Below are 276,749 nucleotides of genomic sequence, written 5' to 3'. Positions count from 1 at the left end.
GTAACACTGTCGTTTTTTTTTTGGGTCGAAATTTTGAATTTCGATATCTCAGCTCTGGAAGGGTCTAGAGCCTCCATTTTTGCATTCAGGTCAAAGTCTCGTGGCCCTGTATCAGAATCCAGAGTTTTGAGAAGATTGGAGAAACTTAATTTTTCGCCCGAAAATGAAAAAAAACAAAAGGGGTAACACTGTCGTTTTTTTTTCGGGTCGAAATTTTGAATTTTGATATCTCAGCTCTGGAAGGGTCTAGATCATCCATTTTTGCACTCAGGTCAAAGTCTCACAGCCCTCTATCATAATCCAGAGTTTTGAGAAGATTGGAGAAACGTAATTTTTCGCCCGAAAATGGAAAAAAAAACGAAAGGGGTAACACTGTCGTTTTTTTTTCGGGTTGAAATTTTGAGTTTCGATATCTCAGCTCTGGAAGGGTCTAGAGCCTCCATTTTTGCACTCAGGTCAAAGTCTCGTGGCCTTCTATCAGAATCCAGAGTTTTGAGAAGATTGGAGAAACTTATTTTTTCGCCCAAAAATGAAAAAAAACGAAAGGGGTAACACTGTCGTTTTTTTTCGGGTTGAAATTTTGAATTTTGATATCTCAGCTCTGGAAGGGTCTAGATCATCCATTTTTGCACTCAGGTCAAAGTCTCACAGCCCTCTATCATAATCCAGAGTTTTGAGAAGATTGGAGAAACTTAATTTTTCGCCCGAAAATGGAAAAAAACGAAAGGGGTAACACTGTCGTTTTTTTTTCGGGTTGAAATTTTGAGTTTCGATATCTCAGCTCTGGAAGGGTCTAGAGCCTCCATTTTTGCACTCAGGTCAAAGTCTCGTGGCCCTGTATCAGAATCCAGAGTTTTGAGAAGATTGGAGAAACTTAATTTTTCGCCCGAAAACAAAAAAAAACAAAAGGGGTAACACTGTCGTTTTTTTTCGGGTCGAAATTTTGAATTTCGATATCTCAGCTCTGGAAGGGTCTAGAGCCTCCATTTTTGCACTCAGGTCAAAGTCTCGTGGCCCTGTATCAGAATCCAGAGTTTTGAGAAGATCTGAGAAACTTAATTTTTCGCCCAAAAACGGAAAAAAACGAAAGGGGTAACACTGTCGTTTTTTTTTTCGGGTCAAAATTTTGAATTTCGATATCTCAGCTCTGGAAGGGTCTAGAGCCTCCATTTTTGCACTCAGGTCAAAGTCTCGTGGCCCTGTATCAGAATCCAGAGTTTTGAGAAGATTGGAGAAACTTAATTTTTCGCCCGAAAATGGAAAAAAACGAAAGGGGTAACACTGTCGGGTTTTTTTCGGGTCGAAATTTTGAATTTCTATATCTCAGCTCTGGAAGGGTCTAGAGCCTCCATTTTTGCACTCAGGTCAAAGTCTCGTGGCCCTGTATCAGAATCCAGAGTTTTGAGAAGATTGGAGAAACTTAATTTTTCGCCCGAAAATGGAAAAAAAACGAAAGGGGTAACACTGTCGGGTTTTTTTCGGGTCGAAATTTTGAATTTCGATATCTCAGCTCTGGAAGGGTCTAGAGCCTCCATTTTTGCACTCAGGTCAAAGTCTCGTGGCCCTGTATCAGAATCCAGAGTTTTGAGAAGATTGGAGAAACTTAATTTTTCGCCCGAAAATGAAAAAAAAAACAAAAGGGGTAACACTGTCGTTTTTTTTTTCGGGTCGAAATTTTGAATTTTGATATCTCAGCTCTGGAAGGGTCTAGATCATCCATTTTTGCACTCAGGTCAAAGTCTCACAGCCCTCTATCATAATCCAGAGTTTTGAGAAGATTGGAGAAACGTAATTTTTCGCCCGAAAATGGAAAAAAAAAACGAAAGGGGTAACACTGTCGTTTTTTTTTCGGGTTGAAATTTTGAGTTTCGATATCTCAGCTCTGGAAGGGTCTAGAGCCTCCATTTTTGCACTCAGGTCAAAGTCTCGTGGCCTTCTATCAGAATCCAGAGTTTTGAGAAGATTGGAGAAACTTATTTTTTCGCCCAAAAATGAAAAAAAAACGAAAGGGGTAACACTGTCGTTTTTTTTCGGGTCGAAATTTTGAATTTTGATATCTCAGCTCTGGAAGGGTCTAGATCATCCATTTTTGCACTCAGGTCAAAGTCTCACAGCCCTCTATCATAATCCAGAGTTTTGAGAAGATTGGAGAAACTTAATTTTTCGCCCGAAAATGGAAAAAAACGAAAGGGGTAACACTGTCGTTTTTTTTTTCGGGTTGAAATTTTGAGTTTCGATATCTCAGCTCTTGAAGGGTCTAGAGCCTCCATTTTTGCACTCAGGTCAAAGTCTCGTGGCCCTGTATTAGAATCCAGAGTTTTGAGAAGATCTGAGAAACTTAATTTTTCGCCCAAAAACGGAAAAAAACGAAAGGGGTAACACTGTCGTTTTTTTTTTCGGGTCAAAATTTTGAATTTCGATATCTCAGCTCTGGAAGGGTCTAGAGCCTCCATTTTTGCACTCAGGTCAAAATCTCGTGGCCCTGTATCAGAATCCAGAGTTTTGAGAAGATTGGAGAAACTTAATTTTTCGCCCGAAAATGGAAAAAAACGAAAGGGGTAACACTGTCGTTTTTTTTTTCGGGTTGAAATTTTGAGTTTCGATATCTCAGCTCTGGAAGGGTCTAGAGCCTCCATTTTTGCACTCAGGTCAAAGTGTCGTGGCCCTGTATCAGAATCCAGAGTTTTGAGAAGATTGGAGAAACTTAATTTTTCGCCCGAAAATGAAAAAAAACAAAAGGGGTAACACTGTCGTTTTTTTTTGGGTCGAAATTTTGAATTTCGATATCTCAGCTCTGGAAGGGTCTAGAGCCTCCATTTTTGCATTCAGGTCAAAGTCTCGTGGCCCTGTATCAGAATCCAGAGTTTTAAAAAGAAGATTGGAGAAACTTAATTTTTCGCCCGAAAATGAAAAAAAACAAAAGGGGTAACACTGTCGTTTTTTTTTCGGGTCGAAATTTTGAATTTCTATATCTCAGCTCTGAAAGGGTCTAGAGCCTCCATTTTTGCACTCAGGTCAAAGTCTCGTGGCCCTGTATCAGAATCCAGAGTTTTGAGAAGATTGGAGAAACTTAATTTTTCGCCCGAAAATGGAAAAAAAACGAAAGGGGTAACACTGTCGGGTTTTTTTCGGGTCGAAATTTTGAATTTCGATATCTCAGCTCTGGAAGGGTCTAGAGCCTCCATTTTTGCACTCAGGTCAAAGTCTCGTGGCCCTGTATCAGAATCCAGAGTTTTGAGAAGATTGGAGAAACTTAATTTTTCGCCCGAAAATGAAAAAAAAAACAAAAGGGGTAACACTGTCGTTTTTTTTTTCGGGTCGAAATTTTGAATTTTAATATCTCAGCTCTGGAAGGGTCTAGATCATCCATTTTTGCACTCAGGTCAAAGTCTCACAGCCCTCTATCATAATCCAGAGTTTTGAGAAGATTGGAGAAACGTAATTTTTCGCCCGAAAATGGAAAAAAAAACGAAAGGGGTAACACTGTCGTTTTTTTTTCGGGTTGAAATTTTGAGTTTCGATATCTCAGCTCTGGAAGGGTCTAGAGCCTCCATTTTTGCACTCAGGTCAAAGTCTCGTGGCCTTCTATCAGAATCCAGAGTTTTGAGAAGATTGGAGAAACTTATTTTTTCGCCCAAAAATGAAAAAAAAACGAAAGGGGTAACACTGTCTTTTTTTTTCGGGTCGAAATTTTGAATTTTGATATCTCAGCTCTGGAAGGGTCTAGATCATCCATTTTTGCACTCAGGTCAAAGTCTCACAGCCCTCTATCATAATCCAGAGTTTTGAGAAGATTGGAGAAACTTAATTTTTCGCCCGAAAATGGAAAAAAACGAAAGGGGTAACACTGTCGTTTTTTTTTCCGGGTTGAAATTTTGAGTTTCGATATCTCAGCTCTGGAAGGATCTAGAGCCTCCATTTTTGCACTCAGGTCAAAGTCTCGTGGCCCTGTATCAGAATCCAGAGTTTTGAGAAGATTGGAGAAACTTAATTTTTCGCCCGAAAACAAAAAAAAACAAAAGGGGTAACACTGTCGTTTTTTTTTTCGGGTCGAAATTTTGAGTTTCGATATCTCAGCTCTGGAAGGGTCTAGAGCCTCCATTTTTGCACTCAGGTCAAAGTCTCGTGGCCCTGTATCAGAATCCAGAGTTTTGAGAAGATCTGAGAAACTTAATTTTTTGCCCAAAAACGGAAAAAAACGAAAGGGGTAACACTGTCGTTTTTTTTTTCGGGTCAAAATTTTGAATTTCGATATCTCAGCTCTGGAAGGGTCTAGAGCCTCCATTTTTGCACTCAGGTCAAAATCTCGTGGCCCTGTATCAGAATCCAGAGTTTTGAGAAGATTGGAGAAACTTAATTTTTCGCCCGAAAATGGAAAAAAACGAAAGGGGTAACACTGTCGTTTTTTTTTTCGTGTTGAATTTTTGAGTTTCGATATCTCAGCTCTGGAAGGGTCTAGAGCCTCCATTTTTGCACTCAGGTCAAAGTGTCGTGGCCCTGTATCAGAATCCAGAGTTTTGAGAAGATTGGAGAAACTTAATTTTTCGCCCGAAAATGAAAAAAAACAAAAGGGGTAACACTGTCGTTTTTTTTTGGGTCGAAATTTTGAATTTCGATATCTCAGCTCTGGAAGGGTCTAGAGCCTCCATTTTTGCATTCAGGTCAAAGTCTCGTGGCCCTGTATCAGAATCCAGAGTTTTGAGAAGATTGGAGAAACTTAATTTTTCGCCCGAAAATGAAAAAAAACAAAAGGGGTAACACTGTCGTTTTTTTTTCGGGTCGAAATTTTGAATTTTGATATCTCAGCTCTGGAAGGGTCTAGATCATCCATTTTTGCACTCAGGTCAAAGTCTCACAGCCCTCTATCATAATCCAGAGTTTTGAGAAGATTGGAGAAACGTAATTTTTCGCCCGAAAATGGGAAAAAAAACGAAAGGGGTAACACTGTCGTTTTTTTTTCGGGTTGAAATTTTGAGTTTCGATATCTCAGCTCTGGAAGGGTCTAGAGCCTCCATTTTTGCACTCAGGTCAAAGTCTCGTGGCCTTCTATCAGAATCCAGAGTTTTGAGAAGATTGGAGAAACTTATTTTTTCGCCCAAAAATGAAAAAAAACGAAAGGGGTAACACTGTCGTTTTTTTTTTCGGGTCGAAATTTTGAATTTTGATATCTCAGCTCTGGAAGGGTCTAGATCATCCATTTTTGCACTCAGGTCAAAGTCTCACAGCCCTCTATCATAATCCAGAGTTTTGAGAAGATTGGAGAAACTTAATTTTTCGCCCGAAAATGGAAAAAAACGAAAGGGGTAACACTGTCGTTTTTTTTTCGGGTTGAAATTTTGAGTTTCGATATCTCAGCTCTGGAAGGGTCTAGAGCCTCCATTTTTGCACTCAGGTCAAAGTCTCGTGGCCCTGTATCAGAATCCAGAGTTTTGAGAAGATTGGAGAAACTTAATTTTTCGCCCGAAAACAAAAAAAAAACAAAAGGGGTAACACTGTCGTTTTTTTTTCGGGTCGAAATTTTGAATTTCGATATCTCAGCTCTGGAAGGGTCTAGAGCCTCCATTTTTGCACTCGGGTCAAAGTCTCGTGGCCCTGTATCAGAATCCAGAGTTTTGAGAAGATCTGAGAAACTTAATTTTTCACCCAAAAACGGAAAAAAACGAAAGGGGTAACACTGTCGTTTTTTTTTTCGGGTCAAAATTTTGAATTTCGATATCTCAGCTCTGGAAGGGTCTAGAGCCTCCATTTTTGCACTCAGGTCAAAGTCTCGTGGCCCTGTATCAGAATCCAGAGTTTTGAGAAGATTGGAGAAACGTAATTTTTCGCCCGAAAATGGAAAAAAACGAAAGGGGTAACACTGTCGTTTTTTTTTTCGGGTTGAAATTTTGAGTTTCGATATCTCAGCTCTGGAAGGGTCTAGAGCCTCCATTTTTGCACTCAGGTCAAAGTGTCGTGGCCCTGTATCAGAATCCAGAGTTTTGAGAAGATTGGAGAAACTTAATTTTTCACCCGAAAATGAAAAAAAAACAAAAGGGGTAACACTGTCGGTTTTTTTGGGTCGAAATTTTGAATTTCGATATCTCAGCTCTGGAAGGGTCTAGAGCCTCCATTTTTGCATTCAGGTCAAAGTCTCATTGCCCTGTATCAGAATCCAGAGTTTTGAGAAGATTGGAGAAACTTAATTTTTCGCCCAAAAATGGAAAAAAACGAAAGGGGTAACACTGTGGTTTTTTTTTCGGGTCGAAATTTTGAGTTTCGATATCTCAGCTCTGGAAGGGTCTAGAGCCTCCATTTTTGCACTCAGGTCAAAGTGTCGTGGCCCTGTATCAGAATCCAGAGTTTTGAGAAGATTGGAGAAACTTAATTTTTCGCCCGAAAATGAAAAAAAACAAAAGGGGTAACACTGTCGTTTTTTTTTGGGTCGAAATTTTGAATTTCGATATCTCAGCTCTGGAAGGGTCTAGAGCCTCCATTTTTGCATTCAGGTCAAAGTCTCGTGGCCCTGTATCAGAATCCAGAGTTTTGAGAAGATTGGAGAAACTTAATTTTTCGCCCGAAAATGAAAAAAAACAAAAGGGGTAACACTGTCGTTTTTTTTTCGGGTCGAAATTTTGAATTTTGATATCTCAGCTCTGGAAGGGTCTAGATCATCCATTTTTGCACTCAGGTCAAAGTCTCACAGCCCTCTATCATAATCCAGAGTTTTGAGAAGATTGGAGAAACGTAATTTTTCGCCCGAAAATGGAAAAAAAAACGAAAGGGGTAACACTGTCGTTTTTTTTTCGGGTTGAAATTTTGAGTTTCGATATCTCAGCTCTGGAAGGGTCTAGAGCCTCCATTTTTGCACTCAGGTCAAAGTCTCGTGGCCTTCTATCAGAATCCAGAGTTTTGAGAAGATTGGAGAAACTTATTTTTTCGCCCAAAAATGAAAAAAAACGAAAGGGGTAACACTGTCGTTTTTTTTTCGGGTCGAAATTTTGAATTTTGATATCTCAGCTCTGGAAGGGTCTAGATCATCCATTTTTGCACTCAGGTCAAAGTCTCACAGCCCTCTATCATAATCCAGAGTTTTGAGAAGATTGGAGAAACTTAATTTTTCGCCCGAAAATGGAAAAAAACGAAAGGGGTAACACTGTCGTTTTTTTTTCGGGTTGAAATTTTGAGTTTCGATATCTCAGCTCTGGAAGGGTCTAGAGCCTCCATTTTTGCATTCAGGTCAAAGTCTCATTGCCCTGTATCAGAATCCAGAGTTTTGAGAAGATTGGAGAAACTTAATTTTTCGCCCAAAAATGGAAAAAAACGAAAGGGGTAACACTGTGGTTTTTTTTTCGGGTCGAAATTTTGAATTTTGATATCTCAGCTCTGGAAGGGTCTATATCATCCATTTTTGCACTCAGGTCAAAGTCTCACAGCCCTCTATCATAATCCAGAGTTTTGAGAAGATTGGAGAAACTTAATTTTTCGCCCGAAAACGGAAAAAAATGAAAGGGGTAACACTGTCGTTTTTTTTTTCGGGTTGAAATTTTGAATTTCGATATCTCAGCTCTGGAAGGGTCTAGAGCCTCCGTTTTTGCACTCAGGTCAAAGTCTCGTGGCCCTGTATCAGAATCCAGACTTTTGAGAAGATTGGAGAAACTTAATTTTTCGCCCGAAAATGGAAAAAAACGAAAGGGGTAACACTGCCGTTTTTTGTTTTTTTTTCGGGTCGAAATTTTGAATTTCGATATCTCAGCTCTGGAAGGGTCTAGAGCCTCCATTTTTGCACTCAGGTCAAAGTTTCGTGGTCCTGTATCAGAATCCAGAGTTTTGAGAAGATTGGAGAAACTTAATTTTTCGCCCGAAAACGGAAAAAAACGAAAGGGGTAACACTGTCGTTTTTTTTTTCGGGTTGAAATTTTGAGTTTCGATATCTCAGCTCTGGAAGGGTCTAGAGCCTCCATTTTTGCACTCAGTTTCTCCAATCTTCTTGAAACTCTGGATTCTGATAGAGGGGCAGAGGACTTAGACCTGATTGCAAAAATGGAGGCTCCACCCTTCCAGAGCTGAGATATTGAGATATTTATAATGGCATAAATGCTACATGGGATCTCAATATCTCAGCTCTGGAAGGGTCTAGAGCCTCCATTTTTGCACTGAGGTCTAAGTCCCATGGCCCTCTATCAGAATCCAGAGTATCAAGACGATCAGAGAAACTCAAAATTTCGACCCCCCCCCCCCCCCCCCCCCCCCAAAAAAAGACAGTGGTACCCCTTTCGTTTTTTTTTTGTTTGAAAAAAAAAGTTTGTTCAATCTTCTTGAAACTCTGGATTCTGATAGAGGGCCATGGGACTTAGACCTGAGTGCAAAAATGGAGGCTCTAGACCCTTCCAGAGCTGATATATTGAGATATTTATAATGGCATAAATGCTACGTGGGATCTCAATATCTCAGCTATGGAAGGGTCTAGAGCCTCCATTTTTGCACTGAGGTCTAAGTCCTATGGCCCTCTATCAGAATCCAGAGTTTCAAGAAGATCAGAGAAACTCAAAATTTCGACCCAAAAAATAAATAAAAAAAGTGTTACCCCTGTCGTTTTTTTTTTTTTTTTTTTTGGTGTGAAAAAAAAAAAGTTTCTCCGATCTTCTTGAAACTCTGGATTCTGATAGAGGGCCATGAGACTTAGACCTGAGTACAAAAATGGAGGCTCCACCCTTCCTGAGCTGAGATATTGAGATCCCACATAGCATATGACATTATAAATAACTCAAAATATTTTTTGGTTTTCATAGAGGCAGATGAATGGCATGTTTTAAGATACATTTAACCAAATTTATATTTTATTGACACAAGACAGATGAGTTCATCTGTAATAGTTGTGCTTTGGATATTTATGAGTTGATTTCCTGTAATATATTCTCTTCGTCTCAGAATACAGTGTGCTTTTTTATGTTCTGTGGTTTTTTTGTGCCGTCTTCATTATAAATTAAAATTTTTTTGACCGACCAATGTAAATATGTCAAAGTATCTAAACATGCATTTCAATAAAAGTTTAATATATTTATATGCGATTGTTGTGTTTTTATACTTCCGTTCCATAGTAAAGACAAACAATTTTTCAAACTGTATATTGGAATTTATTCACTTAAAGTCCTAAGATTTCACAACTGATGAACAAGCAGCCAAACTGCAATCCATGATAAACAGGTTAAAGGTTAAACCATAAATACAATATAAATGTACACACAATATAAACAGCTTTACCAGCGCAGTCTCACCCCAAAAAGTCTTATAACTGACGTTTTGGGACGTCTTTTGTCCATACATCAATATTCGCCTTTTTAGGGCCCCCTTAAACGTCGGTAGATGAGGTTATGGGATCCTAACTCTACCCCAGACATAAACCTAACCCTAAACCTAACCCATCACCTAACTGGCGTTAAAGGTAAAGCGTCAGTTGTATGACGGCCCGGGATCGCCATTTACCGACGTTTAAGGGGGCCCTAAAAAGGAGAATATTGACGTATGGTCAAAAGACGTCCCAAAACGTCAGTTATATTACTTTTTGGGATGAGAATGTGTTGGCTTTACACAGCAAACCATAGTCAGTTAGTCATCAACCAATCAAGTACTTTATACCTACAATAAAAAGCCAATTGAATTGAATGAATGGCAGTATGGCACTATTTGAGAATACAAAACGGCAGCTGTGACTGTTTAGCAAAAAGTGAAAGTTCATGTATGGCACAAACCAGTTTAAGACACTGAAAAGAGGGTTTTTAGGCACCATAGACTTAAAGGTCCAAAAACAGCACCATATAAACTGGTCCCATGTTTAGGGTTATCATTCAAGGAATCTCATTATAAACAGATTGAGAAATGGTTTTGTTGAAAATATTTGAAACAAACAAGACCATCACTTTGTAATGCCGTAGCATCTTAGTTGTGGCGTTCACACACAAACTGTAGTGATGAATAGAGGTCCATATAAACGTGTTGTTCGTCATTCTGGGAAATACGCAGAAGCTGCGGGCGGTTTTACTCCAGCCGTGTTCAAAGGCTTAGGGACTTCTGCTAGTAGAGGGCATTTATATCAGATATTCTGTGATATGAAGCATAGCAGGTCGCAAAGACTAATGAGAGACAGATATAAGCGCAACATGCGAGTCCCACGGTTATAAGGAACTACCCGCAAGTGCTGGATTACTTGCTCAGGTCAGTTTAGACGTATGAAACTTATGAGCCAACGCAGCGCTGTTTCACTTGGTCTCTACACTATCACACTAAACTGCATTTGAACGTGTTTAAAGTTAATATGTTATTCTATGTGTTAGTTTGTCTGTATGAAACTAGCAGTAATCTAGATCAACATTAGAATATCATATTTTAACATTTCATCATGTTGATCTATATAACATTGATTCACGAGTTCATATCTACAGTACATATAGTTATTATGGTAAAAGTTATGCGTACTTGGCATGCTGTCCAGGTGGAGGGCTCCGAGCTCGAAATTTCTGCCCGAACCCAGAGTACTCCCCCCGTTGGTAAGAGAAGATGGAACTAAAAGTGAGGAGATGGGGTAGAGGTGAAATGCTGATAAACTGTCAAGGAACAAATGAGGGTTCTGCAGGTACTTATCTTGTCCTGAGTTGATTACTGATTGATCTCCACTTGTGCTGATTGGGTTAATTATCTGCACCTAATCCTCCCGAACCTTGTTAATAAAACATCATTTAATTTTATGTACGTTTGCTCACCTGTCTATTAACGTATATGCAAAAGTGGTGTCACTGTCAAGTCGAAATTTGTCTCGGACGTGGAGCTCTTGGCATCTTGAAAAACCTTTCTAAAACCATACATTTTGTAGCTTTAATTAACCACAACATTAAAGTGTGTCTGAGACGTTATCAATCATCGTTTTTACTCTGAATATAGTCATAAAATGCATCACTAATTAGGATTATTAAATACTTAGTATTGCTTTATAATTTATAATATGAGTTCTTAATGAGTCCAGTCACATCCAGTAATTATTGATTACTTAAGGAACTATCTCAGTATTTGATATTTACTAAATAGTTACACTTGTTTCCATATTGTTATGAAGCAGCAGGATCCAAGCGCAGCAGTGTTTTTATTAAATAAAGACTACAAAGACTGAACTGGACACAGGGCGTAAATACATACTGGACTGATGATGAGACAAGGGACACCTGTGAACATTTAAATAATCAACCAATGAAATCATGACACAACATACAGGGGAACACAAGGCAAGTTCACATGACTAGAACTGGTTAGCTTGACAGACATGAATCCATAGACAGTAAAAGAAATGGACACAGCGACCCCATAGACTTCAACAGAGTCATCTTACAACCAAGCCCATTTTAATCCAAAGACAGTGTGGCAGTGTCATAACTGTATGTTTTCTGCTTATTGGAGATTTGTTTTTACAGACAGGGAATGGTGTAGCCATCTGTCTCTCTATTTATAAAGCCATGCACCACAATACTCAATGTATTTTCCATTTGTTTGGATGTTACAGCCTTGAAATTACATCAGGAACGAGCTGAATATTCAGCTAGGCAAAGTGTCCAAACTCAACAGACACACACACACGCTTCAATAAAAAATATAAAGGAATATGCACCGAAGGATATTTTTGCAGTAAATTTTATATTCTGCTTTGACAGTTGATGACAGTGGCCCTTCACATGAATGTAGAATGTGTCATTTGTTTTATGCTCTCATTCCAAGCGAATGCATATTTGACGGAAATCGAAATCCAATGGTAAGTTGAAATTGACAGATACAATAAACATATCTCACCTTTCACATTTTGTGACAGCATGAAATTGTATGTCTGTATCTCTCCAAGACAGAATATGAAAATAAGACTTTAAAATGTAATTTTCTATATCGATATACTTTATGTAAAGTGTTGTTTGCATTTTCAACCAATAAGTGCATTACAGGACAATGACCAATCCCTATGGGAATAAAGTCACCAGCAAACACACCACAGTACGTAGAACCTGAAATTGAATCATTTTTGCAGCCGCTGAAACATAGCCCAATAAAATATATGGTGTGACCGCACATATTCAGCTTCAGGCCCCACACAGCTCCCTTTTTATCTCCGCAGAGACCCAGACAAACTCCAATTAATCCAAATATTAGTGTTTAATTAGAACTGGGGGAAGAATGAATATTTTAAGGATTAAAGGATTACCACGCGGGTGTCATCACAACAACCGGATAACTAAATCGACAAAGTGTATTAAGCAGGCAGTAGTGCTATCTCAAGGCGGAAACTGCATCAAAGAGTTAATTACCAAGCTAATCATGGCAGCTCCCAAAAGGATTAGAAAACCTAATCGTAAATCTTCCTAAAAAATTAAAATCCAATACCTGCTAAATGAAAAATAGAGTGAAAACTAATTTTTAAATTTTTTTTAACTTGAAATGTTATTATACATACTAATAGACTAATAGACTACTGTGTGTCAGAATGCTTACGTAGTTCCAGTGTCTCAAACACATGTCTTCTCTAAACCTCTAATCGATGAAACATTGATTGGTCACTCATCAGCTCACAGTAAATATCTATTAACGCCAGCAGGGCTGAAGAAACAAGGAAATTAGTTGGTTGGCCCTGTAGGAGAGTCAGTAACAAATATGGTAGTGTGTTTTCATTTGGCAAAATGGTTGGTGGTTACTAGAGGGGGGATTTCTTTATAGAAATATTTGACTATCCAATATTTCGGAAGTTTTATTCACTTTTTAGAAATGATCCAAAAAAAAAATATATATATATATATATGAAGAGTTCAGATGCAAAAGCCTCTAAATGCCATTTGAAATTTTCTTCTAGAATGGTCATTTTTATCAAGCTTGTATATTTAAGTTCAGTAATTTCACTTAAATGACAACTAATAGGTAATATTCATTGCCATTTAAGTGAAATTACTGAACTTAAATATACAAGCTTGATAAAAATTATCATTTTAGAAGAAAATTTCAAATGGCACTTAGAGGCTTTTGCATCTGAGCTCTTCATATACTGTATATATCCGGAAGGGAATGGTGGGAACCATGGGCACATGTCCAAGCCGGGGTATCAGGATCACGTGAGAGTTAACTGGCCCGAACTCCAGGCACGCTTTGTCTACGGAGAAGGCGTGCAGGTCCCCTACCCTCTTGATGGAGGCCAGTGCAACCAGCAGGGCTGTCTTCAAAGACAGGAAATTAGTCTCCACTGATTGCAGAGGCTCAAAGGGAGCACTCTACAGGGCAGCTAGGACCACTGAGAGGTCCCAAGAGGGAACGAGAAGAGGGCGAAGAGGATTCAGTCTCATAAACCTGACGATCAGGTCGTGCATGCCTACGGACTTACCTTCCACTGTATCATGGTAGGCCTAATAGTGACATCATATACTTTTGAGGGTGGAGGGAGACAGCCTTTGCTCCAACCCATATTGAAGGAAGGAAACCATGACACTGATCGAACTCCTCCGGGAGTCTTCTCGTTAAGAAGAGCACCAGTTTACGAAGAGGTTTCACTTCAACCCGTTGGCGTGTCTCCTGGATGATGCTCTAGCGGAAGTGATGGTAGCCACCACTGCAGGTGGTAGGGTACTCAAACCTGCCTCGTTCCGTCCAGGAGCCACACGTGGAGGTTCCAAAGATCGGGACGAGGGTGCATTAGGGTGCCCCGTCCCTGAGAAAGGAGGTCCTTGTAAGCTGTGTGGACATGGCAACAGAGTCGATTTACATACCGAGAAAAGAGATGCTCTGCACGGGGCAGGTTTGCTCTTCTCCCAGTTGACCTGAAGGCCCAGACGAGCTAGGTGCCGGAGCATATAGGTCCCTGTGTTCACAAATCTGGTCTCGAGAGATATTAAAATTTTTTCATTTAGACCCTAAAGAATCTAATTAACTTGTATGAAAATGGCATTATATGACACTATTGCGGCATTCATGGTATGGGCCAGACCCTCAGTCACCTCTTAGATATCAAATACATTAGAGAAGACATGAAAGGAACATTTCAGATATCACACTGGTAACTTCGATAGCCAAGTAAAATCCCTAGAGAAGTCATTAAACTTGTTTGATATTTAAAAGGAAAAATGTTGATTGATACCTTGACAAATCACTCATTAGATACACATTGAAGCAGAAGTAGATTCCAGAATCTGTCCCCTTCACTTCTTACCTTTCATTTCAGATTTGCTTCTCAAAATTGCCAGTAGGAGTTTGGAAAATATTTTTCCATTGTCATTATATGGGGATTTTTTCCATAACAACCAGAATTAAGCATTTAGTATACTTACAGTAAGTGGATGCATTTCATTAAATATTTTGCTAAATTCCTACTTGACAAAATAGAAATGAAAAAGTTGGTATTTTCTGTGCATTGTATTTTATTTAGCCTTGTGAAAACAATTGATGAAAATATTTTTACTGATGAAAATGGAAAGTCTTGGAAATACTGTCTGTTCTTGTTTTAATGCCAGTGCCTTTGAGTCTGGCTCTATTAGATTGTATTGTAGCGTCAAATATCAGAATCTACGGTCGTTTTGTTGCTTTTCCTCTTTCAATTACTGTGTTAAAATTTTAATGTTCTTGGTTATCGCCATTGTTTGAACTTTCTTCATGGACTCTGATTGGTTTCTTGAGGGTTGGTAGATTTCAATGTCCTCAATGTCCTCAGGCCAAATGAAAGCTCTTAGGATTCGTTCTCATTTCAGTTTGCCATTATTTTACACATCAGATGAAATTAGTAGTTATAGAAGCCTCTAAGTAATACTAATAACTGTGATTATAATATGTGATAGAGTAATGAATCTGTTTCACAGTTGAACTTTTCAAATATCTGTTTTACTCAATATCTGTCACTATCTCCTTCTCCAGTGCAGTGCTGTTCATAAAAGATTTACTTAGCTTTGCTCTTTTAAACACACACATTAAAAGTCAATTTAATGGTATCCCTCAAGGACTATCATTGGAATGAAGAGGTTGAATAAAGAGTAGCCTAATTAAATCCTTGTTTAAATTGGTGTTTGTGCAGCTCTCTGCAGTAACCGTCTGGTTCTTTGCTCTAAGGGATTGGCAATGCCTCTGAAAACAAGTAAAACGTTACATACAATAATGCGATACTTACTACACCCTGAAAAATTTTCATCCCAATACACCACAAAAAGAGACCATAAGAACATTAAACCCAAACATGCTATGTGTTATAAAGAATGGTCACTGTGAAAACAAATTAATAGGTGCTTTTTAATAAGCATATTTTTTACTATAAGTGGCTCCTAAGAAATTTTAAAGAAAGAAGGCTTGAATCATGCATATATACATGTGACAAACATTTATAATCAGCCCATTCATCTGTACAAGACAACTCCATACACTCTCTGGCTATACAAAAACAGGCTAATAGAGTTGTCATTCTTATAGTTTGACACATAATTAGTCTGGGGATTTGGCATTCTGGACTCTACAAGGGCATGAACAAGGACATATTTGTCATTTTCTTCTGCACCTGTGTGCAGCAATATTCAGGGGCTCTGTTTCTCATCTTTGTTGCTGAAAGGATTGCTGTCACAAAGATTGCAGTTGAATTTGTTCTATAAAGAGGAGCCTCAGAGGTATTTTGAACTGAAAAATGTGCAGAATGTTGTACATTAACTGCTGGAAAAAAACATGCTGGGCACAAGCTGCAAGCATATGTTGTGTTTTGGATGCTAGTGTGCTTGGTGTCCCTACCAGTTTCTTATCTAGCTTATCCAGCAAAGGATTGTGTTTCTGGTGAACATCAGCTTAAGGAAGCTTCTATCACTCTGATGGGTAAATTGACTTCCTTACAGCTTGATCAATGAAAAAACAGTTCATGATACTGGTCACTGTCTTGGCTAGTCAATAGGTTAGTGACTTTTGTAAAAAAAAAAAATAAATAAATAAAAATTACAATATTTGTTGAGTGCACTCGGACGTCTCTGTTCTTTTCTGTAAAAGTAAAATAAGCGGCTCCTTTCCAAAAACTCCACCCCTGCCGAACTCATTTCTCTGGGGCTGCTGAGCGGTAGCAGCCCCTAACATGCAAACATCAGCAAAATCATTAACTGCTGATGATTTTGCTAAATTCTTCATTTTTTTCTAAAAAATGTTTTTGTTGAAACTACAACATCAGCTGTCAATTTTCAGCTTCACACACACAGGAACCCAGCCTAACCTCTCCCACAGCCAACCTTCTCCCCTCCTTCACTCCACTAACCGAGGAAGAAGTATCTAAACTTCTCCAGTCATTCTACCACCTGCCTCTAGACCCCATCCCCTCACACCTTCTACAAGCAATCTCTCCCACACTTCTACCAGCACTCACATCATCAACTCATCCCTCCACACTGGTATTTTCCCTACAGCATTTCAGCAGGCTCGGGTAACTCTACTGCTAAAAAAAAAAAAAAACGCTAAACACATCACTTTTAGTGAATTACAGACCTGTCTCTCACATACCATTCATTGCGAAAACCAATTCGTTGCTTTCAACCAAGTATCTCTGAAGAACCAGCAGGATGTCAACCAAGAAAGGGCATTAAACCGAGACTGCATTGCTGTCAGTCACCAAAGCCCTGTGGATCACAAAAGCTGCTTCCAAATCATCAGTTCTCATTCTCCTGGATCTGTCTGCTGCCTTTGACACTGTGAACCATCAGATCCTTCTGTCCACCCTCTCATCACTTGGAATCACTGGAACTTCCCTCCACTGGTTTGAGTCACAGGTAGAACCACATCAACTGACCACAGGGGTTCCCCAGGGTTCAGTTCTTGGACCGCTCCTCTTCTCCATTTACTCCCCATCACTGGGACCCATCATACAGACACATGGTTTCTCTTACCATTGCAATGCTGATGACACCCAGCTCTACCTCTCATTTCATCCAGATGATCCCACAGTAGCTACACGGATCTTAAACTGCCTGGCGGACATCTTGGAATGGATGAAGAAACATCACCTGCAGCTCAACCTGGCAAAGACTGAGCTTCTCATCCTCCCTGCGAATCCGTTTCTACTGCACGACTTCACTATTCAGCTAGATTCAACCCTCAATCACCTCATTAAGGTCGGTCAGAAATCTTGGAGTAATCTTTGATGATCAGCTGACCTTCACAGACCACATTACAAAGACAGCTCGATCATGCAGGTTTGCTATGCACAACATCAGGAAGATCAGGCCTTTCCTAACTGAGCATGCAACACAACTTCTCTTCCAGGCCCTGGTCATTTCTAGGCTTGATTGAAGGGGCCCAGCTCTGAAAGGGCCCAGCTCAAAGGTCTATTGCAGGTCTATCCCCGTCCACTTTAAAGGTTTACAGTATGTGGCGGCCTTAGGTGCTTGCCACATTCCTTTGCGTGGAATGTCTTTGGGTAAAGACCCCTTGGTGTCTCGTTTCCTCTGAGGCCTGAGGCCTGCTGCGTGCTCAAGGGTTCTGACTTGAGACCTGGCAATTGTCATCCAAGGCCTTTCCCAGGCTGGAGGAGGTACCAGCTAGGTTTCTCACTTTGAAAACTCTGTTCCTCCTCACTATTTCTTCTCTAAAAAGAATAGAAGATCTTCAAGCTTTGTCGGTTGCACCCTCATGCTTGGAATTTGCACCTGGCATGGTTAAAGCGTTCCTTCATCCTAGACCAGGTTATGTTCCCAAGATCCGCACTATTGTGGCCCGATCTATGGCGCAGCAGGCCTTCTGTCCTCCCCCTTTTCAGGATTCGGACCAGGAGAACAACAATTTGCTGTGCCTAGTAAGCACTGATTTTACATGTGCTTCAAGACATCATCACGCAAGACATCATCACACATCCCTTACCTCTTGAGGCATTTTGTTGAGCTATTTCAATTACTTTTGTTTGATTTGTTCATTGCAAACAGCTGAAAGTCTATACATTTTGACAATAAACCTGATTTGCAATGGGGGTTGAATAATTTTGATTACAGCTGTATTCGAGCGAAACGACACAAAAAAGAAAAAAACTTTGGGTGGAACTTGAGGTTTTCCCATCACAAATTGATTGGATGTTTGTGGTTTGCTATTGCTGTGATCTCATGTCAATGACATTTTGTCCTGCTCTCACGCCTGTAAACACGTGCTTGATTAAATATTATAAAGGCACATGAATTAAAAAATAATAATAATGATGTGCATGGAAAAATCTTTTAATAATCTTATAATAAACACTGCAATATTCCATTTAAAAATAAGAATGGACCATTTTGAGTTCATGGTTACTAAGATGTCATGGGCGTTTTTGTATCTGTTCGTAAACTGCTTTATGTTCAAAATAACAGAGTGATCTGAGAGTGTGTCCTTCACAAATTAACACTATTGCCTCCTCAAGGCTGTCAACATCTTGCCTTTCTTCTTCCATCTGGAATATTGGAAGAAAGGCATATGTGTGTCAGGGGCAGAAAGAGGAGATAAAGCATTTAATTAGAGGGAAATACATTTGCAAATTAATTAATTCTGTCAGACTAAAATGATGAAGTGGAATATTTCAGTTGCCTATGTGTTGCAGTCTTGAAGAGAACACTTTAGCGCACTGTTACTGTGAAAGAAAATACAAAAAAAGTTTGCTGGATTGTCGTGACAGAAAAATCAAATGGATAAAAAAAGCCTGAATCATTACTTAATTAAAATAATAAACAAAAAATTAGGATTCCTCGGTCTCATAAATTAACGACAAAACGAATTACCAGTGAAAACAAATATGGGTCTGTCGATACACATTTGTGAGGGTTTCATCAGGAAATTGAAAAAAAAAATCAAAGATAATATACTTTTCAAAGCGCGTTTGACGTTATTCATCGGCATTGTCTGAATGTCGATGTTTAATGCCTTAAACGCTTTCAAAGTCTTTTAGACCATGAGCAAAGCATCAGAGAGAGGGGCATGGTTGTTGTTCACTTTGACATTCAGAGAACCAATGGAAAGTTAAATGAGTTTTGTGGCTCTGAGTGAAGCTTAAATGAACTTGATTGATCTTAATAAATAACACTATTGAACGGGCCATTCGGCCTGGTCTTTGCAAATGTCGCTGGGTAGCAGAGTGGAAAAAGAGAAGTTTTTTTTTTTTTTTTTTTACCTGACAACTCCCATGATGTATTGTAGTATGGAGTAAGTGAGATGTGATGGTGGCAGAGTAAGTATTGACCAGAAAAGAAACTGACATTCAAAAGCATGTGTACGTGCGAAGCTAGACACCAAGCTTAATGTGATTTTCCGTTCAATTCAATTCAACTGGCTGTAAAATGGGATTTAAATCACATGTGTGCATAGAAATGGCTGACAGGGAGATGATTGCATGGATAAGTTAGGACAAAAAATGCATTCAGACAGTGTATCACAAATAAACTACAGTTATTAGACACAAATACCTGCGGCACAATGAAACTAATAGCTGCGCATGCAAGCAATGTCATATCTGCCAGCTATTATCATGTCAAAATGACACTTTAGCAGCTTCAAAGAGGCTAATGTAATAAACCATGTCATTTGAAGTCACAGCTGTGTGTGTAAGTGAACTGAACTGTCCTACACTGTTTCACATTGCACTCAAATGCAACTTTGGAAGGAAATTTTAATGAATTAATTTTTCATTTCAGTTCCATTAACATATTTGGGCTTTTAATGAATAAATAGGCAAAAAAGAGCAAAAGTGCAATTCCATTGCCAAGTGATGTGCTAATTTCTATAATAAATTTAAACCAATTCTTCAATACTAAGCAAACGTAAAATAACATTTAGTTCATTAATACACTGTAAAAACATTAAATTATAAACATTAAATTATTTTACAAAAATACAATTTTACTTGCCATTTCTTTAATAGACAAGGTCGCGGAAAATGAGGCTGTCAGCAGCATTGGGTTAGTTGATCTAAAAAAGTAGTTAATTACTACTAATTACATAGTCAACAGTGTAATTAGATTACTATACTAATTACATTACATTACTAATTAAGTTTTCAATCCCATATCAACCTCGACCAGTTGAACAATACAAGGACAGACATAAAACTGATATTTTAGGTGGATTGCATCAATATTACTTTTTCCATGTTGTGTGAAAATTCATCAAGTTTTTATTCTGTCTTGAATTTCTCAAAATTTTCATGCACTGCACTACATCAGAAGTCCTTTTGGTCACCGAGTATAGATGCAGAAGCAACCACTCGTACAGTACATTCTGTCAGAGTATTTCAGTATGAAGAAGAATGTAATTTGCTTCTGTTATTTTTTATAAATGGTGCCGTTTTTCTGTCCTCACATTTTGCCGTGAGATGATCCTGATACCTCAGTGAAAAAAAACGTTGGCATCAAGGAAACCCTTTGTTGCATGGTGATAGGGTGCTGATGCGTTCACTGGCTCTATCAGCTCAGTGTTTGGATCCTGATCGCGGTTGCCTAATGAGATGTGGGGAGCTATTTTCCCGCTCACATCTGTGGAGCTCCACATGTCTAAATTCAATATCCGCCATAGAACATTGGCTCTTGCCTCCCTAAAGGCTGACAGGGTCAGCCAAATCTCTGTGAAATTACGACATATTTTAGTCTTTTGAATATAAGGAAAAAGCAATGCAGAATGAAAGAGGGAGATGAAGAATGAGTGAATGGAAGAAATGAAAAGGTTTTGGCACTGAAAAGCAGCATGAAGTGTGGCAAATGGCAGACAATCAGGCACACACAGCAGTTGAAGTTTCAAAGGCATTGTGCGTCTGTCTATGTGTGTGTATGTGTGTCAATACCCTGATGACAGATGCATTGTCCATCACCAAATTTCTTGTTCATATGCTTCATAAAAAATGGTACCAAAGCAGTTCCCTTTAAAAAGGTTCTAATATGTACTGTTGTGTTTAGGTACTAATCATTTTTGATATAATTTTTTTTGATACTAATCATTTCCCGATATGATCCTTTGAAGTACTAATATGCACTCTCTCAAAGGTGTACATTTTGTAATGGTACCACCCCAGTGACAGCTTTTGTACTTAAAAATTGGCATATTTTTGTCATGAAAACTCTGTGGAAACTCATGGAAACTCATACCCAATGGTAATGGGTATGACAATGTTAATATATTGGTCTTAGTGGAATAGATCTGTTATGCTTCTGCCGTTGGTTGTTGCTGCTGCAGAGCAAGTACAGGACTTGCTACTGGCAATACATACATGACACGCTGCTCTGAGCAAGTAAGACATTAACATGAATTACCCATAGCAGATCTACAGTATAGAGGTGGAGCTGGGGAAGGTGGAGGGTTAAATGCTGCACAGTTAAATGCTAACTAATTTGTAGGTTGAGCAGTGAGCTCATTGGCTACTGATACACTCTAAAAAATGCTGGGTTGTTTTAACCCAATTTTGAGTCAAAAATGGACAAACTCAAACATTGTGTTAAAAATTTTATTTAAAAATGTAACCCAATGGCTGTATTTGACCCCAAATTGGGTTGAAACAATCCAACATTTTTAAGAGTGTACAGCAGGAACCAATCAGCTGTGCCCTATTGTGAATAATGTGATTGCAAGTAGGTTGAGTTATGGACCCATTAGCCTTCGCCATCTACACTCTAAAAAATGCTGGGTTGTTTTAACCCAATTTTGGGTCAAATATGGACAAACCCGAAATGTTGGGTTAAAAATTTAATGTAAAAATTTAACCCAACGGCTAGGTTAGTCCATATTTGACCCAAAGTTGGGTTAAAACAACCCAGCATTTTTTAGAGTGTAGAGTTTCATAACAGAACTTTGTATTTTAAACATCAAGTTCAAAACTGTCTAAATTTATATAAATGCTATCCACCAAACTAAAACCACAATTATTAAAATGATTACTAAAATGATTACTGTTCAAATTACGCTTAAATCCATTAAATAGCCTATGTATAATATGAAGTTTAATGCCAGTGACAAAGTAATGCCAGTAATAACCTGTGACAGCTTCATACAATTTTTCCCAGGCAACAATAGGAATGTTCTTTTCTTACACTGAGAAATATGCACTGGAGTGAGAACTACATGTTTTCTATGACCTGCTGTATTTTTATCTACATTTGTTTAAAGGTGTCAGAATTAATCATTTAAAAGTCCCAGTTGAGTTTTAGATCCTTCCTTCTTCCTCTTTCTGCCTATAGCCATCTTAAGGAGTTTTCCCCCACTGTCGCCTCTGGCCTACTACTGGGGATTAATGCAGTATTGTTTTTAAAGTTGCTTTGTAATGATTTTCATTGTGAAAACTGCTATACAAAAAATAATAATAATAATAATAACAATTTTAGTCAATTTGACGTGGTTCGTTTATTTGCTTTTATGCTACGTTTAGTTTGACTTGGGGGTATATCAGAGCTCGAGTTGAAGCTGCTTCATCGAGCAAACTCATTAAATGACTGTAAATGTCTATCTGACATAACCAACTTCTGGACAGGACAATCTCTCGAGTAAATGTGTTAAATTGAAAGTTTGAATTTACATTGAAGCCTGAGTAATCCAAATCTCCATCGTTTCATTTGAAGCATCATATCTCACTCGGAAATGCTTTGTCTCTTTGTGATGATGCATCCAGTCCAGACAGGCTACTGTACATGTCTGCAATGTTGTCTGCTCTCCGGGGAAGCTCAGATGATCACCAAGGACTCCAATGAAAGGTGTTAAGTAGAGTAGAGCTTTTAGTGCTGTGTGAAATATATTGCCAAAAGGGCAATATGCCAAGGTTCAACCTCAAAGCTTCACCATTGCTTGTAAAACTGATTTTTTTTATTTATTTTTTTATAGATTTTGTACTACAGGCTTCAAAAGTCTCATCCAGTATGGAAGCTGATCAACGACAGTGACCAGGTAAACTGTGCAAATATGATTTCAGAAATAATCTTTTATTTCCCTCTGCTAGGCAAGGGGCGAAGCAATCAATTGGTATGGCACAGAAAACAGAAAACAAACACACACACTCACACACACTCACACGAATAAGCAGTAAATTATGGAGAGGATAATAAGAATGCAGGGGAAAGATGGTGCTCATGCTGAGGGCCCCAATGCTGTGGTTCTGAGAATGACTTAATCAGTCATCTGCAGACAGCAGGAAACTCTGTGACAATGTGATTTATATCTCCTTCCTTTCTTTCTTCACTCCTTCGCCTGTCCCCCTTTCTCCTCCATCACTTTGCCCCCTCTCTCCCTCAATTGCACACCCCTTGTTCTGCGTCTCCTCACCTCACCTCTACCTATCTGCTCATTTCTTTAGTGGGAATAAAAGCACAAGAGAGAATGAAGAGGAGATGTGAGAAGATAACAAAAGCAAATGAGCAAAGAGGAAACTGAAAATTGTCTTGAAAAGAACTAGTAGCTTTTTTAATACAAACTTAACTCATTAAAAATGATTTAATCGGGAAGTTAAAATAATAATTTAAAAATGTTTCAGGATAAGTAATCTTCTACTAAATCAGGTAGTAAAACTGAAATGGTGTTCCAGATATCATTTTGTCATTTAAACTATGAGGTGGCGATGGGTCCCTGAGCAAGACACTTAACCCCTAGTTGCTCCAGAGGCGTGCGACCTCTGACATATATACTGTAGCAATTATAAGTCGCTTTGGATAAAAGCGTCCGCTAATGAATGAATGTAATGACAACAAAAATAAATCAATAATATGCAGCAAAGTATTTTTTTTACTGTTACATTTTTATTTTATTTATTTTTATAGTTTGGTTGAGGATACGGGCATGTCATGCAACCTATCCATATTGACATCTGCCCAATTTGGCTGTTTCTGGTGACAGTTGAATTTGCAAAAAAAAAAATAAAATAATAATAATAATAATATATATATATATATATATATATATATATATATATATATATATATATATATATATATATATATATATATATATATTATTGATTGGTTTGATTGGATATAAAACCTTTGATGTCAACAACATGAGATATTACTTAAAAACATTTTAATGGAATTAACTTGGGTAAAGTAAAGGTTAAAAATAATAATACTAATAGTTATATTAATAATGATGATGATAAAAGCCTGTGCACTGGAGTAAAAGATGAAAAACAGCATGAACAATGAAGAGACATCTCTCTCTTTGTTTACCCTCAAACATGAAGGAAAATTATGTTGGGGTGTTTTTCGAGATCAAAACTGCTTAAAAGTGTCATTTAGCCACAGTCAGTCAAGTAGATCATGTGCGTCATTATTGTGTAACAAACTTGCTTCCATTCCATAAAAAGCATAAACTGTTGAGAGTTGCAAAGGATTAAACATACTCCCCAGCTAACAAAAAATGACGTTAGAACGTTTTGCTAACATTCAGGAAAACGTTATTTTGTAATGTTTTTTTAGTCGTTGGAAATGTCCAGTTTTTTTTTTTATGTATTCAGAACGTTTTTTCTTGGTTAATGTGAACGTTAAAGGAACATTCCATTCACTAATTTCGGAATTTTTTTTTTTTTTTTGGATGTTCACATCACCCTGATGTGGTTGGCCCATCCATCACCAGGCTTACACACAGAAGCTGTGTCTGAAATCACTCCCTATCCACTATATAGTGCACTATATCGGGTGTCGGCCATTTTGTAGTGGTGTCCGAATTCTGAGTGAACGACATCATTCCCTACATTCATTCACTACTTTTACCCACAATCCTCTCTGAATTCGAGTGTACTTCAGTCTAATTCCTGAAGCCCTATTTCCCACAATCCAATGCGGAGAGAACTGAGCGCGCATGAAACATTACATCCAGTGGAGGATTTGAAAAATATCCCTTAATCGTCGTTTTGAACATAATAACGGTCGCCGGAGGGCGCTCGACGACACGTCATCTGTGAACGTGAGAGTTAATGTACAATTTCAGTCGATGAAACTACAAAGCTGGCACGGAGGTATAATTACAAAATAAAGTCATTATGGTTGTTATTGTTGTTAATATTATTTTATAAAGTAGGTAATGTAAGATAAAAGGAGTTTTATCAGTACGCGTGACGAAGCCTTTTCTGCGACAGCTCCAACTCTCCGACGCACAGTGTAAACGTCAGCGTCTGAATTCACTCACTTCATCTCGTTCACTCCTTGCAGATATAGTGCACTCAAATGCCATACACTATATAGGGATTAGTGAATGAGTGAACGAGTGAGCGGTTTCAGACACAGCTAGATACTCCAGTGGAATACTGTGGTGGAAACTGTTGTAGCTTACCTGAAGGAAATGACAGAGAACCTGCTAACTCCTGGTTCAGCCATAAGGCGATTTTCATCTAACCCAAACCAAAATACGGTCTTTTGGACCTCTTCTGCCCTGCTTACCCCTTCGGAGAGGCCCAGGAATTCATCAACATACTCCTCTGTGTGCCGTCCGTCCTGGAAACAGATCAGCTTCGAATTGTTGGAGTTGGAAGGAGTGAGGAAAATACCCATCTTGTTACTTTCGTGTAGGTCTGTCTGCAGTGACCCTCTTTCTCTTTCTTTTTAGGTCCGTTCTTCTGTTGCGGGTCGTGGTGGTAAGAAGCACGAGGAAACAGGAATTTAATAAACAAAATGTCAGGATACACAAAAACCACGCTATACACATACAAGAATGGACAAGGAGTGAGGGAGAACACTGGGTTGAAATAATACAGATTAGGGAAACAAGGCACAGCTGGGGCAAATGAACTAAACACAGGTGAATGAACTGAACACTAACGAGGAGCGGGAAAACTGAGAACAGGACTGAACCAAATACACAATGACGGGGGGAAACTCAGTTACAGGACAGACATAACTGTATCATAAATTAAGACAAGGCACATTTTGTATAACAGATACAAGTGATCTCTGACATCAGTGTATGTTGACCCAGGAACGCGTCTATCTCTGAAAAATCATTGTACCTGAAATGTGTTTGTATATACTATATATAGGCTATATATATATATTTATATAATATTCATGTAACCATTTTGTTGTGGTAAATGTGAAAAATTGGCCGAACATGATTAAATGTGGTTGGGTTTTTCTCATTCCGGTCTGTAATTGAATTGATTGAAGTAAAAAAAAAAATAACAACATGCTATATTTTCAGTGTGGAGAGGAAAAACACCAGGAAAAGCACATAGTTGGGAGGGAGGGTTTGAATGAAGGAGAAAAAGAAAGTAGGACTGGTGAAAAATGAAAAGCACCTCCTGACATGTGATTTATGTAGCAGTGAAAGGCCTATCCTTGTGATTAGGCACTTTCAGCAGTAAATTGGTTCTGAGGTTTAATGATGCAGAACTGAAAGTTGGGTATGTGGCACTTTGTCAGAAAGAGCTGAAAATAGAGGAAAGCTTTAGAATGAAGGCATTCCTCTCTTTTTCCCTTTGCCTGTTTCTTTTAGCTCTCGCTCGCTCTGAAAAATGGTAAAATTTGCATGATTTTGTTTGTCAGATCAACATTGCATTAAGAAAACAATTTGTGATGCCACAAATGGATCTGAACCCAAAAACATTACAGGGGAAATGACACATAAACAAAAGGAGCTAATTTGACACGGGAGGGATCAGCAGGGGGGACGGGTGCGTAACCTGCCGCAACATTAGTATGTGTGTGTGTGTTAGCGAATTAAGAAGCAAATGAGAGCAACATAACCAACCAGAAACATGCATGGGAACTAATGAGAGGGAGAGAAGGGGTTATAGGCCAATATAGTGATTGTGGAATTGCTCTGGCTTCCTAATTGAATTCTGTGGATGCAGCAGCACAGCCCTGTCAAGTAATAATGTAAAGCTAAGCAATTACCTTTGCAACAGCAGCACACAAAGGACCTCACAAACAAAGTCCTGCAGAGGTACAAAGCCAGCACTAGTCGTCGACACACATCAGAGCGTTATGGATATTGATTAGGCTTTCATTTCTCAAAAACGCTTGAGGTGGAAAACTTTGATCACTTTTCTTTTGCTTTTAACTAAATACTGTCAAACATGCAGGGCCGGCCCGAGGCATAAGCGAACTAAGCGGCTGCTTGGGGCCCCCTGGCCACCAGGGGGCCCCCTAATCGAGGTTATTTTTTATTTTTATTTTTTTAGATGACTTAAACAAGTGACATAAATCAATGAATGAATGAATATGACTGAATGAATAGTTCAAGACAACAAAATTCTGATTTAATGGTCAATATACCTGCCTACAAGTTACAACTGCTGCTCTGTCTGCCAGCGTTTAAGTCAGACGCATAATCTTCTAGACACCTCGCGCGTGCATAGACAATTCGTGCGCAACTGCGCCTAGTCACGGTATCGGTTTAAGTTGGAGAAAATAGCCCGCAGGAGAACTTATCCTTCAAGGTGTAAGGGTAGCAGTTTGAATAAATAATAAACATAGCAGTTTGAACTCTTCTCCACTTTATTATACCACACATCAGATCTCCAAACACCCGCGACACTCCAGTAGCCTAGCAAGTGCGCACGACCCATCTACGGCAAGCCCCGAGGGGAAAAATACATTGCATACACACATACAACGAGCGCCAGAACATCATAACCGGTATTATAGTAACAGACTGTGTTGATTATGTCATGTACTATATAACAAAGTCTGTTACAATAATAATAATAACAATAATAAAGATTTTGAGGATAGTTACTCTGTATTGAGACAGTTGAGAAATAGGCTAGTAATATTTTTAGTTTTTAACAATAGCTGAGACCCAGAAAGTTTTTTTTTTTTAATTTAGTTTTTTTTTTCATTTCATCACATTGTTTAAAGCATAATAAACAAATGGTAAAAAAAAAAAAAACCTTTTTGAAAAATTATATTTTATTCATATGTAATACTTTGTCCTCTGTAGTGGACACCAGGACTCAGTTGTTAAAATTAAATGACATACAATGTGTAGGCAAAAACAATGGGATTTTTTTTCCAATCACCAATACATTTTGGGGTTTCAGGATTTTTTTGAACTAAAATTTGTATAAAGATGATTATCAACTATGTTATGAAAGATATAATGGAATTAATTGATACACCAATTTACTTTATGCAATATATGGGTAAAATTGGCATAAATTAATATTCCCATTCAATGCAAAGTATCTATACACTGTATCTAATTTGCACATTAATGTGTTCTTGGAGCAACATTTAATGAGGAAAGAAGTGTAAGCATTGGCGTAATAATAAGCAACATTTTAATAATAATATCTAATATGTCATAAGAATATTGAGGTATAATTTATTTACATATTCACTTGTTATGTCTCCCAGAATGCCTGATAAACATGATTTATGTCCTGATGTTCTCTACAGTGGACATGAATGAAATCAATGCCCTGTAACGGAAAGTCATTTTTTTCATTTGAAACCCCATAACATTTTCATGAGATGTTGGTTGATGAAATACAATTTGAAAAGTAGTTAGATTTAAATTATAATTACAATATATTACCATATTTCAATAAGAGTGCTACATTTGATCACTAAATTAATGTTAGACATTTTTAAAGACCAAGGAGAAGTTGTTTTCATGGTGAAACCTCCAAACATTTGGTATCTCTGTATTGCCCTGAATGTGCTCTTTACAGGACATCCAGAAAAAAAATGTGACATGCATGGTGTCAGAGAAATACACTAAAATATAATGTCCACTACAGTGGACAAAAGTCTATTCCTGGGTCCCAGGAGGATAGGCCAAAGTATCATTGCTCTTACGTTTCTAATTTCTCAGTTTTGTCATAATTTTAGCAAATAATTTATTGTATATGTTTTGAGACAGTTTTAAGACTGTTTTCAAACTTTTTTATTTAAGTAGGCATCTATTTTTTTATTAATACATAACCTCAGTGTATTCATTTATAATGTATCATTTTTGCGTGACATTTATGTCAATAATCGTCAAACACAGGTGACTCCGCGTCGTGGGAGGGGCCCCCAAATCAAATTCTGCTTAGGGCCCCCAAAAGGCTCGGGCCGGCGCTGCAAACATGTTATTCTCAGAATTGATTCCCTGTTTTCATTTGTCCGTGGAAATGTAGATTTGCAAAGCTTTACAAGAGTTTTACCCACTGAGCTGCCTGCAGGCTCTTATAGGAAAAAATATCAGCTTTTTGTGGGGAAAATATGTGTACATTCCAACAAATTGTGCTTGCCTTGAACCACCTGATTTGAGGGTTGTTAATGTCTGAAGTACAGAAAAAAACATTCTTTCTATTTATGCAAAATGCCTCTAAATAAAAGGGTTTAAAAACATACATTTGAATTTGAAGAAAGCAAGCCTTTTGTTTTGTATGTGAGTCTTTAAGAGCCAGGACTTTGGGCTGTGTTTGTTCTGAAGCAGGTGTCCATGAAAGCAGGAGAACACAAACCTCAGCAGACCGCGGGCGTTGTTTGTTCAGGCTCTGCGCCTAATGTTCCATAACCATGAAGCAGGACCAAACCCCCCCCCCCCCCCCACCCCCCAACACACACACACACACACTCTCCCCTCAGCAAAAATACCCACTTAAGGCATTCATTCACAGCTCTGTTCACCAAGACTTCACTGATGCTCCGAGAGCCAGGCCAGGGCATGATTTACACACACCATCAACCCAAATAAAAACTCTGATTACAACATTCTCTCTCACACACACACTCCCTCATTCAGTTTCTCTTTCATTTTGATTAGCTCCCTGGGGTCTCCATCAGACTCTAATCAGAGGCGGATGCATGCACAGCACACATTAACAGGCCAACACCTGCATACAGCCCTTTTCTCATATAACTCAGTCAATGCCTCTGATTAGTTGTTCAAACCAAATCCACCAACCAGCAGCTTCTTTAGTCAGAGGTCAGATAGGATGACAATGTGAAATGCTGTGGCATAAGTAAATGCTGGAGATCATTTTTATGGCCTGATGGCTCTAAGTAAGTTTTTGTATAGATTTTTGCAAACTCAGTGGTGTGACAAAACAATTTCCGCAAAGTTTGTAACCAAACTTGATTTGTTGAGACGCTATTGGCAAATGCCTTTGAGTAAGAGAGCTAAAGAAATGTATTGATTTCATCCTTACAGCATTATGAGTTTCAGGCTTAGAAACGCACCACCTTTCAACGTCTGATGAACCTGGTGGTTTCAGGCCTTGAAGGGTGTGCAATGTATTTAGACGATCTTGTAGTGTTCAGCGATAGTTATAGCTCTAAAACATTTGAGTGCAGTTCTGATACGTTTGACAGAGGCAGGACTGACGGTAAACCTGGCAAAATCTGGCTTTGCTCGGGCTACAATAACTTACCTTGGTTAAGTGGTGGGGAATGGTGAGGTTCGCCCAATAAATGCCGTAAATGCAGGCCATTCATGATCATCCTGCACCTACTACGAAAATAGAGCTTATGCGCTTTTTAAAGGAGAACTCTGGAGCAAAATCAACCTTTTGTCTAATAAAACATTGGTACCTATCAACCGTTCCCTGAGATTTGTTTTTTCTGATAATCGAATGTAAAGAGTTTTATCTCTAAAAACTGTTTAGCGTATGATGCTAGTAAATGGGGGCATATAAAAAGTAAAAAGAAATCGCTAGTTAATACCACTAACAAGGCTCAAAATAGCCCCACACTAACACAGCAACATAATGAGGGTCCCTAAATACAAAACGAAGCATTGAGAACTTTGTTAGTGTACAGACCGTTTAATAAGAAGATACTTTATAAAGACAGTCCACTTCGTGTACAAAGTTCTCAATGCTTCGTTTTGCATTTAGGGACCCTCATTATGTTACTGTGTTAGTGTGGGGCTATTTTGAGCCTTGTTAGTGGTATTAACTAGCGATTTCTTTTTACTTATTAAATGCCCTCATTACTAGTGTTATACGCTAAACAGTTCTTAGAGATAAAACTCTTTACATACGATTACCATGAAAACAAATATCAGAGAATGGTCGACTAGGTGGTTCATTTTGCGCCGGAGCTCTCCTTTAAGTTTAGTGAGTTGCTATGTTTCTTTTTGTAGTAACTTCTCCTCTGTTGTTTCATATATTTTGAAAATATTTTGTAAAATTAGTTTGGTCGTCAAAATATGTGCTGGCTTTTGACAATGTAAAGTCTCTGCTGTGCTCTTCTGTCCTTGCAGCTTTGAAAGGTCCTTCTCTTTACTGGTCTACAAAAATACATCATCCCTACAGCACTCTATTGCACAGATTTACACACCTTCAAATTTGAACATGAACTTTAAAACTTACTAATATTAAACTCACAGCTAGCCAAAGAATGAATTTTCTAACTTTCAGTAATTCATTTTCGATATTCCACATATCGCTCCCATCACAGATGACCCTCAATCTTATTCCTCAGTCTTCCCATCGCAAGAACAGATGAGTGGTATCTTTGAGTGAGAGGCTGTCAGAGCCTCACCGCCAGAACTGCTAATTCAATTTGATCAGTGAGAACATCACCACACACCTTTCGACTCACTATGATCATCTGCCAGCAGGAATACTGATCATCTCCCTTTGTCGCACGGATGAGTCTTCGTTTCATTTGAGGCATGAAGATAGTGAGCCATTTTTTCTAGACTTTCTCTTTTTTTCCTGGAAGTTTTATAGTGTGTCATAGTTTCAGGTTGTCTGAGACTTGAGAGCAGATCTGTGAGACGCGGGTTCAGAAGCGTGTTCTCTCATGAGAGGATCTCACAGGTATGAATATGTATCAGCAAGATGGCAGACATGCAGTTTCTTTAGTTGGCCTAAGAAAGCCTCGCTTGCAGCAGCACTAACACAGCTCTGGCTCCAAGATCTCAGAGCAGAGAAAAGAAAGAAAAAAAAACTTCAAAAGCATATCTACAGTGATACAGCTTGTACCAGACAATCCTAAGGAGGAAGTTTCTGGTGAGCGCTTCATTTTCACTTTTATTCGTACTCGTTTTTCCTACTTTCCCTTAGCCCCCTATATCACGCAGTCTTGCCCATTGCCTGGGTGTCTTTAATCATCAACGCTAGCACTGAATAACTAAATTGAACATCCCTAATACCGCCTGTTGTAGCCAGCTGGCTCGAACCCCAGGCTTTGGTCGTGTACTAACTACAGAGCAGCTTTTTTCATGATGTAGTGCTCTTGCATGTTGAGAGATGGTTCGTTTTTATGCATGGCGCCTAGAGATAAGGGTCTTACTGCTTGAGTTTCTCCAAAATCTCTCCATGTCAGAGAAAGGAGAGGGGAAACATGTCCCAGAGATGAATAACTTGTGTTGGAACAGCTAAATCTGATGTATCAACCTCAAATATTTAGTGTTTTTTCTTTCTTTCTAATTTTTTACAATTTTAGATGCACTGTAAAAAAGTTGCTGCCTTAAATTTTTAAGTACAATCGACAATTTCAACTTAAAGGGTTTGTTCACCCCAAAATGAAAATTCTAACAGTAATTACTCACCCTCATGTTGTTCCAACCCCGTAAGACTTTCGTTCATCTTTGGAACACAAATTAAGATATTTTTGATTAAATCTGAGAGCTGGATCACCCCTCCATAGGCTTCAAAGGGATTGAAACTTGCTGGCCCTGAAAAGTTAAAGGGTTAGTTCACCCAAAAATGAAAATGAAGTCATTAATTACTCACCCCCATGCTGTACCAACCCCGTAAGACCTTCGTTCATCTTCGGAACACAAATGAAGATATTTTTGATTAAATTTGAGAGCTGGATCACTCCTCCATAGACTTCCTAAGGGACTAGCACTTGACGGCCCATAAAGTCATTAAAGAAAATGTTTAAATATTCCATGTGCCTACAGCGGCTCAATTATAAGTTTATCAAGGGACGATGAAACTTTTTGTGCGAAAAAAAAAACACATAAATAACGACTTTATTCGACTATTCCATTACTTCCTTATGGGCCTTGAGACGAGAATTGAAGAGATTTCCAGAACGCATGCACGAGAACTGAGCTGAGGACTTAGTCGAAGAAGAACGTCCTCAGCTCAGTTCTCGTGCATGCGTTCTGGAAATCTCTTCAATTCTTAGGAAGATCCCTTAGGAAGTCTATGGAGGAGTGATCCAGCTCTCTAATTTAATCAAAAATATCTTCATTTGTGTTCCGAAGATGAACGAAGGTCTTACGGGGTTGGTACAGCATGGGGGTGAGTAATTAATGACTTAATTTTCATTTTTAGGTGAACTAACCCTTTAAAGACATTGTTAAAATAGTCTAAGTGACTACAGGCTCAATCTTGAGTTTATCAAGCGCAAAAAACTTTTGAGCGCAAAAAACAAACAAAAATAACGACTTTATACAACTATTCATTTCCTTCTCTGTGGGCCTCGAGATAATCTACGTAGTGTAACTGCGCAGCGCTTCTAGGTTGTAAGTCACACGCATCACAAAAATGACCAAAGTCGGCCAATAGAGAGCCTACATTTGAGATATACAGTATGTTCGTAAAGTCTTCTTGATTTGTGGAATTGCTCACATTAGCCACTAGTCAAGTGTTTTATAATAACATTGAGAGGCAACAGCACTTGACCACTGAATTTATAGAAATCATTTCACTTTTAGGGCGTGTTTTCTCAATATTGCATATATAGTCAACTGCTGATGAACACATTTTAATTATTATTTGAATGATCACTCAGTGAGTATTATATTTGGAAGGCTTTTGTCTTACAAAAACAGTAAAATGCACAGATTTATGTATTTTATGTATTTCTGTTTTTGTATGTAATTTAATTTTATCCAGTTATTTCCAAACTTTTTAGTTAGCTGAATCTCTTTTGATTCAGTCAATAATTTCACTTATTCACAGTTCTCTGATGTCGATTAATGGTCATGCCATGCAGGTAAACAGCTAAAATATTTAATAGTTTTTAAAGTATTTTGTTTTGTTTTTTATTTTAATTTGACATTATACAAATTTTATGAACTCACTAACTTCCTGCAGTTTCTTCACAAACCACAGTTTGGGAAACCCTGACATAATGTTTAATGCCATTTATATTATATTTTCTTTCTCTTTGTATTTTTAATTCAATATGGTATCAATAAGATATCAATAAGAGTCCTATCCACATCAATATGATAAAAGTGTTGGGTCAACGTATTCTAAAATCATGTCATTCCAAACCTGTATAACTTTCTTTCCTCTGTGGAACACAAACGATATTTCGAAGATTCAACTGTGTTTGTCCAGTCAATGAAAGTCAATGGGGTCTAAAACAACATTGACCCACACTGACCTTCAATTCATGGAGATATTATTCTTTAAAAATTAGTTCGTTTTAGTCTATTTAGTTTCAGTGCAAGTATTACTTTGGAGCATTTAGACTTGATTTCACAGAGCTTTATGGCTTATGTAGAGCACAGCAGAGGGTCTCTTTCAGAACCACAGAGCCACAAGAGGAGCTGTGGACTAAGTGGCCTTCTGAAAATGGCTTTATGAGTTATGATCGCTTCAGGGCAAAGCTTACCAACCCTCAGGAATACCAATTTTATTAAAATGAGTTTTGGCATTCTATCTTTTCGACTCATTCTGGAAATGAAAATGAAAATGGAACATAAAAAGTTAGTGTATGAAAATGCAAGAGTAAAATCAAAATGGATCAACACATACAACTCTTGTGCAAATACTGAGTCGTTTTGCTGATGAATTACCAGAGTATGGCTATAATTTACATTTTGTTAGAAGCTAACAGAGACAAAACTCTGTATTAGTGTATTATCAAAAATGTATTAGTTATTATTAGCAATATTAGTTATATGATGGGTTAAATATTTTCACTAAATCAAAATGATATAGCTGATTATGAACTAGATATTTTGATTAAATAATGTTCTATATGCATATTATATTGTTCTAATTCTAATCTAATTAATGTTCTATATTCTATATTCTATTTAATTTTGTTCTTTATTTCATTTTATTTTATTATACATCTGACCTCACAGCCATGACCTATCTTTAATTATTATTCATTCATGCTAACAACCTTGAGATAAAATAGGTATTGGCCAAAATTTATATTGAAAAGCATCATAATTTTGTAGAAACAATGTCTGGGAACGAGACTGGAACATAAAAGGAAGTAGTGCATAAAAGTGCTGGAGTGAAATCACACAGCTTACTCTGTATCAATTAATGATCTTTTGTGAATCTCGAAATTACTGTTGACTGAAGCATTCACTTTGTAGGAAGCAATCAAATTAATCTTTTCAAAAGTATACAATTTCATTAAATGTTTTCCTAGCAGAGGATAGACAGACAGAGAGAAGGAGAGCGAGAGAGTAAGAGAGAAGGAGAAGGCAAAGACAACAAAATGCAAATGTGAGTAATTTGATCTGAAATATCAAACATTTATCAATATTTATCAACCTCAAGAAATTAAAAATATACATGATGTACTCTGATTTACATGCACAACTTGAATCAATATGAAATTAGTTTTGGCCCAATCGAGCCATGGATTGTATTTGAAATGAAAAGGAAGTGACTTCAAATCAAGGGGATTGGGGCAGAAATACAAGACAACTACACGTTAACACATACACACACACACACACACGCGCTTATTTCACTCTTTGTCACTGGCTCAGTCAAGCACCTGAGGGATGATGAAGAGGGAGCCAGAAGAAACAGTATGCATAAAGGAAAAGAGGAATAATCAGATGAGTGCTGCTCCACAGGTGGGTGAAGCCATTTAACTGGATCAAAAAGAGGCTCTACCTGATCTAACTTTAAATATGCCAGTAAAGAAGATGATTACCCACACTGAGGCTGTAGAGTCTCTCCACTGTTTTGCTGTAAGGCTAGCATTATGGGTTTTGATTGGTTTATTCTGAGTCTATAACAGATGGGCTTTGGCTTTAATTTTGATTTTATGTTTTCATTTTTATGTTTTTTGAGTTAGGTATGAATCTGTAGAGTAGCATTGTGTGGTAAGACACTCCTTACAAACAACAAGTTCAACCCCAAATCAGAAAAAGTTGGGAAATTTTGTAAAATGCAATAAAATCAAGAATCTGTGATTATTTCATTATATTTAACCTTTTATGTCTCTGGATTAGGGAATCCAGAGAAATCTCAGTCTGTGTTGGTTAAGGCAGTAAACCTCTGTTGAATGTGTGTGACCTTTGAGCCCTCAGATGGTATTGCACAAGATGCTACTCTGGCAAATCCAGCCACATGTGGTCAGGAGTAATTTGGAAAACCATTTTTCACTGAACACAGTCTGACGCTGCATCAAGAAATGCCACTTGAAACTCTGTTACGCAAGGATAAAGATTTACATGAATTCTTTGTGGAGATGCCGGCAAGTTCTCTGGGCCTGAGCTCATCTCAGATGGTCTAGAAGAAAGTGGAAATGGAAATATGGTCAGATGAATCCAAGCTTCAGTTTGTTTTGGGAGAAAATGGAATCAAGTTCTCAGTCCCAAAGACGAAAGGGACCAACCAGACTTTCACCAATGACAGGTGCAAAAGCAAACATCTGTTCTGGTATTGAGATGCATCACTGCAAACAGTATGGCTAACTTGCATTATTGTGAAGGTACCATTGATATGGAGGCATATATTTGGATTGTACAGAGACATAAACTGCCATCAAGATGACATCTTTTCCTAGGAAGCAAAACAATGCCAGGCCTCATTCTGCACGTGCTACAACATTCTAGACACTCTGCACCATAGAAGGGATGTGCCTGCCTGTTTGACCCATCATGAAAATTGGGAATCAGGCAATATTGATCACAGACTGTTGAGCTGTCTTGTATCAGACAAGATTGGGCAAATATTCCACTAGCAAAACTAGTATTCTCAACTCCCAAATGATTAAAAAATGCAAGGAAAGGTGATGTGACACAGTGGTAAACATGTCTCTGTCACAGATACAGGGTTGTATACTTTTTATTAATTTTAAGGAAAGCAAACTTTAGGAAAAGTATACTTCGATAATGTCGGATGTAGTCGACGGTCGACTGAATGGGGATAACCTTTGAAAACGCCACTAATGCTGCCACCTTCCAGTGACTAGACAAAAGCCTCCTGATGACCCAGCAATTTTAAGGCGGGGAAGGACAGGGCTTAGGCCAGGGAAGTCACTGCTGTTCCTACAGGACCACTGGAAAAGCGTTCCCCGAACATTGGAAGGAAGGGACACTGCGGAAGCCACATCCAACCCAGAGGGAGATAACGTGGAGAATACACTTATGAACTGGGCAGATGACCGGGTAGTATGACATATGGAATGTCACTGGGGTGGCTCCAGCCTATGACGGGAGCAGACTCGGGCTCACCAAAGGGAGCCGTATCGTGGAAAAGAACACATATGGGGTCACCGTAGGGACCGCAGCATATGAACCCAGCCTAACACAGGTTTCCACACTGCTTATGAGTGGTAGGCCTAACACCAGACGTTCTGCACGTCCGATGTCAGAAGGGTGGGGAGGAACTCAACAGGGTATGGTTAAAGGTAACTCAACTGGAGTAGAAGGCGCACATATCCAGTCCATAGGAGGGGAATGGCGCAGCAAGCCGACACTTGAACCGGGCTCATAGTGAAACTGGCGGTTCAAACTAGGTGTCACCCAGCCCCAAACTCTAGAATCTGTAAGCAAAACACTCTGTCAACGCCCAGGCCGAGAACACACTCATTATAGAGGAGTTCTATAACACCATCTCTGAATTTTTCACCAAATTGAAGGCAGCCACCATCACTGGGCCAACTTTGCTTGGAAACAGCCTCCCCTCTCTGCTGAATCTAACAGATAAGAGTTGGTCTGAGGACTAAGGCTTGCGTTCTGTACACGTCCAACCGCTATGAAGCGGACGGACAGAGAAAGCCAGGGCAGGGTCTGCCTCCTCCTGGGCAGCAAATGCACCCGTGTTGCTCTTTCAGAAATGGGACACGTCACCAGTGCTGGAGCACACAGGAATGACTGCGGCAACACTGAATTCCGAGAACTGAAAAACAGTGAAGCACTCACTTTTTCGACCTCAACCAGCCATCAAAACACACAAACACAAAAACCTGCTTTGCGACCACCGCTGCACTGCACTGTACAAAAGTCTTTACAAAAGAACACTGACACACTCGCTTGCTGAAATCAACAGCACTCTTCAGATACATCATTAAATACTTCCGTATTTATACCCTTGTACGGGGGAGGAGTGTGTGATGGGAATTACATTGGCTCGTTCAATAGTACTCGAAGAACAGGCTCTCTGACGCAATCCCCATTTAGTCGACCGTCGAATACGTCCGACGTTATCGACTGCAAGGGAACTGCTATTCTAATAACAATTTCTTTCTGAAAAAACTTACAACAAATTAGGTCATGACTGATGATTCAATAACCATACTGTAAAAAAAAATTAGTTAAATCTTGAATAACGTATAAAAAAGTTAAAAATTGCTTAACTTATAAATAATTAAATATGTTGTCATAACTTATTGCTCATGTCATTTTTTACAGTGCAGTTTCACCAGGCACTAAATGTTAAGAGAAATATTTGATTTGTCATTTTTTTTCATCCCAAATCTAGCTCTCAGAACTAAATATTGCAGACAGCACGTGCCAATAAATAGTGCTATCAGCATGTGCAATTCATTCTTGGTGAATTCATTCCCACCCTCAGTGCACAATTACAATGTGAGCAATAACAGCAGAGAAAACAATTTTCTTATTAACCCTCTAAAACCTGCAGGGAGTCCACTTCATTGATCATATCTTTCTGTCTGTCTGGACATGATGAGGAAATGTCTAATGTTATTAAAAAATTAAATCAAGGAATCATATAAATAGCTCAAAAATAATTCATAGTAATAAGAATGTGGCTTAATGCTGCTCTGAATAGATAATTTTCTCAGTGATTGTGGTGGGTGGTGTCGGTGAGATACCATCACCAGAGGGTGCAAGAATGAGTAAGGAAGATATGTACACTGTCTCCTCCATACTGTGCATTTAGTAGCGGAGATAGTGTTGTCCTACAGCTTTGATACATGCTAAACAGACTCTGAGTGGCCCCCCCAGGCGATGAGCGGCAAACAGTGGCTCCCTACTTCAGTGGCATATTAAATAAGGGGCTGGCAGGGCACTAGACTATGAGGGGTATGTAGTGTTTTCTGTCTTACTGCCTCATAGTTACTGTAGAAGAAATGAATAATGAGGCAAAAGTTTGGCTCCATTAGCTCCAGAAAAGTGCAAAAAAAGTTTTAAATTACATAACTTGTCTGTGATTATAATTGGCTCCAAAGCTTAGTGATATGCAATATGGATTTTTTTCGGTCATATCAGAACTAATATAGTGCATGTCATGGATTACATAAAATACACTCCACTTCAATGTAAATGCTTGAAGCTTCTCGATTCCTCTTGTTTTTCACTATATCTCTGATCAGAGCATCTTATCTTATTTCTCATGTGTCATCACTCCCTGTTTATCATATTTCTTTCTTTTTAATGTGAAATTTTGTATTAATCAGGAAGTTTGGTTGGTGTAGAGAAAGTGGCTGAAGAGGGAGTTTATTCTGTAACATCTGCTAATTATCCCCACTCTCTAGTTCATAGTCTGTTTGATCTGCTGTCCTGTGGAGTATGAGCACATGGCAACAGGTCTGCCAGCAGAGAGGCTGTATTTGGGGCATGGGAGGGCAACCATTGCACACACTACTTACCCTTATGGCTCTCCCTAAAGGTAGCCTGGCTTACCAGATATCTATGGATCCTCGTCGAGATTGTCACCAAATTTAAAAATAAAAATAATAATTAATTTGAGCCTTTCAAAATCTTTAGGAGGCTGTAAACTCACCTCTGATCAAGAAAGGCACAAACCAGGCTGTCAGAGAGGCAGCAGACAAACTGTTACCATCTTCCTTCCATGATCTTTTTATTTTTATGTTTTTACTTTCCAGTTGCATTAGAAGCAACCAGATATGCTTGCTAGAGACACATATTTGCCGTCGTCATATTAAAGCTACACTGTGTAACTCTTTTAGTTTATTCTTAGCTAAAAACACTTAATTCTTTCAAAAATATATGTGCTCATTAATGTACATTTACTTCGTTCAAGTAATAAAGTAATCTTGTGAGTGTATAATATGCCATTGAAAATACATACGGGTTGTAATGTCGGTCGCCATGTTGCCCCTCTATCTTGAAAGTACATTAGCCAAAGGGACATACCTGTTAATTCAAGCTTCGCCTTTCGCGTTTACGTTTGAGTTAACACTCATGGAAGAGGTCGAACTGGAAGCCATGTTAATCTTGGACTACATTGGCCACCATAGAAGTTAAAACGAAATCGGAATTGAGAGGAACAGAAACTAATATTCACTGGATGGTCATATACCTTTTCACCGCTAGATGGGGGTAAACATCACACAGTGTAGCTTTAAAAAAACAGACCCAACACAGTTTGAGTTAGAGTTTAGAGATATGAATCACCAATCCGTTTAGTGCCAGTGAGACACTGCAGAGCAGAGCTCCTTCTTTCCAGAGCAGACAACTTGTACCTGAGAGAGTTAATTAGTGCAAATGCGCAGTTGTGTTATTGGGCCACTGCTGGCAATGAGAGGCACCATTAACACAAAACCCCAGTCCCTCAGATCTGAGCAGTGAAGCACTTCTCATTTGAAATGAAGGTGTGTTAACCTTCACTAAATTTGACATGTATTATGCCATTTTTTTTTTTTTTTTTGAGGTGGGTAAATAAATACCAGTTCAGCCAAAATCCTCCTCCAGGCAAGCTCCCTGTCATCCAAAGTCTAAAAAGTCTTGAGTTTTAAAAGCCTAAAGTCAAAATCCAGATCTCAAAGACACTAGTAATGACAAAGCTGTCATTTCTTGGAATTTAATTTAATTTATTATTATTCCCATGACATTATCTTACAGATGAAAATATGTTTGGCTCTACCAAAATAAGAGTGAATAAAAAGCATCTTAAACATGTATGAACAATCAAGTGCCTGTTATTTGTTATTACTTACATTACAAAGTATGAATACATAAATACAATTCAAGATTTTACACTTTAAATAGATTGAAAAAACAAAACAAAACATTATTGCATGTCCACACTACAGCTGAGCAAGTCCAAACTCACTCTACCCTACTAACAACACAGAAAATAAAATCAAATAAAACAGGGATGTCTTCCCCCAAACTGGTGAACACTGCTAAATCCATTAAGAGATGCAATAGCTCAAACACATGCTGTATTTCTGCACCAAGTAATCATGTCAATTTGCTTTAAAAAAAAATATAATGAAAAAATAATAATAATAATCTGAATTTTATCATGAATTATTCTGAAGTTTCATGTACATTTTGCTTAGTCAGTTTAACTTTGCTCAAGGATATTTCCCCTAGTTCTTCATTAATAAAACCCTTTGAATACTTGCTGGGTAACTATAAAAATATGCTAATTATGCTTATTACTAATTGAAAAAGGCATTAACATTCTAATTTGACTTCAGGTTATGCTTAGTTTCAGCCAACTGCTGAATGGGCTCAACTGCTGATAAATCACAGTGCGGTAGGGCAGGAGAGGATCATCTGGGTGTTAATGCGGGGAGACGATGGCTGTATAAAGAATGGAATGGTAAACAACAGGAGAGGTTCATCTGTGTGTTAATGCATAGAAATGGTGGCTGTATAAAAAAAATGGAATGGTAAACAAAAGTAAAAAGTCTTGCAATCTTTGAATTGACACTGCAACACAGAGATTAAACAAAAATAAATCACTACTCAACAAGAACTTTGGCTGAGAGGAGAACCTAAACATCAGAAAGTTCACAGCACAATTGGAGGATATTTCATGTCAGAACTATAGTCTTTTTCATTCTCATTTCCCCTCTCATTCTGACCAGAACTAGCTGATTGGTCCAGGGTGGCGCTGAAGGTCCTGGCTGTGGAAAAGAGGGTGTAGTAGGGGGTGGATCTGCAGAGTGCTGGCAGCAGCAGCAACAGCAGCAGCAGCCATGGGCATTGGACTGAGCATCGTTGGGAGCAGAGAAGTGGAAGGCAAGGGGTGGAGAGTTATCCCAGGAACATGATGGTGAGGGTGAACTGGGTGGAAAGATGAGGCTGGGATCAGGTGGAGGGGTTGAGCTGCCAACATAGTAGCTGGCGGCACTGAAAAGAAGGCAGCAGGAATTGGATGGGCAAATTGGGGCTGAGAGAGGGTGGGGTGAAGGGGTGAAAGCAGGGCAACAGGTGAAGAGTGAGGAGCAATAGAAGAGGGTGGAGAAGAGGGCTGTAGTATGTTGTATGCTAGACAGGCTGAAAGTGTAGTCTGGTCAGGTGGCTCTGCAGTTGGTACTGGTAAATGGCTCATGTCCACAGATACTTGCTCTTGTAGGTGCTGCTGCTGCTGCTGCTGCATGTGCTGCTGGGCCTGGAGCTGAAGCAATTTGTATTTCTCAATCTCATCATTGGTGAAGGTAATTGGTTGCTCAGAAATGGGAGGGGTGGTGCATTTTGGACAGTGAATCCCTGCAATTTCTGCATTGTCTGCTTGGTCTCTGATGTTAAGTGTTTGCGATGAAGTCTTGTCTGGACCCAGAGCTAAAGTAGAACTGATTTCTGTTGATCTATCCTCCTTGGCAATTTCAAGACAGGCATGGGATGCACTGTAATTTTGCCCATGTGTTTGTGGTAAGTGTTCTGAAGTCTTACTCTCAATTTGAGGTATAACTTGTTGATTTGACGGGACAGATGAAGATGTTGGAAGCTGGTTACTAATACTGGCACTTGCATCTTTATTTATCCCTATTTTTCTGGCCCCTTTCTTAATAGAGGGTAATTTACCAATTAGCGGAAGTGAGAGGGTGACATTTGCTTTCTTTACTTTAGGATCCTTCTCAACCAACTGGTCTTTTGGGATTGGCTTAGATTTATGAGTATCATCTTCCTTCCCTATACCTGATTGTAAGGAACTAGACTGAGCTACATTGTTACTTGTAGCTAATGCGGGTGAGTGACCCCTCTTTCTAAGAGGAGAAGATTTGGTCTTGACCAATCTCTCAGATGGCCACCCAGAATGACTGCAATGTTTCTGGCTCTGTCCCGTTGGAGATGGCCTAATATGGGAATTAGACAACCAGTCCCCATTAAGATCAGAGATGCTAATGCTACTAGAGGGACTGGGGCTACGAAAGGACACTGGCTTGTTATACCACTTGTCTTCACTTCTTTCTGAACTTGACCAAGGACATTCTTCCCTCTCCTGGTACCTCCTACCTACAGGGCTAAGTCTTTCATACCACCAATCCCTGACATCCTCTTGAGGTTCAGGACTGTCATAGACTCTATAAAACAACTGCCTGCCTGTATGTTGAGTTCTATGCTCTCTCTGTTTATGCTCCTCAACAATTTTTTTGTTTCTTCTGACGCTGTATCTCTCATGCTGATCTGGGCTGTTATAAACCGTTGAATATTTCCTTTTATTGTAGATGTAAGAGTCTGTGTAATCCCAACTGTCTCCTGTATGTCTGAAATCTCTGCATGGGCTATTACTGTAGTGAGGAACAATGTAAGAGGGACTTCTAATGCAAGACCTGGGCTGACTGTGCTCCTTTCTCAAAGGGTATGGATAGTTTGATCTTGGTGAGGCGGAGCGTCTACCCATGTGGTACACAGGCCATTCTCCATCTGAGGTCAAGTCTGACAGGCCACTCCACGACCCAGATTTGTCACTGTTGGGAGTAGAGGCAGCATCCCTCTTTGACTCATAGGTGTTGTCATACCAGCGATAATTATCCTCTCTTCCTGTCGTGTTGTGAACAGAATATGACAAAGGCCTTCGCCTTACCAAGCGCAGTGCTGACACAAGCCCCCTCATCGTTTGACATTTCTTCCTTTTACGTGCTGGGGCGGAAAGCGAGCTTACAACGATGCTTTTGAGGCTGTGCTCTGGGGTGTCACTTTCATTTGAAGTCTCATCTCTCACTGATCTTTTCCTCTTCCCCAGCTTGTGCCTCCTCTCAGTGCATTCTTGCTTGTATTGTGACTTGTCGGTTGGAGTGCATTGGAATTCAAAGTGTCCTCCAACTTCTGTCTGCGAGCTGGTTTTGAATGCGCACCCCGCTTGCCGGATCTTGACAGCATCTAATTTATACCTACGATTTTTCCCCTTTCTCCTGTGTTTCTGTTTCTTTGGTTTTAAAATGCTTAATTTATCTTCTGGAACATCCTGTGTTTGTGGCATAGCTCTGTCATTCTGGCCAGTGAGCTTGTCAACAACACCAAGATCTGTCCCTTTTGTGCTTTTGTCTCTGTCCTCCTTGTGTTTTATGTAGTAGTAGAGAGGGTTACAGCTGTAAGATACGCGTGGCTTGTCAGAAGTGTACTGCACCAGCTCAAAAGGCCATTTTGTCACACTTCCGTCCTTGCTGACTACATTGAGGAAAGAATCTATATTTTCATCCTTGCACACTCTGTGTATTTTATACTCTTCTGTCTCTTTTTCTGATACACAGTCCTTCCCATTATGCATAGTACCCAGTTCGCAGATTTTCTGTGTATGGTGGTGTGAGCCTTTGAGTATTTGGAGTTGGCCTTGGGCCATGGTACCCTGTCCATCTGTGTAAACAGTAGGGCCGGGGCACTTGAGGCATTCTCTCCCCTCTGATCCCGCATAAGCCCGCTCTGCTCTGGGCCTCTGCCCCCCATCATGCAATCTGTCCTCTGAACCAGCTGGCTTCCAGTTTGCTCCAGGACTGTGTGTGTCAGGAAACCCCAGCTTCTCTGGGTGACTTGTGCTGTAGTTTGCCTGAATTTCAGAGCTCTCCACATGTTTTGCTTGTGCTTCCGTTTGAGGTGTTTGAGAGTCTTCATCCACCCAGCCCAGAGTCAGTGGATCATGGGACAGATCATGGTCATCATTATTTGGGGTTCTGGGTGAGCATGAGCCAGACCACAGGGCTTCCAGGGCGAGTCTGTGCTTGTGGCGCTGGAGCTCTTGATAGTCACTGGCCTCCTCAAGTCCATCACTAAACACAGAAGCACAGGAGTCAAGCTTTAGTTGAGCTCGTCTAGAGAAACAGAATGAGACTCCTGCCCTAGGGCTCCGGTGTCCTGCAGAGGATTTTGTTGGTAAGGGGTGTTTTTCGTGGCATGGCTGTTGATGTGTGGGCATACGAGTGGAGGACAAGCCCTTCAATGAGGTGTTTGTAGAGATAGGATTTGAGTTTTGAACCAAGGATCCTGTTGGTTTTGTGTCAAACTTGCCGCTGCCAGCAGAGAGGATTTGAACAGGATCCTTATCCTTGTTTGTAGACCTTAACTTTGGACCTTTTCTGTCATCACTGTTGGCAAGAATGGAAGACAGTGTTATAATTAGGCAGTGCTGAAAGATCTCAAATCTCTTTAAATCTAATATAGTGCATGCATTATATAAAGAATGCATTTACAGCACATACTCACATTGAGACTAAATATATTATGATTTACCTGTCTCTTTGCTGTTTGAGCTGTGCAAGCTGGTGCAGTCGTTTCAGAGCTCGTTTCTGTTTTTTCTCATCTTTCCAGGACTTGGAGGAGACATTGCGTGCAAATTCTCTCTGCTTCAACTCTTTCAGCCTCTGTAAGACAAAACAGACAGATGATAATGAGAGATAAGAAGTTCTGAAAACTTAAGGCTTTCCTTGAAAACAGCATTTGTTTGGCTTGGATAAAGACCATAAAGAATGCATATCCAGGAGGAAAAAATAAACTTAAATTCAGGTCTAAGCTGGGGTTCAATTAGGGCAGAACAATCCAAAACAGCCTTACGACACTTTTGATTAAAAAAAAAAAAGATACAAAAATATCTCTTTCTAACGCTTCTGTTAAGACTACAGTCAATCAATTTCCCACATAAAAGGCTGGAAAAGGCACAGACCACATCGATGGATGCCTGTCTGTATACTGTATAACTTCATCCCTTTAGGGTAGAGGAGAAAAAAAATTGAAACAATGAAAACAAAATCAGCAAGTCAAGTCAAAAGACAACCACGAAACAATAAAAGTGTCAGTGGTGCCTGATTTTGTTCCGCAGACATGAACGGAAAGTCATATGATCACAGCCAAACACTTTTGACTTTACTCAGCAAGGGAATTTAAGAGAAAGCCATATTTGTCTTGACTCATGAAAGGCATTGACAATGTAACTCACTGCACCCCCTCTCTCCACAGTACACAGATGACATAGGTGTTTAATTTGGTCTGGTAATAAAATACAATCACACATGAAAGTAAGGGGAAAAAAACACACTGCTGTCTTAAATTATTAGCCAAAATATGGAAATGGGCTATGACGTGTGTGTTTCAAACTCAAAGTACCTTAGGTTTTTTCAAAACTCTTGTATTTTTGTGATCACATGCATGCACAACCTATACCAAGATTTTGTTGGTGGTATGAAGGGAGTGCCAAGAGGAGGACAGTTCCCCTCTGCTACATAGTGACAAGCACTGACAGGGAAAAAACTGTATCTGTGAGACGTTAGCAAGCTAACTCCCAACAGAGGTTGCTTACTTTATACAGCAAAACACACTAATGATGCCTGCTTCTAGGGAGCCTCACAGAAGAGAGCTTGTCAGAGTATATACACACACTCACTAGAGGAACCACAAAAATGTCAGTGTATACTCGAATAAAAACCTTCACCTTTCAAAAACAACATTGATATGATAAATTATCAAACTTAGATTTCATTTAAAAACTGTTAATTCAGTAAACAATACTTTAATTTATAAACAGATTGCTGATGATATTATAGCACACAGTTTGTTAATTCATTATCATGATGAGAGATGAATGGTTTTGATTAATTTTGTGGCGACATCACACATTTCCATACATGTAAAATGTGCTGCAAATAAGAGTCACTTAGAGAGAATGAAGTAAAAAAAAAAAACACAATTTGCCTTGTCTTCAGATTCTGACCTTTGCTCATCAAAAAAAAGGCAGAATGTGAGTGCTGTTTCATTCTAAAAAAGCATAATAATACCACAGATCTGTTACAAAACCTACGTAGAGAGCAGCCTCGCTGCATAGTGGCTACATAAGAAACTGCCTTCTAAGTAGGTTGTTGCATTTAAAAGCATGACACACAGACAAGTGGAATGGAAAAAAATGCAAGGTCTTCAGGTGCGTTTTTTTAAAAGGTTTTTTTTTTTAAAGCACAATGGTCAAACGTCTATCTCGTGCAGGCTTACATGGACAAATAATGGAAAAGCAGTGTAGCGGAAGGCAAAAAACGAAGGCAGTATCTACCAGTTATAGAACTTTGGAAAGCACTACAATACACTGATAAAGAGTGAAATAATTTCAATAGTATTTGAAGTTAGCATGTTGCTAAGCTAACAACCTCTCTAAAAAGTAAAAAAAAAAAAAATTCACAGCAATATATCATTTAATATAAAGAAATATAATTTTAAATATGCGCTGCACTATTTATCTATACTTTTGAGAGAATGAAATTCATTATTTGAAATAATTTATCTCTGCCTTAATCTTGGATTTATTTTCCATAGGCTTAGACATTCAAGTCTCATAGAAATATGCTAAATCCCATGTTTTAAAATAATAACCCATCAGGTCAGCCTCATTTTCTAATTAAGTGATACTCCAGAAAGCACTGCTCTCTCTCCCTCAACACAATGATGGTTTTGACAGAATGAGATGTTTATGGTATAAAACCATTCCATGACTGATATCATTGATAAGGCACATTAAAGCATATGTCTAAATGCTCTACTCATAATTAGCTTTGGATATCCTCATATCCATGATGCCTTACAATTTGGCCTACATAAGATAATTTCCACTTTCAGCGAAACATCTGTCTCATGAATAATTGACAGATAAGAAAGAACGAGATAAGAGAACAAAATAATATTTAAACCATCCAATGGAAACAATATTTTAAACTGTCAAAAATAACTCATGTACTCTGATCACACTGACTGGGCAAGAATCAAAAATATTTAGTATAGACATGTAAAAGGATTTTTAAAACCTAATTTTTGTTGTTCAGTCCTTGTTGTACTACAGTTTCTCATGTGGCATGAACTGCAACGCACAAACACACACTTTAACCCTGAGTTGGGTTGGGATTAATGAGAATTGGAGGTGATGCGATGCTCTAATTGACCTCCAACCTCCAGTCCATTAAATCAATTCTGTTGTGTGCTGATGATCAAACACTGACAGATTAATCAATGTAGAAGAACAGAGGTTTGTCTGCATGTGATGTGCAAGGATAGACCCTTTAGAGTTTTATTGACTTACATGTCTTTTTACTAGGATATAAAAAAAGCCAATTACGATACTTTTTATCAACCTTTAGCAGAGGTAGCTATTCTGAATCTTAATTCATGAGTAAAGCAGCATCTTGCATCTTCTATAGCGCCGGTCCCTTTGATATCTGCATCTCAACTACTCTGAGATTCACCAGCTGAGATAACAGACCTCAAAGGGTTTTACGTTGCTTCTAAAAATCCTAATGTTAATAGACCTTAAAGGAATCCCATCAATGCATGCAGGGTAAAGAGCCTATATCAGAGGATATAAAGGCACTATAGTGGAAACTACGGCCGATGTTCATGGCATTTTAAAGACTATAAAATGCTGTGAACTTCACATAGCATAAGGTTTTCATTAGTTCTCTTTTTCATGGTTAAGCCTCTGTAAAAAAAAAATCTAAAACTGGACGTGTTTATTGGTGCTGGCCTGGCTGGTGGGATCACACCAAATGAGCGATTGAACAAACAAAGAAATTAAAAGGACAAAAAAATAAATAAATAAAAACACCATGTTAACCATGCCGCTCCTGCTTTACTCTCATTCTCTATGAGCTTTCAAGCTGCACCACTTCTGTTCACATTATTTTAGTGCAAAATCCTGCATCTTACTCACTAACTAACCGTGATCAAGATTTTAACTAGATGCTAAATGTACTAAAAAAAGTATTTCAATTAAGTAACTGTCATTCTTTTCAGCACAAACACACATCATATTTGAATAATATACATAAATTATATACTTTATGTAAATTAGACTTGTTACCAAATGATTGTTTTATAATTTGCAACAATTTATCTGTCACAATTTACATAGCATCCACAAGTGGTAAATGGAAGTTCATTTAAAAGGGATGCTTTTGTATTGATCATCACAGCAGTAACTCATGAAATGATGATTGAATGGAGACGAATGTTAGACGTGCCATGAATTCCTTTAGTGAACCGGCTGCAAGAACCCTTTCTCTTCTATTTATCTGTCTCTACCTCGCTCTTATATTAAAGGGTTAGTTCACCCAAAAATGAAAATTAAGTAATTAATTACTCACCCCCATGCTGTACCAACCCCGTAAGACCTTTTGTTCGTTCATCTTCAGAACACAAATGAAAATATTTTTTTGATTAAAGTCCCCGTGAACCGGAAGTTGCAAACGATTTTTCTCCAGTGCTGTGACGTATTTCCAAGTGAAACGGAATATTGAACAGAGGGCAGGGTTTTACTCTAGCGCTCCTCCTCTCCATCTCTCGCTCATAGCAAACTAACGGTTTGAGGGGAGTGGTTAAGCGTTTCCCCACCCAAACTGTGAAACCTACGTCATCAGAAAAAGAAACCGTTCCAGACCGGAAGTAACTTTTCAGATTTTGATTGAAGATTACTAAGGTAAAACATTTTTTTAAATATATATTCACTTGCACGGATTAATTGTTCACCACAAGACTAGTAATATGCGCTAACAAAATAAATAGGTTCAATTTTGATTTCACGGGTACTTTAAATTCGAGAGGTGGATCACTGCTACATAGTCTGCCTAAGGGATTGAAACTTGACGGCCCAGAAAGTCATTGAAGAAAATGTTTAAATATTCCCTGTGACTACAGTGACTCAACTATTTAACTAAGTTTATCAAGCGACGAGAATACTTTTTGTGCAAAAAAAAAACAAACAAAAAAAATAACGACTTTATATGAGAGTTCAAGAAATTTCCATGACGCATGCGCAAGAACTGCGTTCTTCTTCTATTAATTCTTGTTCAGTTCTCGTGCATGCTTTGTGGAAATCTCTTGAACTCTCGTCTCAGGCCTACAAGGAAGAAAAGGAATAGTCGAATAAAGTCGTTATTTTCGTTTGTTTGTTTTTTTCGCACAAAAAGTATTCTCCTTGCTTGATAAACTTAGTTAAGCCACTGTAGTCACATGGTATATTTAAACATTTTCTTCAATGACTTTCTGGGCTGTCAAGTTTCAATCCCTTAGGCAGCCTTTGTAGCAGTGATCCAGCTCTCTTAATCAAAAATATCTTCATTTGTGTTCCGAAGATGAACGAAGGTCGTTGGTACAGCATGGGGGTGAGTAATTAATTACTTAATTTTCATTTTCATTTAATTACTTGATAGTTCATTTTTGGGTGAACTATCTCTTTAAGGAACAAATCTCCATGTCAAAAACAACATATGAGTCTCAAACTGTATTCTATTACAAACACATTTAATACACGCACATTACTCATAACACTAACCAATGATTCATACACAAACACAGGTGCAATGGTAGAGTGAAATCTGGTCTGACAGCTGACACTGACTGTGAACTCGGCCTCACTGTAGATATTAGCAGATTTGCCATTTTAGCACTGGGACAAGAGCAGGCTGTTCCCTAATTGGCTGAAACATCTCTGTCCACCTCACAGAGCTCAGACATGGAGGTGTCACCTTGTAACATTTCACCAGGAACAGGCCTTTAAAGAGCTGAATTTCTTTCTGCTACTTTTTTTTTTGCACAAATTTGAAAGTCATTGTGGTTCATCTGCTCCCTTCAGTTTGGGTCACGCAGACAGCTGTCATCTTTACAAGCTTCAGTGCCAATCATGGCTGCCTTGTTCAATCATGTAACATTAAATGCAGATCTTCCTACAAAAGGGATAGTTCAATTCCTTGTTTACACTCTTGGACAAGATTCTGCTATATTATATACTGCAGAATATCTGTGACATGATTGTAATACTCGCCAAGCAGAAAACTATTGTTTACTTGTCAGTTCAGTTGAGCAGGCTTTGTTGATTATATATTTATTACTTTGGAAACCGAATGCCAGTCAACATTGCAAATTGACATATTAATTCAGAATTCAGTTGATGTATTCATATTTTGGCTGTTTTCAGTGTCTTTACATGTGCCTCATCCAACTGAAACCGGATTTATTTATTACGAATAATCCTATCTTTAGCTTTTATCCATACAGTTCCAATAAATAAAAGAAAATAGTCCAAATCGTCAAGTATTTAATGTACTTGAATTTTGGAATTTGGAAGCACATTTTAATAAAGTTGAATACATTTCATAACACTGAAAAATATAATCTTTAGCTTGAATCTCAAAATGAATATCCATTTAGATTTATTTTCAGCAGCTATTTCTCCAGTCTTCAGTGTCACATGATCATATTTATCATACAACTATTAATATAATAATATGCATATGCTTTGCAGTTGTTGTTATTATTATAATAATTATTTTGATATGGCCACCAAAATCCATTATTACTAATAGAGGATTCTAAATGGCTAATTTTAGTCTGCCTGAACACTAATACATTTCATAACAAAAATGTAATCTTTAGCAAATCTGAAAATTAACTTCATTTTTCATACTGTACATTATAACAGTGTAATGGTGAAATTAATTAATTTTATTCTAAGGGTGTATTTTATATTTGTATTTTATTTTTATTTTTTTGTACAAAAAATAGTATAGTACCAGCAATTTATCAATTTTGGTATTAACATCAAAATTAGTATTGGCATCTGAAAAAAGTTAATATCTTGCATTGCAAGTCCTTTTTTTCCCCCCGTCAATTTACAAATACTGTTTCTGCAACAACACTCTTTACCCGTCCTGTTTGTCGAGTTAACCGGAGACACCTGCGTATGCATACGACTGCGAGGGTATGTGTGTGTGTGTGTGTGTGGGGTCCTTCTTCTTGCTCCAGTTTCCCTAGTTAAATCTGCTGTATTGTGACAGGCCTCCCTAGACCTCCTGAGCACATGTGAGCAACATTAGTCAGCCTGCCTCCCAGTCTAAAACCTGACACACACAACAAACAGGTGGGAATGCCTCTCTCTCTTTTACACATGAGAAAAAGCATCAAGCGGCACTAAGAAACAGAGAGAATATTCTGTGCATAATGAAGCATTGAAACGGAATAGACTGCGCACCTGTGTACGTGTGTGTCTGCGTATGTGTGTGAGTTGTCTAACACCGTTCCATCTGTCTGTTCTTCCCCTCAGGTATAGCTGGTCCTCTGATGCTTTCAAAATGAGTCATATCTTCCCCTCTTCCTTTCTAACTCGGTTTCTTTTTTTAACACTGTGCACTCTTGTACCTTTATCGGGATGTGGCAGGTGGAGATGAATAGAGCCTCAGCTGGACTGCGGAGACCCTGGAGAGCTCCAGGCGTTTGACAAGGGCAGAAGACAATAAGAGCCTACTCATCCTGACAGTCTACAGAGAGAGCAGTGCACCGCTTTCTCGGTCTCCCACTCATCCCATAGTGCACTGCACTGTGAAACAGGCAATCCCCTTCCCTCGATCTTCCTGCAGCCCACAAAACTACTTTTTTACTTTGCCTTTGTCATTGAGCGGGGTCAGTTTGCTAACACTGTCCTCCTCCTCCTCCTCCTCCTGAGGAATATGAAGAGACCAAGACCATGAGAGACAGCGTGTAAGTCATTCTCGAAGGGCTATCAACAGAAAATAGAATCATTGAAAGAGTGAGCACTGTAAAAAGTTATCAGTTGACTTAACTTAAAAAAGTGAGGCAAGTTCACATAACTTAATTTTTTTCCCCAATAACACACAATTTATTTACTTAATAATTTTAAGGCAATAGGTTTCCTCACTTTTTTAAGTTAAGTCAACTGATCACTTTTTAGTGTGACAACACTTTTTAAAAGATTTGAGTTGGCAGATTTCACAGAAAATCATGTAGTGTATGATGGTCACAAACTCAAACTTCAATGTTATTCCATTCAGTTGGAAGATATCAAAAATGTTTGATATTTTGAGCTGATTTTAGAACACATTGTTTTCAATGGTCACATGTCTGTGAAGAAGCAAGTCACGTGTTTCTGTGCGAGTTTGTTGTGTTCGTATGATTTGAAAGTCGTGTGATCCTCAGTTGTTTAGTGTATGATGCCCAGTTTTTCCCATGTAACTATTTACAAAGTCGGCAACTGAATAACGCCTAGTGTTTTTAAAAATCTGTTCAAGTTGTGTATTCTAGCCTTAAGACAAACAAACAAACTCGATTGCAGGATGGATTGTCATATCGTTACGTATGTTCAATACATTCTACTGAAACCACTTTAGGTAATGTTCAATGGTATAGACATGTAATGCCTACATATTATCATGTAATTGGTTAAAATTAAGATAGCCCCAGTAATGTGATTTTATATAAAATTAAAAGATATTCACAACAGCTGAAAAGTTTGGGGTCAGTAAGATTTTTGCTCACCAAGGCAACATTAATTTATTTTTTATTAAAAATACAGTAAAAGCTGTAATATTGTGAAGTACTAATACAATTTAAAACAATTTTTTTCTATTTCAAAATTTATTTAATGTAATTTAGTCTTCTGATGGAACAAATCTGAATTACTGCAGTATTGAATGTCACATGATCCTTCAGAAATCATTCTAATATGCTGATTTGGTGCCCAAGTAACATTTATTCTAATATTGAAAATGTTGATTTACTATTTAATATTTTTGTGAAAAAAAGAACAACATTTATTTGAAATAAAAAATTCAGTAACAATACAAACACCTTTACTTTCATGCACTTTTGATCAATTTATTGCATCCTTGCTAAAAAAAAAAAGAAAATAAAAAAAAGAAAATAATCGTACTGACCCACAACTTTTAAAATGTAATATAAATATATATATAACATTTTTGATATGTTTTGATATGGCCACCACTTTAAAAACAATCTATTATTATGACATGAATGGCTCATGTTATTCTGGATAAACAAAATCCACATTTTGATTTACAAGGTCGCAGGACAAGTTACGCATTCAACAAGCTTTGTTGTTCCTGGAGCGACATTCCCCAACCTTTCAAATCAGTGGGCTCTGATTGCTTGGTAGGAATGTTGTTCCAAGCAACAACAAAGAAAGCTGATCCAAGAATGTGTCCTGCTTGTGACAAGCAGGACACGTTCTTGAATCAGCTTGTGTAAATCACAATGAGCATAAAGAAATCAATGTCAAAGACCCCTCCCTTGAGTATGTGCACTAGTAGTGCTGTTTGCTAGTAGACAAGATTTTACTCAGCATTCAGTGTGATTTAGAAAAGGGTACCATGTAACAAAGACAGATAGATTGCCACTTTGCCCATTAAACATTACTAATGGCTGTGCATTACCTCTGCTCTACTGTGTGGCATCAATTCAGCACGTTCTCACTTCTTCAAATCCATGGCTGCCGGATAAAAAAAAGCCACCTATATTACGCCACCTTCAGTACACTCTCTGTTGGGAGTCTGCGCCAATCACACTCAGCCTAATCTCATCACTGCTTATTCTGTGGCCAACTGCAGTTGGTGCAGAGAGGCAGTGATAAGCCTCAGGCATTTACTTGAAAAGAAAATGAAAAACTCCCTCTCTTTCTCCCTTCTCTCAGCGCGAACCATCTCTATGGACAGTTTCGTGCCGAGCGAGAGCATTTTCCTCAAGAAGGACATTTAATAAAATTCCTGCAAATATGATAAAACCCCACGCATGAGAAGCACCTATCTAGCAATTTGGAACTCAAACTAAAGATTACAGACTACCATCTGAAACAATGCATCTTCCGCAAACCTTTTCCTGACAGCCACGAGCAAAGGAACCTACTATATGTAATCCTCGGCCGAGATTTGGATGCTGCTGTTTTAACGTCGATTATAAACTGTCACTCTCATTCACCCCAGGAGGAAAACATCAACATGTGGATTATCCTCACCCCAATCTGCACGTTCACAGGCAGATAATCCACCAAAGACACTTCCAATATCCTCTGATGCACACCGTGCACGGGGCTCATGGGTTGAGTGTTAGTGTTGGGCTGCAGGCAAAAAGCTGTCTGCTAAAACTCTCTTAGACCCTCTTCAGCAGCTCCAAAGATGACAGGCTGTCAGGTTAGGTGATCTGTAACATTTGTGTGTTGCGTATATGTTTGAATGCTGTAATGAGTATGTGTGTAAGGTGCCTGAGAGGATCAGGAAAGGAGACCCTTTGAAGCCTAGAGAATGCGAGTGAGAGGGAGGAGAGAAAAGGAGATTTGGAACCGGATATTGCAGGAAGGTGCAGTAAGGCGCTTTCGGGGGAAGCTTTCATCCACACAGAGGCTGTTTCTCCTGCTGTACACACATAAACACAGGTTAAAAAATGCTCTCTTTATACGCGAGACTGTGGAGTGTTGCACCATATTTTGTTTCAACATCTACTCCCTAGTGTTTTTGCGCTCTGTGTCTTAAACTTCAAATTATAGTAGTTTAGAAATGTCCAACTTTTAAACTGTGATCAATGTCAAATACAAAGAGTGCTTTCAAACCTACCCCATCACCAGAATGGGTTGCAACAGTAATAATAATAATAATAAAAAAAAAACATGGACATCAGTTTAAATTTTGTTATGGGGGGAGGGGGGGCCGGGGGGGGTCTGATTGCGATTTCACTTTTTTCATTTTAAATAGTGTGTAATGTTGCTGTTGGTGCATGAACAGTATCTGCAAAGTTGCAGCGCTGAAAGTTCAGCTAGTTATTTTCATAATTTTGCAAGTAGAAAATATTATTTTCTTGTAAAAGCGAAGTCAACAAATAAATCTTGATTTTTAAATTAGATTAGGCTACTCCAAAAAGATCATTTTACAGTAATATATATATATATATATATATATATATATATATATATATATATATATATATATATAGTCATGAGGCTGTAGGTAATCACAGCTCGCTGATATAATTTTCAATAGATAATTAGAATAGAATGAAATTAGAATAATTTCAATAGATTTTTTTTTTCTTACAGGGTTAACTAATTTGTAATTGGTTAAACTGATATGTTATGCATCACTCAGGATCTCATGGTGTGTGTGTGTGTGTTGTCAATACATCTAGTAATAGAACACATCGGTTATATAAGCGCTGTATTTCTAAGCAGATTTTTTTTTTTTTTTTTGTATATCAAAAATGGATATTGACTTGCTGGTAGATGCAGAGAGCCCCTAGCAAATATTCTATTATTGTCTTATCAGATACTCGCAATGCGGCTTTCGAGTAATGACTGGAACATCTAAAATGGCTGTTTACATAACAGAACAGCTCTCACTATCCTCAGGCTTTTAAAAGTTCACGAAGAATCGTACAAATTCCTCCATCTGCTGCAAATGAAGTTTTGTGCAATTATTTGTCTGAGTTTATCCCCTTTTCCATTTATAACTGTTATCCATTCATTCATTTCAGGCTGCTGACTCACTGCTTTTGGCTGAGAGAGCAGACACCACTTTTTCCTCTTCCGTTTTTTTTTTTTTTTTTTTTTTTTCAAAACACTTTCTGAGTGTGAAGCCACACAGGAATAGTTCATAGAAGGACAAATGAACTGTTTGTGCAGCGTTAAAAATACAATCTCTTAATCTTCTCCCAGAGCTGCCCCCCACCCCCACACCTAAATGCCCTGAGGATATACCTTTCACACACGTCCCTCAGCTATTTTTTAAACATTAAGCAGCCTGCTGTGCTTTATATAGAAACACAGACATGACTAGGCTTGGACTCCTTCAGATCCGACTGAATCCTTCCTCAGCACCCCCCAGTGACTATGGGTTATGAAATATAGATTAACTCCAAAGTTCATATATGTGTGTCTCTAGCCTGAAATCCAACTCAGCCATGGGAGTCAAGCAGGGGATTCCCTCCAGATTCTTCTTAGTCTCTAGTGAAACTGTTCAAAAAATTTCTCGACACTTCCCCCTCTTTGCCTGCCTCTCTCTCCCTCTCTCCCTCTCCCTCTCTCTCTCTCTCTCTCTCTCTCTCTCTCTGTGTGTGATGTATGAGTCACAGGATTGCCATCATTCAGAAATCAATTGAGAAAGTATTTTACAATTGTTTTTGCATAAGATTTGAGAACCTCTTAAAACAATTTGTGCAATATAAAGAAAAAGATAGGAGTATAAAAATAAATATATATACACACACACACTGTATATGTATGTGTATGGTATATATATATATATATATATATATATATATATATATATACACACACACACACACACACACACACACACACACATTATGCATATTTACTGTATATTCCAAAATGAGCATTACAGTATACAATATGACAGTATAGTGAACATTGTCTGATTGCATACCTGTTCTGTCAACAAACGTTTTGAATGATTGAGGACAAGGTTGTCCTCCCAACATTCGACTGTACCTCTCGACCTGCCTCGGCCATTGTTAGGTCATGTTTGAGAACATAATCCACAATAGTGGCCCTTATTTCATCAGAAACATGTCAACAATCTTGGCCTCTTCTACCTCTTTCAATGCTTTTCCTCTGTTCCTTTCCTTGTTCTTCTATTGTTAGCATTTGCAACACTAGTTGTAAATCGGTCTATATGCTTGCCAAATGAAGCTTCATGAAATGCTCCTCTTAAGTTATTTTACAGAAAGTCCTGGTTGCGTATGCAACCCACCGTTCCCTCCTGGACGTAGTCGACTGTCGACTGAATGGGGATTGCGTCTATGTTCTTCGAGTACTATTGAAAAAGCCAATGTAATTGGAATGCGTGATTCGCATCATACACTACGCCCCCGCGCGCTGGTATAAATACGGAAGTGGATACACGCACTAGTTTTTTTTTGCCGAGGAGCCGAGAGTAACCAGGAGTCAGCGGTTGTCCAGCGGTAGTGGCAAGGGGACTACATCCTCCGTTCCCTCCGTCAGGGAATGGTGGGTTGAATACGCAACCAGGATGTTCCCCTTCAGTCGACAACGTCAGACGATATATGGAATGTCACTGGGTTGCCTCTGTCAACGCAGCCACGCAGAGGAACAGCCTACTCCACCCAACTTGCAGGAAAGAGAGCACTGAAATGATCAAGAGCTTTCAGGATCTCCTCACGGAGAGAAGAATCACTCAACGAATAGGTTCCACTTCTAATGCGTAAGCACACTACTTCTTAGGTGGTGCTTGCAGAAGTGATGGTAAGGTCTGGTTGAACCAAAAAAGGGGCAACTATCAAGACCTGCTCCACTCCTGAAATAGCACAGTAGGTTCAAGCAACAGACGCACAAAAGACAGGAGCACAGCTCAACACTACATGTGAAAATCACTGAGCTTCAGGAGCATTTTTTGCTCAACACCTGCGTGTGATGAATTTCACACCACGGTCATCTCGGGACACGATCATGAAGCTAGTGCTGAAGCGGTCTGCAAACGGAGGAAGCCAGGAGGCTGCGTCTGCCATATGCCCCTGGAGCCTCTGAAAGTTCTTTCAGTGGGACCCTTTCTCACTTCTAATAACACCACCCGAACACACTCTTACTTGAAGAGACGTGTTGGACCGAGTCCGTCTCCAAACTGAAAAAGAGATACTCAGCCCATAGGTGAGAATACTCTCTCCCTGTTGACCTGAAGACCCAAATGGCTATAAAGCACTCGAAGGGTAGAACCTTCGAACGCAAGAACACAGAATAATCTGTGAAGTACTGTCCTCCAGGTCGAACACTGCAGGCCATCTAGGGGACGAAGCATTTGGAAATGTGTCTGTGATAGCAACTGAACGGAGGCTTTGGAAAAAGGGCCCGTTTCAGTTGACACAGGACTAATATGGCCATAACCCACCTGCTAATGTACAATACGTGTTTTTATAAACTGGTTTTCATATTGGCTGGAGGAAGAGGTTACCTTGCGTCCTTCACCAGTAGGACAGCAATGTGCACATACAGGACAGGAGCAATGCTCAACATGTAGGTGTGATGAATATCACTAATCTTTAGGAGCATATAGCTCAACACCTTGGCCTTATTAATATCACTGAGCCAGGGCGGAAACCAGCGAAATGAATCGCAAGCCGAGTCTGACGACACACATACCCGAAGGTGGGGCAGCGATGTGGGGGACAGGGACCCGGCTCGGAAGGCCCGAAGCACTACCTGAAGCACTACACTTACCTGTCTCCACGAGACGGCCGGGGAAGCGTGAGAAGGCGGATAAACGGGTCCAACCACCTCCAGAGGCTGGCTGGCGAACAAGAGGAGGCTGGAGGGTGCAAGGCTTTACAGGGTCACACACATGCAACTAACTCTCTTGGAACCCAGGAAGGGAGAAATTGCTCTTTCTTTGAAAAGAATCACACCAGCACTGGGAGAGTCTTTCCAAAAGAACACCGACACACTCGCTCGTTGAAATCAACAGCACTCTTCAGAGACATCAATACGAACGGCTCCGAAGCGAAAGGCAACTAGTGCGTGCATCCACTTTCGTATTTATACCCGAGCGCGGGGGCAGAGTGTGTGATGCAAATTTGGCTCGTTCAATAGTACTCGAAGAACATAGGATCTCTGACGCGATCCCCATTCAGTCGACCGTCGACTACGTCCAACGTTATCGGTTGAAAGGGAACTGGTTGATTTATTCTAACCCTTTACATTTCCCTTCATTAGTAAAACTCTAAATTTAAAAATATAATAAAAAGATTTTATATAACACATTTTAACTAAAAAAGCAACATTTATCAATACAAACTTTTTTTTAATACAAAAGTTTTTGCTTGCGAGAACCATGTTAAAAAACAGATATGCAAATATGACAGACAGAAAGAATTCACACAAAAACAGAAAAAAATACTAAATTAAATATTGAGTGTCAAGTTGAGAATATCTCACAGAATCTTAGCATTTAAAATTCCTTGAACGTATTCATGTTTAATATATAGGCTCTCTCCCTACAAACCCAAATGAAAAGTAGTGTAACATTTTATAACACTTCAATGTTTTTTCTCTCAAGCTATTAAAGCTGTAGGATCTTTTAGACCCCTGAACACAACATTAGGGTTACTACATGTATTTTCTTCTCTCGTTTTTTACGCTTGCTGTAAATGCCGTCACATGCCTCACCTCTTCCTTTCCCTCCTCTTTTTATTGAAGTGAGGAAATAGCTCTCGAGGAAAGGTTTTGTGGCTCTTAAAGATTAATAAAATTAAACCTCTCATCCATTTTTGGTGCACGTCAATGCATGCAGTACACACACGCGCGCACTAAGCGACTGGATATTATGTGTTGTAAAATATGCAGGATTGTTCCTCAGGACCAGGGAGCACGGCCAGGATGTGTGTTTTTAGTGCCATATGTGAACTGGCTGGCTTGGGGTAACACCCAACTGCCTAAAACCGTCAAACTCACAACTCAGCATATTTTACACCATCGACTATACACAGTTAGTTTGTCTAACTATTAGGACACAGCTCAAATTTACAAATTAATCTATTACAATTAAGACATAATGTTCTATTAGTGTGCTATCTGTCATAAAATGGCAGTATTTATTACATTTGACACGAAGATGAGTAATCTCAACATTTTATACATGGAAAAAAAAGTTTGGTCACAATTATTTAGACAGAAACAAGAATGCCATGCTAATTTCTCTGTGACAATGTACTGATGTGAAACACTCGGTTGAAAATCTCATGATTGATTATGGAATATGTTCGTGCTGAGCTGGCATCATTCATCTCTGACTCATTGACTTTGACTAACAGGAACAGACACATCTGCACGATGAACAAGTGTGCAGTCATCTGTGGTTTGATCGGAGCCATGTTTGCACGGAGATGAAATCCATCGCAACAACATGTGTAATTACTTTCCTCCCTCTCTCTCTGAATGCTTTTGGTAACTGTCACTCAACAGATTTGAAAGTGATTCACATCTCTCTTTCCCTCTTTCTGTATCTCTCTCCCTCTGGTTTGCATTGGCTTCCATGTAATTGTACATATGTTTCATTAGAGTGTAGTTTTGTAAGTTTAAAGTTTAGAGTTCTAATGATGCAGTATTTGGCTTATGATGGTTAAGACGTGAAGTTGTTGGATGAAGACAGTTTAATCAGTCTGTGGGCTGTTCATTGTTAGAAGCTCAGTTTGTTAGAAGCACCCAGGATGATGATGGCCCAGAATTAGCGCTGCACATGTTTAGTGTTTTCTGCTGCTCGAAATACCAGGGAACATGTTTAATCTCAGATGCCACACAGATGGGCAACAGACTCCAGTCTGAGATCCTGGCAGCAGTCAGCACATCCTCAGCTCTCTCCTCCTCCTGTCAATCTACCCTGCTATTTACTTCGGAGATTTTTGGCTTCTCTTGATTGATCTGATTTGATCTCTTCTCCCTTTTCTTTTTCGCTTAATTATTTTTAATGAAAGTGCAAATGAAATCTAAATAAAGTATCAAGGTGTTTTAACTTTTAAATTCTATAGACTACTCTTAGGATAATATATTTTTTCTCAATAACAATTAATATGTCATGTTATAATGATGGCAGATTTGTTTAACAATCAGACTTTTACATTGTTCAGTATTGCATGATTCATGATGTGCTGTCTGAGACATACAATATATATACCTCTATACAGCAATTCGTATGTATTTTACGAGGTGGCAAATTCGTAAGAATTCATGCGACTGTGCACTTGTACAAATTGGAAAGATTTTTGCTAAATCGTATATTTTTTATGAGTTCCCCAATTCATATGGATTCGTATGAATGACCCACCCCTTACCCCACCACTAAACCTACCCATCACTGGAGTTTAGACAAATCGTAATCGAATTTGTACAAGTGAGGTCGTAACAAATTAGCCACCTCGTATACACTCGTGCCAATTCGTATGAATTGGTCGTGAGATAGCATTGATTTTTTTTTTAAATAAATATTTTATGCTAACCAAGGCTGTATTTATTTGATCAAAAATACAGTAAAAACAGTAATTGTTTTTCTTCACCTGCCTCACCTGTTTGGAATATCTTTGTTTTTGTATTTACTAACGATTTAAGTGAATCTTTAGTTATCAACAATATATTCTAAGAATAATCTGACTATTTAGGAAAACAAAAACTTAAACTAACTTAACAAAAACATACAATGGTCAAGCAATGTTAAACCAAGCAAGTTTCTATGCATATACAGTGACACTTTGCTCAAGGTAGTATGGCTTTATATACTGTAGGGAACACTGTTCCAAATATTCTCAAATACACATTTCTACATTCTTTCTTGCTTCTCCATCTAATGAGCTCGACCACCTGCTGTTTGAGTTTACCTGTTTATGTGCGTGATCATACGAGTTGATGTGGTTGTCAAACTCCTGATGTTTATGGTACTGCTTGTCGCATAGTTCACAATAGAAGTTTGCCTTGGAATCCCCCAGGGCTTTTGAAATGGCTTTCTCTTTCTTAGCATAGTCCTATAACAGAGAGAGAGAGAGAGAGAGAGAGAGAGAGAGAGAGAGAGAGAGAGAGAGAGATAATGTTGGTTGTAGATGCTATAATTTAATTAGACAACTACACTTGACAATCATATGGTCCTTTTAAAAGAATAATACATTATTGAACTGACTTTTTAAATCCACAAAGAAAATAATTGCATATGAATGGTACATAAAATCATTTTGACATTTGTTTTACAGATTATCTTAGCTTAGCTGAATTTAAACATCAAGACCATCCATTATAGGCTAAAATTACCAGATGAAACCAAACAACCCAGCCATCACAGAATAGTTTGAATAGGCGTAATTACAAGTTTCACTCCAAAAACAGTTCTAAAAAGATGCTTGAATGTTAGCATAGCAGGGTAACTATGACAACGCAGTCATGGGGTTTATATTAGTTGCAGGACAAACTAACAAACTGAACAGCTCGCTGTGATAATGGAACTTAACCACTTAAAAGTCATTTTAACACTGGAGAAACACAGTGTGGGCCTTGTACGTATTCATTTTTTTTATATGCATAATACACATTTATCCATTATTTTCTGTGAATTTCACTCTCTTCTATTATTTTTTTTATATATATCAAACATGTCCAGAAATATTTGTGAACCATTAAAAACATTCATGTCTCAATATACAACTTAATATAGAACATATTCACACTTAAACACACTACTGTACACCTGTACACTCTTCAGTTTCTGCAATTATTATAGTTGTTCAGATATGAGATTGATAGATAACATACTCAGGAATGCAAACACTTACATAGTGACTGTTTTAGTTTTTTGTTGTCCAGACTTTCAAAAACTCATCTGGATAAAATGTGGATATGCAAAAATGGATGGATATCCAGATATCCAGAAGTCTGAACATTGCATTGATTTACAGTCCTGAACATGATTTGTAAGTTTTACTCATGGGGACCAAAAAATGTCCCCACAATGATTTTGGATATTGCCATCTTTGTGGGGGTATTTTGTCCCCATAACGCAGGGTTTACCAGGAACACACATACACCATACAGGCCTAAACGGTTCCTCTAGGAATGACATCTCTTCCTTTGTTGCAAACTTCACATGAGATTCAGCTCCCTGGTAACTTCAAAGGCTCCTGCGATTAATTCAGAATCAAAACTCTTCTTATACAGACCTCAGGGACCGACATCAACCATACAAACACACGGTGCAGACTGCCCCGGCACACATAGACCCATAAGAGAAGTAGATCTCTCAGAAGCATCATTACCAGAGCTTTCCCATTATGACACACTGACACCATAGCTCAACACTGACTAGGAAAACAAGGTGGGAAAAGGACACATTGATCAAGGACGCTCTTATAAAAGGATAGTTCCCATGAAGCATAGCGCTTGAACAACTTTATAAAGCTTGTGAACAAGTTTCTACGTAGAGAAAGTTGACAATAATACTGATTATGTGCCTTAATTATTGGCCAGGGGGCTTCTACATCACACGGCCCAGCAGCTTGTGGGAGCAGATCATGAATGAGGATGTGTGACAGTTAATAGGTCATCGGGGACTTCATCGGAGGCAGTCTTTCATAGTTTTCATCCGTGGGGAGAGACAGTGTGAGATGTCAAGGTAAAAGAACATCATGGTGGACTTCTGACACTCACGCTTAGAATCTTAAAGAGAATTTGAGGTAAATAAATCAATAAATGAGTACCATATCGAACACCTTGCAGTACACGTCCTTATGTCCAACTCTAACGGATAAAGCACAAGACAACACTAAAACACTGGCACTAAAATAATACCTTTCACAAGTTTGGGGTCACTTCTTAGAAATTAGACATTAATTTTGGATGCAGTAAATGTATCAAAAGTGACAGTAAAGACGTGTAAAAAGATACAAAAAAAAATCTATTTACAATAAATGCTGTTCTTTTGGACTTTCTATTCATCAAAAAAAAACTGGTTTTTGATTTTGAAAACCTATTTTGATTTCCACAACTGTTTTTCAATTAAATTCAATTCACATTTCTTTGTATAGCACTTTTCACAATACACATCATTTAAAAGCAGCTTTACAGAAAGTGCATGATATTACAATTTCTACATTGATTATGAAATGGTTCTTGACCACCAAATCAGCATATTAGATTGATTTTCAAGGATCATGTGACAGAAATGAAGAAATAGTAAGAGAAACGGCTGCTGAAAATTCAGCTTTGTCATTATAAAAAAAAAATCGTTGGCATTGCTGCATGTCTCATGTTGAATTTATAAGCTTTCAGCCATGTTTTTGAGATGGTGTGTCAACTTTAACTAGAAAATGTATCCTGCATTCTGTTGTTGTGTTTGACAGCTGTTTTAAACAAATGTGTCTTGCGTAAAACACCCCTAAAAATGTGTCAATTCGTGGTTTGGTGAACCAGCTTGCAGTAGTCATGCAGGCAACACACCAAGTCGATTTTTAAAATATATTTTGTTTTTTATCCCAACAATTTATATAGCCCCCCAGGGCTTTACAACTTATTTCCAAATTTCATCACCCCCACAACCCCCCTTTAAAACGTTACTCTAAATATACTCTCACAGATGTGTGGTGGAGTGAAACGACACAGCGCGGGAGTTGGGAAGAGTCACTCTGTACATCTGTCATTTTAACACGCGCCCCAACCCTGAGACTCAAAACAACAGATGTTAACTCTTAATTGCTTTTGGATGGGTTTTGCGTCAGAATTAGTTACACATGTTTTGTACTTACTCACCACCCACAAAAGGCAGAACATTGTCAGAGTGATCTAGCAATCACTGGCCTGCCTCAAACAAGTTCAATGACATTACTTACTTTCAACAGCAAGGGTGAAAAAAAACATTGTTAAGTTGCCTCAAGTTTAATTTTGAAGTCAATATCTTAATCCTTTAATCTGTACACCTTGATCCTGTCCCAAAATACCTTGCGATACACCTCAGATTCCACACTGTCTTGTAAAATGTTTGAAAGTGGGCTCATGCAGTAGGCCTATGGATCCGTAGTAATATGTTATAAGTGGCCATATGCATGCCATAACACTAAATGTGTCTGTTTTACTGTTGAATCTACCAATGAAAAAGCAAGTGTTTTGTAACAGCACATTCAAATAAATTGATGGAGCATTTGTAGGTTATCTTCTAAATGCTGCTGTCTGGGGAGCTACAAAACACTCTCCCTTACAAATGTAAGCAATTTAAATCTGCAATCTCAGTCATTTAGTCTCTCATTCTTTCTTATACACTGTTTCACTCTCCTTTCATTCATACCACAGATTTAAAAGGAATGTGATCTATTATTTTACTTGTTTGGAAGCTAATCATGCCTTTTTCAATTGACAAACAACTGACTTTATGTTTTAAAGAATTACTCTAAAGGTCAGGCAACTGGAGACAAAAAAAAGGTAACGTTTGTAGAACTCTGAAGAGACACACACACACATACACACACACATGGTTTCCATGATTGATGGGAAATTCCATATAAATAATGAATTGTATACTGCACAAACTGTATATTCTATGTCACGACATTAGCAGCACTATACAACTATCTGTACATTTATAAAACAAAACAAAACTTTATGTATTTATGAGCTGTTTTCCTCAAAAATATCTCCACAAGGAGAAAAATTTCAGATATTGCCATCATTGTGGGGACATAGGTCCCTTAACCCTTAGGGGTCTGAGGTGTTCTCTGAGTCCTGCAGGTGAAAGTTGTGCTTTTTTCAGTTACTTGTGACATTTTCATGGCTGTATTATTACATTGTATTCAATACAAACTCTGCTACAATAATATATCAGCAGCATGTAAAATTTTGTAGTTTTGAGATAATGACGTTTTTGTGTGGTTTGTGAAAAAAAAAAATTGTGAGCTGGTATCGCCAGCGATACCATGTACCCCAGGTGGTTAACGTAGGGTTGCTCCAACGCATTCTCATTCCAAGGTGTCATCTAACTGACAATTTTGACCATGCTTCAATATCCGACGCTTTAGGCACCCTTTAGCGTCAGTTACATGACGCTATCCTAGGGCATCATCTAACTGACGCTTTACCTTCAGCTTCAGTTAGATGACGTGGGTAGGTTTAGGTCTGGGGTAGGGTTAAGGTTAGACCACTAGGAAAGCGTCATCTAACTGACGCTAAAGGGTGGCTAAAGCGTCGGATATTGAAGTATGGTCAAAATGCTTCCCAAGGCGTCAGTTAGATGACACACTTCCTAAGCTATATAAATAGGGACATTCCATAGTCATTTTTATAAACAGCTATTTATAAATACTATAACCTATAACATACACTCTAATCCTAACAAAAACTATCTGCGTTTTTACAAATGAGGACCTTCCACAAGATTTTGTCAGATTTAGCTCATTAGTTACAAACTTGTCCCCCAAATGTGGTTAGATTTTGATCGTCATCTTATTACTTGGTAGCTGGATGGCAAAAAAAATAAATAAAAATATTGCTACATGATACAGTTCTGGAGCTGACAATGAAAGACAAAAAAAAAAAGAAAAGTTAAACCTTTTTCTAATGTTTATATATTTTTTTAAAGGTGCAAAAATCTATTTGCAATAAAGAAAATTACATGTCAGAAAATATTTATTTTATGGTATTAAACCCAATTCTGCCTGCACATTTTTGAACCAGGATTTTACAAGCACAGAACAATAATATTCAATAGTAATATAGCATTGTATGATGCCACCTGTTGGATGACTGCGGCTCTCATAAGCATGTAACCCCTGCAGAGATGCTCGCATGTAGATGTGTGAGACAGACTGAACTCATGCTGCCTCGCTCATTCTCAGAGTTCTCCTCAAGCATCTGACTCTGTGTGCCTGCTCACAGATCTGTGAACTTTCCCGCTTAGCTTTAAAAAAAAAAAAAAAAAAAAAAAACATTATTTCTGCTCTCCAACTTGAAAAGCCCTATAATAACATTACTTCATTAATCAGTGCCCGGTGTAAACACAATGCTACAGCAGGAGATCTCTCATTGATGTGCCTCTTTTTTGAGCATTTCCCAGAATGCCTCACAGTTTCTAACTACATTGATCGCTAAGAGCCCATAATAAAAGTGCGATGAAAGCCACTTCTGAAATCTGAATAAGTGAATAAGGAATAGGAACACGTGTGGAGAGATGTGAGGGCGGACAGAGGCGGAGCTGAAGGTCTAATTACGGGTGTCGTGGGTCAAACGGATGGAGAAGGGGAGGTTCGAAGCTTTAATGTTCAACCTTTGTAGAGGAGAAGAGAACAAGGTGACACACATCCATAAAAAAACTTTAATCCTCTGTTACAGAAAGAAGCTTTTCTCTGCCTGCTCACTGACCTTAACAGCTCTCACATTCAACCCATTAAACACAGGTTGACAGCGAACAGAGCGCCAGGTTTCGCGGTTCACCCATTAGCCTAAAACAGGTTTGCTTTCTCTCCCTCAGACCCAAGTACAAACACCTGGACAGAAATATTACTGCATGAGCACTTTTTAAATTTGTTCTGTTTTCCATTTCAGTTCCATTGTAATTGAACAATAATGTCTCTCACTCTTTTTCTCCTAGCTCTCCTATCTGTTTCTGGCACTGATAGCTTGCGCTGTTTGAATGTTTCATGTGTATTAAAAAAAGATTTTTTGTTATAAGCCATTAAGTTTTATCTTTACTCTAATGTTAAGCGTTCAGAAGTAAGAGATAGCCTCATCAAAAAAAAAGAGTTTTTAAAAATCTTTGACAAAAAAATGTCACAACAGTTTTACTTTTCAAAGGATATGTGAAAAGAATTTTTCAGAGCGAGCAAAGTCCCAGATAATGAATAACACTTTACAATATCTTTCACAAGGCCAAATTGGTTATTATTCACAGATGGACAGGCCTGTGTGTCTATAGATCAAGAGAAATTTTCTGTGCCTAATGGATGTCCAGTCTGCAGCTCTTTTACTGTTAAACAGCAAGAACTCCCTTCCGATTAAACACTCTCCCCTGGTTCACAGCGATCCTCCATCGGCATCTTCTTCCAGATTTGAGCGCCCTCGGGATCATAATGTCCATTCAAACCCAGCTGAAACTAAATCTATACCACTAGCCTAACACAAGTGTAGGAAATGTGTAATTAAATACAGTATAACTATTCAGTAAAGACACATTAAATTGACCAATAGTGACAGTAAAGACATTCATAATGCTAGAAAAGATTTTTATTTCTAATAAATGTTCTTTTGAACTTTCTAAAACTCTAAAACAGATTCTAAAACAATACAAAGAAGCACAACTGTTTTCAACATTGCTAATTATTAGAAATCAGCATATTAGAATGATTTCTGAAGAATGTGACATTAATTAATTACATTATAAAAATAGATTAAAATAGAAAACTTATTTTAGAAATTGTAATAACATTACACAATGTACTGTTTTTATCATTAAAAATCCCCCTTGGTTAACATAAAAACTCAAAATGAACATACATTTTTCATACAGTATTATGTTTAAATTTACTTTAAAATGATTTATTTTAAACAAAATGTTAGAACTTTAGCAATGAAAAAAAAAAGTGCGTCCTTTTTTTTTTTTTTTTCTTTAGTCATAACTCAACTAGGGGACAGAATGAGCCAGGACTGCCTCTGGTGTCCTCTTTAAAAACAAATAAAAATGTAGGTGGTCGCTTTGTTTGATATCTTGTGCAGGTCTTTTTCTTTTTACCCTGTACTTTTGCTGCAAGATCATATCAGGGCAAAACATTCTTCGCAACTTTGAAGGCTGCATCACTGGAGTTTCTATGCAAGCGTGCACGTGTCTGTAGGGAAGTGTCATGAAATGCTTTCCAACGTGTGTGTGTTCCCGGATGCGAACTAGGAATTTCAATCATTTTCTCTCCTTCTTTCTCTGCCCGTGCAAACATCCAGAACAGAGAGAGGGGCAGTGTTCCAGAGCAGCAGACAGAGAGAGAGAGAGAGAGAGAGAGAGATCCCTGTGGGTCTCAAATTAAATTCCTATCATGTCAGGGCAGGAACAGGATTCAATAGTGTTTATTGGCATCTCTTGACCGGAGGGAAATTAAATTCCACTGGTTTGTTTCATCATGGACAGCAGGTTCAGGCCTCCCTATCTTCATCTCTCACTCTCTCTCTTTCATTGGCTTTGGGTTAAGTGGTTAAGGCCCAGAATTGCCCCTAATTTCCCTGGTAATTTGCCTCTCTGTGTGTTTGTGTTTTGCAGCGTGTGTGTGTGTCAGCCAGAGCCAGCTGAATCTCCCAAACGGCAATGGCCTCTCTTGCCAAAATCATATAACATTATCATCCTCTTCAATGCATTAAACAAAAAAACCTAGCCATTATCTCAGACCGGATCAAAGCAATAGGCACAGTGGCCGGTTCTACCTTGACGGGATTTGTTTTCTGTCATTTCTTCAAAACCTGATCTAATCTCATCCTGAGAGCTTAGACAGCGGATGAGAGAGGCAGATTTGTGCCGCCATCTATAACAGAGCTCTGCAAAAAGAAGACACTGAACAGCACGAGCATGAGTAAGAGGAGAGAGAAAGATATAGAGATGATGATGAAACCAGGAAAACATAAAGAGAAATAGGCCAGAGCTGTCGTGCACTGATGTGCTCAAATGGGAAATTAATGTGTGATTCTGGCTTACAATACACCCATACAGCACACATTTCTATACCATTCAAAAGTTTGGGGTCAGTAAGATATTTTTTAAGAGAAAATAACACTTTTGTTCAGCAAGGATAAAAATGATCAGTAAGGACTATTACATTGTTAGAAAGTTTCTACTTGAGACACATGCTGTTCTTTTGAACTTTTTATTCATCAAATGTATTACAGTTTCCACAAAATAAAAAGCACAACTATTTTGATTGATAATAATGTTTCTTGAGCACCAAATAAGCATAACAGAATGATTTCTGAAGGATCATGTGACACTGAAGACTGCAGTAATGATGCTGAAAATCAGCTTTACAATCATAGGAATATGTTACATTTTAAAATTAAATAATATTCCACAATATTGCTGATTTTACTGTATTTTTTGATAATTCAATCTTCTACACAACATAAAATATATTTTTAACCCCAACCTTTTGAACAATAGTGTACAGTATATATTGAGGCAAAATCTCTCCAATACTGAAAAATTAAGTTTGACTTAAGTTTTTTCTAATTTAGTATAACAATTTTCTTGAATAAATTGATACAAGTATTAGTATTTAGTCACAAATACCTAGAAATAGTGCCAAATCAGAAATCATTCTTATTAATCTAGCATCATAACATTTTGGTTTTAAATATTATTTCTACATTAAAATGAGAGAATTTCAGTGTGGTTTCAGTCTCTATCTCTTTCAGTCTCTTTAGTACCCCACTGGACACTACAAAGACATGAGAGATGAGAATAGTGCTTACTGTGCATGTCAGTGTGATGTGTTTGCATCATGAGAAACAAATGCTTCCCCCAATGTACGCTAATGTATCAGTATCACATTGATATATACTGTGCATAGAAAGAGAGATGAGGGAACAGAGGAAGCCATAGAGTAAGAGAGGGGGACTATTTAAGTAAGATGTAGTGGAGTGGTTGGCCCACATGCCCGGATCTGTGATGTACTTACTGAGTGGCTTGCAGAGGCACGACCATCTGGCCTAGGCTACAGGCAGACTGATGACAACTGCACTAACATACACCCAGATGGGCTTCACGCAGCCTGCACAGGAGCACACTCGTATACACTGCTGTTCAAAAGTTTGGGATCTGTCCTTGTAAGTCCCTTATGCTCACCACCAAGACTGCATTTATTTGATTATATATATATATATATATATATATATATATATATATATATATATATATATATATAAAATAATTATACACAGTGCACCCACATATATTATGTAAACACAAACTTTTATTTTGAATGCGATTAATCGCGATTAACCGTTTGACAGTCCTAATATATATATATATAATTATACACAATGCATCCACATATATTATGTAAACACAGAGTTTTATTTTGGATGCGATTAATCGCGATTAACCGTTTGACAGTCCTAATATATATATATATATATATATATATATAAATAAACACACATGCTTGTATATATTTAAGAAATATTTTCATGTATATACTGTATATAGATTTATGTATAATTTACTGTATATTATATATAAATATAAAGATTTTATATATAAATAATATTTCTTAAATATACATGCATGTGTGTGTATTTATATATATATATATATATATATATATATATATATATATATATATATATATATATATATAAAATAGTTATTATTTATTTTGGATGTGATTAATCACGATTAATTGTTTGACAGCCCTAATATATATATATATGATATTAGAATGATTTCTAAAGGATCATGTGACACTGAAGACTGGAGTAATGATGCTGAAAATTCAGCACTGCATCACAGGAGTAAATTACATTTTAAAATATATTCAAATAGAAAAAAAGTTATGTTCAATTTTAATAAGTTAAAATTTTACAAATTTTAAAATTAAATATTTTTAAAATTTTGTAATTTTAAATTTTCATAATTTTTCACAGTTTACTTAAAAAAACAGCAAATAAATGAAGCCTTTGCGAGCATAAGAGACTTCTTTTAAAAACACAAAAAATCTTACAGATCCCAAACCTTTGAATGATAGTGTATATATAAATACAGAACACATCAAAAATAGCATAAAAGAGGGATACTCACACGCACACACATTCTGAGCCCCCTGATGTGTCCAACTATAGCTGAGAGTGTGCATCATCAATGTGTTTGAGGCGATTGATTGCTGAGAAAACCCCAAGATGCAGGAAATGAGGCAATTATTCACCAGCTTAATATACCTCACAGGGGTGGCACAGCATGTGTGCTTGTCTCCAAATGTGCATGCAGAAAGCACGATCGAGTTTAACCTTTTCTGTTCCTGATCACATCGAAACATAATAATAACAGTGTACACAAACACACACATGTATGCACAGATCAGATCAGGAATTTGCCACGAAAGCAAACTCATGCATTTGGCTAGAGTTCATCACAACTGGCACATGAGATGAAAGCTTCATAAACATCAGTAAGAGAAGCCAGATGGCTTCAGCTCATTTGAACTAATCACATGACCTGCGCTATATACAGTCTATCCTACAGTTTGAGGATTTCAGCAGGACAATAACCATAGAGTTTTGTGCGTGTTCAGGTTTATGGGAGCCTGCTGTTAATACTGTGGTGAAACAGTCCAGGGGACGATGAGGGTCTTTAAAAAAAGATCAAGACTGTAATGCACTACACAATAAACTACACAATCTGGAATATTATATGTAGTTGTAAATACAGCTGCAAAGAAATTAATAAGAAATATAGCTGCGAGCAGCGATGAAGGGCCCAAGCCGGTGGCACCGCAACCCCGGTTCCTTAGTTACCTAAAATCACCAGGGTGGCCATGCCACTGGCTTTGGCCCTTCATCGCGGATCACAGCTATGTATATATATATATATATACTGTATATATACATATATATATGAAGCCGGTGGCACCGCCACCCTGGTGCCTTTAGGTTTATTGTGCACGACATGCAAAATGTAACCCTGCTTTGACTGATGCAAGCTCTACAGCACAGTTTATAGTAAGAAAGAATATAGTAAGAAAGAAAAGTAAGCTGTTACTCTGAGATGGTTTGGGAAACAAACATTCATCATGTCGCATTGGTTTTAGTTACTTGTCCTCGAACAGAGCCCTAATCTGTTTATATTTCAGTTACACATTCTACATTGATTAAAAAAGAAAAATCAAATGTGTTTTTAATTCATACAGAAATAAAATATTTATAATTCAGCTGAGGATAAAGTTAGTTCAAATTTTAAGAAAAACAAATATATGATCTGAAATATAGCACATTCATTTTTAAATTCATTCAGGTTCAATTACCAAAAATACAATCTTAATTTAATTTAAAGCAAATAATAAATCTAAAATATATGGGTTATATGCATATTTTGTAAAAAAAGAAAAAAAAAAGAAAGAAAGATATATATCTAAAAACACAAGGCCTTAAACTTTAACAAGGGTGCAACTCTTATCACTACAACAAACATAGTCACACACACAAGTCAAGTCACTTACATTTTAGATGCAATATTGACTTTTTAGATGCAATATTGACTTTCAGCAGAGAAAATAGTTAAACAAAGATCACAGCGACCCATCGCGCATCTCAAAGCAATGTGTTTTCTCATTACTGAATGATTCAGCATTTTGAATCCATGACTCGTTCATTAAGACGGTCATCTGGCGACACCTTATGGTGATTTAGGGTTGTGTTTAAAAGTATCGTTCTTTACAGCGATTTTTAATTGACTCCTGTTAAACCAATCTCGTAACATTATTGTGTAACCGATTTAATTTGATCAGCCTTACCTAGGGTAACATCCCTATAGTGTCTTATTATTCTAAATTATTGAATTTATTGATCAAATTTACTAATGAAAAATTAAGCATACATTTATTAAGACTAGGCTGCCCTGCAGATATTAGGCTACAATATGCAGATTTAAATATACCATTTATCAAATAATCTGTTTATTTTTAGGTTACACATTACATTGTTTAAAAAATAAAAATCAAATGTGACCCGCTCTGGCGAAATGAGTCGGAAGTTGCAACCTTCCATTTTAAGATATGGGCCGATTATGTGGAAAAACCATGAAATAACAAAAAAAAAAAAAAAAATATATATATATATATATATATATATATATATATATATATATTTTTTTGCTAATTTCAAAGAACAGACATTCAAAAATAATCTCACAGGGTTTCGTAGTCGAGATAATTGAGTAAAGGTATTTAAATAACGATTCAAGTTGTCAAAGCTTTAATTCGCTGAAATAAACATTGCTCTTCTCAACTCCCCTCGTCACCTCTGAGCATTTCCCGGGTATCCCCTGAAACGTTGAACTCACTGGAGGCTTCTAACCTAAACTGCGTGAGTATATTTATCTGCAAGAAGAATATAGCCTAGCCTATGTAAGGCTGTAACGATCGCGACACTCCACGAACCTGTGTCGCGGTGTGAGAAGACAGAATCACGACACCGACACGTCCCTTCAACTCCCGAAGTTATCCTTCACGTCCAGACCCAATGCTACAACATCTTTAAATTACTATTAGTATTATTTGAAGTTAACATTATAAAATACGTAGACTTACACCACAAAACTTAAATTATTACTAAATTTTTTAAAATTGGGCAATTTCAGCATTATGGAGGAGATCCAATTCCCAGATTATTAAATATTTTAATAAATTGGCCTATGTGAACCACACTGCACAAACCAAAAGTAATACTCACCGGATGAAGAAGGGTTGACTCTCTCCAGAACATAAAATCTTTATTTTATTTTCCGTGTTCGCATTTATGAGGAAAAACAATCCGAACGTGACCGTTCTCTGGAAGCAGCACTAAAACTTTCACATAGCTTAAACATGCAAGCACAAATCCTTTCTTTAAAGTAAATTTCGTTTTAAAATAATTATCTTAATTTAAATCAATGTTTCATCAACCAATTACTAGGATTTAATAATAAGAAATAAATTGCAGACAATAGGCTAGGCCTAATCACGACGCGGAGACGTCGACTGGCACGTGAACTAACGCCCGTTTCACACATACTCCGTTTGCAGTGCGTATGCGGTGAGTGTTGCGGTGCGTATCCGGTACAGGAGCCGCACGCGCTAAAGTGCTTTCACATATGCTGCGTTTGCATTGCGTGAGCTGTACCACAAACACTCGCCATTTTTATTTCAAAATCAGAAGTTATGCAGCAATAGCGTGACCAGTGACCAACAGTCCTGTTATCCCATTCCTGTTTTCACGTCCTTCCTGGCCGTTTTTTATAAAGTGATGTCCTGGTTTTCCAAAAAAAAAAAAAAAAAAAAAACGCTGGAAAAGATCAGCTTTATAGCAAAATATAGGAGATGAGCAGACAAGGAGGATGAGGAAGAAAAACAGGATAAAGAGGAAGGAAACTAGTTCGTTTTTGTACGTTTGTGAGAGGTATTTTTGTTCAATTTGAAGGTATTTCTTTTAGTTAGCCTAATTAATATTGATATATTTATTTTTCTAATACAGAAGAGACATTATTTTTTAATCATTATTTCATTCATTATTTTTCATAATAAAACATGTCATGTTGAGTATCCTCTGAGAAGGCTATCTGATTTTGTGTCTTAATAGCCTACAACAATTTTCTATCCACAGAGGGGGCATAGCCTATTTTAATTGTATTGAAATTAATAAGGCATCTTTGAGTAAACTTCGAGTATCATTTGTTTTCTGGGCCATGTGTCCTGGTTTTTGGTAGCTAATCAAAATATGTTCACCATATGCAGTAACTTTTTTTAAAATAAAAGTTTTGCCATGGCTTTGCGATTCTCTTTTACAACTTGAATGGACGCATGCTCGTTTAAACACGATTTAAACAACGAATGCATACAATTCCATGCAGTAGGCCTACTTGTATATTAAGATGTCTTAAAGTAAAAATATGAAACAATTAAATACCTTTATGGAGAGATTACTACATTTTATTGAATTAAATGCATTTATGGTGAAACTACTACACTTCGAGGTCAATCTGAGTTCATTTTGACCACGAACCGTGCGCTGTCACTTTATTTTTGCGTTTGCAGCACAGCAGAAATAGACTCGGTACGGAAACGATCTCTGCACTGCTGTATACGCACCGCAACTGGAACGGATCGACGGACTGCATCCGCGTGCAGTGTGAAAGCTCTAACCTGTTAACATGGGTACGGAAAAAAATACGGACCGCATACGCACTGCAAACGGAGTATGTGTGAAACGGGCGTGAAGCTTGTCTCATGAACCGAAAGTCAGCGTATAAGGCAGTGGCGTCATGCCCATTCAAAGTGAGGGGGCACGTGCCCCCTCAGATTTTTCCCTCCCTGATAATTTTTTTTAATTCTTTTAAAATTTCTTTTAATTTTTCCCTGATTCCTTTATTGCTATTATGCTAGCTCCATAATTATCAGAGCCTATAACGACTCAAATATATTCGTTTTCTTGATGTGTAATAATAAATCGGTCAGCATTAGCCCGCCCGTTTTTCCTAATATGGTGTCTGTGTATCAAATCTACGCGCGTAGAGCTCTTTGCTGTGTATGTTCCGGCGGTACAAGCAGCTCGCACGTTGAACTGGCAATGTTTTACGAGTGGTAAGTTGGAAATGCAACAAATCGTCATTGAATTAGTTATCGGATGATATTAAAAGGTAGTGGGATTATTTATGGTTGACCTGGACATTTTAACTTGATCAAAAGTTATGGAATTGATAGTAGCTGCGAATTCAGAGCATTAACAATGTTAGGTCAGTGTTATCAATAGCCTAAATAAGTTGCCTTATCTTCTCTGAGAAGCGTTCTGGACATTCAGCTGACATAAACATGACATCCATTTCCTAACAGCTAGGATAATAATCACACAACGCGCATAACACGTCCAATTCGCGAACTAATGACTCCTTTGAACCGATTCATTTTAATGAATGGTTAAAACAACTGATCTTTCCAACAGTGAACTCGGGAGACGTCTGAATCGGTGTATAACTAATCAGTAACACTTTACAATAATGTTTTTATTAAGTACAGTTTGCTTAGGCTACTCAAGCGATTTAAAAAAAAAAAAAAAAAAAGCACATGACTACATTTTTCCAATGTAAGAGAATCGTTAAAGAATCTGATTCTAATTCTAAAGAATCGGAGCGATAAACAGAACGTCATTGGCATTATTATTGTTAAAATCTTATCAATTCCATCCATATGGTAAGACAGTAAAATTATAATCTAATGTTAAAGAACATACATGTGTTTTAATAGTTTTTTTGAGTTAAAAGTTTAAAACATTTTGCTAACATGAGGTCTCTGTGTCACTGTCAGTCTTTTTACATCAGCGCAAAACTAGGGTACGCAGATTAAGACTACTATTCATCAGCATGCACTGATTTATCCCATGGCATGTAGAAAAAAAAAAAAGGTGCGACAAAATCATATGCTGGTGCGATCAACTGAGAAAGTTGGTAGCACCAGTGCAACCAGTGGAAAAGTTGGTCTGCAGCCCTGGTAATGCTGTAATACAAAATATATTATTATCATTGGTAAAAGAGTATGGCAGTAAGAATATATATATATATATATATATATATATATATATATATATAGCCTAAATGACCACTAACACATGTTAAAATGAGCAGAACACTGAATTTTATTTGGTACCTACAGGTTATGATGCAGAGAAATATTTTGTCATTTTTTCAAAAGAAAAGGCCAGAAAGTCACAGCCCTAGTGTATCCTGTCAAGAAACTGAGAGGGCAGGTAAGTAATTTGTGGGATTTAGTGATAATTCATATTTAGTGGTAAGGGAAGATTATGTATTGATTTGATGAATGAAAAAAGTCAGCATTTATTAGTAGCCTCTATGTAAGAAGCTTTATGATTTCATTTCAGATTTTCAGTCAGACAGCCAAGGCTGTGAGGATTCCACTCAGATTTTGAGTGTCACACAAAGCCATGAGATAGAAGGTGATTATGTCAGGGGGAAAGTCAAGGCTGTTCTTTGTTACAATTTGATAAATAATATAAACATTGTATTAGATATCAGATTATTAAGCATTGTCTACTTTGCAGAAGCAGATGCTGATTTTGTCATCCCAGATGAGCGTTTGGCAAGGGACAGTTACATAAGGAAAGGGCCTATTCGCAGGGAGGAAGACAGATATCCAAAAACTTTACATGGAAGCAAACTCAGAAGTTTCAGCAAGTCATGGTTTGAGAAGTATCAGTGGTTAGAATACCACAAAACAAATGATGCTGCTTTTTGTTTTCCTTGTCGAGTTTTTGGACACAGTACATACCATGACAAGTTTTCTGCTGAGGGGTTTAGGGATTGGAAGACTGCTTTGGAGACAGGGAAAGGCTTTGATCGACATAATGCAAGCCAACTACACAAAGACAACTTTCAAAAGTGGCAGATGTACTTGATAAATGATCCAGTTGATGCACAGCTGTCAGTACAGAGAGCAAACCAAATTAAGCTTAAAACAAAAGAAAGGCAGAACAGATTCCAGGCTGTCCTCAGACTTGCAGACATAGCATCAACACTCGCCAGATTGAGATTGCCTTTTCGAGGCCATGATGAATCTGAAACATCAAAAAACAAAGGTGTTTTCCAAGAAATAACAGGATTAGTGGCAAGATATGATGACGTACTTCATGCCCACATTGAATTGGCCAAGAAAAACCCAAAAGGTGTGCCCAGTTACCTTTCTGCACAGAGTCAGAATGAAATGATTGGCTGCATTGCAAAAGAAGTCAGAGGAAAAATAATAGATGAAGTGAAGGAAGCTAAGTTTTTTTCTGTGTGCCTCGACACAACTCCAGACTCAGCTAAACAGGATCAGTTGTCGGTCATTCTTCATTTTGTTGACAAAACAGCCAATATTCAGGAGTGCCTAATTGATATGGTGAACGTGAAAGATACAACTGGTGTTGGTCTTGCCAGGACTCTTGTGGAGACAATGGAGAAATACAACCTTGAATTCAGCAACATCAGAGGACAGGGATATGATGGTTGTGCTGCCATGTCAGGAATATATAGGGGCGTACAAGCGATCATAAAACAGACCAATGACAAGGCATATTTCGTGCATTGCTATGCCCATCGTATGAACCTTGTTGTAGTTGATATGTGTTGTAAAAATATACCCTCCCGCAACTTCTTTGGTCTCATTGAGCAGCTCTACGTGTTCATGGAAGGTTCCACCAAAAGACATAGCTTGTTCATTGATGTACAAAAAGAGTTGATGGGAAATGACCCTGGGAGACCCAAGACACTGAAGTCCTTGAGTGCAACAAGATGGGCAGCACGAATTGACAACTGCAGAGCACTTCTCATTACCATAGATTCTGTGGTGGAGACATTGGATCGGATTCAGACAAGTGTTGCATTTGACAGGGACACATCAGGAACTGCAATGGCACTGAGAAGAGCCATTGATTTTGAATTCTGTTTCCATCTGGTGGCCTTAAGTAGAATTCTGTCGGTGACAGGTACACTTTCAAAATACCTTCAGAGTGAAGACATGGACATCTGCACAGCTATAGATCTTGTGAATGATTGCAAAATGGAGTTGTCTGTCTTGAGGGGGGATGAAGTTTTTAATGAGATGTGGAATGAAGCAGAAATGGTGGCATCAAAGATTGACGTTGAATGGGTGGAAAGAAGGCAACGAAAGGTTTCAAGGAGACTGGATGACAACTGGCAAAGCCAGACACAGATCAATCAAAAAGAGGAGGTGAAGGTTAATTTTTACTTTGCCACTCTTGACCTCTGCATTCAGAGCATAACTGAAAGGTTTAGCATTGAGAACCAACCTCTTCTCAAACACACAGGCTGTCTCACAAGACCATCTTTAGAGAAGATCCCAAACCTGAAACAGCTGTGTGCATACTACGAAGGGGATGTAAATTCAAATCAAGCTGAAATAGAATACAAACTCCTAATGCACAGATTAAACAGAGAAAACACACCGCCCTGCAAGATGTTGGCTATTTATCAGTTCCTGCATCAGAATGGTCTTGTTGAAGCATATCCTGAAATTAGCAAAATGTACCAGCTCATTATCACTCTGCCAGTCACATCATGCAGCAATGAAAGATGCTTCTCTGCGCTAAAATTCATAAAGAACAGATTGCGTACCACAATGTTGCAGGAAAGAATGGCTGATCTGATGGTGATTGCTGTTGAGGCAGAGAGGACCCAGGATGTGAACTTAGAGAGAGTGAGGGATTCCTTTTGGAGCCTTGCAGACAGACGTTAGGGTAGGCATAAAAGTCCACTAATTTGTGGTTTTATCATCTGTGTTTTAAGTTATTGGCATTGTGTATAATCATATTTGTAAATTGATGCACCCGTAATTGTTGAGTGAAGAAGTAAAGATTGCACTATTTAAGAAAAGGGGCTGTATTGCATTTCCTACTATAGAAGTGAATGCCAATCAATATGTTTAACCGTAACAGCACAAATAATTGACGATTACATTTGATTTGATTGCTTTTGTAAATTTCTGACAAATATTAATCATTTTCAAATAAACGGGGTAGTGTTAACCTTGTTATTCAGCACTGAAATCTGTCAAACTTCTTTCAAAGTCCTTCATCACATATTGATATTAAAATAACTTAATTTCAGAGAACCACAAAGTCAGACTTTAGCCCCTTTATATACCTTTAATGTAAGATCGTTCTTAGGTCACATACCTATTTAAAATCATAACATAAAAACTGCAATGGTACTGTTTTTAAAAACATGTGTAGAAGGCCTAAGTGTACAGTAAGTGTGTGTGTAAATATGCTTTAATGAAGTAGACTTCAAAAGCTTTTGAATTTGAGCTTACAGTTCTTTCATCAACCTGTCTTTTACATAAACTTACAAAAAAGATACTTTAACTTAGTCCTCAGATAGAGGAGGGTTGCTGCTAGCTCCGTTAAGGTATTTCTGTCCCTCCCAAACTGCATTGAAATGGTATGTTTAGGAGCCAGAATTTAAAAAAATTTCAGGGGGAGAAACCCCCTGACCCCCCTAACATGATCAACTCATCAGGAAACAATTGCAACATCTCAGATTGTGCCCCCCCAGAATTTTGGCTTGCATGACGCCCCTGGTATAAGGTATCCTCACAGACATATATATTGAAATGTCTACTTTTAAAGACAACCATTCAAAATGAAAGAAAACAGACTGCTCTCTGCTTATGTGGGCTAATCCGTATGAAAACTGAATTTCTCTCTGACTCCTCTTCAATCTTTCTGATTTTAGAACATTTTTGTAAAAGTGACTTTTAATTATTTATTTCAAAAAAAAATAAAAATAAGTTGAGTTTCAGCCTCGTTAAATTGCATTTATATATGTTAATCTATTTGGTCAAATTAAGCTATATAAAATAAATAGTTTATCCCTTAAAATGCTATGGATTTTGAAAGATATAAAAAAAAAAAAAAAAAAAACGGGCAAAAAAACTTTAAAAGCGATTTTCTTAGGTTTTCAATTGGAAAAAAAGGGCAGACGACCAGAGTTCAAATCTGTATATCTTTACAACCATTCAAGGTATGACCAAGGTATCATTTGAAAGCTTACAGTGTCCTCTTTCCATTAATATCAAAATCTCAATTTTTAAATTTGGGTCACTGTGACTAATTTTGCTGGATCAGGTCGGTCACAAATGTGTTTTTTATTGTAGTATTATTTTATACAGAAATACATTATAATTATATATAATATACAAAATATAACCGTGGGCGCGATTAAACAGTGTTACAATAAAACTCAACATTGTGTTTTTTAAAAATAAATTCAAATAATACAAATCCCGAAATTGCGCTAATTTTAAAATTAAACTAAAACTCATGGCTGCACAAGCATTCATAACTGTGCGCGCCAACAGCGAGGAACCAGCAGAACAGAGTGAACGTTCTGTTTAGTTCAATCCTACTTAATAGGAATTTATTTAAAATGCTTGCTCTACTCCACAACATTAATGTCTTGTGCGGATATCTGTATTTTGACTTTCGGTTTTAAGTAAGCGATTTAAAAGTTCCCGAGTCCCAGCGGAGTCACACGTTGATTAACCGGTGGGAATATACACAATAGGCCTAACTGATATTGAACACAAGAGGGCAGTATAGCACTACGTATGACTCAGATTATTTTTTCTTCTTCTGAATTTTACAACCTGGCTGTTTTTGAACGTAAACATAATTCTTAAATGAAAAAAGGGAAAAACTGCTTTAATTATAATATTTGTATAATTTAATTTAGAAACAAATGATGTATAATTACATTTTTAGAAGATATGAGGCTTTTAGTGTTTACTTTTTTGACATTACTTTAATCTTTTGCCAAAGTTGCACATGCCTACTGGCTAATAAATGTGATGTATCTGTCGAGCTATCTGTATCTATCTGTTTCAAGCAATTTCAAGCATGCTAAGAGTCCCAAAAGTATCAAAAAAGAATGTTAAAGTTTGTTTGTTGCCACAGCAACAGTATCAAAGATATCAAGAATCCATTCACAGGTCTACATCTGCTGTATTTTTACATTATACAGATGAAGTTTGAAGCAAATCGGTTAAAAATAAGAGGGTGATATCAAAGCATTTTGAAAGTGACACACTTCCTGCTGCCAGTTGGTGGCGCTATAACTTTGACTCACAATAGTCACATCCATGTAATCAGCCTCTTACAGTGAACACACTGCTGAAGTTTCATCAAGATCAGTTAATGTATGCTGAAGTTATAACACACTTCCTGTTTCACGTTTCTCGCCATAATTTTGTTTCCTCGCCACGGCCAAACCGTTCGAGATATCAAAAATCCCCTCGCAAACTTTCATCCTCAATGCCTTGACTTCATGCTGACCGAGTTTCGTGCCGTGTGTTTGAATTCTCTAGGAGGAGTATTGCACATTCCATTGCGAGCGTTTTACAAACAAACCTCAATAGCCGACTTCCTGTTTGGCTGGGGTAAAAAGTAAGAGCGTGAGGTATAGATGAAACGATGAGATCAACATGTGTACCGAGTTTCATATTATTACATGCAAGCGTGTTTGATTTATGGACCAAGTGTTCGGACCCCGTTCCAGGGGGCGCTGTCTAGCCCTCCTGCCACACCCAGGTACCATCTTCAGCCCGGCTCTGATGGCTGTGGGATCTGACCTGTGTGCAAAGTTTCAAGAGTTTTCAAACCCGTTAAGGGCCCCAAAAGCCGCTAAGAGTCTCAAAATCATAAAAAAAAAGAATTTTAAAGTTTGATGCGTTGCCACGGCAACAGTATCAAAGATATCAAGAATCCATTCACAGGTCTTCATCTGCTATGTATTTACATTATACAGATTAAGTTTGAAGCACATCGGGTAAAAATAAAAGGGTGAGTTCAAAGCATTTTGAAAGTGACACACTTCCTGCTACCAGTTGGTGGCACTATAACTTTGACTCACAATAGTCACATCCATGTGATCGTCCTCTTACAGCGAACACACTGCTGAAGTTTCATCAAGATCAGTTAATGTATGCTGAAGTTATAACACACTTCCTGTTTCACGTTTCTCGCCATAATTTCGTTTCCTCGCCACGGCCAAACCGTTCGAGATATGAAAAATCCCCTCGCAAACTTTCATCCTCAATGCCTTGACTTCATGCTGACCGAGTTTCGTGCCGTGTGTTTGAATTCTCTAGGAGTAGTACTTCAAATTCCATTGCGAGTGTTTTATGAACAACCCTAAATAACCGACTTCCTGTTGGGCTGGGGTAAAAAGTAATAGTATGAGGTATATATGAACGATGAGATCAACATGTGTACCGAGTTTCATATTATTACATACAAGCGTGTTTGAGTTATGGACCAAGTTTTCGGACCCCGTTCCAGGGGGCGCTGTCTAGTCCCCCTGCCACGCCCGGGTACCATCTTCAGCCCGGCTCTGATGGCCGCGGGTTCTGACCCGTGGGCTAAGTTTCAAGAGTTTTTGAGCATGTTAAGGGCCCCAAAAGTGCCCGAATAGTCGTATAAATAATAATAATAATAATAAATATAGCTGCGAGCAGCGATGGCGGGCCCAAGCCGGTGGCACCGCAACCCCGGTTCCTTTAGTTACCTATATGCACCCGGGTGGCGGTGCCGAAGGCTTTGGCCCTTTTATGATTAAATGTTAAAACGGCTTGCCATACTCTGTCATTTCGACTAGTCACAATTATGTTACAGATATCTTAAATGATAATACAAACTATCCAAAATGTAATTACGAATAGACAGAAAGACGTTGTTGATATCTACAATGTTAATTCCGGACAGGCAAACTTAGCTTTTAAATGTTAAAAGGGCTTGCCATACAGGGACGTAGGCTCAGAGAGAGGCTCACCATATTCAAACCAAAATATCTGACTTCCTCTTGGTCCGAGCTAATGACTATGTATTAGAAAGTTGTCCGGCTTGAGGAGTACAATGTATATAGCGATTTTTGTAACTGTAGATAAAACTAACAACCCCACTTTTGTCAAAAGGTGGCGCTATTTAGTCCTTGCACTATGCCCGTTTCTGAAACTTTGCACATGTCTACTGGCTAATAAATGTGATGTATCTGTTGAGTTTCAAGCAATTTCAATTTCAATTTCAAATTTGAATGTTGAAAAGAAGTGCGCCGATTAGATACTCAGGATCGGTATCGGCTCTGACACTGCCATCTTTGACGAGGCTGATTCAAATTCTATATTGTGCATATATACTATTCTATGTTAGGCACAAAGGCACAAAAACTTTCTAAAGTACCATAAAGTTTTTGTCAAGTCAAGTCACATTTATTTATATAGCGCTTTTCACAATACAGATTGTATCAAAGCAGCTACAGTGATAACATGAAAGTAGCACAACACAGATCAACAACATTGCTAAACACTAAATAACCCCAACTGAGCAAGCTCAAAGCAAGCCAAAAGCAAGGCGACAGTGGCAAGGAACCAAACTCCATCAGATTGGATGGAGAAAAAACCTTGGGAGAACCCAGGCTCAGTCGGGGGCCAGTTCTCCTCTGGCTTACATTCATATTGTTTAAATATAAATATTAAGTATAAATATTGTTTATTTTTTGTGTACTGTATTATTAGTGTTCTGAAGCTATTATGTGATATAGAAATTAATATTTAAGTCATTAAATTCAAGAACACAAACTTTTCCCTCTCTGCGCCTGTCAGTCATTCTCCATTCAGCATTCAAACAGCACGTCACATTCGGTTACAGTCAATGATGAAACGATCTTCAAGATGATTGAATGTTAATCCTATTATACTGGATCTTTAAGATAAAGGTCTAAAGGTCTATATTTTCGAATGAAGAAACTTTTTCTTGCTGGACTTTATTGCTGTAACTTAACCGTGTTACTTTCTACCGGGTGTCAGACGCTGTCGGTTAGATCACAACACTAGAGTCAGAGCACTATAATTGTTCTTCACGCACACAGTAACTGAAATTTAAAACCTTTAAAAGAAAAGGCTCAATAAACTATTGCATAGATAGATAATGTATAATACACTGTTCATAAATATGTATTTCCTTTGTGCTTTGAACTTTTCAATACGGACTCACTGCGCTGTAACTTCATGTGGCTTCAAGCACATCATTCTCCGCTCGGGATGCACATAAGTGCTTTGTGCTGCACCGTATTGGAGCCGTAATATGCAGTGACGTAATGACAGATTATTAATTGCCTTTCAATTATATGTTGCTGCGTCATTAAACATCTGTCCTATGCATTTCAAACATTTATAGCAGCCATGGCTATATTTTTTTATGATTTTTGTTATCTTGTTTTTCATGAATGTATTTTTCAAAAATAAGAGCAATGTGTATTATCTATTATTAATATGGTTTATAATAGCATTTTTGTCATAGATTATGACAAAGTAATCATATGATCCACCAGCGAGGAACCAGCAGAACAGAGTGAACATTCTTTCTGTTTAGTTCAATCCTACTTAATAGGAATTTATTTAAAATGCTCGCTCTACTCCACACCATTAATGTCTTGTGCGGACATCCGTATTTCGACTTTCGGTTTTAAGTAAGCGATTTAAAAGCTCCCAAGTCCCAGCGGAGTCACACGTTGATTAACCGGTGGGAATATACACAATAGGCCTACCTGATATTGAACACAAGAGGGCAGTATAGCACTACGTATGACTCAGATTATTATTTTTTTATGAATTTTACAACAATTCTGGCTGTTTTTGAACGTAAACATAATTCTTAAATGAAAAAAAGGAAAAATTGGGGAAGTTATAATATTTGTATAATTTAATTTAGAAACAAATGATGTATAATTACATTTTTAGAAGATATGAGGCTTTTAGTGTTTACTTTTTTGACATTACTTTAATCTTTTGCCATAGTTGCACATGTCTACTGGCTAATAAATGTGATGTATCTGTTGAGTTTCAAGCAATTTCAAGGATGCTAAGAGTCCCAAAAGCATCAAAAAAGAATGTTAAAGTTTGATTCGTTGCCACGGCAACAGTATCAAAGATATCAAAAATTCATTCACAGGTCTACATCTGCCGTGTATTTACATTATACAGATGAAGTTTGAAGCAAATCGGTTAAAAATAAGAGAGTGGTTTCAAAGCATTTTGAAAGTGACACACTTCCTGCTGCCAGTTGGTGGCGCTATAATTTTGACTCACAATAGTCACATCCATGTGATCGGTCTCTTACAGCGAAAACACTGCTGAAGTTTCATCAAGATCAGTTAATGTATGCTGAAGTTATAATACACATCCTGTTTCATGTTTCTCGCCATAATTTCGTTTCCTCGCCACGGACAAACCGTTCGAGATATAAAAAATCCCTTGGCACCTTTTCATCCTTAATGTCTTGACTTCACGCTGATCGAGTTTCGTCGAATTTGGTTCAGTGCTCTAGGAGCAATAATTTAAATTACATTGCATGTGTTTTAAACACAACCCTAAATAGCCAACTTCCTGTTGGGCTGGGGTAAAAAGTAAGAGTGTGAAGTATATATGAAACGATGAGATCTATATGTGTACCAAGTTTCATATTATTACATGCAAGTGTGTTTGATTTATGGACCAAATTTTCAGACCAAGTTTATTGACCAAGTTAATCTGATTAATAAACTAATTATATAAAACTATTGTCAATTCACTACAATTAAACTAGTTATATGCCTTTACTTATAAAAAATAAAAATAAAAACTTATTTAAAAAATACCAGGCTTGAGAAATGTATTTTCTTTATGCAGGTCATACACACAGCAGTGAAATGGTTAAGCCCCCTCCCCCTGCACACACACACACACACAGACAGCCAGCCAGCCAGCCAAAGGCTCAGAGTGGCCATATTCAAACAAAAATATCTGAGTTTCTGTGGGTCCTAGCTAATAAGTGTCAATTAGAAAGTTGTCCGGCTCGAGGAGTACAATATACATACCAATTTTTGTAACTCTAGTTAAAACTAACCACCCCACTTTTGTCAAAAGGTGGCGCTACTGAGCCCTCACCACGCCCGTTTCTGCAACTTTGCACATGTCTACTGGCTAATAAATGTGATGTGTCTGTCGAGTTTCATGCAATTTGAAGCATGCTAAGGGTCTCAAAAGCATCCTAAAAGCATCCTAAAAGAAGGGCAAAGTTTGATGCGTCGCCACGGCAACAGTTTCAAAGATATCAAGAATCCATTCACAGGTCTACATCTGCCGTATGTTTACATTATACAGATGAAGTTTGAAGCAAATCGGGTAAAAATAAAAGGGTGATTTCAAAGCATTTTGAAAGTGACACACTTCCTGCTGCCAGTTGGTGGCGCTATAACTTTTACTCACAATAGTCACATCCATGTGATCGTCCTCTTACAGCGAGCACACTGCTGAAGTTTCATCAAGATCAGTTAATGTATGCTGAAGTTATAACACACTTCCTGTTTCACGTTTCTCGCCATGATTTCGTTTCCTCGCCACGGACAAACCGTTCGAGATATCAAAAATCCCCTCGCAAACTTTCATCCTCAATGTCTTGACTTCACGCTGACCGAGTTTCGTCGAATGTGGATCAAAGCTCTAGGAGGAGTATTTCAAATACCATTGCGAGCGTTTTACAAACAAACCTCAATAGCCGACTTCCTGTTGGGCTGGGGTAAAAAGTAAGAGCGCGAGGTATAGATGAAACGATGAGATCAACATGTGTACCGAGTTTCATATTATTACATGCAAGCGTGTTTGAGTTATGGACCGAGTGTTCGGACCCCGTTCCAGGGGGCGCTGACGAGCCCCCCTGCCACGCCCAGGTACCAGCTTCAGCCCGGCTCTGATGGCCGCGGGTTCTGACCCGTGTGCAAAGTTTCAAGAGTTTTCGAGCACGTTAAGGGCCCCAAAAGTGCCCAAAAGGTAGTAAAATAATAATTAATATAGCTGCGAGCAGCGATGGCGGGCCCAAGCCGGTGGCACCGCAACCCCGGTTCCTTTAGTTACCTAAAGGCACCCGGGTAGCGGTGCCGAAGGCTTTGGCCCTTTTATGATTAAATGTTAAAACGGCTTGCCATACTCTGTCATTTCGACTAGTCACAATTATGTTACAGATGTCTTAAATGATAATACAAACTATCCAAAATGTAATTACGAATAGACAGAAAGACGTTGTTGATATCTACAATGTTAATTCCGGACAGGCAAACTTAGCTTTTAAATGTTAAAAGGGCTTGCCATACAGGGACGTAGGCTCAGAGAGAGGCTCACCATATTCAAACCAAAATATCTGACTTCCTCTTGGTCCGAGCTAATGACTATGTATTAGAAAGTTGTCCGGCTTGAGGAGTACAATGTATATACCGATTTTTGTAACTGTAGATAAAACTAACAACCCCACTTTTGTCAAAAGGTGGCGCTATTTAGTCCTTGCACATTGCCCGTTTCTGAAACTTTGCACGTCTACTGGCTAATAAATGTGATGTATCTGTTGAGTTTCAAGCAATTTCAATTTCAATTTGACTGTTGAAAAGAAGTGCGCCGATTAGATACTCAGGATCGGTATCGGCTCTGACACTGCCATCTTTGACGAGGCTGATTCAAATTCTATATTGTGCATATACTATTCTGTTAGGCACAAAGGCACAAAAACTTTCTAAAGTACCATAAAGTTTTTGTGTACTGTATTATTAGTGTTCTGAAGCTATTATGTGATATAGAAATTAATATTTAAGTCATTAAATTCAAGAACACAAACTTTTCCCTCTCTGCGCCTGTCAGTCATTCTCCATTCAGCATTCAAACAGCACGTCACATTCGGTTACAGTCAATGATGAAACGATCTTCAATGATTCAATGTTAATCCTATTATACTGGATCTTTAAGATAAAGGTCTAAAGGTCTATATTTTCGAATGAAGAAACTTTTTCTTGCTGGACTTTATTGCTGTAACTTAATCGTGTTACTTTCTACCGGGTGTCGGACGCTGTCGGTTAGATCACAACACTAGAGTCAGAGCACTATAATTGTTCTTCACGCACACAGTAACTGAAATTTAAAACCTTTAAAAGAAAAGGCTCAATAAACTATTGCATAGATAGATAATGTATAATACACTGTTCATAAATATGTATTTCCTTTGTGCTTTGAACTTTTCAATACGGACTCAATGCGCTGTAACTTCATGTGGCTTCAAGCACATCATTCTCCGCTCGGGATGCACATAAGTGCTTTGTGCTGCACCGTATTGGAGCCGTAATATCATAATGCAGTGACGTAATGACAGATTATTAATTGCCTTTCAATTATATGTTGCTTTATAGCAGCCATGGCTATATTTTTTTTTAATGATTTTTGTTATCTTGTTTTTCATGAATGTATTTTTCAAAAATAAGAGCAATGTGTATTATCTATTATTAATATGGTTTATAATAGCATTTTTGTCATAGATTATGACAAAGTAATCATATGATCCACCAGCGAGGAACCAGCAGAACAGAGTGAACATTCTTTCTGTTTAGTTCAATCCTACTTAATAGGAATTTATTTAAAATGCTCGCTCTACTCCACACCATTAATGTCTTGTGCGGACATCCGTATTTTGACTTTCGGTTTTAAGTAAGCGATTTAAAAGCTCCCAAGTCCCAGCGGAGTCACACGTTGATTAACCGGTGGGAATATACACAATAGGCCTACCTGATATTGAACACAAGAGGGCAGTATAGCACTACGTATGACTCAGATTATTATTTTTTTATGAATTTTACAACAATTCTGGCTGTTTTTGAACGTAAACACAATTCTTAAATGAAAAAAAAGGAAAAATTGGGGAAGTTATAATATTTGTATAATTTAATTTAGAAACAAATGATGTATAATTACATTTTTAGAAGATATGAGGCTTTTAGTGTTTACTTTTTTGACATTACTTTAATCTTTTGCCATAGTTGCACATGTCTATTGGCTAATAAATGTGATGTATCTGTTGAGTTTCAAGCAATTTCAAGCAAGCTAAGAGTCCCAAAAGCATCAAAAAATAATGTTAAAGTTTGTTTCGTTGCCACGGCATTTTGAAAGTGACACACTTCCTGCTGCCAGTTGGTGGCGCTATAACTTTGACTCACAATAGTCACATCCATGTGATCGGTCTCTTACAGCGAAAACACTGCTGAAGTTTCGTCAAGATCAGTTAATGTATGCTGAAGTTATAACACACATCCTGTTCCATGTTTCTCGCCATAATTTCGTTTCCTCGCCACGGCCAAACCGTTCGAGATATCAAAAATCCCGTGGCACTTTTTCATCCTTAATGTCTTGACTTCACGCTGATCGAGTTTCGTCGAATTTGGTTCAGTGCTCTAGGAGCAATAATTTAAATTACATTGCATGTGTTTTAAACACAACCCTAAATAGCCAACTTCCTGTTGGGCTGGGGTAAAAAGTAAGAGTGTGAAGTATATATGAAACGATGAGATCTATATGTGTACCAAGTTTCATATTATTACATGCAAGTGTGTTTGATTTATGGACCAAATTTTCAGACCAAGTTTATTGACCAAGTTAATCTGATTAATAAACTAATTATATAAAACTATTGTCAATTCACTACAATTAAACTAGTTATATGCCTTTACTTATAAAAAATAAAAATAAAAACTTATTTAAAAAATACCAGGCTTGAGAAATGTATTTTCTTTATGCAGGTCATACACACAGCAGTGAAATGGTTAAGCCCCCTCCCCCTGCACACACACACACACACAGACAGCCAGCCAGCCAGCCAAAGGCTCAGAGTGGCCATATTCAAACAAAAATATCTGAGTTTCTGTGGGTCCTAGCTAATAAGTGTCAATTAGAAAGTTGTCCGGCTCGAGGAGTACAATATACATACCAATTTTTGTAACTCTAGTTAAAACTAACCACCCCACTTTTGTCAAAAGGTGGCGCTACTGAGCCCTCACCACGCCCGTTTCTGCAACTTTGCACATGTCTACTGGCTAATAAATGTGATGTGTCTGTCGAGTTTCATGCAATTTGAAGCATGCTAAGGGTCTCAAAAGCATCCTAAAAGCATCCTAAAAGAAGGGCAAAGTTTGATGCGTCGCCACGGCAACAGTTTCAAAGATATCAAGAATCCATTCACAGGTCTACATCTGCCGTATGTTTACATTATACAGATGAAGTTTGAAGCAAATCGGGTAAAAATAAAAGGGTGATTTCAAAGCATTTTGAAAGTGACACACTTCCTGCTGCCAGTTGGTGGCGCTATAACTTTTACTCACAATAGTCACATCCATGTGATCGTCCTCTTACAGCGAGCACACTGCTGAAGTTTCATCAAGATCAGTTAATGTATGCTGAAGTTATAACACACTTCCTGTTTCACGTTTCTCGCCATGATTTCGTTTCCTCGCCACGGACAAACCGTTCGAGATATCAAAAATCCCCTCGCAAACTTTCATCCTCAATGTCTTGACTTCACGCTGACCGAGTTTCGTCGAATGTGGATCAAAGCTCTAGGAGGAGTATTTCAAATACCATTGCGAGCGTTTTACAAACAAACCTCAATAGCCGACTTCCTGTTGGGCTGGGGTAAAAAGTAAGAGCGCGAGGTATAGATGAAACGATGAGATCAACATGTGTACCGAGTTTCATATTATTACATGCAAGCGTGTTTGAGTTATGGACCGAGTGTTCGGACCCCGTTCCAGGGGGCGCTGACGAGCCCCCCTGCCACGCCCAGGTACCAGCTTCAGCCCGGCTCTGATGGCCGCGGGTTCTGACCCGTGTGCAAAGTTTCAAGAGTTTTCGAGCACGTTAAGGGCCCCAAAAGTGCCCAAAAGGTAGTAAAATAATAATTATTATAATAATAATAGAGAAGAAAAATAATCGCAAGGAAAACAATAGGGCCTTCGCCCTTTCAGGGCTTGGGCCCTAAATATAGCTGCGAGCAGCGATGGCGGGCCCAAGCCGGTGGCACCGCAACCCCGGTTCCTTTAGTTACCTAAAGGCACCCGGGTAGCGGTGCCGAAGGCTTTGGCCCTTTTATGATTAAATGTTAAAACGGCTTGCCATACTCTGTCATTTCGACTAGTCACAATTATGTTACAGATGTCTTAAATGATAATACAAACTATCCAAAATGTAATTACGAATAGACAGAAAGACGTTGTTGATATCTACAATGTTAATTCCGGACAGGCAAACTTAGCTTTTAAATGTTAAAAGGGCTTGCCATACAGGGACGTAGGCTCAGAGAGAGGCTCACCATATTCAAACCAAAATATCTGACTTCCTCTTGGTCCGAGCTAATGACTATGTATTAGAAAGTTGTCCGGCTTGAGGAGTACAATGTATATACCGATTTTTGTAACTGTAGATAAAACTAACAACCCCACTTTTGTCAAAAGGTGGCGCTATTTAGTCCTTGCACATTGCCCGTTTCTGAAACTTTGCACGTCTACTGGCTAATAAATGTGATGTATCTGTTGAGTTTCAAGCAATTTCAATTTCAATTTGACTGTTGAAAAGAAGTGCGCCGATTAGATACTCAGGATCGGTATCGGCTCTGACACTGCCATCTTTGACGAGGCTGATTCAAATTCTATATTGTGCATATACTATTCTGTTAGGCACAAAGGCACAAAAACTTTCTAAAGTACCATAAAGTTTTTGTGTACTGTATTATTAGTGTTCTGAAGCTATTATGTGATATAGAAATTAATATTTAAGTCATTAAATTCAAGAACACAAACTTTTCCCTCTCTGCGCCTGTCAGTCATTCTCCATTCAGCATTCAAACAGCACGTCACATTCGGTTACAGTCAATGATGAAATGATCTTCAATGATTCAATGTTAATCCTATTATACTGGATCTTTAAGATAAAGGTCTAAAGGTCTATATTTTCGAATGAAGAAACTTTTTCTTGCTGGACTTTATTGCTGTAACTTAATCGTGTTACTTTCTACCGGGTGTCGGACGCTGTCGGTTAGATCACAACACTAGAGTCAGAGCACTATAATTGTTCTTCACGCACACAGTAACTGAAATTTAAAACCTTTAAAAGAAAAGGCTCAATAAACTATTGCATAGATAGATAATGTATAATACACTGTTCATAAATATGTATTTCCTTTGTGCTTTGAACTTTTCAATACGGACTCAATGCGCTGTAACTTCATGTGGCTTCAAGCACATCATTCTCCGCTCGGGATGCACATAAGTGCTTTGTGCTGCACCGTATTGGAGCCGTAATATCATAATGCAGTGACGTAATGACAGATTATTAATTGCCTTTCAATTATATGTTGCTTTATAGCAGCCATGGCTATATTTTTTTTTAATGATTTTTGTTATCTTGTTTTTCATGAATGTATTTTTCAAAAATAAGAGCAATGTGTATTATCTATTATTAATATGGTTTATAATAGCATTTTTGTCATAGATTATGACAAAGTAATCATATGATCCACCAGCGAGGAACCAGCAGAACAGAGTGAACATTCTTTCTGTTTAGTTCAATCCTACTTAATAGGAATTTATTTAAAATGCTCGCTCTACTCCACACCATTAATGTCTTGTGCGGACATCCGTATTTTGACTTTCGGTTTTAAGTAAGCGATTTAAAAGCTCCCAAGTCCCAGCGGAGTCACACGTTGATTAACCGGTGGGAATATACACAATAGGCCTACCTGATATTGAACACAAGAGGGCAGTATAGCACTACGTATGACTCAGATTATTATTTTTTTATGAATTTTACAACAATTCTGGCTGTTTTTGAACGTAAACACAATTCTTAAATGAAAAAAAAGGAAAAATTGGGGAAGTTATAATATTTGTATAATTTAATTTAGAAACAAATGATGTCTAATTACATTTTTAGAAGATATGAGGCTTTTAGTGTTTACTTTTTTGACATTACTTTAATCTTTTGCCATAGTTGCACATGTCTATTGGCTAATAAATGTGATGTATCTGTTGAGTTTCAAGCAATTTCAAGCAAGCTAAGAGTCCCAAAAGCATCAAAAAATAATGTTAAAGTTTGTTTCGTTGCCACGGCATTTTGAAAGTGACACACTTCCTGCTGCCAGTTGGTGGCGCTATAACTTTGACTCACAATAGTCACATCCATGTGATCGGTCTCTTACAGCGAAAACACTGCTGAAGTTTCATCAAGATCAGTTAATGTATGCTGAAGTTATAACACACATCCTGTTCCATGTTTCTCGCCATAATTTCGTTTCCTCGCCACGGCCAAACCGTTCGAGATATCAAAAATCCCGTGGCACTTTTTCATCCTTAATGTCTTGACTTCACGCTGATCGAGTTTCGTCGAATTTGGTTCAGTGCTCTAGGAGCAATAATTTAAATTACATTGCATGTGTTTTAAACACAACCCTAAATAGCCAACTTCCTGTTGGGCTGGGGTAAAAAGTAAGAGTGTGAAGTATATATGAAACGATGAGATCTATATGTGTACCAAGTTTCATATTATTACATGCAAGTGTGTTTGATTTATGGACCAAATTTTCAGACCAAGTTTATTGACCAAGTTAATCTGATTAATAAACTAATTATATAAAACTATTGTCAATTCACTACAATTAAACTAGTTATATGCCTTTACTTATAAAAAATAAAAATAAAAACTTATTTAAAAAATACCAGGCTTGAGAAATGTATTTTCTTTATGCAGGTCATACACACAGCAGTGAAATGGTTAAGCCCCCTCCCCCTGCACACACACACACACACACACACACACACACAGACAGCCAGCCAGCCAGCCAAAGGCTCAGAGTGGCCATATTCAAACAAAAATATCTGACTTTCTGTGGGTCCTAGCTAATAAGTGTCAATTAGAAAGTTGTCCGGCTCGAGGAGTACAATATACATACCAATTTTTGTAACTCTAGTTAAAACTAACCACCCCACTTTTGTCAAAAGGTGGCGCTACTGAGCCCTCACCACGCCCGTTTCTGCAACTTTGCACATGTCTACTGGCTAATAAATGTGATGTGTCTGTCGAGTTTCATGCAATTTGAAGCATGCTAAGGGTCTCAAAAGCATCCTAAAAGCATCCTAAAAGAAGGGTAAAGTTTGATGCGTCGCCACGGCAACAGTTTCAAAGATATCAAGAATCCATTCACAGGTCTACATCTGCCGTATGTTTACATTATACATATGAAGTTTGAAGCAAATCGGGTAAAAATAAAAGGGTGATATCTAAGCATTTTGAAAGTGACACACTTCCTGCTGCCAGTTGGTGGCGCTATAACTTTGACTCACAATAGTCACATCCATGTGATCGTCCTCTTACAGCGAACACACTGCTGAAGTTTCATCAAGATCAGTTAATGTATGCTGAAGTTATAACACACTTCCTGTTTCACGTTTCTCGCCATGATTTCGTTTCCTCGCCACGGACAAACCGTTCGAGATATAAAAAATCCCCTCGCAAACTTTCATCCTCAATGTCTTGACTTCACGCTGACCGAGTTTCGTCGAATGTGGATCAAAGCTCTAGGAGGAGTATTTGACATTCCATTGCGAGCGTTTTACAAACAAACCTCAATAGCCAAATTCCTGTTGGGCTGGGGTAAAAAGTAAGAGCGCGAGGTATAGATGAAACGATGAGATCAACATGTGTACCGAGTTTCATATTATTACATACAAGCGTGTTTGAGTTATGGACCAAGTGTTCGGACCCCGTTCCAGGGGGCGCTGACGAGCTGCCCTGCCACGCCCGGGTACCATCTTCAGCCCGGCTCTGATGGCCGCGGGTTCTGACCCGTGTGCAAAGTTTCAAGAGTTTTCGAGCACGTTAAGGGCCCCAAAAGTGCCCAAAAGGTAGCAAAATAATAATAATACTAAAGAATAAATATAGCTGCGAGCAGCGATGAAGGGCCCAAGCCGGTGGCACCGCAACCCCGGTTCCTTAGTTACCTAAAAGCACCAGGGTGGCCATGCCACTGGCTTTGGCCCTTCATCGCGGATCACAGCTATATATATATATATATATATACTGTATATATATATATTTATACTGTATATATACATATATATATGAAGCCGGTGGCACCGCCACCCTGGTGCCTTTAGGTTTATTGTGCACGACATGCAAAATGTAACCCTGCTTTGACTGATGCAAGCTCTACAGCACAGTTTATAGTAAGAAAGAATATAGTAAGAAAGAAAAGTAAGCTGTTACTCAGATGGTTTGGGAAACAAACATTCATCATGTCGCATTGGTTTTAGTTACTTGTCCTCGAACAGAGCCCTAATCTGTTTATATTTCAGTTACACATTCTACATTGATTAAAAAAGAAAAATCAAATGTGTTTTTAATTCATACAGAAATAAAATATTTATAATTCAGCTGAGAATAAAGTTAGTTCAAATTTTAAGAAAAACAAATATATGATCTGAAATATAGCACATTCATTTTTAAATTCATTCAGGTTCAATTACCAAAAATACAATCTTAATTTAATTTAAAACAAATAATAAATCTAAAATATATGGGTTATATGCATATTTTGTAAAAAGATATATATCCAAAAACACAAGGCCTTAAACTTTAACAAGGATGCAACTCTTATCACTACAACAAACATAGTCACACACACAAGTCAAGTCACTTACATTTTAGATGCAATATTGACTTTTTAGATGCAATATTGACTTTTTTTCTGTTTCAGCAGAGAAAATAGTTAAACAAAGATCACAGCGACCCATCGCGCATCTCAAAGCAATGTGTTTTCTCATTACTGAATGATTCAGCATTTTGAATCCATGACTCGTTCATTAAGACGGTCATCTGGCAACACCTTATGGTGATTTAGGGTTATGTTTAAAAGTATCGTTCTTTACAGCGATTTTTAATTGACTCCTGTTAAACCAATCTCGTAACATTATTGTGTAACCGATTTAATTTGATCAGCCTTACCTAGGGTAACAGCCCTATAGTGTCTTATTATTCTAAATTATTGAATTTATTGATCAAATTTACTAATGAAAAATGAAGCATACATTTATTAAGACTAGGCTGCCCTGCAGATATTAGGCTACAATATGGAGATTTAAATATATCATTTATCAAATAATCTGTTTATTTTTAGGTTACACATTACATTGTTTAAAAAATAAAAATCAAATGTGACCCGCTCTGGCGAAATGAGTCGGAAGTTGCAGCCTTCCATTTTAAGATATGGGCCGATTATGTGGAAAAACCATGAAATAACAAAAAAAAAATATATATATTTTTTTGCTAATTTCAAAGAACAGACATTCAAAAATAATCTCACAGGGTTTCGTAGTTAAATCGAGTAAAGGTATTTAAATAACGATTAAAGTTGTCAAAGCTTTAAATTCGCTGAAATAAACATTGCTCTTCTCAACTCCCCTCGTCACCTCTGAGCATTTCCCGGGTATCCCCTGAAACGTTGAACTCACTGGAGGCTTCTAACCTAAACTGCGTGAGTATATTTATCTGCAAGAAGAATATAGCCTATGTAAGGCTGTAACGATCGCGACACTCAGATCCACGAACCTGTGTCGCGGTGTGAGAAGACAGAATCACGACACCGACACGTCCCTTCAACTCCCGAAGTTATCCTTCACGTCCAGACCCAATGCTAGCTACAACATCTTTAAATTACTAGGCTATTAGTATTATTTGAAGTTAACATTAGCCTATAAAATATAGACTTACACCACAAAACTTAAATTATTACAAATTTTTTTTTAAATTGGGCAATTTCAGCATCCAATTCCCAGATAATTAAATATTTTAATAAATTGGCCTATGTGAACCACACTGCACAAACCAAAAGTAATACTCACCGGATGAAGAAGGGTTGACTCTCTCCAGAACATAAAATCTTTATTTTATTTTCCGTGTTCGCATTTATGAGGAAAAACAATCCGAACGTGACCGTTCTCTGGAAGCAGCACTAAAACTTTCACATAGCTTAAACATGCAAGCACAAAGCCTTTCTTTAAAGTAAATTTCGTTTTAAAATAATTATCTTAATTTAAATCAATGTTTCATCAACCAATTACTAGGATTAAATAATAAGAAATAAATTGCAGACAATAGGCTAGGCCTAATCACGACGCGGAGACGCGCGGCACGTGAACTGAAGCTTGTCTCATGAACCGAAAGTCAGCGTATAAGGTATCCTCACAGACATATATATTGAAATGTCTACTTTTAAACACAACCATTCAAAATGAAAGAAAACAGACTGCTCTCTGCTTATGTGGGCTAATCCGTATGAAAACTGAATTTCTCTCTGACTCCTCTTTAATCTTTCTGATTTTAGAACATTTTTGTAAAAGTGACTTTTTAATTATTTATTTCAAAAAAATTTAAAATAAGTTGAGTTTCAGCCTCGTTAAATTGCATTTATATGTTAATCTATTTGGTCAAATTAAGCTATATAAAATAAATAGTTTATCCCTTAAAATGCTATGGATTTTGAAAGATATCAAAAAAAAAAAAAAAAAAAAACGGGCAAAAAAACTTTAAAAGCGATTTTCTTAGGTTTTCAATTGGAAAAAAAGGGCAGACGACCAGAATTCAAATCTGTATATCGTTACAACCATTCAAGGTATGACCAAGGTATCATTTGAAAGCTTACAGTGTCCTCTTTCCATTAATATCAAAATCTCAATTTTTAAATTTGGGTCACTGTGACTAATTTTGCTGGATCAGTTCGGTCACAAATGTGTTTTTTATTGTAGTATTATTTTATACAGAAATACATTATAATTATATATAATATACAAAATATAACCGTGGGCGCGATTAAACAGTGTTACAATAAAACTCAACATTGTGTTTTTTAAAAATAAATTCAAATAATACAAATCCCGAAATTGCGCTAATTTTAAAATTAAACTAAAACTCATGGCTGCACAAGCATTCATAACTGTGCGCGCCAACAGCGAGGAACCAGCAGAACAGAGTGAACGTTCATTCTGTTTAGTTCAATCCTACTTAATAGGAATTTATTTAAAATGCTCGCTCTACTCCACAACATTAATGTCTTGTGCGGATATCTGTATTTTGACTTTCGGTTTTAAGTAAGCGATTTAAAAGTTCCCGAGTCCCAGCGGAGTCACACGTTGATTAACCGGTGGGAATATACACAATAGGCCTACCTGATATTGAACACAAGAGGGCAGTATAGCACTACGTATGACTCAGATTATTTTTTCTTCTTCTGAATTTTAAAACCATTCTGGCTGTTTTTGAACGTAAACATAATTCTTAAATGAAAAAAGGGAAAAACTGGTTTAATTATAATATTTGTATAATTTAATTTAGAAACAAATGATGTATAATTACATTTTTAGAAGATATGAGGCTTTTAGTGTTTACTGTTTACTTTTTTGACATTACTTTAATCTTTTGCCAAAGTTGCACATGCCTACTGGCTAATAAATGTGATGTATCTGTCGAGCTATCTGTATCTATCTGTTTCAAGCAATTTCAAGCATGCTAAGAGTCCCAAAAGTATCAAAAAAGAATGTTAAAGTTTGATTTGTTGCCACAGCAACAAAGATATCAAGAATCCATTCACAGGTCTACATCTGCTGTATTTTTACATTATACAGATGAAGTTTGAAGCAAATCGGTTAAAAATAAGAGGGTGATATCAAAGCAGTTTGAAAGTGACACACTTCCTGCTGCCAGTTGGTGGCGCTATAACTCTGACTCACAATAGTCACATCCACGTGATCGTCCTCTTACAGCGAACACACTGCTGAAGTTTCATCAAGATCAGTTAATCTATGCTGAAGTTATAACACACTTCCTGTTTCACGTTTCTCGCCATAATTTTGTGTCCTCGCCACGGCCAAACCGTTCGAGATATCAAAAATCCCCTCGCAAACTTTCATCCTCAATGCCTTGACTTCATGCTGACCGAGTTTCGTGCCGTGTGTTTGAATTCTCTAGGAGGAGTATTGCACATTCCATTGCGAGCGTTTTACAAACAAACCTCAATAGCCGACTTCCTGTTTGGCTGGGGTAAAAAGTAAGAGCGTGAGGTATAGATGAAACGATGAGATCAACATGTGTACCGAGTTTCATATTATTACATGCAAGCGTGTTTGATTTATGGACCAAGTGTTCGGACCCCGTTCCAGGGGGCGCTGTCTAGCCCCCCTGCCACACCCAGGTACCATCTTCAGCCCGGCTCTGATGGCTGTGGGATCTGACCTGTGTGCAAAGTTTCAAGAGTTTTCAAACCCGTTAAGGGCCCCAAAAGCCGCTAAGAGTCTCAAAATCATAAAAAAAAAGGATTTTAAAGTTTGATGCGTTGCCACGGCAACAGTATCAAAGATATCAAGAATCCATTCACAGGTCTTCTTCTGCTATGTATTTACATTATACAGATTAAGTTTGAAGCACATCGGGTAAAAATAAAAGGGTGAGTTCAAAGCATTTTGAAAGTGACACACTTCCTGCTACCAGTTGGTGGCGCTATAACTCTGACTCACAATAGTCACATCCATGTGATCGTCCTCTTACAGCGAACATACTGCTGAAGTTTCATCAAGATCAGTTAATGTATGCTGAAGTTATAACACACTTCCTGTTTCACGTTTCTCGCCATAATTTCGTTTCCTCGCCACGGCCAAACCGTTCGAGATATCAAAAATCCCCTCGCAAACTTTCATCGTCAATGCCTTGACTTCATGCTGACCGAGTTTCGTGCCGTGTGTTTGAATTCTCTAGGAGTAGTACTTCAAATTCCATTGCGAGTGTTTTATGAACAACCCTAAGTAACCGACTTCCTGTTGGGCTGGGGTAAAAAGTAAAAGCACGAGGTATAGATGAAACGATGAGATCAACATGTGTACCGAGTTTCATATTATTACATGCAAGCGTGTTTGATTTATGGACCAAGTTTTCGGACCCCGTTCCAGGGGGCGCTGTCTAGCCCCCCTGCCACGCCCGGGTACCATCTTCAGCCCGGCCCTGATGGCCGCGGGTTCTGACCCGTGTGCTAAGTTTCAAGAGTTTTTGAGCATGTTAAGGGCCCCAAAAGTGCCCGAATAGTCGTATAAATAATAATAATAATAATAAATATAGCTGCGAGCAGCGATGGCGGGCCCAAGCCGGTGGCACCGCAACCCCTGGCTCCTTTAGTTACCTAAAGGCACCGGGGTGGCGGTGCCGAAGGCTTTGGCCCTTTCATGATTAAATGTTAAGACGGCTTGCCATAGTCTGTCATTTTGACTAGTCACAATTATGTTACAGATATCTTAAATGATAATACAAACTGTCCAAAATGTAATTACGACTAGACAGAAAGACATTGTTGATATCTACAATGTTAATTTCCGGATAGGCAAACTTAGCTTTTAAATGTTAAAAGGGCTTGCCATACACGGACGTAGGCTCAGAGAGAGTCTCACCATATTCAAACCAAAATATCTGACTTCCTCTTGGTCTGAGCTAATGACTATGAATTAGAAAGTTGTCTGGCTTGAGGAGTACAATGTATATAACGATTTTTGTAACTGTAGATAAAAATAACAACCCCACTTTTGTCAAAAGGTGGCGCTATTTAGTCCCTGCACCATGCCCGTTTCTGAAACTTTGCACATGTCTACTGGCTAATAAATGTGATGTGTCTGTTGAGTTTCATGCAATTTCAAGCATGCTAAGAGTCTCAAAAGCATCCTAAAATAATTTCAAAGTTTGAAGCTTTGCCACGGCAACAGTTTAAAAGATATCAAGAATCCATTCCCAGGTCTACATCTACCGTATGTTTACATTATACAGATGAAGTTTTTCATCTGTTTTTCATCATTATACAGATGAAGTTTTTCATCTGTTTACATTATACAGATGAAGTTTTTCATTCATATTATTACATGCAAGCGTGTTTGATTTATGGACCAAGTTTTCGGACCCCGTTCCAGGGGGCGCTGTCTAGCCCCCCTGCCACGCCTAGGTACCATCTTCAGCCCGGGCCTGATGGCTGTGGGATATGACCTGTGTGCAAAGTTTCAAGAGTTTTCAAACCCGATAAGGGCCTCAAAAGCCATTAAGAGTCTCAAAATCATCCAAAAAAAAAAAAGAATTTTAAAGTTTGATGCGTTGCCACGGCAACAGTATCAAAGATATCAAGAATCCATTCACAGGTCTTCATCTGCCATGTATTTACATTATACAGATGAAGTTTGAAGCAAATCGGGTAAAAATAAGAGGTTGATTTCAAAGCATTTTGAAAGTGACACACTTCCTGCTGCCAGTTGGTGGCGCTATAACTTTGACTCGAAATAGTCACATCCATGTGATCGTCCTCTTACAGCGAACACACTGATGAAGTTTCATCAAGATATGTTAATGTATGCTGAAGTTATAACACACTTCCTGTTTCACGTTTCTCGCCATAATTTCGTTTCCTCGCCACGGCCAAACCGTTTGAGATATCAAAAATCCCCTCACAAACTTTCATCCTCAATGTCTTGACTTCTTGCACACCGAGTTTGGTTGTGATTGGTAAACACATGCGTTGTAATTTGATGTATTTCTCCTAGGACAACTATTCAAACAACCCATAATTCTCAACTTCCATTTTAATTGTCGTAAAACTTAGAGCACGAAAGTTGTTTGGCCTGATGTGAACTATAATTGTACCGAGTTTCATATTAATTCACGCAAGTGTGTTTGATTTATGGACAAATGTTCGAATCCCAGTCCAGGGGGCGCTGTCGAGCCGCCCTGCCACGCCCGATGACCAGCTTCAGCCCGGCCCTGATGGCCATGGGTTCTGACCCGTGTGCAAAGTTTCAAGAGTTTTAGAGGATGTTAAGGCCCCCGAAAATGCCAGAGAAGTCGCACACAGCAAATAAAGGGTTAAAATTAACCTGACAGGCGCCCCTCCTCTCACTCACACAGAGAGACACTGAGAGACTGGCAAAATTCTAAGATTTTCTCTACATTCAAACAAAGATATCTGACTTTCTGTGGGTCCTAGCTAATGAGTGTCAATTAGAAAGTTGTCCGGCTCGAGGAGTACAATATACATACCGATTTTTGTAACTCTAGTTAAAACTAACAACCCCACTTTTGTCAAAAGGTGGTGCTACTGAGCCCTCACCACGCCCGTTTCTGAAACTTTGCACATGTCTACTGGCTAATAAATGTGATGTGTCTGTCGAGTTTCATGCGATTTGAAGCATGCTAAGGGTCTCAAAAGCATCCTAAAAGAATGGTAAAGTTTGATGCGTTGCCACGGCAACAGTTTCAAAGATATCAAGAATCCATTCACAGGTCTACATCTGCCGTATATTTACATTATACAGATGAAGTTTGAAGCAAATCGGGTAAAAATAAAAGGGTGATTTCAAAGCATTTTGAAAGTGACACACTTCCTGCTGCCAGTTGGTGGCGCTATAACTTTGACTCACAATAGTCACATCCATGTGATCGTCCTCTTACAGCGAACACACTGCTGAAGTTTCATCAAGATCAGTTAATGTATGCTGAAGTTATAACACACTTCCTGTTTCACGTTTCTCGCCATAATTTCGTTTCCTCGCCACGGCCAAACCGTTCGAGATATCAAAAATCCCCTCGAAAACTTTCATCCTCAATGCCTTGACTTCATGCTGACCGAGTTTCGTGCCGTGTGTTTGAATTCTCTAGGAGGAGTATTGCACATTCCATTGCGAGCGTTTTACAAACAACCCTAAATAGCCGACTTCCTGTTGGGCTGGGGTAAAAAGTAATAGTTTGAGGTATATATGAACGATGAGATCAACATGTGTACCGAGTTTCATATTATTACATGCAAGCGTGTTTGAGTTATGGACCAAGTGTTCGGACCCCGTTCCAGGGGGCGCTGTCTAGCCCCCCTGCCACACCCAGGTACCATCTTCAGCCCGGCTCTGATGGCTGTGGGATCTGACCTGTGTGCAAAGTTTCAAGAGTTTTCAAACCCGTTAAGGGCCCCAAAAGCCGCTAAGAGTCTCAAAATCATCAAAAAAAAAGAATTTTAAAGTTTGATGCGTTGCCACGGCAACAGTATCAAAGATATCAAGAATCCATTCACAGGTCTTCATCTGCTATGTATTTACATTATACAGATTAAGTTTGAAGCAAATCGGGTAAAAATAAGAGGGTGATTTCAAAGCATTTTGAAAGTGACACACTTCCTGCTGCCAGTTGGTGGCGCTATAACTTTGACTCACAATATTCACATCCATGTGATCGTCCTCTTACAGCAAACAAACTGCTGAAGTTTCATCAAGATCAGTTAATGTATGCTGAAGTTCTGACACACTTCCTGTTTCACGATTATCGCCATAAGTTCGTTTCCTCGCCACGGCCAAACCGTTCGAGATATCAAAAATCCCCTCGCAAACTTTCATCCTCAATGCCTTGACTTCATGCTGACTGAGTTTCGTGCCGTGTGTTTGAATTCTCTAGGAGGAGTACTTCAAATTCCATTGCGAGTGTTTTATGAACAACCCTAAATAACCGACTTCCTGTTGGGCTGGGGTAAAAAGTAATAGTTTGAGGTATATATGAACGATGAGATCAACATGTGTACCGAGTTTCATATTATTACATGCAAGCGTGTTTGAGTTATGGACCAAGTTTTCGGACCCCGTTCCAGGGGGCGCTGTCTAGCCCCCCTGCCACGCCCGGGTACCATCTTCAGCCCAGCCCTGATGGCCGCGGATTCTGACCCGTGTGCAAAGTTTCAAGAGTTTTTGAGCATGTTAAGGGCCCCAAAAGTGCCCAAATAGTCGTATAAATAATAATAATAATAATAAATATAGCTGCGAGCAGCGATGGCGGGCCCAAGCCGGAGGCACCGCAACCCCGGTTCCTTTAGTTACCTAAAGGCACCCGGGTGGCGGTGCCGAAGGCTTTGGCCCTTTCATGATTAAATGTTAAAACGGCTTGCCATACTCTGTCATTTCGACTAGTCACAATTATGTTACAGATATCTTAAATGATAATACAAACTATCCAAAGTGTAACGATTAGACAGAAAGACGTTGTTGATATCTACAATGTTAATTCCGGATAGGCAAACTTAGCTTTTAAATGTTAAAAGGGCTTGCCATACAGGGACGTAGGCTCAGAGAGAGGCTCACCATATTCAGACCAAAATATCTGACTTCCTCTTGGTCCGAGCTAATGACTATGTATTAGAAAGTTGTACGGCTTGAGGAGTACAATGTATATACCGATTTTTGTAACTGTAGATAAAACTAACAACCCCACTTTTAAGTATATATATGGTGCCTTTAGTGTTATTCTGCACGACGTGCAAAAACTTAACCCCCGCTTTTTTAAGTATATATATATATATATATATATATAAAGAGGGTTATTCTGCACGACGTGCAAAAACTTAACCTCCGCATTGACTGTCGAAGAGAAGTGTGCAGAAGAGCTTACATCAGTGAGGGCTTTGCAAAATATATATACATACAAACACACACACACACATATAAATGAGGTTAGTGTTTTACAATATTAAGGAAAGCAAATGTATTGAAATATAGCACATTAATTTTAAATTCATTCAGCTTCAATTACCAATTTGTAGTTTACCAATTTATCTTACTTTTATTTAAAGCAAACTATACATTTAAAAGATTAGGGTTATATGCATATTTTGTCATTTAAAAAAATACAAAATTGTTATGCAAAAAGATAAGGACTTGCAGAAAAAATCTACAGTCAGCCACACACACACACACACACACACACACACATAAACGCAGACACCAGCACCCCCCCCCCCTCCCTCTTCCCCACACAGACACTGATAGAGACAAGATACACATCCAAACTGCAATATCTGACTTTCTTTTGGTCTGAGCTTCTTACTGTTAATTAGAAAGTTGATCGGCTTGACAAGAACAATATACGTGGCATGTTTTGTAACTGTAGGTAAAACGAGCAAAGTTAACACATTTTATGTGTCCTTTTTTAGTCATAAATTATTTTCCTCGCCACGGCCAAACCGTTCGAGATATCAAAAATCCGTCCGGAATTGAGCATCCTCAATGTCTTGACTTCATGCACACCGAGTATGGTGGTGATTGGTAAACACATGCGTTGTAATTTGATGTATTTCTCCTAGGAGATTTATTCAAACAACACATAATTCCCAACTTCCATTTGAACTGTCTTAAAACTTAGAGCAGAGATGGGTGCAGGTCACGCAAGTCTCAAGTAAGTCTCAAGTCTTAACCGTCAAGTCTCAAGTAAGTCCCAAGTATTTTTTTGGGGGGGGGCAAGTCAAGTCAAGTCACAGGCTATGTCAAGTCAAGTCAAGTCTTGTAGTAGGTTAAGTCAAGTGCAAGTCAAGTCACCTTATTATTTTAATTTTACATGCAGAATCTGATCTTAATAAAATGAAAAGACAAGATAAGTATTTGCCAGTAAATTACAATAATTTGCATTGTAAATACTCATGTTCAGTAAAATACACCATGGAATCAAACAAAATTGTAACTTCATAAAATTATTTATTTTTCACTTCTGCCAACAGTGTGTTTGAAATGTTTTAAATTTTCAACATTGAGTCCATAAAACAAATAACAGCTTAACATCCTACAGACTCTCTGAACACCTTCCTCTCTCTCAAACACAGTTTACAAACAATATTAAACTTTGTTACATTTCTCTCTCTCTCTCTCTCTCTCTCTCTCTCTCTCTCTCTCTCACACACACAGTGGCGGTTCTAGACCATTTCAACTGGGGGGGCCAAGCTGGGGCCAGTTGTACTGTTAGAGGGGCCAGTTACATTTAGACCTTATCATTTTCTGCACTGCACTGAAGGCATAAATAAGCAAAATACCATGTTTATAATTATCCAACAATTTGCATTTCCATTATATTTTTACATTTGCATTACATATATCAGTCTGTATTTGAATTTCCATTTTATTTTTTTACATTGAATATACAGTATGTATGTATATATATATCTATATATATATATATAATTTTTACAAATTAATCTACGATTTTTGTGGGGGTTTTTTTTTTTTTTTTGCAAAAAGATTAGCAAATTATCCTCTAAACTGGCCTTTTTAGGGGGCTTTCCTCTCAGGGTGAATGAGCTTTTTTATAATTGTTTTTTTCCTGACATCTTTGAAAGACAGAAGCAATAATTAATGCATCCTTGGCCAGGATATAATTATAAAATATGACATGATTTTAAAAGTGACCTATAAAATCGACTATGCAATACACTTTAATTTATCTAGTGCTAATAAAATTATTAAGCCTATTTGGAGAGAGAGATGTTTATAATGTGACAATATGTCAGTCATCGTGATTCGTGTAATAAGATGACTAGGCCTAGACTACTTGTTCTGAGCAGGTGTTGTCAGTGAACAGGCTGTAAAACTGTTGTCTAAGTTACAGACTGATACTAATTAAATGGGAAACGAATCGATTACCTAACGTAACCTCGGTTCTCTCTAGATGAGGGAACGAGCATTGCGTAAGCTAGCTTACGCTACGGGAAAGATTCATCTTACATCAGTCAAGTTGTCATAGTTTTTGTCAAACAAGTTGTGAATTTGTTGTAACATTAAAACAGGAGATCATGACTTACTCCGTGCTCCAAGTGATGTTCGGAGCTCCAGTGATTAGTTTCATCTGTGGGACGGGTGAAGAAACTTTCGGAAGATGTTGTAACAGAATCATATGAACAATTCCAGGATATGCTTTTTTTCATTGGTTGTTGCGTTAAATTTTACCCAGATACAATAGTGCCCTTTTCTGATTGGCTATTAAGTAGCACTTCTCTTTTTTTGATTGGCTGATGCGTAGCAGGGTCGACTGCTGAACTCCAGGCGAGACGCGCTTGATTCTCACGTGAGAGCGGCGCGGCCAGAGAAATTGCGTATATTAAATATATTATTAATAGTTTTTCCGCATGAGAAATACAATGTGTGACGGGAGTGTGAGACAAAAGACTGAAACGAGTGACTGTCATGCTCAATGCGTGACACACTATAAAAAAAATATTTCACACTGACTCCACATTTAGGGGGGCCACAAGGGGGTCCAAGCTTGTTGTCGCAGGGGCACTGGCCCCCCCAGGCCCCCGCCTAGAACCGCCACTGCTCACACACACACACACACACACACTTTCTCTCTCTCTCAAGAAGCAAAAACATAACTGCTAAAGGTTGTATCAGCGATGGCGGGGTAACACCACTTAACATCACGAGTGATATTCCCTTAGGCCACGCCCCCTTCTCTCCCCAAAATATTATAAGCAATCATGCGCATCCCGTGTGCAGAATGATGCACTTGAAGCAACACCAAGTCACAGCACGCAACGCTTCACATTGAAAAGAACATAGCGAAGGGATGGTATCTATAATCTATGCTTAGTAGGGCTGCACGATTTGGGAAAATGTCATATTGCCATTATTGAGCCAATATTGCAATTGCGATTTGCGACTCCGATATAATAAAATGGTTTCATGAGTCCAACTTGCTTGGTTCTAAAGTAAAATGCACACACAGATTAATGTTTATTTCTCAACTCAAACTAAAAACAACAACAACAATAAATGATTGATAACACCTATAATGACCAATAAACCATCAACCAAACCAACATTACAGTGATTCCATCAATTGAAAGCCATCAACTTTTAAAAAAATTATTAGGCTTAAAAAAAATATATAACAGCTTTTAAATTAAGTGAACTTCAAACAATCCCCGCATAAACCCATAATAAAAAACATATTTACCTGTGCCCTTCCTGTCTTAACAGGTACAGAAATTGAATAAAGTTATCAAACAGTCTGCGCTGCCTGAATCATAAATTATATATATAATAATCCTTATTAAAGCTACAAAAGTTCTTTACTCAAGATCAGTGAGTAATTTTCTAATTTCCCTTTGTTCTTTTAACTTTACTGAAAGAACGCTTTATTCGCTGCTGGCCCTTTAAGAGCACCCGTTGCCGAGACGCGGATCTCACACGCGCCTCATAGCACAACTCTTTTTATCCATAGACTTTTCTTATGTTATGAAGATACTAGACAAAACCACATTTTGGCATAATTGTGTGTGCTATTGTTCGTTCAAGCTCGAAAGAGAACTGTTTATTCTGGGCTGGCACACGGTCAGTGCATGCGCATTATGCGTATCATCTAATCTAGGGCACTCACAGGCAGCTTTTCACTTCTTGTCGAGCAAAATGCGAAAAGGCATTTGAACCAATAAGAGGGGGATCTTGTAACACTAGTCAAAGGATGACAAAAAAGAAGAGATGCTGCGCTAATAGCCCTACTTTGTTTATTTCATATAAAATCGCGGCATTTTGCGTTATATAATTGCATAGGTTTGAGATCGCTATTACGACTGCGATATAATCGTGCAGCACTAATGCTTAGTGTATTCTAAAGGGCAATAAACTCCACTCCAGCAAGATAGTCATTTTATGCAAATCATAGACCTTTATGCCTTATCTACAAATAAAGTATAATATTGGGAACATTGATCTTGAAGAGAGTGTCGTCGTGTTACTGTCGCAACCGAACGCGACGCGCTAATGCTGATGCATGGAGAATGACTGATGCGAGATGACTTTCCGTTAACTTTAACTTAGAGACTAAAATATTAATTTTACCACACATTAAGCTATTGAATGACTTTAGAAGTCTTGGAATATAGTGTGAAAACTTGATTGTGCTTTACAGTTTTTTATGCCTTTAGAGGGGCTTAACAAAATAACACAATATGCAGAATGTCGGACGTCACTTATAGGCTAAACTGTTTTTATAGATAAAACTAGGCTATTTACATTCGGCAGTCATGAAAACAAATCTCAGATAATGGTTGACTAGGTAACAATGTGTAATTTTGCGCCGGAGTTCTCCTTTAACTTACATTAGCTAGCTAACTACGAACGAGCTAACCAGATAACATTAACAAATTGACAAGCACTTACTGGGCAGAATGGCTGGCTCTTCAAATGACGGACGAAATTGGAGGTTGTCATCTGACTGTCCGCGATCTTAACGTTGCATGTCTTGCAAAGCGCTGTTCTTTTGCCATCTTGTTGTAAGAAATTCTTGAATCCGAAAGCGACCCTCGGTATCCCTCCGGCTGACATGTTGATGTGATCTGATGTAAGTGGGCGTGGTGTGCGCGTAAGGTATGAGAGGGCATGACTGATGATCTCTGATCCAGTCATGACAGCGCTATTCTCAGCCTGCGCTCCAGCTGGATCAACTTTATTTTTTTTTACATAATTTATATATTTTATATTCAAACTGAAAACATGATGTGATTAACACTCAAGTCATATTATTACATGCAAGTGTGTTTGATTTATGGACCAAATTTTCAGATCAAGTTTATGGACCAAGTTAATTTAATTAATAAACTAATTATATAAAACTATTAATGCACTACAATTAAACTGGTTATATGCCTTTACTTATAAAAAATAAAAAACTTATTTAAAAAATACCAGGCTTAAGGCATTTATTTTTTATGCAGGCCATACACACAGGAGTGAAATGGTTAATACCCCTCCCCCTACAAACACACACACATACACAGACAGGCAAAGACAGCAGGCTCAGATTGAGCAAGACCACATTCAAACAAACATATCTGACTTTCTGTGGGTCCTAGCTAATGAGTGTCAATTAGAAAGTTGTCCGGCTCGAGGGGTACAATATACATACCGATTTTTGTAACTGTAGATAAAACTAACAACCCCACTTTTGTCAAAAGGTGGCGCTACTGAGCCCTCACCACGCCCGTTTCTGAAACTTTGCACGTGTCTACTGGCTAATAAATGTGATGTGTCTGTCGAGTTTCATGCAATTTCAAGCATGCTAAGGGTCTCAAAAGCATCCTAAAAGAATGGTAACGTTTGATGCGTCGCCACGGCAACAGTTTCAAAGATATCAAGAATCCATTCACAGGTCTACATCTGCCGTATGTTTACATTATACAGATGACGTTTGAAGCAAATCGGGTAAAAATAAAAGGGTGATATCAAAGCATTTTGAAAGTGACACACTTCCTGCTGCCAGTTGGTGGCGCTATAACTTTGACTCACAATAGTCACATCCATGTGATCGTCCTCTTACAGCGAACACACTGCTGAAGTTTCATCAAGATCAGTTAATGTATGCTGAAGTTATAACACACTTCCTGTTTCACGTTTCTCGCCATGATTTCGTTTCCTCGCCACGGCCAAACCGTTCGAGATATAAAAAATCCCCTCGCAAACTTTCATCCTCAATGTCTTGACTTCACGCTGACCGAGTTTTGTCGAATTTGGATCAAAGCTCTAGGAGGAGTATTTAACATTCCATTGCGAGCGTTTTACAAACAAACCTCAATAGCCGACTTCCTGTTGGGCTGGGGTAAAAAGTAAAAGCGCGAGGTATAGATGAAACTATGAGATCAACATGTGCACCGAGTTTCATATTATTATATACAAACGTGTTTGAGTTATGGACCAAGTGTTCGGACCCCGTTCCAGGGGGCGCTGACGAGCCGCCCTGCCACGCACGGGTACCAGCTTCAGCCCGGCTCTGATGGCCGCGGGTTCTGACCCATGTGCAAAGTTTCAAGAGTTTTCGAGCACGTTAAGGGCCCCAAAAATGCCCAAAAGGTTACAAAATAATAAATATAGCTGCGAGCAGCGATGGCGGGCCCAAGCCGGAGGCACCGCAACCCCGGTTCCTTTAGTTACCTAAAGGCACCCGGGTGGCGGTGCCGAAGGCTTTGACCCTTTCATGATTAAATGTTAAAACGGCTTGCCATACTCTGTCATTTCGAGTAGTCACAATTATGTTACAGATATCTTAAATGATAATACAAACTATCCAAAGTGTAACGACTAGACAGAAAGACGTTGTTGATATCTACAATGTTAATTCCGGATAGGCAAACTTAGCTTTTAAATGTTAAAAGGGCTTGCCATACAGGGACGTAGGCTCAGAGAGAGGCTCACCATATTCAGACCAAAATATCTGACTTCCTCTTGGTCCGAGCTAATGACTATGTATTAGAAAGTTGTACGGCTTGAGGAGCACAATGTATATACCGATTTTTGTAACTGTAGATAAAACTAACAACCCCACTTTTAAGTATATATATGGTGCCTTTAGTGTTATTCTGCACGACGTGCAAAAACTTAACCCCCGCTTTTTTAAGTATATATATATATATATATATATATATATATATATATATATATATATAAAGAGGGTTATTCTGCACGACGTGCAAAAACTTAACCTCCGCATTGACTGTCGAAGAGAAGTGTGCAGAAGAGCTTGCATCAGTGAGGGCTTTGCAAAATATATATACATACAAACACACACACACACACACATATAAATGAGGTTAGTGTTTTACAATATTAAGGAAAGCAAATGTATTGAAATATAGCACATTAATTTTAAATTCATTCAGCTTCAATTACCAATTTGTAGTTTACCAATTTATCTTACTTTTATTTAAAGCAAACTATACATTTAAAAGATTAGGGTTATATGCATATTTTGTCTTTTAAAAAAATACAAAATTGTTATGCAAAAAGATAAGGACTTGCAGAAAAAATCTACAGTCAGCCACACACACACACACATAAACGCAGACACCAGCAACCCCCCCCCCCCTCCCTCTTCCCCATACAGACACTGATAGAGACAAGATACACATCCAAACTGCAATATCTGACTTTCTTTTGGTCTGAGCTTCTTACTGTTAATTAGAAAGTTGATCGGCTTGACAAGAACAATATACGTGGCATGTTTTGTAACTGTAGGTAAAACGAGCAAAGTTAACACATTTTATGTGTCCTTTTTTAGTCATAAAATTATTTTCCTCGCCACGGCCAAACCGTTCGAGATATCAAAAATCCGTCCGGAATTGAGCATCCTCAATGTCTTGACTTCATGCACACCGAGTATGGTGGTGATTGGTAAACACATGTGTTGTAATTTGATGTATTTCTCCCAGGAGATTTATTCAAACAACACATAATTCCCAACTTCCATTTGAACTGTCTTAAAACTTAGAGCAGAGATGGGCGCAGGTCACGCAAGTCTCAAGTAAGTCTCAAGTCTTAACCGTCAAGTCTCAAGTAAGTCCCAAGTATTTTTTTGGGGGGGGGGCAAGTCAAGTCAAGTCACAGGCTATGTCAAGTCAAGTCAAGTCTTGTAGTAGGTTAAGTCAAGTGCAAGTCAAGTCACCTTATTATTTTAATTTTACATGCAGAATCTGATCTTAATAAAATGAAAAGACAAGATAAGTATTTGCCAGTAAATTACACTAATTTGCATTGTAAATACTCATGTTCAGTAAAATACACCATGGAATCAAACAAAATTGTAACTTCATAAAATTATTTATTTTTCACTTCTGCCAACAGTGTGTTTGAAATGTTTTAAATTTTCAACATTGAGTCCATAAAACAAATAACAGCTTAACATCCTACAGACTCTCTGAACACCTTCCTCTCTCTCAAACACAGTTTACAAACAATATTAAACTTTGTTACATTTCTCCTCTCTCTCTCTCTCTCTCTCTCTCTCTCTCTCTCTCTCTCTCTCTCTCTCTCTCTCACACACACACACAGTGGCGGTTCTAGACCATTTCAACTGGGGGGGCCAAGCTGGGGCCAGTTGTACTGTTAGAGGGGCCAGTTACATTTAGACCTTATCATTTTCTGCACTGCACTGAATGCATAAATAAGCAAAATACCATGTTTATAATTATCCAACAATTTGCATTTCCATTATATTTTTACATTTGCATTACATATATCAGTCTGTATTTGAATTTCCATTTTATTTTTTTACATTGAATATACAGTATGTATATATATATATATATATATATATATATATATATAATTTTTTACAAATTAATCTACGATTTTTGTGGGGTTTTTTTTTTTTTTTTTTGCAAAAAGATCAGCAAATTATCCTCTAAACTGGCCTTTTTAGGGGGCTTTCCTCTCAGGGTGAATGAGCTTTTTTATAATTGTTTTTTTCCTGACATCTTTGAAAGACAGAAGCAATAATTAATGCATCCTTGGCCAGGATATAATTATAAAATATGACATGATTTTAAAAGTGACCTATAATATCGACTATGCAATACACTTTAATTTATCTAGTGCTAATAAAATTATTAAGCCTATTTGGAGAGAGAGATGTTTTAAAATCGACTATGCATTACACTTTAATTTATCTAGTGCTAATAAAATTATTAAGCCTATTTGGAGAGAGAGATGTTTATAATGTGACAATATGTCAGTCATCGTGATTCGTGTAATAAGATGACTAGGCCTAGACTACTTGTTCTGAGCAGGTGTTGTCAGTGAACAGGCTGTAAAACTGTTGTCTAAGTTACAGACTGATACTAATTAAATGGGAAACGAATCGATTACCTAACGTAACCTCGGTTCTCTCTAGATGAGGGAACGAGCATTGCGTAAGCTAGCTTACGCTACGGGAAAGATTCATCTTACATCAGTCAAGTTGTCATAGTTTTTGTCAAACAAGTTGTGAATTTGTTGTAACATTAAAACAGGAGATCATGACTTACTCCGTGCTCTAAGTGATGTTCGGAGCTCTAGTGATTAGTTTCATCTGTGGGACGGGTGAAGAAACTTTCGGAAGATGTAACAGAATCATATGAACAATTCCAGGATATGCTTTTTTTCATTGGTTGTTGCGTTAAATTTTAAGCCAGATACAATAGTGCCCTTTTCTGATTGGCTATTAAGTAGCACTTCTCTTTTTTTGATTGGCTGATGCGTAGCAGGGTCGACTGCTGAACTCCAGGCGAGACGCGCTTGATTCTCACGTGAGAGCGGCGCGGCCAGAGAAATTGCGTATATTAAATATATTAATAGTTTTTCCGCATGAGAAATACAATGTGTGACGGGAGTGTGAGACAAAAGACTGAAACGAGTGACTGTCATGCTCAATGCGTGACACACTATAAAAAAAATATTTCACACTGACTCCACATTTAGGGGGGCCACAAGGGGGTCCAAGCTTGTTGTCGCAGGGGCACTGGCCCCCCCAGGCCCCCGCCTAGAACCGCCACTGCTCACACACACACAAACACACACACACACTTTCTCTCTCTCTCAAGAAGCAAAAACATAACTGCTAAAGGTTGTATCAGCGATGGCGGGGTAACATCACTTAACATCACGAGTGATATTCCCTTAGGCCACGCCCCCTTGTCTCCCCAAAGTATTATAAGCAATCATGCGCATCCCGTGCAGAATGATGCACTTGAAGCAACACCAAGTCACAGCACGCAACGCTTCACATTGAAAAGAACATAGCGAAGGGATGGTATCTATAATCTATGCTTAGTAGGGCTGCACGATTTGGGAAAATGTCATATTGCCATTATTGAGCCAATATTGCAATTGCGATTTGCGACTCCGATATAATAAAATGGTTTCATGAGTCCAACTTGCTTGGTTCTAAAGTAAAATGCACACACAGATTAATGTTTATTTCTCAACTCAAACTAAAAACAACAACAACAACAATAAATGATTGATAACACCTATAATGATCAATAAACCATCAACCAAACCAACATTACAGTGATTCCATCAATTGAAAGCCATCAACTTTTTAAAAAATTATTAGGCTTAAAAAAAATATATAACAGCTTTTAAATTAAGTGAACTTCAAACAATCCCCACATAAACCCATAATAAAAAACCTGTGCCCTTCCTGTCTTAACAGGTACAGAAATTGAATAAAGTTATCAAACAGTCTGCGCTGCCTGAATCATAAATTATATATATATAATAATCCTTATTAAAGCTACAAAAGTTCTTTACTCAAGATCAGTGAGTAATTTTCTAATTTCCCTTTGTTCTTTTAACTTTACTGAAAGAACGCTTTATTCGCTGCTGGCCCTTTAAGAGCACCCGTTGCCGAGACGCGGATCTCACATGCGCCTCATAGCACAACTCTTTAATCCATAGACTTTTCTTATGTTATGAAGATACTAGACAAAACCACATTTTGGCATAATTGTGTGTGCTATTGTTCGTTCAAGCTCGAAAGAGAACTGTTTATTCTGGGCTGGCACACGGTCAGTGCATGCGCATTATGCGAGTCTCATCTATTCTAATCACAAGCAGCTTTTCACTTCTTGTCGTGCAAAATGCGAAAAGGCATTTGAACCAATAAGAGGGGGATCTTGTAACACTAGTCAAAGGATGACAAAAAAGAAGAGATGCTGCGCTAATAGCCCTACTTTGTTTATTTCATATAAAATCGCGGCATTTTGCGTTATATAATTGCATAGGTTTGAGATCGCTATTACGACTGCGATATAATTAATCGTGCAGCACTAATGCTTAGTGTATTCTAAAGGGCAATAAACTCCACTCCAGCAAGATAGTCATTTTATGCAAATCATAGACCTTTATGCCTTATCTACAAATAAAGTATAATATTGGGAACATTGATCTTGAAGAGAGTGTCGTCGTGTTACTGTCGCAACCGAACGCGACGCGCTAATGCTGATGCATGGAGAATGACTGAGGCGAGATGACTTTCCGTTAACTTTAACTTAGAGACTAAAATATTAATTTTACCACACATTAAGCTATTGAATGACTTTAGAAGTCTTGGAATATAGTGTGAAAACTTGATTGTGCTTTACAGTTTTATGCCTTTAGTGGGGCTTAACAAAATAACACAATATGCAGAATGTCGGGCGTCACTTATAGGCTAAACTGTTTTTATAGATAAAACTATTTACATTCGGCAGTCATGAAAACAAATCTCAGATAACGGTTGACTAGGTAAATGTGTAATTTTGCGCCGGAGTTCTCCTTTAACTTACATTAGCTAGCTAACTACGAACGAGCTAACCAGATAACATTAACAAATTGACAAGCACTTACTGGGCACAGTGGGCAGAATGGCTCTTCAAATGACGGACGAAATTGGAGGTTGTCATCTGACTGTCCGCGATCTTAACGTTGCATGTCTTGCAAAGCGCTGTTCTTTTGCCATCTTGTTGTAAGAAATTCTTGAATCCAAAAGCGACGACGACCCTCGTTATCCCTCCGGCTGACATGTTGATGTGACCTGATGTAAGTGGGCGTGGTGTGCGCGTAAGGTATGAGAGGGCATGACTGATGATCTCGTGATCCAGTCATGACAGCGCTATTCTCAGCCTGCGCTCCAGCTGGATCAACTTTATTTTTTTTACATAATTTATATATTTTATATTCAAACTGAAAACATGATGTGATTAACACTCAAGTCATATTATTACATGCAAGTGTGTTTGATTTATGGACCAAATTTTCAGATCAAGTTTATGGACCAAGTTAATTTAATTAATAAACTAATTATATAAAACTATTAATGCACTACAATTAAACTGGTTATATGCCTTTACTTATAAAAAATAAAAAACTTATTTAAAAAAATACCAGGCTTAAGGCATTTATTTTTTATGCAGGCCATACACACAGGAGTGAAATGGTTAAGACCCCTCCCCCTACAAACACACACACATACACAGACAGGCAAAGACAGAGATGTAGGCTCAGATTAAGCAAGACCACATTCAAACAAACATATCTGACTTTCTGTGGGTCCTAGCTAATGAGTGTCAATTAGAAAGTTGTCCGGCTCGAGGAGTACAATATACATACCGATTTTTGTAACTGTAGATAAAACTAACAACCCCACTTTTGTCAAAAGGTGGCGCTACTGAGCCCTCACCACGCCCGTTTCTGAAACTTTGCACGTGTCTACTGGCTAATAAATGTGATGTGTCTGTCGAGTTTCATGCATTTTGAAGCATGCTAAGGGTCTCAAAAGCATCCTAAAAGCATCCTAAAAGAAGGGTAAAGTTTGATGCGTCGCCACGGCAACAGTTTCAAAGATATCAAGAATCCATTCACAGGTCTACATCTGCCGTATGTTTACATTATACATATGAAGTTTGAAGCAAATCGGGTAAAAATAAAAGGGTGATATCAAAGCATTTTGAAAGTGACACACTTCCTGCTGCCAGTTGGTGGCGCTATAACTTTGACTCACAATAGTCACATCCATGTGATCGTCCTCTTACAGCGAACACACTGCTGAAGTTTCATCAAGATCAGTTAATGTATGCTGAAGTTATAACAAACTTCCTGTTTCACGTTTCTCGCCATGATTTCGTTTCCTCGCCATGGCCAAACCGTTCGAGATATCAAAAATCCCCACACAAGCTTTCATCCTCAATGTCTTGACTTCACGCTGACCGAGTATCGTCGAATTTGGATCAAAGCTCTAGGAGGAGTATTTCAAATAACATTGCGAGCGTTTTACAAACAAACCTCAATAGCCGACTTCCTGTTGGGCTGGGGTAAAAAGTAAAAGCGCGAGGTATAGATGAAACGATGAGATCAACATGCGTACCGAGTTTCATATTATTACATGCAAGCGTGTTTGAGTTATGGACCAAGTGTTCGGACCCCATTCCAGGGGGCGCTGACGAGCCCCCCTGCCACGCCCGGGTACCATCTTCAGCCCGGCTCTGATGGCCGCGGGTTCTGACCCGTGTGCAAAGTTTCAAGAGTTTTCGAGCATGTTAAGGGCCCCAAAAGTGCCCGAATAGTCGTAAGAAAAATAATAATAATAATAATAATAATAATAATAATAATAATAGAAAAGAATAATCCTAAGGAAAACAATAGGGCCTTCGCCCTTTCAGGGCTTGGGCCCTAATAATCGTTAGGAAAACAATAGGGCCTTCGCCCTTTCAGGGCTTGGGCCCTAATAATAATAATCCTAAGGAAAACAATAGGGCCTTCGCCCTTTCAGGGCTTGGGCCCTAATAATCCCAAGGAAAACAATAGGGCCTTCGCCCTTTCAGGGCTTGGGCCCTAAATATAGCTGCGAGCAGCGATGAAGGGCCCAAGCCGGTGGCACCGCAACCCCGGTTCCTTAGTTACCTAAAAGCACCAGGGTGGCCATGCCACTGGCTTTGGCCCTTCATCGCGGATCACAGCTAGCTATATATATATAAATATATATATACTGTATATACATATATATATGAAGCCGGTGGCACCGCCACCCTGGTGCCTTTAGGTTTATTGTGCACGACATGCAAAATGTAACCCTGCTTTGACTGATGCAAGCTCTTCAGCACAGTTTATAGTAAGAAAGAATATAGTAAGAAAGAAAAGTAAGCTGTTACTCTGAGATGGTTTGGGAAACAAACATTCATCATGTCGCATTGGTTTTAGTTACTTGTCCTCGAACAGAGCCCTAATCTGTTTATATTTCAGTTACACATTCTACATTGATTAAAAAAGAAAAATCAAATGTGTTTTTAATTCATACAGAAATAAAATATTTATAATTCAGCTGAGAATAAAGTTAGTTCAAATTTTAAGAAAAAACAAATATGATCTGAAATATAGCACATTCATTTTTAAATTCATTCAGGTTCAATTACCAAAAATACAATCTTAATTTAATTTAATTTAAAGCAAATAATAAATCTAAAATATATGGGTTATATGCATATTTTGTAAAAAAAGAAAAAAAAAAGAAAGAAAGATATATATCCAAAAACACAAGGCCTTAAACTTTAACAAGGGTGCAACTCTTATCACTACAACAAACATAGTCACACACACAAGTCAAGTCACTTACATTTTAGATGCAATATTGACTTTTTAGATGCAATATTGACTTTTTTCTGTTTCAGCAGAGAAAATAGTTAAACAAAGATCACAGCGACCCATCGCGCATCTCAAAGCAATGTGTTTTCTCATTACTGAATGATTCAGCATTTTGAATCCATGACTCGTTCATTAAGACGGTCATCTGGCGACACCTTATGGTGATTTAGGGTTATGTTTAAAAGTATCGTTCTTTACAGCGATTTTTAATTGACTCCTGTTAAACCAATCTCGTAACATTATTGTGTAACCGATTTAATTTGATCAGCCTTACCTAGGGTAACAGCCCTATAGTGTCTTATTATTCTAAATTATTGAATTTATTGATCAAATTTACTAATGAAAAATGAAGCATACATTTATTAAGACTAGGCTGCCCTGCAGATATTAGGCTACAATATGCAGATTTAAATATACCATTTATCAAATAATCTGTTTATTTTTAGGTTACACATTACATTGTTTAAAAAATAAAAATCAAATGTGACCCGCTCTGGCGAAATGAGTCGGAAGTTGCAACCTTCCATTTTAAGATATGGGCCGATTATATGGAAAAACCATGAAATAACAAAAAAAAAATATATATATTTTTTTTTTTTGCTAATTTCAAAGAACAGACATTCAAAAATAATCTCACAGGGTTTCGTAGTCGAGATAATTGAGTAAAGGTATTTAAATAACGATTAAAGTTGTCAAAGCTTTAAATTCGCTGAAATAAACATTGCTCTTCTCAACTCCCCTCGTCACCTCTGAGCATTTCCCGGGTATCCCCTGAAACGTTGAACTCACTGGAGGCTTCTAACCTAAACTGCGTGAGTATATTTATCTGCAAGAAGAATATAGCCTATGTAAGGCTGTAACGATCGCGACACTCAGATCCACGAACCTGTGTCGCGGTGTGAGAAGACAGAATCACGACACCGACACGTCCCTTCAACTCCCGAAGTTATCCTTCACGTCCAGACCCAATGCTAGCTACAACATCTTTAAATTACTATTAGTATTATTTGAAGTTAACATTATAAAATACGTAGACTTACACCACAAAACTTAAATTATTACTAAATTTTTTAAAATTGGGCAATTTCAGCATTATGGAGGAGATCCAATTCCCAGATAATTAAATATTTTAATAAATTGGCCTATGTGAACCACACTGCACAAACCAAAAGTAATACTCACCGGATGAAGAAGGGTTGACTCTCTCCAGAACATAAAATCTTTATTTTATTTTCCGTGTTCGCATTTATGAAGAAAAACAATCCGAACGTGACCGTTCTCTGGAAGCAGCACTAAAACTTTCACATAGCTTAAACATGCAAGCACAAAGCCTTTCTTTAAAGTAAATTTCGTTTTAAAATAATTATCTTAATTTAAATCAATGTTTCATCAACCAATTACTAGGATTTAATAATAAGAAATAAATTGCAGACAATAGGCTAGGCCTAATCACGACGCTGAGACGCGCGGCACGTGAACTGAAGCTTGTCTCATGAACCGAAAGTCAGCGTATAAGGTATCGTCACAGACATATATATTGAAATGTCTACTTTTAAAGACAACCATTCAAAATGAAAGAAGACAGACTGCTCTCTGCTTATGTGGGCTAATCCGTATGAAAACTGAATTTCTCTCTGACTCCTCTTCAATCTTTCTGATTTTAGAACATTTTTGTAAAAGTGACTTTTTAATTATTTATTTCAAAAAAATTAAAAATAAGTTGAGTTTCAGCCTCGTTAAATTGCATTTATATATGTTAATCTATTTGGTCAAATTAAGCTATATAAAATAAATAGTTTATCCCTTAAAATGCTATGGATTTTGAAAGATATCAAAAAAAAAAAAAAAAAAAAAAACGGGCAAGAAAAATTTTAAAAGCGATTTTCTTAGGTTTTCAATTGGAAAAAAAGGGCAGACGACCAGAATTCAAATCTGTATATCTTTACAACCATTCAAGGTATGACCAAGGTATCATTTGAAAGCTTACAGTGTCCTCTTTTCACTAATATCAAAATCTCAATTTTTAAATTTGGGTCACTGTGACTAATTTTGCTGGATCAGGTCGGTCACAAATGTGTTTTTTATTGTAGTATTATTTTATACAGAAATACATTATAATTATATATAATATACAAAATATAACCGTGGGCGCGATTAAACAGTGTTACAATAAAACTCAACATTGTGTTTTTTAAAAATAAATTCAAATAATACAAATCCCGAAATTGCGCTAATTTTAAAATTAAACTAAAACTCATGGCTGCACAAGCATTCATAACTGTGCGCGCCAACAGCGAGGAACCAGCAGAACAGAGTGAACGTTCATTCTGTTTAGTTCAATCCTACTTAATAGGAATTTATTTAAAATGCTTGCTCTACTCCACAACATTAATGTCTTGTGCGGATATCTGTATTTTGACTTTCGGTTTTAAGTAAGCGATTTAAAAGTTCCCGAGTCCCAGCGGAGTCACACGTTGATTAACCGGTGGGAATATACACAATAGGCCTAACTGATATTGAACACAAGAGGGCAGTATAGCACTACGTATGACTCAGATTATTTTTTCTTCTTCTGAATTTTACAACCTGGCTGTTTTTGAACGTAAACATAATTCTTAAATGAAAAAAGGGAAAAACTGCTTTAATTATAATATTTGTATAATTTAATTTAGAAACAAATGATGTATAATTACATTTTTAGAAGATATGAGGCTTTTAGTGTTTACTTTTTTGACATTACTTTAATCTTTTGCCAAAGTTGCACATGCCTACTGGCTAATAAATGTGATGTATCTGTCGAGCTATCTGTATCTATCTGTTTCAAGCAATTTCAAGCATGCTAAGAGTCCCAAAAGTATCAAAAAAGAATGTTAAAGTTTGATTTGTTGCCACAGCAACAGTATCAAAGATATCAAGAATCCATTCACAGGTCTACATCTGCTGTATTTTTACATTATACAGATGAAGTTTGAAGCCAATCGGTTAAAAATAAGAGGGTGATATCAAAGCATTTTGAAAGTGACACACTTCCTGCTGCCAGTTGGTGGCGCTATAACTTTGACTCACAATAGTCACATCCATGTAATCAGCCTCTTACAGTGAACACACTGCTGAAGTTTCATCAAGATCAGTTAATGTATGCTGAAGTTATAACACACTTCCTGTTTCACGTTTCTCGCCATAATTTTGTTTCCTCGCCACGGCCAAACCGTTCGAGATATCAAAAATCCCCTCGCAAACTTTCATCCTCAATGCCTTGACTTCATGCTGACCGAGTTTCGTGCCGTGTGTTTGAATTCTCTAGGAGGAGTATTGCACATTCCACTGCGAGCGTTTTACAAACAAACCTCAATAGCCGACTTCCTGTTTAGCTGGGGTAAAAAGTAAGAGCGTGAGGTATAGATGAAACGATGAGATCAACATGTGTACCGTGTTTCATATTATTACATGCAAGCGTGTTTGATTTATGGACCAAGTGTTCCGATCCCGTTCCAGGGGGCGCTGTCTAGCCCCCCTGCCACACCCAGGTACCATCTTCAGCCCGGCTCTGATGGCTGTGGGATCTGACCTGTGTGCAAAGTTTCAAGAGTTTTCAAACCCGTTAAGGGCCCCAAAAGCCGCTAAGAGTCTCAAAATCATAAAAAAAAAGAATTTTAAAGTTTGATGCGTTGCCACGGCAACAGTATCAAAGATATCAAGAATCCATTCACAGGTCTTCATCTGCTATGTATTTACATTATACAGATTAAGTTTGAAGCACATCGGGTAAAAATAAAAGGGTGAGTTCAAAGCATTTTGAAAGTGACACACTTCCTGCTACCAGTTGGTGGCGCTATAACTTTGACTCACAATAGTCACATCCATGTGATCGTCCTCTTACAGCGAACACACTGCTGAAGTTTCATCAAGATCAGTTAATGTATGCTGAAGTTATAACACACTTCCTGTTTCACGTTTCTCGCCATAATTTCGTTTCCTCGCCACGGCCAAACCGTTCGAGATATCAAAAATCCCCTCGCAAACTTTCATCGTCAATGCCTTGACTTCATGCTGACCGAGTTTCGTGCCGTGTGTTTGAATTCTCTAGGAGTAGTACTTCAAATTCCATTGCGAGTGTTTTATGAACAACCCTAAATAACCGACTTCCTGTTGGGCTGAGGTAAAAAGTAATAGTATGAGGTATATATGAACGATGAGATCAACATGTGTACCGAGTTTCATATTATTACATACAAGCGTGTTTGAGTTATGGACCAAGTTTTCGGACCCCGTTCCAGGGGGCGCTGTCTAGTCCCCCTGCCACGCCCGGGTACCATCTTCAGCCCGGCCCTGATGGCCGCGGGTTCTGACCCGTGTGCTAAGTTTCAAGAGTTTTTGAGCATGTTTAGGGCCCCAAAAGTGCCCGAATAGTCGTATAAATAATAATAATAATAATAATAATAATAAATATAGCTGCGAGCAGCGATGGCGGGCCCAAGCCGGTGGCACCGCAACCCCGGCTCCTTTAGTTACCTAAAGGCACCGGGGTGGCGGTGCCGAAGGCTTTGGCCCTTTCATGATTAAATGTTAAAACGGCTTGCCATAGTCTGTCATTTTGACTAGTCACAATTATGTTACAGATATCTTAAATGATAATACAAACTATCCAAAATGTAATTACGACTAGACAGAAAGACATTGTTGATATCTACAATGTTAATTTCCGGATAGGCAAACTTAGCTTTTAAATGTTAAAGGGGCTTGCCATACACGGACGTAGGCTCAGAGAGAGTCTCACCATATTCAAACCAAAATATCTGACTTCCTCTTGGTCTGAGCTAATGACTATGAATTAGAAAGTTGTCTGGCTTGAGGAGTACAATGTATATAACGATTTTTGTAACTGTAGATAAAAATAACAACCCCACTTTTGTCAAAAGGTTGCGCTATTTAGTCCCTGCACCATGCCCGTTTCTGAAACTTTGCACATGTCTACTGGCTAATAAATGTGATGTGTCTGTTGAGTTTCATGCAATTTCAAGCATGCTAAGAGTCTCAAAAGCATCCTAAAATAATTTCAAAGTTTGAAGCTTTGCCACGGCAACAGTTTAAAAGATATCAAGAATCCATTCACAGGTCTACATCTACCGTATGTTTACATTATACAGATGAAGTTTTTCATTCATATTATTACATGCAAGCGTGTTTGATTTATGGACCAAGTTTTCGGACCCCGTTCCAGGGGGCGCTGTCTAGCCCCCCTGCCACGCCTAGGTACCATCTTCAGCCCAGGCCTGATGGCTGTGGGATATGACCTGTGTGCAAAGTTTCAAGAGTTTTCAAACCCGTTAAGGGCCTCAAAAGCCATTAAGAGTCTCAAAATCATCAAAAAAAAAAGAATTTTAAAGTTTGATGCGTTGCCACGGCAACAGTTTCAAAGACATCAAGAATCCATTCACAGGTCTTCATCTGCCATGTATTTACATTATACAGATGAAGTTTGAAGCAAATCGGGTAAAAATAAGAGGTTGATTTCAAAGCATTTTGAAAGTGACACACTTCCTGCTGCCAGTTGGTGGCGCTATAACTTTGACTCGAAATAGTCACATCCATGTGATCGTCCTCTTACAGCGAACACACTGATGAAGTTTCATCAAGATATGTTAATGTATGCTGAAGTTATAACACACTTCCTGTTTCACGTTTCTCGCCATAATTTCGTTTCCTCGCCACGGCCAAACCGTTTGAGATATCAAAAATCCCCTCACAAACTTTCATCCTCAATGTCTTGACTTCTTGCACACCGAGTTTGGTTGTGATTGGTAAACACATGCGTTGTAATTTGATGTATTTCTCCTAGGACAACTATTCAAACAACCCATAATTCTCAACTTCCATTTTAATTGTCGTAAAACTTAGAGCACGAAAGTTGTTTGGCCTGATGTGATCTATAATTGTACCGAGTTTCATATTAATTCACGCAAGTGTGTTTGATTTATGGACAAATGTTCGAATCCCAGTCCAGGGGGCGCTGTCGAGCCGCCCTGCCACGCCCGATGACCAGCTTCAGCCCGGCCCTGATGGCCATGGGTTCTGACCCGTGTGCAAAGTTTCAAGAGTTTTAGAGGATGTTAAGGCCCCCGAAAATGCCAGAGAAGTCGCACACAGCAAATAAAGGGTTAAAATTAACCTGACAGGCGCCCCTCCTCTCACTCACACAGAGAGACACTGAGAGACTGGCAAAATTCTAAGATTTTCTCTACATTCAAACAAAGATATCTGACTTTCTGTGGGTCCTAGCTAATGAGTGTCAATTAGAAAGTTGTCCGGCTCGAGGAGTACAATATACATACCGATTTTTGTAACTGTAGATAAAACTAACAACCCCACTTTTGTCAAAAGGTGGCGCTACTGAGCCCTCACCACGCCCGTTTCTGAAACTTTGCACGTGTCCACTGGCTAATAAATGTGATGTGTCTGTTGAGTTTCATGCAATTTCAAGCATTCTAAGGGTCTCAAAAGCATCCTAAAAGAATGGTAAAGTTTGATGCATCGCCACGGCAACAGTTTCAAAGATATCAAGAATCCATTCACAGGTCTACATCTGCCGTATGTTTACATTATACAGATGAAGTTTGAAGCAAATCGGGTAAAAATAAAAGGGTGATATCAAAGCATTTTGAAAGTGACACACTTCCTGCTGCCAGTTGGTGGCGCTATAACTTTGACTCACAATAGTCACATCCATGTGATCGTTCTCTTACAGCGAACACACTGCTGAAGTTTCATCAAGATCAGTTAATGTATGCTGAAGTTATAACACACTTCCTGTTTCACGTTTCTCGCCATAATTTCGTTTCCTCGCCACGGCCAAACCGTTCGAGATATCAAAAATCCCCTCGCAAACTTTCATCCTCAATGCCTTGACTTCATGCTGACCGAGTTTCGTGCCGTGTGTTTGAATTCTCTAGGAGGAGTATTGCACATTCCATTGCGAGCGTTTTACAAACAAACCTCAATAGCCGACTTCCTGTTGGGCTGGGGTAAAAAGAAAGAGTGTGAGGTATAGATGAAACGATGAGATCAACATGTGTACCGAGTTTCATATTATTACATTCAAGCGTGTTTGATTTATGGACCAAGTGTTCGGACCCCGTTCCAGGGGGCGCTGTCTAGCCCCCCTGCCACACCCAGGTACCATCTTCAGCCCGGCTCTGATGGCTGTGGGATCTGACCCGTGTGCAAAGTTTCAAGAGTTTTCAAACCCGTTAAGGGCCCCAAAAGCCGCTAAGAGTCTCAAAATCATCAAAAAAAAGAATTTTAAAGTTTGATGCGTTGCCACGGCAACAGTATCAAAGACATCAAGAATCCATTCACAGGTCTTCATCTGCTATGTATTTACATTATACAGATTAAGTTTGAAGCAAATCGGGTAAAAATAAGAGGGTGATTTCAAAGCATTTTGAAAGTGACACACTTCCTGCTGCCAGTTGGTGGCGCTATAACTTTGACTCACAATATTCACATCCATGTGATCGTCCTCTTACAGCAAACAAACTGCTGAAGTTTCATCAAGATCAGTTAATGTATGCTGAAGTTCTGACACACTTCCTGTTTCACGATTCTCGCCATAATTTCGTTTCCTCGCCACGGCCAAACCGTTTGAGATATCAAAAATCCCCTCGCAAACTTTCATCCTCAATGCCTTGACTTCATGCTGACCGAGTTTCATGCCGTGTGTTTGAATTCTCTAGGAGGAGTACTTCAAATTCCATTGCGAGTGTTTTATGAACAACCCTAAATAACCGACTTCCTGTTGGGCTGGGGTAAAAAGTAATAGTTTGAGGTATATATGAACGATGAGATCTATATGTGCACCGAGTTTCATATTATTACATGCAAGCGTGTTTGATTTATGGACCAAGTTTTCGGACCCCGTTCCAGGGGGCGCTGTCTAGCCCCCCTGCCACGCCCGGGTACCATCTTCAGCCCGGCCCTAATGGCCGTGGATTCTGACCCGTGTGCAAAGTTTCAAGAGTTTTTGAGCATGTTAAGGGCCCCAAAAGTGCCCGAATAGTCGTATAAATAATAATAATAATAATAATAAATATAGCTGCGAGCAGCGATGGCGGGCCCAAGCCGGAGGCACCGCAACCCCGGTTCCTTTAGTTACCTAAAGGCACCCGGGTGGCGGTGCCGAAGGCTTTGGCCCTTTCATGATTAAATGTTAAAGCGGCTTGCCATACTCTGTCATTTCGACTAGTCACAATTATGTTACAGATATCTTAAATGATAATACAAACTATCCAAAGTGTAACGACTAGACAGAAAGACGTTGTTGATATCTACAATGTTAATTCCGGACAGGCAAACTTAGCTTTTAAATGTTAAAAGGGCTTGCCATACAGGGACGTAGGCTCAGAGAGAGGCTCACCATATTCAGACCAAAATATCTGACTTCCTCTTGGTCCGAGCTAATGACTATGTATTAGAAAGTTGTACGGCTTGAGGAGTACAATGTATATACCGATTTTTGTAACTGTAGATAAAACTAACAACCAATGTAGTAGCACTTCTCTTTTTTTGATTGGCTGATGCGTAGCAGGGTCGACTGCTGAACTCCAGGCGAGACGCGCTTGATTCTCACGTGAGAGCGGCGCGGCCAGAGAAATTGCGTATATTAAATATATTATTAATAGTTTTTCCGCATGAGAAATACAATGTGTGACGGGAGTGTGAGACAAAAGACTGAAACGAGTGACTGTCATGCTCAATGCGTGACACACTATAAAAAAATATTTCACACTGACTCCACATTTAGGGGGCCACAAGGGGGTCCAAGCTTGTTGTCGCAGGGGCACTGGCCCCCCCAGGCCCCCGCCTAGAACCGCCATTGCTCACACACACACACACACACACACACTTTCTCTCTCTCTCAAGAAGCAAAAACATGACTGCTAAAGGTTGTATCAGCGATGGCGGGGTAACATCACTTAACATCACGAGTGCTATTCCCTTAGGCCACGCCCCCTTGTCTCCCCAAAGTATTATAAGCAATCATGCGCATCCCGTGTGCAGAATGATGCACTTGAAGCAACACCAAGTCACAGCACGCAACGCTTCACATTGAAAAGAACATAGCGAAGGGATGGTATCTATAATCTATGCTTAGTAGGGCTGCACGATTTGGGAAAATGTCATATTTGAGCCAATATTGCAATTGCGATTTGCGACTCCGATATAATAAAATGGTTTCATGAGTCCAACTTGCTTGGTTCTAAAGTAAAATGCACACACAGATTAATGTTTATTTCTCAACTCAAACTAAAAACAACAACAACAATAAATGATTGATAACACCTATAATGATCAATAAACCATCAACCAAACCAACATTACAGTGATTCCATCAATTGAAAGCCATCAACTTTTTAAAAAATTATTACGCTTAAAAAAAATATATAACAGCTTTTAAATTAAGTGAACTTCAAACAATCCCCACATAAACCCATAATAAAAAACATATTTACCTGTGCCCTTCCTGTCTTAACAGGTACAGAAATTGAATAAAGTTATCAAACAGTCTGCGCTGCCTGAATCATAAATTATATATATAATAATCCTTATTAAAGCTACAAAAGTTCTTTACTCAAGATCAGTGAGTAATTTTCTAATTTCCCTTTGTTCTTTTAACTTTACTGAAAGAACGCTTTATTCGCTGCTGGCCCTTTAAGAGCACCCGTTGCCGAGACGCGGATCTCACACGCGCCTCATAGCACAACTCTTTTCATCCATAGACTTTTCTTATGTTATGAAGATACTAGACAAAATCACATTTTGGCATAATTGTGTGTGCTATTGTTCGTTCAAGCTCGAAAGAGAACTGTTTATTCTGGGCTGGCACACGGTCAGTGCATGCGCATTATGCGAGTCTCATCTATTCTAATCTAGGGCACTCACAGGCAGCTTTTCACTTCTTGTCGTGCAAAATGCGAAAAGGCATTTGAACCAATAAGAGGGGGATCTTGTAACACTAGTCAAAGGATGACAAAAAAGAAGAGATGCTGCGCTAATAGCCCTACTTTGTTTATTTCATATAAAATCGCGGCATTTTGCGTTATATAATCATAGGCGGAAATCGCGGGGGGGTCGGGGGGGTCAGGACCCCCCCTATCTGAGGGTTGTCCCCCCAAAAAAAACATTAAAATATGTGTATTGTAAATAATGTAATGATATATTCTTAAAATAATTAAGAAATAAAATAACACAAATGCAAACGGGGCAATATCGAAAAAAGCGTTCTAAACATTTTGAGACCCCCCTCCCTTGCCTCACAGTGCGTCGGTCCACTGCCTCCGTCCCTTTTACCTCGGACACACACATTCCGGTGGCGGGAGAGAAAAACATAGTTTTTGAGTAGTTGTGGAACTTTGAGTAGTTGTGGAACGCGAGTAAAGGGGTCGCACACCGGACGAGAAGCGTTGCGTCGCGCAGCGCCACGTCTTTAAAATTCGAACACATTATTCCCTATGAGTGTAGCCTACACACACCGCCGGCGCCGTTCGGCGTCTGTCCGCGGCGCCCAGCAACGGCTCAGGACCGTGTTCAAAACCCTGCTGCGCCACAGAGCGCCATTTACATAGTTTTATATACAAATTATTTTTGTCTCAAATCGGTGCTGACGGATCCTGACTTCGCCCTATGCTGCAATATGCATTTAGTTTTGCATTTATTTATCAGCTGCTTGAATGACAATTGCTGGTGTTATTGGATTTTTCAGGTGAGATTCTCAATTCATTCAGTAAACGGATGCTCTGAGGTAAAGTTTTCAGACTGCAGACTCCGGAACGATTGTATTTAATTGTACAGTACAATAATAACTTAGAACAGACATTATCTTCATGTCATTAAACATTACAATATTGCTGGCCATACACTGGTGAGAAAGTCCGGGTGCGCTGTGCATTTAGATTGTAACGCCACTGTGATTTAGTTGGTTTATATAATTTAATATAGTTAAAGAATGAGTCAATGAATGAAATGAAATCGCTGCGCTGCGTGAGGAGAGTATGTAAACAGATTCGCCGCTGGCTTAAACCAGAAAGAAATTTTAAGTAGTATAATGAAATGGTCTCCATGCTACACTAATAATAGTAGTAAGGCTTTCCTCTGTATTTTTTTGCCTGTATTATTGGTGTCCCCTTCAAAATTTGCTCTTGAGGATTGTTATGTTTATTGTCCCCCCCAACATTTTGATGAAATTTTCGCCCCTGTATATAATTGCATCGCTATTACGACTGCGATATAATTAATCGTGCAGCACTAATGCTTAGTGTATTCTAAAGGGCAATAAACTCCACTCCAGCAAGATAGTCATTTTATGCAAATCATAGACCTTTATGCCTTATCTACAAATAAAGTATAATATTGGGAACATTGATCTTGAAGAGAGTGTCGTCGTGTTACTGTCGCAACCGAACGCGACGCGCTAATGCTGATGCATGGAGAATGACTGAGGCGAGATGACTTTCCGTTAACTTTAACTTAGAGACTAAAATATTAATTTTACCACACATTAAGCTATTGAATGACTTTAGAAGTCTTGGAATATAGTGTGAAAACTTGATTGTGCTTTACAGTTTTTTATGCCTTTAGTGGGGCTTAACAAAATAACACAATATGCAGAATGTCGGACGTCACTTATAGGCTAAACTGTTTTTATAGATAAAACTATTTACATTCGGCAGTCATGAAAACAAATCTCAGATAACGGTTGACTAGGTAACAATGTGTAATTTTGCGCCGGAGTTCTCCTTTAACTTACATTAGCTAGCTAACTACGAACGAGCTAACCAGATAACATTAACAAATTGACAAGCACTTACTGGGCACAGTGGGCAGAATGGCTCTTCAAATTACGGACGAAATTGGAGGTTGTCATCTGACTGTCCGCGATCTTAACGTTGCATGTCTTGCAAAGCGCTGTTCTTTTGCCATCTTGTTGTAAGAAATTCTTGAATCCAAAAGCGACGACGACCCTCGTTATCCCTCCGGCTGACATGTTGATGTGATCTGATGTAAGTGGGCGTGGTGTGCGCGTAAGGTATGAGAGGGCATGACTGATGATCTCGTGATCCAGTCATGACAGCGCTATTCTCAGCCTGCGCTCCAGCTGGATCAACTTTATTTTTTTTACATAATTTATATATTTTATATTCAAACTGAAAACATGATGTGATTAACACTCAAGTCATATTATTACATGCAAGTGTGTTTGATTTATGGACCAAATTTTCAGATCAAGTTTATGGACCAAGTTAATTTAATTAATAAACCTATAAAACTATTAATGCACTACAATTAAACTGGTTATATGCCTTTACTTATAAAAAATAAAAAACTTATTAAAAAAAATACCAGGCTTAAAGTCCCCGTGAAATCAAAATTGAACCTATTTACTTTGTTAGCGCATATTACTAGTCTTGTGGTGAACAATTAATCCGTGCAAGTGAATATATATTAAAAAAATGTTTTACCTTAGTAATCTTTAATCAAAATCTGAAAAGTTACTTCCGGTCTGGAACGGTTTCTTTTTCTGATGACGTAGGTTTCACAGTTTGGGTGGGGAAACGCTTAACCACTCCCCTCAAACCGTTAGTTTGCTATGAGCGAGAGATAGAGAGGAGGAGCGCTGGAGTAAAACCCTGCCCTCTGTTCAATATTCCGTTTCACTTGGAAATACGTCACAGCACTGGAGAAAAATCGTTTGCAACTTCCGGTTCACGGGGACTTTAAGGCATTTATTTTTTATGCAGGCCATACACACAGGAGTGAAATGGTTAAGACCCCTCCCCCTACAAACACACACACATACACAGACAGGCAAAGACAGAGATGTAGGCTCAGATTAAGCAAGACCACATTCAAACAAACATATCTGACTTTCTGTGGGTCCTAGCTAATGAGTGTCAATTAGAAAGTTGTCCGGCTCGAGGAGTACAATATACATACCGATTTTTGTAACTGTAGATAAAACTAACAACCCTACTTTTGTCAAAAGGTGGCGCTACTGAGCCCTCACCACGCCCGTTTCTGAAACATTGCACGTGTCTACTGGCTAATAAATGTGATGTGTCTGTCGAGTTTCATGCATTTTGAAGCATGCTAAGGGTCTCAAAAGCATCCTAAAAGCATCCTAAAACAAGGGTAAAGTTTGATGCGTCGCCACGGCAACAGTTTCAAAGATATCAAGAATCCATTCACAGGTCTACATCTGCCGTATGTTTACATTATACATATGAAGTTTGAAGCAAATCGGGTAAAAATAAAAGGGTGATATCAAAGCATTTTGAAAGTGACACACTTCCTGCTGCCAGTTGGTGGCGCTATAACTTTGACTCACAATAGTCACATCCATGTGATCGTCCTCTTACAGCGAACACACTGCTGAAGTTTCATCAAGATCAGTTAATGTATGCTGAAGTTATAACAAACTTCCTGTTTCACGTTTCTCGCCATGATTTCGTTTCCTCGCCACGGCCAAACCGTTCGAGATATCAAAAATCCCCACACAAGCTTTCATCCTCAATGTCTTCACTTTACGCTGACCGAGTATCGTCGAATTTGGATCAAAGCTCTAGGAGGAGTATTTCAAATAACATTGCGAGCGTTTTACAAACAAACCTCAATAGCCGACTTCCTGTTGGGCTGGGGTAAAAAGTAAAAGCGCGAGGTATAGATGAAATGATGAGATCAACATGCGTACCGAGTTTCATATTATTACATGCAAGCGTGTTTGAGTTATGGACCAAGTGTTCGGACCCCATTCCAGGGGGCGCTGACGAGCCCCCCTGCCACGCCCGGGTACCATCTTCAGCCCGGCTCTGATGGCCGCGGGTTCTGACCCGTGTGCAAAGTTTCAAGAGTTTTCGAGCATGTTAAGGGCCCCAAAAGTGCCCGAATAGTCGTAAGAAAAATAATAATAATAATAATAGAAAAGAATAATCCTAAGGAAAACAATAGGGCCTTCGCCCTTTCAGGGCTTGGGCCCTAATAATAATCCTAAGGAAAACAATAGGGCCTTCGCCCTTTCAGGGCTTGGGCCCTAATAATAATAAATATAGCTGCGAGCAGCGATGGCGGGCCCAAGCCGGTGGCACCGCAACCCCGGTTCCTTTAGTTACCCAAATGCACCCGGGTGGCGGTGCCGAAGGCTTTGGCCCTTTTATGATTAAATGTTAAAACGGCTTGCCATACTCTGTCATTTCAACTAGTCACAATTATGTTACAGATCTCTTAAATGATAATACAAACTATCCAAGATGTAATTACGAATAGACAGAAAGACGTTGATGATATCTACAATGTTAATTCCGGACAGGCAAACTTAGCTTTTAAATGTTAAAAGGGCTTGCCATACAGGGACGTAGGCTCAGAGAGAGGCTCACCATATTCAAACCAAAATATCTGACTTCCTCTTGGTCCGAGCTAATGACTATGTATTAGAAAGTTGTCCGGCTTGAGGAGTACAATGTATATACCGATTTTTGTAACTGTAGATAAAACTAACAACCCCACTTTTGTCAAAAGGTGGCGCTATTTAGTCCTTGCACTATGCCCGTTTCTGAAACTTTGCACATGTCTACTGGCTAATAAATGTGATGTATCTGTTGAGTTTCAAGCAATTTCAATTTCAATTTGACTGTTGAAAAGAAGTGCGCCGATTAGATACTCAGGATCGGTATCGGCTCTGACACTGCCATCTTTGACGAGGCTGATTCAAATTCTATATTGTGCATATACTATTCTATGTTAGGCACAAAGGCACAAAAACTTTCTAAAGTACCATAAAGTTTTTGTGTACTGTATTATTAGTGTTCTGAAGCTATGTGATATAGAAATTAATATTTAAGTCATTAAATTCAAGAACACAAACTTTTCCCTCTCTGCGCCTGTCAGTCATTCTCCATTCAGCATTCAAACAGCACGTCACATTCGGTTACAGTCAATGATGAAACGATCTTCAAGATGATTGAATGTTAATCCTATTATACTGGATCTTTAAGATAAAGGTCTAAAGGTCTATATTTTCGAATGAAGAAACTTTTTCTTGCTGGACTTTATTGCTGTAACTTAATCGTATTACTTTCTACCGGGTGTCGGACGCTGTCGGTTAGATCACAACACTAGAGTCAGAGCACTATAATTGTTCTTCACGCACACAGTAACTGAAATTTAAAACCTTTAAAAGAAAAGGCTCAATAAACTATTGCATAGATAGATAATGTATAATAGACTGTTCATAAATATGTATTTCCTTTGTGCTTTGAACTTTTCAATACGGACTCACTGCGCTGTAACTTCATGTGGCTTCAAGCACATCATTCTCCGCTCGGGATGCACATAAGTGCTTTGTGCTGCACCGTATTGGAGCCGTAATATCATAATGCAGTGACGTAATGACAGATTATTAATTGCCTTTCAATTATATGTTGCTGCGTCATTAAACATCTGTCCTATGCATTTCAAACATGTATAGCAGCCATGGCTATATGTTTTTATGATTTTTGTTATCTTGTTTTTCATGAATGTATTTTTCAAAAATAAGAGCAATGTGTATTATCTATTATTAATATGGTTTATAATAGCATTTTTGTCATAGATTATGACAAAGTAATCATATGATCCACCAGCGAGGAACCAGCAGAACAGAGTGAACATTCTTTCTGTTTAGTTCAATCCTACTTAATAGGAATTTATTTAAAATGCTCGCTCTACTCCACACCATTAATGTCTTGTGCGGACATCCGTATTTCGACTTTCGGTTGTAAGTAAGCGATTTAAAAGCTCCCAAGTCCCAGCGGAGTCACACGTTGATTAACCGGTGGGAATATACACAATAGGCCTACCTGATATTGAACACAAGAGGGCAGTATAGCACTACGTATGACTCAGATTATTATTTTTTTATGAATTTTACTACAATTCTGGCTGTTTTTGAATGTAAACATAATTCTTAAATGAAAAAAAGGAAAAATTGGGGAAGTTATAATATTTGTATAATTTAATTTAGAAACAAATGATGTATAATTACATTTTTAGAAGATATGAGGCTTTTAGTGTTTACTTTTTTGACATTACTTTAATCTTTTGCCATAGTTGCACATGTCTACTGGCTAATAAATGTGATGTATCTGTTGAGTTTCAAGCAATTTCAAGCATGCTAAGAGTCCCAAAAGCATCAAAAAAGAATGTTAAAGTTTGATTCGTTGCCACGGCAACAGTATCAAAGATATCAAAAATTCTTTCACAGGTCTGCATCTGCCGTGTATTTACATTATACAGATGAAGTTTGAAGCAAATCGGTTAAAAATAAGAGAGTGGTTTCAAAGCATTTTGAAAGTGACACACTTCCTGCTGCCAGTTGGTGGCGCTATAACTTTGACTCACAATAGTCACATCCATGTGATCGGTCTCTTACAGCGAAAACACTGCTGAAGTTTCATCAAGATCAGTTAATGTATGCTGAAGTTATAACACACATCCTGTTTCATGTTTCTCGCCATAATTTCGTTTCCTCGCCACGGCCAAACCGTTCGAGATATAAAAAATCCATTGGCACCTTTTCATCCTTAATGTCTTGACTTCACGCTGATCGAGTTTTGTCGAATTTGGTTCAGTGCTCTAGGAGCAATACTTGAAATTCCATTGCATGTGTTTTAAACACAACCCTAAATAGCCGTCTTCCTGTTGGGCTGGGGTAAAAAGTAAGAGTGTGAAGTAGGCTATATATGAAACGATGAGATCTATATGTGTACCGAGTTTCATATTATTACATGCAAGTGTGTTTGATTTATGGACCAAATTTTCAGACCAAGTTTATTGACCAAGTTAATCTGATTAATAAACTAATTATATAAAACTATTGTCAATGCACTACAATTAAACTAGTTATATGCCTTTACTTATAAAAAATAAAAATAAAAACTTATTTAAAAAATACCAGGCTTGAGAAATGTATTTTCTTTATGCAGGTCATACACACAGCAGTGAAATGGTTAAGCCCCCTCCCCCTGCACACTCACACACACACACAGACAGCCAAAGACAGAGACACAGAGACATATAGGCTCAGAGTGACCATATTCAAACAAAAATATCTGAGTTTCTGTGGGTCCTAGCTAATAAGTGTAAATTAGAAAGTTGTCCGACTCGAGGAGTACAATATACATACCAATTTTTGTAACTCTAGTTAAAACTAACAACCCCACTTTTGTCAAAAGGTGGCGCTACTGAGCCCTCACCACGCCCGTTTCTGAAACTTTTCACATGTCTACTGGCTAATAAATGTGATGTGTCTGTCGAGTTTCATGCATTTTGAAGCATGCTAAGGGTCTCAAAAGCATCCTAAAAGCATCCTAAAAGAAGGGTAAAGTTTGATGCGTCGCCACGGCAACAGTTTCAAAGATATCAAGAATCCATTCACAGGTCTACATCTGCCGTATGTTTACATTATACATATGAAGTTTGAAGCAAATCGGGTAAAAATAAAAGGGTGATATCAAAGCATTTTGAAAGTGACACACTTCCTGCTGCCAGTTGGTGGCGCTATAACTTTGACTCACAATAGTCAAATCCATGTGATCGTCCTCTTACAGCAAACAGACTGCTGAAGTTTCATCAAGATCAGTTAATGTATGCTGAGGTTATAACAAACTTCCTGTTTCACGTTTCTCGCCATGATTTCGTTTCCTCGCCACGGACAAACCGCTCGAGATATCAAAAATCCCCTCGCAAACTTTCATCCTCAATGTCTTGACTTCATGCTGACCGAGTTTCGTCGAATGTGGATCAAAGCTCTAGGAGGAGTATTTCAAATACCATTGCGAGCGTTTTACAAACAAACCTCAATAGCCGACTTCCTGTTGGGCTGGGGTAAAAAGTAAGAGCGCGAGGTATAGATGAAACGATGAGATCAACATTTGTACCGAGTTTCATATTATTACATGCAAGCGTGTTTGAGTTATGGACCGAGTGTTTGGACCCCGTTCCAGGGGGCGCTGACGAGCCCCCCTGCCACGCCCGGGTACCAGCTTCAGCCCGGCTCTGATGGCCGCGGGTTCTGACCCGTGTGCAAAGTTTCAAGAGTTTTCGAGCACGTTAAGGGCCCCAAAAGTGCCCAAAAGGTAGTAAAATAATAATAATTATAATAATAATAGTAAAGAAAAATAATCCCAAGGAAAACAATAGGGCCTTCGCCCTTTCAGGGCTTGGGCCCTAATAATCCTAAGGAAAACAATAGGGCCTTCGCCCTTTCAGGGCTTGGGCCCTAATAATAATAAATATAGCTGCGAGCAGCGATTGCGGGCCCAAGCCGGTGGCACCGCAACCCCGATGCCTTTAGTTACCTAAAGGCACCGGGATGGTGGTACCGCCGGCTTTGGCCCTTTATCGCTGCTCACAGCTATATTTATATTTAATATAAAGCCGGTGGCACCGCCACCTTGGTGCCTTTAGGGTTATTCTGTATGACGTGCAAAAACGTAACCCCCACTTTGACTGTCGAAAAGAAGTGTATTGTAGAGCTTGCATCAATGCGGACTCGATGCGCTGTGCGCTGTAACTCCATGTGGCTTTAAGCGCATCATTCTCCACTCGGGATGCGCATAAGCGTTTTGTGCCACACTGTACTGAGCCTTTCATATCATAATGCAATGACAGATTATTAATTGCCTTTCTTGTTCTGTTCTATCTATTATATGAAGATAATAGATAGGACAGAGCACTAAAAACCTCAAACAAAGCACTAAAAACTTAAGCTGTTTGCTGTGTAGTCTGAGAATTAGCTGTTTGATTTGCACCCTCTTCCTATTCACTGTCCTCCATAAAAAACAGCTATTCAGGTCCATGTTGTTCTAGAAAGTTTGTATGTTGCTGCCTCATTTAACATCTCTGCTATACATTTAAAATAATTATCTAAAATAATTTATCTTTTTGATTTTTGTTATCTTGTTTTTCATGAATGTATTTTACAACAATACAAAGAGCAATGTGTATTTACCACTAATATAGTTTGTAATGGCTTTTTTTGTCATAGATTATAATCATATATTTTTTGGATTTGTTATTTATCTTTATAATGAAGTTGTCTGTATTAAGTAGATTGTGTTTAACACACAGTGATTTATCAGTTCAACACATAGTTATAGAAATTCTACTTTATCTAAAAAAACCTGCACTTTATACACACACACACACACACACACACACACATACATAAATACATGTAAATAAAAATACAAAAAGAAACATCAAATGTGTTTTTAGTCAGAGTATTATTTTATACAGAAACAAATATTTGTAATTCAGAAAAGAATGAAGTTAGTGTTTTAAAATCTTAAGGAAAACAAATATATTGAAATATAGCACAAGAATTTTAAATTCATTCAGCTTCAATTACAAATACAATCTTACTTTTATTTAAAGCAAACTATACATTTAAAAGATGGGGGTTATATGCCTATTTTGTCATTTAAAAAAAATACAAAATTGTTATGCAAAAAGACAAGGACTTAGAGACAAGGACTTATAGGAAAAATCGCAGCCAGCCACACTGTGTGGTTCAAACATACATAAACACAGACAACAGCCCTCCCCTCCCCCCACACACACACACATATGCACACACACACACACACACACACACAAACACAGACAACAGCCCTCCCCTCCCCACACAGACACACACACCCACACAGAGAGAGAGAGTGAATCGCAGGGGAAATAAATCCATTCAAACTGCAATATCTGACTTTCTGTTGCTCAGAGCGAATGACTTTAAATTGGAAAGTTGATCGGCTTGACGAGAACAATATACGTGGAAAGTTTTGTAACTGTAGGTAAAATGAGCAAAGTTATAACACACTTTATGTGTCCTTTTTTAGTCATAAAATTCATTTCCTCGTCACGGCCAGACCGTTGGAGATATCAAAAATCCGTCCGGAATTGAGCATCCTCAATGTCTTGACTTCATGCACACCGAGTTTGGTTGTGATTGGTAAACACATGCGTTGTAATTTGATGTATTTCTCCTGGGAGAATTATTCAAACAACCCATAATTCCCAACTTCCTTCTTAAAACTTAGAGCACGAAAGTTGTTTGGCCTGATGTGATCTTTAATTGTACCGAGTTTCATATTAATTCATGCAAGTGTGTTTGATTTATGGACAAATTTTCGAATCCCAGTCCAGGGGGCGCTGTCGAGCCGCCCTGCCACGCCCGGTTACCAGCTTCTGCCCGGCCCTGATGGCCATGGGTTCTGACCCGTGTGCAAAGTTTCAAGAGTTTTAGAGGATGTTAAGGCCCCCGAATATGCCAGAGAAGTCGCACACAGCAAATAAAGGGTTAAAATTAACCTGACAGGCGCCCCTCCTCTCACTCACACAGAGAGACACTGAGAGACTGGCAAAATTCTGAGATTTTCTCTACATTCAAACAAACATATCTGACTTTCTGTGGGTCCTAGCTAATGAGTGTCAATTAGAAAGTTGTCCGGCTCGAGGAGTACAATATACATACTGATTTTTGTAACTGTAGATAAAACTAACAACCCCACTTTTGTCAAAAGGTGGCGCTACTGAGCCCTCACCACACCCGTTTCTGAAACGTTGCACATGTCTACTGGCTAATAAATGTGATGTGTCTGTCGAGTTTCATGCAATTTGAAGCATGCTAAGAGTCTCAAAAGCATCCTAAAAGAATGGTAAAGTTTGATGCGTTGCCACGGCAACAGTTTCAAAGATATCAAGAATGCATTTACAGGTCTTCATCTGCCGTATATTTACATTATACAGATGAAGTTTGAAGCAAATCGGGTAAAAATAAAAGGGTGATTTCAAAGCATTTTGAAAATGACACACTTCCTGCTGCCAGTTGGTGGCGCTATAACTTTGACTCACAATAGTCACATCCATGTGATCGTCCTCTTACAGCGAACACACTGCTGAAGTTTCATCAAGATCAGTTAATGTATGCTGAAGTTATAACACACTTCCTGTTTCACGTTTCTCGCCATAGTTTCGTTTCCTCGCCACGGACAAACCGTTCGAGATATCAAAAATCCCCTCGCAAACTTTCATCCTCAATGTCTTGACTTCACGCTGACTGAGTTTCGTCGAACTTGGATCAAAGCTCTAGGAGGAGTATTTAACATTCCATTGCGAGCGTTTTACAAACAAACCTCAATAGCCGACTTCCTGTTGGGCTGGGGTAAAAAGTAAGAGTGTGAGGTATAGATGAAACGATGAGAGCAACATGTGTACCGAGTTTCATATTATTACATACAAGCGTGTTTGAGTTATGGACCAAGTGTTCGGACCCCGTTCCAGGGGGCGCTGACGAGCCGCCCTGCCACGCCCAGGTACCAGCTTCAGCCCGGCTCTGATGGCCGCGGGTTCTGACCCGTGTGCAAAGTTTCAAGAGTTTTCGAGCATGTTAAGGGCCCCAAAAGTGCCCGAATAGTCGTTAGAAAAATAAAAGAAAAATATAGCTGCGAGCAGCGATGGCGGGCCCAAGCCGGTGGCACCGCAACCCCGGTTCCTTTAGTTACCTAAAGGCACCCGGGTGGCGGTGCCGAAGGCTTTGGCCCTTTCATGATTAAATGTTAAAACGGCTTGCCATACTCTGTCATTTCGACTAGTCAAAATTATGTTACAGATATCTTAAATGATAATACAAACTATCCAAAATGTAATTACGACTAGACAGAAAGACGTTGTTGATATCTACAATGTTAATTCCGGATAGGCAAACTTAGCTTTTAAATGTTAAAAGGGCTTGCCATACAGGGATGTAGGCTCAGAGAGAGGCTCACCATATTCAAACCAAAATATCGGACTTCCTCTTGGTCCGAGCTAATGACTATGTAATAGAAAGTTGTCCGGCTTGAGGAGTACAATGTATATACCGATTTTTGTAACTGTAGATAAAACTAACAACCCCACTTTTGTCAAAAGGTGGCGCTATTTAATCCTTGCACCATGCCCGTTTCTGAAACTTTGCACGTCTACTGGCTAATAAATGTGATGTATCTGTTGAGTTTCAAGCAATTTCAATTTCAATTTGACTGTTGAAAAGAAGTGCGCCGATTAGATACTCAGGATCGGTATCGGCTCTGACACTGCCATCTTTGACGAGGCTGATTCAAATTCTATATTGTGCATATACTATTCTATGTAAGGCACAAAGGCACAAAAACTTTCTAAAGTACCATAAAGTTTTTGTGTACTGTATTATAAGTGTTCTGAAGCTATTATGTGATATAGAAATTAATATTTAAGTCATTAAATTCAAGAACACGTAAACTTTTCCCTCTCTGCGCCTGTCAGTCATTCTCCATTCAGCATTCAAACAGCACGTCGCATTCGGTTACAGTCAATGATGAAACGATCTTCAAGATGATTCAATGTTAATCCTATTATACTGGGTCTTTAAGATAAAGGTCTAAAGGTCTATATTTTCGAATGAAGAAACTTTTTCTTGCTGGACTTTATTGCTGTAACTTAATCGTGTTACTTTCTACCGGGTGTCAGACGCTGTCGGTTAGATCACAACACTAGAGTCAGAGCACTATAATTGTTCTTCACGCACACAGTAACTGAAATTTAAAACCTTTAAAAGAAAAGGCTCAATAAACTATTGCATAGATAGATAATGTATAATACACTGTTCATAAATATGTATTTCCTTTGTGCTTTGAACTTTTCAATACGGACTCAATGCGCTGTAACTTCATGTGGCTTCAAGCACATCATTCTCCGCTCGGGATGCACATAAGTGCTTTGTGCTGCACCGTATTGGAGCCGTAATATCATAATGCAGTGACGTAATGACAGATTATTAATTGCCTTTCAATTATATGTTGCTGCGTCATTAAACATCTGTCCTATGCATTTCAAACATTTATAGCAGCCATGGCTATATCTTTTTATGATTTTTGTTATCTTGTTTTTCATGAATGTATTTTTTAAAAATAAGAGCAATGTGTATTATCTATTATTAATATAGTTTATAATAGCATTTTTGTCATAGATTATGACAAAGTAATCATATGATCCACCAGCGAGGAACCAGCAGAACAGAGTGAACATTCTTTCTGTTTAGTTCAATCCTACTTAATAGGAATTTATTTAAAATGCTCGCTCTACTCCACACCATTAATGTCTTGTGCGGACATCCGTATTTTGACTTTCGGTTTTAAGTAAGCGATTTAAAAGCTCCCAAGTCCCAGCGGAGTCACACGTTGATTAACCGGTGGGAATATACACAATAGGCCTACCTGATATTGAACACAAGAGGGCAGTATAGCACTACGTATGACTCAGATTATTATTTTTTTCTGAATTTTACAACAATTCTGGCTGTTTTTGAACGTAAACATAATTCTTAAATGAAAAAAGGGAAAAATTGGGGACGTTATAATATTTGTATAATTTAATTTAGAAACAAATGATGTATAATTACATTTTTAGAAGATATGAGGCTTTTAGTGTTTACTTTTTTGACATTACTTTAATCTTTTGCCATAGTTGCACATGTCTACTGGCTAATAAATGTGATGTATCTGTTGAGTTTCAAGCAATTTCAAGCATGCTAAGAGTCCCAAAAGCATCAAAAAAGAATGTTAAAGTTTGTTTCGTTGCCACGGCAACAGTATCAAAGATATCAAAAATTCATTCACAGGTCTACATCTGCCGTGTATTTACATTATACAGATGAAGTTTGAAGCAAATCGGTTAAAAATAAGAGAGTGATTTCAAAGCATTTTGAAAGTGACACACTTCCTGCTGCCAGTTGGTGGCGCTATAACTTTGACTCACAATAGTCACATCCATGTGATTGGTCTCTTACAGCGAAAACACTGCTGAAGTTTCATCAAGATCAGTTAATGTATGCTGAAGTTATAACAGACATCCTGTTTCATGTTTCTCGCCATAATTTCGTTTCCTCGCCACGGCCAAACCGTTCGAGATATCAAAAATCCCGTGGCACTTTTTCATCCTTAATGTCTTGACTTCACGCTGATCGAGTTTCGTCGAATTTGGTTCAGTGCTCTAGGAGCAATAATTTAAATTCCATTGCATGTGTTTTAAACACAACCCTAAATAGCCAACTTCCTGTTGGGCTGGGGTAAAAAGTAAGAGTGTGAAGTATATATGAAACGATGAGATCTATATGTGTACCAAGTTTCATATTATTACATGCAAGTGTGTTTGATTTATGGACCAAATTTTCAGACCAAGTTTATTGACCAAGTTAATCTGATTAATAAACTAATCATATAAAACTATTGTCAATTCACTACAATTTAACTAGTTATATGCCTTTACTTATAAAAAAAAATAAAAACTTATTTAAAAAATACCAGGCTTGAGAAATGTATTTTCTTTATGCAGGTCATACACACAGCAGTGAAATGGTTAAGCCCCCTCCCCCTGCACACACACACAGACAGCCAGCCAGCCAGCCAGCCAAAGACACAGAGACACAGAGACATGTAGGCTCAGAGTGGCCATATTCAAACAAAAATATCTGACTTTCCGTGGGTCCTAGCTAATAAGTGTCAATTAGAAAGTTGTCCGGCTCGAGGAGTACAATATACATACCAATTTTTGTAACTCTAGTTAAAACTAACCACCCCACTTTTGTCAAAAGGTGGCGCTACTGAGCCCTCACCACGCCCGTTTCTGCAACTTTGCACATGTCTACTGGCTAATAAATGTGATGTGTCTGTCGAGTTTCATGCAATTTGAAGCATGCTAAGGGTCTCAAAAGCATCCTAAAAGCATCCTAAAAGAAGGGTAAAGTTTGATGCGTCGCCACGGCAACAGTATCAAAGATATCAAAAATTCATTCACAGGTCTACATCTGCCGTGTATTTACATTATACAGATGAAGTTTGAAGCAAATCGGTTAAAAATAAGAGAGTGATTTCAAAGCATTTTGAAAGTGACACACTTCCTGCTGCCAGTTGGTGGCGCTATAACTTTGACTCACAATAGTCACATCCATGTGATCGTCCTCTTACAGCGAACACACTGCTGAAGTTTCATCAAGATCAGTTAATGTATGCTGAAGTTATAACACACTTCCTGTTTCACGTTTCTCGCCATGATTTCGTTTCCTCGCCACGGACAAACCGTTCGAGATATAAAAAATCCCCTCGCAAACTTTCATCCTCAATGTCTTGACTTCACGCTGACCGAGTTTCATCGAATTTGGATCAAAGCTCTAGGAGGAGTATTTGACATTCCATTGCGATCGTTTTACAAACAAACCTCAATAGCCGACTTCCTGTTGGGCTGGGGTAAAAAGTAAGAGCGCGAGGTATAGATGAAACGATGAGATCAACATGTGTACCGAGTTTCATATTATTACATACAAGCGTGTTTGAGTTATGGACCAAGTGTTCGGACCCCGTTCCAGGGGGCGCTGACGAGCCGCCCTGCCACGCCCGGGTACCAGCTTCAGCCCGGCTCTGATGGCCGCGGGTTCTGACCCGTGTGCAAAGTTTCAAGAGTTTTCGAGCACGTTAAGGGCCCCAAAAGTGCCCAAAAGGTAGTAAAATAATAATAAATATAGCTGCGAGCAGCGATGGCGGGCCCAAGCCGGTGGCACCGCAACCCCTGGCTCCTTTAGTTACCTAAAGGCACCGGGGTGGCGGTGCCGAAGGCTTTGGCCCTTTCATGATTAAATGTTAAGACGGCTTGCCATAGTCTGTCATTTTGACTAGTCACAATTATGTTACAGATATCTTAAATGATAATACAAACTGTCCAAAATGTAATTACGACTAGACAGAAAGACATTGTTGATATCTACAATGTTAATTTCCGGATAGGCAAACTTAGCTTTTAAATGTTAAAAGGGCTTGCCATACACGGACGTAGGCTCAGAGAGAGTCTCACCATATTCAAACCAAAATATCTGACTTCCTCTTGGTCTGAGCTAATGACTATGAATTAGAAAGTTGTCTGGCTTGAGGAGTACAATGTATATAACGATTTTTGTAACTGTAGATAAAAATAACAACCCCACTTTTGTCAAAAGGTGGCGCTATTTAGTCCCTGCACCATGCCCGTTTCTGAAACTTTGCACATGTCTACTGGCTAATAAATGTGATGTGTCTGTTGAGTTTCATGCAATTTCAAGCATGCTAAGAGTCTCAAAAGCATCCTAAAATAATTTCAAAGTTTGAAGCTTTGCCACGGCAACAGTTTAAAAGATATCAAGAATCCATTCCCAGGTCTACATCTACCGTATGTTTACATTATACAGATGAAGTTTTTCATCTGTTTTTCATCATTATACAGATGAAGTTTTTCATCTGTTTACATTATACAGATGAAGTTTTTCATTCATATTATTACATGCAAGCGTGTTTGATTTATGGACCAAGTTTTCGGACCCCGTTCCAGGGGGCGCTGTCTAGCCCCCCTGCCACGCCTAGGTACCATCTTCAGCCCGGGCCTGATGGCTGTGGGATATGACCTGTGTGCAAAGTTTCAAGAGTTTTCAAACCCGATAAGGGCCTCAAAAGCCATTAAGAGTCTCAAAATCATCCAAAAAAAAAAAAGAATTTTAAAGTTTGATGCGTTGCCACGGCAACAGTATCAAAGATATCAAGAATCCATTCACAGGTCTTCATCTGCCATGTATTTACATTATACAGATGAAGTTTGAAGCAAATCGGGTAAAAATAAGAGGTTGATTTCAAAGCATTTTGAAAGTGACACACTTCCTGCTGCCAGTTGGTGGCGCTATAACTTTGACTCGAAATAGTCACATCCATGTGATCGTCCTCTTACAGCGAACACACTGATGAAGTTTCATCAAGATATGTTAATGTATGCTGAAGTTATAACACACTTCCTGTTTCACGTTTCTCGCCATAATTTCGTTTCCTCGCCACGGCCAAACCGTTTGAGATATCAAAAATCCCCTCACAAACTTTCATCCTCAATGTCTTGACTTCTTGCACACCGAGTTTGGTTGTGATTGGTAAACACATGCGTTGTAATTTGATGTATTTCTCCTAGGACAACTATTCAAACAACCCATAATTCTCAACTTCCATTTTAATTGTCGTAAAACTTAGAGCACGAAAGTTGTTTGGCCTGATGTGAACTATAATTGTACCGAGTTTCATATTAATTCACGCAAGTGTGTTTGATTTATGGACAAATGTTCGAATCCCAGTCCAGGGGGCGCTGTCGAGCCGCCCTGCCACGCCCGATGACCAGCTTCAGCCCGGCCCTGATGGCCATGGGTTCTGACCCGTGTGCAAAGTTTCAAGAGTTTTAGAGGATGTTAAGGCCCCCGAAAATGCCAGAGAAGTCGCACACAGCAAATAAAGGGTTAAAATTAACCTGACAGGCGCCCCTCCTCTCACTCACACAGAGAGACACTGAGAGACTGGCAAAATTCTAAGATTTTCTCTACATTCAAACAAAGATATCTGACTTTCTGTGGGTCCTAGCTAATGAGTGTCAATTAGAAAGTTGTCCGGCTCGAGGAGTACAATATACATACCGATTTTTGTAACTCTAGTTAAAACTAACAACCCCACTTTTGTCAAAAGGTGGTGCTACTGAGCCCTCACCACGCCCGTTTCTGAAACTTTGCACATGTCTACTGGCTAATAAATGTGATGTGTCTGTCGAGTTTCATGCGATTTGAAGCATGCTAAGGGTCTCAAAAGCATCCTAAAAGAATGGTAAAGTTTGATGCGTTGCCACGGCAACAGTTTCAAAGATATCAAGAATCCATTCACAGGTCTACATCTGCCGTATATTTACATTATACAGATGAAGTTTGAAGCAAATCGGGTAAAAATAAAAGGGTGATTTCAAAGCATTTTGAAAGTGACACACTTCCTGCTGCCAGTTGGTGGCGCTATAACTTTGACTCACAATAGTCACATCCATGTGATCGTCCTCTTACAGCGAACACACTGCTGAAGTTTCATCAAGATCAGTTAATGTATGCTGAAGTTATAACACACTTCCTGTTTCACGTTTCTCGCCATAATTTCGTTTCCTCGCCACGGCCAAACCGTTCGAGATATCAAAAATCCCCTCGAAAACTTTCATCCTCAATGCCTTGACTTCATGCTGACCGAGTTTTGTGCCGTGTGTTTGAATTCTCTAGGAGGAGTATTGCACATTCCATTGCGAGCGTTTTACAAACAACCCTAAATAGCCGACTTCCTGTTGGGCTGGGGTAAAAAGTAATAGTTTGAGGTATATATGAACGATGAGATCAACATGTGTACCGAGTTTCATATTATTACATGCAAGCGTGTTTGAGTTATGGACCAAGTGTTCGGACCCCGTTCCAGGGGGCGCTGTCTAGCCCCCCTGCCACACCCAGGTACCATCTTCAGCCCGGCTCTGATGGCTGTGGGATCTGACCTGTGTGCAAAGTTTCAAGAGTTTTCAAACCCGTTAAGGGCCCCAAAAGCCGCTAAGAGTCTCAAAATCATCAAAAAAAAAGAATTTTAAAGTTTGATGCGTTGCCACGGCAACAGTATCAAAGATATCAAGAATCCATTCACAGGTCTTCATCTGCTATGTATTTACATTATACAGATTAAGTTTGAAGCAAATCGGGTAAAAATAAGAGGGTGATTTCAAAGCATTTTGAAAGTGACACACTTCCTGCTGCCAGTTGGTGGCGCTATAACTTTGACTCACAATATTCACATCCATGTGATCGTCCTCTTACAGCAAACAAACTGCTGAAGTTTCATCAAGATCAGTTAATGTATGCTGAAGTTCTGACACACTTCCTGTTTCACGATTATCGCCATAAGTTCGTTTCCTCGCCACGGCCAAACCGTTCGAGATATCAAAAATCCCCTCGCAAACTTTCATCCTCAATGCCTTGACTTCATGCTGACTGAGTTTCGTGCCGTGTGTTTGAATTCTCTAGGAGGAGTACTTCAAATTCCATTGCGAGTGTTTTATGAACAACCCTAAATAACCGACTTCCTGTTGGGCTGGGGTAAAAAGTAATAGTTTGAGGTATATATGAACGATGAGATCAACATGTGTACCGAGTTTCATATTATTACATGCAAGCGTGTTTGAGTTATGGACCAAGTTTTCGGACCCCGTTCCAGGGGGCGCTGTCTAGCCCCCCTGCCACGCCCGGGTACCATCTTCAGCCCAGCCCTGATGGCCGCGGATTCTGACCCGTGTGCAAAGTTTCAAGAGTTTTTGAGCATGTTAAGGGCCCCAAAAGTGCCCAAATAGTCGTATAAATAATAATAATAATAATAAATATAGCTGCGAGCAGCGATGGCGGGCCCAAGCCGGTGGCACCGCAACCCCGGTTCCTTTAGTTACCTAAAGGCACTGGGGTGGCGGTGTCGCAGGCTTTAGCCCTTTCATGATTAAATGAAATGTTAAAACAGCTTGCCATACTCTATCTGTCGTTTCGACTAGTCACAATTACATTACAGATATCTTAAATGATAATACAAACTATTCAAAATGTAATTAAGACTAGTCACTTTTGTCAAAAGGTGGCGTGTTGATATCTACAATGTTAATTCCGGATAGGCAAACTTAGCTTTTAAATGTTAAAATGGCTTGCCATATAGGGATGTACAGTAGGCTCAGAGAGAGGCTCACCATATTCAAACCAAAATATCTGACTTCCTCTTGATCCAAACTAATGACTATGAATTAGAAAGTTGTCCGGCTTGAGGAGTAAAATGTATATACCGATTTTTGTAACTGTAGATAAAACTAACAACGCCACTTTTGTCAAAAGGTGGCGCTATTTAGTCCCTGCACCATGCCCGTTTCTGAAACTTTGCACATGTCTACTGGCTAATAAATGTGATGTGTCTGTTGATTTTCATGCAATTTCAAGCATGCTAAGAGTCTCAAAAGCATCCTAAAATAATTTCAAAGTTTGATGCGTTGCCACGGCAACAGTATCAGATATATCAAGAATCCATTCTCAGGTCTTCATCTGCCATGTATTTACATTATACAGATGAAGTTTGAAGCAAATCGGGTCAAAATAAAAGGATGATTTTAAAGCATTTGGAAAGTGACACACTTCCTGCTGCCAGTTGGTGGCGCTATAACTTTGACTCACAATAGTCACATCCATGTGATCGGCCTCTTACAGCGAACACACTGCTGAAGTTTCATCAAGATCAGTTAATGTATGCTGAAGTTATAACACACTTCCTGTTTCACGTTTCTCGCCATAATTTTATTTCCTCGCCACAGCCAAACCGTTCGAGATATCAAAAATCCCCTCGCAAAATTTCATCCTCAGTTTCTTGACTTCATGCTGACCGAGTTTCGTGCCGTGTGTTTGAATTCTCTAGGAGGAGTATTGCAAATTCCATTGTGTGTGTTTTATGAACAACCCTAAATAACCGACTTCATGTCTAGCTGGGGTAAAAGTAAGAGTGTGAGGTATATATGAAACGATGACATCAACATGTGTACCGAGTTTCATATTATTACATGCAAGCGTGTTTGATTTATGGACCAAGTTTTTGGACCCCCTTCCAGGGGGCGCTGTCTAGCCCCCCTGCCATGCCCAGGTACCATCTTCAGCCCGGGCCTGATGGCTGTGGGATCTGACCTGTATGCAAAGTTTCAAGAGTTTTCAAACCCGTAAAGGGCCCCAAAAGCCGCTAAGAGTCTCAAAATCATCAAAAAAAAGAATTTTAAAGTTTGATGCATTGCCACGGCAACAGTATCAAAGATATCAAGAATCAATTCACAGGTCTTCATCTGCTATGTATTTACATTATACAGATGAAGTTTGAGGCAAATCGGGTCAAAATAAAAGGGTGAGTTCAAAGCATTTTGAAAGTGACACACTTCCTGCTACCAGTTGGTGGCGCTATAACTTTGACTCACAATAGTCACATCCATGTGATCGTCCTCTTACAGCGAACAAACTGCTGAAGTTTCATCAAGATCAGTTAATGTATCCTGAAGTTATGACACACTTCCTGTTTCACGTTTCTCGCCATAATTTCGTTTCCTCGCCACGGCCAAACCGTTCGAGATATCAAAAATCCCCTCGCAAACTTTCATCCTCAATGCCTTGACTTCATGCTCACCGAGTTTCGTGCCTTGTGTTTGAATTCTCTAGGAGGAGTATTGCAAATTCCATTGCGAGTGTTTTATGAACAACCCTAAATAACCGACTTCCTGTTGGGCTGGGGTAAAAAGTAATAGTATGAGGTATATATGAACGATGAGATCTATATGTGCACCGAGTTTCATATTATTACATTCAAGCATGTTTGATTTATGGACCAAGTTTTCGGACCCCGTTCCAGGGGGCGCTGTCTAGCCCCCCTGCCACGCCCGGGTACCATCTTCAGCCCGGCCCTGATGGCCGCGGTTTCTGACCCGTGTGCAAAGTTTCAAGAGTTTTTGAGCATGTTAAGGGCCCCAAAAGTGCCCGAATAGTCGTATAAATAATAATAATAATAATAATAATAATAAATATAGCTGCGAGCAGCGATGAAGGGCCCAAGCCGGTGGCACCGCAACCCCGGTTCCTTAGTTACCTAAAAGCACCAGGGTGGCCATGCCACTGGCTTTGGCCCTTCATCGCGGATCACAGCTATATATATATATATATATATATATATATATATATATATACTGTATATATACTGTATATATACATATGAAGCCGGTGGCACCGCCACCCTGGTGCCTTTAGGTTTATTGTGCACGACATGCAAAATGTAACCCTGCTTTGACTGATGCAAGCTCTACAGCACAGTTTATAGTAAGAAAGAATATAGTAAGAAAGAAAAGTAAGCTGTTACTCTGAGATGGTTTGGGAAACAAACATTCATCATGTCGCATTGGTTTTAGTTACTTGTCCTCGAACAGAGCCCTAATCTGTTTATATTTCAGTTACACATTCTACATTGATTAATAAAGAAAAATCAAATGTGTTTTTAATTCATACAGAAATAAAATATTTATAATTCAGCTGAGAATAAAGTTAGTTCAAATTTTAAGAAAAACAAATATATGATCTGAAATATAGCACATTCATTTTTAAATTCATTCAGGTTCAATTACCAAAAATACAATCTTAATTTAATTTAAAGCAAATAATAAATCTAAAATATATGGGTTATATGCATATTTTGTAAAAAAAAGAAAAAAAAAAGAAAGGAAGATATATATCCAAAAACACAAGGCCTTAAACTTTAACAAGGGTGCAACTCTTATCACTACAACAAACATAGTCACACACACAAGTCAAGTCACTTACATTTTATATGCAATATTGACTTTTTAGATGCAATATTGACTTTTTTCTGTTTCAGCAGAGAAAATAGTTAAACAAAGATCACAGCGACCCATCGCGCATCTCAAAGCAATGTGTTTTCTCATTACTGAATGATTCAGCATTTTGAATCCATGACTCGTTCATTAAGACGGTCATCTGGCGACACCTTATGGTGATTTAGGGTTATGTTTAAAAGTATCGTTCTTTACAGCGATTTTTAATTGACTCCTGTTAAACCAATCTCGTAACATTATTGTGTAACCGATTTAATTTGATCAGCCTTACCTAGGGTAACAGCCCTATAGTGTCTTATTATTCTAAATTATTGAATTTATTGATCAAATTTACTAATGAAAAATGAAGCATACATTTACTAGGCTGCCCTGCAGATATTAGGCTACAATATGCAGATTTAAATATACCATTTATCAAATAATCTGTTTATTTTTAGGTTACACATTACATTGTTTAAAAAATAAAAATCAAATGTGACCCGCTCTGGCGAAATGAGTCGGAAGTTGCAACCTTCCATTTTAAGATATGGGCCGATTATGTGGAAAAACCATGAAATAACAAAAAAACAAAAAAAAAAAAAAATTTTTTTTTTGCTAATTTCAAAGAACAGACATTCAAAAATAATCTCACAGGGTTTCGTAGTCGAGATAATTGAGTAAAGGTATTTAAATAACGATTAAAGTTGTCAAAGCTTTAAATTCGCTGAAATAAACATTGCTCTTCTCAACTCCCCTCGTCACCTCTGAGCATTTCCCGGGTATCCCCTGAAACGTTGAACTCACTGGAGGCTTCTAACCTAAACTGCGTGAGTATATTTATCTGCAAGAAGAATATAGCCTATGTAAGGCTGTAACGATCGCGACACTCAGATCCACGAACCTGTGTCGCGGTGTGAGAAGACAGAATCACGACACCGACACGTCCCTTCAACTCCCGAAGTTATCCTTCACGTCCAGACCCAATGCTAGCTACAACATCTTTAAATTACTAGGCTATTAGTATTATTTGAAGTTAACATTATAAAATACGTAGACTTACACCACAAAACTTAAATTATTACTATTTTTTTTTTTAAATTGGGCAATTTCAGCATTATGGAGGAGATCCAATTCCCAGATAATTAAATATTTTAATAAATTGGCCTATGTGAACCACACTGCACAAACCAAAAGTAATACTCACCCGATGAAGAAGGGTTGACTCTCTCCAGAACATAAAATCTTTATTTTATTTTCCGTGTTCGCATTTATGAGGAAAAACAATCCGAACGTGACCGTTCTCTGGAAGCAGCACTAAAACTTTCACATAGCTTAAACATGCAAGCACAAAGCCTTTCTTTAAAGTAAATTTCGTTTTAAAATAATGATCTTAATTTAAATCAATGTTTCATCAACCAATTACTAGGATTTAATAATAAGAAATAAATTGCAGACAATAGGCTAGGCCTAATCACGACGCGGAGACGCGCGGCACGTGAACTGAAGCTTGTCTCATGAACCGAAAGTCAGCGTTTAAGGTATCCTCACAGACATATATATTGAAATGTCTACTTTTAAACACAACCATTCAAAATGAAAGAAAACAGACTGCTCTCTGCTTATGTGGGCTAATCCGTATGAAAACTGAATTTCTCTCTGACTCCTCTTTAATCTTTCTGATTTTAGAACATTTTTGTAAAAGTGACTTTTTAATTATTTATTTCAAAAAAATTAAAAATAAGTTGAGTTTCAGCCTCGTTAAATTGCATTTATATATGTTAATCTATTTGGTCAAATTAAGCTATATAAAATAAATAGTTTATCCCTTAAAATGCTATGGATTTTGAAAGATATCAAAAAAAAAAAAAAAAAAACGGGCAAAAAAACTTTAAAAGCGATTTTCTTAGGTTTTCAATTGGAAAAAAAAGGGCAGACGACCAGAATTCAAATCTGTATATCGTTACAACCATTCAAGGTATGACCAAGGTATCATTTGAAAGCTTACAGTGTCCTCTTTCCATTAATATCAAAATCTCAATTTTTAAATTTGGGTCACTGTGACTAATTTTGCTGGATCAGGTCGGTCACAAATGTGTTTTTTATTGTAGTATTATTTTATACAGAAATACATTATAATTATATATAATATACAAAATATAACCGTGGGCGCGATTAAACAGTGTTACAATAAAACTCAACATTGTGTTTTTTAAAAATAAATTCAAATAATACAAATCCCGAAATTGCGCTAATTTTAAAATTAAACTAAAACTCATGGCTGCACAAGCATTCATAACTGTGCGCGCCAACAGCGAGGAACCAGCAGAACAGAGTGAACGTTCATTCTGTTTAGTTCAATCCTACTTAATAGGAATTTATTTAAAATGCTTGCTCTACTCCACAACATTAATGTCTTGTGCGGATATCTGTATTTTGACTTTCGGTTTTAAGTAAGCGATTTAAAAGTTCCCGAGTCCCAGCGGAGTCACACGTTGATTAACCGGTGGGAATATACACAATAGGCCTACCTGATATTGAACACAAGAGGGCAGTATAGCACTACGTATGACTCAGATTATTTTTTCTTCTTCTGAATTTTAAAACCATTCTGGCTGTTTTTGAACGTAAACATAATTCTTAAATGAAAAAAAGGGAAAAACTGGTTTAATTATAATATTTGTATAATTTAATTTAGAAACAAATGATGTATAATTACATTTTTAGAAGATATGAGGCTTTTAGTGTTTACTGTTTACTTTTTTGACATTACTTTAATCTTTTGCCAAAGTTGCACATGCCTACTGGCTAATAAATGTGATGTATCTGTCGAGCTATCTGTATCTATCTGTTTCAAGCAATTTCAAGCATGCTAAGAGTCCCAAAAGTATCAAAAAAGAATGTTAAAGTTTGATTTGTTGCCACAGCAACAGTATCAAAGATATCAAGAATCCATTCACAGGTCTACATCTGCTGTATTTTTACATTATACAGATGAAGTTTGAAGCAAATCGGTTAAAAATAAGAGGGTGATATCAAAGCATTTTGAAAGTGACACACTTCCTGCTGCCAGTTGGTGGCGCTATAACTTTGACTCACAATAGTCACATCCATGTAATCAGCCTCTTACAGTGAACACACTGCTGAAGTTTCATCAAGATCAGTTAATGTATGCTGAAGTTATAACACACTTCCTGTTTCACGTTTCTCGCCATAATTTTGTTTCCTCGCCACGGCCAAACCGTTCGAGATATCAAAAATCCCCTCGCAAACTTTCATCCTCAATGCCTTGACTTCATGCTGACCGAGTTTCGTGCCGTGTGTTTGAATTTTCTAGGAGGAGTATTGCACATTCCATTGCGAGCGTTTTACAAACAAACCTCAATAGCCGACTTCCTGTTTGGCTGGGGTAAAAAGTAAGAGCGTGAGGTATAGATGAAACGATGAGATCAACATGTGTACCGAGTTTCATATTATTACATGCAAGCGTGTTTGATTTATGGACCAAGTGTTCGGACCCCGTTCCAGGGGGCGCTGTCTAGCCCCCCTGCCACACCCAGGTACCATCTTCAGCCCGGCTCTGATGGCTGTGGGATCTGACCTGTGTGCAAAGTTTCAAGAGTTTTCAAACCCGTTAAGGGCCCCAAAAGCCGCTAAGAGTCTCAAAATCATAAAAAAAAAGAATTTTAAAGTTTGATGCGTTGCCACGGCAACAGTATCAAAGATATCAAGAATCCATTCACAGGTCTTCATCTGCTATGTATTTACATTATACAGATTAAGTTTGAAGCACATCGGGTAAAAATAAAAGGGTGAGTTCAAAGCATTTTGAAAGTGACACACTTCCTGCTGCCAGTTGGTGGCGCTATAACTCTGACTCACAATAGTCACATCCATGTGATCGTCCTCTTACAGCGAACATACTGCTGAAGTTTCATCAAGATCAGTTAATGTATGCTGAAGTTATAACACACTTCCTGTTTCACGTTTCTCGCCATAATTTCGTTTCCTCGCCATGGCCAAACCGTTCGAGATATCAAAAATCCCCTCGCAAACTTTCATCGTCAATGCCTTGACTTCATGCTGACCGAGTTTCGTGCCGTGAGTTTGAATTCTCTAGGAGTAGTACTTCAAATTCCATTGCGAGTGTTTTATGAACAACCCTAAATAACCGACTTCCTGTTGGGCTGGGGTAAAAAGTAATAGTTTGAGGTATATATGAACGATGAGATCTATATGTGCACCGAGTTTCATATTATTACATGCAAGCGTGTTTGATTTATGGACCAAGTTTTCGGACCCCGTTCCAGGGGGCGCTGTCTAGCCCCCCTGCCACGCCCGGGTACCATCTTCAGCCCGGCCCTGATGGCCGCGGGTTCTGACCCGTGTGCTAAGTTTCAAGAGTTTTTGAGCATGTTAAGGGCCCCAAAAGTGCCCGAATAGTCGTATAAATAATAATAATAATAATAAATATAGCTGCGAGCAGCGATGGCGGGCCCAAGCCGGTGGCACCGCAACCCCGGTTCCTTTAGTTACCTAAAGGCACCCGGGTAGCGGTGCCGAAGGCTTTGGCCCTTTTATGATTAAATGTTAAAACGGCTTGCCATACTCTGTCATTTCGACTAGTCACAATTATGTTACAGATGTCTTAAATGATAATACAAACTATCCAAAATGTAATTACGAATAGACAGAAAGACGTTGTTGATATCTACAATGTTAATTCCGGACAGGCAAACTTAGCTTTTAAATGTTAAAAGGGCTTGCCATACAGGGACGTAGGCTCAGAGAGAGGCTCACCATATTCAAACCAAAATATCTGACTTCCTCTTGGTCCGAGCTAATGACTATGTATTAGAAAGTTGTCCGGCTTGAGGAGTACAATGTATATAGCGATTTTTGTAACTGTAGATAAAACTAACAACCCCACTTTTGTCAAAAGGTGGCGCTATTTAGTCCTTGCACAATGCCCGTTTCTGAAACTTTGCACATGTCTACTGGCTAATAAATGTGATGTATCTGTTGAGTTTCAAGCAATTTCAAGCATGCTAAGGGTCTCAAAAGCATCCTAAAATAATGGTAAAGTTTGATGCGTCGCCACGGCAACAGTTTCAAAGACATCAAGAATCCATTCACAGGTCTACATCTGCCGTATGTTTACATTATACATATGAAGTTTGAAGCAAATCGGGTAAAAATAAAAGGGTGATATCAAAGCATTTTAAAAGTGACACACTTCCTGCTGCCAGTTGGTGGCGCTATAACTTTGACTCACAATAGTCACATCCATGTGATCGTCCTCCTACAGCGAACACACTGCTGAAGTTTCATCAAGATCAGTTAATGTATGCTGAAGTTATAACACACTTCCTGTTTCACGTTTCTCGCCATAATTTCGTTTCCTCGCCACGGCCAAACCGTTTGAGATATCAAAAATCCCCTCACAAACTTTCATCCTCAATGTCTTGACTTCTTGCACACCGAGTTTGGTTGTGATTGGTAAACACATGCGTTGTAATTTGATGTATTTCTCCTAGGACAACTATTCAAACAACCCATAATTCTCAACTTCCATTTTAAATGTCGTAAAACTTAGAGCACGAAAGTTGTTTGGCCTGATGTGATCTATAATTGTACCGAGTTTCATATTAATTCACGCAAGTGTGTTTGATTTATGGACAAATGTTCGAATCCCGGTCCAGGGGGCGCTGTCGAGCCGCCCTGCCACGCCCGATGACCAGCTTCAGCCCGGCCCTGATGGCCATGGGTTCTGACCCGTGTGCAAAGTTTCAAGAGTTTTAGAGGATGTTAAGGCCCCCGAAAATGCCAGAGAAGTCGCACACAGCAAATAAAGGGTTAAAATTAACCTGACAGGCGCCCCTCCTCTCACTCACACAGAGAGACACTGAGAGACTGGCTAAATTCTAAGATTTTCTCTACATTCAAACAAAGATATCTGACTTTCTGTGGGTCCTAGCTAATGAGTGTCAATTAGAAAGTTGTCCGGCTCGAGGAGTACAATATACATACCGATTTTTGTAACTCTAGTTAAAACTAACAACCCCACTTTTGTCAAAAGGTGGTGCTACTGAGCCCTCACCACGCCCGTTTCTGAAACTTTGCACATGTCTACTGGCTAATAAATGTGATGTGTCTGTCGAGTTTCATGCGATTTGAAGCATGCTAAGGGTCTCAAAAGCATCCTAAAAGAATGGTAAAGTTTGATGCGTTGCCACGGCAACAGTTTAAAAGATATCAAGAATCCATTCACAGGTCTACATCTGCCGTATATTTACATTATACAGATTAAGTTTGAAGCAAATCGGGTAAAAATAAAAGGGTGATTTCAAAGCATTTTGAAAGTTACACACTTCCTGCTGCCAGTTGGTGGCGCTATAACTTTGACTCACAATAGTCACATCCATGTGATCGTCCTCTTACAGCAAACACACTGCTGAAGTTTCATCAAGATCAGTTAATGTATGCTGAAGTTATAACACACTTCCTGTTTCACGTTTCTCGCCATAATTTCGTTTCCTCGCCACGGCCAAACCGTTCGAGATATCAAAAATCCCCTCGCAAACTTTCATCCTCAATGCCTTGACTTCATGCTGACCGAGTTTCGTGCCGTGTGTTTGAATTCTCTAGGAGGAGTATTGCACATTCCATTGCGAGCGTTTTACAAACAAACCTCAATAGCCGACTTCCTGTTGGGCTGGGGTAAAAAGTAAGAGTGTGAGGTATAGATGAAACGATGAGATCAACATGTGTACCGAGTTTCATATTATTACATTCAAGCGTGTTTGATTTATGGACCAAGTATTCGGACTCCGTTCCAGGGGGCGCTGTCTAGCCCCCCTGCCACACCCAGGTACCATCTTCAGCCCGGCTCTGATGGCTGTGGGATCTGACCTGTGTGCAAAGTTTCAAGAGTTTTCAAACCCGTTAAGGGCCCCAAAAGCCGCTAAGAGTCTCAAAATCATCAAAAAAAAAGAATTTTAAAGTTTGATGCGTTGCCACGGCAACAGTATCAAAGATATCAAGAATCCATTCACAGGTCTTCATCTGCTATGTATTTACATTATACAGATTAAGTTTGAAGCAAATCGGGTAAAAATAAGAGGGTGATTTCAAAGCATTTTGAAAGTGACACACTTCCTGCTGCCAGTTGGTGGCGCTATAACTTTGACTCACAATATTCACATCCATGTGATCGTCCTCTTACAGCAAACAAACTGCTCAAGTTTCATCAAGATCAGTTAATGTATGCTGAAGTTCTGACACACTTCCTGTTTCACGATTATCGCCATAAGTTCGTTTCCTCGCCACGGCCAAACCGTTCGAGATATCAAAAATCCCCTCGCAAACTTTCATCCTCAATGCCTTGACTTCATGCTGACTGAGTTTCGTGCCGTGTGTTTGAATTCTCTAGGAGGAGTACTTCAAATTCCATTGCGAGTGTTTTATGAACAACCCTAAATAACCGACTTCCTGTTGGGCTGGGGTAAAAAGTAATAGTTTGAGGTATATATGAACGATGAGATCAACATGTGTACCGAGTTTCATATTATTACATGCAAGCGTGTTTGAGTTATGGACCAAGTTTTCGGACCCCGTTCCAGGGGGCGCTGTCTAGCCCCCCTGCCACGCCCGGGTACCATCTTCAGCCCAGCCCTGATGGCCGCGGATTCTGACCCGTGTGCAAAGTTTCAAGAGTTTTTGAGCATGTTAAGGGCCCCAAAAGTGCCCAAATAGTCGTATAAATAATAATAATAATAATAATAATCGTTAGGAAAACAATAGGGCCTTCGCCCTTTCAGGGCTTGGGCCCTAATAATAATAATAATAATCCTAAGGAAAACAATAGGGCCTTCGCCCTTTCAGGGCTTGGGCCCTAATAATAATCCTAAGGAAAACAATAGGGCCTTCGCCCTTTCAGGGCTTGGGCCCTAAATATAGCTGCGAGCAGCGATGGCGGGCCCAAGCCGGTGGCACCGCAACCCCGGTTCCTTTAGTTACCTAAAGGCACCCGGGTAGCGGTGCCGAAGGCTTTGGCCCTTTTATGATTAAATGTTAAAACGGCTTGCCATACTCTGTCATTTCGACTAGTCACAATTATGTTACAGATGTCTTAAATGATAATACAAACTATCCAAAATGTAATTACGAATAGACAGAAAGACGTTGTTGATATCTACAATGTTAATTCCGGACAGGCAAACTTAGCTTTTAAATGTTAAAAGGGCTTGCCATACAGGGACGTAGGCTCAGAGAGAGGCTCACCATATTCAAACCAAAATATCTGACTTCCTCTTGGTCCGAGCTAATGACTATGTATTAGAAAGTTGTCCGGCTTGAGGAGTACAATGTATATACCGATTTTTGTAACTGTAGATAAAACTAACAACCCCACTTTTGTCAAAAGGTGGCGCTATTTAGTCCTTGCACATTGCCCGTTTCTGAAACTTTGCACGTCTACTGGCTAATAAATGTGATGTATCTGTTGAGTTTCAAGCAATTTCAATTTCAATTTGACTGTTGAAAAGAAGTGCGCCGATTAGATACTCAGGATCGGTATCGGCTCTGACACTGCCATCTTTGACGAGGCTGATTCAAATTCTATATTGTGCATATACTATTCTGTTAGGCACAAAGGCACAAAAACTTTCTAAAGTACCATAAAGTTTTTGTGTACTGTATTATTAGTGTTCTGAAGCTATTATGTGATATAGAAATTAATATTTAAGTCATTAAATTCAAGAACACAAACTTTTCCCTCTCTGCGCCTGTCAGTCATTCTCCATTCAGCATTCAAACAGCACGTCACATTCGGTTACAGTCAATGATGAAACGATCTTCAATGATTCAATGTTAATCCTATTATACTGGATCTTTAAGATAAAGGTCTAAAGGTCTATATTTTCGAATGAAGAAACTTTTTCTTGCTGGACTTTATTGCTGTAACTTAATCGTGTTACTTTCTACCGGGTGTCGGACGCTGTCGGTTAGATCACAACACTAGAGTCAGAGCACTATAATTGTTCTTCACGCACACAGTAACTGAAATTTAAAACCTTTAAAAGAAAAGGCTCAATAAACTATTGCATAGATAGATAATGTATAATACACTGTTCATAAATATGTATTTCCTTTGTGCTTTGAACTTTTCAATACGGACTCAATGCGCTGTAACTTCATGTGGCTTCAAGCACATCATTCTCCGCTCGGGATGCACATAAGTGCTTTGTGCTGCACCGTATTGGAGCCGTAATATCATAATGCAGTGACGTAATGACAGATTATTAATTGCCTTTCAATTATATGTTGCTTTATAGCAGCCATGGCTATATTTTTTTTTAATGATTTTTGTTATCTTGTTTTTCATGAATGTATTTTTCAAAAATAAGAGCAATGTGTATTATCTATTATTAATATGGTTTATAATAGCATTTTTGTCATAGATTATGACAAAGTAATCATATGATCCACCAGCGAGGAACCAGCAGAACAGAGTGAACATTCTTTCTGTTTAGTTCAATCCTACTTAATAGGAATTTATTTAAAATGCTCGCTCTACTCCACACCATTAATGTCTTGTGCGGACATCCGTATTTTGACTTTCGGTTTTAAGTAAGCGATTTAAAAGCTCCCAAGTCCCAGCGGAGTCACACGTTGATTAACCGGTGGGAATATACACAATAGGCCTACCTGATATTGAACACAAGAGGGCAGTATAGCACTACGTATGACTCAGATTATTATTTTTTTATGAATTTTACAACAATTCTGGCTGTTTTTGAACGTAAACACAATTCTTAAATGAAAAAAAAGGAAAAATTGGGGAAGTTATAATATTTGTATAATTTAATTTAGAAACAAATGATGTATAATTACATTTTTAGAAGATATGAGGCTTTTAGTGTTTACTTTTTTGACATTACTTTAATCTTTTGCCATAGTTGCACATGTCTATTGGCTAATAAATGTGATGTATCTGTTGAGTTTCAAGCAATTTCAAGCAAGCTAAGAGTCCCAAAAGCATCAAAAAATAATGTTAAAGTTTGTTTCGTTGCCACGGCATTTTGAAAGTGACACACTTCCTGCTGCCAGTTGGTGGCGCTATAACTTTGACTCACAATAGTCACATCCATGTGATCGGTCTCTTACAGCGAAAACACTGCTGAAGTTTCGTCAAGATCAGTTAATGTATGCTGAAGTTATAACACACATCCTGTTCCATGTTTCTCGCCATAATTTCGTTTCCTCGCCACGGCCAAACCGTTCGAGATATCAAAAATCCCGTGGCACTTTTTCATCCTTAATGTCTTGACTTCACGCTGATCGAGTTTCGTCGAATTTGGTTCAGTGCTCTAGGAGCAATAATTTAAATTACATTGCATGTGTTTTAAACACAACCCTAAATAGCCAACTTCCTGTTGGGCTGGGGTAAAAAGTAAGAGTGTGAAGTATATATGAAACGATGAGATCTATATGTGTACCAAGTTTCATATTATTACATGCAAGTGTGTTTGATTTATGGACCAAATTTTCAGACCAAGTTTATTGACCAAGTTAATCTGATTAATAAACTAATTATATAAAACTATTGTCAATTCACTACAATTAAACTAGTTATATGCCTTTACTTATAAAAAATAAAAATAAAAACTTATTTAAAAAATACCAGGCTTGAGAAATGTATTTTCTTTATGCAGGTCATACACACAGCAGTGAAATGGTTAAGCCCCCTCCCCCTGCACACACACACACACACAGACAGCCAGCCAGCCAGCCAAAGGCTCAGAGTGGCCATATTCAAACAAAAATATCTGAGTTTCTGTGGGTCCTAGCTAATAAGTGTCAATTAGAAAGTTGTCCGGCTCGAGGAGTACAATATACATACCAATTTTTGTAACTCTAGTTAAAACTAACCACCCCACTTTTGTCAAAAGGTGGCGCTACTGAGCCCTCACCACGCCCGTTTCTGCAACTTTGCACATGTCTACTGGCTAATAAATGTGATGTGTCTGTCGAGTTTCATGCAATTTGAAGCATGCTAAGGGTCTCAAAAGCATCCTAAAAGCATCCTAAAAGAAGGGCAAAGTTTGATGCGTCGCCACGGCAACAGTTTCAAAGATATCAAGAATCCATTCACAGGTCTACATCTGCCGTATGTTTACATTATACAGATGAAGTTTGAAGCAAATCGGGTAAAAATAAAAGGGTGATTTCAAAGCATTTTGAAAGTGACACACTTCCTGCTGCCAGTTGGTGGCGCTATAACTTTTACTCACAATAGTCACATCCATGTGATCGTCCTCTTACAGCGAGCACACTGCTGAAGTTTCATCAAGATCAGTTAATGTATGCTGAAGTTATAACACACTTCCTGTTTCACGTTTCTCGCCATGATTTCGTTTCCTCGCCACGGACAAACCGTTCGAGATATCAAAAATCCCCTCGCAAACTTTCATCCTCAATGTCTTGACTTCACGCTGACCGAGTTTCGTCGAATGTGGATCAAAGCTCTAGGAGGAGTATTTCAAATACCATTGCGAGCGTTTTACAAACAAACCTCAATAGCCGACTTCCTGTTGGGCTGGGGTAAAAAGTAAGAGCGCGAGGTATAGATGAAACGATGAGATCAACATGTGTACCGAGTTTCATATTATTACATGCAAGCGTGTTTGAGTTATGGACCGAGTGTTCGGACCCCGTTCCAGGGGGCGCTGACGAGCCCCCCTGCCACGCCCGGGTACCAGCTTCAGCCCGGCTCTGATGGCCGCGGGTTCTGACCCGTGTGCAAAGTTTCAAGAGTTTTCGAGCACGTTAAGGGCCCCAAAAGTGCCCAAAAGGTAGTAAAATAATAATTATTATAATAATAATAGAGAAGAAAAATAATCGCAAGGAAAACAATAGGGCCTTCGCCCTTTCAGGGCTTGGGCCCTAATAATCGTTAGGAAAACAATAGGGCCTTCGCCCTTTCAGGGCTTGGGCCCTAATTATAATAATAATAGTAAAGAAAAATAATCCCAAGGAAAACAATAGGGCCTTCGCCCTTTCAGGGCTTGGGCCCTAATTATAATAATAATAGTAAAGAAAAATAATCCTTAGGAAAACAATAGGGCCTTCGCCCTTTCAGGGCTTGGGCCCTAATAATCGTTAGGAAAACAATAGGGCCTTCGCCCTTTCAGGGCTTGGGCCCTAATAATCCTTAGGAAAACAATAGGGCCTTCGCCCTTTCAGGGCTTGGGCCCTAATAATAATAATAATCCTAAGGAAAACAATAGGGCCTTCGCCCTTTCAGGGCTTGGGCCCTAAATATAGCTGCGAGCAGCGATTGCGGGCCCAAGCCGGTGGCACCGCAACCCCGATGCCTTTAGTTACCCAAAGGCACCGGGATGGTGGTACCGCCGGCTTTGGCCCTTTATCGCTGCTCACAGCTATATTTATATTTAATATAAAGCCGGTGGCACCGCCACCTTGGTGCCTTTAGGGTTATTCTGTACGACGTGTAAAAACGTAACCCCCGCTTTGACTATCAAAAAGAAGTGTATTGTAGAGCTTGCATCAATGCGGACTCGATGCGCTGTGCGCTGTAACTCCATGTGGCTCTAAGCGCATCATTCTCCACTCGGGATGCGCATAAGCGTTTTGTGCCACACTGTACTGAGCCTTTCATATCAAAATGCAGTGACGCAATGACAGATTATTAATTGCCTTTCTTGTTCTGTTCCATCTATTATATGTTGATAATAGATAGGACAGAGAACTAAAAACCTCAAACAAAGCACTAAAAACTTAAGCTGTTTGCTGTGTAGTCTGAGAATGAACTGTTTGATTTGCACCCTCTTCCTCTTCACTGTCCTCCATAAAAACCAGCTATCCAGGTCCATGTTGTTCTAGAAAGTTTGTATGTTGCTGCCTCAATTAACATCTCTGCTATACATTTAAAACATGGCTATATCTAAAATAATTTATCTTTTTGATTTTTGTTATCTTGTTTTTCATGAATATTTTACAACAATACAAAGAGCAATGTGTATTTTCCATTAATATAGTTTGTAATGGCTTTTTTTGTCATAGATTATAATCATATATTTTTTGGATTTGTTATTTATCTTTATAATGAAGTTGTCTGTATTAAGTAGATTGTGTTTAACACACACAAGATTGTGATTTATTAGTTCAACGCATAGTTATAGAAATTCTACTTTATCTAAAAAAAACCCTTCACTTTATACACACACACACACACACACACACAAATACATGTAAATAAAAATACAAAAAAAAAAAACATCAAATGTGTTTTTAGTCAGAGTATTATTTTATACAGAAACAAATATTTGTAATTCAGATAAGAATGAAGTTAGTGTTTTAAAATCTTAAGGAAAACAAATATATTGAAATATAGCACATGAATTTTAAATTCATTCAACTTCAATTACAAATACAATCTTACTTTTATTTAAAGCAATCTATACATTTAAAAGATGGGGGTTATATGCCTATTTTGTCATTTAAAAATATTGTTATGCAAAATTGTTATGCAAAAAGACAAGGACTTAGACACAAGGACTTGTAGGAAAAATCACAGCCAGCCACACACACACACATAAACACAGACAACAGCCCTCCCCTCCCCACACACACACACACACCCACACACACACAGAGAGAGAGAGAGAGAGAGAGAGAGAGAGAGAGAAAATCGCAGGGGAAATAAATCCATTCAAACTACAATATCTGACTTTCTGTTGCTCAGAGCGAATGACTTTAAATTGGAAAGTTGATCGGCTTGACGAGAACAATATACGTGGTAAGTTTTGTAACTGTAGGTAAATTGAGCAAAGTTATAACACACTTTATGTGTCCTTTTTTAGTCATAAAATTCATTTCCTCGCCACGGCCAGACCGTTCGAGATATCAAAAATCCGTCCGGAATTGAGCATCCTCAATGTCTTGACTTCATGCACACCGAGTTTGGTTGTGATTGGTAAACACATGCGTTGTGATTTGATGTATTTCTCCTAGGACAATTATTCAAACAACCCATAATTCATAATTCATAAATAACTTCCATTTGAACTGTCATAAAACTTAGAGCACGAAAGTTGTTTGGCCTGATGTGATCTTTAATTGTACCGAGTTTCATATTAATTCATGCAAGTGTGTTTGATTTATGGACAAATTTTCGAATCCCAGTCCAGGGGGCGCTGTCGAGCCGCCCTGCCACGCCCGGTTACCAGCTTCTGCCCGGCCTTGATGGCCATGGGTTCTGACCCGTGTGCAAAGTTTCAAGAGTTTTAGAGGATGTTAAGGCCCCCGAAAATGCCAGAGAAGTCGCACACAGCAAATAAAGGGTTAAAATTAACCTGACAGGCGCCCCTCCTCTCACTCACACAGAGAGACACTGAGAGACTGGCAAAATTCTGAGATTTTATCTACATTCAAACAAACATATCTGACTTTCTGTGGGTCCTAGCTAATGAGTGTCAATTAGAAAGTTGTCCGGCTCAAGGAGTACAATATACATACCGATTTTTGTAACTGTAGATAAAACTAACAACCCCACTTTTGTCAAAAGGTGGCGCTACTGAGCCCTCACCACGCCCGTTTCTGAAACTTTGCACGTGTCTACTGGCTAATAAATGTGATGTGTCTGTCGAGTTTCATGCAATTTCAAGCATGCTAAGGGTCTCAAAAGCATCCTATAAGAATGGTAAAGTTTGATGCGTTGCCACGGCAACAGTTTAAAAGATATTAAGAATCCATTCACAGGTTTACATCTATCGTATGTTTACATTATTCAGATGAAGTTTGAAGCAAATCGGGTAAAAATAAAAGGGTGATTTCAAAGCATTTTGAAAGTGACACACTTCCTGCTGCCAGTTGGTGGCGCTATAACTTTGACTCACAATAGTCACATCCATGTGATCGTCCTCTTACAGCGAACACACTGCTGAAGTTTCATCAAGATCAGTTAATGTATGCTGAAGTTATAACACACTTCCTGTTTCACGTTTCTCGCCATAGTTTCGTTTCCTCGCCACGGACAAACCGTTCGAGATATCAAAAATCCCCTCGCAAACTTTCATCCTCAATGTCTTGACTTCACGCTGACTGAGTTTCGTCGAACTTGGATCAAAGCTCTAGGAGGAGTATTTAACATTCCATTGCGAGCGTTTTACAAACAAACCTCAATAGCCGACTTCCTGTTGGGCTGGGGTAAAAAGTAAGAGTGTGAGGTATAGATGAAACGATGAGAGCAACATGTGTACCGAGTTTCATATTATTACATACAAGCGTGTTTGAGTTATGGACCAAGTGTTCGGACCCCATTCCAGGGGGCGCTGACGAGCCGCCCTGCCACGCCCGGGTACCATCTTCAGCCCGGCCCTGATGGCCGCGGGTTCTGACCCGTGTGCAAAGTTTCAAGAGTTTTCGAGCATGTTAAGGGCCCCAAAAGTGCCCGAATAGTCGTTAGAAAAATAAAAGAAAAAATATAGCTGCGAGCAGCGATGGCGGGCCCAAGCCGGTGGCACCGCAACCCCGGTTCCTTTAGTTACCTAAAGGCACCCGGGTAGCGGTGCCGAAGGCTTTGGCCCTTTTATGATTAAATGTTAAAACGGCTTGCCATACTCTGTCATTTCGACTAGTCACAATTATGTTACAGATGTCTTAAATGATAATACAAACTATCCAAAATGTAATTACGAATAGACAGAAAGACGTTGTTGATATCTACAATGTTAATTCCGGACAGGCAAACTTAGCTTTTAAATGTTAAAAGGGCTTGCCATACAGGGACGTAGGCTCAGAGAGAGGCTCACCATATTCAAACCAAAATATCTGACTTCCTCTTGGTCCGAGCTAATGACTATGTATTAGAAAGTTGTCCGGCTTGAGGAGTACAATGTATATACCGATTTTTGTAACTGTAGATAAAACTAACAACCCCACTTTTGTCAAAAGGTGGCGCTATTTAGTCCTTGCACATTGCCCGTTTCTGAAACTTTGCACGTCTACTGGCTAATAAATGTGATGTATCTGTTGAGTTTCAAGCAATTTCAATTTCAATTTGACTGTTGAAAAGAAGTGCGCCGATTAGATACTCAGGATCGGTATCGGCTCTGACACTGCCATCTTTGACGAGGCTGATTCAAATTCTATATTGTGCATATACTATTCTGTTAGGCACAAAGGCACAAAAACTTTCTAAAGTACCATAAAGTTTTTGTGTACTGTATTATTAGTGTTCTGAAGCTATTATGTGATATAGAAATTAATATTTAAGTCATTAAATTCAAGAACACAAACTTTTCCCTCTCTGCGCCTGTCAGTCATTCTCCATTCAGCATTCAAACAGCACGTCACATTCGGTTACAGTCAATGATGAAACGATCTTCAATGATTCAATGTTAATCCTATTATACTGGATCTTTAAGATAAAGGTCTAAAGGTCTATATTTTCGAATGAAGAAACTTTTTCTTGCTGGACTTTATTGCTGTAACTTAATCGTGTTACTTTCTACCGGGTGTCGGACGCTGTCGGTTAGATCACAACACTAGAGTCAGAGCACTATAATTGTTCTTCACGCACACAGTAACTGAAATTTAAAACCTTTAAAAGAAAAGGCTCAATAAACTATTGCATAGATAGATAATGTATAATACACTGTTCATAAATATGTATTTCCTTTGTGCTTTGAACTTTTCAATACGGACTCAATGCGCTGTAACTTCATGTGGCTTCAAGCACATCATTCTCCGCTCGGGATGCACATAAGTGCTTTGTGCTGCACCGTATTGGAGCCGTAATATCATAATGCAGTGACGTAATGACAGATTATTAATTGCCTTTCAATTATATGTTGCTTTATAGCAGCCATGGCTATATTTTTTTTTAATGATTTTTGTTATCTTGTTTTTCATGAATGTATTTTTCAAAAATAAGAGCAATGTGTATTATCTATTATTAATATGGTTTATAATAGCATTTTTGTCATAGATTATGACAAAGTAATCATATGATCCACCAGCGAGGAACCAGCAGAACAGAGTGAACATTCTTTCTGTTTAGTTCAATCCTACTTAATAGGAATTTATTTAAAATGCTCGCTCTACTCCACACCATTAATGTCTTGTGCGGACATCCGTATTTTGACTTTCGGTTTTAAGTAAGCGATTTAAAAGCTCCCAAGTCCCAGCGGAGTCACACGTTGATTAACCGGTGGGAATATACACAATAGGCCTACCTGATATTGAACACAAGAGGGCAGTATAGCACTACGTATGACTCAGATTATTATTTTTTTATGAATTTTACAACAATTCTGGCTGTTTTTGAACGTAAACACAATTCTTAAATGAAAAAAAAGGAAAAATTGGGGAAGTTATAATATTTGTATAATTTAATTTAGAAACAAATGATGTATAATTACATTTTTAGAAGATATGAGGCTTTTAGTGTTTACTTTTTTGACATTACTTTAATCTTTTGCCATAGTTGCACATGTCTATTGGCTAATAAATGTGATGTATCTGTTGAGTTTCAAGCAATTTCAAGCAAGCTAAGAGTCCCAAAAGCATCAAAAAATAATGTTAAAGTTTGTTTCGTTGCCACGGCATTTTGAAAGTGACACACTTCCTGCTGCCAGTTGGTGGCGCTATAACTTTGACTCACAATAGTCACATCCATGTGATCGGTCTCTTACAGCGAAAACACTGCTGAAGTTTCATCAAGATCAGTTAATGTATGCTGAAGTTATAACACACATCCTGTTCCATGTTTCTCGCCATAATTTCGTTTCCTCGCCACGGCCAAACCGTTCGAGATATCAAAAATCCCGTGGCACTTTTTCATCCTTAATGTCTTGACTTCACGCTGATCGAGTTTCGTCGAATTTGGTTCAGTGCTCTAGGAGCAATAATTTAAATTACATTGCATGTGTTTTAAACACAACCCTAAATAGCCAACTTCCTGTTGGGCTGGGGTAAAAAGTAAGAGTGTGAAGTATATATGAAACGATGAGATCTATATGTGTACCAAGTTTCATATTATTACATGCAAGTGTGTTTGATTTATGGACCAAATTTTCAGACCAAGTTTATTGACCAAGTTAATCTGATTAATAAACTAATTATATAAAACTATTGTCAATTCACTACAATTAAACTAGTTATATGCCTTTACTTATAAAAAATAAAAATAAAAACTTATTTAAAAAATACCAGGCTTGAGAAATGTATTTTCTTTATGCAGGTCATACACACAGCAGTGAAATGGTTAAGCCCCCTCCCCCTGCACACACACACACACACACACACAGACAGCCAGCCAGCCAGCCAGCCAAAGGCTCAGAGTGGCCATATTCAAACAAAAATATCTGACTTTCTGTGGGTCCTAGCTAATAAGTGTCAATTAGAAAGTTGTCCGGCTCGAGGAGTACAATATACATACCAATTTTTGTAACTCTAGTTAAAACTAACCACCCCACTTTTGTCAAAAGGTGGCGCTACTGAGCCCTCACCACGCCCGTTTCTGCAACTTTGCACATGTCTACTGGCTAATAAATGTTATGTGTCTGTCGAGTTTCATGCAATTTGAAGCATGCTAAGGGTCTCAAAAGCATCCTAAAAGCATCCTAAAAGAAGGGTAAAGTTTGATGCGTTGCCACGGCAACAGTATCAAAGATATCAAGAATCCATTCACAGGTCTACATCTGCCGTATGTTTACATTATACAGATGAAGTTTGAAGCAAATCGGGTAAAAATAAAAGGGTGATTTCAAAGCATTTTGAAAGTGACACACTTCCTGCTGCCAGTTGGTGGCGCTATAACTTTTACTCACAATAGTCACATCCATGTGATCGTCCTCTTACAGCGAGCACACTGCTGAAGTTTCATCAAGATCAGTTAATGTATGCTGAAGTTATAACACACTTCCTGTTTCACGTTTCTCGCCATGATTTCGTTTCCTCGCCACGGACAAACCGTTCGAGATATCAAAAATCCCCTCGCAAACTTTCATCCTCAATGTCTTGACTTCACGCTGACCGAGTTTCGTCGAATGTGGATCAAAGCTCTAGGAGGAGTATTTCAAATACCATTGCGAGCGTTTTACAAACAAACCTCAATAGCCGACTTCCTGTTGGGCTGGGGTAAAAAGTAAGAGCGCGAGGTATAGATGAAACGATGAGATCAACATGTGTACCGAGTTTCATATTATTACATGCAAGCGTGTTTGAGTTATGGACCGAGTGTTCGGACCCCGTTCCAGGGGGCGCTGACGAGCCCCCCTGCCACGCCCAGGTACCAGCTTCAGCCCGGCTCTGATGGCCGCGGGTTCTGACCCGTGTGCAAAGTTTCAAGAGTTTTCGAGCACGTTAAGGGCCCCAAAAGTGCCCAAAAGGTAGTAAAATAATAATTATTAATATAGCTGCGAGCAGCGATGGCGGGCCCAAGCCGGTGGCACCGCAACCCCGGTTCCTTTAGTTACCTAAAGGCACCCGGGTGGCGGTGCCGAAGGCTTTGGCCCTTTCATGATTAAATGTTAAAACGGCTTGCCATACTCTGTCATTTCGACTAGTCAAAATTATGTTACAGATATCTTAAATGATAATACAAACTATCCAAAATGTAATTACGACTAGACAGAAAGACGTTGTTGATATCTACAATGTTAATTCCGGATAGGCAAACTTAGCTTTTAAATGTTAAAAGGGCTTGCCATACAGGGACGTAGGCTCAGAGAGAGGCTCACCATATTCAAACCAAAATATCTGACTTCCTCTTGGTCCGAGCTAATGACTATGTAATAGAAAGTTGTCCGGCTTGAGGAGTACAATGTATATACCGATTTTTGTAACTGTAGATAAAACTAACAACCCCACTTTTGTCAAAAGGTGGCGCTATTTAGTCCTTGCACCATGCCCGTTTTTGAAACTTTGCACGTCTACTGGCTAATAAATGTGATGTATCTGTTGAGTTTCAAGCAATTTCAATTTCAATTTGACTGTTGAAAAGAAGTGCGCCGATTAGATACTCAGGATCGGTATCGGCTCTGACACTGCCATCTTTGACGAGGCTGATTCATATTGTGCATATACTATTCTATGTAAGGCACAAAGGCACAAAAACTTTCTAAAGTACCATAAAGTTTTTGTGTACTGTATTATAAGTGTTCTGAAGCTATTATGTGATATAGAAATTAATATTTAAGTCATTAAATTCAAGAACACGTAAACTTTTCCCTCTCTGCGCCTGTCAGTCATTCTCCATTCAGCATTCAAACAGCACGTCGCATTCGGTTACAGTCAATGATGAAACGATCTTCAAGATGATTCAATGTTAATCCTATTATACTGGGTCTTTAAGATAAAGGTCTAAAGGTCTATATTTTCGAATGAAGAAACTTTTTCTTGCTGGACTTTATTGCTGTAACTTAATCGTGTTACTTTCTACCGGGTGTCAGACGCTGTCGGTTAGATCACAACACTAGAGTCAGAGCACTATAATTGTTCTTCACGCACACAGTAACTGAAATTTAAAACCTTTAAAAGAAAAGGCTCAATAAACTATTGCATAGATAGATAATGTATAATACACTGTTCATAAATATGTATTTCCTTTGTGCTTTGAACTTTTCAATACGGACTCAATGCGCTGTAACTTCATGTGGCTTCAAGCACATCATTCTCCGCTCGGGATGCACATAAGTGCTTTGTGCTGCACCGTATTGGAGCCGTAATATCATAATGCAGTGATGTAATGACAGATTATTAATTGCCTTTCAATTATATGTTGCTGCGTCATTAAACATCTGTCCTATGCATTTCAAACATTTATAGCAGCCATGGCTTTATCTTTTTATGATTTTTGTTATCTTGTTTTTCATGAATGTATTTTTTAAAAATAAGAGCAATGTGTATTATCTATTATTAATATAGTTTATAATAGCATTTTTGTCATAGATTATGACAAAGTAATCATATGATCCACCAGGAAGGAACCAGCAGAACAGAGTGAACATTCTTTCTGTTTAGTTCAATCCTACTTAATAGGAATTTATTTAAAATGCTCGCTCTACTCCACACCATTAATGTCTTGTGCGGACATCCGTATTTTGACTTTCGGTTTTAAGTAAGCGATTTAAAAGCTCCCAAGTCCCAGCAGAGTCACACGTTGATTAACCGGTGGGAATATACACAATAGGCCTACCTGATATTGAACACAAGAGGGCAGTATAGCACTACGTATGACTCAGATTATTATTTTTTTCTGAATTTTACAACAATTCTGGCTGTTTTTGAACGTAAACATAATTCTTAAATGAAAAAAAGGAAAAATTGGGGACGTTATAATATTTGTATAATTTAATTTAGAAACAAATGATGTATAATTACATTTTTAGAAGATATGAGGCTTTTAGTGTTTACTTTTTTGACATTACTTTAATCTTTTGCCATAGTTGCACATGTCTACTGGCTAATAAATGTGATGTATCTGTTGAGTTTCAAGCAATTTCAAGCATGCTAAGAGTCCCAAAAGCATCAAAAAAGAATGTTAAAGTTTGATTCGTTGCCACGGCAACAGTATCAAAGATATCAAAAATTCATTCACAGGTCTACATCTGCAGTGTATTTACATTATACAGATGAAGTTTGAAGCAAATCGGTTAAAAATAAGAGAGTGATTTCAAAGCATTTTGAAAGTGACACACTTCCTGCTGCCAGTTGGTGGCGCTATAACTTTGACTCACAATAGTCACATCCATGTGATCGGTCTCTTAAAGCGAAAACACTGCTGAAGTTTCATCAAGATCAGTTAATGTATGCTGAAGTTATAACAGACATCCTGTTTCATGTTTCTCGCCATAATTTCGTTTCCTCGCCACGGCCAAACCGTTCGAGATATCAAAAATCCCGTGGCACTTTTTCATCCTTAATGTCTTGACTTCACGCTGATCGAGTTTCGTCGAATTTGGTTCAGTGCTCTAGGAGCAATAATTTAAATTCCATTGCATGTGTTTTAAACACAACCCTAAATAGCCAACTTCCTGTTGGGCTGGGGTAAAAAGTAAGAGTGTGAAGTAGGCTATATATGAAACGATGAGATCTATATGTGTACCAAGTTTCATATTATTACATGCAAGTGTGTTTGATTTATGGACCAAATTTTCAGACCAAGTTTATTGACCAAGTTAATCTGATTAATAAACTAATTATATAAAACTATTGTCAATTCACTACAATTAAACTAGTTATATGCCTTTACTTATAAAAAATAAAAATAAAAACTTATTTAAAAAATACCAGGCTTGAGAAATGTATTTTCTTTATGCAGGTCATACACACAGCAGTGAAATGGTTAAGCCCCCTCCCCCTGCACACACACACAGACAGCCAGCCAGCCAGCCAGCCAAAGACACATGTAGGCTCAGAGTGGCCATATTCAAACAAAAATATCTGACTTTCCGTGGGTCCTAGCTAATAAGTGTCAATTAGAAAGTTGTCCGGCTCGAGGAGTACAATATACATACCAATTTTTGTAACTCTAGTTAAAACTAACCACCCCACTTTTGTCAAAAGGTGGCGCTACTGAGCCCTCACCACGCCCGTTTCTGCAACTTTGCACATGTCTACTGGCTAATAAATGTGATGTGTCTGTCGAGTTTCATGCAATTTGAAGCATGCTAAGGGTCTCAAAAGCATCCTAAAAGCATCCTAAAAGAAGGGTAAAGTTTGATGCGTCGCCACGGCAACAGTTTCAAAGATATCAAGAATCCATTCACAGGTCTACATCTGCCGTATGTTTACATTATACATATGAAGTTTGAAGCAAATCGGGTAAAAATAAAAGGGTGATATCTAAGCATTTTGAAAGTGACACACTTCCTGCTGCCAGTTGGTGGCGCTATAACTTTGACTCACAATAGTCACATCCATGTGATCGTCCTCTTACAGCGAACACACTGCTGAAGTTTCATCAAGATCAGTTAATGTATGCTGAAGTTATAACACACTTCCTGTTTCACGTTTCTCGCCATGATTTCGTTTCCCCGCCACGGACAAACCGTTCGAGATATAAAAAATCCCCTCGCAAACTTTCATCCTCAATGTCTTGACTTCATGCTGACCGAGTTTCGTCGAATTTGGATCAAAGCTCTAGGAGGAGTATTTGACATTCCATTGCGATCGTTTTACAAACAAACCTCAATAGCCGACTTCCTGTTGGGCTGGGGTAAAAAGTAAGAGCGCGAGGTATAGATGAAACGATGAGATCAACATGTGTACCGAGTTTCATATTATTACATACAAGCGTGTTTGAGTTATGGACCAAGTGTTCGGACCCCGTTCCAGGGGGCGCTGACGAGCCGCCCTGCCACGCCCGGGTACCAGCTTCAGCCCGGCTCTGATGGCCGCGGGTTCTGACCCGTGTGCAAAGTTTCAAGAGTTTTCGAGCACGTTAAGGGCCCCAAAAGTGCCCAAAAGGTAGTAAAATAATAATAAATATAGCTGCGAGCAGCGATTGCGGGCCCAAGCCGGTGGCACCGCAACCCTGATGCCTTTAGTTACCCAAAGGCACCGGGATGGTGGTACCGCCGGCTTTGGCCCTTTATCGCTGCTCACAGCTATATTTATATTTAATATAAAGCCGGTGGCACCGCCACCTTGGTGCCTTTAGGTTTATTCTGTACGACGTGTAAAAACGTAACCCCCGCTTTGACTATCAAAAAGAAGTGTATTGTAGAGCTTGCATCAATGCGGACTCGATGCGCTGTGCGCTGTAACTCCATGTGGCTTTAAGCGCATCATTCTCCACTCGGGATGCGCATAAGCGTTTTGTGCCACACTGTACTGAGCCTTTCATATCATAATGCAGTGACGCAATGACAGATTATTAATTGCCTTTCTTGTTCTGTTCCATCTATTATACAGTATGTTGATAATAGATAGGACAGAGCACTAAAAACCTCAAACAAAGCACTAAAAACTTAAGCTGTTTGCTGTGTAGTCTGAGAATGAGCTGTTTGATTTGCACCCTCTTCCTCTTCACTGTCCTCCATAAAAACCAGCTATCCAGGTCCATGTTGTTCTAGAAAGTTTGTATGTTGCTGCCTCAATTAACATCTCTGCTATACATTTAAAACATGGCTATATCTAAAATAATTTATCTTTTTGATTTTTGTCATCTTGTTTTTCATGAATATTTTACAACAATACAAAGAGCAATGTGTATTTTCCATTAATATAGTTTGTAATGGCTTTTTTTGTCATAAATTATAATCATATATTTTTTGGATTTGTTATTTATCTTTATAATGAAGTTGTCTGTATTAAGTAGATTGTGTTTAACACACAAGAGTGATTTATTAGTTCAACACATAGTTATAGAAATTCTACTTTATCTAAAAAAAACCCTGCACTTTATACACACACACACACACACACACACACACACACACACACATAAATACATGTAAATAAAAATACCAAAAAAAACATCAAATGTGTTTTTAGTCAGAGTATTATTTTATACAGAAACAAATATTTGTAATTCAGATAAGAATGAAGTTAGTGTTTTAAAATCTTAAGGAAAACAAACATATTGAAATATAGCACATGAATTTTAAATTCATTCAACTTCAATTACAAATACAATCTTACTTTTATTTAAAGCAAACTATACATTTAAAAGATGGGGGTTATATGCCTATTTTGTCATTTAAAAATATTGTTATGCAAATTGTTATGCAAAAAGACAAGGACTTAGAGACAAGGACTTGTAGGAAAAATCACAGCCAGCCACACACACACACACATAAACACAGACAACAGCCCTCCCCTCCCCACACAGACACACACACACAGAGAGAGAGAGAGAGAGAGAGAATCGCAGGGGAAATAAATCCATTCAAACTACAATATCTGACTTTCTGTTGCTCAGAGCGAATGACTTTAAATTGGAAAGTTGATCGGCTTGACGAGAACAATATACGTGGTAAGTTTTGTAACTGTAGGTAAATTGAGCAAAGTTATAACACACTTTATGTGTCCTTTTTTAGTCATAAAATTCATTTCCTCGCCACGGCCAGACCGTTCGAGATATCAAAAATCCGTCCGGAATTGAGCATCCTCAATGTCTTGACTTCATGCACACCGAGTTTGGTTGTGATTGGTAAACACATGCATTGTGATTTGATGTATTTCTCCTAGGACAATTATTCAAACAACCCATAATTCATAATTCATAAATAACTTCCATTTGAACTGTCATAAAACTTAGAGCACGAAAGTTGTTTGGCCTGATGTGATCTTTAATTGTACCGAGTTTCATATTAATTCATGCAAGTGTGTTTGATTTATGGACAAATTTTTGAATCCCAGTCCAGAGGGCGCTGTCGAGCCGCCCTGCCACGCCCGGTTACCAGCTTCAGCCCGGCCCTGATGGCCATGGGTTCTGACCCGTGTGCAAAGTTTCAAGAGTTTTCGAGGATGTTAAGGCCCCCGAAAATGCCAGAGAAGTTGCACACAGCAAATAAAGGGTTAAAATTAACCTGACAGGCGCCCCTCCTCTCACTCACACAGAGAGACACTGAGAGACTGGCAAAATTCTGAGATTTTCTCTACATTCAAACAAACATATCTGACTTTCTGTGGGTACTAGCTAATGAGTGTCAATTAGAAAGTTGTCCGGCTCGAGGAGTACAATATACATACCGATTTTTGTAACTGTAGATAAAACTAACAACCCCACTTTTGTCAAAAGGTGGCGCTACTGAGCCCTCACCACGCCCGTTTCTGCAACTTTGCACATGTCTACTGGCTAATAAATGTGATGTGTCTGTCGAGTTTCATGCAATTTAAAGCATGCTAAGGGTCTCAAAAGCATCCTAAAAGAATGGTAAAGTTTGATGCGTCGCCACGGCAACAGTTTCAAAGATATCAAGAATCCATTCACAGGTCTACATCTGCCCTATGTTTACATTATACAGATGAAGTTTGAAGCAAATCGGGTAAAAATAAAAGGGTGATTTCAAAGCATTTTGAAAGTGACACACTTCCTGCTGCCAGTTGGTGGCACTATAACTTTGACTCACAATAGTCACATCCATGTGATCGTCCTCTTACAGCGAACACACTGCTGAAGTTTCATCAAGATCAGTTAATGTATGCTGAAGTTATAACACACTTCCTGTTTCACGTTTCTCGCCATGATTTCATTTCCTCGCCACGGACAAACCGTTCGAGATATCAAAAATCCCCTCGCAAACTTTCATCCTCAATGTCTTGACTTCACGCTGACCGAGTTTCGTCGAATTTGGATCAAAGCTCTAGGAGGAGTATTTCAAATACCATTGCGAGCGTTTTACAAACAAACCTCAATAGCCGACTTCCTGTTGGGCTGGGGTAAAAAGTAAGAGCGCGAGGTATAGATGAAACGATGAGATCAACATGTGTACCGAGTTTCATATTATTACATGCAAGCGTGTTTGAGTTATGGACCGAGTGTTCGGACCCCGTTCCAGGGGGCGCTGACGAGCCCCCCTGCCACGCCCAGGTACCAGCTTCAGCCCGGCTCTGATGGCCGCGGGTTCTGACCCGTGTGCAAAGTTTCAAGAGTTTTTGAGCATGTTACGGGCTCCAAAAGTGCCAAAAAGGTAGTAAAATAATAATACTTAAGAAAAATAATCCTTAGGAAAACAATAGGGCCTTCGCCCTTTCAGGGCTTGGGCCCTAATAATAATAATCCTAAGGAAAACAATAGGGCCTTCGCCCTTTCAGGGCTTGGGCCCTAATAATCGTTAGGAAAACAATAGGGCCTTCGCCCTTTCAGGGCTTGGGCCCTAATTATAATAATAATAGTAAAGAAAAATAATCCTTAGGAAAACAATAGGGCCTTCGCCCTTTCAGGGCTTGGGCCCTAATAATAATAGAGAAGAAAAATAATCGCAAGGAAAACAATAGGGCCTTCGCCCTTTCAGGGCTTGGGCCCTAAAAAAAAAATAATCGGAAGGAAAACAATAGGGCCTTCGCCCTTTCAGGGCTTGGGCCCTAAAAAAAAAATAATCGGAAGGAAAACAATAGGGCCTTCGCCCTTTCAGGGCTTGGGCCCTAATAATCCTAAGGAAAACAATAGGGCCTTCGCCCTTTCAGGGCTTGGGCCCTAATAACCAAGAGAGTCAGAAAGCTGACGGGAAGAGGGGTCTCAAAGGGTCTCTTTATAGAGGACATTTTGTCTGAAGTTCTATTCTGTCAGTGGTCTTCAGAAAAATATTCACAGTCAGAAATGAGAATAAACTGTGGAAATCAATGTCAGAGTGTTAACAGTGAGATTACAGACACACCCAGAAGGTTTGTGTATCTCAAATACAAACTCTGGCATATGTTATAATACGTAATGTCTATTTGTCAAGCATGAACTGCCTGATAAAGATGACAAAGTAGCTCAAATGCTTGATGTTCTTTGAGGACAATAAGCATGCAAGATAGGAAAAGAAAAAACCCAACATGTATAAAAAATGTTTAAAAAATATGGGCATAGTTTAAAATGTAAAAAAAAGAAAAGAAAAATATATTTAAAGAAAAAAAAGTGGTGTAACATCTACAAACAATAATGTAAAAAGTATTTTTTTTTAAATCGTAAATTATGAATTAAAAAATGTCAATATTAATATTATTTTAACAAAACTAAGTCATTTTACTTTACATTTTTACTAATTCACTATGCTCAAAAGAGTCATGAATTGAGAACCCTTTTGACATACTATAAAAAGTCGTCATACTGTAAAAATATCCAGCAATTTTCATAACTGAAATCTCCCTTGTGTAGTCCAAAAACAGCTTTTATTGCAACTAAGCCCAAAGAACAACTTGATATGATAGATAGGTGAAAGACCACCTCTGCAGAATAAAATCAACGTCTACTTCATCATTGCAAATTTGGCCCTGCCCTCTGGCGTGTTGAAATGACGAGGAGCGATACATGATCCCTGGACTAAAAATAATATTACCTTTCAAAGGATCCTAATGCTATATGAATGTGGTCAAGCATTTTTTCAGTTGATTATTATTTATTTGTATTTGTTACATTTCAATGGGCATTTTATTTTATTTTTTTTGGTAAATCAGTCGCAATTTTGGTGTAGGCTTTGCAAAAATACTTTTAAGATATGGACATGACAGTATTGCCACAACATGTAAGAAACTGTGTTCATTCTAATACCTGATCTGTGACCAGTGATTTCTGGTAATGATTCATGTAGCTACAGTTCTTTGTCTATGTATCAGTAAATCAAACAAGTGACTAAATGGTCAACTTTACATTGTTTTTCTTAGATTAAAATAATCTGTTATTTAAATTGCGATTAAATTATATACACAAAGCGATCAAAGAACTTTTCAGTCGCTGGAACACAGTGAAAGTTGTGACAAATGACTCTCGCCAAAACTCCGGTCATAATCAATTAATCTCTTATTTAAATAGTTTTTGCAGTGTTTGTTATAATGAAAGCATACAAGTTACAATCACTGCATTTTCAGGATTAGTTAACCTTGACAGCTGTATAGTTAAAAAGTGTTAAACGTTTTCGAAAGTGTTCAACATGTAATACTTAGCTATTTGATATGCAAACATGTCAGCCAATCACAGCAGTGGTTTACACTGAAGTCTCACAGCAGACACGCCCCTTCAAACAGAGCGTTCAAATCAGAAAGCTAAAATCATGGTGAAAATGCATTTTATTTTTAAATTATGACACTTTGTAGGTAAAAAGTGCACCCCAGAAACATTATAAAACAATAAAACAATGCAGTTCATGAACCCTTTAATGAATTACATTCGATTCATCTTTTTGAGACACAATAATAAAAGATTATGCCAAACTTTAATGTATATTTTTAGTTGACATTGAGGGTCGTGTCCTTGAACCTCCTACTACTAATTCCTCCAGTGCTGATACTCGGTTTCTGCTGATGAAATGTAGCTTTCTCTGGCTGACATTCGTATTGCTTATCTTTCTCTGGGCAATAATCCTAATACCGATCCCTCTGTGCCTGGAGGTCTTATTGTTGACCTTTCCATGGCTGATCTTCATATTGCTGATAAAAACGAATAAAGAAACGGGGCACATTTTAGCAGCAAAATAAAGCAGACACAGTCAAGCACTTTCTGTCTGCCAACATGCATTATGAATTAGAGTGGATCCCATTGGATCATTTATAATGTGAATTACTGTATCTGCCTAAATTAGGATGCAGCAGTTATGATCCTCCTGTTAATCAAAGGTTATTACTAATCTAGAATATAATCAGCTGGATTTCTTACTTTCTCTTTCCTTCTCTCTTCCTTTTATAGAGCCACAATATATGAACCTAATTAATAGTTTTTTTAATTAATCTCTTGCATCTGTTGTGTAGAAAAAGATTGAGAATTACGCAGAGAAAAGAATATGTGTCTCAGAAATTATGAATTTTGAGAAGAAAGGAAAAGATTCACTGCATAAATGATACAATGGCAAATGCGCAACAAATGCATTTGTTTAATCATCTTTGGTATCTGAGCTGTCAGATATCTCTTGGTTTCTCCACTGTGAGAACTTGAAGAGCCAAGCCTCGGGCAAATGCTGCCCCAAAGGAGATGAGCCAAATCTGGGTTAACCTTTTTAGTGCCCCCTTTTCCTGTCAAAACAAATCACAGAGTTTAGAATCACCATGAATTTTTTAAAAGCATCTATTGCTTTAGCTTTTACTGGATGAATAACTATTCCATATCTTCAGAAGTGGAGCTCAAATGTTTTGCAATATACTCATTACTCTGGGCATTGAATCAATTGGAAATGTTTCTTTCAGAATTTCACTAAAAATAAAGAAACAATCAATTAAACACATGAGAGGGCTCTGCTTTCTTTATACATATATTACACATACTGAGACCAATTGAAAATGTTTGCAGCTTACAGTGCTACAGAATGTTTCCGGTTCTTACCTATCCAATTCAATTTTCATGGACTCTGAGACAAGTTGCAAATTTATCTGTGCATCACCAAAATATTGCTCTGGGGACATTTTATCTTCATTACTCAGAATTGTGCAAAGCCTTAGTTATCCTCGGACTTGGTTTTGGAGGATTTCTGTAAATCCCCAGTTGTCTTCTGATCTCTTTGACGGCTGTGGCTATGTAAGGAGCACCGACCCCTCACCCAATTCAAAGACTTATTTAAACCATAGGAATATAGATAGGTTTGGTATGTAATATTATTGCACCATCCACCATAAAAAAGTTGCAATCTTTTACAGAAAAAAAAAATGTTTAAAAGGCTTCATTAAAACCACATTAATTGGTTAACTCAAAAATTCTTTATATTATATAACATATATATGATATATAACATGTTATATAACATGGCATATATATATATATATATATATATATATATATATATATATATATATATATATATATAACATGTTAATCGGTTAACTGTAAAATACCTTACCAAAAGCATTTTTTGGTAGTGGGACCAGTGAGAATTTGTTGGCAGGAGAAGTAAAAATCAGTACGACCGAGAAAGGAGAAAGAGAGCTGATACACAAAGCAGATGGCTATAGGAAAGTATTCAGTCCAATTTTTGTTTGCATGCTGTGATGTAATAGTTATAGATGTGTGAGTATTAAGAAACATTCAGAAACCTTACACTTGTCTACCATTAACCCTTTGATAAGCAATCATTAAAAGTGCAGCTGTATAGAACATGATTATTCACTCTCTTTCAAACATCCGCCCCCTAAATCGCCCCTAAAAATTATGAAAAAATTTTAAGTGTTGGACTATTTTGGTGCATTTGTTAAAAAGGCTGCCGTTGAAGGATAACATCTGACTTTAACCAATCTGTATTTAAAAAGTATTTAAACAAATAATACTAATTAAGGTCAACATATAGACTGCTTCTTTCTCATTAATGACAATTACATTAGTTCAGTGGCTGTGCAGGCATATGAGTGCATTTGTTCCTCTTGACAGCCCTGTTATGTTTAAATATCAGCATCTCTGCTCATTGTACTCCTGTGAACGTTTGTTTGAAGACGTATCAAGATGTTTGCGTGAGCGTGCTTGAGCAAATGAAATCTTTCACACCTAATTACTTAATTTGCATGCTGGAGCTGTCATATGCACTCTGACACCAAACACATTTGGCTCTTTAAGTGCTTTAGCATAACACACGCACGACTGGACAAGGAATGAAACCTGACAGAGAGAAGTGTTGTACAAACCTTCTTATGCCAAGCATGTGCTCAGTCTGATGCTTCCCCTTAACATTAATTTGCCATTGAGACTCTTGATATGTTCTGTAACATATATAAACTATACAGCACAATTATCTCTGTTGGGCTACCTTTGAACTTGTCAAAGGTAGGCAGAATGAACTTGACTTGAGTCATTGTTCTTTCATATCTTTAAAGATTATTTCTTAAAATATTCCCCAGTAGGTTTTTATTACGCTTATTGCCAGGAGCGTCTTGGTCTTGGTTTTCCGTTCCTGTTTATGAGAGCTGTTATTTCAACACCCTAGCAGACCTAGTAAAACAGGTCAGCACCATGGACAGCTCCATTATTCCTAAGCGCTCTTTCAAGGGGCATTCCGACTGACAGCGATTTCCGTGCTGGAGCTCGTCTAATAACTGCATTGTTGTTCACAGTAGATGCGATTAGTGGTCTAGCCATAACTATTGGATGTCTGCGCTCAAATGGAATGAATTAGGCACTAAAAAATTACATTCAAACACTAAAAACTTTCTGGGAGGCAAAAACTTGTGTATATAAATCGCAGAGCACAGTACATTATATCAAGAAGATGAATGATTATCAATGCATGAATCAGACTCTCTTGCAATTCCCACAACTGACACCATGCATCATTTTTTATTTTAATGTTCCTATACGGGGGCAGAGATAAATCATATAGAACAAAGAACAAGCTAAGAGTTACTACTAACTTGACTCGAATATTATATAGGAGGTGGAATTAGCTGCTGATTTTAAAAAAAAAAGTAATTTTAAGAAAAAAAAAAGTAAAATCAATAGCTGAAAATAGATCCACTAAAGATTACATTTAACATTATTAGTGTTTTAAAAGATTAACTTTAAGGGTGTTTACAACTGGCACGTTTGGTTTGATTAAAACGAACCCTGGTGTGATTTCTCTGTTATTGCGGTTCATTTGAATTAGTGTGAACTCTGCCATCTGAATCCTGGTGGGCACTAAACAATCGTTTCAAATAAAATATGAACACAACACGGACCAAAGACATGTAACCAAACCAAAAACAGAAAGATGAGAACCTAAAAAGGACACAATGCGCAACCCATACCGGATTTTTCTCGTCATAGTGTTACCATCACAGGCATCAGAACTGCATCTGCTCGCATTAGATCTTCATTTGTGTGTGACGGACAAAACTAACTGAAAGTGTGAACTAAGCGAGGGTTAAATACCCAGAATGCTGTTGCCAGAGTGTTCCAGTTTTACCATAATACGCCTTATTCACGGCAGCGCCATCTTTGATTTTTAATGAGAATGAAAGCGAGGCTGTGAGGGATAGACTTGCATCTCTTCAATGGGCTGTACTGTTATTTAATGTGTTTTCGGATTGTTCTGCTCATGAAACACTGGAAAAATATCTTTCCAAGAAATGTCAGTTGACAAAAAAACTCCCGACAATGTAAGCCGTGGAAAATTGCAAGTAATCTAGACGCTTTATTCAGCTTTTTACAGCGGATGTCATTGGAAACACGGTAAGTCTATCCCTCACAGCCTCACTTTCATACCTGTCATGGCGCTGCTCTGAATAAGGTCTATACTGTTTAAAGATTAGACTAAGTATGATACCATTTTTTAGCAACAAACCTACTCTTACAATAGCTTTTGTGTTGATAACCCACTGTCAATCTGACTGTCCGTGGGTGGGGATACAAAAAATGTGGAATATTCATGAAAGAACTTAATGCGTTTTAAGGTCGGACTTCTGGTGACAAGTAACATGGAATTTATTTAAAAGGAGTAAAAGTGTAAAAAGTGATATTGGTAATTGTCATACTACCATATATCCATATTAATATAAACTATTGACATACTATTAACAATAAAAAGTGGTTTGAAATCTGTGAAGTTATAAGATACATCTAACATTAGCCAATATTAAAATATTTATGACAACAAATACAAAGATGTTGCATAAATTTGAACTCCACATTGCACACCCACACCGCATCTGTAATGATCATGCACGCTGCCCCAAATAAGCAATTTTCATTGAAAATATATGATTTTCGGTTGCTCTGCAAATTGCTGTTAGTCTGAATGGCCCTTTAGAGACTGGAGAGCAACTAGACACATGACATACATAACACAAAATGACCTCTTTAGACTGAGTAATAATACCCCATCTATATATCCATTCAGAATACTTTGGGCTGTCTCAGTTATCATGGTTTGTCAGGAGGGGTAAACGTGCTCTCAAACAGCAGCTATAGGATTTAAAAATGGCTGTGCGATTAACTGATGCCATCTGACACAGAGCAGGAACCCAGACAAACGAGGACAATCTGACCTGCATGTCTGATTTTAGATTAAATGTGTCCAATCAGGTCAGAGCATTCACACACACACACACACAGGTGGTGGTGGAGTGAGTTTTATTAGAATTCAGATCCTGTAACAACTTTAATGATTCTTGCCCAGCGCAGTCTACTCTGGTGATGGTCTCTGCGGGAGACAGATTTTGTACTGGGCTAAATTGCTTTTTTCCTCCATGCTCCAGTAGCCTGCTACTCTCTGCTGCGGTAATCAAGGCTCATCATCATTAGATATTATTATACAATGAGAAAACAAGGCCTGTGTGAAGCCAGGGAAAGACAATCTCCCCGCCCGGGAGTCCACTTACCCTGGGTTTTTACGGCATTCTGAATCATTGCTCCACTGATGGCACCACAGAATATTAAAATGTGTGAGCATGTTTGTGTGAAGTCGTGTACTGTATGCATGAATTCTGGGTGGTCATGTACACTGAAGCCGCCCAAGGTCCTGAAGACAATAATAAAGAGATAAAAGACAAATAATCAGCCAGTGCAATTGGCCCTGTGTGAACTCTTGTTCAGAGCTCAATGTAGAATTATTTTCGTGATGATCCCGTATTCACCATTTGGAGCAAAATAAATCATCTGTACTCTGTATGTGTGAGTTTTTAAAAAGAGGGTTATTTAAAGGGGACCTATCACAAGATGTAAAACAAATATTTGTACCCTCAGAGTGTGTATGTGAAGTCTTAGCTCAAAATACCCCACAGATAATTTTTTATAGCATTTTAAAATTGCCAAATTTGTTTTAGCGTGTTTCCCTTTAAATGCTAATGAGCTGATGCTCCCGCCCCACTTTTCCTACTAGAGCATGCTGCACAATCCCTGAAAAGTGAAGCCAAAAAGTCTCAATCGCCCCCCGGTGGCCGGTCCTAGTATAGGTCATAAACCCCGTCTCCCCATGTTATTCTCCCCACGTGAGACCAACAAAATAATTAAATTACACTTCAAATATCATTTTTTCCAAATATGATTCCTGTCTTTTATTGTAGTTTTTACTCTAGTAGCAAATTGTTGTTTTTAAAATAAGATTGTTTTTAGTTAGTAATTTGATGCGGTTGTGGGTGCAGGCTTGCCTGGTGTCCCTTTAAAGTTTTTGAAAGAAACCTATTATGCTCCCCTGAAATTATTTGATAAAAAATTCTGTATCATTTGAACATGCTGATTTGCTGCTTATTATCAGTTATTAATGGTGATCAATTATTAATAATGGTTCTTATTATTATCAATGCTGATTTTTTTTGCTGCTTAATATTTTTAGACTTTTTTAGGATTATTTGATTAATAGAAAGTTCAAAAGAACAACATTTGTCTGAAATATAAATATTTTGTAACACTGTATTCTGTAAATGTCTTTGCTGTCACAAATTAACGTGTCCATGTTGAATAAAAATATTAATTTTTTTTTTCTTACCTAAAAATGATAGTGTATAAAAGTTTCCGCAAAAATAATACATGAACTCAACATTAAATCCATAAACATATATAGTATAATGGTCGCTTTTGAAAAAATATGTATGCACTCTATCAATGCTATCAATGTGTACTACAGCTCATATAAATGGCCTAGAACATTGTCCCCAGGAGCCCATTGTGTAGACGCTGTTATGGGGGTTTTCTCTTTGAAATACCATCCATTCTCCATCAATACAATGAAATATTTTCAACATACAAAGTTCATTCAAAGTCACACATGTGTTATCTTAAGTCTCTGACATTTTTACACGAAATAGCCACTTCCACAGTAAGAGGAGCCCAATAAATGGATGATTCATTTAAAATAATCTGAGCCGACACTAGCTTCTCACATTAAACCTTGAACTGCCTCTGCATGCGGGAACACTACAATTTCATTACCGATGCAGTAGGCGGCTATGCTTCTCACCTGTGATATTCATAATACACTCTAAAAAATGCAGGGTTGTTTTAACCCAACTTTGGGTCAAATATGGACTAACCCAGCCGTTGGGTTAAATTTTTACATTACATTTTTAACCCAACATTTCGGGTTTGTCCATATTTGACCCAAAATTGGGTTAAAACAACCCAGCATTTTTTAGAGTGTAGTCTTCACAATGCTTCAAAATCTCAACAGTTTATTCCAAAACAATCATATTTACAGAGTTATGGTGCTTAAAATCCATTCAGACTGATGATTCTCTGAAGAATATTGGAATAGTGGGGGAAAAAAGATGGAAAATTCCATTCCATCCACAAACAACATCAAAACACTCATGAAAGACGTCACGGAAAGGCTGTTTTGCTGTTGTATGATGAAAAAGCTCGTTTTGTATCATATGGTAACAGCTCTTTGTCCTCAAGTAACCCTCTCTATCAAAAAATTAACTGTTAATGTTTTAGAGTGAACACTCTCAGTCAAAGGGTCATAACGACAGATTCAGTCCAGAAACAAAAGGCAATTACGACAGTTCAGGCAATTATGTAGTGATTTAAAATGGCCCGGTGCTTAAAACATGCAGTTTTAAGGCATTCTTTCATTGCGTTGCTCTAACATCATCTTCTTAGCCCCAACAGATTGGAAGGATTTTCCTACAAGCTGTGATAATGACACATTAAGTCCCAGGGAGGGCTCGTGTACATCACAATTCTTCACCACCATTCCCTATCATCACTCAGGTTTCCCACACAACATACTCTATTTGGCACAGGGCTCGGATAAGAAATAAGTGACAAATGGTCTTCCCATAGCAAAATGTCTTAGCTCAGTGGTGATAGCTGGGGAAAAAAAGCAAACTACTGTAAACTGGTTATCTAGTTTTAAGCATAAAAAACCTGCCACAGAGATTCATAGATTAATTTTGAAAAATGAATAGGGATACTTGCCTTTGAAATTAGTTTTGGCCTCTAAATAAATTATCTTGCATTTTTGCAGTATTAGCAAGTGGAAAAAGCCATTTCAGTTTTGGTTTTCATCACCTGCTAAAATAAATGTAATAATTTAAAAGATGGAGTTCCATAGCAAAAGTGCTGAATGGCTACATTAAGACATAAAAATGCCACATTTTATAGTAGAGAGTGCTGTTTACTTGGATTGCTCATGTTAAATGTGGTTGCATGGTAAAAATAAACAGATTATTCGTCTTTTTTTCTTCTGCTATGCCATTCCGAACTGCTAAGTGCTGAGCAAAACAAATATAGAAAGGATTTATTTAGCAAGCAGAAAACAGCTGTCATCTCTAAGCAATGACTACATCTGCATATGAATGGTTAGCTCCCTTTAAAACATTTGCAACCAAAGATTTTCTACGGTCGCTACAATATTTTCAGCTGCCATAAGAGAGGTTCTGCATGATCCTATGTGTCGTATGATGTGTTTTCACTGAATAGCAGAAAACCCCTTGATTTAAAGGTTAAGTGGCACCTATCACATTAACAAACGTGTCACGCAACAATTGTCACTACTGTTATTTAAAGAGATCACTGTTATTCCTCTGGGATTCAAGAAAACATCATCTTCAACAATAGCTAACAATCCATGGGAGATGCATATAGTGTAGTATTGTGTAATGAAGTAATGAGGGCTAAATTATATTTGTTAAAAGAAACAGAGGAAAGAAAAAGGCAATTTTCTACAAGCAATTTCTCACTTTGCACTCGACAAAGAGATTTTTTTCCCCTTCAACAACAAAGCCAAAGATTTTCACAACTTCGGTAATATACTGTCGCAAGTGTTGTTGGTGGGTGATAAACTATCTCTATGTGCTGAACGCAAGTACTTGCAATTCTAGACGGTTTGTTTTAGAGCTATATTGTAGTACAAAACCATCAGTAAACTTGCTTTTAATTGCATACAATGAAAAAAAAAAACACAAGAGAGGGTAGAAAACCCAGTTCTGTGAGCAGGCCAGGGTGCTTGTGTGCACCATTTGTCAGGTTTATTATAGGCCTATAACAGGACCATTTTCTCTACTGCTCCCCATGCACAATCAATCACAGAAGAAATAAGCTAAAGAAGAGAACAGCAGAACGCAAGTGAGTAGGAGTAAGCAGAGCAATGGAAGAAAGAAAAGCCAAACAACACAGACAGTGGAATTTGTTTTTGCAAACTTTCAAGCAATGTCATCATGTTACACTCCCATGGCGCAGCCTGGGGTTGCTTAAATGGCCCAAGGACACAGTTGTGATCGTTTCAGAATCGCTCCTTGCAGGGTTCAAACCCACAGCTTTTTGATACCAGACAGTAGATGTTTTTTGTTTTTTTTTAACACTGAAGGCCAATACACACTGCACCAATGTGGACAATAACCAGATTACAGTATGTCACTTCTCACACATTCACACAACGGCAACAGGGGCTGATCTTACAAAACCCAGCAAATTGTCTGTTGCCTTTGGTTGGCGCCTTTTGGTTTAGTGTGTGAACTTGCCTTTTGCTGTAGAATCAAGAGTTGTAAAATCATTGATGTAGATCAATGCAAGTAAATGCTATATGAGTAGGCTAGAGGTAGAGAGTCAAGTTCAACACTCAATAGCAATAATACATGATGCCTTTCAACCACAAGTGTTCATTTAATGATATGTAATTGCCTTCTTGAGCACTGTAAAGGTGTTTTGCTGAATGGCAATGATTCATCTGCACCTCGATACTAGTTAATTAAAATGAACTGAACTGAACTGATCTGAACCACATAGTGAGTGCATTGGAACCAAAGAAGGTTGACTTGGATCCATGGGTTTAGAGTGGTGTATTTATACATATTAGGGGTGTAACGGTTCAAAGGTCAAGTTTCGCTATGATTCGTTATGTGCTGTGCTATGTTCAGGGAAAAAAAGATCACTGTCAAATAAAAATAAATAAAATAAGAAATGATCAAACTACAAGCAACAGCACCAATAAATACAAAGATACAAATAAAATAAACAGCTCTTTTCAGGTTAGATAGGTATCTAACAGTAGTTTTTATGTACAGAAATTGAATAAAGAAATCAAATGTAAAACAACATTGCATATAATATTCACTGTATACATTAAAGTCATTATTACAGCATATTGTACTATATATATATATATATATATATATATATATATATATATATATATTACATTATTAAAGTTACAAAAGCTATTTAGTCAAGAGCAGTGATTGATTTCCTTGTCTTTTGTTTGATTAACACAAAAAACACAGACAGCAAAGATTAGGCTGCTGTCACTTTAAGACATAATGCATGGATCCAAAATACTGATACACATGCATTGGTTATCAACTGTTTACATTAACTTAAGACATAACCTACTATTTTCTAGGATACTCGCCCAGATGAGCATCTTGAAAGGATTTTTGTGTGAAATTGACTGTACAAGTGCAAGATTTGAAAGAGAACTCGATATTTGAATTCAGCTGAGTGCACACACAAATCTTTTTTACAGTGTGCACGAGCAAGACAGGTCTCATCTGCACTTGCATGCTATCAGCACCCAGGTGATGTTGGTGTAAATGACTGGTCATTATTAGAGCACACAGCATCTTGCATTGAACTATGTTTAGGGGTAGCCAGAATGTGTATCAATTGAAAGAAACATATATTAGCCCAACTCTGTCTGTCTGTTTAACACTTTTTTTTTTTCCACAAGCCATATTATAGATGTGCATTCAATCAATCCCCAGATATTAGATGAACCGTAGCGCCATGGGTGAAAAACTGTATATGGTTGATTTTTTTTACAGAGAACATTTACACCCCTAATACATACTGTACACATCCTGCTTATACACTATTAGAGTACTTGAGTTTGTACACACTTGTCCACACTGTGTTGTTTGCAAACACAGACTTGTAAATACTGTACATTGTTGATCTGGTAATTTGTAAAAAAAAATATATATATATAATGATAATAAATAAATAAATACAAGGATGCAACCTCAATCTCACTTTTTTTTTCAATTCATCACCTCATTCATTTATGTGCGTCTGGTTTGCTGTGTGTTTTTGTTCTTTATTCCCATGTCCACACTACATAAAGTCTTTGCCTCTTCTTGGAAGTGAAAAGTCTGTAGTAATTCTTCCTTAAAGTCTCATGAGTTGCGATTCATAATCAATCACTTCAGTTTTTTTTTCAGAGCCTTTCTCGGGCTTGCTGTGCCTTTTATAATTGATGTCCCACAGGAGAAGGGTCAACCTTGGTCTCAATAATTTAGAGCTAGGGAGGAACCATGAAAGAAATAGAAAGCGTGAGGGAGATGGATGGATGAGTATCGATCAGTGGAGGCAGAGAAAAGCATGTTCCTGAGTGAGAGAGAGAGAGGAAATGTATGGCAAGCCAAATTATTCAACGCCTGGTCAGGCGTCTGATTCGTCAAAAGCGCCAGAAAGCACGAGTTCTTAACCTGCATTTTTTGGGCTCATGGAAAATGCGTGCCGGAAACGCACGTTTTTTGCATCAAAACGCGCGTCTTCAACGTGTGATCTCCTATTTAAAACGCACGTTCTCGTTTTTGACGCGCATTTATTGTCACAAAAACGGGCATCGAAAACGTGTGTTTGGAGTAGGACGATTTCCATATATGTTTGTTGAACCTTATATTCAAAATATTTATGAAGTAGACATCCTATTCAGAAATAGTTAGGGCAGTAATGTTAATATTTGATTTAATTCAATCTCTAAAACACATATAAAAATATACGTAAAAAATCAAAGCGCGTGTTATAGTTTGCCTCTACATCACAAATGAAGAATATATTGGTATTTATCTATTGCTGTCATTTATCTATATGCATCTCATTTATCTATATGTAGTTAGTCAAGATTACTTTAACTTTAGCCTAAGATATTAATGTTATAAATGTAGAATGGGAAATGGTAAATCTTTTATGGTAAATCGCGTCAGGGACGCGCATTTGCCTGTCGAAACGCACGCTTTTGACGTGTCAGTGTGCAATCAGATGCCAGGCCAGGCGTTTATAAATACTTTGGCTTGCCATAGAAATGAGCAAAGCCAGGTCGTATCTGCTCTGCATTCTGGTGAAGTTCATCTGGCACTGTGCAAAAAGAACTGAACCGCCAGTCTATTCCTGAGTGCTGTTTTTGCATGATGGGAAGTCATCACTATGCAATTGATCATGTGAGTGACAGGCTCATCATAGCAGCCCACAAAGCGGAGGACAGTACCAGCCTGAGATCAGCTGTGTCAAACGTTCACCAAGAATCTTCCACTGACGTGTGAAATTTTTACATGGGGTGGACAGCCGTACAAGCTTATACTGCCAAGCCATCCTTAAAAGATAAATCTGATGAAAAATTGATTGAATGAAGACATCAAGAAAAAGAGCAGGCATATAATAGGCATATTCTTATGATTCAATCTCTGGCTTAAATCAGATACAGACCAACACTGCAAACCCTGATGTTGGTAAAACAATGTACTTATACAGCCATGTACACATTTATAAAAAACATGTCATTATTAATTCTCGCCAATGCACATACATGTTTGAACAAAGATTGTTAGTAACAATGTAAGGTTTGAAGAAAACATATTTTCTTATTGGGCACATACTTTAAATGTTGCTGTTAATTGAAGAGTAAATGATACCATATAATACATGAGGTAAGGACATGTAACTAGTTGTAATTTGAAATCATATGTTTTGGTTCTACGTGCTCATGCCATATTATTGTTAAAGTGTATTGCCATATTACTTGCACAAAAGAAGTCACATTAATTGTCTCATAGTAAGTAGTTAAAAGAAAAATTATAAACGTATAATCAATTTCACCTCATGTCAAATTTAATTATTTACTTAACATTAACTTCTTGTTGATGGTGTAATATCATTAGTACAAAGAAACTGAAATTATTATGTGAAGACAAACCATTGTAATCGCACATGGCTTTCTAATAATAAACCTCTGACAAATTGCTTGTTCCTCTTTCGAGAGTCGCTTCGGATAAAAGCATCTGATAAATGACCATTTGTTAGTGTTACAGTGCAAGTAAAATGGAAATCACATTGCATTTAAACTAGTGACAAGGTGCTCTTGTAAGAGCTAATGCAGTCTTAAAGTTAAAAAGTAATTCATACTTATAAGAATTATGAGGATTGGTTGATTACCTTTCACCATGTATGGGGTTTTAATGAGAGTAACTGTTGTCAGAGTTTGTAAAATCACTTCAACGTCAGTCTCTGATGGCAAAAAATCATTTGCAATACTCCACTTCTGTAAGCACGACCAGATGGCGTGGTTTGTGAGGATTTCGTATGCCTCAATGATCACACACACAGAAATGTAGAAACGTACAATAACACATCAATTTACCTACAAACATCTCTGAGTCAAAAGTGGTGGCAGGCCACCACAATCCTTTTGTTCTATTTAATTCGGCTGATTGAGAAAGGAGGCTTGGCTAGCATTTCAGACGAGTAGAGGTTTCCTCCACCACGGGAATCATGACAAGCTAATTTACCCCTTACACATGTTTTCTGCCTCCCCACCATATGCTGTTTATTTACCTTCTGAAGGAATGATAATGAATTTCCAGGGCACTTAACTGTCAATTCGTCATCCTCTCTCTTTATCAGATTGAACTCTCTATTGACACACTGTTGAAGGAGTTGAATACATTTGTGCATCAGCCAATAGCTTCGCCCAGGCTTGGTCAGATGATGACTCCACGTTTGACAACCCAAAAATAAGGACCTTTTTATTTTTTATTCCACCAAACTAGATGGGGCCCATTCACGTATTTGTCAGACTGTAAACAAACCTGTCGCTACTACAACTATGAAACTAAAAGCTACTGAGAATATGGCAGAGCATTGAATAATATTACTACATATAAAAAGGAAAATTGCCTAGGCCGACATATTAAAAAATGTGATGCATCGATATCTATGAAATAAACATGTTTTAGACCAAATTTGTCTTAGATACACAATTTAAGTGGCTTTATCATGAATACAGACAATTATCATGATTCCACCACCACCAAAAATTGTGTCTGCTTTACTATAAAACACATGCTTATTGCAACAGCTTCACTAAAATGCAACACACTCGTTGCGACGTGTTTAACGGATGCCAAGTAAGAACAGCCTAAACTGCAACCGGTGACAAACAATAACAACACAGTGAAAAAAATCGAAACATTTCTTCCTGGTGCAGGAAGTTCATAGGTTAATGTGTCGCTGAAGTTTTAGCAAAACACTTTCCTTAGCTAAAATGTTGCTATTTTTTCCAAATAGTCTATTCTATTTCATCATTAAAATCCATTTTCACTTTCATCTCGACGGTGGGGGCAGGGTAGTCTGGTTGAGGGGGCAACTGTCACATTAAGAAGAGGATATTAAGCCTAACATTGTCAGCTTGTTAATTGCTGAAATATGTGTTGCTGTGGAAACAGCCTTATTTACAATTGAAAGAGAATATAGTTTGTTAAAGGGATAGTTCACTCAAAAAATTTAATTATGTAATCATTTACTCACCCTTAAGTTGTTCCAAACCTGTATAAATTTCTTTTTTTTTTTTTCTTTTTTTTTTTTTTTTGTGGAACACAAAAGAAGATTTTGAAAAATGTCACAAACCAAACAGTTGATGGACCCCATTGGATTACATAGTATTTTTTTCCCATACTATGGAAGTCAGTATGGCCCATCAACTGTTTGGTTACCCATATTCTTTTGTGATCAGCAGAAAAAAAAAAAAATCATACACGTTTGAACAACAAAAGTACATCGTATATGATGACAGAATTTTGTCAACCATCACTTTAAGAAATAAACACCAACAGCAATAACTGAGTACTGATACAACAGTAGTACTAAAGAAGTGTTACATAAAACGATTAGTATAAAATGTTGTTTTGCTTTTTAACTACTTTTAAAATAACTGTTGATTTTGTTGATAAGTTTTGAGGGTTCGATATTCCACATAAGTAAGATTTGAACATAAACAGTCATTAAGAGACAACCTTCAATTCAGTAGGTATTATTATTATTTTTAATCACACATTGCATTTTGTTTCTTTTTTCTATAAAAAATACAAAACATATTTCAATTGTGATTTGACTTGATTTTTTTTAAACAATATTCATTACAAAGACTCCAATCAGTGGCATAATTTTAGTTTTAAAATTGGGCTGGTTTATTGTTGTTGTTGTTTTTGGTCACTGGCTTGGTGGTAATCTAGTTTTAATTGGTAAAACTGATTGGTTTGATTGATCTGTCAATGTTAGTTGGAAACACTCCACAAAAGTTTAGCACAGTGTTAGCAAACTAATAAGTTATGTATAGTGCCTGTATTAAATTCTTCTCAATGATTATACACACAACCATCTACTCCATTCCTCAAATTATTTTGCGCTTTTTGGAATTTTGCAAACATCACAGTGTGTTTGGCCTCCTCCCTAGGCAAGCGAGGTGCAGTCAGGCACACATTAGCATGAGAGCAATGATCTAAAGCACTAGTCTGTCTTTCCAAGAGCCCAGAGGCCCTTAGGGGATCGGCTCTCCACTCACATTACCGTCACTTTATGTCAAACTCACCACACGACCTCAACCATATCACAAGCCCTCCACCCGATACAGTATACTCATGCTCCAACAATCAGACTAATGCATGCGCAAGCATTTTGCAAACATCTTGCCAGTTTATCTAGGGATCTAGAGACTATGGACAAGGGTCTGTACAGTATGTGGGGTCTGTCTTTTAATATGTGGTTGACAAAAAAAGATACAGAAATTTGTGTTTTATTAATTATTATTTTATACAACTTCATAATGTATTAATTATTTTTGACTAACTTCATAACTAGTTAATAGTGAGAATTGGACCCTAAACTAAAATCTTACCAAGTTACCATATTCTTACAAGCAGGTAAGTATGGTAATATATGCCTCTGTTGTTTTGACTTGTGGAAAACAATTGTTTAAATCTAACATTACAAAAGTTTGACAATGCTATTATTTGACATAATAACTGCTATTCTTATTAAATAAGGTAAAATAGTGGAAGTATTATATATAATTTATGGCTAGTAGGATATATTTATAGGCAAATTAACCAGTGAAGTAACTGGTTTAGAGATTGGCAGTGTTACCAATACCAACATAAACAATGTTTTGTAACCAATCAACAAGGAAATCATGATGATTTTTTGCAGTATTCAACTGGGTTGGCTCATGATAACCCGGGGGAAAGACAGAGGGCCTAGTGGGCCCAAACAGTACGTAAAAATTCTTAAAACTGTATGACTGTTTTTAAATAACTGTGTATGAATGTCAACTAAATACCAAACCAATTGTCATATTAAAAGATTACAACGTCACGTTACAACGTTTGCAACGTCACGTAATACGTAATTACGTTCAAAAGGTCACGGGCGACGTAGCCAGAAGTACAGAGTCAGAGTGTTTACAAGTTGAACGCATAGGTTGAACGTGAAAACTAACTCAAACGCCGTTTACAAAAAAGGAATTAAAAGGTAAAACAACGATGTCGGACGATTTTGATTCTGTACTTCTGGCTACGTCGCCCGTGACCTTTTGAACGTAATTACGTGACGTTGCAAACGCGCCTCACAATATATTACAAGGCTAGCATTTGTCCTTAGAAAAGTTAAATTTTTGGAATAAGCTTTGAAATAACCGATCGTTTCGCATGATAAGACCCTTATTCATCGTTTGGTGTCATTTAAAGACATTTGAAGCTGCATCTGAAAAACTGTTATTAACTGTCGTTTGGACCTCGGTTGGACCTGGTTCCCATTGAAGTCCATTATAAGGAGAAAAATCCTGGAATGTTTTCATCAAAAACCTTAATTTCTTTTCGACTGAGGAAAGAAAGACATGGACATCTTGGATGACATGGGGGTGAGTAAATTATCAGCAAAAGTTTTTTCAAAAGTGAACTAATCCTTTAAATAAAGTGTGTTAGGCGTTCAACGATCAAAGATTAAACGATGCTCAAAATTACAAATAAAAAAAAATTTTTACACTTTATGAATGTCAAAAATGTGTGGAACATGCAGTATATTTAATGTAATAAACTACTCTCTAACTACACCTGTCTGAGGATCAGAGGATACATTCACCAAAAATGACCCTGGTTGATAAAAAAGAAATGGCAAAAATGAAAGTTTTGAGAGAAAAGGCATCAGAACTTGCATTCATTCCCATTCTGGCTTAACAGCACAATTATGTGTGTATTGTGGGGGCCTGGGCCAAATGTGTGGGCCCGTGAGAGCGTGTGGGATGGTGTTTTGCTGTGGGGCACAAAGGCTTCGGGGGGTTCCAGAGCGGAGTAAAGCTCTGAGGTGATCCCCTCCGGAATTGATCGCTCCCTGCCCTGGAACGGCTCCCAGCTGCATGTTTTGTAATGGCGGGAATATGGAAGCAGTTCGGGTGTTATTTGCAGGTCTGGGACTATGTGAGAGGCAGGAGGGAGAAGAGTGGGAGAGGATGAGAGGAGGAAAAGAAAAGGATGGAGTCGGCCTGTTTTAGAGCAGCTGGTATAGTTCTACAGATGGATGACAGACAGGTGGGCTGATATTATGGGCAGCTTTGAAAGACAGGTGCCAGAATGTGTAGGACAGACAATTCACACAGAAAGTTCAAACATATTCTGCAAGATGGTCAAATTGTTTTTCGGTGCATGAGAGGTGAAACAAATCTTTTTTAGGTTGACTAACGTAATAGAGACTGGTGGTAAAGTGGTAAAGACGACAACAATTCAGCATGCAACATGCTGTTACTCAACAAGAACAGAGTCAAAAACAGATTTTGCCAGTCTCTTTTGACACGCTAGCAATTACATCCAAGATCCCGTTAGATAAACTTTCCTATTGTAAGTCAAACAGCTCAACGATCAGAACACAGATAAATAATTACGGTGCCATCGCTATCAGGCAGCAAAGATCTGCATCAACACACTGAAGTGGCAGTCTTTATGCTTAATGTCACAGCAAATGGTACGAATTAGACAGATGGAGTATATGAGGTTTGATCCCATTCCCACACGGAGCTCCGAGGTTGTGAATGAATGTGATCCACCTTAATTAAAACAGACACCGCTCTGATACCTCCTCGCATCTAAATATTCATGACAGCTTGTTCAGATTCACGTCCCGTGGCTGGTTCGGATAAGCAAAAAAGAAAACATTGCAACTGCATGTAAAACGTCATGTGATGATGATGCAAGCCAGGCTGTATCGAGAATGATGAAAAGACCCCAAACTCTGGTCTTCTACCCGAGAGAAAGATTGCGATAAATGTTTAATGTCATCAACAGGACAAATGAACTTATAAATATGCAGCGAGAGGCACGCATGGTAAAATATGGAAAATGGGGGACACTCCAGCTTGGATGTTATAGGAAGCAAGGCTCATACTGATGGGATTACAATCATGTGTGTGGATTTATTGGAATTGGGTCTTTTGCCGTGTGTGGGAAATCAGTAACAGTGGGGTTGGTGCAGTTAGTATGTCTGATATTAAAGAGATAGTACACCCAAATACTTGCATCATTTATTCACTTTTTTCATCGTACTATGCCTTCCTTTCTTCTGTGGAGCATAAAATATATTTTTAAAATGATCACGACAGATTTTGACATAAGAGGACTTTGTACCTGCAATTTTTATTTTTAAACAAAACATTTATTTAATCTAAATCTCCAAAAAACGTCTCGTTTTAATATTGCGGAATCTGTGACATTATTACAACACACACATGATACAGAATATTAAAATATGAGTGGAGAATAAAAACAAACAACAAAAATTGGGGACACCTTGATGTATTTTAAAAATACTGTATAACCCTATGACACAGATTTACAAACATCTTATCATTAGAGTTATCAACAACTATCATGAACAAATCAAATATGTTTTAAATAAAATTCTTGGAAATATCAATAAGTGGAGCATTATAACTTTGAAAAAGATATTGGTCTATATGAAAATTCATATTTTATTCTCATTACATTTACAAGCACCACAATCAAATGGCACAGATCAGTTTAACAGAAAATATAAAGGCATAATTACTTTTTGTGCATTTTTTGAATTTTCAGTCTACACTCAAAATCATTGGACAAACTCAATTTAATTAATTTACATCCAATGGTAGGATTTCCATCAAGTAAATGTGTAGCCCAACTCAGAAAAACACATATAATATAATGTAAAAATTAAACTAATCTCTTCAAATGCTTTCAGATTAATAAATGTTGTCTGATAAATACTTTTAAAAATTTTGCTTCAATTAAGTTGTTTTTTGTTATTGGCTTGACAGAAGTTTTGCTTATAAATGTAGCTTGACAAGTTACAATTTTAAAGGTTGCAAAACTCGCATAACAGAAAAGGTTTTTGATTCCTCTCGACAACTTTAGATAAAAATAGAGATTAGATGAACAGACAGCAGAATGGAATGAGAAAGAGATGCATTTAGAGAACATTGTTTCCTTACTCCTGCAGTCTATTATAATTGCATGGACATACACATTGCTCCACCCACACGCACTGAATGAGCAACTAAACAACTTTGTGGTCTAAATGTAGAGTCTCTTTTGATGCGAAGAACAAGAGTACAAAAGAAACTGAAATATATCTTTCAGGAGAAGTTTTGTACCAGTTTCTTCTTTCCCTCATCATTTGCTAACACAAGGTACTGCATTTATTGCATCAGTCTTGCATATACAAACGCACATATAGTGGATTTGAGAAGAAAGTTAATTTATCTAAAACCTATTACAAGCTATCAAAAAAGCCAATACATCATTAAATAATAAAATCTGACTGTATATCATTAATAATCACAGACATAAACACATTCTAAGATAATTTCCAAATTAATATCAACATGCTGACTTGACTGCTGTGTCTGATGGATTATTCTAGATCCCATTAAGAATCCCAAGTGACTATAATAAATGTATTCATCCACACACACACATACACACACCAAGAACTTGCTGTCTTAACTTATTCCGTCAGCCAAAAATGTTAATATAAACAATTTCCAGAGCAAAAAAAACATTGTTCCACATCTAATACAAACCTGTTACAATGAACAGGACTGTCCAATAACTCACTCTGTCTGCAAATAAAAGTGTAGCAAAAACAGCACAAAACATATAGCTTGTAAACAGAGGCACTTATGCTAAAAGCAGAGCCCCTAGGAGATTGGGAAATGAGCTGTGAACAAACAGATGATATGCGCTAGTTATATAGTCCAGGACACAAGAGACTCTCTCTCATGACACAGTGTAGGCCCAGGAAACATGACTGCTCCTTTGGAACCAGCAGAGCGTGATTAGTGTCATGCAGAAAGCGTTTGATAACAAAGATCTATGACCCGCCACTGTCTAAACGCGGTCTAAAAGCTTGGATAAAGTGGCACAGTTTATGGTGCAAGTGTAACACACACACACACAGAAAACATAAACATGTACTGTATGTATGCACATAACTTGTCTTTTATATCAAATGCTAAAGGTCTACTCTATTCATTGCTAACAATGGTTTGCTTTAAGGAACCCTGACATGCTCTTGGACAGCTGGTTCTACAAGAATACACTCCCTTCATTTCCCTTTTCCTTTCAGCCTGTCCTCTAACCCCCACTTGGGATGTAATGCAACATTTAGACAGGTAGTATGAAATGACCCAGATGTGTTTCCCCACCATTACTTTATTTTATAGTCTTTTTTTCTAAGGTACCTGACCTTTCCCAGAGAATCTAAACAAGAACATAGTTTTTATTAGTAATACATTTTTTTTAAAAAAAATATCTTGTTCCAAGTATGAGTGTGTTGTTTGGGTACTTTGGATGCCTCTGTTAAAGCTACACTGTTGTGAGTCTGCCAAAAAGAAGGCGAGCAGGGACACGGTTGCTTAAGCGAGCATACACATGGTAGATATTTCATAAAACATATGGGCTGTGTTTGAACCCTATCCAATTATTTAGTAAATAATTGTAGAATACATAGGCGAATAGCTCTTTATCGAATAGCAAACTTTATTTGGGGTGAAATCAATAATGGGCCAAATTTCCTCTAACTATAAAAGGACAAGTTTTGAATAAAGCTGAGTTTCCATTTCCAAAAGTGAAAACTTTTTTGATGCACATATTTGCCTTTATTCAGTTAAGTTGTTTCCACATTTATGCACGTCCCACATTATAATATTTACAGTTGTGGTCAGATTATTGGCACACCTGTTAAATACGATCCAAGACTGTAAAAATAAGTCTGCATTGTTTATCCTTTATGATATTTCGTTAAAAAAATGTGCAAAAATCAAAAACAATGAAAAATATATTTAATTATTGTTAAAATATATATACTAAAATGAGCCCGATCTCATGAAACTTCGGATCTATAGCACGAATGTCATTTCTGGTGCGATTTATACGGCAAAACTAGTATTTGCTTGTACTGTATATGGTACGCGTTTTTCACGTGCATATTATACGCACTTTTTGGCGTATAATAAGTACGAACTCCCCACCCCCCTTCCCTCTAAACCTACCCAGGGGGTTTTCAGTGCATAGCATATGCACACAAAAAACATTTTTGGCGTATAAATGCCACGAGAAATGACAATCATGGTATAGATACGCACTTTCATGAGACTGTGTTGATTAAAATATACACTAGTATTGTTTCAATCAAGCTTTTTTGTGAAATGTTAAAATAAAGATAGCATAAAGATATGTGAAAGTAAACTCTCGAGTTAAATACACGTTTAATGCCTGGTTAAACTGGATAACGTGGTTAAAATGTAGTACAAGTTTTGAATTTACCCCAGAATCTGACCTGATTAGGTCTCTCTTTTATCAGAGAGTAGAGAAACTGCACATCTGCTGCAGCACAGTAAAGTTCCAGCACAACCAGAGGTGAAATAAAACTGAAGGAAGAAGGATCAGGAAACAGGAAAGAGAAAAGGAAAGCTAGGAGTGGAGGAGGGTTTAATCTGTTCCACTCCATTCTGTGTTGTGTCACTCAGTTGCCACTTTGCTTCCACAGACTCATCCATCTGTGTGAAAGTGAATGTAAATGCAAAGGCTGTGGCATGTATTCTCAGTGTGAGTGCCTAAATATTTAAGGCCTTCAGAAAAGTTGTATGTGTACATGCCAAAGACCACTGGGGAGCTGTTCGACTCTCCTTTCGGCCTTGTCTTCTCACAGATTCAGACCTAACTAGATTTACTGAAGTCATCAAAGCATTATTAAAGGGTTAGTTCACCCAAAAATGACAATTATGTCAGTATTTACTCACCCTCATGTTGTTACAACCCCGTAAGACCTTCGTTCATCTTCGGAACACAAATTAAGATATTTAAGATATTAAGATCGCTATATATAAGTCGTTATTTTTGTTGTTTTTTTGCGCACAAAAGTGTTCTCGTCGTTTGATAAACTTAAGATTGAGCCCCTGTAGTCACTTGGACTATTTTAACGATGTCTTTAATGACTTTTCGGGGAAAGCAAGAGCCAGTCCCTCAAGAAGCCTATGGACTGTATGCAGGAGCGATCTTAATATCTTAAATATCTTAATTTGTGTTCCGAAGATGAACGAAGGTCTTACGGGGTTGGAACAACATGAGGGTGAGTAAATACTGACAGAATTTTCATTTTTGGGTGAACTAACCCTTTAATGTATAGCATTAATTAAAACTGATTTTTGACCAAATGTGGGTGGAGTGGCTTGTAAAGTTTTATATATATGTATATGTATATGTGTGTATATATATATATATATATATATATATATATATATATATATATATATATATATTTAAGTTTAGTGTTTTAAATAGGCATTTGAAATAATAAACTAAGTTCAACGTAGTATTATCAAAAATCTTGATGCTAAAGATTTTGTGTAGTCACACCTAAAGTGCATGCAAAGTGTCAATTTTGCGTTGTGACTTCATGAAGTTTAACCTAGGAGTTATTGGACTTTTTATTAAAAATTTTCCGTGGTGATTTGAAGAATGGTAAATAGTGAATGGTCATTATTTTTGTATAGTTACAGCATGAGGTTAAAGAGTGTTTCTACCTCCTTTTGAGTTCAGTAAGGGAACAGCTAGTCTTTTGGTCTCTTGTCCTATTTCAAGTTGGTTCAAACCAACCCTTTCATTATCCTAGAATACACAAGCTTATTTTGCTACTTTCATGTTTTCAACAACTTTCGTCTCTTTTATAAAATGTTATGTTGAGGAACTGAATCAGCATGCCATTAATGAGGTGAACTCCAGGAGAGCCAACTAAATTCACACTTTTGACACCATTATAAATTCAGATAAATACTGATCAACTAAAAAAATACTGCATGAATCTAAAATTAATTGCAATAGGGAGTGGAAAAGGGAGATCACTAAGCTAAGTAAATCACCTCTTCTCTATCCTCTGTCTGAATGAGCTGTGAAAGCCATCATTTCCCCTTCATTTCATCTATGCACTCTTTTTGTGATATGTTAGCATGTAAGAGTGATGTGTGATGGCTCTGGGGAGACACATTAAAGGAAAGTGCACCCCTGAACAACATGCTTTTGTGATCCCTGTCTAGCGCTGACAAATAGTGCTCCTTTTTTCCATCTCTCCCTGCAAATGAGTAGTAAATGTTCTCCATCTCAGCACCCATGACTACCTTTCTCTCTTGATTTCATTCCTTTATTCCCTGACCTTTTACTGCCCCTTGACTTAGATTAGAACACACCTCTCTCCTTCCTTTCAATGACCTTATCCATTAGGTCAGGAGTCAGAGGTCAGTAATGGGACATGGTATAATTCTCTAATGGTATTCCCTGTGGCTAGGGGCAGGACTTTCTACAGGTGACTACACATGTACAAGGATCAGTGAAGATTGGCAGTTTATTGGAGCACGCTTGAGAGCACACACGCCTAGATATCCGCAGACTATACAGAATAAAAGCTTCATACACAGCTGATCATACTGCTTAATGTTCCTGTTTCAAGAAAAGACAAGAGGCATAAGACATATCAGCATTAGGTTCAATAGATCTGTAATTTAACACGTTATTATCAGCGACCTACGGCATGAATAAAACAAGAAATGAGAGTATGGGGTGTCCATGTATCCTCTCCCTAAAGCAGATACTTAACGCCCAGCAAAAAAAAAAAAACACCTTTTATTATCATTAATAATTATTATTATTTGCGAATTTCCCCAACACTTTTGCCAGGGTCGATATTGTCCTCAGCACTTTTAAACATCTCCCGGCATGGATGAACCAATACAAATAAATAAAACATATCCAGTTAACTAGCAGAGCATTCATTTGTTAAATAAGAGGTGATCTAGCACGCTGAAATGTATTGTTTTTGAAATCAAGTGATCAAAGTGCTCGTTGACTGCAATCAGTGGTGCGGATACAGTGTTGTCTTGTGGCTCGCGCTGCCAGGCACAGTCTTCCCACGGATGTGGACTTTAATCCATTGCGGAGAAATCCCTATTTGTTCTGGTGAAATCACAAAGTAAAATGCACACAAACGTGTCCCTGTTTGATATACAACCACTGATAAACATAATCGGTTTTAATGAGGAAAAAAAAAATATACGAGTGCGGACTAGAACTCAGAATCTCAGGCACACTTGTCTAAAGTTCTGCCACTGGTATAAAAATATCACTATGTACCCAAATTGCTTATGATACAAAATCAAACAAAAATGTCCTTAAAACTGAACTATTAAATTTAACAACATTACAGTGTACCTAAACTGGTTAGTAAATTAAAAATGTCCTTAAAATAAAAAAAAATGTCTTAATATTACCATGAACTGTATAAGCAACAACATGAAAAAAATGTCCTTAAAATGAAACATTTACATTAATATTATTATCTTGTGGCCATATTGCTTATTATACTAAAGAAAAAAGTCCTTAGTTACAATTAAATACATTTTTTAATTATTACCATGTACCCAAACTTGCTTACAAAACTAAACAAAATTATAAATATTTGAATGTATTAAGACTTGAACTAGACATCACATAGAAAGCAGCGAGAATTGTGCAAAAAGTAGAAAAAAACGCAATTCTCGCACATGCGTCATGAAAATCTCTTAAACTCTCGTCTCAGGCCCAGAAGGAAGAAAAGGAATAGTCGAATAAAGTCGTTATTTTTGTTTTATTTCCACCCAAAAAGTATTCTCGTCACTTGATAAACTTATAGCTGAGCCACTGTAGTCACATGGAATATTTAAACATTTTCTTCAATGACTTTCTGGGCCGTCAAGTTTCAATCCTTCAGGAGCCTATGTAGCAGTGATCCACCTCTCAAATTTAATATAAAAATATCTTCATTTGTGTTCCGAAGATGAACAAAGGTCTTACGGGGTTGGTACAGCATGGGGTCGTAATTAATGACTTAATTTTAATTTTTGGGTGAACTAACCCTTTAACCTTGTATGGGCAAGAAGTACAAAACAGAAGCGCACAATATTATAACACCAACAACGCTAACAGCTGCTGAAAGCTGATACACCCCTGTGTTCTAATGGGCACGATATCCGAACATCTGTTACCAAACACAAACACATAATAACAATCAGAGTTTGCCTCCAAATGGCATAGACAGCTCATCAGGGGTAATTCATATCAGTGTCTCCGACTCAAACAGAAGCCATGGTGCTGACACAGAATAACACTAAAAAGCTGAGACTGACAGATCAGATCTGCCAGAGCAAAACCTCACATTTACAACAGGTTCACTACTGTCCATGGCCTCCTACTACTTACTATAGTTTATATTATGTTATGGCACATTGTACAATACAATTTTATAAGCAATACCACTCAAATTGACAAAAAAAGCAAAGAAAGTTAAATAAGTTGGTGGTTCAGTCATTTACGAATTGTTTTTTGAAATAAGCAAACCTTAAAAATGTGACTAGAGATGCACAAAAATCAAATGCCTTGCTAAGCTCTAAGAGGAAAGAACAGTATACTCAGAATGGCAAAAGCTACAAGAAACCAATGAATTTTAACATTTACGAGAGTGATTTAATAAAGATTCTAGTTAAGGCAACTGCGGAGGAGTAATAATCAAGTTTATGACTTTGCATAAACTCTTGTCATCCAATCAATCTTTAGCTATGTCTTCTCTACAAGTAATTGCTTTTGTGGTATTAAATAAACATTGAGGTGTAATTATCACCTTTGAGAGTGAGGATTTGAGCAGACTGGAAAGCGGAGCACAGATTACGTGAATTTGATGTGGGTAAGAGGGAGTAAAAAAAGATCAAAATAAAGATATAAATAAAGAGATAGTGATAGATAGAAGTTGAAATAAAGATTCCGGCTCTAGATGAACTGAATAATCTACTGAGCTTGAAAAAAGTAATGTGTGTGTATGTGAGTATATAAAATGTCTTTAATTGCCTGTGTGTTTGCAATAATTGTGGGCAGAATCTGAATTATGTCATATTTCTATAAATAACAATCTTAGTAGATAGATAGATAGATAGATAGATAGATAGATAGATAGATAGATAGATAGATAGATAGATAGATAGATAGATAGATAGATAGATAGATAGATAGATAGATAGATAGATAGATAGATAGATAGATAGATAGATAGAAAGAAAGAAAGAAAGAAAGAAAGAAAGAAAGAAAGAAAGAAAGAAAGAAAGAAAGAAAGAAAGAAAGAAAGAAAGAAAGAAAGAAAGAAAGAAAGAAAGAAAGAAAGAAAGAAAGAAAGAAAGAAAGAAAGAAAGAAAGAAAGAAAGAATATATGTATATAGAAATATACATTTTTTAAAAATAAATCAGTGCGACAGTGATATGCTGTGGACAAAAAAAACAGATTGAGTGGGTGGATGTATGAGCAAGATGAAGGTACGAGCTTCAGAGAAAAGGGATGGAAGGATGAATGTCTTATCTTGCAGCTTCGATGCCAATTTCTCACATGACTGACAAATGCGCCGGATTCATGGCTGTGTTTGTCTTCCTCAGCCTGTCAGGAAAGCCATTCTGACCAATCGAGTGACAGCCGAAGCCTCTAATCAGAGACAAACGGCGCACAGTTGGTCCATGGACACATCTCTCACGTAGGCCCCTGTAAATTGATTGACATGATGTCGAAATACATTATAGCACTAAAATCCTTGCTGTCTAATACCAATCTGACTGCTGCCATCTTTTCTGCCATTGTGTCTCCCCGGTTCTGGTTCTGATATAAACAAATGTTGAACACAAGCACAATGCACATGATGGGTTCCTTAGCTTCCTGTAATTCATCTCTGCTTTGCTCTCGACCAACATTTTTATGGTCTTGCCAAGGAACTGTCATCAAGGGTATTTTTAAAACAGCAGCCCTGTCTTACTGGATTTCCAATGGCATACCTTCAATCTTACGACAAGGACATCAACTTGCCTCTTTTCTTGCACAAAACAATAGTGCAAAGAATTTGGCAAAAATCCTGTGGTACCACGTCAATACTAAAAAGAAGAAATGTAACTAAACCAGTATTTTTGACATAAAAGATCGATTTGAAGACCATTTGTGTACAAAGCTTGCTTAACTCACTAGGATGTTTGTGAGTGATCAAATGCGCGTCTTCACCAACTTCTTGCTTGTCATTGGCGTGATATTAATGTCAACATGGTTATGTCTCATGTTAAATGTAACCAATCAGGACAAGAAAGATAAGATTCACAAAGCAAATGCAGTTAGCATTCAATCAGAAGTGTGGGGCCCTATAAGTCCATTTTATTTTTTCCCAAATTCTGTTTTTTCCATTTTAATTTTTGCAAATTTCTTTTTTTTTTCCATTTTAATTTAAAAAAAGAAGTTACCCTTTACTGTTATTTTAGTCGTAACAAGAGTGAGCTTTTATTGATAATGATTAAAATGTACACAAATAAAATAGGAATGACCTTAAACTTTTTGAGGTAACAAACATCACATTTACATTTAAACGTTTATTTTCAGGACAAATACTGCATGATGCAACACAACACTGCACTCTAAGGACTTCAAGTAACAACAAAATTCATTAGTGGTTATGAGCTTTAAACAGTCCAGTAAAATAAAAAATTCGGTGAAATTCCGTGTTAACAAATATATTCTGCGTTAATTTGGCAATTCCACGATTTTGTCCGCGAATCCGTGATTGTGGAAATAACAGGACCCTAGAAGTGCAGTAATACAACATATAGTATAAATAATTTGTTAATGTGGAAGTCAATAGGTCGTGGATGGCACCTTTCTCTACCAGAAACTGCCTTAGTTCCTCCTCCCTCCTCACTACCCTTTATGGACAATATTTGTTTTGTTCCCCGAGATCGGTTTGCAGTGATCAACCTGAAGGACGTGTACTTTGTCTCCATCTTCTCGCGACACAGGCCATTCCTGTGCTTTGCGTTCGAGGGTCGAGCATATCAGCACAAAGTCCTACTCTTCGGGCTGGCCTTGTCGCCCCGAGTCTTTACAAAGGTTTGGAGCCACCTCAGTGACATTCAGGAAACACCCAGTTCATATGTGTAACCTCCACATGATAAGTGGAGGATGTGTGGAGGATGTGGTTTCCGCATCATCTCTCTTTCCACAGAAAGGGCATGCTTTCCCAGTGTTACCCAATCTGCCTGAGTGGGTCATGTGGAACAGAAGTGGACTTCCATGACCTAAGCCCTGTCCCATCGCCTCCTCAAATGTGGGTGGTTCAGGAGGCTTCCGCTATAGGCCCTGGAAGGTGGCAGCACTAGGTAGCATTTAATTGGGATCCAAATCAGTAAAATGACCAGACTGAAAGGGAACGTCTCTGTTACTTATGTAACCCTCTTTCCATGAAGGAGGGAACGTCGCCACTAATGCTGGACCACCCAACCCCGGGATCTGCTCAGATCCTCAGTGAAAAACAAGAGGTGCGTGTCTCTGACTATTTGCTATCATGACAACTGCACTGCAAAGTTTGCAAAAATCATAATGAACTCGACTGACAAACTCTTTTAAATGTAAAACCTCATATACGTACTTCTTCTACCTTTCAGAGTTTCTTGAAGATTAACAGACAGTGAAGGTTTCATTCTAATGACATAAATTGGTAGTTTCTTTGAATGTGATATCCTCTTGAAGGACAATGCTGTAGTGTAGAGCCCTGAAGCAAAGCACTAAACCTAGTTGCTTTCAACATATCAAACATTAATGACCTTTCCATCCTGAATCACTCTCTCAGCTCACTCTGCATTGACAGCAGAGGAGGAACATTTTTAGCTAAAAAAAATAACAGGTAATACAGAGATCAATCGAAGCATTTAAAGCTAGGGTATACGATTTCAAAGATTGTTCATTATTAATATCCTCGTTTAGATGCTGGTTATGGTTATATAGTACAATCCTAACAATATGAATAGAAAAAAGTACGAAAAAAATCCATTCACTCTATTGGCTGTACAGCCGCAGAAAAATTGACCAATGTAAGCTGTGCGGCCGCACGGCTTATATTGGTCAACTGCTCTCATCCAATCACCAGCTCCACTTGAAACTCCGCCTGCATGGCGCTCGCGTCTCCAACCCAACCCAATTCTGTTCGAGCCGATCGGAATTTGAACAAGATGCGCTGCGTGCTGCAATAACAATTACTGAAAACCTTAGCAATACTAGTAGTATTATAATGGTGGTGGGGAGTTTAGAACATTTCATGTGTTGCTAATCTTGCGTTGACGTGAACTCAAACGTGACATACGTCAGGGATCAGGTAGCGCAGAGGGGAGGGGGGTGTGTGTGGAGGGGCGGGATGAGTTTTTTAAAACTTCCCTACCGTCTCGACCGATTTTTAACATCGTATACCATAGCTTTAACAGTCAAATATTTCTGAATAATGGCATGGCAACTTTATATTATAGATAGCTCATCTGGGAAACTTACTGTACATTACATTTTTAGCGCTACTGTATGCACTCAGTTAGTTACATTTTAAACTGTTTTGTCATTCCCAGTCATTGGTTCTCCGAGAAGTGAATGTTTGGAAATGCTGTGGGCTTAGACTAGTTGTTGGTCTGATGCAGAGAATTAGAGAAAAAACAGCAGTGGTGAGGCCAGTGAAATTGCAGGTTTAGTCAGGTCAGGAGAGCTGTGAATGAGGCATGACGCAGAGCAGGGTCTCCTGTGTACTGATAATGCGCTTGTACACCTCAGACTCATACTCAAGCTTTTAGACATTCATCTGGGGCTTCAGAACGCTCTTCTGCTAATGCATCAAAAGTGTCAATTCCTCCTTTGAGCTCCAAGGAAACATCACAAATGTATTAAAGAGAGAGAGGCACAGTGATAGATAGATAAGAAGACCGTATGAGAGAGAGACAGAGAAAGAACCTCAAGAGTTGGCATGATGCCAGGCACTAAAATCGCCGTCCCACACTAACAACAAATACAAACTGATATAGACTGATAAGCATGTACTGAACACCGTATTCTCCCATGAACCCATCTGCATCCCATGTGGGGTTGGTAATAATTGGAAAATTAAACAGCATAACATCTCTTTCCCACCCACTAACAACATGAATTACAAATATTACACTAAAATAGATTCATGCACGCACACACAACTGTCCTTCACAAAAAAGCACACACACACACACACACACACAAGCGTGATGATTAGTGATTCTATTCCATCATCAGAGCTTTTATGCTTGTCAGCGTCATAAACTGCCTCACCAGCGTTTTTCATGCCTGAAATTCCCCTTCATAAACTCACCTGACTGACAGACATTTTTATGAGACCGTGACTGAGGGTTCTGTATCTCTCTGATTAAAATGAGAAATAACTAAATCAGTTTACCCTTGCCTTGAGAGAATTCTTATAGCAAGCAGGTCTTTAAAGAACAGTATAGCACAGGGGCCCGACTGATTAAAACATACAGTAGAGAATCAGCTGTAAATATAATGTCCTCCATTTATAGTGATCAACTGTAATCGTAGTATTTATAAGAGGAGCCTCAGGCCATGCAACTTTGTTGCACCGTCACGTTATTTGTTCGTCTGTTCACTTTAAATTGGTGTCTTGACATTGTCACCTTCATTTATGGCAGCTCTTACATTTTTAAAACAAGACCAATGAATACAAACCAAATTAGAATCTACCGGCTGCCCTTGCAGGGAATGAATGTTCACAGTGGAGGGATAAAAAATTAGTGAATGCTGGAAAGGCATGACTATGCCAACACACTGTAAAAAAAAGACAAGAAAAGAAAAGGGAATGTTTGGAAAAACAAGACCGACATACTGGTTTAAAAATAAAGAAAATAGGAAAATGACTCACTATCACTCATTTTGAAAGTTTGGGCACTCAACTAATAAGGTTACATTCAGTTCCAATCATTATAATTACTCTGCTGAGTCAAGAATTCAGCACACAATCATATACTTGCTGAGCAGTGGACAAGCTGAATCTAATCAGCATGTGCCGAGAGGACAGAAACATGGCAAAACTCTTTACATATTCACTCACTCAGCAAAACCAAATGAACAGCAATCAGAAAGTCCTTCATTTAAAATGAATCTTAAGTTTAAATGACTTCTTTAAAAAAACATCTTTACATCTTTAAAAAAACACTTATTAATTTAATAACAGTAGCATCTAGATATGTTTTGTTTCACAATAGACAACTCCCATTAGCATTTTCTTTATGTTTAATATGACAGTGACATAATGCAAGTCTGCTTTGCTTTGCTTATGTAATTTTTATTTATTTAGAAAAAAAGAGTGCAGAATTTTAAAATGACCCATTTATTGGTATTTACATAATTATATTAGAAAATGATTAGTTTATCAGCGTCATTGGACAGTTTTAATATCGGTGCATCCCTAATAAATTACAATACTGTTCCACCTTCTTTTTTATCCTTTTCAAATATGTAAAAACAGATACGTTTTGCTATTGGAGGCCACATAACAGTACACTTAAATAGTTAATTTGAAGAACTTTTATGAGGCCACATAGAATTTTTTTTGATGCAACCAGTCATTTTTATACATCAGATACATCAGTATTTTAACAGTGCATACACATCCATACACACACACATTCCACAGAATTTTAAAGCAATTTGCAAGCTTGACAGGCATATGGAGTACCTTGCAGTAGAAACTGCGACATAAACACTACTGTAAAGAAGCTATCTGACAGCAATGCAGGACAGATCATTCAAATTACAGCCTCAATATGTGACTGTGACACCGGTGCTGATGATATCAAATTAGCACTGCCGCAGGTTCTTATCTTGTGCTGATTTGAATCAATGAGTGCCATGAACTGCTTATAATGCGACATAACATATAATCATTCTATGCGAATATTTTGACATACAGAATGCCTGAATGTGTCAGAGCAGGTGGTTTTTACCGTCGCCCTGGTTATTATGCGGCCACAGATGAACGTGGGAGGTGGTTGATAGGTAGTCACATCATCATGATGTGACTTTCCAATACAAATTATATCATATTACTGACACCTGCCCTGATGAGTCAGAGCGATATTGTCATGTGAGCTGTTTTGGAAAATGCCACGTTTTCGGTGCAGAGTGCAGCCACATTACCGACACAATCTTCCTCGCAGAGAACAGCAAAGAATCCACACAGAGGGTTGATGAGTAAACAAACCCACAGCTCTGAATACAAACACCTCCACAAATGCGCACGCACACACATAGGTAATCTTAAGGGGAATGGGAGCGTGTAATCTATGGTAATGACAGCCACCCACCCTGTGTGATGGAGTGTTCCCAGGCCTGACGAACAGAGCTTCTCATCAGTCAGGATGCTCAGGCATTACTAATGGATGTGAGGGGGCAGAGAGTCACACCAGAATGATTATAAGTGCAATACTTTAGAGTGATGTGCGAACAGAAATCTTCCTCCTCATTTGTAAAGGGATCAATGACGGATGAGATGAAAACACTCATAAATTCCAGTTTGAAGAAGAAAAAAGAGTGATTAACTTGTAATAAAGTTCTGATGCACTTTAAAGAACAACGTGATGTAACTGGAGCTAAAAATACACAAATTAAGTTGGGGCACAAAATGTTTGTGAGCCTTAGTTGTTTATATAAATGCACATATATATAAATAAATATATACACATTATGACCAGTCACAGGTTAAGCGAATACCATTGATCAGCTCCTAAAAGGGCCACATATTGAGGTCTAGGTAGATCAAATGTAACAAGAAGAAGAAGCAAACAATCAGTTCTCGTAATCAACGTATTGGATGCAGGAGACATGGGCAAAAAAACAACAACAACAACATCTAAGCAACTTTGACAAGGGCCAAATTGTTATGGCAAGGGGACTGGGTCAGAGAGGGCCAACGGCAAGGCTTGGGGTTTGTTCTCGGTCAGCAGTGTTGGAAATTCACCAACAGTGGTCTGAGGAAGGACAAATCGTCAACAGTGTTTGGGGCCCAGCTCTTATCGATGCATGAGGGTAATGAAGGCTATCCTATCTGGTCTGAGGCCCCGTCCACACTACAGCGTTTTCGTTTAAAAACGGAGACCTTTTGCTACGTTTGCACCTCCCGTCCACACTAAAACGGGAAAAACGAATACCTAAAACGGAGAAGTTTAGAAACGCTGCAGCTGCGTTTTGCGTTTTGAATCTCCGGAGTGCGTTTTAGTGTGGACAAGACAAAACCATACAAAACGGAGAACTTTAGAAACGCTGACGCAGAGGCTGACGCTTGGCTCCATGATTGGGTGTTATCAGTCATGACGCATCCTTCCCTGATTCGTCATTCACTGTTTACACCGGCACGCGCATGCCCAGTGTTGGTGAATGGTCACGTAATCTGCGTTTTCAGTCGTTTTAATGTGGACGGAGATCGTTTCTAATACGCAGATAAAACGCTGGTGTGGACGGAGATCGCATTCGTTTTAATTCTCCGTTTTTAAACGAAAACGCAGTAGTGTGGACGGGGCCTGAGCCAACAGAAGGTCTACTGTGGCACAATTCACGCAACGACCAACAGCTTTTTATATTGATGAGTTTACACATCAATTAAACAGAGTAAAGATTATGTGTATTTGGCGTGCTGTCTGGGGGGAGGGCTCTGTGCTCTGAATTTTTACCCAAACCCAGAGTACTCCCCCTGTTGTTGTAAGAGTATTTAGGACTAGAAGTAAGGAGATGAGGTGGTGGAGGGATGCTCATAAACTATCAACGAACGGAGGTAAGTTTCCTGCATATACTTAACTTGTTGATTGGATTGATTTACAGAGTGTGCTCCACTTGTGTCTAATTAGGTTTGATTGTCTGAATGTTCTCCACATGTTTACTTAGGTTTAATAATCTGAACGTGCTCCACCCGAACTTTGTTCACACACATGTGTGTGTGTATATGTGTGTGCTCGTGGCCATTCTAAAAACCATGGGTTCTGTTTTGCTCATGATAGCAGCATGCACTTATTTCAACTCTCATATTAACACTGCACAAGTGCACAAGCAGAAGCGTAGTTGCAAGTAGAGCTTTAGCGCTCAGCCCATTTTTGCCACACATCATGAACTGAACTCAGCAGAAAATGTCCAAAATGCACTATAAACCTTTTTACCAGCACACACTTTTACAACAGTGTTGTCACAATACTGGAATTTCTAACCTTGATTTCATACCATGAAAAAGATATTCAATCACATTTTGATACTGAGGAAAAATTGCCACAACATTGAGAGCATCAAATATAAACAGTAAAGTTAATTTTCTTTTGAACATAGTCAATTTTTTTTTTTGTTAACTTAAACTCTGAGATCTCTGTCTGGGATTCCATAGGCCTGATAATTCTAATTGGGACTTCATATTAATAATAATAATAACATCTTCACTTGAAAGAGTTAAACCCTCCAGCTTGTATTTTAGGAAGAAAACTGAAGGGAGAATTATGTGATAAAAGGGATGCAGCAATATTAAAATTATGGCCAATATAGATCTTAAACTAAATATTAAAACACAATTTTAAATGCTACAAGATAATTTAGGTATCACATTAAAATGTACAGTATCTAAAAAAAATAAAAAATAAAAACAGAGGAAAAAATAACATTACAATTACATATAGCCTACAATATTGTTCCCAATAAATTTATAAAAACAAATTATAAATCTTAATTAATCTACAGACAAATAAATTTAAATATTTAAAAAAAAAAAAAAGATTTATTAAATCTTATTGAATCTACACGCAAACCTAAACCTAAACTTTAGCATCTGGACATGTTTCCACATACCTCAATTATTTTGGACAATAAAAGCGATCACCCTCATCATTTAAATTAGATTATAGGATTATTACACCAATTCACAATAGGCAACTCATTTATGATATGATAGCCGTAACATAAGTCTGCTGTTACAGTTACGCTGCTTTTCTAATGTAATGAATAAAAACATAGAATGAATGTGTGTAAACACATTGTAAAAAAACATTCTCATGTAAATTGTTGCGTTCAATTCAACAGGACAATTCACGCAGGATGGATTTACGCAGAAATTCATTCTGCTTGTGTTTCATAAATAAGGCCAGATGTGTGAGGGAGAGAATTATTCAAATCTGAAAGTCTTGATGACGGCTGAGTTTTTTATTGCCAGGTTATTTATCTTAATGAGAAAGTGGTGCATTTGAAAACAGCACAGAGACTTATCAGATGACTGAAATGCTGAGGCACTGATGCATTATAGGTAGTTTCACCAAAAATGCTGTTTTATGCTTTTTCAGGCTGAATACCCACTGCTGCAACAGCGAGTAAATATATCGGTGCATGTTTGTATGTCTCAGAGTGAAAGCCAGGGCTGAGAGTGGATTTTGCTGTTTTTCCGGAAATGGAGTGATTTTGCCGAAGGCAAGGAAGTTGGACTCCTCTTGGTTGGTCTTAAAAAAACTTAAAAACAGAGAGAAACCAGCTGGTCTACAAACACACACTCAAATCACACACATTTGGTTGTAATGACTGTGTTTGGGTTTATCTGTGTGAGCCTGATGAGTGTATTGTGAATAACTGAATAGCTCATCAGAGGGAGGAAATGTGCGCAACGACACACACATCCACATGAAGAGATCCAATCAACGCAGGCACAGACAAAAAAGGGTGATACTCGCGTTCAAGAGTGCTCAAAGATTCTCCAACTTGCTTAAATGCTCGGACTCGCCCACTCACACACACAGACAGATATACACGCATGTAAGTGTATATCTGATTAAATATTTATGCCTTGCCTAAAGCACTTTTCTCTCTAAATTAAGTTAATCAATTAAAACATAAATCTCAAATGTATTCATAAACATTAATAATTAAAAGAATTTAAACCATATCGATTAAACATACATAAAAATAGCAGCTGCATTAAGAGAGGCAGCGGACTAAGTCACAGGGGAAATTTAGCAAGAGAGAATCGTGCCCACTGAGAGAGCAGTTTATCTACGTTGGTACAAATTAGGCAACAATGGCAACAGATCCACAAATCACTGCTGAACGCCATTTGCATGGTGCGATTCGTTTTTTTTTTTTTTTCTGGTTTTGTGCTACTGTGTGGAGAATGTACAGCATCCCTCCACCAATGTGTTTCAGGCATCTGACTGTTTAAAATGCCGAAAGTGTATTCACTACACTGCACGTCTGGATACGTGCCCAGTTATAATGCTCTTCTTCATTATTTTTTTCATCATTTTATAAATAACTCCTGCCATAATCAATAGAAAATGTAAACAAACATCTTTCCTTTTTCTGTTTACCATCTGCTTTCCATGGGTAGTAATTGCGCAATGTTAATTGCGCCATCCAAACAGCCCAGAGTTTGTGAATAAGACCTAATTTGGATAGACTGGAAGCATTTTTGAGCTCATCAGGGCTTAAAGCATGACAATGTATGAAATAATAGGTGTTTTCATATAAAAAAATATATACTTCTTTAATTTATCTGTCTATTAAACATTTTAAAAAAAGTGTTTATTGTATTTCATAACATAAATTACATAATAATCATGAAAATATAATATAATAAGTGCATTGTTATATTTTAATAATGATAGAGCTGCATTTTAAACAATTTTCAGTAAATTTGATTATCTGTAATTAAAAGTGGCAAACAGTCAAATAGTCATGGCTTAGTGCTTCAGTCTATACTGCACCTGTAGATGTGGAAAGGGCTAAATGGGAGCTGTATGGTAAAATATTTTGTACACAGATATTATCAAAGCAGCGAATCTGGCGGATTGTCAAGAGCTGGCTTCTGGCCACATAAGAATTCTTTTGCCTCATTATTTCAGTTATTCATGCTGTTCAGATCAAAGAACCCCCATAGACACACACACACATAATGTACAAATAAACAAACGCATGAACCTAACCTACCTATTCACTTTCACACTTAAGCATAAGACATTTGCACAAACAGGATGTCACCTAAATCCATTCAAGCTGTAAACAAGAGAAAATCCATAGCCCCAAAGCCCAAATGCCATTCAGATACAAACTTTGTCTGAACCTTGAACATTTCTGTGGCATGCAGAAGATAGCAACTCTTCCGACCTTCTTACTTCAAGCATGTACCCGTATCAACAGACACACAAATGCATGCATGCACATGTCAAAACAAAACATACACACTTTCCTCTTTGCTTCCTGATTCCATTCAGAGGAGAGTTACCACGGGTGTGCGCATCCTAAACAGACCACTGTTTATTCTCATGGTCAGACACTGCCACTTTCTGTTTGCCCTTGTCGACTGACCTCAGTCCAAAAACATAGAATGTAAATAAATAATTAAACTGACTTAGAAATGAGGACAGAACTGAATATATAAAACACAAAGACAAAACATGACATGCAAAAGAGAGAATATTACACCCTCCAGGATCCTGCTGTCACCGTAACCTTGACCCCATAAGTTTGACTCTGCCCAAAGCAGTGCATTGTGCTCTAGTGGATGCCTCCAAGTCAGCATGGATAAAGTCATTCTCTTATCACTGCAAACTGCTAATGTATTATACTGCCTAATGAAAGCTGGAGGGAATCGGCAACATGCAATAAAACAACATCATAATTAAACGACTAATGAATATTGACCCAATTTAGGAACTGTTGCTAGAAGAATTAGCTCACACTTGCCGCAGAGTGAGTTAGCTTTGTTAATCTGGGTCTCGCAAACTACTAAAAACAAAAACAATTTAAATATATTTCTAATCAATTTAGAAACTCTGTATTGTATTTTTAAGATGTAGTATTTTTGATGCCAAGACTTCCAAAAATGGCAAGTTCATTGCAAGGGAGCCCCTTTCTAAAATATATAAAGGCAGGTATAATTAAAAAGCTGTGTGCGAAAAATATTAAGTGTGATATAAACACAGGAGCACTGAAAAAAAAAATGTTGTCTCCCTTCCCCGTGGAGACATTTCTTCAAAATGATATCGTCACAAACTGCTCTGAGAGAAACATGAAACCATGCAGGGAGAATGCTCAGAATTGCAGTGTAACACTAACAAGACTTCGCAGATAAAGAATGAGAAAACCAGGCTTAGGCCATGTTTACAGAAACGTATTTAGAGCGTATTAAACGTATTTAAGCCGGGTATTTAGAGAAACGTATATTTTCCCCCTCTCCGTTCACACCCGCATAAATACGCCGTCGAGTGCCATGATATCTATGCCAAACCTATGGGCGGCAGTGTAGAGAGAAGGATAAAGCCATGCAAGCCAATCAGAATCCTCAGAATCGACAAGAGAGAACCTACAATGCCGTTTCTCCCAGTTGACACGACAACACACAACCGGCGTTCTCAGAAATCTCCACTTTAGCTGGAGTTTTTAGAAATAATCGTTTTCCGTGATAAAAACGGGATTTTCGTGTAATTGAGAGGCCAAACCGCAGGGAAATATCTGCGTTTTCCCTTCGTGTAAACGGGGCCTTATATGGGGTGAGCTAAACAAGATAATGAGACACAGGTGAATGTGATAATGGGAGATGTAGTTTGTGAGGGAATGACAATAGTCTGATGTGGAGTGCCCTCTGGTGGCTCTAAAGGGCACTCCAGCTGGTGACTGTTACAGATATGTTACAAAGCAGAGAAAAATATGTTCTAAAATGTTTTGCTAACTTTCAAATTAAAGTAACACTTTGTAATAAATTTCATTAATAAATCATTAACAAACATTATATAATGGTTAACATATCATAAAGATTATTATTAATTTATATTCACCAATAAATACTGTATGAGATTATGTGCTTGTTAATGTTTACTATGAACTTATTAAATATTATATAGGCCTAATTATTTAATGGAAATGAATATACTTACAAACGTCATTAAACTTTCAATTTATATGAACATGCTTCTTCAAATCTACAAAAGACTTTAACAGATGTTATACAATTCTTAAAAGCTTTTTTTGTTAATATACATTTGAATGCTAACACATGTTATTAAACTTCAATTCTAATATATTACCTAATAATGCACTTTTTCACATGTACAAATTCAAAAAAGTGTTTGGTAGCTATGAGGGATCCAGACAGTAAATGGAACAATATGGACCCAATTTATATTAGGTGCAGAGTCACACAGAGCCCAACCAAAACAATGTTCTTCCACAAAATGGATGCAGTTTTGTTTTTAACAGCTAGAGGGCAAACAGTTACAAGTAATTTCCTCAGAATTTAAATTCAATATCCCTAAAAAAAAACATATTAAATCATAAAACAATACTTTCTTTACTTTTATTTTCCAGATCATATTATTCTATGCTTTGTACAGTTCACTTCATGTATTCATTGCTTTGATAATGATAAAAATAATCAAACTGTAAAGGTAATAAAAAAAAAAAACAATTGTCAGACGCCCATGTAGGGAGGTCACTACACACGTTTACTTATCAAATACCATAATTACAGATGTTACTGGGACCAGCTGTGTGGTGAAGAAATGATAGGCCAAAGAAATTAATTATCTTGTGTTGACCTTTGTTTATTTTAATAGAATGAGATAAAAATGGAATCAGAGTGCTAAGTGTGTTGAGCGGCAAACAGGACAGCTATAACCTCCAATGGTGCATTCAATCTCTGCAGGAGATCATAAATCCAAGTTATGATGAATGAAGGAGCTTAATAGCACAGTGTGAAGTGGGTAATGAGAAGCACTTCTAATCATATAGTTTATAATCAACAAACAGGCTGCACACGTTGAAGCTACTGCCGAACTTGTGTCTCTGCAGTTCATTTGAGGGCAACCCTGTTCACTTATGCAATTAACACAAACAGGCGATTTCTTAAGAGACTGCTTGAGTGTGTTTTGATTAGATTAATTGAGACTCTCATTTAGCTGCATGACATCAGGAGAGTTTGCTTAATCTTTTTCCGGTCACATTCTTCTTTTTCTTCCTGTCATACACACACACATATATAGTATATATATATACACTCACCGGCCACTTTATTAGGTACACCTGTCCAACTGCTCGTTAACACTTAATTTCTAAGCAGCCAATCACATGGCGGCAACTCAGTGCATTTAGGCATGTAGACATGGTCAAGACAATCTCCTGCAGTTCAAACCGAGCATCAGTATGGGGAAGAAAGGTGATTTGAGTGACTTTGAACGTGGCATGATTGTTGGTGCCAGAAGGGCTGGTCTGAGTATTTCAGAAACTGCTAATCTACTGGGATTTTCACGCACAACCATCTCTAGGGTTTACAGAGAATGGTCCGAAAAAGAAAAAAACATCCAGTGAGCGGCAGTTCTGTGGGCGGAAATGCCTTGTTGATGCCAGAGGTCAGAGGAGAATGGCCAGACTGGTTCGAGCTGATAGAAGGGCAACAGTGACTCAAATAACCACCCGTTACAACCAAGGTGGGCAGAAGAGCATCTCTGAACGCACAGTACGTCGAACTTTGAGGCAGATGGGCTACAGCAGCAGAAGACCACACCGGGTGCCACTCCTTTCAGCTAAGAACAGGAAACTGAGGCTACAATTTGCACAAGCTCATCGAAATTGGACAATAGAAGATTGGAAAAACGTTGCCTGGTCTGATGAGTCTCGATTTCTGCTGCGACATTCGGATGGTAGGGTCAGAATTTGGCGTCTACAACATGAAAGCATGGATCCATCCTGCCTTGTATCAACGGTTCAGGCTGGTGGTGGTGTCATGGTGTGGGGAATATTTTCTTGGCACTCTTTGGGCCCCTTGGTACCAATTGAGCATCGTTGCAACGCCACAGCCTACCTGAGTATTGTTGCTGACCATGTCCATCCCTTTATGACCACAATGTACCCAACTTCTGATGGCTACTTTCAGCAGGATAATGCGCCATGTCATAAAGCTGGAATCATCTCAGACTGGTTTCTTGAACATGACAATGAGTTCGCTGTACTCAAATGGCCTCCACAGTCACCAGATCTCAATCCAATAGAGCATCTTTGGGATGTGGTGGAACGGGAGATTCGCATCATGGATGTGCAGCCGACAAATCTGCGGCAACTGTGTGATGCCATCATGTCAATATGGACCAAACTCCCTGAGGAATGCTTCCAGCACCTTGTTGAATCTATGCCACGAAGAATTGAGGCAGTTCTGAAGGCAAAAGGGGGTCCAACCCGTTACTAGCATGGGGTACCTAATAAAGTGGCCGGTGAGTGTATATATACGGCATGGCCAGGGGAAGACAATCCAGCACTCTGGGCAAAATAGGAATATGCCGCCCCCTTCGTTCAAATTTCATTTTAAGAGGAAAAATTTACCCCTGCTGTTGACTTAAGACAGGTGTAATGAAGTAGTTGACTAACAATTTAAAAGAGTACCTTTCTTGCTTTGGCTGCGGCGAAAATTACTCTTGGAGTAAACCAATTTGGGACAGTTTTGGTGCTCAAATTAAATTTCGGCCAATCCATTCAAATGATCTGTTTACACCTTTCAACTTTAGCTTTATATATGCTTGATTGATTATAGTATAATTAAATTTGTCATGCAAAGTTATGACAAACCACTGTGTAAATAATTATATTTTAAGAAGTTAAAACTGCAGTCCGTAGCTTTTTTGGGGGGGTTAAAAATGATCCAAAATACATATTTTAGAAAACATACATAACCTGCCAGTGTTCAAAACTCTCTGTTTGCCTTAGCTCGATTCAAAGCGGTAAGCTTGAAATAATGTTTAATAATGTACACATAAAGAAGAGTCTAGGCTAGTATGCTATATTGAGTCATTACATCACATCTGTACACATAAAGAAGGAGTCTCGGCTAGTAGGCTATATTGAGTCATTACGTCACATCTGTATACATAAAGGAGTCTCGGCTAGTAGGCTATATTGAGTCATTACGTCACATCTGTATAAATAAAGAAGAGTCTCGGCTAGTAGGCTATACTGAGTCATTGTGTAAATGTGTAAAGTACTCCATGTAGTTTACTTAAGAATTTTTTTTGAATTAATAGAATTTATATAAACACATATCAATATTTGTTTATTTAAAAAAAAAAAACAGTTAATTAAAAAAAAGAAAAAATCATTTTGTGTTTAGTTTACTCTCCCCTGCTGTACCGAGTACCGGTACCGAACTGTGACAATACCGAGGTACAGTACGTTCCGACCATCATGTTTGTGTACCGTTACACCCCTAATATATATATATATATATATATATATATATATATATATATATATATATTAACATTTAGGGTTGGTAATATCTTATATGTTTTGCTGGTTACCAGCCAACTGGCAAGTAATTCCATTTTATTTACTTGTAAAAGCCAATTTTAGAATTAGAATTAATTTTGTAGCCAGACTTCAGCCTACGAATTACCAAGCACAGTTAGTCAGGATGCTTAATGGATAACAGAGCAGAGAAACGGTGATTGATGAAGTAGTTAAATTGATGATTAGTGAGACTATGATTTTGTGGTGCTTGCTGTGACAATGCAATTACTGTTCCCAACATGAACTAATAATCACTGAAATATCTTCTGAGGGAAAAGGGTTTCCTCAGAAACGTGTGCGTAAGAGAGATCTTAAAAACAGCTGCTGTGAAGTGTCCAGGGAGACAAATCGGTTTTGCTAGAGCAGGGAATGTTTGGGATTGGCCCAATAAATTGAAGTGTAGTTTATTTTGGTGTCTGCAAGAAGGAAGAGGAAAGGAAATGCACGAATATTTCTGCTATTAAGCAGCACTAGCTCTCATTCTACTGTTTTAGATGGTGAAAAACACAGAGAATGAGCCTCCTTCCACTCTCAAAATGTCAGAGGAATATTATTTTGTTTCCGCTGTATTAAATTTAGCCCGTTACAGCCTTATCAGCTGAATAAAATTAGCTTGCTTGTTGTACCATCACTGTATTCCTCAGCTTCTCACTTTTTCTTTCTTCATCGCCCACTAAAATACACACACAGAAAGAGAGAGACTCTCTCATTCATCGAGTACATCAGCAGCTACTGATGGTGACAGTCGGGTAGCAAAACTCGTATGAAAACCTCTCACTTTCAGTTTGTTTATTGCAGGTTACTGTGTGACTAAATGTCAGTACACCCTGCCTGAAAAATCTCCAGGCTTTAATTAGTACTCTCAACGGATGGCTTCTCCTCCTCGGCTTTGTACTCAAAATTAGAGCTCCACAAAACAACTTCATGCATACAGTCACAACAAAAACATCTGTGATTCACAATACAATAATTTATCTTGACACGCAAATCAAGAATAAAAACGCACAGATTTGGTAGAAAAAGATAAGTTAAGATGTAAGCATATAGGGATACACAATATATTGGAACCATATACATTACTACTCTTAGAACCCTAGTAACCTGAAAGAACCATTTACATTTCTATATAGAACCCTTTCTTCTAAGGGATGTTTTAAATCAGTTGGATTCAGTTAATATTGGTTATTTAATTCTGCATTCTCAATTCTGCATTAGATTACTTTAGATTCACCAGTAGTATTTAAAACAAATGATTTTTTTAAATATTTATTTCGACGAAATAGTGTAGAATTTTAATATATTGTAGACCAGTAGGCCATGACCTGTATATTTTTGGTGGCATGATACATTTCCCATGTTTACATAAAAATGAATGTCATCAACATTTTGGCTTATCGATCTCATCTGAGGCGTTATTTAAAGTTTTCTTAAAGACTACAGCTAATGGAATGGAAGAGTGTAAATGGACTTGGATTCAAAGCCGCAATAGACAGTTCCGGTGTGGGAAGATTTTGGCTTTAATCCGAATGAAAGTGGAGAGCCAATTAACGTAAATGAGCCGGTAGTTCAGTGAGCGCTGTCTAACGCTTTGTCAGCACACACTACAACAATTCTGAAGTGGTTATGCTGTTTACCTTGTTCAAGGGGGTAAGTGCACTGCATTCTGGAAAACTCATTTCTGTTGGTTACGGTTATTATGGCCCACACAATGTTTGTTATTTCAGGATTTACCATCTTTCTGGCCACATTTGGTCCTCACAATGGTCCTTACAAACCTGACACACACAGTCCAGCTCCAGCCTCAAAAAATACTCTCATTCTTACCCAATCGTTTGATACAACAAAAAATGTAGTCTATCAAAATAATTGCACAACCTCCACTTCTGACAATGTTATCCCCATGACAACAGACCCACTGTAGCAACTCACTGTAAAAATGACTCTAGTAGCCAGCCTCCCAACTTCACTTACACCAATAAAATCTTTTTACATGACACAAGAGCACACAACCTCAATCATATGAGCACAAGAAAAGCGAAAAATATGGGATTTGCAAAATTATCAGCAAAAGACTTTTTTTTTTTTTTTTTAAAGTGAACGACTCCTTTAAGCAAGGCATTTGTATCAGGTTTTCTGACTGAGATGAATCAGTGGATTGAGATGATAATTTTTAATGATTTTCTTGTTTATCAGCTTTGCATTCATTCATCAAATTAAGCTTATCATTAACCATTGTTCTTAGAAAAGATTGTTGAGGGATGGAGAGGGAACAAGGCACCTTAGAGACGTAAACGTGTTCCTCTCTCCCCCTCTCTTTCTCTCCTCTAGACCCATTTAGAAACACTTACAGGCCATTAACAATCATTTCCTCTGATTAGAATGGCCTTTGAGTGCCTGGACAAATTGCTTTCAAACATGTTAGAAAATCCTCCAGCCATTTATATTGTGTTTGCCGGTACCCAGCAAGACCCATTCTGTCATTCTCAGCAACCTTGTTAAAACAGTGTAAGGCTGAGATACTTTTGGCAGTGCCAGCCTCAAGCACTCTCTCTCTCTCTCTCTCTCTCTCTCTCTCATTCTGTCTTCCACCTCACCTTTCTTTTAATTCATTGCATAATTACAGTAAGTAAGGGCCATTAATGAACATCCAATTCTGCCTACGGTTTGAAAACAATGTGGATTCTTGTCTATTGTTACTTCCTCCCACGCTATGTCAGGATTTTTTTTTTTTTTTTTTCGGATTAAAAGCAGAAAGACTGGAGGCACAGGAGACCGCTGCTATGTGCCGCTGTGTGCCTGCAAATGTAGGATGACCTCTTTGATTAATTAGACTCTCCTGAAGCATTTAATCAGTTAATCGGGCAAATTAACATTGCAGAAATGACCCACAAATGTGTTTAAGTGAAAAGGGTCCATCATTGTGTGTTAAGTAAAGTCTGTGCACTTGTGGACACGTTTGTTTGTATTTTTCTGCACAGTAAGCTGAAAGGAGAGAGTGATTCATTAGCCTTCCCGTGTGATTAGAGTTCCCCGGCCGTGTTAACGTCAGGACAAGCCAACACAAAGAGTTTCAGACAGGCAAACTCAGAGGACGGCTGTGGCCAGGCCTGGGGCTGAATATTAAACACCGCCTGCTACACTCCATTAGCACAGCAACAGTGCTAACGCCCCTCAAAAAGAGCTGAGCTAAGAACAGCAGTAGCCACTCATTACCACAACAGCCGGAATCATTAGTAAGCCATTTACACTGACAGACAGTGAGAAAAATAACAAATAAAGTATCAAATGAACCTTTAAACTTTCAAAATAACATATTATTAAGCAAAATAATAGCAATAGCTGTAATATAACATCTATACTGTAGCACTGAACCACATAATCACATGCCAAATGAGATATCAAAACTTCCAGACTGAGTAGCCTATATTCGGGACGTGTTGATTTGCGTGCATTGAGAAGGAGCATTTATTTAAGTGCATAAATACATATTATACATCTCTGTGTGCGCGTGTGTGTGGTTGGATCAGGTATCCCCTATGTTATGGGGACAAATATAGGGACAAGGAAGGCAATACAACTAATCTTTGACCTTCCCAGCATCTATCTCCCAGTAGCCGAAGACTGGTTGCCCTCTGAAGCTAAGCAGGGTTGAGCCTGGTCAGTACCTGAATGTGGGACCTATTGGGAAAACTAGGTTGCTGCTGGAAGAGGTGTTAGTGTGGCCAGCAGGAGGTGCTTAACCTGCAGTCTGTGTGGGTATGATGGAGACACGATACTTTCAAAAACCACCGTCCTTCAAATGATACTTTAAACCGAGGACTCTCTGTGTTCATAAAAAAATCCTATGTCTTTCAATTCAAAAAAGACTAGGGATGTAACCCCAGCATCCTGGCCAAATTTGACCATAGGCCTTTGTCCATGGCTTCCTAATCGTCCCCATAATGGCTTCCACTGTATCGTCCACCTCAAAATGAAACCTTCCTGATCATTTACTCACCCCCATGATATTCTTCAAAATATCTTCCTTTGTGTTCAGCAGAAGAAACTCATACCGATTTGCTACAACTTGAGGGTGATGAATGATGACAAAGTTTTAATTTTTGGGTGGAGTATCCCTTTAAACTAGAAACTACTACAGTATACACTTATTAGTGTGTGTTTATATAGTGTGCACTTGGACAATTGCCTCTCCACATGACAGCCCTACGAGGCCAAAATAAACTTTTGAGCACCTGCTCGTTTTTGTTAATTAATTTTATTATTTGGTACAGTGTCAAAATGCAAGTTGTGGCATCACAGATAACAGTTTCTTTGGCAGCTCTTAACTAGAAAGCACAGAGTGGAATTATATAAATCGACTGGCAGCAGTTCAAAATTATTCAAAATCTAATATGCAAGTAGCAGGAATAGTAAACTCAATAATCCATAACTATAGACTAGCAAAGAAATCTCCTTGGTTTTCAAACCAGCCTGACATTTGAGTCATTAAAGGTCATCTGACTACACAGGTAAAACATGAAATAATTAATGAATTACATTTTAAGATATAGTCAAAAAGAAAAGTTATTTTAAATTGTAATAATATTCCACAATATTTCCATCAAATAAAGGTATAAAATGCAATCATAGAGACTTAAAAATTTAACCCAAAGCAAATAATAGAAAATTATAGGCCTACCTCATTCATTTCTTCATTATGAAAAATCCAATTGAATTACAAAAAAATAAATCTCATTATAGAAGACAATGCTTGTGTGAAATTGTTAAATGCCACTTTATCTCAGCTGCAGTCAATGCAAACTGACAAGCCCCTTACCTAACGCAATATATAGCTGCAATGTTTTAGAACTAATTCAACTGCCTCACTGCCTTCTGCACATAAATTGTGCATTTGTGTCTCACTCATGCAGGCAGAGCTATCAACATATGCCTTGAGTCTTCAGTAGTATGCATGTTTTAAAAATGTGGTGGGAGATGGCAGTTTGGAATGCAAACTGGGTCCCTGTTGCAGCTCGACATCAAACATCCACACCACGTCATGGGCGGAGTGAGAGGGAATAACCCAGATTCTGAGCGAGTTCAGCTTAAGATCTGCTTGGAGCCTCTCCTCATAAAGTGGAGATGGAGCCCCATAAGACGACCTTGATGGTACTGGGTGAACCACAGTGCATACGAACAGGTGTTGACTGCTGTAGCGGAAAGATGATCCACATAAGTACTCGCCTGGGACATCTCACTGAGCAACATGACATCCCACGGGAGACTCAAAGATGAGTTTCGGTAAGGTTTAGTTTTGGTCTTAAGGAAACTAAGGAAGTTTCAGCTGTTTTGCTGTTCTAAAGAGCAGAATCTGTAGAATATCTTATTTATGACAATCATATGCTGGTCTGGAGGGGAGAGAAATTGGATTCAAAAAAATGATCAAGGAATACATAAATTCTATTCATAACAGACTATGTGAATACTTCTCTTAGGATGAGCATGTTTTCATTTGTGAATTAAATTCACTAATATTTTTTGAGGCATAAAGTATGAAAAATCAGGATGATACAACTGTTTTTAGGGCAAGGTTAGTTTATGTTAATTTGGTGAAACTCACCAAAAAATTATGTTTATGAATCTTTAAAAATTATATTTATGAATGAATAATTAGTGATTCATTTCTATTGAGATTTTTTAAGTAAAAATCATTTCAGAAAATTTTAAAAAATTGTTGTACTTCATACTTGATAGTTACACCTCATGACATTTCTATAAGAAACTTTTCTTTGAAAATGGTAGGCCTATAAAAGTTTTTTGGAAACATGAAGCCACAATAAATACAAAGAGTGCATTTCTAATAACCTAGCACATTGGGGTTTTAACTAGATTTTATTTTCTTTATTGCTGACAACATTATACCGTGTCATTAAAACAAACAACCTGCAGTGCCAACTTTGCAGTGCACCAGTGAGGTGCCCTCTGGTGCTGGGATAGAGAACGTCTCGGTTACGTATGTAACCCTCGTTCCCTGAGTAGGGAACGGAGACGTTACGTCAGAAGTGACGGAGATTGGGGATTTCGCATAGAAAGCCAATCCTCTTCGAGTATTAAAACACGAGCCAATGGCATGCAATGCCTTGGGGCTGCGGAAATTTGCATAGCGTACTCCGCCCTACTCCGTGAGTATAAAAGGAGAAAGTGAACGCAACCGCAGTATGTCTTCGCTGAGGAGCCAAGACTGAACTCGGCCTCTACCCAGCGATACAGCAGAAGTGGCAGGGAGACGTAACGTCTCCGTTCCCTACTCAGGGAACGAGGGTTACATACGTAACCGAGACGTTCCCTTTCGTAGTCACTTCGAGTTACGTCAGAAGTGACGGAGATTGGGGGTCTGTGCCATCACGCCATCTTCAAGCTGTCTTCCAGTGCCCTGCGAAGACTGAACCCCCGAGCCTTACCTCTTTTTTTTTTTTTTTTTTTTGGGGATCCGACTTTGACACAGGATTACCAAGGTACACTGGGAAACATATCCCGAAGGGGACATGCTACCAGCTGCCTACCGAAGGGAGGACTTATGAATACACATATGGCCACATAGGAACGCATATGGAACACTGGAGTACCAACCGCAGGTGGCTACTGATTTAAACTCCAGGGGTGGCAGATGGCTTGCCAAGGGAAGACACATGCTCAGAGAGGCTTACAGTGGATAATACACATGAGACGGTTACCATGGGGAACCGTGCGCATGGAGGCACCTAGCTAGCATCCAGAGCAACGCAGTGGTGCCCGCATCGTCGGTGCTGGAGGACTCAAGACTTCAATGGAAGAACTGAGGAAATATCGCACTTATCCAGTCCGGGGAGTGGAGTGGCGAGCAAGCGAAGACACCTGAGCGGATCCAGAACTGGCCGAAACGAGTACGTGAGAGGATACCGGCTCAATTCGCAGATTATAGAATCTGGCGAAGGTGTTGGGTGTCGCCCAGCCTGCAGCTCTGCAGATGTCTGTTAGCGAGGCGCCGTGCGCTAAAGCCCAAGAGGAGGCTACACTCCGAGTGGAATGGGCCGTCACACCAAGGGGGCACGGAAGGCCTTGCTGCTGGTAAGACAAAGCAATGGCATCCACTATCCAGTGGGACAGCCGTTGCTTTGAGAGAGCCCTTCCCTTCTGGCTCCCTCCATGACAGACAAAGAGCTGGTCTGAGGTCCTGAAACACTGCGTTCTGTCGACATAGGTGCGGAGAGCACGTACCGGACAGAGCAGTGCCAAGGCTGGGTCTGCCTCCTCCGGGGGCAGCGCTTGCAGGTTCACCACCTGGTCCCGGAAGGGAGTGGTGGGAACCTTGGGCACATATCCAGGCCGGGGTCTCAGGATCACGTGAGAGTAAGCCGGCCCGAACTCCAGGCACGCTTCGTCAACGGAGAATGCGTGCAGGTCCCCCACCCTCTTGATGGAGGCCAATGCAACCAGGAGTGCTGTCTTCATGGACAGAAACTTTAACTCTACCGATTGCAAAGGCTCAAAGGGATGCCTCTGCAGAGCACTTAAAACTACCGAGAGGTCCCAAGAGGGTACGAGGGGAGGACGAGGCGGATGCAGCCTCCTCGCTCCCCTCAGGAACCTGATGACCAGGTCGTGCTTCCCTAAGGACTTACCTTCCACTGCTTCATGAGAAGCGGCAATGGCCGCGACGTAAACCTTAAGGGTGGAGGGCGACAGCCTGCGCTCCAACCCTTCTTGCAGGAAGGAAAGCACGACACTGATCGAACATCTCCGGGGGTCTTCTCCGCGAGAAGAGCACCAATTGACGAAGAGGTTCCACTTCAACGCATAAAGGTGTCTCGTGGACGACGCTCTTGCGGAAGTGATGGTTGCCGCCACCGCAGGTGGCAGCGAACTCAAACCTGCCTCGTCCCGTCCAGGAGCCACACGTGCAGCCTCCAAAGATCGGGACGAGGGTGCCACAGAGTGCCCCGTCTCTGAGAGAGTAGGTCTTGTCTCAGAGGAATAGGCCAAGGAGGTGCTGTCGCGAGGAGCATGAGATCGGAGAACCACGTCTTGGTGGGCCAGTAGGGGGCTACCAGCAAGACCTGCTCCTCGTCCTCCTTGATCTTGCACAACACCCGTGCAAGGAGGCTCACTGGGGGAAACGCATACTTGCGTGGGCCCCGTGGCCAGCTGTGCGCCAGCGCATCCGAGCCGAGAGTGCCGCGGGTCAGAGAATAAAACTGGGCGCAGTGGGACGAGTCCCGAGAGGCGAACAGGTCTATCTGTGCCTCCCCGAACTCGTCCCAAATCAGCTGGACCGACTGGGGATGGAGTCGCCACTCGCCGGAGAGGGGACGGACCCGGGACAGCTCGTCGGCCGCCCAGTTCCGGTCTCCAGGAATGTACACTGCACGAAGGGACCTCAGGTGCTTCTGACTCCATATCAAGAGGTGGCGGGCGAGCTGCGACAACTGGCGTGAGCGTAGACCCCCCTGGTGGTTGATGTACGCTACTGCCGTAGTGTTGTCTGAGCGGACAAGCACATGCTGGCCCTTGAGTAACGCTCGGAAGCGGTGTAGGGCGAGCCGTACTGCCAACAGCTCGAGGCAATTGATGTGCATGAGGCGCTGGGCTCCTGTCCAGGAACCGGCGGCTGCATGCCCATTGCACATGGCACCCCAACCCGTGGTAGATGCATCCGTGGAGACAACGAGATGCCTGGAAACTCGCTGAATAGGGACGCCGGTCCGTAAGAAGCTGAGGTTCGACCACGGGAAGAAGGTTCGCCGGCATGCCGGAGTCACTGGGACTCGGAGCGAGCCGCGATGCCATGCCCACCTCGGGACTCGATCGCGAAGCCACAGCTGAAGCGGTCTCATATGAAGCAAACCGAGCGGCGTTGCCGCGGCCGCGGATGCCATATGCCCCAGGAGCCTCTGAAATAGTTTCAGTGGAACCGCACTCTTGCCCTCGAACTGTCGAAGACAAGTCAGCAGTGAGTGCGCGCGCTCGTTCGTGAGCTGCGCGGACATGGCGACCGAGTCTATCTCCACGCCGAGAAAAGAGATCCTCTGCACGGGGCAAAGTTTGCTCTTTTCCCGGTTGACCCGAAGGCCCAGACGGGCTAGGTGCCGGAGCACCAGGTCTCTGTGTTCGCAAAGCTGAGCTCGAGAGTGTGCTAGTATCAGCCAGTCGTCGAGATAATTCAGGATGCGAACCCCGTGTTCGCGAAGGGGAACAAGGGCTGCCTCGACGATCTTCGTGAAGACGCAAGGGGACAGAGCTAACCCGAATGGGAGAACGGCGTACTGATATGCCTGGCCCTCGAAGGCAAACCGAAGAAACGGTCTGTGTCGAGGTAAAATGGACACATGGAAGTACGCGTCCTTCAGGTCGATCGCTGCAAACCAATCCTGATACCGAACACATTCGAAAATGCGTTTGGCCGTGAGCATTTTGAACGGTAGTCGATGGAGAGAACGGTTCAAAATGCGCAGGTCCAGGATCGGTCGTAACCCACCGGTCTTTTTGGGGACAATGAAGTAGGGGCTGTAAAACCCGGACCTCACCTCGGCTGGAGGGACCGTCTCGATTGCACCCTTCGCCAGCAGGGTCGCAATCTCCGCTCTCAAGACTGGGGCATTGCCACCGACCATCGTGGAGCGAACTCCCGTGAAGCGGGGAGGAGACCGTGCGAACTGAATCGCGTAGCCGAGTCTGATCGTTCTGATGACCCAGCGGGATATCCCAGGAAGCGCTAGCCAGGCTTCCAGGAAATGAGCCAACGGGGTCATGCGAACCACAGACGTCCCCCCGGAGGGGCAGCGGTGCGGGTCGACTGGCACGCGTGCAGGAGTTACCCCGCTCGGATGCGTCGAAGCCCGCTCCCCGACAGAAGGGACCAGGGAAAGCGGAGCGTTCCACGGGGGTCTGTTCTGCCGGGGGTCTGGCGACAGAGGGGGAAGGGATTGGTGTAGCCCTGGGACGACACACGCACCCTTCCGCGCCCTCAGAGACAGAGAGGAGTGTGTGGGCTGACGCACGGGGGCATCGAGCGCACCCACTCCAGTCTGTGAGCTCAGTGAGGATGTCAAGTCTTTCTTTAACCAGTTCAGGGTGCTGCCCACCCGTGGGTGAGCAGCGGGGAGCTGAGAACAAAAGATTCTCCCCCGGCCCTCCACCGGGGGAAGGAGGGGGCCTGCTACCGCCTCCTGGGAAAGACTCGAGATCGTCACTGAGCGGCCCGTGTCAGGATCTTCGCTTGGCCTGGCGTTTAGCGGGGCGAGCGGCCTGAGGGGGCTGTGACGCCGGCCTGCGGCCTCCTCGACGCCGGGGCCCGGGTGAAGGCTGCTGCTGGGGCCGGGCGGGAGGGAGGGGAGCCGCAGGGGGGCGTCCTCGGCGGCGAGCAGAGGGAGGCACCTGCGCCGATGACTGGGTGGAGGCAGCAGCTGGTCGCCGGGGCAGGATGTGTTTGATGGCCTCCGTCTGCTTCTGAGCGGTGGAGAACTGCTGGGCGAAGTCCTCGACCGCACCGCCGAAAAGGCCAACCTGGGAGAGCGGAGCGTCGAGCAGACGAGTCCGCTCAGCGCTCCGCGTATCTGCCAGGTTGAGCCAGAGATGGCGCTCCTGAACCACCGAAGTGGCCATCACCTGACCGACGGCGCGAGCGGCCACTTTCGTTGCCCGGAGAGCAAGGTCAGTGGCGGACCGCAATTCTTTAAATGCCGTCGAGTCAGTCCCGCCCTCGTGCATGTCTCTGAGCACCTTCGCTTGGAAGACCTGCAAAGTGCTCATGGCATGCAAAGCGGAGGCCGCCTGTCCCGCCGCTCTATAGGCTCGCGCCGCCATAGCAGACGAGAACCCACAGGCTTTGGATGGGTGCTTAGGAGGACCACGGGTGGAGGCGCTCTGTGGACACAGCTGCATCGCAACAGAGCGCTCCACCGGGGGCATCCCAGTGTACCCACGGGCGGCCCCACCGTCGAGGGGGGGAAAGGCGGGGGAGAGATCGCGCTCTCGAGTGGACAAAGGAGCCCCCCAAGAGCGCGATAACTCCGCATGCAGCTCGGGGAAAAAAGGTATCGGAGTTGGCCGTGGCCTTGCGGCGGCAGCTTTGTCCAGATACCAGTTATCCATCCGCGAGAGATCGGGGCAGGATGGAGGTTTCCATTCTAGCCCGATACTCCCAGCGGCTCGAGACAGCATGGCCGTCAGCTCGGGATCTGACACGGGCAACGCTGGCACTCCCGAAGGGGGCAACGCAGCCGCATCTTCCTCTCCCGAGGACTCAAGCCCGCCTAGTGATGCAGTGATAGACATCACATCATCATCTGGAGCGCTGCTAGAAGCAGCCGGCGCCGCCGAAGAGACAGCCGACTGAGTCGAGCTGGCGCTCGCTGGCTCACGCACTGAGGCGGGAGGTGTGGCCCGAGGAATCGTCGGGGCTCTATCCCACACCGTCACCGTTAGATCGCCGGGTCCCCGGGTCGACGGGCCCCCTTTTGTGAAGGAAGCCGATCGAGTAGGGGGGACCGGGGCTCTCACTCTAGTGAGATCATTGAGCCTCGACCTCAGTGTGGAGATGGTCATGCTCCCACAGAAGGAACATGAATCATCCACGAACGCTGCTGCTGCATGCTGAATGCCCAGGCATACAAAGCAGCGTTCGTGACCATCAGATGATGACAGAAATCTACCACATCCAGAAGGGCACGGGCGAACCATCTTTAAAAAGACGTGCCGCGTGCAGCTCTTTCACTTTCACTTTTAGAGAAAGGAGAAATTCACTCTTTCAGCGCTGAAGCTACCAGGGAGAAGTGCAAAGTCTGGCAGACCACTGCTCAGATCGCAGGCAATGCAAAAATCTCGCTGGGTACCGCCGTCACACCAACACTGAAGAGGACGCTCGTTCTCGAAGAGTCTTGAATCAGCTTTTAGGAGTGAAGAGGTTCTCTTGGCTCCGAAGCGAAAACATACTGCGGTTGCGTTCACTTCCTCCTTTTATACTCACGGAGTAGGGCGGAGTACGCTATGCATGCCATTGGCTCGTGTTTTAATACTCGAAGAGGATTGGCTTTCTATGCGAAATCCCCAATCTCCGTCACTTCTGACGTAACTCGAAGTGACTACGAAAGGGAACAACTGGAGTATGACATGCTTGTTTTGAGTGTGTGCTGGTGTACAGTCTATATAGGTGAATATTATAATTACCATAAGTGTCTCTTCCTTCATAACAGACAGCACTTCCTATTACTAAACCAAAGCATATCTTTAGTTAAATGAGAGCAGTTTCCATACATATTTATTTTGGCCATAACAGCACCTAATTTTCTTAAACAAAGCACCACGTCAAAGAACGTCAAAATGAACATGTTAAAGGCATTAATCAAATCTAAAATGATTAATTGCATATCTGACTTTTTAAGAGCACATCACAGCATAATGCAAATGATTAATAATCTTGATTTGATGCAAGAGACAATGGGGCTGTCAAAGCGGCTGAAAAAACTCGAGCATGTCATTCTGCAGTCTGTGTGCATGCCTGTGTGTGTGTGTATCCTCCTCATGCTTTGAGTTAGAGTGAACATGGCACTCTGATTTAAGCTAGAGCAAATGCACCCTTCACAACAGCTGCTCTGAAATTACCCATCAAAACCATCACCACTGAGCCCAGCTTCTTTCCAATCAGCCCTCACTGTCTGTCCATCCTGTGGGGCGGGCCAAAGTGGAAAACACATACACACACACACTTCCCTTTCTCAAGATTCATCAGGTACAAGTCTCAATTCGCGTATTTATGCCGGCCTTTGATGTGTCTTCACAAGCATGCATCATTTTCTTGATTGGAAAAAGCATAGACATAATAAATACATAGACGCCCTATTGGCCGCTTTGGAACGTTGCTGCGATACGTCAACGCGTCCGCCATTTTGCAGAGGACAAGACTGCACTGCAATCAAATGCAAGTAAATGGTGAGCTGTGTTTTTCTGGATAAAAAAAATTATAATTATCAACTGATTTCAGTGGTTTGTACATGGTGTACAAAAAGTTCCATCTCAAGTTATTTAAAATGTCGATAGTTAGACTTATAAAACTTTTTTTTAATAAGGAATTGTCAAAGCTCGGGCTTGTCATGTAGGCTATCTGGATTTTTATTATTGGATAAGAATTGTGAAGATATAATTTTACATTAAATGAAATATAGTTTTCTAATAATTGTGGAAAAGGCATTTTCTGTGATTGACCCGATTTTGGCAATAACAAAGATAACTGATGGATCCTTTATGGCAATACATATGATATGGTACAATATCATCACAATGTTGTGGCTTTTCTCCTCTTAACATTACTATTTACTAAATACAACCAGAAACAAATGTTCAGTCTTGCTTGTGAAAGATAATTCCTCGAGACCTGTTTTCAATTGTGTGGCGATTTGTACAGCCCCAAGCAGCACACGAAACAGGGATTTATCTTAATTCTCGTTATGAGAAGTATGATAAAGTTGACCTCCGCAATTTGGCAGCACCGTTGACGTATGCTCCAGCAGCCAATAGAGTGTCTATGTATTTGTTATGTCTATGGGAAAAACACTGGACCGATTGCAAAGTTTAGACGCATAACCCAGTATAGCCCAAATTAAGCATGTGAATGGAGCTGGAATAATACTGGCTGAGAGGGAAATGCCAGCAGGTTAAACTCTGCTCTCTTGTTTCTATCTGCTCCATTATTGCTTTAAGAACTAAACATGTCCTGATATTGCCTTAAAGGGTACATATGCTTTTAAATCATTAATTTTTTCATATAAATCATACATTTGTGGTCTATATAAAGCATAACTGCAATGCTTGGGTCAAAAAAATCTGAAGAGGTTGAAAAATAGGACCAAAACAGAATATAAAGATATAAACGAAGCACCCGAAGAGAATAATTTAATCTTTTCTGTACTTATAAACACTCCAATTATACAACAAAATGCATTTAAGGGCTAAAAAAGTGGATTTTGCATAATATGTCCCTTTTAATTTACCTAATTATACAACTGTTAAACAACAAAATGAAATTTTAAAGTAATTCAAACTCTATACAACTATAAAATCACATGTGGAAGAGTTCCTGCAAAGAATTCCACATACTTATGATCTGAATTCACCTGCAGTTCAGGATAAAGCAACTTCAAATATGACAGACACCTCAGGAAACACAGTTTTGTTTAACAATGGATTAGGCCATCAATGGATTTCAGTTTCTGCACCTTGTAAACACCCAAAAGAGGGTTAACCTAGCACCAGAATAGTGCTTGAGGTCTGAAGTTTAACATTTTTACAGCTCAATTGTCTGAGTCCAACAATGCATGACTTGCCATCAGTCTGTTAGACACTGTTGGTCAAAGCACAAATACAGCTACCAACGCTCACAAGCCTGACATTTGAGATATGCGGTGATGCTTTACACATAAATCCCTCATCCTTGCAACACAAAACAAAATGCTTTTGGGATTTTGCATTCTAATGCAGTTTACAAGTGAAGGTCATGTTGATGGCATGAGTTTAAGATCATCAAATCCTCTCTTTACCTGTGCAATAATATTCATTCAAAGGTTTTGCTTTCACGTGCGTTTTATAAACATACTTTTTGACTGAGAGACCTGGAAACCAAAACACAAAACCAATCCAAACGAACAGAACATGCTAAATGAGTTGCTAATAGCGCATTGTGTGGTGATATCGTTAACAAACAAAAAAGACAATTTGAGAAGTAGGCTATATTACCGGTGATTCGCCTCCGGTGCTTTTGCATAGCGGACCACGGAAAACTCCTTTGATGCTCCGGTAGTGTCCATTGCTTAGGTGCGTGGAGCTGATCACAAGGTAGTAGCACGCCATCCTGTCCAGCGTCACCCATGAGCGGGCTGCAGGGACAGCCAGGCGAGCAAGTTACTTTGGAGAAGATCTCGCAGGGGTTACACCGAGTGGAAGTGGGCAGAGGACAGTCTGTGAGCGTCGATCCGATCGCTTCAGTCAGTAGGCTACTGGACGTCGTTACGAGGACACGCCGACAAAAATACGCATCTGCAAATCAGAAACACTGTCCCACACTTCTTTCACATCCTCTGTCTATTTTCCTCTTCAAGAAGAGACAGGCACCTGCTCTCCAGCCCAGACGGATGTTACTGGATTTTGCTCTGGAGTTGCCAGGTTTGTTCAGTCCCACAGTCTCAAACGTTTAGCATTGTTTAGGCTATATCCAATACAAGAAACACTTCAACTGAGGTCCTCTCAAACACCCTCCAAAAAGTCACGTTTGTAGAGTGATGTAAAAAAAAAAACATTCTGGTGCTAATTCAGTAGTGTGGTACTTTTAAATCTGAGTAATGTTTTGCGTGATTTCAATGAACTGCGCGCGTGTCTTCAATTGACCGGTCAACTCTCTCACGGATTTGCTCTGCTGGATGTCCGATCGCATATGTTTCTTCCCTGCGCCGAAACGAACCGCGCTCTTAGCTGAGACCAACTGTGTAAAGCAGAGGTTCCCTCTGTTTCTCTTTCTATCTCGCGCGCCCTCTCTCTCTCTCTCTCTCTCTCTCTCTCTCTCTCTCTCTCTCTCTCTCTCTCTCTCTCTCTCTCTCTCTCTCTCTCTCTCTCTGCTAAGGAGGGATTTGAGGGAGAGCTTTCAACTGAATGTGAGCAGTTTTTGGTGCTGCCATGCAATCAGATCTTTAAGAAAACACCTTCATGTGCATGTAAAACCTTTTATATCTACCCATCCATCCATCCATCCATCCATTCATCCATCTATCCATCATTAACATGCATATACTGTACACTTAGGTTGTGGATGGCTACAAAAATTAAACATTTTCCCCATATCGCTTTGGCTCAATTCTCTAATGAGACTTAATATACATTATATACATTTTATGTAGGTGTCTTTCACAATGTACTAACATTTAAATAAATTATTTGAACACACTTGTTGTGTACATACACGTCTGTACATTGTACTTATAAAAAGAGCTGCATGTAATTACAGCTGTAATTAAATCTATAATTAATTACACTGTTGACCCTTCACTTACACCTTTAAACCTGTCCCTGACCTTATCCTTATCCCACCCTTACAACAGCACATTTGTTACACACTAAAAACAAACAATCTAAACATTTTGACCTGGCTTACACAATGAAAATAATAATAATAATTAATTTGGTGGCATTGGGCAATTTACTGACAGGTTTTGAAGCATAAATTGATGTTTTGGGTGAGTAATTTTGGCAGTTCAGAATCGATTCTTTCTATTGGGAGAGAATTTATTTGTCATGCACTTTTGAAACTTACATTCAATTTCACAAACAGTTATTTTACAATATCTGATTATCTTAAAAGCATAATAGGGGCACTTAAAAAAGTACATTAACAATCAAATGTTCAAGTTACTCACTAATTAGTCATGTAATGAATTGACAAATGTTGGGTAGACTCATTTATTTTAGTGCGTCATAGCTGTTAAATTTAGCCTTTGCTCAACACATTGGATAAAATCTGCCCAAGCAGATTGAGTGCATATTATTACCTCAATTTTATTAAATAGATTCGTTTTTACTGTGTATTTGCCTGAATGACCATAGCAACAGTACACCACTCAATCATTATCAGAAGGAACACAGATAAAACAGTATCATTTTCACATTATCACTTCAAATTTTCATAAAATATATTATAAAATTATCAGGGTTTCATTTAAAAATTGTAATGACAGACCAGTTATGCGTTATGCTAAAAAGACCATTTAGGATGACCTTCAACAGATAGCATGCAGAAAAATTCTTATTAAATTCCATTTATATTCCATTTAAAAATGTCAGTCCTCCTGAAAATCATTGTATAAACTGCACACTGCCGGATCAGACCCTTAAAAAATGACTTTTGTTGGTGTAACTTAATGCATCAATCCAGGCTGATTCAGTCGTAAAAAAAAATAGGCCTACTATTTTTGGTTTGAATAAAATCTTTTAAATATGACGTTACCACAGGAAGGACATTTTTAGGTTACCTGACAACAAAGTCCTGAGGCCTACTCGACACATAATGAGCAACTGCACTACAATAAACTGCCATTTAAAATGAATACACTCTTGGATTTGCTACAGTAGAAAATTAAAGTCATTTAAAACCATTGGAAAGCGGAATAAGAAGTGTAATGTTGGCCGCAGGGAGAGCTGACTGGTACTGTCCACTGACTGGTGCTGAAATCAGAGAATCTCTTAGGATGAGAGAAATCCTGAAACGATTCATTGTACTTAGGGATTAATGAAAGCTATACCTTTTTTTTTTTTTGGCCGGAGGTCTGGAATGTAGATGCAAGTCAGCAAGTCTTGACTTCAATAGACTATACTGTGCCACCAGGCAAGGATAATTGCTCATTACGTTCCCTTGAAATTGGTTCAATCGATCATAATGAGCTTTTGTGGAGGTGATGTTTTTTAGCATGCGGAAGACTCTCTCATTGAACAATACTTGGAATACCCCCCCAAAAAAGCACATTTTGCATTGGCTTAGTTAAACAAGGTTTTATCGTATCTGAATAAGGTTTACATTTACCAGACTGCGCTTGTTTGTTTTTGCACAGGAAGCATTTATTTTTCTTGCAGATTACATTGGAAATTACATGCTTACCATCTGTTGATCACAACAGTCTTATTTATGAACTTCACAAGTCACTGTGGATAAGAGCATCTGCTAAACACTTTAAATGTAAATGCAACACTATTTATTTCTCTCTTGCTCACTCTCTTTCCAATAAAACTTCATTTTGTGCAAGTATACAACACAAATGTGTTATCATCATGCACAGGAGTCACTGGAGTTGCTGTGTAGTTTAGCAGCACTCTGAACTGCTGATGTGCCATTATCTCCAGGGTGAAATTTCTTTTGTGTATATTTCAAAAAGAAGAAATACCAAATACCAATTTCTCATCATGAAAAGATGCCCATGCAATCATTACAAAGCAAAGACTTGACAGTCATTTAAAAGAAAAAAGGCTCTTTGAATTTTATTCTGGAGTTATATCTAATCTTTCTAAGTTTTGCCCCCAGCTGGGGTTTTCGTCTCTTATTCTTTCATTCTCATCAACCCCTTCACTCTAGCTGCACTCTTTTTCCTGTCACTTTTTCATATATCCTGATGGAATTATGAAATATTAAACAGACTTTTTTAGTCCATATTCCTGCCTTGTGTCTTGTTTCTCACTGCAAGGCAAAAAGGAGACTGGCATGTCATGACACAAACGCAATGAAACATGCACATCCATACACACATAAATAAAGTGTGAATTCTAGAGGTCACAAACAGTATATTTGGATTCAAACAAACTGAAGCAACGACTGGAACTTTCTCAGCCAGTGGAGACTGAGAGAAATGAAATATTCAGCAATCTAAATGTAAATGTAAGAGAAATTTATTGTTGGCTTTTCTGCACAATTACAGAATGCTAAATTTATTGGCTGTTCCTGCTGATATGAGACAGGAAGAGAGCTAACTTGAGTAAGGGCTAGAGACGACGCATGACATGAATCTGTTGGCATAATATATTTTGGTTATTTTATATAATGTGATTGTGAATACATGCCAAATCCATAATGTACAGAAGAGGCCAGAGTCCATGCATTCCATTACTTTGGAACACATTCTGTTGATCTATTTCTATAAATCAATGGTTCTCAACTGGTCGGTCATACAGGGACCTCCTTCCACATTCATTACCCTGTTGTGTCAGTCACCGCTTGTGGTTCAAGAAACCCCAGTTGAGACCCACTGCACTAAATCACATTACAGCCAAGCTCTCAGAATTCCATTTCACATTCACATACAAGTTGGAACTTAAAGGAATAGTTCAGCCCATGATGAAAATGTTGTAATTTACTCATCCATATGCCATTTCAAGCTAACATTTTCTTCTGTGCAAACACAAAAGGTCATGTCAGGAAGACGCAAGAGTCATATTCACTGCTTTTGCAGCTCTGTTGCAGTAGTTTGGCAGTATAATATCACCATCCAATTTGGTTAACATCATTTGTGTTTTACAGAAGACATGAGCACATGACAGTTTTGTTTCCCAGATGTTATATTACCAAATATTGACTGTAAACTATGTAACAAAAAAACTGAACAAAATCTAAAAAAGTGAAGAAAAAAAATGTTAAAGGGTTAGTTCACCCAAAAATGAAAATTAAGTCATTAATTACTCACCCCCATGCTGTACCAACCCCGGTGAGACCTTCGTTCATCATTTGTAATGTAAAACTAAAAAGTAAATATTTTAATATGTTATAATTTATTGTTCAACCTATACAGTATATGCAGTTCATGGAATTATTAAAGGTTTAGTTCACCCAAAAATGAAAATTAAGTCATTATTTTCTCACCCCCATGCTGTACCAACCTCGTAAGACCTTCGTTCATCTTTGGAACACAAATTAAGATATTTTTTATTAAATTTGAGAGGTGGATCACTGCTACATATATAGGCTCCTAAGGGATTGAAACTTGACGACCCAGAAAGTCATTGAAGAAAATGTTTAAATATTCCATGTGACTACATGGCTTAACTAAGTTTATCAAGCGAGGAGAATACTTTTTGTGAAAGAAGGAGTAGAGTTAGATTGCAGTTCTCGTGCATGCGTCGTGGAAATCTCTTGAAGTCTCATCTCAGGCCTACAAAGAAGAAAAGGAATAGTCAAATAAAGTTAGTTTTGTTGTTTGTTTTCGCACAAAAACTATTCTCGTATCTTGATAAACTTATCGTTGAGCCACTGTAGTCACATGGAATATTTGAACATTTTCTTCAATGACTTTCTGGGCCGTCAAGTTTCAATTTCTTAGGAGACTATCAGTGATCCACCTCTCAAATTCAATCAAAAATATCTTCATTTGTGTTCTGAAAATGAACAAAGGTCTTACGGGCTTGGTACAGCATGGGGTGAGAAATTAATAACTTAATTTTGCATTTAGCATTGTTTTTCCTGCTGTCTGTTACTCTATCAAAACAACGACCCATCAGAATAACATAATATTAAGTGGTGAATGATTCTGTCCTTCTCCTTAAACAAGTCTCATTATATTGAATTCAGCTATGCAAACGCCAAGAGACATACTGAACTAGCATCCATCAGAAGCTAATAAAATAAATCCTACAGACCTTCCAGAATCAGACCGCATGCACACATACAGTACTCACAGACACATGACCATTAAATACAGACACACAAAAACAGGGGAGAAAAGTGAAGCTGCAGATGAAAGGCTAGGATTCCAGTGGATGAATTTCATTCCGGCTGGCTTTATGTGCCCTGACTCCGACTGGGAATTTCATTACAGAAAACCACTCCTGTGTGAGAGACAACCCCAGGTTATACATCCAATAAGGTGAGTGTGTGGATGTGAGAATTTGTGCATGTGTGTGTTTATTGCAGTTCCAGTGACACTCAGTAAAAATACATAAAGTGAAGGTCAGAAGACAGCAGACCCCTCAGCTCACACGCCTGTGCAAAGGCAGCTTTATAGTGTATAGTATGAAGCGGCACACATGCTGTCTTTCAATTTGGCCTTTCTGAAATTACAAAGAGTACCAAAAAAACATATTTTGAATATTTCCTACACTTACTGATTTTTAAAGGAATAGTTTGAAATGAAAATCTGTAATTTACTCACATTAAATTCAAATCCTGTATGACTTACTTTCTTGAGAGAACCACACAATAAGATACAGTATTTATAACACTACCATATCAGTTGATGACATATTAGAGATTATTTCATAAGAATTGTTTATACATACTAATTTCTTCAATTTGTACATTTAGTTTACCTTTGTATCATCTAACGCACCCTTAAATATCTTTAAAAACAGCAATAACTTCACACTGTTAAATGTAGTCTTTTAGCAAATGTCAAAATGAATATCCATTTTTCAAATTGCACATTGTGTAATTTTGTGATGCCTAAATGCACTCACTTGTAGCATTTCTATGACCTAATTTAGTATTTGGTGTTTTATTTCTAATTTTTTTAAACAAAAACAAAAAAAGTATAGTATTGTCCATAAATGCTATTTGAATGCATCGCCTAAAAAAATTGCTCTTTTGTATACAAATTTAAAAAAGTAAATGACCAAAATTTTCAGTTAATAATTACTTAAATTTTGGACAAGTTATCAAATGGCTTCAGAACACATTAAACATAAAATAGCTGTTGTATGAAAATGTATAATGCTAAAGTCTGACAGCCCTGCGTCCCCATCCACATTCATAGTATGATAAAGAGCAAAGTGAAAACTCTTTTCTTTTGTATTACTGAAAAAAAAAGTCATAAAGCTTTGGAAAAAAAACATCAGAGTGAGAGGAATTATTTTTGGGTGGACTATCCCTTTAAGATGGAAGGAAGTGACCCTCTTCTTTCTCCCCTTTCCTCTTTTACACCATGGCAAACACAATCACTCACACAAACAACATAATCAGTGGCAATGGTCTGACCTTCAGTTAACGGGTCGAAGAAGGACCAAATTGACAGGTTATTCAAACACACATCATTTTACACACCACATGTGTGCACAGATGTACACACAAAATGAAATCATGGCACAAATAGAGTTAATGTGATAATGTGCTAATTCAGAGATGTGTCATTTTAATTGGTTCTATAAAAAGACAAATATGCAGTCCCATTTTCACACACACACATCAGAAGAACAGCAGAGGGACGTCTAATCAAATCTGGCAGGCGTGCTGTATGCATGAGGGCTGAGTAAGCAGAATATAGTCCTCCTTCCAAATCGTAGTACCTCTGAAATAAACTATTGCCCACACATATTAAATCAATGGCTATGTTTGCATTATCCCCCTGTGCTCTTCTGACCTATTGCTCTGAAACAGCCCATATAATCCATCCAGAGGAAGTTTCTCATCCCATGTCAATTCCCCACAGAGCAGAACCCTATATGAACAATTTTGGACTTTATTCAGAGCATATTGCCTCATCCTGAAAATATATTTATCTGATTAGAGGAATAATACCAAGGTCGGTTCTTCCTGATTAATGGCAGTTTTTGGCTATTCCCTTCAACCTCTGCATTCAACACAAACCACTGCCATGGAGATATGATATAAGTGGATAATTATGACCAATACCTGTTTTAACTGATAAATGCTAAATGGCTAGATAAAAAATAAATAAACAATAAATTGCTATATTAAAATTCCATTATGTCTACATAAAATACAAATAAGGCACTAAACACAATATTATAATGTACAGTATAAAAATTGGACATTCACTTTGTGATTTTTTTAAGTATTATTACATGTAACGTGTTAGTGTTTTTAAAGATTAACTTTAAGTGAGGGCTAAATTACCAACGCAAAGTACTGTACTCCAAATGTAAAAATATGGGAAACGAGCATGCAAATTTATATAGCCAACATAAAATGTATGTAAACATTTACCATTATATTACCACAATTATACGGTGCATCCATAAATATTTCTTAAAAAAAAAAAACATTGTTTAAGGGTTACAAATAAAGGAAACGTCCAAATAAATAATTTTAGAATGTATAACACAAGACATCATATTCTTATGTAACAATGTTCAATATCTTACAAAAAATAGTCAATTTTATTAAGTAAATTGTAAATTTTTAAGTATGGAAAAAGTAAGTAAATTTCTAAATATAATTTATGTAGTAATTATACTAATATCAATGTACTAGAAGTATACTTGTAGCTGTAGGTGTACTAATCTACTTATATTATTAATCTAGTTCATGATTTATATATTATTGTTTCACTTTAAGTATACTATGTTCCTATTTATGTAAAACAAATGGTTATATGGCTACTTGAAATTTAACTTTAATTGTAATTTTACTTTTTCCATTTTAAAAGTGAAGAGTTCAGATGCAAAAGCCTCTAAGTGCCATTTGAAATTTTCTTCTAAAATGATCATTTTTATCAAGCTTGTATATTTAAGTTCAGTAATTTCACTTAAATGGCAATGAAAATTACCTATTAATTGTCATTTAAGTGAAATTACTGAACTTAAATATACAAGCTTGATAAAAATTGTCATTTTAGAAGAAAATTTCAAATGGCATTTGGAGGCTTTTGCATCTGAACTCTTCAAGTATTTTATAGCTTCAAATCCTTTTTATAAACACTTGAATGTGGGTAAGCTTAATAAAAAAAGGCACAATACTAAACAAAAAGCTGATAAAAATCAAAAAAAAATTCAGACCAATGATCAAAACTGATTTAGAAAAAAAAAATTCAGATACTCAGAAATAAGAACACATCTGTTTTCTTTATAAATCAATATTTAAAATTATTAGTAAAACATACGTTTATAAGACAGTGTGTAAAACTGTATGTAAAAAAAACGTAATTAATCAGCGATCAAAATTAAAGGCCAAAGAGATGTTTCTGTCAGTATAAGTCAGGTGTACTTAAGTGAAATTTTAAATATACCTGTATATCTGAGAAGTATCATGTATATTTCTGAAAAGTAAATAAAAAGTAGACTGAAAGTTACACAAATTACAGAAACCCTTCGGCAAACTAGCATAAAGCTTAAAAGTGATAGTTCACACACAAATTTTAATTTGGCCATGATTTACTCACCCAAGTCATCCTTGGTATATGACGTTCTTCTTTCAGACAAATACAATAATTATATTAAAAATATCCTGGCTCTTCCAAGCTTCATCTCAGTGATTAGCCATTTATGTTTTGAAGTCCATAAAAGTGCATCGATCCATCATAAAAGCTTAAACTACTCCCACATCCATAGACATTGCCAAGTGTTACTCTTATGGCGAATGTCGACGACTTTTGTAGGCAGTCTGACGGAAGCTAGTTATTTTAGTCGATAAAGTTTTAAATATGGATATTTTCCTTACACAAACGCATAGCTTCACTTCAGAAGAACTGTATTAACCCCCCAGAGCCGTGTGGAACATTTCTATCATGAATCGATTCACTTTTATGGACTTCAAAACAGAAACGGCCATTCATAAAGCTTAGAAGAGCCAGGATATTTTTTTAATATAACTCTGATTCTATTCGTCTGAAAGAACAATAAATAAATTTATTTTATTTTTTTAAATAATAATAATATCAAGTAGAACAGGGCTCTGGAAATCATCTTTGTAGATCCCAACTCATTCAAACCAATCACCTTTTGACTGGCTAAAAGGCAAAACAATATATATATTTTTATTATTTTTTTCTCTGCAAAGAGAGGTTTAATTTTGGGGTGTTTTTTTTAAGAATACTAAAGCACTATGACAAAGCCAACTACTTGACTGCTTAAAATCAAAAGGTATAGGAACAAGTTCAAAGAATCTCATCGTATATTATTAATCACCAAACAGCCAGGGGTATTGCAGAGTCAGACACAAGGCATAATTTCCCCATCCAAATCACATTTATCTTTCAATTACTGCAGGAGTGAATATGAATTTGCAACATAATCACACTGCAGGTCAGACTCTAACTCACTCTCATTTCTTTAATACAAACTGGGAATGAACATGGCAACATCCATTCCACTGTTTATTATTAGGCTAATATAAAGTTGTTCTTAGTCTTACGGGACCGAATGTGAAGCTACAAAGCGAATATGTTTTTGTGCGTTGCTGTCATGTTTAGGCTGTTACTTCGCTCATCAGAGTGCGCATTGAATATGAAGCAAATCACTAATGAATTACTGCCAAAGATTATTACAAGGTTTATTAGTATCTAGACCGTCGCCCTAATTTAGTTTTGCTGGAAACATAGAGTTTTTGCTAGTTTACAGGAATTAGGCAATGATAGTGCAAAAAGACAGTCTGTGTCAATTAAACAAATTAGCTGTAAAAGCGAGCATAATAAAAGCAAAACGTATAGTCGATCTGAATTAAAGCTCATTTATACCAAGGAGGGATTCCATTGTCTTTTAATCTTTCATAATCTCTTCTTGGCCCCGTGTTCTCAGAGTTCTCTGAATAAATTGGTACCGCTATACTATTACACCCACTGCCACCAGAGATAATGAGCTCAAATGATTGCTAGAATTCACATCTAATCAGATGTCTTTTTGAAGGGAGTCTGAAGTGAAGTCTCCAGGCATTTATCACGATTTACACATTTTGATATTATGAATAGTTATTGCTTTATTTATTAATATTGCAATGATTAGACTCAGATCCATAAATAGATGTTTAAACAAATTTTTGTATAATTTTGGCTCTGAACTTGTTTTTAACCAGCCCGTTCTCTCTAACTGATGCTTTTGACCATGCGTCAACATCCGACGCTTTAGGCACCCTTTAGCGTCAGTTAGATGACGCTATAGTGGTCTAACCCAAACCCTACCCCAGACCTAAACCTACCCGCATCATCTAACTGACGCTAAAGGGTGCCTAAAGCGTCAGATGTTGAAGCATGGTCAAAAGTGTCAGTTAGATGACGCCTTGGGATGAGAATGCATTGTTTTAACACAATTACAATGGAGTAGAATCCCTGATGTTTGTACAATAATCATTACAATCATTTAAAAAAAAGAGGCTGGTTTGAGAGTGTCTTGAGCCCTTAAATTATTACTCTAACCAAGTAATGTTCACACTTTCACAAGTTTTTTATCTACTGGCAGAAACTTTTTAAATACCACAAAGAAATTGTTATTCTCTAATTGTATAGAAAACATACTTGTTGGTTCTTTAAAGAACCCAAAAACAAAAATACATATCTAAAGAACCTATTGAATATCAAGATTTTTAATCTCCAAAGAAAAATACACTATAGTTTAGGGTAAATAAAAAAGTTTGAAAAGGGTTGATATCTGCAGCAAGGTTGTATTTATTTGCTAAAAAAAAGGAATATTAAGAAATGTGACTACAATTTAAATGAACTATATTCTATAAATATCGTATTATTTCTGTGATGGCAAAGCTGAATTTCCAATTCCATTATTCAGTGTCACATGATTTTTCAGAAATCATTCTAACATGCTGATTTGGTGCTCAAAAACATTTCCCAATGCTGAAATGGTTTTTGTAGGTTATTTGAAATATAATTATTTTTATTACAATGTAAAAGTCTTTCATGTGCTGTCACTTTTAATCAGTTTAATACACCCTTTCTGAATAAAAGTGTTAATTTCTTTAAAAATCTTACTCAAGAACTCTCTCTCAAAAACTCTAAGCAGCCATGTTGAAATGATTCATTTTGATGTAGGTCATAAAGTTGGTTGCCAAACCTTTTTCTCTAGCCCACTGTGATGGACTAAATAACTTATGTGGATCAGTAAAGTAAGAAAAATAGTAGACTTTAACAACCTGAACACAAAGAATGAAGAGAAAAAAAAATCAGCTAAAGACATAATAAAAAAGAATTAGAAACAAGCCATTCTAAGCTATTTTGTTCGGCAATCGTATCAGCTATAGATAGGAGACATTAAATGGAAGGGCTGTTGTCTGCACAACATTTTTAACAAAGGGGGAAAATGAAACGGCTTAGCTCAACACCAGCAACTTTCACACACCACGCAACAAAACAAAATGTACTGCGAGTGATTTCAATAACAAAAGACATAGATGATCGGCTAAGACTTAAACTGAGGGAGTAAGTATGAGTAAATCAATGTTCGTGTGCGAGGCGGTCTTAACGAGAGACATCCTTCCAGAGCCAGGCAAGAGACAAAGCTGATTTCTCATACACTGATTCACACACACACTCAAATCTCTCTGGCACATCTCTAGCTCAGCTTCCTTGCACTAAACTGCAGCATGCTTCTGTAAATTTCATTGACATTGCGTTATCTCTCTTCTTACCTTGACTTAATGGATGAAAATTTTAGTTTGTGTGTGCTAAAATTAATGTTTTTGTGTGTTAAATGAACACAGTGTTTGGTGCTATGCATGTGTTCGGGAAAAAAGGCTGTCAAGATGTATAAATATTAGAAGAGCATTGAGGCCTAATGTGACAGGAGGCGATAGAAAGGGAAAGTAAATGTCAGCCCTTGTTCGCACTAACCCATTATACACTATTCTCCTCCAAAGTGACAGACTCATCTATAATACACTGCAGATTTAACATTTTCTCTTTCACACACACACACACACACACACAATTTTCTAATGAACTTTTAAGATGAAATTCGGACGACGGCTCAAATCAAACTAACTATGATTTCTTTTGCTGCGTCAGTGATACCAGCAATAAGAGTTGGAAAGAGTGTCTGAGAGAGACACAGAAGGTTATACAAAAGAAATACTAGGTGAGAGAAAAAGAAAATAAAGGCATGTCAAATAGAACAAGTATATAACTGTTATTATTTAATCAAGTATTTTCAAACGTTTTTCAAACGATGTTTTTAGGTTAATGTTCCAGCCACTCTTTTCCATAATAATAGTGAATGACGACTGGAATCTTCAAAATGACAAAAAATAATATAAAAGTACAGATGTAAGCCGTTAGTCACTGACATCCTCCCCTCACCTCTGGTGAGCTTTTAACAGTTGAAAAACATACATGTATTGGTGCTTTAAAGAACCTAGAAACCAAAACACTAAGAACTGATTATTAGGAACTTTTTAAAGGGACACTCCACCCATGTATTAAGCATTAAGCTTTCCATTGTAAGAAACCCAGTTATACTATTGAATGGTCGTGCAACACTCTCTTATTTTCCCTTGAGATGAGAGAAATCTGCTATTTACCTTTTTCACGTCCTCCTACAATGACGCAAAAATCGTCATTTTACGTCATTGTAGGAGGAAGTGTAAGACGGGGAATTTCTGTAAAGCACTAGTCCCCACCCTTTCAATCCCGCCCCTAGGGGGTTGGACCTAATGCCCTAACAGACCTATCACAGATCAGTGCCAGTGCGTCTGATTTCACCGGCAGAAACTTTTTGAAAATATGGACGAAGGTACTGAATACGCAGACAGATGCATTATGGAGGATTGGGATTACACATAGTGTCAGCCATCTTTTTTAGAAGCTAAGATAGCAGGCTCTTGTTCTGTGGAGAAAGCTGAGTAGTAACTTTAGGGGTCACCATCCTCTTTTTCCCGGACATGTCCGGCTGTCGATGTCCGGGATTCACTTTTGCCTTCTGCAGTCGCCATGCATTGTTTACATGTAAGTCACAGCTTTTGTTTCAATCTAACTGAATTCATTCTGATAGGTGAATCTAAATGTAGTGTTTACATGAACACTAAAAAAGTGATCGGTTGATGTGAAAATTCTCTGTGAGAGATACAAGACCAGTAACTTACGTCTCACAGGTGTCGCTCATCGGTATTCACGCCACCGGACTCGTGTCGTTCTCCACACGGCCCTCACTCGTTCAGTAAACATGATGAGTGGCGACTGTTGAACGCAAAAGCAAATCCCGGACATTTTGGGCGATCTCGAAACACATTTTCGGGCAGACTCATCATGGAGACTCACTAGCAACATTAGCCTACACTGTTGTTTACCTACTGCGCTCTGTAGGCATGGCCTCCTAGGGCAGCAAAGCAAGTGCATTCTGGGATTTGTTGTCTTTCACCCACATAAGCCAAAATTTCATTTTCTGGCATTTCTCAGTCTAGAAAGCTCCAAAATTAAAAAATAATTTCACATTTCTTCTACATAAATTACCCATTTTAAATACACATTCATCTTTACAGAGGTGGAATGACCCTTTAAATCTCCAGAGGATTATATGATTCAGCTGCTGGTTCATTGAACTCAAGATATAGATCAGTCAGATTTGTGAAAGAATCATGGACACCAGTTTTGTGAACGGATCAACAAATTTATCTAAAAGACCGTATTATTAATTATTATTATTATTCTATTTTTTATGTTACACAGAAAAAAAAGTCATAAAGGTTTGGAACATCATGAAACAAAATGTACATTTTAGGGTGAACTGTCTCTTTAAATGTCTCCCTTTACCTGCATTGCACTATCATGTGTTAAAAATCAAAACATATCCATTTCATGGTGATTAACAGCATAATCCAGATTTATCCTCTTCAAAAATGAGGTCTATTTGCTCCATCTTTCTTTCTGTGTTGAGTGCAACGTATTACCATCTCAATACTGGAGGCGGAAAAATCATCTGAATTTTTGCGCCAAGAAATGAGTATATTTTCTACCATGAATTGCTCACCACCTAACAAAGAGGGCCAAGTAGGCAAATCCCCTCAGGGCTGCTATCATGATTATGAGAATACTGGGACTCAAGAGAGATTGAAGTGGAAGCATTTCAGCTGTCCATTAGGAATTTCCCATCTGGACACAAACCCAACACAGCTGCAATGTATAAGCCTGCAGAGTAGCAAGCAGGGGTTAGATGGGCTGAATTTAGAGGGGATGCTGTGATTAATCTTTTTTTTTTTTTTTTTTTTTTTTTGAATGACAAGAGAGATAGGTAACATGAACAAGAATACAATGTCTTGCTAACAAATGCCACTATTAATCACTATTCTGTTATTTATATGAAGTTATTTGAAGGAGTTGTCAAGGACAAGTTCAGTAAGTGACTATCTTTAACTACATGCATTTTAATTCAGAAAAAAAAAAAAACAATATTACGCTTAACAATTATGTTAAGTGAAAGCGCAAATAATGAACTAAACTGACTACTTTCCATTATGAGAAACAGATAGGCTACTTCTGGATTTGAAAAAGAGGAAGAGCTTTGATTTAAATATTAAAAGCACAATTTTAACCAGCACAAAGAAGACATAGCCTATCAACCATTGTGGTACTTCAATGCAAATATATTGTTAAGCATTCATTATTTAATAATGCACAACAAATACTAGCCCAAGTACAAACAAATGGAGTTAGTTATAGTAAAGATAGTGTTTGCTTTGCACAGAACATGCTTAAAGGGTTTGTTCACTCAAAAGTTAATTAGGCTACTCACCCTCCCTCATGTCATTCCAAACCCGTAAGGCCTTCGTTCATCTTCGGAAAACAAATTAAGATATTTTTGATGAAATCCGAGAGCTTTCAGTCCCTTCATTGAGGGCAACGCAATTTACACATTCACGATCCAGTCCAGAACGATAGGAAAGACATCATTCATGTGACTCCAGTAACCTCAATTTTATGAAGCGATGGCAAGTGTTTGCACACAAACAAAAAAAATATATATATAAAAATTATAATTTACAACTTTATTTATGAAAATATTGAACTGCAATCTAGTAGGGTGGAGCACCACGTCGCATGCTTGATGTGTTGACTCAAAACCGGAAACTGGTAACACTTTACAATAGGTTCTGTTTGTTAACTGTAAATGCTACTGATGTTTTATGCATTTGTTTAATAATTTGTTTAAATTATAAAATAATTTTTATAATTTGAAAGTATAAATTATAAACAAAATACCCCAAAAGAATTTCAACAATATGAAGCACCCTGGTTCGGATTGCGTCAAAGTGACTTCCAAAAATATACAAAGTTTATTTTACACAGGAAACATTCATTTTAAAACGTCCTAAAAATAAATATTTTTAGTGTATGTAGACCTATAGTAGTCTGTGTTATGTATCCTGATTGTTATGATATGATTAGTTAAATCTGTTTTGCACAAAATTAAAACATTTACAGATGCATTATTAAAATCAAAATTGTAGACATACTGTATCTCTGGACTTGCAAACATTAAAGAACAGTTTTATTTTTATAAACTTAACAAACATTAATAAATACCATAACAATTGTATGATCCTTGTTAGTTATTGATGCATTAACTAACAATAATTAATGGGACCTTATTGTGTTACCCAGAAATATATTTTCCACAGAAAATATGTCAACGCTTTAACAAACGACACATATTCTTCAGAAGTATAAAAGTTAACAGCTTTATGTTTGTATGGACCGTGAGAAGTTCACGTCTGCCTAATGTTAACATTTGTGCATGACATGATAATCTAATTATGTGTGATGTATTCGATAAGCATAGACATCCTTGGAGATGGGCACGGTAGAATTGACCAATCAAAGCACAGACGAGAACAGTCTGTGAATGTCAAGCAGAACAGATTGCATAAAGGTAGCTCACCTAACTCTGAGCTACTGTTCAAAATGTTTTGTGTGGGGTTTTTTTTCCCCCACACAAGAATAGAAAAATTGAAATTTGACCAGCAAAGTCATAGTTCTGCTCAGAATGTCTACAAGAAACATACCTCAGCATAAGGAATAAAGAATACTAAACATTTCGGACATTCTTTTCTAATATAAAGCCTGTCTGTGTAACAATTTTGAGGGGAAAATCTGAGATATTATCACTACACACTCTGAAAGGTCTTGTTTTTGAAGGAAACAATATTATCCCTGCTCTTTATCATTTCAAACAGCCAAAAAAAAAACCTGTTCCAAAGTTCATATATTGTTCTTTGTATGTTATTGTACAATTCAGTTGATAAATCTGCTGAATCTAATGCACGCATGACCAATTAACCCATTCAGACCCTGTGTCCATTACAATGGACATCACATGTCAGCCCCCTTTTTTTTAACTTCTAAAGCATTTCACCTAGTTTAAAGCCTGCAGTCCATGAGATTGGACGTTTGTCATCCAATCAAATGCCAGAAAAGCTCTGCATGTGGTAATTATATATAAAAAACACTACATTGAAGAGAAGCATGTCAGCACTTCACTCCAAACACAGAAGCAAGCAACATTTTCTAAGTTATATTTACATTTTGTATATATTTTTTCCAGTATTTCATGGTTTGTATGTAAAATAGAAAGATTGAACTTATTAATTAAAGTTAAAAATCGACTTTAGAATTGCACATTTTAAATCAGGATTTTTTTAAATGTGTCTGTCCATTAGAATGGACAGTAGGTTTGAAAGCCTGTTACTGAAGTCACATTTTCAGTAATGCTGATTGAAATTTCTTTTATAAAAAAATAATAATATCAGTGTACCGATACATTTTTGAATTTTTTTCATGTGCAGAATATTCAGTTCTGAAGTGCTTGAACATATTGCTGATGAAAATATCTCAGATGTTGACTTTATGTGGAGTAATAAGGAAGATGAAGATGTAAGAAAAATATCCATATTTAAAACTTTATATAGTAAAATAACTTCTGGCCAAAAGAACGTATGGATTTGACTTAAATCTAAAGCACAACTTAAATATTAATATTTTTAATATTTTATATTAATATATATATTTTTATAGATAGATGCACTTTTATGATGCATAGATCTACTTTTATCATGGATAGATGAACTTTTATGAAGGCTAGATGCACTTGTATCATGGATAGATGCACTTTTATGGACTTTCAAAACAAAAACAACCATTTACAGCCAATATAAAGCTTGGAAGGGTCAGAACATTGTTTAATATAACTCTGATTGTTTTCATCTGAGGAGAATGTAATATACACCTAGGATGGCTAGAGGCCAGGGTGAGAGGCCAGGTTAAATCATGGGGTAATTTAAATTTTTGGGTGAACTATTCCTTTAAAGGTATAGTTCACCCACAAATTATATTTGTCATCACTTACTCACTCTCATGTTGTTCCCAACCTGTATGAGTTTCATAGACCGTTTTTATTCTGCTGAACACAAAATAGGTATTATAAAGAATGTCGGTAAAGAAACAGCTGACAGTGGCCATTAACTTCAATAGTATTTTGTTTTCCTATATATTTTCCAAATAACTATATGATATTATTATCATATAAAATTATCATTATTAGTAACTATTTAGAAAATTACAATAATATTTAGCAGTAATGTATCAATATATATTACAGTACAATGCCGTATAATTGATTACAGCAGTAATCAAATTGCGAAATTACGAAATACAGTAAAAATACAGTAAAGTACTATTTTTTAGTTTGCATTACTGATCTTGTGCACTGTAAAGTGAATTACACTAGGTACTGGAAATCGAAATACAGTGACTTGCTGGCAACCGTCCTGCCAGTACTGTAAAAATACAAGAAAACACAGGATGCACACCGGAAATGACTCTAACATGAATGCATTGATTGATTCCTAGGTTTATTTTGTTATGAATAAACAAATGTGCAATATATAAAGGAAAAACCTTACGATTAAAGTTGTAATGTTATAATGTTCAAGTTTTTGATCTAAAAAAAGAAAGATGCACACAGAAAATGACCAGATTGATTGATTCGAAGATATTTCGTTTGTTACAAACAATGTGCAATCTGTAAAACAAAAACCTCAAAATTATAGTTGAAATGGTATACTGCTGGAATTTTTTTGACCTTGAGAAAAAGCTTAAAGTATAGACCAACAAATTTTATGTTTATTAATTTATTTTATGTTGGTACATTTTTGGGAAGTACACCTGTTTTGACCTGATGTCCATTGGAATGGACAAAAAAAATCACAATGAAAGCCATCATATAAAAAAAAATTTTTCATTTGTTTTCATATATAGAAGCCTCATGAGCTGGGAAAATGTACTTTTATATTTTTCAGAAACTTGAAACATAATTCAGGTCTGAAGGGGTTAAGCTGGCAGATTTCTACAAAGGTCAGTTCCAACGAGGTCACCGAGAGGGACCACAGGTTAAAACACTTGAAGTGTGCAATTAACCTTGTGCAGGGAGAAAGGAAGAGTGATACACATAGAGAGAGTGTGTGTGTGTGTGTGCATGTGTGTGTGTGTGTGGGGGGGGGGGGGGGTGAAAAAAGAGATAAATAATTACGCTAATGGAGAGGAATTAGATCAGTAGCATTTAGTGAAGAAAGCTGAGTGATTGAATTAACTGGGTTTTGAATAATTCCTCTTGCATTCTACCTATTTGCTCATTAAATGGATTTGCCATGGATAATTTAAGCTTCTTCTCCCAAATTAATCAATGTGGTTGCAATTTTACCTCTGCTGTTGTGGTGCATCTCTTTTCCTAGAAAAAAAAAAATGGAAATCTTTGGCTTATTTCATCAATTACACAATAACAGAAAACAATAAAATTCAGCCAATTCCGTTATACTGTAAACTATATTTATATCTCTCTTCCGCTCCTCTGTATTTCTATCCTTCCTTTGGGTTTTGTTGTATAACTTGTTGCCAAATTCCACCCTCAAACAACTGAAACATTATTGCCAAGTAAATATAGAAAGATTTTGTGATGTTGTGTTTTTTTAAAAGTGTGAACTGGGAACATATTTTAGGTGGCCATGAGTGTAGGTTGCTATATTTTTCAATGGCATTACTCCATATTGGCTGAATTCCGCCACCCTCATTCTTGTCTGCTATTGTCTGTTTCGTACATTGTTCTATTGTTTCTTTCCTCTGCCACACACACACACACACACACACACACACAGACCAGCAGGAACAGTCAGATGTTTTTCTTGCCCACATCTGTGATACCTTGTAAACATGAATAATCTTTGTACACCCATGCTTCGACTCCCTTTCTTTCAATCAGTTAAACTCAATTAAGATTTACTGAGATGCATGATAAATTAAGAAAAGCCCTGGTTATATATGGATTCTTCAAAATGAACAGACCTACAAAATCGATTGAACTTACAGTATTGTCAGTAGTGGGCGCCTATACTCTAGCCTGGCTGTTAGTCCTCTAAAATGTTATATAACATTTAAGGAATGCAGAAATGATTTAGAAACGCACAACGGCAGCTACATATAGAAATACAATAGCCTATATATAATTTTTTTTTTTTTTTTTACCATCGCTTTGGCGCCCCCCATTGTGCTGCGCCCCTATGCGCCGCATATAGCGCATACCCACTTTTTGCGCCACTGGTCAGTACACCATACTTTCTGCAAAAAATAGTCTATATAACAGAACATTATAATCAAAAAATTGCTTTTAAAAATTTTTTTAAAAAAGAATGCATAAATGAAAGGTAATTCTAATGAGCAATATTAAAGTGCCCCTATTATGTTTTTTTCATATATTCCCTTTCATGCAGTGAGTAATATAGCTGCCTGTGAATGTAAACATTCCACATTGTAAAGTCAAAAGTGTGTGATATATAAAGTTATTGTCTCCCAAAAGAAAGAATTGACTCAAACCGCTCAAAAGAGTCTTCTGTTATTCGAAATCCCACTGTGTTACGCTTCTACATCACTAGAAAAAAACATTTTCTGGCATGCATGATAAATTAATGCTATGTTGTACATTGTCCGCCTGCAAACAACTTGACCCACCCAAAAACATTTTACTGACGACTGTCTGCTTCTCAAATCTTGCAGGAGTTCAACGCGGGATTCACAAAACGCTTGCTCTTGAAAGATTGGTCTTACCCAGGTTATTTGGACCAGCTTGCTCTTCAGAATCACACCCTCTAAGAATGATTAATAATTGATGTATATCGTCTACCAGGTGTTCAAAATATGTAGTTTTGTATTTAATATTGTGTAAGTTTCTGGCTAACTGGCTAACTCACTTTATAACTGTCTTCCTGAAATAGTTCTGCTAATCTGCTGTAGCCAACTAATATTATGTCCATTAATGCAGATTGTCTGTTCTTAATTGTGGCAAGCAGGATGAGGCGAGGGCCGAGAGAGAACAGCGTGATTACTAACGTGCGTCACCTGCGAGCCGTACCAGCCTCGTATCTCACGGAGGAGCTACTGAAGCATAAAAGGAGGAGTGACGACAGTGAAGGACGAGAGAGGACCAGGCCTGAATTTCAGTCGTTCGTGAGGGGCTGCCGCCTTTACTTTCATTTTGTGTTTATTTAATTATTAAAATTTGTGAAAGTTCATCGATTCCCGCCTTCTTCTTCCGTGCTGGTCTCCGTCCTGGTCTCCATGCCAGTGTATAGGTGTCTGTGTCTATGAAACATCATGGTATTACCTGGTCTCCCCTGTTTATTGTCGCAGCTCTTTACAATACAACGGACACCCATGATTGTAAACTATGCTTTTACTATCTAGTAATTGCTGACTCTATTACTCCAACTCTGAACAAACTCTCTCCTCCTCACCACGGTGCATATCAGGTGCTGCGGTAATCACTCCGCCCAAGTAGCAGTGCTTTGCCTTCTGAGAATATAGTTCCCAATATTTTTTACAGTTAAAAGATAGCTGTGTCTCATATGACCATGTTAATTGTACACTCTGTGACTATACAAATCACAACATGTAAATAGGAAAATGTTTGCGGTATTTTGTCACTTATTTGGGATTAGTATGCTAGCTGTATCCATTTACATCCAGTCTTTGTGCTAAGCTAGGCTAGCGGTGGGCGTGTCAGAAAGAGTTACAGCACCCACGGAGATGAAAAAGATATGTATGGACTTATCTAGCTCCGGGGGATATAGTGAATAAGCTAAAGTCCCAAAAAGTCGGACTGAACTCTCACACATGTATTTACCTGTGTCAGCTGTGTTGTCGATACCTCAAGAGAAAAGAAAGTGCAGAGCGCAAAATCATAGACATAATAAATACATAGATAACCTATTGGCCGCTTTGGAACGTTGCTGCGATAGTTTTCTTATTGTGGAAAAAGCTTTTTCTGTGGCTGACCCGATTTTAGCAACAACAAAGATAACTGATGTTTCCTTTTTCTATGATAATAAGATATTATTACACTTCACAATGCAAATAGTAAATTTAAGATAAAGTGAGAAGTAATAGTAAATAGTTTAGTCAATAAAATAAACAAATAGTAATGAAAAGGCTATATAAAATAAAATGACACAACCCTGTCTATTTTTGTTAAATTTCAGTTTTAAATTTCAGACATCTGTGTTCTCACAAACATCCTCTGCTCATACAAAACAAAAATGGGAATTTACGAGGTGGAATTGCTCTGCAACAGAAGCCAGGAAGAACATATTCTGACCAAAATATGTTGGGTTCTGGTGTTTGTATCTGAGTCAAAACTGTATCAGTACAGAGGAAGCAATTCCAGCTCTTCATATCAATTATGTAAGAAGATAACAGTCAGTAAACACTTCACACAACACACACTGTATTCTCCCGATACCTCCTTCAAAAACATGACAATGTGTGCAAATGAACTCGCATGTTCATCAAGCTGTCAGAGAATCAGAGAGAGAAACACGGCACCATGTTTCTTGTCATTGTTTGTATGAAAATCTGTCTCATCACATTGTCACTCCCTCTTTATGAGTAAATATCAGCCATGTGATTAATCCTCAAATGCAGTACACTGTTTAGCAAGAGCAATGATGGGCATTTTCTGGACTTAACAAATCCAATAAACCCCAGATTTCAACACAGGAGGAAGAACAGGAAATGCTCTGTGTCGTGAGGGGCCAATGGGTTTTGAGGAAAAGGGGTATGACCTTAAATATTCCAGGTTTTGACAGCCAAATATACATCTGTGTTTGTGTGTGTGAGAGAGAGAGAGAAATTGCCATTTAACATGTGATTTAACGCCTTTGAATATGTGATCAGATGAAATACTTTCTAAAATAAGTTAAAATCCTTAATCATATCCACATGATTTGGTCTTGTCTCTGTCACGTTTTGGTTACGTTCATGTCATGTTCCATGTCTGTAGTGTGATTCCCTGTTTGTCATGTCTTGTCATTGGATAATTGTCATTAGTCTTGTGTACAGTTTTTAAACCCTCATGTTTGCCATGTGTCTTGGTCAAGTAGTGTTTCGATCCTCTGTTGTTGTAAGTCTTTGTCCACAGTTTTGTTTCATGCCACATCATGCTTTTATTTTGAACTTGTTATGTGTTGTTTTTTGAATAAATATTGCACTTGGGTTCTTACTACAACTTGCTTCCAGTGGATCCTTACATTAGGGATCCAGCACATTTAATTTTGTACAATGAAACATACGGCATCTTAAATGTGAGTAAATATAGGAGGAGTTCATATAAAGTATCTAAAGCTTTACATTTTAAATGCTGTCAATACATTCAGAATTTCAGATTATAAATGTACAAAAAAAATTAGGTGTAAATGCTATCAGGCAGATCATTTCAAACTCTTAAAAAATTATATATATATGTCTATAATTTTTCAACAGGAAACGTGGAAGCACAGCATTGATGGTAACTGATGAAGAAAGAAATGTTTGGTCCTTGGTATTTAGCCAAGGACCATAGCAAACATTTCTTTCTTCATCATTTCTTTCTTCCTGTTGACATCTGGGAAACACAAAAACTTTGATCTCATTTCCTTACCAAATGCAAATGATAAGATCTATTCATGGGAGAGCTGAGAGGCTGAGATAGTATTTAATTTGAGATCACGTAGGCAGACCATGTTCCAATTCAGAGTTTGCAATGAATTTCAGATGTTTTTTTTTTTTTTTTCAGAAAGTTTCCTGCATGATTCTCACTACCCATGCCCTCTCTCTAACAATTATCCCATGTGCTAAACAACGCAACCACAGGTCACAAATAAACTTTGTATCACAGTCCAGCCTCATAGAAACACAATCACACATGATAATTAACAACAAAAAATAAATAAATAAATAAATCCACACTAAGCCACAGTATTGTTTTTTAATATACCTTTATTTAACCAGGAGGTCCCATGGAGGTTCAGAATCTCTTTTACAAGACAGACCTGGGGCCTGTTTCAGAAAGGAGGTTAAGTGAAAACTCTGAGTATGTTAACCCTGAAATGAGGGAAACTCTGGGTTTTCCGTTTCAGAAAGGGAGGTAAGTTAAACCTGAGACAGCAGAGTAAGTCAAGCCCATTTCTGAAAGAGAGGTAACTTATACTCAGAGTCAGTTACCATGGTAACTTACTCCGTGAACCTAACCTGGTCGGGGGCAGGTTTTCTTTAGTAAACTCAGAGTTTCTTGCGGTCTCCTCCCCTTTTTTAAAGAGGAAGTGCTGTTAAACACCAACAATAATACTAAAATGTATTTACACATTCTTTAAGGAATATATATTGTTTGTCCATGGTTTAATTGACTAAATCTGTTTTGTAGCACTTTGCCAAAAAATAAAAGGATTTAAAACGTTTGCTAAACTTTTATTTGATTACCACCGTTTTTGATAATATATTTCTATTAAATCATTAAAAAAATTTGAATAAAAAACATTTAATAGAACTCACTTATTTTTCAAACATAATTTAATAAGTTATTAATGATAAAAAATAAGATGTTAATCTTATTCATAATCAATTATTGAAGTTAGTTGATATGTTTTATTGAACAAATGTTTAATTTATTTAACTGTCATTTTAACTGATGATAATAATAACCGTAATTTAAGAATGCAGTTTATATATTTAATAATTGTTTAATACCATAAACCGTGATATTTTCTGAGATGTTTCTCAACTCTCCCCACATGGGGGAGTCCCCCACCCCACCCCCACAAGTTACTCAGCAACTTTTACTCATGTTTTAAATTAACTACTTTTTACTTGAGTGGATTTTTAGACTGGTATTTTTACTTTTACTTAGGTAAAATTTTATCAAAGTAATAGTAGCCTACTTTAGGTTGAATAACATTCTTCCAGTTTCACCTCCATATTATAACAGTAAGTTACTCTAAAATAGTTATGAATTATTAACTGACATCTTCAACGGTGTAGTTAGATTAATGTAATAATCAGGCTACTATCTCTAGAAAGTATTGGTCTACATATTACTAATTGCTAAATCTCAACCTCAACCACTTGATTAATACAAAGAGGAGAGACAAGAAACTGCACTTTTAATTCTTTCAAATTCACAATATACAATTGCATGAATTATTCTTGAATTGATCAAAGTGTGTAGAGGGAGAAGGTTACATAAAAAATATACCTTTTAAAAATGTATGTTAAATCCACTATTGTTTTATACTTAATTGGTTTATGTAGTAGCCTATTTAATGTAATTGCATCATATTTTATTTTAAATTACAGAAGAATTAAGAGTAATCCCTTTAATTAAATTACAATATTTAGATTACTTGGTAATTAATAACACCAAACACCTCTTTTTGTCTGGCGCTGTTGCCATGGTGACTCATAATATCTGTGCTCCATTGATAATGGCTTTTTATAGTTGTGGTGCAAGCGCTTAACTCAGAGTCAGTCAACTCAGAGTTGATTGAACTAACTCATTTCAGCTGTTCTGTAACCGAAAACTCAGAGTTTCCCATCTCAGGGTAAGTCAACTCTGAGTTCAAGCTTTAACTCAGAGTTGGTTGAACCTCCTTATTGAAACGGGCCCCTGGCCAATAGCAGCCAAATCACAACAAATGCATACATAACAAACACCAAATTACATTTTCATGAAAAAAGAAGTACAAAAAGAACACAATGAGAAGAAAAACAAGAACATATCTCCATCACAACACTCTTTACGGTAGATTTAAATTCATTAATGGACATAAGGGTTTCTAACCTTAGCTCTTTAGATTATCCCACCCCCAAGGTGCTAAATAAGAGAAAGCAGTTCTTCCCAATTCGGTTGCAACTCGACCATTGTCTGTCTGAGAACCAATGGTTGTCTTTACCACTGATCCAAAACTTTTTAAATGGTACATATTTATTTACAATGAAGCTGAAATTTGAATGAAAAAAACATCCCAAGCCATTTCAGCACACGAAAACAAAGACACCCTGCTGAGTTCACTATGAGATCATGCAGAAAAGCCAGTTGTTTAAAATTTTTTAAATGTCTTTTTAGGATGATCCACCGTTTTACCTTGGGGATTTTTGTATTTCATACACAAGCGACTGCACAATGCAAAGAGAAAAATGCAAATGAAAATGAAAAGAAACATTTTTTTTAACTTTATACACATTTGTTTTACACAATAGCATCTGACTGGCAACAATAGCAACTGACTGGCTACTACTGTTATACTCAAACAGCGTTGGCATTAGTTTACGTTCTTGATCAAATCGAAAATAACGTCATAAAGCATATATACATGAGAAAATAACAGCTGTAAAAGCCTGACTCGCCAATATGCTAAGCCACACCTATTCTGGCGGGCTAAGACGCGATGAGGGTGCGACCACCCTTTTTGGACGTGACATAACGCCGGGCTCAGTGGTAGGCTGCTGCAGTTGCTGCAGGGCAGCCAATGAGCACGCTAGACAGCCTGCTGGCTACAATATCTCATAAAAAAGATTAATCTTTTCGTAGCTTAAGCAAACTTACACAATACGAGAGAACCTCTCATAAGAGAACAAAGTTTCTGAAGCGTTGAGATACTTGGGCAGACCGCCGCAGTTATTCCACTGTTGCGCAACTTACTGTACTTCCAGGCAGGCCTTGGCCTCAAAACACACATTAGGTAAAGAAAACATTATGTGCCTTTTGACAGACAGAGACAGACACACACAGAGAGAAAGGGGGGAGTTTCCTCTGGAATTTCCACATTGGACTTTATCCATTGCCAAAACAACCTCCCTCTCTTTTTCCAAATCTAAACACCCACTGAGCTGTGGGCAGGTCAGAGGCTCATGAATAAGTGCCTCACACACACACGTGCTTATAAACAGACCCATACAGGCAAAGACAAGCCTCAGAGCTGTGAAGAAATGCCTGTGGACACAAGAAAAATTGCAGGAGAAGAAAAGGAAAGTAAAAGCTGGTTTTGACGATCACACTGCATTGCTAAACGGATTTTGGGGACATAACGACAGTTATTGGCTCAGAGAATTCCAAAATTCTGCAATAAAATCAAGTTGTTAGTCAGTAATTTCAACTGTCAGGGTCGTATTCTACAAGAGGATATCTGTGCATTTTCTAGGGACTGGTGCACAAATTCCGAGAAATAAATTCATTTAATCTTTATCCGTAAGTATTTGTTGATTCTTTTTAAACATAATTCTAAAAGGCAGCTTAATATTTTTTATAAATCCTGTTTTTATTTTTAGGTTTTAGTTTATTTGCCCTTAGGTTGTAAATATATCAGGTATTAGGTTTGCAATATATCAAACTATGTACCTTTAAAGGAGCAAAATAAATTAACTGGTGCATCCAAATGTATTGCAGACCATTATTTAATTTGATTACACCATTATCGCCCCAAAGAAAACTAATATATAAATCACTCAAGCAGAAATACAATCTTTAGCCACAGCAGCACTCGTACCAAATCTGAAATGTGTAATTGGTGTTTTTAATGCACTTTGTACTAGCCATTATTTTAGCATTTAATAGAACTTAACTTCCATTATGGTTTATGGTTTCTTCTCTTAAATTTTAGAAATGATTTCCGACTCGGTCGCAATGGCAGAGCTGCATGGAAAGATGCATAAACAGGAGACAGTATGCATCTTTGGAACGGGTGATTTCGGACGCTCGTTGGGGCTCCGTTTGCTCCAGTCAGGGTACAACGTTGTATATGGATCCCGGGACCCTAAAAACTCTCTGTTGCTGCCTAAGGGGTCAAAGGTAATGGCTCATGCAGAAGCTGCTAGTGAAGCACATGTGATTTTTGTGGCTGTGCAGAGGGAGCACTATGAATTTTTGAGCTCCCTGGTTTCAGATCTTGAGGGAAAGGTGCTGATAGACGTCAGCAATAATCTCAGGAGGGGTCTCTACCCAGAATCCAATGCAGAATACCTGAGCAGGCTGGTTCCAGGGGTGACGGTAGTCAAAGCCTTCAACACTATATCTGCGTGGGCACTGCAGTCTGGGGGACTAGATGCCAACAGACAGGTAAAACATACAAACATAAACACTGTCTATCCAGTCAGGTGGACGAAATACTAACAATAAGTGGGAACACTTTATTTTGAAGGTCTTTTTTTATTCAGTTGCACCCACATCCCAACTAACTCTCATTAGAGTATTGGTCTATCTGCAAACACTTTATTGTGATGTTCCCCCCAACAGACATTCTGACTATTGAGTATTAGTAGACTGTTTGGGTTTTGGAGAATACATCAACACGTACTTGCAAAGTTATAGTAACTTATTGTTACTAATAGCAACATTACTTAGTCAATAATGTCTAAAGGGACCATCAAAATTAAGTGTAACCCAGTAAGGTAAAAGACATAAATAAGTGTAAATGGGTAAAGACATGCACAAAATAAACTAATTTTGTTCAAAGCAATTAAAGAGTTGTAAAGTTAGTGAGAGAAAATGATGATTAAGACATAGAAAGCACATAGCTAGCAAATTCTCTTGCATCAAATTTTGCTAAATGTTGTTAATCATTTAAGCAACAAAGGGGCAAAGCACAGAAAAGCTGTTTTGAACAGAGTTGTTTCAAATTTAATGAATCAAGCTAAACAGACTGTCTTACAAAACAGCCATAATGGAGACACAAAGGCCTGGGTGAGCTTTTGTTATGATATGAACAAAAACACAAATCAGACATGACAAATGCGTACAGCTGCCCTTCATTTTTCTTCTGCTCCATCTCGGCTCTAAGGCAGATAAATGACACATATCATAAAACAAAAAAGCACAGCATTTAACTCTGTACACAGTACAAAAGAGAAACTAATGCATGTATAAATGTCTGTGTCCATGGCATTAGAGCTGTTTACAGTTCATGAAATGAGGGAAGCTTCTCCCTGATAGAAAAGCAGTGTCTTTTTTGTAGGAAAGTCATATTCACATCAGCAGGTGGTGGATGAGAAACTGGCCAGATGGAATTTGAGCTCTGGCAAACTATTATTATCGCTATGTTAGTGCGTATGTTCTTTGACACCTGTTTGTGTGTTTCTCAATAAAAAAATGAATAGTCACACTCGGCCAGGCAGTTATTATTTCTCGTTTTGATTATAATTTCTTGTTCTATTTTCTGAAGGCCAACTGTGACAACATATTGTATTTTTCAGGCTGAGACTGCACATTGCTGTGAACTAAATTTAATTCCCAGAGGATATTTCACTGCTGTCTAAAACTATTAAAGTTGCATTTTGTTTCAAGGGTTTTGTAGGTCAACATAATAGCAGCTTGCTTGTTAGAATAAGTCAAAAAAAAAATCAAACCACTTTAAGATAATGTGTCACATGAGTAGTTTTTGTGGTAGCACTTTACAATATGGTTCTATTCAGTAACATTATTTAATGCATAAAACTTTTTATTTTATTTATACTGGTTGCAGTTTGTAATGAATAAAAATAGGCTACTATTGTTCATTGTTAATTCATAATACATCAATGTCAATTTGAACTTGAAATCGTAAAAATGTATGCAAAAAATAACAATATTTTACCTAGATACCAGACGATGACAGAGAGTCAAAGTTCATTTGTGTATTTACAAATTAACATTAAATGATGTAAAATTATGTCTTGTTTATTGTTATTTCATGTTAGCTAATTTATTAACTAATGTTATCATACAGAATGTTACATTTACAAAATTTTATATAAATTAATTCTGTTTTCTATTACATGTAACTTTTTATATATTGGTCGACTGTTTTTCTTTCTTCGTTTGATTAGGTACTTATCTGTGGTGACCGGGCTGATGCTAAACAGCAAGTGGTGGACATTGCTCAAGGTCTTGGTTTCACTGTCTTGGACAGAGGCTCCATCAGAGCAGCTGCTGAGTTAGAAGACTTGCCATTGCAACTCTTCCCTCTCTGGAGACTTCCTTTCCGCATCGCCATTTGTTTAACAGCTTTCATATTCTTCTACGCGCTCACAAGAGATGTTATCTATGAGCGTGTTACCAATGGTAAAGACATCGCTTTCCGCATTATGGTCTCGCTGGCCAACAAGGTCTTTCCCATCGTCTCCCTGGTGATGCTGTCCCTCTGTTATCTGCCGGGCGCATTGGCTGGATTCCTGCAGCTTTATAACGGCACTAAGTACCGTCGCTTCCCTGATTGGTTGGATCGCTGGATGCTTTGCAGGAAGCAACTGGGCCTGTTAGCGCTGGCCTTCGGTTTTCTTCATGTTCTTTACACTTTAGTTATTCCCATCAGATACTATGTGCGCTACAGGATAAATGTCTACACAATATCATTGGTAAGTTGAGTACTTTTAAATCTAATGCTCACTCATTCTAATTATTATCTAGTTATTATTTATCACCAAACAGGTGTTTAAAATCAACATGAAATGTAGGCTATATTAACCCTATTTAATTGACTCTGTGTAGGAATTACCCCCATCTAGTGGTTAAATAGTATTTTGCATTCAAACGAATTTTGCTCTCCAGCGCCTCGCTTTTTCAAGTGCGTATTGCATCTACGGTTTCCGTTATGTACCAAAAATCTATGACAGGATGTCTTGTAGTAACACTTCATCGAGTTTTTCTCCGGGTGAACAGGTTTGTAACTAAAAAAAAAAACAGCAACTTGACACAACGAACAAACGAATGTTACAGTTGTAGGCCTACGAGTTGCTGTGAAATGTTAGTTCACCCAAAAAAGAAAATCTGTCATTAATTACTCATCCTCAATTCGTTCTAAAACTTTTGTTCATCTACTACGGAACACAAATTAAAGAGCCCCTATAGCATTTGAAATGTTCCTATTTTTGTTTTGGGAGTTCCCAAAAACAGTTTAACGTGCATGCAAGGCTAAAAAACACTTTATTTGTCTTATAATACGCATTTATTTTTACCTGATTTGCTCAACGACTCCCAAATGATTCGTTCGACGATTCATGACGCGAATCTGCAGCGATTGGTCAAATGACCCAGTCAGAGTCAGTTGTTATTGGTAAACCGTAGGCAGAGATTATCGGCAACGGAACGCCCATAACCAGGATTATAGCTTGTCAAGTGTTGAAAATGGTATAAAGTGTTTGAACAAATGTGTCAGAAAAAGTGCACTTTCCACACTTACTTGCGTCTCCGTCAAGAGCAAGCTTTCCCGGCGAAACTCACATTGCGGGGGCTTTTGAGGGGCAGTGCTTATATAGAGCGAAGTCATATTTGGCTAAGTCGTTTAGGAGGTAATTGCCATTTTTCAAAGAATGTCTGGTGAATATCAAACACAAAACTATATACAACACAATATAACTATATTGTGCATGCTACAAAAAACATAATTATTAATATTACTTACAGATTGTGATTCGGAGGAGGACGAACCTGATCTATATACGCTGGATACTGAGCCCTCCTTCGGGAACAACCGGCTTGCGAATCCACATTTGAATTCATTTATGTCTTTGAATGATTCGCCATTAAAATGATGAGAACACAATTCGGGCTATACTGTTGTGGTATCGTTGCAAATATGAACTCTGACCAACGATTCTTCACATGCTCGTCCCTGGGCAATGAAAACAAGTGGCTGAACTGTCTTTGCAGTAGAACACGGCGTCTTCTCGACATGACGCTATTCAGCTGAAGTTTTTGAATGTGTTCTAGACTTCAAGAAACACTCCCGTCTGCGCACGCAGTTGTTGGGAGCGGCCAATGAGCTAATGTTTTGTATCTACGCTAATGACTCGTTTCAAAAACAATTCATTTCATAGACTCAGAGTCAACTCTCACTTTTAAAAGACAATAACTTTAAATATGGTGCACTTTCAGATATAAATCTTTGCAGGATGTTTTCATTCCCCTAAGGCTCTTTCAGACTGCACGATGTCAGGTCGCTGCTCTTTTCACACTGCATGATTATCTTGGCCAGCATTCAGTCGCTGCTGTGTTCACACTGGACGATGGATCGGCGACAGAAGGTTTCACACTGCATGACTTTAGAAAAATCGCCGACAGACTCTGTCTAGCACGCTGCACGCAAACTACATTTCACAACAAACACGCGTGAGATATGAAAAGGAAACAACGCGCGACACCACACGCGCAAGACCGGAGTTCTCACGTGAGACTTTTTTTTTCGACCCGGTTGTGGTACAGCTGGTGAAATAGACACTAGTGCTCCTGCCAAATTTCTACTAATTTTTCTTCCATTTATTGTGTCCAAATAGACCGAGAAGAAGCTTTTTTTGTTGAAACAATGCCATATCATGTTGATATGTGATCTATAACTCCTCCCCGAACTCCCCGCTGCTCTGTATCTTGCTCTCTCACTGGCTGCCGGTGATCGCCGATGTAGTTTTCAGTCAAAACACTTTTCACACAGCAGGATTTTGAATCGCCGACAGGTCCAGATATTTAGCATGCCAAATATCTCACGGGCGTCGGCGACTCGTCGGTGATTCTCTCAGTTCGCGTCTTTGTTCATTCACACTGCGTGATTGTCACTCGCGTGAACGAGCGCCGATTTGCCTGTGATTTCGGGCATTTGTCGGCGATTTCTCAAAACCTGTCGGCGAGCCAAAATCGTGGCTAAAATCATGCAGTCTGAACTCGGCATTAGAGCTATATTCCACACTACATGAACAGTCATTTTCAAAAATCCATGATAGGTGCTCTTTAAGATCTTTTTGATGAAATCTGAGAGCTTTCTGTCCCACCTTTGACAGCTACACAACTACCACTTTGACGCTTCAAAAAGTTCATAAAGAGATTGTAAAACTAATATGAATTTAGTGGTTTAGTCCAAATTTTCTTAAGAGACACAATCACTTCATATGATGAACAGATTATATATTTCAAATTTCATCAAAAAGATCTTCATTTGTGTTGAGAAAATAAACAAAGTCTTACGGGTTTGGACAGACATGAGAGTGACAGAATTTTCATTTTTATGTGAACTCTCCCTTAAATGCACATTCCAGGTAGGCTATTTTTGTGAAAACAAGGTGCTTAATTTATTCATTTACTTAGTTAGCCTACTTAATTACAAATGTTGCACTAAAATATCACATTACGAAAGTAAAATGCATTGCGAAATTTGTATAAAAATGTGTACATCTCTACAGATGAAACATCAATAAATACAAACAAAGATCATAGAACAATTAAAGTGATTAAAAATATAAACTTTCTCAATGCTGTTTTGCAGATAAAAGATAATAAAACCTATGAGTTTGACAACACAGCAGCCTGGCGTCATGACTCCTACTATTCCATGGGAATTCTTGGATTTGGGCTGTTTGTCCTATTAGGAATTACATCCCTTCCATCTGTCAGCAACTCCCTAAACTGGAGGGAGTTCAGTTTTGTGCAGGTATTGCATCCACAGTCTGTGGAAATGCATACATTTGAGTGTCACTGGAGAAGATTTTACTAATAACCGACAATGATGTTTGTTAAAATAATTTTTCCTTCTTTCCTTCACAGTCTAAACTGGGCTACATGACCCTGCTGCTCTGCACCTTTCACACATTCCTGTATGGCTGGGATAAATTTCTGAAAACTTCATCATATAGGTGGTGGATGCCTCCAGCGTACATGTTGTCTCTGGTGGTCCCCTGTGTGGTTCTGATCCTGAAGTTAATCCTGATCATGCCATGTGTGGACCACAAGGTCACCCGTATCCGTCAAGGCTGGGAGAGACAGAGCAAGACTAGCAGAGACACAAAGACAAACCAACCACTCATGGCGTAGCAAAAAACAATCTTCAAACTTTATCCAAACTGTTGGACTTACCCTACTTCTGAAAGTAAGGCTAGGTTTGAAGAGTTGCATCGAAAAAAGTTATAATGCCAGACCTGAATACAGAGATGAAACTGAGCAAATGACTTGGGACTTGACTTGAACTCAAAATTTGAGACAACATCTGTAGGTCTACAAAAAAGAGACCTTGATTAAAGATTACAAGGGCACATATTTTTTAAAAATAATTATGTACGTACGCATATAAATCAATTTTTATTTCATGGGGACTTTAATCTTATTCAAACATATTAAATGTAAAAGACACATTTATTAATTTTAAAATATAAAAATCGCAGACTTGACTTGGACTTGAGAACATGTCTGCTTGAGTGAATAGCAGGCCAAATGAAATGAGAGATAGAGAGAGTTTGACTTCTCAGTACACATCACTTCGCTGGTGAGCGGCAGTTTTAAATTACAGTTAAACGACCATGGGAAATTCTCTGGAGTTGATTCTCCAACTCACCTGGTGATTACTTCTCACACAATAATCGAAAAATTTCATTCCCCTTTACACTTGGGACACATTTAGAATGGTACTCACAAATGCAAATTATATTATATTAAGACCACCGATTAGTGCATCACATTATAACCAATCAATTGTATATAAGTTCATTAGAAATTGTCTTTCCCTTTTAACTAATTCAAAGGCTGCAATGGTGGCATGCATGACTTTTATTAGAACACACTTTTCTGTATTGCACAAAGTCTTTTTTATGACCTGCTTCCTCTGGGCTATTTCCTCTTAAGAGCCTCCCAGTGGGCTTTTCCCTTTAGATATTATTGATCCAAAACTGAGCAGCAACTTACTTCTTGATTTGTTTCTGGGTCTGGGCTTTCCTGTCTGCAGAAAAGCTACCCTTTCTCTCTCTCTTGTGAAGTATAAAGGAGCTGTCAATCACATTGGCGTTCACCTTCACTGGTGAATAGCCCTTTATGTACTTTTAGAAAGAATTGCAGGCTGCAAAGAATGTAGCTCAGACCAAAATAGCAAGGCTCATTTTATGACAAATATTTCTGAAATTCTGTAAACGCACAGTGGAAGAAATTGAATAACTTCTGAGCACAAAAGATTGTGAGTGTGTTTATCAATAAATATTGGATGTTCACCGATTTTGATTTTATATTTGTATCACTAACATAAAATAAAAATCATTACAAAGTCATTACGATACATTTGCATACATTTAAACTTCAAAAACATTGATGTTGTAAAGGCTTGGCTGAAAAAAACATGCTGAAAATAACCTTTAAATTAGGATTGTATTTGTTCAGAAAAATTATATAACATTTTATTGTCTGTATAATTATAAATAAATACGTTTTATTTCATACATATAACCAATGGCAATTTTGGAGCAGTCAAAATTCATTTAATAATATCTATGTGGTAAAGTTATAAGTCACAGTTATGTTGTGTTGTAATGCTGTGTTTTACGTAAACATATTTTGAAACTAAATAATTATTACTTACATACATGACAGCATCACTAATGAGGTGGCAGGATAGGCTTTTAATTAGAGAGATCATGATGTGTCATGAGATGTTATTTCTGTTTTTGGCATTAATGACATAAAAGATGAGCAGGCAGAAAAGAGAGCGGTCAGTCCTGTGCAATGCAGAAATAATGTCTCCAGAGTGCAAAGGGTTACACCGTTAGGTCATCACTCTCTGTTCAAAACAGAACTTAATGTTAAACACTAGTCTGGTTTCCACAGACCAACCTGTGCTTTCACAAGAAACAATAGTCTTTTGAATTAGATTTAGACTTGAGGAAAAAGGCAAACGAGTGTCTCTTTGAATGAAACCGTGAGCCTTTTGGGACTGCGATCAAACAAGCAGCAACACACACCAAGCACATTTGTTGTGGCCTCACCACAGACATCTCTCAGGTGATACAAAGTATCGTCATAGAGGGAATTGATGAAAGGCTGTTTGGGTTACAAAGCAAAAGTGCCTCAGCACTGACGATTCTTTGAGCGCCTGTGTTTTTCTCTATGTATATTTCCTCCAAAAAAAAATCAGCTCTTCTCTTGCAGAATGAAGCTGGCCCCATTTCATAGATACTTTAAAAGCAAATATAATACAGTTGCCTCTAGATGTTGCTGAAAAGATTCTATTTTGCTTTGAAAATCAAACTAGATACAAGAACAGCTGGTAGATTTTCTTCCAACTCAAATTCAAAAAGATTTGAATTGAGGGATAGTCAAAGAATAAAGAGGTTTGACCATTTGGCTTTGGACAATATAGAAGTAAATTGAAATTGAATTGAATTGACCAACATAAATTCATTTCCTTGGCTAAATGATCACAGAACTGGCAGCAAAGACCAAAAGTATCTGTAGCACATCAGGTGGGATGACATGATGCTTTCTTCAGTTGCTTTTCAACTCATCAGTATCTCCTGAAAAATGCATGAACAACATGCTGCTGAGGTGTAGTGGATCTTTCCCAAAAAATAATGTAAAATGGTTTCTCCGTTTTCTGATCTTAGTTTCTACAAGCGATTTACCAGTGTCTGTCATTCAGTGGTCAGTCAGATACATTTTTCTGAAAAGGTACATTTTTTTCATTTTCAAAAATTAAGCTTTTTGAGGAAATTGGAGGGACAGGAAAGGGAACGCAAGTGTACTTTTGTTCTTAAAAAATTGAGTTAGAATTGGCAGGTAGGAGTCCTGAGGGTCAACCGACTGTTTCACGTTTTGTGGTTCCTTCCCAGTCTTCTCAAAGGGTAGAGCAAGTTTTTGATATTGGGAAGCATATTAGAATGGTTCCTCCTTTTTCTGAAAAAGAGGTAGAGAAGTACTTCCACTTTTAGAGAGTTGCTAATGCTACTACGCTGAAGTGCCCAAAAAGAAGTTTGGACGCTTCTTTTACAATGTGCGCTTACTGTATGGGTAAGGCTCAAGAGGTTTATTCAGCACTTAGTTTAGAACATGAGTACTGTATATGATGCTTACGAGTTAGTGCCCGAAGCATATCGTCAACATTTCCGAAATGGCTTTAAAAGTGAAAACTGAAAAGTAGACGTTTGTAGAGTTTTCTCAGGAAAAATAGAAAATATTTGATAGGTGGTGTGCTTGGCAGGTTGAGACTAAAGAACAGTTTAGGGACTTGGTTCTTTGAGAGGAGTTTAAGAATTGTATCCCAGAAGGTCTAGTTACTTACTTGAATGAACAGAAGGTTTGCAAATTGTGTGACACAGCAATTATGGCTGGTGAATTTGCTTTAACCTATAAAGGGTTATTTGGAAACCATGACCTAGACAGAGACTACTATCCATGTCAAAGTAAGTTGGCTATGGCAGGATCTAGTTCAGTTCCAACCTGCAGTTCCAGCTCCAGCCAAAATATACAAAGCCAGCTGGGTTAACTACTGCAAACCTTTTTCCATTTCCATCAAGTGATGACTGTTCACAATCTTTTAGCCTTTTTACAGTGGAGTTGTGCTACCAACCAGCGCTTGATGGGATGGAGTTAGTTTCTGCAGTCATTTTTTTCTACAAATTTGTCACATTTGTCACAGAGGAAAAGAGAAAGTTTTAGCTGACACACTGTCTCGTGTGGTAATGTCTTGCTAAGTTCCTGCCTGTGGCCTTTGTTCCAGGAGCTTCTGGATTTTGTCTAGTTTTCTCTCATTTTTGTTTTGTCTTTATTTGAAGAGTGGGTTCTTGAGTTTGTCTTCCCATATGATTTCCACAACTGTACAAACCTCATTTCCAACAGTTTATTGATTTGATGTTGTATTGATATTTACTATTATTGCCTTATATTTTGACCCCTATAGACATTATTTGTTTAACCTTAAAATAAACGTATATTTTCTCTATTGAAACCCATCTTGTGAAGTGTCCTCTTTATGTTATGATTTATGTTATGAGCCGGGTCGTAACAATGGTCACCAATGGTTTGGTACCAACCTTCTACAAAATATCTGCTATGTTGCACTAAAGAAAGTCATACACATTTGGAACAACAAGAGGGTGAGTATATGATAAGAAAAATTAATTTTTAGAGAACTATTCCTTTAAGTCTGGTCAAGCTTGTCTGTTGGCAAATTTTATTCAGGATTTTGGGCACTTTTTCAGGAAATCGTCTTGTCAACCAGATAAACTACTTTAGATTAAGCTGGTCTCAAAGCTGGGTTAATGTATTTCCAACTAAGACAGGCAAACCTCCTTAGGCTTATCTATGCTGTTGTTTTCAGCAGCATAATAAAAAATAAAAATGTGTTTGGAAGCGATAAGTGGAGCCTGATTTTACACCTATTATTAACCACGTCTTATAATATTACAGTACGTGTTTGGAAAATAAAA

The 276,749-nt window shown here is 38.3% G+C and overlaps 2 protein-coding genes across 2 annotated transcripts; one reads left to right on the top strand and one right to left on the bottom strand.

Moving 5' to 3' along the window:
• Positions 1-40,808: 40,808 nt before the first annotated feature.
• On the bottom strand, positions 40,809-239,602 carry znf804b (zinc finger protein 804B). The gene is made up of 4 exons (XM_089117712.1): positions 238,801-239,602; positions 62,344-62,487; positions 45,415-45,545; positions 40,809-45,269 (listed from the first exon to the last, which is right to left on the bottom strand). The coding sequence occupies exons 1-4, from the start codon at positions 238,912-238,914 to the stop codon at positions 41,834-41,836; spliced, it is 3,825 nt and encodes a 1,274-aa protein (XP_088973838.1). The 5' UTR covers positions 238,915-239,602; the 3' UTR covers positions 40,809-41,833.
• Positions 239,603-265,486: 25,884 nt separating this feature from the next.
• Positions 265,487-273,650, top strand: steap4 (STEAP family member 4). The gene is made up of 5 exons (XM_039679535.2): positions 265,487-265,797; positions 266,210-266,664; positions 268,410-268,937; positions 271,835-271,999; positions 272,113-273,650. The coding sequence occupies exons 2-5, from the start codon at positions 266,212-266,214 to the stop codon at positions 272,377-272,379; spliced, it is 1,413 nt and encodes a 470-aa protein (XP_039535469.2). The 5' UTR covers positions 265,487-265,797; positions 266,210-266,211; the 3' UTR covers positions 272,380-273,650.
• The last annotated feature ends 3,099 nt before the right edge of the window (positions 273,651-276,749 follow it).

Source organism: Pimephales promelas, chromosome 12 (genome assembly GCF_988280905.1).
Source record: "Pimephales promelas chromosome 12, fPimPro1.hap1.1, whole genome shotgun sequence".
NCBI lineage: Eukaryota > Metazoa > Chordata > Actinopteri > Cypriniformes > Leuciscidae > Pimephales > Pimephales promelas.
This window is presented reverse-complemented; position numbering and strand designations above follow the sequence as displayed.

Coding starts and splice junctions, on each gene's coding strand:
- znf804b (XM_089117712.1), bottom strand. CDS start 238,914: ATGGCGTGCTACTACCTTGTGATCAGCTCCACGCACCTAAGCAATGGA. Junction 45,546..62,343: donor ATGATCACGCACATAAACAG/GTAAACTCAAAC, acceptor TTTGTCTTACAG/AGGCTGAAAGAGTTGAAGCA. Junction 45,270..45,414: donor CTCAAACAGCAAAGAGACAG/GTAAATCATAAT, acceptor TCTTGCCAACAG/TGATGACAGAAAAGGTCCAA.
- steap4 (XM_039679535.2), top strand. CDS start 266,212: ATGATTTCCGACTCGGTCGCAATGGCAGAGCTGCATGGAAAGATGCAT. Junction 266,665..268,409: donor GACTAGATGCCAACAGACAG/GTAAAACATACA, acceptor TCGTTTGATTAG/GTACTTATCTGTGGTGACCG. Junction 272,000..272,112: donor GGGAGTTCAGTTTTGTGCAG/GTATTGCATCCA, acceptor TTTCCTTCACAG/TCTAAACTGGGCTACATGAC.